The sequence below is a fragment of the Leucoraja erinacea genome, chromosome 3 (assembly GCF_028641065.1).
Source record: "Leucoraja erinacea ecotype New England chromosome 3, Leri_hhj_1, whole genome shotgun sequence".
Classification (NCBI taxonomy): domain Eukaryota; kingdom Metazoa; phylum Chordata; class Chondrichthyes; order Rajiformes; family Rajidae; genus Leucoraja; species Leucoraja erinaceus.
Window position 1 is genome coordinate 481,081 of NC_073379.1, and position 239,997 is coordinate 721,077.

At 43.7% G+C, this 239,997-nt stretch overlaps 1 protein-coding gene and 1 pseudogene across 1 annotated transcript; one reads left to right on the forward strand and one right to left on the reverse strand.

Annotated features, from left to right (window-relative positions):
* Positions 1-11,295: 11,295 nt before the first annotated feature.
* Positions 11,296-231,370, reverse strand: rasgrf2b (Ras protein-specific guanine nucleotide-releasing factor 2b). The gene is made up of 26 exons (XM_055631130.1): positions 231,095-231,370; positions 218,107-218,213; positions 175,355-175,502; positions 166,316-166,405; positions 151,980-152,233; positions 147,296-147,375; positions 130,293-130,486; positions 128,447-128,556; positions 107,576-107,694; positions 94,209-94,369; positions 91,228-91,294; positions 89,249-89,385; positions 85,442-85,524; positions 82,303-82,551; positions 74,041-74,423; positions 65,666-65,830; positions 51,504-51,610; positions 42,455-42,567; positions 40,678-40,738; positions 37,597-37,700; positions 34,927-35,011; positions 30,330-30,527; positions 25,706-25,785; positions 20,911-21,028; positions 17,914-17,982; positions 11,296-15,810 (listed from the first exon to the last, which is right to left on the reverse strand). Exons 1-26 carry the CDS (start codon positions 231,368-231,370, stop codon positions 15,718-15,720), a joined length of 3,651 nt encoding a protein of 1,216 aa, XP_055487105.1. The 3' UTR covers positions 11,296-15,717.
* Positions 196,211-196,379, forward strand: LOC129695949 (U2 spliceosomal RNA; annotated as a pseudogene).
* Positions 231,371-239,997: the final 8,627 nt, after the last annotated feature.

A 239,997-nucleotide genomic window follows, 5' to 3' on the forward strand; every position in this document is an offset into this window, starting at 1 on the left:
CTGGCAGAGTGGAATGTTCCTCTTTGTTTTGGGTCGTGTATGAGAGCAAGGTCATTTCTGGATGCCCAGTCTGAAAGTGCCTCCCCATCATGATCCACTGCTGGGTAACCCCAGTCAGGGTGGTGGCTGTTAAAATCTCCCACATAGATGGCAGGGTGGGATAGGGTGGGTAGGACTTGCAGATCCCAGTTGGCACTTGGTGGCTTGTACAGATTGACAATGTGGAAACCACCAATAGTTATGGTATCCGAGAAACTTGCTATGGTCAGGTGACTTGCTTCAGCTATCTCGGAGCGCACATAGGTGGCACTTCCATGTTTGGCATGGGGAGCGTAGCAAAGAAGGTCAAAGCCATTGATGGTGTAACGACCCGCTTCCTCTGTGCCAACGTGAGTCTCTTGGAGACAGATGACGTCAATGGAGTGTTGGTGTGCAACGACTTCGATGAGGCATCGCTTGGCTGCAGAGAGGCCTTCAACATTCAGTTGTAGTATTCGGAGAGCAGGTCCAAATGCTAGGTGCTCTTGAGGCTGGTCGTTGTTGCTGCTTTCGGCTTTGGGATAATGACTAGGATTCTTTGACTTGGCTCTCAGGCGTCGTCTTGTAGAATTTAGTCTGCTGGAAGGATCATTGGCTTCCCCAGGCAAGCCTGGGTACTGACGGGGGGCGCAACGAGAACGCTGATCCATTGTCCCCCTTCTTCAGACTGAATTAGTGGGAGTCTATTTAAAGTGGGATAGTAAGAGGTCAGGCTACTGTGTTCCTGTTAGAGCAGAGAGCAAGGCTGGCAATCTACCACCAAGATCCAGCAGCTAGTTTAGTTTGGTTTAGTTTAGTTTAGTTTGGCTTAGTTTAGTTTAGTTCAGCTTAGTTTAGTTTATTTTCACATGTGCTGAGGTACAGTGAAAAGGTTTTGTTGCATGCTAACCAGTCAGCGGAAAGTCAATACATCATTACAATCGAGCCATCCACTGTGTACAGATACATGATAAAGGGAACAACGTGAAAATGTTTAGTACAAGATAAAGTCCAGTAAAGTTTGATCAATGGTACACAAAAAAGCTGGAGAAACTCAGCCGGTGCAGCAGCATCTATGGAGCGAAGGAAATAGGCAACGTTTCGGGCCGAAACCCTTCTTCAGACGGTTTGATTAATGAAAGTTTGATCAATGAAAGTTTGATCAATGTCCGACTGTTGTTGATCCTTGACTTTGTGCTTTTATGCATTTCCAGGCCATGAACCAGTCAGCAAAACAGTAACATATTAACGCATCAGTGTTATTGGGCCTAACACAGTGTTAGTAGTGTTACAGTACCATAACACTACTATACCACTGTTATAATAGGCAGATGGGACTATAGCTGGGACATTGTTGGCCGGTGTGGGCAGATTGGGCCAAATGGCCTATTTCCACACTGTATCACTCTATGACTCTATGACTCCATGCTGAGGAAATCCTGAGACTCAATGCCAGAGGCTTGCTTGTGTGTTTTTGTCTCCATTGTGTAATAATATTCCTTGGCCTTTATCAGCTTCAACTTTACCATCCACATGAACTTTTCATCTCCATGGAGAGCAAAGATTGATTGCCATGGCAATTAAAAACATTGTTAGCCACCCTGAGAGGCCACCGCAGCTGAGGCAAAGCAACATCACTACGGTTTATCAAAGTAAGTCTTTGCTGCTCTGAAACAAGAGACGGACAAGAGGTCAGGCAATTGAAATCGCCTGGAGATCAGCCAAATGAAGCCAAGCATCTGCAGTTGTTTTCTTTCAATGTTGATAGGTGGTCATTCTAGGTTAATTAAACAATGAGAGATATGCTGTTTACTGTCACTTCAAATGAAAATGCAGGCTAAAATCTTCCGCCACTCACAGTTCTGTGGGTTGAGCCCCAACTCTCGAGGTGCAACATTTATCTTTCTCCTCTCACTTTCTCTCTCTCGCACCTGTACCTTTACCTCTACCTCTACCAGCAGCATGGTGGCGCAGCGGTAGAGTTGCTGCCTTTCAGCGCTCGTAGCGCCGGAGACCCAGGTTCGATGCGCACTACGGGTGCTGTCTGTTCGGACTTTGTATGTTCTCCCCATAACCTGCGTGGGTTTTCCCTGAGATCTTCGGTTTCCTCTCACACGCCAAAGATGTACAGGTTTGTAGGTTAATTGGCTTGGAACAAATGTAAATTGGCCCTAGTTTGCGTAAGACAGTGTTAATGTGCGGGGATCGCTGGTCGGCGTGGACTCGGTGAGCCGAAGGGTCTGTTTCCGCGCTGTATCTCTAAACTAAACCTCTACCTCTACCTCTACTTCTACCTCCATCTCCCTCTCAGTCTCTATCTGTATCACTATCTCTATCTCCATCTCTATCTCCATCACCATTTCTATGTCTTTCTGTAACATGTATCGGATGTGAGTCCACCAACAGTAAAAATCAAAAGTATCATTTAGTTTGCTTTACTTGGAAATTGAGTGATTGTCTAGCAACCTGCCACTAGATTATTGCCACAAGACTACAGTTAAAACAGTTTTAGCTAAATTTGCAAGCCAATCTCAATGATAACAAGGAATGTTTTTAACCAGTCTACAGGAGATCAGGACAAACCCATAGTTCACCCATCCAAGAGTTTTGATGACTGAAAGCGATTGGATGTATTTGCTTTCCACCAGCCTTTTCAAAATATCAGATGCACTCTGCCAAGCAAGAGAGCAGACCTTGAAACTACACACTGACATCTTGGATGTGCTGTGAAGGATTTTGGTGGAAATTGGAGAGAGCCTAGTATCCATTTCTGGTGCCCAGTGAAGCATCTTTGTTCCTCCTGATCACACAGAGGCTGAACTTCTAGTGTCCTTGCTTCTTCTTGATAATGTAGTATTGATTGTGTTACACGTACTCATTGTTACAAGGCTATCAGTAATTACTGGCCTAAGTAACACCTACTTTCATAGAAACATAGAATATAGGTGCAGAAGTTGGCCATTCGGCCCTTCGAGCCATCACTGCCATTCAATATGACCATGGCAGATTATCCAAAATTAGTACACCGTTCCTGCTTTTCCCCCATATTCTTTTATTCCATTTGCCGAGACCATATGTGGTTTAAGCATCTTTCTGTGCAACTGGAAACACAACTGGAAACGTCACCTATTCATTTTCTCCAGAGATGCTGCCTGACCTGCTGAGTTACTTCAGCACTAGGAGCATCATCTTAGTTTGACAATTCCAATTACCCAAGCTCCATTGCTTTCAAAGGATTATACCAAATTTTTATTTTCCTTTTGTATGAAAAAATATTTCATTTCTAAAGTCGTGGTTTATTTTAGCATCCATTTGTCTTGAACTGCCCCTAAAACAATAATTAATTTGAACAAAGAGTCAAGCAGCATGGAAGCAGGTCCTTCAACCCAGCTTGTTCATGCTGACCAAGTTTTCCCCTGAGTTTGACAAATATCTGATATTGTACCTGCCTCAACCACGGAAAAAGGCTCATTGGTCCAATTAAGATAGACACAAAATGCTGGAGTAACTCAGTGGGACAGGGAGCATCTCCTGGGTGACGTTTCGGGTTGAGACCCTTCTTCAGACTCATTAGCCCAGCTCGTCCACTCCAACCAAGATGCCCCAAATACACTAGTCCCACCTGCCGTGTTTGGCCCATATCCCTCTAAACCTTCCCTATTCAAGAGTCAAGATTGTTTTATTGTTGTATGATGGGACTACAGGTGCACAACCTTTTATCCAGAGTTCCGGAAACCGAAAAGCTCTGAAAACGGGACATTTTTTCCAGGATGTCGTCTGCACACCAAAGCTTGCGTTTGGTGCCAAACATGACCCGAAACGACCCACGGTCAACCCAGGTCTGTACTACTGTAGCGGCTCCAAATCCAGCGCCGCCCGCAGCCCCAGCTCCGCGATGTTGGGAGTCGGCGGCCACAGCGCTCCAGAGCTTACCGCACGGTGACCCGGTAAGGCATTGCCCGCTCCCCGCTGGTATCCCAGTGCTGTGGCCGCCGACTCCCAACATCGCGGAGCTGGGGCTGCGGGCGTCCGGCCGCAGGCCGCGCTGGATTTGGAGCGCCGCTCAGCCAGGAGTAGAGTTCGCCGGGGTCGGAGTTCCAACTGGCGCCGCCCGCAGCCCGGACGCCCACAGCCCCAGCTCCGGAGTTTACTGCACGGCGACCTGGTAAGGCATTGCCCGCTCCCCGCCTCTCCGACCAGGTAGGGGACTAAGAATTAAAGTTTTCCCCCCCCCCCCCACCACCACATAAAATCCCTCCAAACTAACTGACTAACATTTAAGCAATGATTTACAATGATTCCCCGGTCTCCGGGGAGGAGGCAGCCGCTCCAGACTTTTCAAGCCGCCCGCGCTACCTACCTAATCTACGCTAAAAATCTTCCTTTCCGAAATCCGAAAAATTCCAAAATCCGAGAAGTGTCTGGTCCCAAGGCTTTCGGATAAAAGGTTGTGTACTTGTATTAAATTCTTACTTGCTGCAGCACAACCGAATATGTGAATATGTATAACGGGGGAAAAAGAAGAAAAAGTTCAATAAATATTAAATATAGTGCAATAATAATATAGTCTTTTGCAGTTCAGAGCTCAGAGCTTATTCGATGTTGTGTTTAATAGCCTGATGGCTGCAGGGAAGAAGCTGTTCCTGAACCTGGACGTTATAGTTTTCAGCCTCCTGTACCTTCTTCCTGATGGCAATGGTGAGATGAGTGTGTGGCCAGGATGGTGTGGGTCTTTGATGATTCATGTACTTGTCCAAGTGTCTTTTAAATGTTGTTATAGAACTACTTCCTCTGGCAACTCGTTCCATATACCCACCCTCTTCTGTGCAAAAAAATTGCCCCTCAGCTTCCTCTTAAATCTTTCCCCTCTCACCATAAACCTTTGCCCTCTAGTTCTTGATTTCCCAAACCCGAGGAAAAGACTGCGGACATTCACCCAGCCTCTTGCCCTCATGATTTTACACCCCTGATGTAATTTTTACATCAGTCTGAAGGGTCTCGACCCAAAACGTCACCTATTCCTTTGCTCCATAGATGCTGTCTCACCCGCTGAGTTTCTCCAGCATTTTTGTCTACCTTTCATTTTTAGCCTAGTTTAGTTTAGAGATATAGTGTGGAAACAGGCCACCTGGCCCACCGAGTCGACACCGACCAGCGGTACCCGCACATTAACACTATCCCACACGTTTTACACCAAGCCAATTAACCTACAAACATGTATGTCTTTGGAGTATGGCTAGAATACAAAGATCTCGGAGAAAATCCACGCAGATCACGGGGAGAAATCTGTACAGACCACACCCATAGTCAGGATCAAACCCAGGCCCCGGGCGCTATAAGGCAGCAGCTCTACCGCTGCACCACCCTGCCACCCTGTGAGCTCCTCACCTTATTCAGTCATCAGAACATAGCTTCAAAAGCTGCCACACAACCAAAGGAAACATGATTGTAATCACATTCTTTGTTATACAATACCTACCTTATTGCTTGGATTGTGTACGTTGCGTATGGGTGTACCATTTATATATATTTTTTATATTTAAAAATTATAACACATTAATAATAAAATTGACACTGAATAAGAAAAATCCAATGCTATCTAGCAAAAGGCAAGCATTTATTTTATATGCAAGGATCAATTATCTGTACAATTTCATGCTATAATTTGTACAATTCAACTTACATTTAATGTACAGTTCAAGTTATCGTACAATCTGTCGAAACGTGCACTTTAATAATTTTTAAGCCCGGCATAGAATCTAGCATTGTACGATGCACTGACTAAAATATTGTACAACGACAGTAAATTACCAGCATTTAATGACGTCTCAGAGTCTAGCTTCTAACTTGCATTCACTCATTAACAAAATGATCATATTGTTATAGGCTAAAGGTCATGCTAATGGTACATGCTGAAACAATCAGCAGTTTGAATATCCATTATGATAAACATCAAAATGATGCTCTTTGCAATTTTGGATGAAGGACAATTTGACAAATGAAATGGATACCATTAATTAGATTCTCCATTAGCATAATCCCATTTTATCGCAGATCGTTTTGGAATTTCTAAAGTTTACTTAATCTGGATTCATCAAAAATATATCACTTTAAACACATTTTACAGTGTGGATATCTACTGTTTAATATTTAGCACACTGAACAATCTAATAAAAGCACACCGAGTGAATGTACTGAATATTAATGGTTAATGTACAACTAATTACTGACATTGTGGTATTGTGTAATCTTAAGGGCCTGTCCCACTTGGGCGTCATGTGCATGTCACTCAGGTGGTGCGCGAAGATTTTGCGAATCCCAAAATCTTGGGGCAACGCGCGTGTCACTACCTACGCCACCATGTCTCACCGCGCGTCGTGACGCGTAAATGATGTCGCGTAAATGTGGCGTCAGATGATACACAGACCACTTATGATCGAACCCTCGTCAGTAGCTACGAGGGCTGGCATGTGACGTCATGGGCTAGGGGGAGTGTCCTGCTACTTAAGCTTACTTAAGGGAGTCAACAGGTAGCTGAGCCCGAGAGAACAACCTCGCTCAGCTACAGCAGCAATGATAATTACGTTAGCGGACCAACTTAACATGTAACACCTGAATAAAACTATTGCTTGAACCTGCCTGACGTCTGGCCTTATTCACCACGTTTGATGCCGCTACACGCGCAAATGACGCCCAAGTGGGACAGGCCCTTGACTTTTTAAAGAATCTCTGCAATTCTTGGAACATGTTTCTCTTAATCATACAATGCATTTTGAAGTAAACTTTTATATATTCAGTAATATATATTTTTTAAATCTCACAACACACATTCCAAACTGAATCTTGAAAGATCCCTAACAAATAAATATCTTACCTTGAGTTTATTTCAGTACAGACGACAAATGAAATAACCAACATAACATGACATTGACTCAGACAGAAGTGACCACAGAAGCATTGGTTTCATTATGGCTTTTTAGATGAAGTGACACTTCAACAATTTAATTTCCAAGGGTTTATTCTCAATAACTGAAAACAACAAACATGCTTAGTTAGCAATGTTGTAGAATGACAAATGGGGTGTTTAGTTTGAATTCTCTCTGTGCAGCTGAAATATTCTTTTATCGATCCTCGACTGGTGTAGGTCATTTAGAAGCCTTAGTTATTTGAAATATGTATGAAAGTCAAGATATTTATGAAAGAGTAGGGGAACTAGTAGACTTGTTTATATTGTATCCATAAAGAAATCATTCAGATTAATCTTTAAACATGAGTTTCTTTCTAAAATGATGCAACAGATATTTAAGCTATAAATAATCCTGAAATCATCTGTGATTATTTTCACGATTGTATTACATAATATTCTATCAATAAATAATTTTGCAAAACACATCTTTGTATGAGATGATTTATGTTTAAAATGTAAGACTTTTTTTCATGTTATTTTTACTTCACCCATTACCTATTTTCCTGAGTCCATAAGAGTGAAGGGACTGGTTCTTCTCTGCTTCTACATTGTCCTAAGATAGCAAAGGAACGGCTGGAACTGTTTTGAAGCCGACTCCACAATCACTAACTCCCGTGGTTCTCCACACAAAAAAAATCACACCTAGCTCACACCTCCCCATCCCACCTTACCATCATTTGTCCTTCCTGTCTGAGAAATGCTTTCCTTCACTGTCAACACTAGTAAGATCAGGTTCGATTTTGGTGAGAAAACGGACAGGTCAACTCACATCTATTGTTAAAAGGACAATAAATTGCTGGAGTAACGCAGCAGGTCAGGCAGCATTTCTGGAGAACGTGGATAGGTTAAGTTTCGGGTTGAGTCCCTTCTTCAGACCCGTAATGTCACCTAGGTCTGAAATTACTGACCTGACCTGCTGAATGGCTGCAGCATTTTGTGTCCTTTTGTACATTAACCAGTACCTGCAATTCTTCATGTTGATTCTGATGGACTCTGCACTCCTCCCTTCCCACTCCCTCTTCTCCCCTCCCACTCCCTCTTCTCCCCTCCCACTCGCTCTTCTCCCCTCTCCCATCGGGGAAAAGGTATATAAAACATAGACCTAGATTCAGGGAGTTTCTTCCCAGCTGTTATCAGACAACTGAACCATCCAACCCCAACTAGAGAGCAGTCCTGAGTTATCATCTCATTGGAGAACATCAGACTATCTTTGATCGGAGGTTGCTTGCTTTATCTTGCACTAAACGTTATTCAGGTAATTCCCTTTATCATGTATCTGTCCACTGTGAATGGCTCGATTGTAATCATCTATTGTCTTCCCGCTGACTGGTTAGCATGCTACAAAAGCATTTCACTGTACCTCGTTACATGTGACAATAAACTAAACTAGATAGCTGTCCCAACCGAATGCAAGATCTCACCCTCTTCCCTTGCCCTACAACTTTTATTTTATAAAAGGCTAGTCACCTGTCATTTTAGCTTGGTTCCTCTCTCCGCAGGTGCTGCTGCTGACTATTTCTGGCATTTTCTGTTTTTATTTTGTATTTGTAGTGTCTGCAACATTGTGCTTTTGCAGGGCATGAGAATGTTGGGCAGATATTCACTCCTCAGTTTCCTTTAGTTTTGCTAAATGAAAACTTAGCAATAGAAGGACATCCAGACCAGGAATTGTCATTAGGCCTTGTATCTGGGTCTTTCAGGTTGAAGAATCTGATGGGTCAGGCACCGAATTAAGCAGAGGAGCGAGGCAAGTCCTCCATAATCTTTGAGCGTAAGTGGCGTTTGTACAGAAGCATCATAAGACCAGGGTGCCACAGTGCCTCTCAACGCCAGAGACCCAAGACTACGCATGCTGTCTGTGCAGAGTTTGGACATTCTCCCTGTGACTGCGTGGATTTTCTCCGGGTGCTCTGGTTTCCTCTCGCATTCCAAATACGTGCAGGTTTGTATGTTATGTGTATAAAGGAACTGCAGATGCTGGTTTAAACCAAAGACAGACACAAAGTACTGGAGTAACTCAGCGGTTCAAGCAGCATCTCTGGAGAGAGGGAATACCTATTATTTTTCTCCAGAGATGCTGCCTGAGTTACTCCAGCATTTTGTGTCCATCTCAGGTTTGTAGGTTAATTGGCTTCTGTAAATTGCCCCTAGTGCGCAGGATGCAACATAGAACTTGTGTACAGAACACAGGCAATTGATGGTCGACTTGTTTCCACACTGTATCTCGAAACAAACCTAAACTAAACCAGGACAAATGCAGACAAGTGTTGATTGTACATTGCATAAAATCCAAGGGAATTCAGAAAAAGAAACTCACAGATATGCTATCCTTATACTAAACCTTAAAAGTGCCAACACTTGGAATATGGTGTACATGTTCATCACCAGGTATAAAAATGGTTTAGGGGGTCAGGAAAAGAAGCAAGAAATGTTTACAAGGATGATACAAGCACTTTAAGGTTGATATTAACTGAAAATGCTGAACATACTTGGTCACTTTCCAATGGAGAAGGGATTGTTGATGGATGGAGATCATTAAAGACATTTAAATTGTTTTTATTAAAAAGTGTAAAGGATACAGAGACTGGTTCCATTTGCAACCAAACTTAGAGACCGTCAACTTAAAACTATCATAGGGAAATTCTGTTAAGAATTCAGGAAAAACTACTTTAGCAAGGAGTTTAAGAAGGAACTGCAGATGCTGGAAAATCGAAGGTAGACAAAAATGCTGGAGAAACTCAGCGGGTGCAGCAGCATCTATGGAGCGAAGGAAATAGGAAACGTTTCGGGCCAAAACCTTTCTTCAGACTGATGGGGGTTGGGGGGCGGGGAGAAGAAAGGAAAAAGGAAGAGGAGCCCAAGGGCTGAGGGAGAGATAGGAAGGGGAGGAGATAACAAGGGCTAACAAAATTGGGAGAATTCAATGTTCATGCCCCCAGGATGCAGACTCCCCAAGCGGAATATGAGTTGTTGTTCCTCCAATTTCCAGTGGTGCTCGCTCTGGCCTTGGAGGAGACCCAGGACAGAGAGGTCGGATACGGAATGGAAGGGGGAGTTGAAGTGCTGAGCCACCGGGAGGTCAGGTTGGTTAATGCGGACCGAGCAGAGGTGTTCGGCGAAACGATCGCCAAGCCTACGCTTGGTCTCACCGATGTAGATCAGCTGACATCTAGAGCAGCGGATGCAATCGATGAGTTTGGAGGAGATGCAGGTGAACCTCTGTCGCAAGGAATTCATTTCCACAGTGGATACAGTGGCTTGCAAAAGTATTCATAACACTTGAACTTTTCCACATTTTGTCACGTTACAACCACAAATGTAAATGTATTTTATTGGGATTTTATGTGATAGACCAACACAAAGTGGAGCATAATTGTTAAGTGGAAGGAAAATGATGCATGGTTTTCACATTTTTTTACAAATAAAAAACTGAAAAGTGCGGCGTGCAAAAGCATTCAGCCCCCTTTACTCTGATACCCCTAAATAAAATACAGTGCAACCAATTGCCTTCAGAAGTCACCTAATTAGTAAATAGAGTCCACGTGTGTGTAATCTAATCTCAGTATAAATACAGCTGTTCTGTGAAGGCGTCAGAGGTTTGTTAGAGAACATTAGTGAACAAACAGCATCATGAAGCCCAAGGAACACAACAGACAGGTCAGGGATAAAGTTGTGGAGAAGTTTAAAGCAGGGTTAGGTTATAAAAAAATATCCCAAGCTTTGAACATCTCACGGAGCACTGTTCAATCCATCATCCGAAAATGGAAAGAGTATGGCACAAGTGCAAACCTACCAAGACATGGCCGTCCACCTAAACTGACAGGCCGGGCAAGGAGAGCATTGATCAAAGAAGCAGGCCCATGGTAACTCTGGAGGAGCTGCAGAGATCCACAGCTCAGGTGGGAGAATCTGTCCACAGAACAACTATTAGTCGTGCACTCCACAAATCGGGCCTTTATGGAAGAGTGGCAAGAAGAAAGCCATTGTTGAAAAAAAGCCATAAGAAGTCCCGTTTGCAGTTTGCCACAAGCCATGTGGGGGACACAGCAAACATGTGGAGGAAGGTGCTCTGGTCAGATGAGACCAAAATTGAAGTTTTTGGCCTAAATGCAAAATGCTATGTGTGGCGGAAAACTGACACTGCACATCACCCTGAACACACCATCCCCACTGTGGGGATGCTTTTCTTCAGCAGGGACAGGGAAGCTGGTCAGAGTTGATTGGAAGATGGATGGAGCCAAATACAGGGCAATCTTGGAAGAAAACCTGTTAGAGTCTGCAAAAGAGTCTGCAAAAGACTTGAGACTGGGGTGGAGGTTCACCTTCCAGCAGGACAACGACCCTAAACATACAGCCAGAGCTACAATGGAATGGTTTAGATCAAAGCATATTCATGTGTTAGAATGGCCCAGTCAGTCCAGACCTAAATCCAATTGAGAATCTCTGGCAAGACTTGAAAATTGACGTTCACAGACACTCTCCATCCAATCTGACTGAGCTTGAGCGTAATTGCAGCGAAAGGTGGTTCTACAAAGTATTAACTCAGGGGGGCTAAATACTTTTGCACACCACACTTTTCAGTTTTTTATTTGTAAAAAAATTTGAAAACCATGTATCATTTTCCGTCCACTTCACAATTACGCACCACTTTGTGTTGGTCTATCACATAAAATCCCAATAAAATACATTTACATTTGTGGTTGTAACGTGACAAAATGTGGAAAAGTTCAAGGGGTATGAAAACCTTTGCAAGCTACTGTAGTTCAGCCAAATTATGTCTTTAAGGAAGACATTAGGGAGTGAATGATTACAGGGATGGAGATGATGAATCTGAGTGCCGCAGGTTCAGGTCGATCATAAATACCATCATAGATTAGTTTAATCAAATTACCTGCGCTTCATTTATGTTCTGTTTTTGTGCTCCATTTTAACTTGATGCCGTTATTATTTAAGCATTGAAAATAAGTTTTCTTTACATTGTAAACTGTTTTTATGCTTAGTTGTTTTCTTTTAATCAATAAAATCTCTGTGCTACAGACTAATACACTCAGGTGAGAGAATTTCAGGATTTTGACCACTGATGCATTTAAAGACCATTCTAGGAATCGTCTGGAATGGCCGTTTCCCATAAAGTTACTGTTTGAAATACCTTGTCTCAGCTTCCACTCCATTGCCTTATCTCTGCTGGCAGTGTATGGAGAAGGTGCAGAAGAGGTTTACCAGAAATCCTCAGGGTGGAAACATCAAAGATGAGAGAGCAGAGCTTGAAGGTGAGTGGGGCAAGTTTAAAGGAGCTGAGTGGGGCAAGTTTTTCTTTTGCACAAGTGGGTGCCTGCAATGAACTGCCAGATGTGGTCATGGAAGTAGATGCAATGGTGGCATCTAAAAGGCTTTTAGATCGGTTTAATTTACATTAAGAGATACAACGCGGAAACAGGCCCTTCGGCCCACCGAGTCCACACTAACCAACGATCCCCACACACACTAGGGACAATTTAACAATTATACCAAGCCAATTAACCTACAAACCTGTACGTCATTGGAGTGTGGGAGGAAACCGCGGATCTTGGATAAAACCCACACAGATCATGGGGAGAACATACAAGATTAGTTCACCTTGACATTATGTTCGGCACAGACATTGTGGGCCTGTTCAGGTGCTATGCTGTTCAAAGGATGAATGGGCCCAGTGCAATCAGGAGCTGGATGAGTGGGCTATTTCCTGGGCAGAAACTGAATCATAAAGCAAAACATTTAAGATAAAGATGGTGGAAACAGGGATGTTTTCAGTTTTCTGCATAACTTACATTTAAACTTCAGCCACCAGGCAATAAGTTGTTCTGCACTGGCCAGGCTACACTCATATTACTGACTTAAATGAGCGAGACTACACCTGCATCTGTATTTTGCATTCTCTCTTCATTCTCAGTTTCTAATGTCCCCTCCATTCTCCTCGTATAGTTCTTCCTTCTATAGCGAGGTGAGATACAGTCAGATCATCATATCGAAAAGTGTGCAAAATACTGGCATGACCCAAGAAGACTATGATTGCAGAAAGAATGGAAGAGTCTATAACAAGGCATTACAGCTGGCATCTGGATGTTAAAATTCTTCCAAATAAACAGTCAGCTTCATTCATTTTTCAAGTTTCTATTAGCTTGCCTTACATTCTGTCACGTTTGAGAGAGCCATTAAATGGTCACCCGCTTGGTTGCTGTGACTACGTTGTCTAACAGGCTTTCAATGTTAGACATTGTAGTCTTTGGGGTCATTCATTAATTGGTTACATTTGATCATAAGCACATAACTAAAACATTCAGATCCATCAATTGTAGCTGCTTAAATTAATCCAATAAAAAGTTGTTAAAATGAGTATTACCTGTAACTAGTTGACTTCAGTACATTATCAATTAAACTCCCTGAGCATTTATTAATTAAAGGTGTCTTTGTTTTGAACTTGCCGTCCTGTCAAATTTATTGTTCGTAAAATATAACGATAACTTTTTGCAATGTCACTCACCTGAAACAAAACAATAGAATCTCCAAGCTAGTACCATATTTTCCGTAAATCAGAAGCAGCTGGTGTGGATTAAGGTTAATTCGTAGCGATTTAGGCTGTGCCTTTATTCCTTGAAGCGCAGGAGGATGAGGGGAGATCTTATAGAGGTACATAAAATCATGAGAGGAATAGATGGGGTAGATGCACAGAGATTCTTGACCAGAGTAGGTGAATCAAGGACCAGGGGGCATAAGTTTAAGGCGAAGGGGAAAAGATTTAATAGGAATCTGAGGGGTAACTTTTTCCACACAAAGGGTGGTGGGTGTATGGGACAAGCTGCCAGAGGAGGAAGTTGAGGCTGGGACTATTGTAACGTTTAAGAAACTGTTAGACAGGTACATGGATAGGACAGGTTTGGAGGGATATGGACCAAGCGCAGGCAAGTGGGACTTGTGTAGCCGAGACATTGTTGGCCGGTGTGGGCAAGTTTGGAAAAGTACATGTTTCCACACTGTATCTCTCTGTGACTCAATGATTTACATTTATACAGCTAGATATTGTGAAGTATTTTCCACAAATGCTGCACGTGAAACTAACTAACTTAACTACAAAGATAATAGTAATTGCTGCAGTAAAGATATCATTCTAAGTGTGTTTCCAATGAATTAAGTATTTGAAATGGGTCACAGTCATTCATTGTTCATTGAATCAATTCATGTTTAAAATCATCTTTTAAGATGGGATTTGTAGAAGTCAGCCGTGGAAAATCTTTTACACTGAGGAGCATTCTGTTTTCAAATAATCCGTTTTAAAGAAAAAGCATATGCATTGTTATTACTATTATTATGATCACCTCGACGCGGAGGGTGTGAACGCCGCCGGCTATGGGAGTCATGATCGTCTCATCAATCTTGAGGCCCATGACTGAGGAAGAACTAAGCGTAGGACTTGAACTTTATTTCGTCTTCCATCACAGTGAGGAATGTGTAGGAGTCACTATGGTGGATGTTCATGTTAAAATGTATTTTTGAAGTGATCTGTTACTTTTAATTGTATGACTGACCTGGCCAATGAAATTCCTCATATGTTCCAAAACATACTTGGCGAATAAAGTGTGATTCTGATTCTGATATTGATTCAGATTCTGAAATTCATGATTATTCCAAGAAAGTGTTTCAAAATATTGTTAGTCAGTAAGCGATTATTTACTCCAGCCTTTTCATTGACAGTGAGAGCTTTGAATTTCAGATCACTGGGTCATTGGGATGTTAGACATAGAAAACACAGGGGAAAAAGCAGCACCACACAAAGCTTTGTACAACTCAAACAAGAAGTGATTAAATATCAGTATATATTAAAAACATCCAACATTTCACTGAGAAAGTTAATACAGAACATTTCAAAATACAACCTACAAAGCTGAGGGATGTTGAACAGTCAAGTTGTGATACCTTTAAGTCAGTATTTTGGTGTTACATGTAATTTTAAGAATGGTCCCAGGCAAGTGAAAGCTGTGATGTTGTGGGAAGCAGGTCTTTGTGTTTTAAACTCATGTCATTAGAATTATCTTCTGTCTTTACTTGGATATCAGAACCTTTTCAACTGGTCCGAAGGTTCTTTAAGCCTCGAAGAACTGCAATGCCACCTCACTGTCACTCTTGCTTTTCTCTGTATCACTAACAATGGATTCCTCCAAAATGATGATTAGAAATGAATTTTGCTTGGAGAATTTGGAAGCCTTTCACATTTCGTGACTCATAGATGGACAGGTAACACAACACCCCTGCCCCACAGAAATCTGATAAGCCCCCAAAACCAATAAGGCTGCCACAATGGTTCCTAGGAAGAAAATAACTTGCTTTACCTTGCTCCATTTGTCTCAATGCTCAACATCAGTTCTGCACACTGTGATGGGGTGTGACCATTTTTATAAATTTTTTTAATAAGTATTATGTAACTTCCATTTTAACTTCATCCCTTTTTCCGTTCCGCTCAAGCATTCTTCCCAGAACATTGTTATCCTGAATATCATTCATCCCAAGCAGTAGTTCACCATCTTCCAGTATGCAATAGGCAGGCAATCTTCCCGTAACTTTCTGTCCTTTCCTTAGGAAATCTCAAGCTCACCTTTTCCTTGGGTAGAGAAGTCGCACTCCAAAGGGCATGGCACGTACACTCTGGGTTGTTACACTAAGCGGCTGCACCTCTGCAGCCACAAAAAAAATGCCGCCTCTCATGCAGGAAGCCTGGGTTCAATTTTTAAGGAGAGCTCATACAATGTGTCTTCATCCATAATAATTGTTTTGTCAAGTAAGTATTGAATGACCTACAATATCAAACAAGTAAATGTCAAAGACAGTAACTCAAGGAACAATAGTAAAGTATACAGGCCGGCCCCGGGCGACAAATGGGTTCTGTTTTTATGTTTGGCTGGAAGTCGATTTTGTACGCGTCAGAAAGTACACAAAATCACTCGAAAAGGTGTTCATTCCTCCACAGTATTGTGATGAATGCCATCGAAAGGACATGACACAGTGGGAGAATCTAGGATCAGAGGGCACAGCCTCAGAATAAAAGGACGTACCTTCAGAATTGAAGTGAGGAGGATTTTCTTTAGCCAGAGGGAGGTGAATCCGTGGAATTCATTGCCACAGATGGCTGTGGAGACCAAGTCATTGGGTATTTTTAAAACATAGATTGATAGTTTCTTGATTAGTAAGGGCATCAAAGTTTACGGGGAGAAGGCGGTAGAATAGGAGTTATGGGAAGAAGGCAGGAATATGGGGTTAGGAGGGAGAGATAGATCAGCCATAATTGAATTGCGGAGCAGATTCGAATGGGAAAATGGCCTAATTCTGTTCCTATATTTTATGGACTGATAATGAAGAACGATTACTAAAAGTGTAGAGAGAGGTAACTAGTTGTAGGAACAAATGCATGTAGGTCATTATTGAAACTCATCCATATGCAAGGATGGTCATAAACTGTGTATTTATAACCTGGGGAGGACCTGTACAGTGTTTTATTGAACAAATTATCTAGAAATAATCAGTGGCTGAGGAAATACTCTGGACAAAATGGTTGGAATGTAAATAATATTCTTTCAGCAAAGAGAAACTGCTTTCCAGTGGATTTTACACTTGTGAAGGCTTCTCCCATTCACTTTAACATGTTTCTCAGCTTATACGTACATAGCTTCAGTACCTTTTCTATTACATAGAAACATAGAAAATAGAAAATAGGTGCAGGAGTAGGCCCTTCAGCCTTTCGAGCCAGCACTGCCATTCAATATGATCATGGCTGATCATCCAGAATCAGTACCCCGTTCCTGCTTTCTTCCCAAATCCCTTGATTCTGCTAGCCCTAAGAGCTCTCTGTTGAATACATTCAATGATTTGGCTTCCACTGCCTTCTGTGGCAGAGAATTCCGCAGATGCACAACTCCCTGGCGGAACAAGTTTTTCCTCATCTCAGTCCTAAATGGCCTGCCTAAACTGTGATCCCTGATTCTGCACTCCCCCAACATGGCGAACATTTTTTTCTGCATCTAGCCTGTCCAATCCCTTAAGAATTTTATATGCTTCTATAAGATTCCCTCTCATCCTTCTAAATTACAGTGAATACAAGCCCAGATGATCTATTCTTTCACCATATGACAGTCCCGCCATCCTGGGAATTAACCTGGTGACCCTACGCTGCACTCCCTCCATAGCAAGAATGTACTCCCTCAATTAGCAATGGTGACAAAGCCCTCAAAGTATAAGATCCCTAAAAAGAGTAGCTCAATTATAGTACACCAGTACCCTTCTTACAAAGAACATTGCACACTACAGCACAGGAACAGACACTGTGGCCCACAATTTTTGTGCCAAACATGATGCCATCTGTCTATACATGGTCCATATCCCTCTATTCCCATGTGCCTATCCAAAAAACCTCTTAAGCGCTACTATAGTTTCTGCCTCCATCATCACCTCCTGCATTCTCCAGAATGTGGTTTAAAATCAGGAAGAGGTGTGTTCAACAATGGCAGCGCATTCACCATATTACTCACTTCAACATGTTCCTGTCTAAACATGCACATTGACACTGGTGTCCAATTAGCCACTTGAAATTGGAGGGGGGCATTGAGTGCTAATCTGTCCTCCGATTTGATTGCCCTTTCAATGAAAAAGGCATTCACTTTATGTTTCAGCATCATGTCTAAAATTAGCAATTTGAAACAGGTTTCAAAAGCCACTTAAAATATTGTTTACACAGTTGCATCCAAACTAAGGATCGACCCATGAAAGGTGGTTTCAGGTGTTCTTTAAGTAGTCTAACCCAGTCCAGTTTAAATTTGCATCAATATCACCTGGAATCCCAATGATTCAAACTGGTCATGAAATTAGAAATGTAAATAAATACGTAAATGTGAACACGAAGTTACCTTTGGTTGATGATCTATTCTATATGGGGTTTGTTGGAACTGGCGTATCTCCCTAATAATGTGTGATATCTAGGTTAAAAAGAAAGTCATCAGTTGCAAGAGCAAAATAAATGTATTGCATCATAAGTCTACAAAGCAACATTTGGCAATAACAAACAGTAGGAAGATAATTATTCTGTTTACACAAGGTGAACATTCAGGAGTAGTAAAACACCAACACCTGGATAAAGTGGATGTGCAGAGGATGTTGCCACTAGTGGCAGTCTCGGACCAGAGGCCATGGCCTCAGAATAAAAGAACGAACCTTTAGAAAGGAGATGAGGAGGAAATTGAGACCGAGGTGAGAAAAAACTTTTTCATCCAGAGAGTTTCACCCACAGAGGGCAGTGGAGGCCAAGTTACTGGATGGAATTAAGAGAGAGTTAGATAGAGCTCTAGGGGCTAGTGTAGTCAAGGGATATGGGGAGAAGGCAGGCACGGGTTATTGATAGGGGACGATCAGCCATGATCACAATGACTGGCGGTGCTGGCTCGAAGGGCCGAATGGCCTCCTCCTGCACCTATTTTCTATGTTTCTATGAAATTCTTTAGTCGGAGGGTGGTGAATCTGTGGAATTCATTGCCATGGCCAGCTGTGGAGGCCAAGTGAATGGATATCATTAAGGCAGAAATTGACAGACGGGTGTCAGGGGATATGGGGAGGAGGCAGGAGAATGGGTTGAGAGGGAAAGATAGGTCAGCCATGGAATACTTTATTGCCACATGTGACTAGGCACAGTGGAATTCTTTCCTTGCATACCCAATATATACAAATAGCAGCCACCTATGGCACTGACAAAGTTACAAAGCACGCCGGCGCCTCCTTTAATCCCCATTGCCCTTTGTTCCCCACCCACCCCAACTGTTCATTTTTCCTCTCCCTGATTGAATAGCGGAGTAGACTTGATGGGTTTGAATGGCCTAATTCTGCTCCTATCACCTATGAACATGAACGGATCATGGAAAGGCCTATGTTTAAGAAAGAACTGCAGATGCTGGAGAAATCGAAGGTAGGCAAAAATGCTGGAGAAACTCAGCGGGTGAGGCCGCATCTATGGAGCGAAGGAATAGGGCGACATTTCGGATCGAGATCCTTCTCTACATTCTTTATCCAGAGCCTGGTAGCAAAGACCACAGCAGTAGAACCACAGTTTTTTTTTCAAACTACATGGTATCATCAGCTATCTGGCTGATATAGAAATTTAGTGTAATCATTGTAGGAACTCGTCTTGTAAGCAGAGAAATTCTCGTACGATTGTGACATATAACTGTAGCCCATGTATTTGAACAAATGGATGATATTCAATAAACCTTAAGTTGGAATGGAAATACAGAGAACCTAATGATTTATAAAAAATTGTGCCTGTTGTGGCCTTGAGATTCTTCCCTTCTGGCAATGAAGATTGAAATATTTTGGAATGAGATAGGTTACGAGGAAATTGACAGGACTTGAGGGCCTGAGCTATAGGACGAGGTCGAGCAGGCTAGGACTCTATTCCTTGGAGATAAGAAGGATGTGATCCTACAAAGGTGTACAAAATCATAAAAGGAATATGGGGTAAACCCATAGTCTCTTGCCCAGAGCAGGGGAATCAAGAACCAGAGGACATTGGTTTAAGGTGAGGAACGGGAAGATTTAGTAGGAACCTAATGCCCCTGTCCCACTTAAGAAACCTGAACGGAAAGCTCTGGAGACTTTGTGCCCCACCCAAGGTTTCCGTGAGGTTCCCGGAGGTTTTTGTCAGTCTCCATACCTGCTTCCACTACCTGCAACCTCCGGCAACCACCTGCAACCTCCGGGAACCGCATACAAAACCTTTGCGCACCATCTGCTTGATGCACAAATGATGCCCAAGTGGGACAGGTCCTTTACTTACTAACTTACTTACTGCCTATTATGCCTCCTGGCATGTAGGGCAGCAACGGAGGTCCTCCACTCCTGTCTGTTCTATCACACATGCAAACAATTATTGATTTAGCTATGGAATGAGTGTTTTGCTGACAACGCCTGAATTTATTACCTATTCCTTCTCAAGGCACAATACTGATGGGAAGTAAATGCTGGACTGGAGTGATGCCTAAATCTGATGAACCAATTAATTGGCATGGGACAAGGGAAGGTTAGGAATCCACTTTGCCTGGCTTATGCTGAAGTGGCTGGGCTCCAGGAACTCCTAAGCCAAATCAAGAACACTTCAGACCATTTGGTTCATGTGCCATAATATAATGATCTATAGGGCGGCCACGGTGGTGCAGCAGTAGAGTTGCTGCCTTACAGCGGTTGCAGTACCAGAGACCCAGGTTCGATCCTGACTACGGGTGTTGTCTATACAAAGTTTGTACTTTCTCCCTGTGACTGTGCAGGTTTACTCCGAGAGCTTCGGTTTTCTCCCACACTCCAAAGACATACAGGTTTGTAGGTTAATTGGCTTGGTGTATGTGTAAATTGTCCCAAGGGTGTGTAGGATAGTGTTCATCTGTGGGGATCGCTGGTCGGTGCAGACTCGGTGGGCCGAAGTGCCTGTTTCCGCGCTGTACCTCTCAAAACTAATACTAAATAAAATTAAAGTTTCTGGCACACAGCAGAGGCAGGACAGGCGGAGGACGGAAGCGGCACCGGGAACAAAGGAAGACCCAGCGTGGGGGAAAAGCCACGAGGGAGGGGAGGGGAGAACAAAGGGCAACCTGGCGTGGGATACTTTGTGTGCCTCGTAACTTTGTCAGCGCCCTTTATGTGGCGACTCTTTGCATACCTTAGATGATGCAAAACAAAGAATATTACGGTGACTTTCCACATGTGAAAATAAAGTATATTTCATTCAATCATTCATTCACGTAGTGTGTTGGGAAAGTGGGATAACACAACTGTCCCTGACTGTGTAGTTCCAAACCTTCTTTAAACACTGTTACATAATGAAATTAAAATAGCTGTCATCGCATTTCATTGATTAAACTCACCATTCTCATTTTGGAAAAGTTTACAAGACCTTCATCAGTAAAATTGGGTGTACCCTCCTCTATAAACGCGAGGTCAGTCAAATACATCCCAAGGTAAGGAACACAGGGTGGATTACAACTGCAAAAGATCATATGAGATAACATTAAAAGGCTATCATTAATTTACAGTATGTGGGTGGTCCGGATGATTGCTTTTACGAGGAGTTCCTTCATGATTAATTCAGTAAAAGGTGGCACAGTGGCGCAGCTGGTGGAGCGACTGCCTCACAGCACCAGAGAACCGGGCTAGATCCTGACCTCGGGTGCTGCCTGGGTGGAGTTTGCATGTTCTCCCTGTGGCCATGTGGGTTTCCAGTTTCCTCCCACATCCCAAAGACGTGTGGATTAATTGCCTTTGTATAATGCCCCTGGCGTGCAGGGAGCTGATGCGAAAGTGGGATAACATAGAACTGGGATGAACGGGCGATTGATGGTCATGTGGGCTGAAGGGCCTGCACCATGCCGTATCTCTAAAGAAAAAAGACCTCTCAAATTCTGACGACCCTTCATAAACTAAGTCACAAATGTAGTGTGGTGTCATGCTTGGCCATCGCTTTAGGAAAAATGTGAAGGGCTCTGTCACTGGTGTTGAAAAATTTTACAACATGTTAGGAGATTGTAGCTATGTGATTTGACAGAACATATTGGGATTTTTCTCCGGAGAACAGAAGATGATGTGGAGAGATCTGATAATGGAATTTAAAACCATAAAGGGAGCAGACAGATTAGACAGAGGAAAATTTATCCCATGAGCAGAAGTTCTGGAATCAGCGGTCACTGAATGAAGGGGCTTGTCAGAAGAACCAAACGTGTCCGACGGGGATATGGCACGCCCTGTCAGGGGAAGTTTTGAAGGAAGATCATATTATAAAATCCAAGAGAGAGGTGGATAATCATCTGAAAGGAAAGAATATTCTGGACTTTGGGGAGAGGCGATGGGGAGTAGAGTTGCTGCCTCAAAGCGACAGAGATCCAGGTTCGATCCTGACTATGGGTGCTGTCTGTACGGAGTTTGTACATTCTCCCTGTGACCTGAGTGGGTTTTCTCCGGGAGCTCCAGTTTCCTACTACACTCCGAAGATGTACAGGAATATAGGTTAATTGGCTTGGGCAAAATTGTACATTGTCCCTAGTGTGTGCAGGATAGTGGTAGTGTGAGGGGATTAACTGGTCGGCGCAGACTCAGTGGGCCGAAGGGCCTGTTGCCGCACTGTGTCTCTAAACTAAACTGAAGCTAGATCTTGCACTTCCAGTAACACAATGAGCAAATATGGACACACTAAAACATTGAGCCAATATGGACACAGGACTAAAATTGATATGCGCCAATTCAAGCTTGCCATATCTGTGTCTCCAGACCAGCCAAAATAGGCAGCTTTCCAGTGTACATCATGGCAGCTCAAAGAATAACTTTTTGTTAAGTACTGAGAACACCTTTCTATGTGCACTGGGGAAATACACTTATCCTCTGTAGGCTGTAGATAAAAATGCTGGAGAAACTCAGTGAGTGAGGCAGCATCTATGGAGCGAAGGAATAGGTGGCATTTCGGGTCGAGACCCTTCTTCAGACTGATGTGGGGGTGGAGGGGGCTGGAAAAAGAAAGGAAGAGACTGAGACAGTGGGCTGTGGGAGAGCTGCGAAGGGGAGGCGAAAAGAAGGAGTAATCAAGGACTACTTGAAATTGGAAAGTCAATGTTCATACCGCTGGGGTGTAAACTACCCAAGCGAAATATGAGGTGCTGCTCCTCCAATTTACGGTGGGACTCACTCTGGCCATGGAGGAGGCCCAGGACAGAAAGGTCGGATTCGGAATGGTAGGGTGAGTTAAAGTGCTGAGCCACCAGGAGATCAGGTTGATTATTGTGAACAGAACAGATGTTGGGCGAAGACGCCTTGCTTGGTACTAAACTAAAAAATCAAAACTAACCTAGATAAAACAATAAAAAAAACTATTACTAAACATTAACTACCTATAACTCATAAAAAGAAAAACTAAAGAAACTAATAACTGTGTAACTAACTAAAACTAAACTAACAACTAAAAGAATAAAAAAACTAATAAACTAATAAAAATAAAAACAAACTAAACACGTTGAACTAAAAAAAAATAAAACTAAAACTAAACTAATAAAAATAAATATAATAAAAAAACCAAAAACTAAATAAACAATTAATTACCAAACTAACTAACTAAAATAACACTAAAAATTAAGATACCTAAACTAGGTATAAAAGACTAAACTAACTTAAACTTACTAATTTAACTAACTCTAAACAACCTACTAAAAAAAACAAAACTAAAATAACAAAGAACCTAATAACTACAAACAAACAAAAACTAAAAAACTAACTAACTAAACTAACTAATAACTATTATACCCTTAAACTACTAAGACTATATAACTTAAAACTACTCTAAAACTATAAAAACGAACTAAACTTAAACTACCCAAGCGAAAATATTAGGGCTGCTCCTCAATTTACGGTGGGGACTACTCTCATGGAGGAGGCCCAGAACAGAAAGGGTCGGATTCGGAATGGTGGGTTGTTAACGTGCTGAGCCACCAGGAGATCCTGTTTATTATTTGGTGACAGAGCGAAACCTTCACCGATGTAGAGCAGCTGACACCTGGAGCAGCGGATGCAATAGATAAGATTGGAGGAGGTGCATTTGAACCTCTGCCGCACCTGGAAAGACTGTTGGGTTCTTGGATGGAGTCAAGGGGGAAGGTAAAGCGACATCCTCTATTGGCTGTTTTACTTTCCATTGCTCCTGTATAATAAATGACTGACATTTGCAGTGAGATGCCTCTCAGTGCTTGTAGCCAAGCGTTGTAGAATAAACAATGAAGTTATGAATGGGATGGATGGCATGGATAAAATACCTCTGGTGTCCTTTAGCATTGATTAATCTAAGGCATAAATTTAAAGTGATCAGTGAAAGAATTAGGGAGAAGAAAAAGAGTATTCTTTGCCTGAAAGGGCTGAAAAGGTGCGCACCTTTGTTGCATTTAAAGGTACATTTGGCTGTTTACTCAGGGTGGTAATGTGCAGAGCTAAGGACTAAATGCAAACTCAAAGCTAGCATTTATTTCAAGAGGGCTTGTATACAAAAACAGGGATGTAATGCTGAGGCTCTTTCAGGCGTTGGTAAGACCGCATTTGGAATATTGTGAGCAATTTTGGGCTGCATATCCGAGGAAGGATCTGCTGGTTCTGCAGAGGGTCCTGATGAGGTTTACAAGAATGATCCCAGGAATGAGTTGGTTAACCTAGGATGATCGTTTCACAGGACTGGGCCTGTACTCGCAGGGGTTTAGCATAATTAGGGGGGACCCCATTGAAACATACAAAATAGTGAAAGGCTTGGATAGAGTGGATGTGGACAGGATGTTTCCACTAGTGGGAGAGTCTAGGACTAGAGGCCATAGCCTCAGAATTAAAGGTCATTCTTTTAGGAAGGAGATGAGGGGACATTTCTTTAGTCAGAGGGTAGCGAATCTGTGGCTGTGGAGGCCAAGTCAGTGGATATTTTTAAGGCTGAGATTGATAGATTCTTGATCAGTACAGATGTCAGATCGTTATGGGGAGAAAGCAGGAGAATGGGGTTGATGACTGAATGACGGAGTAAACTCGATGGGCCGAATGGCCTAACTCTACACCTATCACTTATGAACTTATGACCTTATGTCCAAGAACTTGTGGAATTCCCTGCCACAGAGGGCAGTGGAGGCCAAGTCATTGGGTGGATTTAAGAGAGAGTTAGATAGAGCTCTAGGGGTTACTGGAATCAAGGGATATGGGGGAGAAGGCAGGCACACGTTATTGATTGGGGACGATCAGCCATGATCACAATGAATGGCGGTGCTGACTCGAAGGGCCGAATGGCCTCCTCCTGCACCTATTTTCTATGTAACTAGGAAGTAGCATCTGATGCTCAGCAAATCTTTGCCAGCAAGGGTGCAAAGGTCTTCCATGCCTCTAAGCTCAATGGTTAATTTCCACTTTGTGACGCACATTTTAACTTTCTGTGGCTGGTTAGAGACTTCCTTTATCATTTGCATTGTATGATACTGCAATGTAGAGATTTATCAAAATAATTTCATATCGGATCATACTACCTACCATATTGGAACATTGTTTTTTTTCTAACACCAAATTTACTGAATGTTTGGGTTTAAGTTTAAAGTTTAGTTGTCACGCGTACCGAGGTACAGTGCTAACCAGTCAGCGGTAAGACAATATATGATTACAATCTAGACATCCACAGTGTATAGATACATGATAGAGGGAATAATATTGCATATTGTCAAGGTGTATTGTATTACAGGCCTGTTATGCTGCTGTAAGTAGGGATTTCTATTGTTGGTACATCTGACAATTAAACACTCTTGACTCTTGATAAGTAGAAAAAGACAATACATGCACATTGTGTTCAAGAAGGAACTGCAGATGCTGGAAGATCGAAGTTACACAAAAATGCTGGAGAAACTCAGCGGGTGCAGCAGCATCTATGGAGCGAAGGAAATAGGCGACGTTTCGGGCCAAAACCCTTTTTCAGACTGATGGGGGGTGGGAGGGAGAAACAATGCACATTGTTAGGAGTGAAATGAAAGAAGCTGCTCTGTGAAAGGAGCTTAGACTGGAAGTGTGAACTACATTGTAATAGAGCAAAGAAACGTCAATATTAAGCATGAACACTGAAATTTGCGAACAATTATTACACAGTAGCAGGTATCTTAAGGCAATACTAACTTTTTCAGTGTTTCCCTTAGATTTTTAAATCTTCCTTCAGAGGAGACAGTTTTCTGAAGCTTGTCCATTTGGGCTTTGGTCTAAAACAAATGAAATGACAATGATGAACAGGTCAAATTTTAAAATGTTATCAATGAATAAATGAAAATCACTCAATCTAAGTATTTGAGCAATGTGAAATATGGCAGCCAGTCTTCAATCGGATTTACTGTTCATAACGTTTGCAACAGATTGGAATGATGGAATTAATGAGTGATTGCCAGAACAGAAAAAAACATCTTACAGTATTTTTACCTCCCATAGCCCAAGGCCAATGTACTATTGCAACATTTAATTTGGTTTACAAGCCAGCATGGCTAGGGATAATTGCTCAATAAATTTTGTCTGGTTTACTCAGTAATGCAATAGGCATTGATGTAGTCTATTACAATATAGTCATAGAGTGTCATAGAGTCATAGAGTGATACAGTGTGGAAACAGGCCCTTCAGTCCAACTTGCCCACACCGGCCAACATGTCGCAGCTACACTAGTCCCACCACGTTTGGTCCATATCCCTCCAAACCTGTCCTATCCATGTACCTGTCTAACTGTTTCATAAATGTTGAGACAGACCCTGCCTCAGCTACCTCCTCTGGCAGCTTGTTCCACACACCCACCACCTTTTGTGTGAAAAAGTTACCTCTCAGATTCCTATTAAATAATTTCCCTTTCACCTTACACCTATGTCCTCTGGTCCATGACTCACCTACTCTGGGCAAGATACTCTGTGCATCTACCTGATCTATTGTTCTCATGATTTTATACACTTCACTAAGATCACCCCTCGTCCTCCTGCGCTCCAAAGAATAGAGTCCCAGCCTACTCAACCTCTACCTGTAGCTCAGACCCTCTAGTCCTGGGAACATTCTTGTAAATCTTCTCTGTACCCTTTCCAGCTTATAACTATATAACAATTACAGCATGGAAACAGGCCATCTCGGCCCTTCTAGTCCGTGCCGAACACTTATTCTCCCCTAGCCCCATCTACCTGCACTCAGACCATAACCCTCCATTTCTTTCCCGTCCATATACCTATCCAATTTATTTTTAAATGATAAAATCGAACCTGCCTCCACTACTTCCACTGGAAGCTCATTCCACACAGTTACCACTCTCTGAGTGAAGAAGTTCCCCCTGATGTTACCCCTAAACATCTGTCCCTTGACAGCTTGACAACATATTTCCTATAACATGGTGCACAATACCTTGAGCTGGGATTAGACCTTGGGATCTTTAACCTTGAGTTGGGATTTTCATCGAAATGGATAATTTCTGTTAGATTTATTTAATAAAATAACGTGATACAAAAAGCTTTGTGTGGCAGTAGCATGCTGTGTAAATTCAAACAGCTATCAGCGGGCCTTTGAGCATAAAATCCTGTAGGGACAGAGTCCAGATCTCTGCAGGATAAACGTCCATGCCAGGAATGTAAGCTGTAAAATCTACCCTGTGAGTTTGTGAGTTATGTATTAAGTATAAATTCAGTTTGCGTCTAATCACTGGATAAATCTAACAGGCCTTCACATCTAACAGGTCTTCAGTGAGCTGTTCTATCTTTCAAAACATGGCCATTTGTCTATAGCTGACAGTAAGCTTTCTGTCATGCTAAGGTAGCTTTGAGGTGAAGGATAAACAGAGGAATTATTGTGAAGGAAGGAACTGCAGATACTGGTCTGAACCAACGATAGACACAAAAAGCTGGAGTAACCCAGCGGGTCAGACAACATCTCTGGAGAAAAGGAATAGGTTACGTTTCGTGTCAAAACCGTTTTTCAGACCTATTCCTTTTCTCAAGAGATGCTGCCTGACCCGCTGAGTTATACCAGCTGTTTGTGTCTATTGTTGGAACTATTGTGATATTAGTTTCACTTCTCTGTGGATTGTCACCTTGGCGTGGTGGAGAAGCTTGTGTGGACCTGAGATCCTGAAAGCGATGCCGTCTGGAGCTATGCTCCTCGTAGGGGCACCCATGGCTGTAAGTTCAAGGGGGAGGTCTCTGACAAAGAGCAATCCAACCAAGACCTCAATGGTGAAACAGGTGGAGGATGATGGCTGAACTTAGTGGAGCGTCACAACGGCCAGGAAGGCGGATGAAGGCTGCAGCAGAAAAGGGTCTCCGGTCGTCTTGGACTTCATGCAACTGGATCCTGACCCAGATCTGTCAAGGACCATGGGGTAGCTGTCTGTGCACCAGTCTCCCCATGTTAAACAAACTCACGCACAGGCGTCCTCCATGTAGGGAATAGCACCCTGGAGACATCCATGGTCAGGGTTGACGGTGGATATGCAATGGAAAACATTTAAAGACTGCATGGATGAACTACAAAGATTGTTCATCCCAGTTTGGCAAAAGAATAAATCGGGAAGGTAGTACATCCATGGATAACAAGGGAAATCAGGGATAGTATCAAAGCGAAGGATGATGCGTACAAATTAGCCAGAAAAAGCAGCATACCGGAGGACTGGGAGAAATTCAAAGACCAGCAGAGGAGGACAAAGGGCTTAATTAGGAAAGGAAACATAGATTATGAAAGAAAACTGGCAGGGAACATAAAAACTGACTGCAAAAGTTTTTATAGATATGTGAAAAGAAAGAGATTAGTTAAAACAAATGTAGGTCCCTTGCAGTCAGAAACAGATGAGTTGATCATGGGGAACAAGGATATGGCAGACCAATTGAATAACTATTTTGGTTCCGTCTTCACTAAGGAAGACATAAATAATTTGCCGGAAATAGCAGGGGACCGCGGGTCAAAGGAGTTGGAGGAATTGAGTGAAATCCAGGTTAGCCGCGAAGTGGTGTTGGGTAAATTGAATGGACTAAAGGCCGATAAATCCCCAGGGCCAGATAGGCTGCATCCCAGAGTACTTAAGGAAGTAGCTCCAGAAATAGTGGATGCATTAGTAATAATCTTTCAAAACACTTTAGATTTTGGAGTAGTTCCCGAAGATTGGCGGGTAGCAAACGTAACCCCACTTTTTAAGAAGGGAGGGAGAGAGAAAATGGGGAATTACAGACCAGTTAGTCTAACATCGGTAGTGGGGAAACTGCTAGAGTCAGTTATTAAAGATGGGATAGCAGCACATTTGGAAAGTGGTGAAATCATTGAACAAAGTCAGCATGGATTTACGAAAGGTAAATCATGTCTGACGAATCTTATAGAATTTTTCGAGGATGTAACTAGTAGCGTGGATAGGGGAGAACCAGTGGATGTGGTGTATCTGGACTTCCAGAAGGCTTTCGACAAGGTCCCACATAAGAGATTAGTATACAAACTTAAAGCACACGGCATTGGGGGTTCAGTATTGATGTGGATAGAGAACTGGCTGGCAAACAGGAAGCAAAGAGTAGGAGTAAACGGGTCCTTTTCACAACGGCAGGCAGTGACTAGTGGGGTACCGCAAGGCTTAGTGCTGGGACCCCAGCTATTTACATATATATTAATGATCTGGATGAGGGAATTGAAGGCAATATCTCCAAGTTTGCGGATGACACTAAGCTGGGGGGCAGTGTTAGCTGTGAGGAGGATGCTAGGAGACTGCAAGGTGACTTGGATAGGCTGGGTGAGTGGGCAAATGTTTGGCAGATGCAGTATAATGTGGATAAATGTGAGGTTATCCATTTTGGTGGCAAAAACGGGAAAGCAGACTATTATCTAAATGGTGGCCGATTGGGAAAGGGGGAGATGCAGCGAGACCTGGGTGTCATGGTACACCAGTCATTGAAGGTAGGCATGCAGGTGCAGCAGGCAGTAAAGAAAGTGAATGGTATGTTAGCTTTCATTGCAAAAGGATTTGAGTATAGGAGCAGGGAGGTTCTACTGCAGTTGTACAGGGTCTTGGTGAGACCACACCTGGAGTATTGCATACAGTTTTGGTCTCCAAATCTGAGGAAGGACATTATTGCCATAGAGGGAGTGCAGAGACGGTTCACCAGACTGATTGCTGGGATGGCAGGACTGTCTTATGAGGAAAGACTGGATAGACTTGGTTTATACTCTCTAGAATTTAGAAGATTGAGAGGGGATCTTATAGAAACTTACAAAATTCTTAAGGGGTTGGACAGGCTTGATGCAGGAAGATTGTTCCCGATGTTAGCGAAGTCCAGGACAAGGGGTCACAGCTTAAGGATAAATCCTTTAAAACCGAGATGAGAAGAACTTTTTTCACACACAGAGAGTGGTGAATCTCTGGAACTCTCTGCCACAGAGGGTAGTTGAGGCCAGTTCATTGGCTATATTTAAGAGGGAGTTAGATGTGGCCCTTGTGGCTAAGGGGATCAGGGGGTATGGAGAGAAGGCAGGTACGGGATACTGAGTTGGATGATCAGCCATGATCATATTGAATGGCGGTGCAGGCTCGAAGGGCCGAATGGCCTACTCCTGCACCTAATTTCTATGTTTCTATGTTTCTATGGTCAGCCACGACTGAACGAGGCCTAAGAAGTTTCACCTGGAATTCATTTTGTAAATAGCAATTGATTTGTGCATTTCCTTTGAACAAAGGGGAAATCATTGCGTGTACTTGGGCATGAGTAATGCATGAGACGCCTGTGGAGTACACTGCATGGTTGATGTTTGTTACCTGTTTGGAAACTTTTGCCCAGGTTTTCTTCAGTCTGTAGATTGCACTTCTATTCAGTGCTGAAGTGATCTCAAGGACACCATTGTAGTTGTGCATACAGCGACAAACGTCTCCCACTGCTATCCATTTCTCAATGGAAATTGTGCGTGAACTAACATCCGCATGCATCATGATTTGAGAAGCAACAAGGTTACTCATCTGAAAAGGAAGTAACAGTGAATGAGAAATGGGGAGCATCTATAATCATTAAAATAGAGAATAGCTGGCAGAAGGAAATAATTACATTGGCTATAATTTAATGAAGGGTATAGAATCCCCCATCAACCTTGGAGAAAAGTCTTACATTAGATTACAACCACTAAGTAATTTCCTTACATTTAACATTTCTACCAGGCATCAGTTTTGTTGGTCTCTGCAATTTATTTGCTTCCCTGCGTCTAGTTAAGTGAATAAGGCAAATGAATAACTGTAGGTTGTTTTCAGAACCCGTTCAGCTTCCTGCTGACTGATAGCTTGCATTATCAGGAAATACACATGAACATCTAAAGGGCCTCTCCCACTTGAATGAGCTAATCCATTAGTTTAGAAGACCCTAGACGAGTTGAAAAAAATGTCAAGGTCGTGTTGACTCGCCGAAGTAAAAGACCTCCTACGGCCTCCTACGGCTATGTCTACGACCTCCTATGACTATGTCTATGACCTCCTACGACTATGTCTACGACCTCCTAAGACCCCCCTCGACCTCAGTCTTCCACACCTAAGACCAACTACGACTAGCTACATGGAAAATGATCACTTGATAAAATAATGTCATGTTTGCTTTTTTTTTTCTCGGGCCAGTTACCGACCTGCGACTACCTACGACCATCTATGACTACCATCACGACCTACTATGACCTACCTATGACCTACCTACGAGTAAAAAGTATAAATTTTTCCATGCCAACCTTTTTTACTCGTGGACGTTTTTTATCAGGCTGGAAAAAACGTCACGACCTACTTGAGGCCACGAGTACACGGAGACTACTCACGAGCATGAGGATGAGTTACGAAGACCTCCTACGACCTCGTGGTGACCATGCTGCGAGTATGAGTCAACGGCAAACTCGGCAAAGGTCATCAATTAGGTCGTGAAAGTGGGACAGGGGCTTAAGACCAACAGTCAGGTACATGGTTACTGTCAAAGGTATAAAGAAATGCAGGCAAAACAAGAATGTAAACAAAAATAATAATAAGCTGTGGGTTGTAAAAATTCATAGGAAACACATGGTCGAGGTGATCAGGAACAGATCAAGGCAATAAGATAATAAGTAGTAGGAATAGAATTTGGCCATTCGGCCCATCAAGTCTACTCCGTCATTCAATCATGGCTGACCTATCTCTCGCTCCTAACCCCATTCTCCGGCTTTCTCCCCATAACCCTCGACACCCGTACTGATCGAGAGTCAATCTATCTCTGCCTTGAAAATATCCATTGACTGGGCCTCCACAGAATTCCACAGATTCACCACACTCTGACTAAAGAAATCCCTCCTCATCTCCTCCCTAAAGGAGTGTCCTTTAATTCTGAAGCTATGATTTCTAGTCCTCGACTCTCCACATCCACTCTACTCAAGCCTTTCACTATTCGGTATGTTTCAATAGGCAATACACAATAGGTGCAGCAGTAGGCCATTCGGCCCTTCGAGCCAGCACCACCATTCAATATGATCATGGCTGATCATCCACAATCAGTAACCCGTTCCTGCTTTTCCCCATATCCCTTGTTTCCTTTAGCCCAAAGAGCTAAATCTAACTCTTTCTTGAAAACATCAAGTGAATTGGCCTCCACTGCCTTCTGTGGCAGAGAATTCCACAGATTCACAACTCTCTGGGTGAGGAAGTTTTTCCTCATCTCAGTCCCGTGCCCTACCCCTTATTCAGCGCAGGAGCACAGAACTCTCAACGTTTCTCAGCCAGAGGGCCATTGAGTTAAGTACTTGCCCGCTTGCTTGAAAATCCCAAAACTGCTGGGTTTCATAAGTCCTAGGAGCTAGAATAAAGCCATTCGGACCATCAAGTCTACTTGGCCATTCAAACATGGCTAATCTATCATTCCCTCTCAACCCCATTCTCCTGCCTTCTCCATATGACCCCATGACACTGTTCATTCATTCATTGGTAGCCCCTGAATTGGAGTCCAACCATGTACACCTGATGGAAACCAGCTGAAGGCACATGGTGGCTGCAATTCAGACATCAGGTGCCACAGGGAATCTGCTTGAACCATTTATACCAACTCTGACCTGGCACAGGGACATCAAGTGAATCCAAGGGAATGATTATGTGTGGCTTATATCAGCATAAAGGTAATTTATGTTCTTCTGGATCAATTGGGCTTACGCAAATAATTGTAATTGTTTGAAAGCTGTTTAACATTATATTCTTAATTAAAAATATATAAACACTTTTATTGTTTCATTGGTTTTTAAAAAATGTTTAATGTTCACAAATATCAAGAACAATCAATAGCATCCAATTGAATCTCCAAGCTAGTGCCATATTTTTCACAAAACAGAAGCAGCTGGTCTAGATTAATTCATAGTGATTTAGGCTGGGTCTCTATTCCTTGGAGCACAGGAAGATGAGCGGTGATCTTATAGAGGTGCATAAAATCATGAGAGGAATAGATGCACAGAGTCTCTTGCCCAGAGTAGCTGAATTGAGGATCAGAAACCATAGGTTTAAGGGAAAAGATTTAATAGGAATCTGAGGGGTAACTTTTTCACACAAAGGGTGGTGGGTGTATGGAACAAGCTACCAGAGAAGGTAGTTGAGGCTGGGACTATCCCAACATTTAAGAAACAGTTAGACAGGTACATGGATAGGACAGGTTTGGAGGGATATGGACCAAGCGTAGGCAGATGGGACTAGTGTAGCTGGGACATTGTTGGCCGGTGTGGGCAAGTTGGGCCACAGGACATGTTTCCACACTGTATCACTCTATGACTCCATGACTAGGTGGGACCAGTGTAGCTGGGACATTGTTGGTTGGTGTGGACATGTTGGGCCGAAGGGCCTGTTTCCACATTGTATCACTCTATTTTTTTTTTTTTTTTTTTTTTTTTTTTTTTTTTAATTATTGGAGATAGGTACATAATCTATTACATCATTAATGTCTTACATTTTTTAAATGATAATATTGTCAGTTATAACTACATTGTCTCCAATACTTTTTGCATTTTTCTTCGTTTTTTTTTTATAACTAGACATTGTATCACTCTATGACCCTAAAATCCTCGAATGTCAACTAAGCCATAGACCTGGTTTGACTGGCTGAGTCATAGAGTCACGTAACACGGAAACAGGCCCTTTGGCCCAACTCATCCAAGCAGACCAACATGCCCCATCTAACATAGTCCCATTTGCCCACGTTTGGCCTGTATCCTTCTAATCCATTTCCCGTCCATGTATCTGCCACAACGATCTCCTTTGGCAGCTCATTCCATACACCCACCAGCAGCAGTGAAAGAGTTGCCCCTCTGGTTCCTGTTAAATCTTGCCCCTCTCACCTTAAACCAGTGTCTTCTGGTTCTTGATTCCCCTACCCAGCATATAAGGCCTCAAAGCCACTTTCCTGCATTAACCTCATATCGGAGTAGTTCCTTGAAACCCTAAACTGCTGTCTTCCGTATACTGAGTATATTCAGGAATGTCTGCGGCCCACTTGGACAAAAACCTTTAAAGATTCACCGCCTCTTGAAAGTAATTAAACTTATTTTGAGAAAGTGATCCTGGTTCCAGACGCCCATTTCAGAGGAAAGAGCATCTCTGCATCATCCTTATGAAACATGATGAAGTGCACCGTAAAGAATCACATGCCATAATTAAAAGCTGTGACATTCTCAATGTTTTTTGCAATGAAATGAGTGTATTAAATTTACACATCTGACTTTAAGCACAATGTAAATAGAATTTGTTTCTGGCTGCCTACCATAAAAAGCAGCACATACAGGTCACCATTTTGTACCTTTACCGTAACAGTAACATGACAAAGTCATGTCTCGAATCTTCCAAGTTGAAAATGGTTTCATTTTCTTGTGAAGTTAAGCAATTTTTCAGGTAATTAACAATGTGTGATTCTTGTTAGTTGAGAGTAGGTCGGAAAAGATATGGATTGTGCAGGGTCATTAAAACAATATATATATTCTTTCAATAATACTCTCCACATCTCTCTAAGGAGCTACGTGTTCTACAAAGTAAACTTTGAAAGTATGTGGCCAAAAGACACCAAGTACAAATAGCTCCTATCAAGTACAAATATCACTAAAGGAAATTTTAAAATATATATAATTCATGGAAATTTTAAAATATATATAATTCATGGAAATTGGAGATTATGAATAATTTTGTGTTTTGTAAATGTGGTACTTTAAACTTTGTAAAAAACAGAACACCTGATGATAAAAAAGAATTGCAAAAGCAATTATGTCATAAAAATCTGTGGGAGATATGAACCCAAAAAAGTCTTTGTGGGTTTTGCATTTGTGTTTCTTTGAATGAATATCAATAATTAAAATTGAGTATTTAATTTTTTTTAAAGGATCTAGTTACTTACATCATTAAAGTGCTGGCTGGTCTTCATGATGTATGGCGTTCGTTCATTTTTGTCAAGTTTCATCCATCCCTGCCCAAGAAATTCCCTGAAAGAAAGTGTGCACATTACTGAGTGTTCAAATTGAACGGTTTGCTTTTCTTTGCATTTCTCCAAGTGCATTGCATGCAGCCTTTTGTAACTTTAGACATACCTTTATTACAATTTAGTGAATGCCTAATGGGTCTGTCCCTGAGGCGACTTTTTAGGCAACTGCAGGAGATTATGCAGTCGCCACATGTTCACGGATGGTTGCAGGGGAGTCGCCTTCATGGTCGTGAGGAGTTCCTACATGCTAGAATTTAGAAAATTGAGGGGGGATCTTATAGAAACTTACGAAATTCTTAAGGGGTTGGACAGGCTAGATGCAGGAAGATTGTTCCCGATGTTGGGGAAGTCCAGAACAAGGGGTTACTTGATAGGAGATATTTAAGGATAAGAGGGAAGGAAGTCTTTTAGGACCGAGATGAGAAAATCATTTTTTACACAGAGAGTGGTAAATCTGTGTAATTCTCTGCCACAAAAGGTAGTTGAGGCCAGTTCATTGGATATATTTAAGAGGGAGTTAGATGTGGCCCTTGTGGCTAAAGGGATCTGGGGGTATGGAGAGAAGGCAGGTATGGGATACTGAGTTGGATGATCTGCCATGATCATATTGAATGGCGGTGCAGTCTCGAAGGGCCGAATGGCCTACTCCTGCACATATTTTCTATGTTTCTATGTTTCCCGCATTCTGGGAACTAGTCGCGGCCTCATTATGGTCGCCGTGAATTTTTCAACATGTTGAAAAATTAGCGGCGACTAGAATGAGAGTAGCGAGAATTCTCGAGCCGTGCGTTGGTCGGCAGGAGGTCCTGGTGGGTTGCCAGGAGGTCGAAGTTTCTCAGAAGTTCTTGTAGGTTGGAACCGGTGCTGACCGGTGAATTTCATTGGCTCATTGGGGAAAAAAAGCTAAGCAGTAGTTTTCAGAACCAAGGATAACTGACCAGTAATGTTAAATGTCCGCCGAGCTTCACAGCCGTGTATCTCTGGCTCATTAAAAGTTGTCCCCACTCCTTCTCCCCCCTTCTCCACACTCCCCCCTCCCCCTTTTAAAGTACTTACTGTACACTGTGCTTTAGCTGCCTTTTTACAGCGCCAACCTTCCTGTTCATCACGGTGTGTGCCTGTTTCACCTTGGCTTTGCACCGTGTGAATGTTTTAGACAGGGCTAAAAAATTCAAACGGGCTGGTGAAGGAAGCGATGTGTTTATGTGTGTGTGTTCCACTCTGACAGTCGCCGTTCCAGGTCCCGGTTTTTCAGGCGACTGCCGGCAACTTGCTGGCAATCTGCTGAAAAATTGCCTAAGTGGGACAGGCCCATTACAGAGGAAACTTTGTCAATGTACCTGAACTCTGAACTGTTACTGACTTTTGGCCGGCAAATGGTCGTTACAACAATCACACTGTCACCTTAACAAGTGAAAAGAGAATTTTCAAATATAAACATAAAATGAATTTCTAGTTAATGCTACCACAGCTAATGTTGAACAGGGTGGAGTGTATCAAAGTGTGAAACAGTCCCAAAAAGCTACATATAGTGAATAGTGAAAGGCTTGGATAGAGTGGATGTGGAGAGGATGTTTCCATTAGTTGGATAGTCCAGGACTAGAGTTCATAGCCTCAGAATTAAAGGACATTCTTTTAGGAAGGAGATGAGGAGAAATGTATTTAGTCAGAGGGCGGAGAATCTGTGGAATTCTTTACCACCGAAGGCTCTGGAGGCCAAGACAGTGGATATTTTTAAGACAGAGATAGATTCTTGATTAGTACAGGTGTCAGAGATTATGGGGAGAAGGTAGGAGAATGGGGTTAGGAGGGATAGACCAGCCATGATTGAATGGTGGAGTAGACTTGATGGGCTGATTGGCCTAATTCTACTCCTATACCTTATGACCTTATATTTGAAGAACTGTTGAAATGCATGGTGACAGTGGCACAGTGGTAGAGCTACTGCCTTACAGCGCTTTTGACCCGGGTTCAATCCTGACTACAGGTGCTGTCTGAACGGAGTTTGTACGTTCTGCCCGTGACCTGTGTGGGTTTTCTGCGAGATTTCTGATATCCCCCAAAACTCCCACGCTCTAGGGGCTAGTGGAGTCAAGGGATATGGGGAGAAGGCAGGCACGTGTTATTGATTGGGGACGATCAGCCATGATCACAATGGATGGCGGTGCTGGCTCAAAGGGCAGAATGGCCTCCTCCTGCACCTATTTTCTATGTTTCTATATACAGGATTGTAGGTTAATTGGCTTGGTATAATTGTAAATTGTCCCTAGCGTGTGTAGGATAGTGTTACTCGGGGGAATCGCTGGTCGGCACGGATTTGCTGGGCCGAAGGGCCTGTTTTCCTCGCTGTGTCGCTAAGTTAAGCTGTTTTCAAATCAACTCTGATGAGAAGGTGTCCATAAAAATGTGATGGGAAAATATTTAAAGATCTTAAATATTTAACAGGACCAGAGAATCATGCTTTGGCACAATGAATATCACTCAGATAGAGAGATTCAAATGACATTACTTGTTGCTGTTGGCATCTGAAGTAGAGTTTGCATGCTGAGACCTGAATCGAATTCTCGAAAGAAAACTTGAACTCACTCGTATGGTATGCTTCTGAAAACAATGTGATCAAGGAGCGTCAACTGTTCCGCCATTTCCATGACTGACAAAGTCTCAAAGGATTCCATCCTAGGCCCATCTGTCTGTATAGAATTACATTGTTTGGCTGATTAGTAGAAAATAAGCCCCCATTAGGACTAAATAATAGCATTGCAGATTTGAAAATATTGCTCAGGTAGAAACTTTAATACTAATCGTGTCATAAAATGAGTAAATGCCCCACTGTATTATAAAATAACAATAATAACAATAAACCAAAACCATATAAATGTATTGAAGTTTTGATCTTATGATAATGCCAGTAGTAGCTGCAATAGAAAACAACATTTTATTTTGCAATTTCCTCACAGCGGTAACCTCTAAGCATCAGGGACTATCTCATTATCTTGTTTAATCTATAACACTGTGCCACGGTGAAATGAAAAGAAAACAAGTTTTCCTGAAAATAACCAGCCGAGCAAACAGATTTATTAAAACACTGATACAGCCAAAGAATGTGATCTGGTGTGCACCAAGTGAGCCCCTGGAAGTAATCAATGTGAAAAAAAATGCAATTTTATCTTTCTTATCACTATTAATAAAGTTTGTATTTTAAATATTGGTAAAATATAATTATTACAACCAGGGTCAAAAAGCTAATTTCTTTGATTTTATTCATTTATTACCTATTTTTTTCATATGGCCTGAAGATAAAGTTTGACATATCATTAAATATTATCTGTACGTTAATGCATTTATGGGCCCAATAGGCTGCGACAAGTAAGACGTTTACTGTTCTATTGTTGGTACATATGACAATTAAACACTCTTGACTCTTGATATGGCTTGTGGAAGTGTGGGTATTTAGAATCCATAAATTACACTACACTAGAACAATAGATTATAAGGAAAGAGGGCACTTTAATTGAAAGAGTTTGTCTCATTTTTCAAATTGTGCTTTAAGCTGCAAGAGTTTATAATGGAACTAATCTGAATGTTACTTGATATTTCTCAGGTTAATAGAAGCCACAGTTAGGATATTCAGCAAATATACTAGTATTATTCCAGTCAGTAATTTAAGTTAACTCCAGCTGTCATACCCTTATTATTTTGCTTTGGATTTAACACTGATTACAATGTAATGATATTTCATGACTTTTTTACATGGGAGTTATGAAGTAGCTTGGACATCCAGACATTGTGCTGACAGGAGTTTGGGCCAGCTGAGGTTTTCATCATGAAACAAACTGCTTGAGGAACTCAGCGGGCCAGGCAGCATCTGTGGATGGAAATGGACAGGTAACGTTTCATGCCTCCTCCATCTCCCTCCACAAATACTTCTTGATATACTGATTTCTTAACATGAGATTTCAACATCTGCAGTCTTTTGTGTCTTGAGGTTTTCATTATTGCTTTAATAATTAATACGAAATTTAAGATACTTTCTCAGTTTTCAAAACATGACAATACCTTGTAGAGTTTCGGGTGTTGTGGGTATTCGCACAACAATTTGACCTAGCGCCGGTAAATAATACTGAGAAACCGCAAGGAAACAACTGTGCATGTTCTGGCCGGTTCAGGGGCACAGTATACAAACAATAATCTCACCTTCAGCCACAGATGGACATTATTATTAGATCAGCACAACTTTATTCTCAATTCTATGGAATATATATCATGTGGCCGCTTAGTCAGAATGATAATTAGCACTAGATAAAGTAATTTGTGTTGTGTTGCTTTGCCAATTCGGAACTGAATCAGGCGGCCTAAACAACATAGTGGAGGCTGTCATTCCCAGCATCTTGAGTGGGATTTGGATTGAGGCATCCATTGCTAACTCATTTGCCAGTAAGGGGAATAAACGGAAGGCTCATATATTGTGTAGAAAGGAACTGCAGATAGACAATAGACAATAGGTGCAAGAGTAGGCCATTCGGCCCTTCGAGCCAACACCGCCATTCAATGTGATCATGGCTGATCATCCCCAATCAGTACCCCGTTCCTGCCTTCTCCCCATATCCCCTGACTCCACTATCTTTAAGAGCTCTATCTAGCTCTCTCTTTAAAGTTTCCTCGTCTCCATTCTAAATGGCCCACCCCTTATTTTTAAACTGTGGCCCATGGTTCTGGACACCTCTAACCCTTACCTAGCCCAAACCCTTAACAATCTTATATGTTTCAATAAGATGCCCTCTCATCCTTCTAAACTCCAGATGCTGGTTTACACCAAAGATTGACACAATTTGCTGGAGTAACTCAGTGGGAGAGAAGGACTGGGTGACGTTTCATGTCCAGACCCTTCTTCGGACTCAATGGGTGATGTTTCGGGTCGTGATTCTTCTTCAGACTCATATATTGGCTCATATACATATACAGGCTCATATTTTGGGCAGATCAGCAGATTTTAAGTAAATATTTTTAATTTCATATTATTTTTAGTATGTTAAAGTCTATTTCAGCAACTAAGTTACAGGGAAAGGTTGAACAAGTTAGGTCTTTATTCTTTGGAGCGCAGAAGGTTAAGGGGGGGGGACTTGATAGAGGTCTTTAAAATGATGAGAGGGATAGACAGAGTTGATGTGGATAAGCTTTTCCCTTTGAGAATAAGGAAGGTTCAAACAAGAGGACATGACTTCAGAATTAAGGGACATAAGTTTAGGGGTAATATGAGGGGGAACATCTTTACTCAGAGAGTGGTAGCTGTGTGGAATGAGCTTTCAGTGGTGGAGGCAGGTTCGATTTTATCATTTAAAAATAAATTGGATAGGTATATGGACGGGAAAAGAATGAAGGATTATGGTCTGATTGCAGGTAGATGGGACTAGGGGAAAATAAGTGTTCGGCACGGACCTGAAAGGCCGAGATGGCCTGTTTTCCGTGCTGTAATTGTTATATGATTATATAATAACCGTACCTAACAAAATAAGATATAAAAGTAGAGTTAGTGGAGAAAAGCAGGATGAACTACAGTCTTTATGAAATGATTTGTTGATAGTAAAGCTGCTTTATAAATGTTGTTACTAAATTAAATTCAACACTACTTTTGTGGGCTAAGTATTTTTTTATACTTGACACACTCACCATCTGTAATAAAACTTCCATCCGTAGCTGAGCATCATCCAGTTCATCCTGTGAGAGTGCACTGACAGAGAATTCAATGTAGATTAGAATGAGATACACCACAGACATTGACAACAAAATCAATCCATTGACCTATTTAATTATTAAATATACAGATTCATTGATGGAGTAATTACACTCTGCAGGTGAGAGTATATTACAAATGCCTGCTTTTGTTTGAAAATAGTTTAGTTATTATTGTCACGTGTACCAAGCTACAGTGAAGTGCTTTGTTTTGAATGCTATCCCATCCCCAGTCAAATCATATCATGTGTATAATACATAGGTATAATAGTGAAATGATTGCCATGGATAATGGTAGCTTCTGGAAAGTACATAAAGAGTCATCACGTTCTTGCAACCTTCAAGACTCAAGTCTCTGAAATCAAGTCTGACCTTGGCTAAAGAGATTGGTTTATTTGGACATCTGGCCTTAAAATGGGAAAGTAAGAAACGCACATCTATTGTTAATTCTGCTTGAATTGGGAATCCATTTGTTTTGAGTGTATTAACACACTTTTCAGTATTCTTCAGACCTTCTGATATTGATATTAGATCATGTATCAATACCATGATCCATTGGGTTCAGTGGATATTTTAAAGGCAGAGATAGATAGATTCTTGTCTAAGAAAGAAGCTGGTTTAAACCGAAGATAGATACAAAAAGCTGGAGTAACTCAGCGGGACAGGCAGCATCTCTGGAGAGAAGGAATATTTGTGGAATTCCCTGCCATAGATGGCAGCAGAGGCCAAATCACTGGATGGATTTAAGAGAGAGTTAGATAGAGCTCTAGGGGCTGGTGGAATCAAGGGATATGGGAAGACAGCAGGCACGGGTTTCTGCACCTATTTTCTATGTTTCTATGGGTGGTGTTTCGGGTCGAGACCCTTCTTCAGTTTCTTGAATAGTACAGGTGTCATAGCTTATGGGGAGAAGGCAGGAGGATGGGGTTAAGAGTGGAAGATAGATCAGACATGATTGAATGGCGGTGTAGACTTGATGGTCCGAATGGCCTAATTCTATTCCTACCACATGACCTTATGTTGATAAGTTTAGTCCAATGAATTAGTGACTATATTCTAAAGGGTACAAGTCTGAACAATATACAGTGACGTTATAGTGAAGTTACTTTGATATGACAATGGTAAAGAAACTTGTGAATCAACTCATGTCATAACTGAGTGAATGATTTATTTTCTATGAAAATATATTTACTTCTCCAGGATGCTGAATTATATCATTTAGCCCTTGGACTGGGTGAAGTATACATATGGTGATCAATGGACTCATTTTATAAATTTAATGTGCAGAATTTTTAACGACTTGAGAATGTGGATCTATGTGACACAGAAGAGATATTGGTGGGAGAAGAGATCTCGCGTATGAATATATTAATCCTTTTGTTTCTAAATTTTTAATTCATTTTTTGTTTCTTGTTTATTTCTAGTTTGTCAAAGGAGAATGCACAAACTCCGTACAGGCAAGCACCTGTGGTCAGGATTGTATCCGGGTCTCTGGCGCTGTGAGGCAGCAACTCTACTGATGTGCCGTTCTGCCGACCTTGTTGTATCATTATTACCTGATCTCTGTTGGTCCGGAAAAACAAATAATACGGTAAGGTTCTGGAACCAAGGGTGCTGGAAAATGGGTGTTCGACCTGTATTTAAGCGTTATCTGAATGTGGTCCTCATAGACGTACCTCAACAAGGAACTTTTAGCAAAGTCAAAAAATGTTACCTTAAGATGTTGGCCGTGGCTTTCCTTTCTTGGGGCAGTAACTCATGGTCACGCATCACTTCCTCTAACAAATTTACAACATTTGACTTCAGTTCACCGTTCATCTCGAAATCCTGAGCAATTAGAAAATAATAAACTCATTAGTATTCATAGATGGAAGCCTGTGTTTTGTCGGCATCCTGTTATTTGAAAAGCTCTTGACATTCTTGTGTAAACATTTCCTTACAGGCAATTATTTCTCAGACTTGAAATGCAAGTCTCATATTATTAAAGCTTTTACATGAAAACCCTTGCAGAACACAATTAAGAAAATTCTACCTGGCAGCCAAAGCAGGCTGAACATCAATAGCAAATCACAAGACCAACTTCTGAATATTTCCAAGACCAAAACATATTTTTCATTCTGATCAAAATTCAGGCCAAAATAGAACAATCAAATGTCATCGATCATCAGGTTTTCTTTGTCCAAGAACGGTATACACATTTAACTTACAAGGAATTTGAAGTTTCAATGCATCAAATGCTCAAATGTTCGTGCTGGTCACCCAGTTACACATATTCCTTAACATATCCTTTCTCTAGTCTAACAGGATACAACCAGTGCATCTATTTTAGTTCTAGTATTCGCATAGTTCTTGCTGCTTCCAATAATCAGTCACGGCTTACTTTTTGCTTACTTTGAGCATCATTGGGACAGTTGAACTTCAGAAGCTCATATCATAGATTGGATGTAAAGTTAAGTGCAAAAGCACTAGCTCCTGGCAACTACAGCAGGTGACATATACCATGTTTTTCTTTGTTGGGTAATTCAGTTTCTTCCCAGCTGTTATCAGGCAACCGAACTACCAACAACTAGAGAGACATCCTGAGCTACTATTTACCTCATTGGAGCTCCTCACACTACTTTTAGTTGAACTTTACTGGACATTTATCTTGCACTAAACATTATTCCCTTTATCACATATCTGTACACTGTGGATGATTCGATTGCAATCATATATTTTCTTTCCACTGACTGGTTAGCATGCAACTAAAGCTTTTCACTGAACCTCGGTACACGTGACAATAAACTAAACTAAATTTATGTGAATACAAAAACTCAATTGAAAATGGGGGACATGTGCTTGAGTGCTTAATTTCCATTTAGTGTCCTCGGCATGTTGAATTTTAACACACAGAAGTGCGTTGATTAGTATGGGTGTCAGAGATTATATGGAGAAGGCAGGAGAATGGGATGAGGAGGGAGAGATAGATCAGCCACGATTGAATGATGGAGTAGACTTGATCGGCTGAATGGCCTAATTCTACTCCTATAAGTTATGAACTTATGAAGACCCTGGACATGTGCTGTGACACCACAACAACTGATCAGAATTCTTCATGGCACGAAGTATGTGGGCTCCTCACACTAGAGATTTCTACTAGTGAATATGAAGCCTGCTTCGTGTTGACTTAACGGTAGCCTGCAACAGGAGGTCCTGGACTGACAGGGGAACCAGATACTGATGGCTTCTCATAGAAATATAGAAAATAAGTGCAGGAGGCCATTCGGCCCTTCGAGCCAGCACCGCCATTCACTGTAATCATGGCTGATCGTCCCCTATCAATAACCCGTGCCTGCCTTCTCCCCATATCCCTTGTCTCCACTAGCCCCTAGAGCTCTATCTAACTCTCTCTTAAATCCATCCAGTGACTTAAATCCATCCACTGCCCTCTGTGGCAGGGAATTCCATAAATTCACAACTCTCTGGGTGAAAAAGTTTTTTTCTCACTTCAGTCTTAAATGACCTCCCCTTTATTCTAAGACTGTGGCCCCTGGTTCTGGACTCGCCCCACATTGGGAACATTTTTCTTGCATCTAGCTTGTCCAGTCCTTATATAATTTTATATGTTTCTATAAGATCTTCCTCATCCTTCGAAACTCCAGTGAATACAAGCCTAGTCTTTTCAATCTTTCCTCATATGACAGTCCCACCATCCCAGGGATCAATCTCGTGAACCTACGCAGCACTGCCTCAATCACAAGGATGTCCTTCCTCAAATTAGGAGACCAAAACTGCACACAATCCTCCAGATGTGGTCTCACCAGAGCCCTATACAACAAGTAGTCAATTTAACAAACCCTCTCGTGGACTGTTAGCCCCATAGCGGCAATCTCCATACCTCCAGGCTCATGATCCTCACCGGATCACCCCAAACACCCACTGACTTCTGTCCAACTCACCCAATGGCCCATCTGAAACCTTCCCAATCAATGATTCCAATTCCCAACATCCAACCTCCAATTCCCTCAAATGGCGGTCCTATCCTCCGAATCAAAGGCCGGCACCACTTCCAATTATTGCACCTCTCCCTCCACCAAACCCTGACCACTGGACCGACCATCGACCAATTCACACCCAGACCTGTCTATTTCTTGAATGATGCTGACCTATCCTTTGGATCTCTGTCCCAACTGTAATTCTTAGCAATTCTGGTCCATGACATGATATTCAATGGCCCAACAGGCACCACTGTAAAGTTAATGCACATTTCTCAATGGACATAGTTGTCCGTTATTAATATTATGAAACACTGATGTCCAAATCGTACAAAGTTCCCATTGATATAATGTTTGGTAATGTGAGCCAGATGTGTCTCATTCATTACAGTTAGCACAAGAATTACATGCTAGCCACACCTAAATACTATATGAGGCCCTGCAGTAATGAGTTCTGGCTCTGAATAGCTATGGCAAATGCCCTTGTAAAATATGTTGTTGCTCACTCAAAATTCATCACTCAGTGTGTGTCCTTCCAATGAAGTTTTATTTTAATCAGCTAAGGCAGTATATTGGGTACGCTACTAATATGCAAGGGTCAGGCCCATTATATGTTATAGGAGCAGAATTAGGCCATTCGGCCCATCAAGTCTACTCTGCCATTCTATTATGGTTGATCTATCTTTTCCTCCCAACCCCATTCCCCTGCCTTCTCCCCATAATCCCTGACACCTTACTAATCATTGAACCAGAGATACGACTTTGAATCCTGGGGAATTTATATTAACAAAATTAAATAAATTTGAAATGATCATCTAGAGTCAGGAATGGTGACCATGAAAGTTCAGGATTTTCATGAAAACCTCTCTGGTTCACTAATATCTATCAGACTAGGTAGGTGTGAAGAAAATCTGCCATCTTTACCAAGTCTGGCTTTTGACTGAGCGTTCCATTCTACCTCCCTTCCATTGATTCCATTCGGCAAGGCCAGCAGCATAATAAAGGACGAGTCTCATCCCGGACACTCCCTTCTTCTCTCCTCTCCCATCAGGGAAGAAGTGACATTTCGGGACGAGAAAAAGGTCTGTCCGAAGAAGTGTCTCGACCCAAAATGTTACCCTTCCCTCCAGGGATGCTGCCTGACCCGCTGAGTTACTCCAGCATTTTGTGTCTCTCTTCGTCCATGCTGTATGTCCCATTTCCATACTGTTTGATTTTATTACTCTAATGTTAATATGTTGGAAAGAGTTTAGAACAGGTTTCCTCAAATAATGTGGGCTGCCTTTTAAGGAAGGAATGTCCAGTTAGATCCATTGATAGAAAGGTAACTTCTTTGAATCAAAGAAGATACTGAGGGGTTGATAGGATGGTGATGGAAAGGATCTAGAACCAGGCAACCCTGTTTAAAAATAAAGCATTGGTGGGTTTGCCTAATATGGAAAGACTGACCACAGTTGGCTTGCATCTACTGGAGACCATTCGGCCCAACCTGTTCATGCTTAGCAAAATAATCACCCAATCCAAGTTTGACGTCCATTGTGGAGAAGATCACATTATGAACACTGAGTGCAATACACTAGACTGAACAATGTACAAGTGGGTGGCACAGTGACACAGCGGTAGAGTTGCTGCCTTACAGCGCCGGAGACCTGGGTTCGATCCCGACTACGGATGCTATCTGTACGTTCTCCCCGCAACCGATATCTTCAGTTTCCTCCCACACTCCAAAGACATACAGGTATGTGTAGGTAGATTGGCTTGGCAAATGTAAAAATTGTCCCTAGTGTGTGTAAGACAGTGTTAATGTGCAGGGATTGCTGGTCGCAGTGGACTCGGTGGGCCGACGTGCCTGTTTCCATGCTGTATATCTAAACCCATCTACTCTGGTCAAGTCACGGCAGTAAATGTATTGTCAAATTGTCAAAAATATTTCCACGCTTACAGACATACTTGCCCTAGAATTATTGGAATTGCTAGTTTTTTTTTGCCGTGGATTTGTGAGTGCACACTGTAGAGGAGCAGTCAAACTTTATTGAAACAAACCAATGGTGGCTCTAATTATTTTGATTCCATCAAAGGTTTGTCCGGTATTCTAGAATAAAAAACAATCCGTCAAGGGATTTAATGCAGGATAGAATCACCTTGCTGCATTTGTTATTGGTTTAATTACAACAGATAAAGCAGAGATACCTCAAACATCGCTAAGATTGGGTTAAATGGGAATAATTCTCATAAATAAGTCTTCATCTGTGATGTATATATAATGTATCCTAAAATTAATTATTTTCCTCACCACCAGCAACTAGTACTTGTTCTGACTATATTTTTGTAGAATAAAAACAGTGAATGAACAGTGAAGCATTTAAACTTTAATATCCAATTAGACAGCAGATTCTTTATCAATGTGATCACATCAGTGGCAAATTTGTAGAGCAAATGACATGTAGCCATGCAAAGCTGACCATTCCAATGGCAGGTCATTCCTCAAAACGAATTAACTTGTCTTTTCTCTTTAAGAAGGACGTTAGAGAATGTGGATTTACAGTGATTCAGGATTTGCAACAAAGCAGTAATATTTGTATCGGTAATACATGACACAGTCGTTAGTGGTTTAGACCCCGTGATCTTGTTGGGCGTACGGTTCATATATTTAATGCATTGTGATTGAATTTAATCTTTAATGTTAAGATAAAACGTGTACGAGTGAAGCAGGACCCCATTCTACAATTGTATCCTTGGGCTGCATGGTGGCGCAGCGGTAGAGTTGCGACCTTGCTGCGCTTGCTGCGCCAGAGATGCAGGTTCGATCCTAATCACACTCCAAAGATGCACAGGTTTGTAGGTTAATTGACTTGGTATAAATATAAATTGTCTAGTGTGTGAAGGGTAGTGTTAATGTGTGGGGATGACTGGTCGATGCGGGTTTGGTGCGCCAAAGGGCCTGTTTCCCTGCTGTAGCCCTAAACTAAACTACTTACCATCTATTTCCTGCAATAGAAATGTCATCCTAATATTTTATTAAACACAATGGCGCAACAGTAGATCTGCTGCCTCACATGCCAATGACAAGTGTTCAATCCTTATTACGGGTTCTGTCAGTGGGGAATTTGTACGTTCGCCCTGGGTTTTCTCCGGTAGCTCAGAGTTTCTCCCACTTTCCAAAGACTTGCAGGTTTGTAATTGAATTGGCAGGAGTGAGATTGAATCACCGCCATGGGGCCAACAGTCCCTCTGTTTTTTCATCTTTTTTTTTGTTATTTTTAGTGTGTTTTAAAAGTTTGTATTAATGTTCTCTGGTGTGTTTTACGTGGGGGGTGGGGGGGGGAGAGGGGGAAACTCTTACCTTGCCGGAGATGCGATTGCTTTCCGGATCGTATCTCCGGTCGCACCGCGGCCTAACATCATGGAGCTGGAGGCCTTGCTGTGGACTGACGTCGAGCCCCACCACGGGGACGTGGACTTACCATTGGAGCCGATCCCTTGCCTGGGATCGACGCGGATTTCGCCATCGAGAGCTCGCAGTCTCGGGTAGAGACCGATGTTAGGAAGCTCCAAACGACGCAAAAGGTTCGACTACCCCGACCCTGGGTTGATCGCCTGGCACGGGGGAGCTGACAGCCCCCCCCGATGCAAGAGTTTGTTCTCCCCAACGCGGAGGGTCCAAATGCCGCTGGCTATGGGAGTCAAGATCGTCCCGTCAACGGAAGGCTTGAGGCCCCCGACAAAGGACAAAGAAGGGAAGAGATTGAACTTTTTTTCGCCTTCCATCACAGTGAGGAATGTGGAGGAGTCACTGTGGTGGATGTTTATGTTAAAATGTATTTTGTGTGTTTTGTTCTTATTTAATGATATGACTGTATGGCAAATCAAATTCCTCATATGTTGCAAAACATACTTGGCTAATAAGTATGTTTATGATTATGATTATGATAATCTGATTGAGTGGTACCAGAACTACAACCTTGCTCGCTACATCAGCAAAACCAAGGAGCTGATTGTTGACTTTAGAAGGGCAGAGCTGAGGATCCACAAGCCTGTCTTCTTTGACATTGGCAGTGGAGACAAGTAACAGCTTCAAGTTTCTGGGCATGCATATCTCTGAAGATCTGTCCGCCCAGCACATTGATGCAACTATAAAGAAAAGCCATCACTGCCCCCACTTCTTTCACAGGTTGAGGAGATTCGATTTGATATGTTGACAAATACTCAAATACTTGAATTTGTACAGGTGCGCTGTGGAGAGTATTTTGACTGGTTGCAACACATCCCAGCTTGGCAACTTGGACGCCCAGGAATGAAAGAGTGGTGGAGACCGCCCGGTTCATTACAGGTATCCACCACCTAAGGAATCTATAGGAGAAGCTACCTCAAAACAGCAGCCAGCCTTATCAAAGACCCACACCACCCTGGCTAGACTCTCCTTTCACTCATACTCTTGGGATGAAGGAATATGAGCCTGAAAACTGTGCCCACCGGGTTCAAGAATTGCATTTTCCCAACAACTATCAGGCTCTTGAACACTTGCAAACATGAACTAAACTAGGAACTATGGGCGGTCTTTTGTTGTACAAAGGATTTTGAGCTTTTTTTTTGCACTAGAATTGGGGTTATTAAATTCTTGAATTGTTTTGTATATTATCCTCAACTAAAAGCACATTTGTACATTCTGTACATTGTATTCCTCTTATATGCAGAATTAATGTCATAGAATTGAACATAGGCACGCTGAAACTCATTTGGTTTATATTCTAGTGTATTGGCACATTTTGAGAAAGAAGAGTTGGGATTGCAATTTAGAATGAACTTTCCTTAATTGGTCTTTTAATTAACTGCAGGTAAGCCCTGGAAAAGCAAATATTCAAGTTGTAAACATCAATACATTGAGAGGTTCTAATGATCATAACGTTCTGCTGGATCAAAACGAGGCAAGATTGTCTTTTTTGTCAATTACAGGGAAACTCACAGTTCTTGCTAACTACTACTTTAATTGTCCGTCCCACTCCCACTCTGGCCTTTCTGTCTGGTGACTCCTAAACGAACAAGTTTGAGTACAAACTTAATAAACACTGTCATCTTCTGCCATCGCCCATTGCTGCCATCCAGACTTGATATTGAACTCTGTACCCACTTTACTTTGGACTTTCGAGATACAGTGTGGAAACGTGCCCTTCAGTCCACCAAGTCTGCACTGACCAACGATCACCCTGTACACTACCAGGGACAATTTACAGAAGCCAATTAGCCTACAAACCTGTACATCTTTTGAACGTGGGAGGAACTTGGAGCATCTGGAGAAAACCAGGCAGCCACAGGGAGAACGTACAAACTCCACACAGACAGCACCACTCGTCTTTGGTTCTGTAAGGCAGAAACTCTTCCTCCGTGCCACCGTGGCACCCAAAGAACCACATGAGTTATTATCTCTATCTGCGCAGAAATTGCCATTTCCACTCAATTACTTATTTGTCATGTTGGTTCAGATGTTGTCTCTCCATTACTGCAACCTTATCGGTGTGTCACAAGCTTTTATTTGTCTGTAATATCGCACTTCAACTACTGCCATTGACTGCTACTTGTCCCTATGAAAACCCAAGCCATGCCTGCCCAGAGTAGGGGAATCGAGGACCAGAGGACATAGGTTCAAGATGAAAGGGAAAAGATTTAATAGGAATCTGCGGGGTAACTTTTTCACACAAAGGGTGGTGGGTGTATGGAACAAGCTGGCCGAGGAGGTAGTTGAGGCTGGGACTGTCCCAACTTTCACGAAACAGTTAGACAGGTACATGGATAGGACAAGTTCGGAGGGATATGGACCAAGCGCTGGCAGGTGGGACTAGTGTAACTGGGACATTGTTGGCCAGTGTGTGCAAGTTGGGCTGAAAGGCCTGTTCCCACACTCTATCACTCTATGACTCTAAGCCTGACCGCATCCTATTGTACTCATTAGGGTCTGAAGATGGGTCCCAATACAAAGCATCATTTGTCCATTCCCTCCATAGATGCTGCCTGACACACTTTGCATTTTGTGTTTTCCTCACAATTCCATCATCTGCAATTCCTTGCGTCTCTGTTATAGAGCTGCCCTTTGCCCTTTGTATACATTTCTCCCCCTCCCGCCCCCCCCCCCCCCCCCCCCCCCCCCCCCAACTTTCTTTACAACTTAAAATTGATTTGTTTATCCCTCTTCCAAAGTTCTGACAATAGTCTTCAGCTTGAATTGTTAACTTGGTTTCTTTTTCCACAGATGCTACCTGACCAGTTGACTGTTTCCAACATTTTCTATTTTTATTACCTGTGTTTGTGACAGTTAATTAAATGTGCTTTATTCTAATCCCTCAGACGAGAGTATCGTGTTGTCATGTTCACAGCTCGGATGAAACTGAGCTTCCTGCAAGACCCATTAACTCGGCCACACGAAAATGAAAAACATTTTACTTTTCAAGTCAATCTTCTTTTGCAATGTTCAGGAAACAACACAACTCAAAGTTGGCCACAAAGTGTTGCAGTAACTCAGCGGGTCAGGCAGCATCTCTGGAGAACATGGATAGATGGCGTTTCAGGCCGTGACCCTTCTTCAGACTTCTTTATCCATGTTCTCCAGAGATGCTCCCTGGCCCGCAGGTTATGTGGTTATTCCAGCACTTAGTGTCTCTTTTCATAAATTAGAATCTGCGGTTCTTTGTATCGACAACCCAAAGTAACTCAGATACTTCAGACAAATGAACAAGTTCTGAGAAGCGAGACATATAAAAATTTATACCACTTTTCTAATGCTCAAAGATTCTGTACCTGAGAGTGCTTGGAAACCCAGTGCCGAAGGACATTTAAAACACGATTTGTAGCGGCCCTGCGAATTAGAAACTCTTTGTCACACATGCGCTCTGAATTGTTAAATCCTACGGAAAAAGGGAAAATGACAATTTTAGTGCAATTGAAAAGAGTCCTGTCATGTAAAGGGTTGATACCAGAAGCATTAATCTTTTAGAAACGTTTAGCATCTGAATCTCTTTCTCACTGTAAGGCAATACATATCAGCTTGTGAAAGAAATCAGTGAGTTTGAGAATGTTACCCCTTTATAAAATAATTGAAAACCATTCAGGATATCATCTATTTGGCTGGCATACCATTGACCATCCTTAACGTTCAATCCCTTTGCCTCCGACACAGATGGCTCCAGTGTGTACCATGGACAACATATTTAATCAGGGCTCTCCATCAGGTCCTGCTGAACCCCATAACTCCATCAACCCTAAAAGGACAAGGCAAAAGCACACAGGAGCACTGCCAGCTGCAGGGTCTCTTTCAAGATGCCCGCCATCCAGATTTGGAAATATATCTTCACTGCTGTTAGGTTGAAGCGCAGTACTCTTGCCTCCATCAGTGGTCCAAAAATAATTACTAAGTTCTAGGAAGCAGAATTAGGCCATTCGACTCGTCTACTCCACCATTCAATCACGTCTAATCTATCTTACACTCCCAACCTCATTCCACCCATGACCCCTGACACCTTTATGAATCAATAATCTGTCATTCACTGCCTTACAAAAATCCACTGACTTGGCCTCCACAACCGTCTGTGGCAATGAATTCCACAGATTCACCACCCTCTGACTAAAGAACATCCTCCTCATCTCCTTTCGAAAGGTACATCATTTTATTCTGAGGCTGTGTCCTCTGGTCCTGGACTCTCCCACTGGTGGAAACATCGTCTCCACAGCAGCAGCTCACAACCACCTTCACAAGAGCAATATGCATGGACAACAAAAGCACGTCTTGCCAGTGGGGCCCATATCCCAAAAGGAAAAATAAAAATAACTTTCCATTCAGAGATAACTCGGAAATCAATGCACAAAAGGCACTTTTTTCCCCTTTTGATTAGTCATATAGATAATTACCCTGACTGTCAGAAAAATAATGACATTTTCAGAGGGCATACATTGTTAAACAAACAGCAGAGGCAGATAAGGCATCAGAACTGATTCACTACAAACTACTAAACAATTTCCTCCACTTGCTTTTTTGCTAAAAGAAAACAAAATTTGAATCCTCCCCAATGAAAATAATTCTACCTCGTCAAAATACTGCATTTGTGCAGTCACTTCAACTAATTCTTGTTGCTGCCTTTCATGTTGTATAAGCCTAGTTAGTGACGTGATTTATCATGCTGACAAAATAAAGCTTACACGCCAAGGAGGAAAAAGAAAATGAAACTCCGTCTCAATCCAGCAGGTAGATTGTTCCCAGATGTTTTATTACAACCATTTTAAAAATAATAAATCTCCCTTGGCAGATGTTTTTCCTGCTACCCTGCCACAGGAAGGAGAAGTTGTTTCGACGTCCAAATGGAAATTAAATTTCCCACTGAAAGTAATTTTGCAATGTGGTCTGAACACTATGTGGACCCACTCATGTATTAACTCACAAGAACCAGTACAAGAAGTCCCAAAAATAACCAAGAACATAGATGCTGGAGCAAGAAGCACATCACGTTTCAGGTCAGTGATCTTTCACTGTGACTTTTATCATGTTAAACGGATGGTCGTGAATCTGAAATGTTAACTGTTTGCTGTCCACAGACTGTCTGACCTGCTGAATCTCTCCAGCATTTCCAGGTTAATAGTTGCAGCAACCTACAGCATTTTAATTACATCTGATTATCGAACGCAACTAGATAATTGAACGAGAATTTGGGGAATTCTCTTCCACAGAAGGCAGTAGAAGCCATATCACTGGATGAATTTAAAAGAGAGTTAGATAGTGCTCTGGGGGCTAGTGGAATCAAGGGGTATGGGGAGAAGGAAGGCATGGGTTACTGATTGTGGATGATCAGCCATGATCACAATGAATGGCGGTGCAGGCTCGAAGGGCTGAATGGCCTCCTCCTGCAGCTATTTTCTATGTTTCTATGTTACTTTGTAACTAATTCCTGTGGTTCTACGTTGTAATGTCTTGTTTCTACTTTTCAATCCAATGGTTTTTTTTCTCTTTCTTAATGCTCTCTATTTTCATTCTCTGTTTCTGATTTGACTCCATTACTTTCTATTTTTCTACTTTTTCCCCACTGGTTGTTGAAAGAGACCGTAGGCCACGATATTCATAGTTTCAAATTTTTACTGTAGACTCCAACACACCATTAGAATTTGCATTCTCTGCAATTTACATTGCAAATACACTGTAACGTGAAAGATTAATTACAAATATTCCATTCATGATACCACTTGCCATACTTGCAATTTATCTGCTATTCTCATCATAATAGTAAGATTTATGTACATATGCTACAGCATTGCAGGACACCAACACAATACAGGAACATAGAACTGTGTAGGAAGCAAGTGCAGATGCTGATTTACAGGATCTTATATAAACTTACAAAATTCTTAAGGGGCTGGACAGGCTAGATGCAGGAAGATTGTTCCCGATGTTGGGGAAGTCCAGGGCAAGGGGTCACAGTTTAAGGATAAAGGGGAAATCCTTTAGGACCGAGATGAGAAAAACATTTTTCACACAGAGAGTGGTGAATCTCTGGAACTCCCTGCCACAGAAGGTAGTTGAGGCCAGTTTATTGGCTATATTTAAGAGGGAGTTAGATGTGGCCCTTGGGGCTAAAGGGATCAGGGGTTATGGAGAGAGGGCAGGTACAGGATACTGAGTTGGATGATCAGCCATGATCATATTGAATGGCGGTGTAGGCTCGAAGGGCCGAATGGCCTACTCCTGCACCTATTTTCTATGTTTCTATGTTTACACCAATAGACACAAAATGCTGGCATAACTCAGCGGATCAGGCACCATCTCTGGAGGGAGGAATGGGTGATGTTTCGGAGATGCTGCCTGACCAGCTGAGTTACTCCAGCATTTTGTGTCTACTTATAGAACAATGCAGCAGAGGTACAGGCCCTTTGGCCCATTGATACCTGTCCAACCCTGATGCTAATTAATCCCACCTGCCTGCACGTGGTCAATATTCCTCCATTCCCCATTTGTTTGTATGTCTGACCAAAATGCCTTTTAAATGTTGCTATCTGTGTCACAACCTCCTCTAAGGGCATGTTCCAGCCACACACCACTACTGGTGTAAAACAAAACATAGTCTTGTGTATCTCCTTTAAATATTCTCCCACTCGTCTGAAATGCATGTCCTATAATAGTTGACTTCCACCGTGCGAAAAAGAGTTTGACTATCTACCCTCTCAAAAATTAAATATTATATTAGATCCACCTCTACCTCCAATGCTCCAGAGAAAAATGGATTTGTTCAATCTCTCGTGATCGCTAATACTCTCCAAGACAGGCAACTTTTCAGTGAATCTCTACTGCGCCCTTTTCCAAAGCCTCCACATCCAAAGCAATCCAACAACCAGAATGCCTCCCAAATGAAGCTTGACCAAAAAAAACAGCTGCAATATGACCTCTTGACTATTATCTACTCAATGCCCTGACCAATAAAGGAGGGAGATTTTTGTTTTAGAAGGAACATTTTTAATATATATTTTATTAGAAGAATTAATGAGTCAGTGTTCCGGAGTGCAATTGTAAATTACCAGTCTTGCCAATTACCTTGTATTTTGTGTATTTTACATTTTGAGAAACGAACGATGCAATATTTAATATTTGTCCTGCCCTATGATCATTCTCAGAATAAATTTCTAGTCGCCAACAAGGTAGTAATTGTACTGCAGTGGGACAGGATGTTTGTCAATCTAAAAATACTGGTTCGCATCACTATAAATATTTACTATGACAGAGGCAACGATAACTTCCGGTTAATTTATGAAATCTATGTCAATAATTTTCCCACCTCATAAACAATGTGGGAGCACTGTTGAACCCAGAGTTATCCAAATTAGATCGTTGGGCGAAATGGGCCAACTGGCTCCTCAATCCTGCTCCTTCATTCAAAAAGATCAAAGCAGATCAGATTTTAACCTCGACACCACTTTCACACTCTCTTCCCACAAGGTGTAGTTTAAATGCCTGTCAACAGCTGAAGTGACACTTCCTCCACAACACGATGGCGCAGCGGTAGAGTTGTTGTCTTACAGCGCTTACAGCACCAGAGACCCGGGTTCAATCCCGACTATGGGTGCTGTCTGTATAGAGTTTGTACATTCTCCCCGTGACCGCATGGGTTTTATACAAGATGTTCGGTTTTCTCCCACACTCCAAAGCCATACAGGTTTGTAGGTTAATTGGCTTGGTACAAATGTAAATTGTCCCTAGCATTGTGTTAATGTGCGGGGATCGCTGGTCGGTGCAGACTCGTTGGGCCAAAGGGCTTTTGTCTGCGCTGTATCACTAAATTAAACTAAACTAAACTAAAGCTTTGGAGTAGAGAATTCCAAAGGTTCACAACTTTCTGAGATACAAAACTCCTAATCTCATCAGCAATGGATGAATTCTATCGTGAAACAAAACCGCTTCCTTCCAGTTAATCCCACGAGGGGAAACATCGTCTCAGTATCCACCCTGTCCATCCCCATCAGAATCTAATGTTTCAATAAAAGCATCCTTTATGTTTCTATGCCCCAAGAGCATAGGTCAGGTTGGGGGGAGTTCCCCCCGCCACGGGTACCATGTAATCCCGTGCTACCTGTTCCATGGTCGGATAGTTGGCGACTAAACCGTGTCCCCCACCGGGTTTGCTAGGTGTGGAAGGGGCTGTGGAACCCCAGCAGGATCAAAAACAAGACCTCCGAGCGAGCCAACGGCCATCCACACTTCAGTAGAATTTGCAATCACTGTTGTACACGGCATTGTACGGAATGCCCGTCGATAACCAGTATCACTGCGTCGCTAATGTTTTCAACGATTTAATAATAATAATAATAATAATAATAATAATAATAATAATAATAATAATAAGAGCATAGGCAGAACTTGCTCAATGTCTCTTCATACATCAACACCTTCATTCTCGGAACCACATTGATATGAGAGCCAAGAAGGCACATCAACCTCCACCTTCTGAGGAGACTGGGGCAATTTGGCATCTCTCCAATTACTCTTACAAAATTCTACAGATGCACCACAGAAAGCAGGTAGGTGTTCTATCCCGGTTATTCCTTCATCAACCTGTTTCCGTCCGGCAGAAGGTCTCAAAACTTGAAAAAACGCACCACCAAACACAGGAACAACTTGTTCAAGAAGGAACTGCAGATGCTGGAAGATCAAAGGTACACAAAATTGCTGGAGAAACTCAGCGGGTGCAGCAGCATCTATGGAGCGAAGGAAATAGGCGGCATTTTGGGCCGAAACCCTTCTTCAGACGGAGGGGGGGGTGGGGGGGGGGAGGAGAAGGAAGGATAAGGGCAGGGGGAGGAGCCCGAGGGCAGGGGGGATGGGAGGAGACAGCTCGAGGGTTAAGGAGGGGGAGGAGACAGCAAGGGCTTGCAAAATTGGGAGAATTCAACGTTAATGCCATCAGGACGCAAGCTACCCAGGCGGAATATGAGGTGCTGTTCCTCCAATTTCCGGTGTTGCTCACTCTGGCAATGGAGGAGACCCAGGACAGAGAGGTCGGATTGGGAATGGGAGGGGGAGTTGAAGTGCTGAGCCACCGGGAGTTCAGGTAGGTTATTGCGGACTGAGCGGAGGTTATTCGGCGAAACGATCACCCAACCTCCGCTCAGTCTCCCCGATGCAGATCAGCTGACATCTTCTTCCCCTCTGTTATCAGGATTCTGAATGGTCCTTCCATGAGCTGGCGTACTGTCCAATTCACCTCTACCCCATTGTGGAAGATGGACTTTGTCTACGAACTGATGCACGACAATGCTGGGAACTATGTACTGCACTATCTTCCCCTTTATTCTATCTATTGTTATTGAGTTTGATTTATTGCAAACAATCCTTTCACTACACTTCGGTACACGTGACAATAATAAACCTAAAGAAAACGAAACCAAACCTAAAAATCACTCTAGTGAATGTATCTGCAATTTGGTCCCTGTACTGAAGGAAAGGAGGGATATGGGCCAAACATGGGCAGGTGGGAATAGCGTAGATCTTGGTCAGCATGGGCAAATTGGGCCGAAGGGCTAGTGTCCATACTGTATGACTATGTGCTTGCAGTGGAAGAAGTACAGAGAAGGTTCACTCGGATGAATGATTCTTCGGATGAAGGGGTTGGATACGGAAACTGATGGACATTGCCCAGCCATCATCATTGAAGGGAACTACAGGAAGCACTGCCTCAAGAAGGCAGCTAATATCATGAAACAACCACACCGCTCTGGTCACTCTCTCATCATGCAGCAATGATCAAGTAGAAGGTATAGGAGCCTGAGAACCCTTATCTCCAGATTCAAAAACACCTCCTCCCTATCACCTCTTGAACCACCGTACATAAATCTAACCACACCTAACTATTGTGTAGTTTAGTTTAGTTTAGAGACACAGTACGGAAACAGGCCATTCAGCCCACCGAGTCCGTGCTGACCAGCAATCCCCACATGCTAACACTATCCTACACACACTGGGGAAAATTTACAATTATACCAAGACAATTACCACAAACCTGTGTGTCTTTGGAGTGTCGGAAGATCCCAGGGAAAACCCATGAAGTCACAGGGAGAACGTACAAACTCCGTCCAGACAGTATCCGTAGTCAGGATCGAACCCAGGTCTCTGGCGCTGTAAGGCAGCACCACCGTGCCAACTGTTCTCAGACCTGAAATAGTAGCAATTGTTCTCTCTACTCCTGCTAGGTTTTCCCAATATTTTCTCATTTTATTTGTTTTCCAACATCTGCAAGTTTTCCTTAATGATTAATACTGACCTGTTCACAGGCACTGTACAATAACAAGTATGTCTAATTCTCGCCAGTGTGTATGCATTATATTTGCTTAAGGAATAAGCTGCCAGACCTTTGAGAGGATCTGCCAATTGCCGAGTGCTCCATTGGAAGGCTCTCTATTTCAGCTATGACTAACTTTCTTTTAAAGGTCACTCTGAGAGTCATGGAAGGGTGACAACATTTCAGTCACTGCCGAAGATTCCAATAATTTCCAATTGCACATGAAGGTGGGATACAGCAAATATTCGGCATTGCATCAAATATTCTTAAAGAAATGACTTGAGAGGTAACTTTTGTTAATAGGAATTTTAGATGCGGAAAACAAAAAAACGAGCAGTGAGTCATGAAGGAGAACTTGTTGAGGTATTGGAATGCAGAATTGTCACCATTTCACAGTTCATAAGTTCATAAATCATTGGAGCAGAATTAGGCCATTCAATCCATCAAGCCATTCAATCATGGCTGATTCATCTTTCCCTCTCAACCACTTTCTCTTGCGGTCTCCCTGTAACATTTGACACCATTACGAATGGACATTCTGCAACCTCAGAATTAAAGGACTTTCTTTTAGGAAGGAGATGAGGTGCAATTTATTTAGTCAGAGGATGGTGAATCTGTGGAATTCTTTGCCACGGTGGATATTTTCAAAGCCGAGATAGATAGATTTTTGATTTGTACGGTGTCAGAGGTTATGGGGAGAAGGCAGGGAGAAGGAACTTGCAAACTCAATGCAGGCAGGACCTGTAATCAGGATTGAACATGGGTCCCTGGCACTGAAAGTCAGCAACTCAGCACTATGGCAACGTGTTGCCCTGTAAAGGGCCTGTCCCACGAGCATGCGACTCCATGCGGCAAGCGCTACTTAATGTGGTCGCTTGAGCTGTACGGCCTCGCGGGGCCAGTCGCACTTTGATCGCCGGAGCCGTATAGAGTTGTGCGGAGCTGCTCCCGACATCACGCGGTGCTCCGAAAAACTGATCGCGTTCAAAAATTCCGCGCGGCAACATCCTGCCGGCCCGCAGCCGCCTCGAACTTCCCGCGGACTTCGCTCGCACTTCATATCGCACACTCGACCTTCGCACGCCCCCGCTTCTGGTTAGGTAGCGCTTGCCGCATGGAGTCGCTTAGGTCGCGCTTGCCGCATGCAGGTCGCATGCTCGTGGGACAGGCCCTTAACTCTTGAAACAACTCAGTAAAGTAGAAAGAATGATATGAGCTATAAAGACATATCATAAGATCATAAGAGATAGGAATAGAATTAGGGCATCAGGTCTACTCTGCCATTTAATCATGGCTGATCTATCTCTCCCTCCTAACCCCATTCTCCTTCATTCTCTTCCCATTTAGAAAATAATGTACCAAACTCCACACTTTGCTACACTCTATTCCATCTGCCACTTCTCTGCCCACTCTCCCAACCTGTCCAAGTCCTTCTGCAGAGTCCCTGCTTTCTCTACACTACCTGGCCCTCAACCTATTTTCGTATCATTCGCAAACTTGGCCACAAAGCCTTCAATCCTCTCGTCCAAATCATTAATATATAACTTGAAGAGCTGCGGCCCCAGCACCGAGCCGCACGGAACTCCGCTGGTCAGTGGCGAACAACCAGAAAAAAGCCCCCTTTATTGCCACTATTTGTCTTCTGCCATCCAGGAAACCTGCTATCCACGCTAGTATCTGCCCTTTGATACCGTGGGCTCTCATCTTCCTGAGCAGCCTTTCCTGTGGCATCTTATCAAAAGCTTTCTAAAAATCGATGTACAACATCTACTGACTCTACTTTGTCTGTCCTGCTATTAATTTCTTCAAAGAATTCTAGCAAATCTGTCAGGCAAGACCTCCCCTTCACAAAGTCATGCTGACCGGCCTATTTTATCGTGAACTTCTAAGTACTCCATAACCTCATCCTTTATACTGGACTCTAAGATGCTACCAACCACCAAAGTCAGACTAACTGGCCTATAGTTCCCACTGTTCTGTTTTGCTCCCTTCTTGTGCAGTGGGGTAATATTCCAATCATCTGGAACCACTCCTGACTCGGGTGATTCTTGAAATATCATTATCAATGCCTCCACAATTTCTGAAGCCACCTCTTTCAGAACCCATTTAATGTACAATTCTGGATCACATATGAAGTATGAAAAAATAACCGATTATTACTAACTAATTTGCTGCAGGCATAGTGAATAATTGTAGAAAGGAAACCTTTTATCTAAGGATTTATAAAAGATTGGTGGTGTGTATATTGTTGAATATCTTAAAGGAAATTGGTATGGTGACATTATCTTGTGTTTAAATACATCAGTCAGTGATCATTAGATGAGTCACTTACCAGGCCTGTTTGCAAACAATGATATTGAGATGTGGTGATGTGGTTCCCTTTGGAGTCATTAGTTTAAGTCCATTTAGACCAGATATCCCATTGACCTAGTGAGTTGCAGTTCATTTCTCAATCAATAGTTTAGATGTCCCAACTACTTCACTCATCAATGACCTGTGTTCTACAGTATTCGTAGCCATGAACATTTAGGCTCAGATGAGGTCCTTGATCAGAATACTGCTGAATTTTGCAACTTCCAATATATATTGTAAATAGTTGCAGCCCCAGCACCAAGCCTTGCGGCACTCCACTCCCCACTGCCTGCCATTCTGACAGGGACCCGTTTATTCCTACGCTTTGTTTCCTGCCTGCCAACCAATTCTCTATCCGTGTCATTACCCCACCCCCAATGACATGTGCTCTAATTTTGTCCACTAATCTCCTGTGTGGGACCTTATCAAAGGCATTCTGAAAGTCCAGTTCAACTGCATCTCTGCAACTGGTACGATGAATCTTCAATTAATATGTTAGCTTGTCTTATTTGACTGAAAGAATGAACTTTCTGCCAGGTTACATTTATTTTGATGGTATGGAACGATGGGCCAAATGGCATTTTTTCAACGACATGGATTTCTACGATTCCTTATAAACTGGAAAATTGCCCAAGCAGAAATCCGACCAATTAATAGTGAAGATAGACACAAAATGCTGGAGTAACTCAGCGGTATCGGCAGCATCTCCGGAGAGAAGGAAAGGGTGACATTTCTGGTCATAGAATCATAGAAAATAGGTGCAGGAGTAGGCCATTTGGCCTTTCAAGCCAGCACCGCCATTCATTGTGATCATGGTTGATCATCCACAATCTGTAATCCGTGCTTGTCTTCTCCCCATATCCCTTGATTCCGCTAGCCCCTAGAGCTAACTCTTTTAAATTAATCTAGTGAATTGGCCTCCACTGCCTTTGGTGGCAGAGAAGTCCACAAATTCACAACTCTCTGGGTGAAAAGGTTTTTTTCACATCAGCTTTAAATGGCCTCCCCTTTATTCTTGGACCATGGCCCCTGGTTCTGGACTCCCCCAACATTGGGAACATTTTTCCTGCATATAGCTTGTCCAGTCCTTTTATAATTTTATATGTTTCTATAAGATATCTTCTCATCCTTCTAAATTCCAGTGAATACAAGCCCAGTCTTTCCAATCTTTCTTCATATGACAGTCCTGCCATCCCGGGGATTAACATGGTGAACCTACCTCAAATGAGGAGACCAAAATTGCACACAATACTCCAGATGTGGTCTCACCAGGGCCCTGTACAACTGCAGAAGGACCTCTTTACTCCTACACACAAATGCTCTTGTTATGAAGGCCAACATGCCATTAGCTTTCTTCACTCCCTGCTGTACCTGCATGTTTACTTTCAGTGACCGGTGTACAGGTCTTGTTGCACTTCCCTTTTCCCTAATCTGACACCATTGAGTTAATAATCTGCCTCCTTGTTCATGCTGCCAAAGTGGATTATCTCACATTTATCTACATTATACTGCATCTGCCATGCATCTGCCCACCCACTTAACATGTCCAAGTCACCCTGCAACCTCTTAGCATCCTCTTTGCAGTTCACACTGCTACCAAGCTTTGTGTCATCTGCAAATTTGCTAGTGTTATTTTTAATTCCATCATCTAAATCATTAATATATATTGTAAATAGTTGCGGCCCCAGCACCAAGCCTTGCGGCACTCCACTCGTTACTGCCTGCCATTCTACCAGGGACCCATTTATTCCTACGCTTAGTTTCTTGTCTGCCAACCAATTCTCTATCCATGTCAATACCCTACCCCCAATACCATGTGCTCTAATTTTGCCCACTAATCTCCTTTGTGGGACCTTATCAAAGGCTTTCTGAAAGTCCAGATACACTACATTCACTGGCTCTCCTTCATCCATTTTACTTGTCACATCCTCAAAAACTCCAGAAGATTAATCACACAGATTTCCCCTTCATAAATCCATGCCGACTTGGGCCAATCCTTTTACTGGTATCAAAGTGTGCCGTTATTACTTGTTTAATAATTGACTCCAGCATCTTCCCCACCACCGATGTCAGGCTAACTGGTCTATAATTCCCCATTTTCTCTCTCCCTCCTTTCTGGAAAAGTGGAGTAACATTAGCTACCTCCAATCCACAAGAACTAATCCTGAATCTATAGAACTGGGAAATGATCACCAATGCGTCCAAAATTTCTAGAGCCACCTCCTTGAGTACCCTAGGATGCAGTCTATCAGGCCCTGGGGATTTAACAGCCTTCAGTCCCATCCGTCTCCTACCCAATACTATTTCTCGCCTAATGCAAATTTCTTTCAGTTCCTCTGTCTCCATAGATGCTCTGTCCTCTAGTACATCAGGACTTTTCGGGCCAATCGTGAAAATATACATTGAGTAGACTTCCGTAATGGAGATTGTATAAAAAGCAGCACTACGAGCAAAATATGCAGCATGTAAGAAAAAAACTTCACAGGTCCATTTTGGTCTTCAAGAGTTGGATAGAAATAAGCCCAATATTGTTTGCAGATACTGTAGGCCTGGTAATTGACATCCAATGATCACAGACAGCGTTAGTTAAACACGATATTTTTCACCATACCAATTTTCTTCAGTATTCAACTATATACACCACCACCAATCTTTTACCGACCCTTAGATAAAAGGTTACTTTCTACGGGTCCGAAAAAGTGTTCGATCCGAAATGTCACTTGTTGCTTTTCTCCAGAGATGCTTCAGCACTTTTGGTCTATCTTTTCTGCAATAATTTGCGATGTCTGCAGCAAATTAATCAGTAATATGTTCATACTTCATATGTAATCAAAAAGTTCGAGTAACTCAGTGGGTCAGACAGCATCTCTAGAGAAAAGGAAGAGATTACTTTTTTTCACCGATTCCGTTTCCAGAGATGCTGTCTGACCGGTTGAGTTAGTCCAGCTTTTTGTGTCTATCTTTGGTTTAATTCAGCTTCTGCAGTTCCTTCCTACACATTGAGTCATAGTCATAGAGTGATACAGTGTGGAAACAGGCCCTTCGGTCCCACACCGGCCAACATGTTCCTGCTACACTATTCCCACCTGCCCGCTTTTGGACCATATCCCTCCAAACTTGTCCTATCCATGTACCTAACTGTTTCTTAAACATTGGGATAGTCCCAGCCTCAACTACCTCCTCTGGCAGCTTGTTCCATACACCCACCACCCTTTGTGTGGAAACGTTACCGATCAGATTCCTAGTAAATATTTTCACCTTCACCTTGAACCTATGTCCTCTGCTCCTAGATCCCCCTACTCTAGGCAAGAGACTCTGTGCATCTATCCGATGTATGCCTCTCATGATTTTATACACTGTAAGAGCACCTCTCACCCTCCTGCACTCCAGGGAATAGAGTCCCGGCCACAGATAGAAATAGAGGGTTCTTTGGGGATTTTGTTTCAAGTGTGAAATCCATTTTCCCACATGTTTAATGTGGAATATTCAGGAAACAAACAGCAGAAGAAATATTAGATTTTAACTTTAACAGAAAAATAGTAGAGAATTAATTTTCAAGAGATACAAGGTCCTTGTGGCTCGAAATAGCCTCAGAGTGCTGAGGAAAGCCTTTGTGCACCATTCAGACACATTAAAAAATGAAATGAACAATTGAATGATTGAAGATTGTTATTTTTTTTAAATCAACTTTTGGCACTTCAAAAATAACTCCAGATAATTAAAGGCAGCATCCTCTCGTCTTGGAAATTTTAGTTTAATTTAGTTTAAAGATACGCCGTTGAAACGGACCCTTTCGGCCCGCCGAGACCGCACGGACCAGCGATCCCCGCACATTGACACTATCCTACATACACTAGGGACATTTACACATCCACCAAGCCAATTAACCTACAAACCTGCTCGTCTTTGGAGTGTGGGGGGAGACCAGAGATCTCGGAAAAATCCCACATGATCACGGGGAGAACGTTAAAAACTCCGCACAGACAGCACCCAGAGTCGGGATCGAAACCCGGGCTGCAAGCGCTGTAAGGCAGCAACTCTACCGCTGCTATACCGTGCCGCCCACAAAATATATCTTTCATCAGCCCGGGTTCTATATCCTGGAGAGAATACTTTCACTGGAAGGTCTGCAGCCATTTCAAGAAGGGCTATGAGGGGAGGGTAAAGAATGCAGGCGTTGGCAGACCCAAAATCAATGAATAAAAAGAAAAAAGGATAACGTGATGCTACTTTATGAATGCAAGCTGCAGAACAGAATCTCCATAGAAATGTAATTTTACTTCCATTATGATGTGATATATAATTTAGAAACATAGAAACAATTTAGCACACCTCCGCTTCTCAGAAGAGAACATTTGGTCCCTCCATCAAGAGACTCTCACTCTTCCTTTCCCAATATTACGAATCCCTATCTCACTTGAATGAATGAACGCTTTGACTTTGACAAATGACACGTGGCTTTGAAGACAATTCCATCTACCTCATTGGGGACCTTCGGACTATTTTTGATTAGACTTTACTGGCTTTACCTTGCACTAAACGTTATTCCCTTATCATGTATCTGTACACTGTGAATGGGTCAATTGTAATGGTGGCCGCTATTTGTATACGGCGGGTATACAAGCAAATAATTTCACTGTGCCTTGTCACAAGTGACAATAAAGTATTCCATTCCATGCCGTTTATCCTCTTTCTGCTGGCTGGTTAGCACACAACAAAAGCGTTTCACTGTACCTCGGTACAATCAACAAAACTGGACTGAACGGAGTAAATGGGACAAATAGAAGGCGGTTGCTTTACCTCCCATGGAGACGCGTCGGAACTTTTCCTGCACGGCGGTGTTTTCGGGCGGTGGGCTCCCATGTCCTGCTGCTGCCGTGGCAATGGCAAACGCTGAGGCAGGAGACACAGAGCATCGAGTGTTGTCCATCTCTCTGCAACCAGGTCCCATCACACCAGATTGAACTGCATTATTTAAATATACAAAGGAAGTTCTTAATTCCATCATTGTGTAGGTGCAGTTAGCGCAAACTGTGCGACACCAAATGAGAAGCATTCTAGCTTTTTGCCTTTGACCCTAATGACATTAATTAAGCCATTGCTGAAATTTAAATTAAGTTGCCAATTGTGGTCGATTGTAATATGTTTTGATGCAGAATATGAGTACCTGCAGACAGTGAGACTTATGTTGTAAAGCATATTTATAACTTCTGCATTGACTGCGGTAACCTATTTTTGATGTACATATTTATGCTTGAACTTTTGTACATACAGGTAGTTGTGTTACATGTGAATATACAAATTGAAGATTGTGAATATTTTTACAATGTCAGTATGTTGTGGTACTATTCACCAGCAGAGGGAGCTGCATCGTTTTCCTGAAGTATGATAATTCAAACATTTTTGGTAAAAGTCAAGATTGTTTTGTCAAACATGTCAGGACAGGAACAATGACATTCTAACTTGCAGCAACTTTACAGCACAGAAAATGCAACAACACTACAAATAAAAATACAATAATTGATCAGTGATACTCGGTAAAGTCGACCAAAATTGAATCTGAATCTAATGGTGCAGGCCAAACTACATGGTACCATCTTGAAAGCACAAATCCACAGTGGTCCAGTGCTGAAGTAGGCTTGTAGTACAGTCTGAAGCAGGGCCTCGACCCAAAACATCACCCTTTCATTCCCTCCAGGGATGTTGCCTGTCCCGCTGAGTTACTCCAGCTTCTTGTGTCTAACTTGTAATACAGTTATGCAGGGCCGATCAATATCCTGATAATTAATGAGAAAAATTTGTACTTGATCCTGAAATGCAATGGTTCTCAAGTTCCTGTAGCTTCTTCCTGACAGAAGCTGAGAGATGAGAGCATGGTCACACTGGTGCGGGTCTTTGATGATATTAGCTGGCTTGTTGAGGCAGTGCTTCCTGCTGATCCTTTCGATGGAGGGGAGGTCAATACCTGCGATGGACCAGACAACGTTCAACACTTTCTTCAGCCTCCTTCATTGTTGGGTGTTCCAATGACTGAACCAGGCCGTGATCCAACCAGCCTGTACGCTCCCAATCACACACCTGTAGAGGTTTGATGGAGTATTCAGTGACATTAATTGCATCAATGTGCTGTGTCCAGCAAAGATCTGGAAAACAAGTCGAGTCTAAAAACTGAAGACCAGTTTTGGCTTTGGCCGATTTTGGAAATAAGATATCAGAATAGATGTACAATGAACACCCAGTTCAAAAATCAAACGTCCATCATAACCTCGTGCAATTTGCAACATCCACTCCATAGAAACATAGAAACATAGAAAATAGGTACAGGAGTAGGCCATTCGGCACTTCGAGCCTGCACTGCCATTCAATATGATATTGGCTGATCATCTAACTCAGTATCCTGTACCTGCCTTCTCTCCATACCCCCTGATCCCTTTAGCCACAAGGGCCACATCTAACTCCCTCTTAAATATAGTCAATGAACTGGCCTCAACTACCTTCTGTGGCAGAGAATTCCAGAGATTCACCACTCTCTGTATGAAAAATGTTTTTCTCATCTTGGTCCTAAAAGATTTCCCCTTTATCCTTAAACAGTGACCCCTTGTTCTGGACTTCCCCAACATCGGGAACAAAATGTTTCACCATCCACTTTCACCTCTGATGTACCTTCCTCTCCCTAGGGTAACTTTCATGCAACAGCGGTGTACAGTTTAAGACCTCCTTGACAGATGTTCATTTGAGCAGTAATACCAAGGCAAGCAGCCGATGAATAATTTTTCTGGAAATGTCCACCACATCTGGCTGGTGCTTTCTCTTTCCTCTTTGTCTTTAGCTCAAGATTGCTGCATCTGCGGTTTCTTGTGACTCAAAGGAGATGAATGTTTTATGAATGTGAATATGAATACTTTTATTGGCCAAGTATGGGCACATACAAGGAATTTGCCTTGGTGCTCCGCTCGCAAGTAACAACACAACGTACAGTAAACAATTAAGAGTAGAACATTAAAACATTAAGAATAAAACATTATGGTTTAAACATGTGAATGAAATAAAATACTAGAGCAAAAGGAGGCTACAGACTTTTGGTTATTGAGTAGAGCAACTGCTCGTGGACAAAAGCTGTTTTTATGTTTGGCTGTGGTGGCTTTGACAGTCCGGAGTCGCCTTCCAGAGGGAAGTGATTCAAAGAGTTTGTGGCCAGGGTGCGAGGGGTCAGATATAATTTTACCCACTCGCTTCCTGGCCCTTGTAGTGTACTGTTTGTTAATGGGGGGAAGGTTGCAGCCAATAACCTTCTCAGCTGATTAAACGATTCGCTGCAGCCTCCAGTGTCATAATTCAGTGTCATAATGATACTCAAGCCATGGAAGCACAAACTCCAAATTACATTATTCTCTTTGCAAGCGTTTCTTCCCAGCTGTTATCGGGCAACTGAACCATCCTACTACAACTGGAGAGTACTCCCGAACTATTGGGCTCCCTCGGACTATCTTTGATCAGATTTTACTGGCTTTATCTTGCACTAAACGTCATTCCCTTACCATGTATCTGTACACTGTGAATGGCTCAATTGTAATCAGTCTTTCCGCTGTTTGGTTAGCATGTAACAAAAGCTTTTCACTGTAATAAACTAAACTGAAACTGAAACTGAAAGAATCGTGAAATACTTACAACAGCAAAGGTTTCAGGAATCACAAAATCAACAAACCTGAATTTTCTAATAAATTACATAGTGGTAACAAGCTATGTCTTTTGTAGCCACCTTAACACAACCCTTCAGAAATGCTCAACAGGAGAAAATAGTACAGAGAGTAGCTACCTAGGTCCTTAAACCTGCCCTGACACTCAATAATAATGGACCCGCCTATTGACATTTTGTGACTCATAGTCTGGAACACCCAGATCCCTCGGAACATCACTCACATAGTCTCCCTCCATTTAGTCTTTTGATTAACAAGGTCAAGATGCAAAGTAAAAAATAATTGCCTTTTTCACACAAAGGTTGGTGGGTGCATGGAACAAGCTGTCAGAGGAGATAGTTGAGGCAGGGACTATCCCATCATTTAAGAAACAGTTAGACAGGTACATGGTTAGGACAGGTTTGGAGGGATATGGACCAAGCGCAGGCAGGTGGGACTAGTGTAGCTGGGACACGTTGGCCGATGTGGGCAGGTTGGGCCGAAGGGCCTGTTTCCACACTGTATCACTCTATGACTCTAAGTTTTATATTCCGAGACCCTATTTACAATGTTGAAAATACCATCCTGACATAATGATGAGTTTCTCAAGTTCAGGTGTTCAAGTGAGTTTACTGTCATGTGTCCCTGATAGGACAATGAAAATCTTGCTTTGCTTCAGCACACAGAACATAGTAGGCATTTACCACAAAACAGATCAATGTGTCCATGTACCATAATATAAATATATACACACATGAACAAATAAACTGACAAAGTGCAAATAACAGATAATGGTTATAATCTTGATAACATCCCATCATTTGTGTGTGTGTGTGTGTGTGTGTGTGTGTGTGTGTGTGTGTGTGTGTGTGTGTGTGTGTGTGTGTGTGTGTGTGTGTGTGTGTGTGTGTGTGTGTGTGTGTGTGTGTGTGTGTGTGTGTGTGTGTGTGTGTGTGTGTGTGTGTGTGTGTGGCTGCATTATTTATGATGAAACTTAAAACATGGCTAAAAAATGTCACCAGGGTCTCTGAGGGATGAATGTAATTTTCTAGGCACTCTATGCTACAGCTGTCTTTGCATCCGATCTGCACCACCACAGTGAAAACACCATCTGGTATATTCTTGAGACCTGACCCTTTAGGGAGGATGATCCCAAACAGTGTCACTGGTAGCCTGCAAATCCATACTGTTTCTTCACAATCCGTAATAATAAAATGGTTCAAAGAGAGGGTAATTACATCAGTACTCCTGCTAAATTGCTGTGATCACATTGAGGAGTTCAAACGGTGTCAGGAATTCACGCTCATCGTTGGAACTCTGCATCGCGATCACGGCCAGCATTATAATGTATTTCAGAAAGTGAATTTGTCTCATGATCCTTTGTCTTTATATTGGAGCTCATTGCTTCTCTTCTTGATTAAAGATGGACAAGCTCAAATAATTAAGAGTTTTATGGAGAATATTGGATTTTCAGCAATTTAATTTTCCACACAGTTGCAGTTTTTATTTTACAGTGTGTGTTGGGAAAATTCACTCTCCTTCATAGATTATAAGGCTATTAATCAAAACAACAGGAGTAAATTGTCTTGAGTTTCCTTAACCCCGCTGTCATAAACAGGATTACAGCTGGGTTTTCCTTCAAGTTATGGGTGAGTGGGCTTCAGCTCTGGGTGGCGGGTCCTTTGAATGGTGGGGAATTTGGCTCATGGGGGGAGGGGTGCCTTCCGCTTGGGAGGAGGACTGGTTGGGGGTGGCAGTTCGTTTTGGGAGGGTAAGTTCGGCTAGGGGGAAACGGAAGGGGGTTGGGAGCTCGGTTCGGGAGAGGTTGAGGGAAAATCAGTGGGGTTGGTGGGGGGGGGGGGGGGGGAGCTCAGCTTAGGAGGGAAGAGGATGGAAGGGGAGTTTAGCTCAGGGAGGCTATTTGGTGGAGAAGCTCAGAATGAGGGAGTTTGGCTCGGAGGGAGTTGGCTTAAGGGAGTTCAGATTTGGGGGGTGTGGGTGAATCTTGGCTCAGGATGGAAGGGAGTTCAGTTCGATGGGGGAGCAGTGGGTAGTTTGGCTCGGGGGTGAACAGCTTGGCTCGGAAAAGGAAGTGGGGGGAGTTTTGTTCGGAGGAGAGGGAGGGGGTAGTGTGGCTAGGAGGACTTTGCCCACTAATATGCAGGAAACCAAGGCTATGGTAGTCCACACACACACACCTGGCTCCCATTGCTGGGCTCCTGTCATTACTCCCTCCTACATACAATGCAACTACTTTAAGTGGCTTATCTAAAGATTACAAACACACATCTTACCATTAATTCTGAGCAGTTGCTGGCTGAGGGGATCATGTCTAACACAATATTTCTGTCGGAGTCCTGAGTGTGCCAAGCATGACGAGTTAATTTAAACAAAAACGAGTAATAACTTCCCCCCCCCCCCCCTCCACAAACTTTAGGCTACTTTAACGGTAAATGTTTACACGTGTACGTCTATACAAGGAAGAGATTCAGTTGCATGACAGATGCAAGGAAAGGTCTAATGACTTCATTGATATGTACAACCACATCAGGCTAAAGTGCATTGCAAGGTCTGTTTTGAAAAGAGTAGCAGACCATTACATATCATCATGTTCATAGGTTCTATGAGCTGAATTAGGCCATTCGACCCATTAAATCTACTCCACCATTCGATCATGGCTGATCTATCTCTCCCTCTCAGCCCCATTCTCCTGACTTCTCCCCATAACCCCTGGCACTCGTATTAATCAGGAATCTGTCAATCTCCGTCTTTAAAATATCCATTGACTTGGCCTCTACAGCTGCCTGTTTCTTATTGTAGTGCTCATTAACAAATACAAATGAATTAATACCAACTCCACTGTCCAGCCCACATCTGCTCTGTCCACAATCTAGATGGCAAAAGTCACATAATTAGCTGCAAACAACTTGGTGCATTTAATGTAGCAGCTCCCTGGTGTGGTGTCACACAAATTTGGCACAGAACTAGTGCAGCTGGGGTATTGTTGGCCGGTGTGGGCAAGTTGGGCCGAAGGGCCTGTTTCTACACTGTATCACTCTATGACCACAGAGAAGAAAGGGCAAACTAACACAACCTTGATAAAAGTTGTATGTTTTAAGGTGTTTGGTCAAAGAAGAGACGAAGTTGGAATATCAGAGAAGTCCAGGAAAGGTATTCCAGAATTTCAGGCCAAAGCAGCCAAATGCATTGGAGAATTGATGATCTTTCTTGCTACAAAGAAAAGCAACATCTACATCTTCCTCAAGTATATTACCATCTTTCCTCACACCTCCACTTTTGTGTCATCTGCAGGTGTGTCCACTGTGCCTTGTACACCGGAGTTCAAATCATTAAAATATATGGTGAAAAACCTGTTACCATAACACTGATCCCTGGAGAACTTCACTGTCTGTTTCCCCCCAATCCAAAAATAACACACTACCCTCTGCTTCTGGTCACATGTACATGAATAGGACAGGTTTGGAGAGATTTGGGCCAAATGCAGGTAGGTGGGACTAGCGTAGCTGGGACATGTTGGCAGGTGTGGGCAAGTTGTATTATAGCTTGAAAAAGGCGACAGATAGCACAATGGGCTAAGAGTTCGGCTGGCGACCGGAAGGTAGCCGGTTCAAATCCCGCTTGGAGTGCATACTGTCGTTGTGTCCTTGGGCAAGACACTTCACCCACCTTTGCCTGTAATGGAATGTAATTACGGCGGCAGGCGCGGGCACACCGCGACGCCCTGTGTCTCCCTTTCAAGGGAGATGCTAAAAATGCATTTCGTTGTCTCTGTACTGTACACTGACAATGACAATAAATTGAATCATTTCATTTCATTTCGTATTGAAGGGCCTGTTTCCACACTGTATCACTCTATGACTTAGCCAGTTTACTAACAATGGTGCTACACCCAATTTTATTCTACAGTTGTCTATCTTGATGACGAACCTACAATGTGGCACTTCATCAAACATCTCCTGAAAGTCCATAAATACCACCTCAACTCATTCTGCCTCGTCAATCTCTCCCAAATTATAGCTTGAAAAAAGTTCAGATCTCACCACGAACTTCTAAACTCTGGGAAATATTGGCCCTGGTTTCTGCAAACTTTTCCAAGAGGAGAATTGTAACCGTTGGGATATATGTAGTAAATCATATCAGCATTAGCTTCAGCATTACATGGTAAATAGTAGGGAATTGAAGAATACAGTTGAACAGAGGGATCTGGGTATAACCGTGCATAGTTCCTTGAAGGTGGAATCTCATATAGATAGGGTGGTAAAGAAAGCTTTTGGTATGCTAGCCTTTATAAATCAGAGCATTGAGTATAGAAGCTGGGAAGTAATGTTAAAATTGTACAAGGCATTGGTGAGACTAAATCTGGAGTATGGTGTACAATTTTGGTTGCCCAATTATAGGAAGGATGTCAACAAAATAGAGAGAGTACAGAGGAGATTTACTAGAATGTTGCCTGGGTTTCAACAACTAAGTTACAGAGATAGGTTGAATAAGTTAGGTCTTTATTCTCTGGAGCGCAGAAGGTTAAGGGGGGACCTGATAGAGGTCTTTAAAATGATGAGAGGGATAGACAGAGTTGATGTGGACAAGCTTTTCCCTTTGAGAATAGGGAAGATTCAAACAAGAGGACATGACTTCAGAATTAAGGGACAGAAGTTTAGGGGTAATATGAGGGGGAACTTCTTTACTCAGAGAGTGGTAGCGGTGTGGAATGAGCTTCCAGTGGAAGTTGTGGAGGCAGGTTCATTGGTATCATTTAAAAATAAATTGGATAGGCATATGGATGAGAAGGGAATGGAGGGTTATGGTATGAGTGCAGGCAGGTGGGACTAAGGGGGGAAAAAAAAAAAAAAAAAAAATTGTTCGGCACGGACTTGTAGGGCCGAGAGGGCCTGTTTCCGTGCTGTAATTGTTATATGGTTATATGGTTATTTATCCAGCCCACCACGGGCACCAATGTACCATTGTGGGCTCCATCTTTGCTTGATCATTGGTGCCGGCTCTGAGTTGTTCTGACCCCTTTCATATCTCTAGTTTCCCTCTCCCCTGACTCTCAGTCTGAAGAAGGGCCTTGACCCTATTCTTTTTTCCTCACAGATTCTGAGTTACTGCAGCATTTTGTATTTATCTTGGTGTAAACCAGCACCCGCAGTTCCTTCCTACCCACCAAATATAAGTTATGGGATTAATAGTAAAACAAATATTTCAAAAAAATATTATTAACTTACTCCATTCGTTGCCCTTTCACAAAATGTTTAAGACAGTGACAAAATCTATGAAAAGTATTTTTCCTGTTTTGTGCTTGAAGAATCTCTATCATAGAAACATAGAAAGTTGGTGCAGGAGCAGGCCATTCAGCTCTTCGAGCCAACACCACCATTCAATATGATGATGGCTGATATTCTCAGATTAGCAGATAAAGCAGGCAAACAAGTATGGAATAAATTCTGATAATAATAATTAAGTTTGCATTTTCTATACCTCTCCTGATGCTTCTTCTTAACTTGCTACATATATCAATGCGGGGATGCTCTGAATTTTCTTCTGTTTGCAGGGGCCACTCTGGCGATGAGGGACCTTTGCTCAGATCCAGTGGTACTTTGCTCGCTACAGGAGGTGGAGAAACAGTTGGGCTGTGAGCAAAGGTCGTACCGGATGTGGACGACGTGGAAAGGTCAAGAGCTCCCGTTCGGGAATTCACCGGCGAGCTGAGCGACAGCTTCCGGGTTCGGACGGGCGAGGACGTCCGAGACAACGACAGCGGAGGAGGCGATGAAAATTTCCGAGACAGTCTTGGGGATTTGCCATCGTTTGGGTGCTCAGATCGATTGCTTTGATTAGAGGCAAAAAACAGTTCCAGTGATCTGTGAATAAAAAGAGAACAGAATGAATTTGTTCATTAAAGGGCAGCATGGCGCTTGCTGACTTACAGCACTTGCTGCGCCGGAGACCCAGATACGATCCCAACTACAGGTGCTGTAAAATGTATACCTAATCGTCACCCATTACTTCTCTCCAGAGATGCTGCCCATCCCGTTGAGTTACTCCAACATTTTTGTGTCTATCTTCGGTGTAAACCAGCAATAAAAACTCTTTTGTCAGGCTGGTGTTCATAGACTACAGCTCGGCATTTAATACCATCTTCTCCTCCAAACTGGTTACCAAGCTCACGGATCTGGATCTCTGCGCATCCCACTGCAATTGGATCCTCGACTTCCTCATCCACAGACCACAGTCTGTCCGTATTGGTGGAACGTGTCATCCTCGAAATCAATCACCAGGGGAGCACCTCAAGGCTGCATGCTCAGCTCCCTGCTGTACTCACTCTATACTCATGACTGTGTAGCCGGACATAAAGCGAACTCCATCATCAAGTTCGCCAACGACACCACTGTTGTGGGACGAATCACTGATGGTGATAAGTACAGAAGTGAGATTGACTGATTGACCAAATGGTGCCAGCACAACAACTTAACTCTCAACACCAGCTAAACCAAGGAACTGATTGTGGACTTTGGAAGGGGTAGGATAGGGACCTACAATCCCGTTTATATCAACGGGACGATGGTGGAAAGGGTCAAAAGCTTCAAATTCCTGGGCGTGCATATTTCCGAAGATCTTTCCTGGTCCCAGCACATTGATGCAATTATAAAGAAGGCACATCAGCGCCTCTACTTCCTGAGAAGACTACGGAGAGTCGGTATGTCAAGGAGGACTCTCAAACTTCTGCAGGTGCACAGTAGAGAGCATGCTGACTGACTCCATCGTGACCTGGTTCAACAACTTGAACGTCCAGGAGTGGAAAAAAATAAATAAATGCAGAACGTTGTGACCACTGCTCAGTCCATCATCGGCTCTGACCTCCCCAACATCGAAGGGATCTATCGCAGTCGCTGCCTCAAAAAGGCTGCCAACATCAGCAAAGACCCACACCATCCTGGCCACACACTCATCTCACCGTTGCCATCGGGAAGAATGTACAGGAGGTTGAAATCTGGAACATCCAGGTTCAGGAATAGCTGCTTCCCCACAGCCATCATGCTATTAAACACAACATCAAAGTTCTGAACAATAACAGTCTATTATTACTTTTGTACTTTATCTGTTTATTTGTTGTGAAAATATATGGTCTATGGTATATGGACACACTGAACTTTTATCTCCTGTTCTTAAGAATTACAAATTTCTTAAGGGGTTGGACAGGCTAGATGCAGGAAGATTGTTCCCGATGTTGGGGAAGTCCAGAACAAGGGGTCACAGTTTAAGGATAAAGGGGAAATCTTTTAGGACCGAGATGAGAAAAACATTTTTCACACAGAGTGAATCTGTGGAATTCTCTGCCACAGAAGGTAGTTGAGGCCGGTTCATTGGCTATATTTAAGAGGGAGTTAGATGTGGCCCTTGTGGCTAAAGGGATCAGGGGGTATGGAGAAAAGGCAGGTACAGGATACCGAGTTGGATGATCAGCCATGATCATATTGAATGGCGGTGCAAGCTCGAAGGGTCGAATGGCCTACTCCTGCGCCTATTTTCTATGTTTCTATGTTTTGTATTACGTTTACATATTCTGTTGTGCTACAGCAAGCAAGAATTTCATTGTCCTATATGGGACACAGGACAATAAAACTCTCTTGACTCTTGATCTGCAGTTCCTTCCGACACTAAGTATAAGCCAAACCTACTATATGCAAGTATTTTTTTAATAGTGCTGATGGTCTCCATCAATGGACATGGTCAGTCTGAGCCCAAATGCCAGGGCAGTGAGTGCATTGTTGAGCTTGAGGACCCAATACCCCTGCCCAATCTGACAATGGTGCTGCCTGATCTGCTAGCCACTGCCTATTGCCTTTCCACTACATAAAGTATGTTTGCTCTGATTCAGCGGGGTGATGAGCAGTAGATTAAACAATGCGACGGCTCTCTTTTAAATTGGAACTTCAAGTAGGTTTTCTTTAACAATTGCTAGAATGTATAGAAATGCTAAGGAAGGAACTGCTGATGCTGGTTTATACCGAAGGTAGATACAAAGTGCTGGAGTAATTCAGCGGGTTATGCTGCATCTCTGGAGAAAAGGAACGGGTAACGTTTCAGGTCAGAACCCTTATAGAACAGAATAAAACAGAGTTCTTCATTAGGATGGAGAGTGACATTGTTAATTCAGAAACAATGGTTCTGAACTTAAAGAAAGGTAACTTTGAGGGTATGAGACGTGAATTGGCCAAGATTGACTGGCAATTAATTCTAAAAGGGTTGACGGTGGATATGCAATGGAAGACATTTAAAGACTACATGGATGAACTACAAAAATTATTCATCCCAGTTTGGCAAAAGAATAAATCAGGGAAGGTAGTACATCCATGGATAACAAGGGAAATCAGGGATAGTATCAAAGCGAAGGATGATGCGTACAAATTAGCCAGAAAAAGCAGCATACCGGAGGACTGGGAGAAATTCAAAGACCAGCAGAGGAGGACAAAAGGCTTAATTAGGAAAGGAAAAATAGATTATGAAAGAAAACTGGCAGGGAACATAAAAACTGACTGCAAAAGTTTTTATAGATATGTGAAAAGAAAGAGATTAGTTAAAACAAATGTAGGTCCCTTGCAGTCAGAAACAGGCGAGTTGATCATGGGGAACAAGGATATGGCGGACCAATTGAATAACTACTTTGGTTCCGTCTTCACTAAGGAAGACATAAATAATTTGCCGGAAATAGCAGGGGACCGCGGGTCAAAGGAGTTGGAGGAATTGAGTGAAATCCAGGTTAGCCGGGAAGTGGTGTCGGGTAAATTGAATGGATTAAAGGCCGATAAATCCCCAGGGCCAGATAGGCTGCATCCCAGAGTACTTAAGGAAGTAGCTCCAGAAATAGTGGATGCATTAGTAATAATCTTTCAAAACTCTTTAGATTCTGGAGTAGTTCCTGAAGATTGGCGGGTAGCAAACGTAACCCCACTTTTTAAGAAGGGAGGGAGAGAGAAAATGGGGAATTACAGACCAGTTAGTCTAACATCGGTAGTGGGGAAACTGCTAGAGTCAGTTATTAAAGATGGGATAGCAGCACATTTGGAAAGTGGTGAAATCATTGGACAAAGTCAGCATGGATTTACGAAAGGTAAATCATGTCTGACGAATCTTATAGAATTTTTCGAGGATGTAACTAGTAGCGTGGATAGGGGAGAACCAGTGGATGTGGTGTATCTGGACTTCCAGAAGGCTTTCGACAAGGTCCCACATAAGAGATTAGTATACAAACTTAAAGCACAAGGCATTGGGGGTTCAGTATTGATGTGGATAGAGAACTAGCTGGCAAACAGGAAGCAAAGAGTAGGAGTAAAACGGGTCCTTTTCACAATGGCAGGCAGTGACTAGTGGGGTACCGCAAGGCTCAGTGCTAGGACCCCACCTATTTACAATATATATTAATGATCTGGATGAGGGAATTGAAGGCAATATCTCCAAGTTTGCGGATGACACTAAGCTGGGGGGCAGTGTTAGCTGTGAGGAGGATGCTAGGAGGCTGCAAGGTGACTTGGATAGGCTGGGTGAGTGGGCAAATGTTTGGCAGATGCAGTATAATGTGGATAAATGTGAGGTAATCCATTTTGGTGGCAAAAACGGGAAAGCAGACTATTATCTAAATGGTGGCCGATTGGGAAAGGGGGAGATAAAGCGAGACCTGGGGGTCATGGTACACCAGTCATTGAAGGTAGGCATGCAGGTGCAGCAGGCAGTAAAGAAAGTGAATGGTATGTTAGCTTTCATTGCAAAAGGATTTGAGTATAGGAGCAGGGAGGTTCTACTGCAGTTGTACAGGGTCTTGGTGAGACCACGCCTGGAGTATTGCGTACAGTTTTGGTCTCCAAATCTGAGGAAGGACATTATTGCCATAGAGGGAGTGCAGAGACGGTTCACCAGATTGATTCCTGGGATGTCAGGACTGTCTTATGAAGAAAGACTGGATAGACTTGGTTTTTACTCTCTAGAATTTAGAAGATTGAGAGGGGATCTTATAGAAACTTTAAAAATTCTTAAGGGGTTGGACAGGCTAGATGCAGGAAGATTGTTCCCGATGTTAGGGAAGTCCAGGACAAGGGGTCACAGCTTAAGGATAAGGGGGAAATTCTTTAAAACCGAGATGAGAAGAACTTTTTTCACACAGAGAGTGGTGAATCTCTGGAACTCTCTGCCACAGAGGGTAGTTGAGGCCAGTTCATTGGCTATATTTAAGAGGGAGTTAGATGTGGCCCTTGTGGCTAAGGGGATCAGGGAGTATGGAGAGAAGGCAGGTGCGGGATACTGAGTTGGATGATCAGCCATGATCATATTGAATGGCGGTGCAGGCTTGAAGGGCCGAATGGCCTACTCCTGCACCTAATTTCTATGTTTCTATGTTTCTAAAAGTATTTCCTGCATCCTGGGGGCATGAACATTGAATTCTCCTAATTTTGTTAGCCCTTGCTGTCTCCTCTCTTTCCTCCCTATTTTCTTCGTTCCATAGATGCTGCAGTACTCGCTGAGTTTCTCCAGCATTTTTGTGTACCTTTCATTTTCCAGCATCTGCAGTTCCTTCTTAAACAGGGTAAAGGTGCTGTTGGACAAGACTTTAAACCAGTGGTGCTTAACCTTTTTGGCCCCACAACCCCATCAGACATTCTTGGTTAGTACCGTGACCCCCGAAACAAAAATTGAAAAAAACATGTCTGCCAATACCCAGTCAATGGGGCGACTGAAATTGCTTTGCAGCCATCAGGCGATCAAAACGAGGATGAATGCTCATGTCAGTATTCACCACAAGCCTATTGTGTGCCTTCGTTTTCAGAGTTACCATGGTTGAGAATCCAGCCTCACAGCAATAGGTTGAGGGGGACTGGACCAACAGGGTCAGGGCCCTCTTTGAAAGATCAGGACACTCCTTCAAACGTGGCGAGCTCTTGCTCCATGAAGTCACTCTTGAGCTGCGCATCTTCACGAATGCGGTAAAATTCAACCTTCGCAGCCACGTCTGTATCGCTGATGGCACCATCTTCAACAGAAAAGGATCAGACGATCCACTCATCACGAGAGCGGTCGTGCAGTCCGGGGAAGTAACGTTTGATGACTTCACTAATTGCCAGAAGGTGGGTTGAGATCTCCTCATGGAAGTGGCATTCAGCATCTGCTATAGCATCCAGGAGAGGTTTCATCTCGCATTGGCAGAATCCTGGAGGGGACAGGGGCTGTCTCCTTCATGTTTTGAGAGGTAGGGGACAATCCCCCCCCCCCCCATGTTTTGTGAAACATGTTGCAGCAAAAACGCCACCACAGCCTCTGTCAGCCAGCTCCATGATGGTAAGTCCACAGGCTCTGCGACCTGAGCCCTCGAGGTTGATTCCAGTTGGAGGGTGCCAGCTCCTAGAATCTAGCAGCCCGGACTAGCTGCGGTTCCCAGGTCGGCTCACCTGCCCCGGGACTGGCTGCAGCGCCCAGGTCACGAAACCTAATTGAAAAAAACTACGCCTGCGGGCCGGATGATTTTGGGTTACAGGCCGGATCCGGCCCGTGGGCCGTAGGTTGCCGACCCCTGTCCTAGATGTTAGGCCTCATTGTGTCCCCCCCATGTTTTAAAAGCGATTTCCACCCATGCAGGGAAGATAGCCGTGTCACCGTCCTGGACTCTTCTCTGGTAAAGGTGAATCTTCCTCCTGAACGCTGCCACTTTATCACTAGCCATGTGTAGCATTGGGAGGTTTCCTTGAAATAACGGATTCAAGGAATTCACCTTGGCGAAGAAGTCAGCCAAATAAGCAACCTTCGTCATGAATAGTTCATCCTGCATCTTTTCCTGAAGCTGATTCTCCTTGTCGGTACACCCTCTCTCCAAGAACAGCGCTATTTCCTCTCAAAGGTGAATCACACGATTGAGAACTTTACCATGTGAAAGCCAGCACACGTGGAATATCAGAACAGTGAAGTTAGGCGCCCATTTCTTCACACTTCACTTTGAAGATTCTTGAGTTTGCTGCGTTCCCTCGTTTGTGGTTCACAATCTTCACCACATCAGAAATCACTTCTCGAAGACCAGATGGAGAGTCTTCATCGCTAAAGCATGGCGATGTATCATGCAGTGGATGAAGGAGACATGGGGAGCGACATCCTTCACGAAGGCTTTGAAGCCGGATCTGCAATCAACCATGGAAGGTGCCCCATCTGAACACATCCCAAGAAGTCGTTCCCAGCCAAGCTCATGATGAGGAAGGCTTCCAGCATTCTGAACACATCTTCTCCCCGAGTGGTAGTGGCCAATGTCTCTGAGAACAGGTACTCCTCCTTCATGGCTTCTCCGTCGACGTAACGAACGTAGACTAGCAGTTAGGAACATGAGGCAACATCTGTTGACTCGTCCAGTTGCAGTGAATACACTGGACTGCTCTTCACAGCGCTCACTACTTGCAGCAGAATATCATTACTCATATTCGAGATTCGACTTTTGACTGTGTCATTCGAAAGGGAAATCTGCCTGAACTTGTTTGACTGCTGTTCCCCCAGCACCAACTTCACTGCTTCGAGAGGGCATGGCTTGATAAGCTCTTCACCGATGGTGTGTGGTTTCTTAGTCTGTGCCATTCGATAAGCAATCCGGTATGAAGCCTCCAACACTGCTTAATTTTCACGAGCGCAGTTTCCCGCCAAATCGATGCGGGAGCCCTTGAGTTCGGCTTCTTTTAGTTTGAAATAGTCCACGCCCTTCCCCGCCAGGTCGCTGTGACAAGACTCCAAATGGATCTTCAGAGTTTGCTGGGCTTCATGCTCTCGTGGCTCAAAACCTTGGCACAGATAACACATTGCGGTTAGACGGTTAGACAGTCGCATGGCTAGGACAGGTTTGGAGGAAAATGGACAAAACGCAGGCAGGTGGGACTAGTGTAGATGGGACATTTTGGTGGGTGTGAGCAAGTTGGGCCGAAGGGCCTGTTTCCACAATGTATCACTCTGTGATAGAACTAATGTACGGGCGATTGTTGGCCGGCATGGATTTGGTGAATCTAAGACTCTATGGATTGCTACCTTGTCGTGGTCGGGGAGCTTGTGTGTCTCAGTGACCCCTAGAGCTATGCCAGCGGGAGATTCATCTCCTGTTAGGGTCTCCCATGCTGGACAGGTCGAAGGGTAGAGGCGAGACAAAGAGCGAGCCACTGGTCCTCCAGGTTGGAGGTTGAGCACACGGCTAACAACCCCGTCTTGTAAAACAAATATGTTATGGAAACAGCAACTGAAGGAATCAATACCACTGAGTTGAGGACCTTCGTTGCTGCCCTACATGCCAGAAAGCATAATAGGCAGTAAGTAAGTAAGTAAGTAAGTATGACTATGGCAGGTAGACAAAAATGCTGGAGGAACTCAGTGGGTGAGGCAGCATCTATGGAGAGAAGGAATAGGTGACGTTTCGGGTCGAGACCTATTCCTTCTCTCCATAGATGCTGCCTCACCTGCTGAGTTCCTTCAGCAGTTTTGCCCACCTTCAATTTTTCCAGCATCTGCAGTTCCTTCTTAAACATATAATTCTATGGCTATGAGCATTTAAATGCCAAGCGATCACTATCTCGAATAAGAGAAAACCTTATCAACATATGCCCCAACCTTTTAACAGCACCACCACCGCTGAATTCCCCCACCATCAAAAGCACTGAAGTCCTGAAGCTGAACCAGGCTAAGATTCTATAAATTACCACAAATTCCAATGTTTATTCCTCTCAGCCCTACCTGACAGGGATGGAGGTAAAAGGTTTCCTGTAGATGTCTGCCAGTTTCTCCAGGACCACAAGGGCAGTGCTGAATATTCGGTAGGTGTGGAGGAAGGTGTTGAGGAAGTCGATGCTGAGGAAGCGCAGGTCGGTCAGTCGCTCCAGCAGCCTCTCCACACTAGCGTAGCGGATCTGAGGCACTTTACAGGAGTTCAGTGTCTTACTGAAGCAGATGTCAGCATCGTCACTATGAAGTCGGATGTCTGACCTGAGGAAGATAACGACAATCTTCATCAATCTACAACCCCCTTCAGCAACATGTTTAATTCAGATAGACACAACATGCTGGAGTAACTCAGCGGGACAGGCAGCATCTCTGGAGAGAAGGAATGGGTGATATTTCGGGTCGAGACCCTTCTTCAGACAGAAGGAGCTTGAAGAAGGGTCTCGACCCGAAACATCACCCATTCCTTCTCTCCACAGATGCTGCCGGTCCCGCTGAGTTACTCCAGCATGTTATGTCCATCTTCGGTGGAAACCAGGAGCTGCAGTTCCTTCCTATACTAATGTTTCTCTTTAGTTTAGTTTAGAGATACAGAGCAGAAACAGGCACTTTGGCCCACCGAGTCCACGCTGCCCAGCGATCCCCGTACACTAACACTATCCTACACACACTGCAGACAATGTACAATGATACCTAGCCAATTCATCTACAAACCTGTACGCCTTTGGAGTGTGGGAGGAAACCCCGGAGAAAACCCACGTGGTCACGGGGAGAACATACAAACTCTGTACAGACAGCACCCATAGTCAGGATCGAACCCGGGTCTCCGGCGCTGTAAGGCAGCAACTCCACCGCTGTGCCACCATGCCGCCCGTGTCATTGGGTATAATAATGAAAGAAAGCTATTGTCTGCAGGCTTGATTGACTAATGTTTAAATGAGCCGGTAAACAATGCTTTTAATTATGCCTTTCCGCTGCCTGCTTAAAGGGCCTGTCCCACGAGCATGCGATTCCATGCGGCAAGCGCGACCTAAACGGCCGGTCCCTCCAGCATGCGCCTGCATGTGGCAATTGCGACCTAACCAGAAGCGGGGGCCGCGCGGAGGTCGAGTGAGTGACATAAAGTTCGAGTGAAGTCTGCGGGAAGTTCATGCGTGACGTATGGCGTTGAGGTGGTCGCGGGCCGGCAGGCCGTTGCCGCGCGGAATTATTAAATACGGTCAGTTTTTCGGAGCACCGCGCGATGTCGGGACCAGCTCCGCACAACTCCATATGGCTCCTGCGATCGAAGTGGGACTGACCCCGCGAGGCCGTATGGCTCAAGCGACCACATTAGGTCGCACTTGCCGCATGGAGTCGCTTATGTTGCACTTGCCGCATGGAGTCGCATGTTCGTGGGACAGGCCCTTTACTACTTGCCATGAGGTCAGAATGTGTAGCAGCATTGGTATTCATTTCATAGTTTTCAAGGAACATTTCAGCCATAGTGCATTGTTGATTTGCCCTCACTGTGTGGGTCTACTGTGTGGTGGCAGGTAGGAAGCAGCGTTCAGTAGGAGCTGCCATCTCAGGCAACATGTGCAGTGCACGTACAAAGTAACTGGCAACATTGGAGTGGGTGAAGTCAAGGGAGCTCACCAGTGCAATTCAAAGAGGCTTCTAAAACTTGGTCTGTAAGGTGACGGTGGTGCAAGTGTGAATGCATTCTTTTGATATGGGTAGGGGTGGGGTGGGGGTCGGGGTGGGTGCAGTGGGGGATTTGTTGCAAGGTACCTCATTCAAGAGATGACAGCCAAAGCAGAGGAGAGGATGCGGAAGCACAGTGGTTCCATCGCTAGACAACATCCAGAGGTACAGGCCATTAAGTTGAAAACATAAAATCATGTAACATGTATAAAATCATGAGAGGAATAGATTGGGTTGATGCACAAAGTCTCTTGCCCAGAGTAGGTGATTCGAGAACCAGAAGGGCATAGGTTTAAGGTGAAGTGCGAAAGATTTTATCGGAGTCGAACGGGTAACTTTTTCCACACAAGGGGTGGCGGGTTTTTGGAACGAGCTGCCGGAGGAGGTAGTTGAGGCTAGGATTATCACAATGCCAGAAGCAATTAGATATATGGATAAGACAGGTTTAGAGGGATATGGACAAAACGCAGGCAGGTAGGACTAGTGTAGATGGGACATTGTTGGCTGGTGTGAGCAAGTTGGGCCGCAGGGCCTGTTTCCACACTGTATGTCAGGGCTTTCATATGAAGAAAGACTGGATAGACTCGGCATGCACTCGCTAGAATTCAGAAGATTGAGGGGGGATCTTATAAAAACTTACAAAATTCTTAAGGGGTTGGACACGCTAGATGCAGGAAGATTGTTCCCGATGTTGGGGAAGTCCAGAACAAGGGGTCACAGTTTAAGGATAAAGGGGAAATCTTTTAGGACTGAGATGAGAAAAAAAATTTTTTACACAGAGAGTGGTGAATCTCTGGAATTCTCTGCCACAGAATGTAGTTGAGGCCAGTTCATTGGCTACATTTAAGAGGGAGTTAGATGTGGCCCTTGTGGCTAAGGGGATCAGGGGGTATGGAGAGAAGGCAGGTACAGGATACTGAGTTGGATGATCAGCCATGATCATATTGAATGGCGGTGCAGGTTCGAAGGGCCGAATGGCCTACTCCTGCACCTATTTTCTATGTTTCTATGTTTCTATGTATCACTCTATGACTCTATAAGGTTAAATCCTACCACAGCAGCTGGGAATTTAAATACTAATGATTAAATAATTTTGAAAATTAAAAACTTCGTTTCACTAATGGTGCCCATCGGTTATGGGAGGATGGCATATTTTATGCCTTAAAGTTAAATCCTTAAAGTTAAGATCTACCAACAGCACAATGGGCAAGATTCTTTGTTGCGAGGTTTGAGCAGCCTGGCAGCTTTGTTTTTTTACCCCTTTTTTCAAGTGAACTTTGTGAATGAATGGAGGGTGAAAGTAAATCAATAGCTGCATTGTTTGGCATTACCAGAAAAGAAAATTGTGGGCCGGTGTGGGCAAATTGGGCCGAAGGGCCTGTTTCCACACTGTATCACTGCATGAATCTATGGCCCCCCTCCCCCATTGGGTCAATTTTTGTCGAAATCACCCCTGCAAATCACTTACCTTATCATATGAGGCACAGTCACTTTTGAATATTCCTCAAACACATTGGTCATGAGCCCATTGCACCGTATGTTGTCTATACACTGCAATAATACAAACTCCAAACCATTAGAACCACAATGATATTTTCCATTAGATGCAAAGCAACTCAGAGGAGAAAATAAGTTAAAATAATCTAATCTTCAATAGTTTTACAGGAAATAAAATGCATGAGAAGAAGCTTTTAGTAATTTTGTTTCATTTTCTCAGTGATGGAGTTGAATGCCTGGATCAATTGTGTGTCTCTGAGAGACACAAGAAGCATGCTCCATAAACTGCCCAAGGAACGGTCACTCTCCAGACTAGCACGTAACACCATTACAGACCACCAGTGGTGTTGATGAACCTACTCTGCTAAAATGCTTTAGAAGCCTTTAATATTATTGAACATGAATTACAACTTGCATTTATGTAGCACTTTAATATTGGGAAAGATCTCCTAAGACAGTAGATAAATGACACGGTGACACAGCGGTAGAGTTGCTGCCTTACAGTACCAAAGACCCAGGCTCAATCCTGACTATGGGTGCTGTCTGTACGGAGTTTGTACGTTCTCAGCCCCTGATCTGCTCCAGATTTTTCCCCACATTCCAAAGACGTACAGGTTTGTAGGTAAAGATTGTACATTTTTCCTAGTGTGTAGGATACTTTTAGTATGCAGGGATCGCTGATTGGGGCAGACTCGGTGGCCGAAGGGCCTGTTTATGAATAAGGGGTCGGCCATTTAGAACGAAGATGAGGAAAAACTTTTTCACCCAGAGAGTTATGAATCTGTTGACTTCTCTGCCTCAGAAGGCAGTGGGGGCCAATCTTCTGGATGCTTTCAAGAGAGAATTAGATAGAGCTCTTAAAGATAGCAGAGTCAAGGGATATGGGGAGAAGGCAGGAACGGAGTCCTGATTGTGGATGATCAGCCATGATCACAGTAAATGGCGGTGCTGGCTCGAAGGGCCGAATGGCCTACTCCTGCACCTATGATCTATTGCCTATTGTTTTATGCTGTATTGGTAAACTGTACTAAACTAAACTAAATAAAAGTGTGTTTGTGGAGCAAAACATAAGGTAAAAGTATTAACAAGACCACCGTTTTCAATTTTCATCCCCTTCTACCAACACAAATCACCCACCAGATCCTCTTCCCCTATCTGCCCTTCATGTCTCATAGAAACATAGAAAATAAGTGCAGGAGTAGGCCATTCGGCCCTTCAAGCCCACACCGCCATTCAATATGATAATGGCTGATCATCCAACTCAGTATCCTGTACCTGCCTTCTCTCCATACCCCCTGATCCCTTTAGCCACAAGGGCCACATCTAACTTACTCTTAAATATAGCCAATGAACTGGCCTCAACTACTTTCTGTGGCAGAGAATTCCACAGATTCACCACTCTCTGTGTAAAAAAATGTTTTTCTCATCTTGGTCCTAAAAGATTTCCCCCTTATCCTTAAACTGTGTCCCCTTGTTCTGGACTTCCCCAACATCGGGAACAATCTTCCTGCATCTAGCCTGTCTAACCCCTTAAGAATTTTGTAAGTTTCTATAAGATTCCCCCTCAATCTTCTAAATTCTAGCGAGTACAAGCCGAGTCTATCCAGTCTTTCTTCATATGAAAGTCCTGACATCCCAGGAATCAGTCTGGTCTCCCTTGATTATTCCCACTATCACCTTTATCAGATTCCAGCATCTGCAGCCTTTGTGTGCCTACGTTTCCACTTCCAGCAACCATGCCCAGCTTCACCCTTCTCTCCCCCACTTGACTCCGTCTGCCATTTTCTCCTTGTCTACATTCACCTATTACCCACCTGCCTCTTTTTCATAACTCCACCCCTCTCCCTCCTTTACCTGTCTCCGTGTGCGCATCATCCCACACGTCTCCTTGGTCCACCCATTGGTCCCTGTCTCACCCTTTCCCCTCTCCGCTCTGCACCAGGTCTCTTCCCTCTCCACTCTCAGTCCCGATGCAGGATCTCGAGTTGAAACACTGACAATTAATTCCCTTTCCCCCCACAGATGCTGCTTGACCTGAATTCCTCCTACAGTCTGTTTTTTGCTCCAGATTTCAGCAGCTTCCGTGTCTTGTCTCAATAGGACCAATCACAAATGGAAAGAAAACTCAATCACTTTTGCTAAAATTAAACTTGATGAAATCAGCACTTGTTTTGCTGTTGAGCCTCTCACCTGCCTCGCTGTTTAGCCAGGAAAATAATGGATTCTGCATATTTTCCTTCATGTGCTTCCATTTTGCCTCAAGAGGTGAAAATTGGATGGGTTAAGTCTGAAATTGCACTGAACCGTTGTAATGCAGTTTTATTCATGTACTTTGTGTAATTTCTGTAATTTTTTTTGGGGGGGAGGCAGGGTGATATTAATTGTAGATAATTTCTAGAATGCACCTTAAATTCTGCATCTTAAGTTGAGGTAAACACGTAAGGGGCAGGGGCTGGTGTAGATAGGGAACGGTCAAAATCTCCACATCTTCATTCCCCGAAGATTTGAGCCTTTAATACACTTCTGGAATCCAATAGGCAGCACTGCCTATCTGATGTGTAACAGAGTGCCATAATCAATGTGATGTCAGGTTAGTATGTAGACACATGAAATTGCATATGCTGGTTTACAAAAAAAGACAGAAAGTGTTGGAGGAGGTCAGCGGGTCCAGCAGCATCTCTGCAGAACATGGATAGGTGATGTTTTGGACTCTTTTTTATAGATACAGCACGGATACAGGCCCTTCGGCCCACCAAGACCACACCGACAAGCGATTCCCGCACATTAACACAAGGGACAATTTACACTTATACCAAGTATACGACCCCAAGCCAATTAACCTACAAACCTGTACGTATTTGGAGTGTGGGAGAAAATCGAAGATCGCAGAGAAACCTCCGTGGTCACGGGAAGAACGTACAAACCCCGTACAGACAGCACCCGTAGTCGGGATCAAACCCGGGTCTCTGGCACTGTAAGCGCAGTAAGGCAGCAACTCTACCACTGTGCCACCGTGCCGCCCACCAGTCTTCTTCAGATTGATTGTGGTTTGGGGGGGAGAAAGCTGGAAGCAAGGAGGGGCAGGACAGAGCCTGGCAATGACAGGTGGATACAGGTTTGCCAAGTTGGTACATTGGGGTAGATTATAGTGGGCAGTTTGTTAAGCAGTAATAAGAGAGAGGGAGAGATGTTCAAGGTGATTTTTCTTGCAGTGTCTAGAAACACACATACCATCCTTTTGTCTCACAGGAAAGAAAGAAGTTCTTATCCTGTTCTGGCTCAGAAATGTCTGCACACATCTGACTAATCACCATTAAGGGAGATGCGATATGGAGGAGACAATGGCAACCTGATGAAACCTTGGTTCATATTCATTAGTTCAAAGGTTCTAGGAGCAGAATTAGGCCATTAGGCCCATCAGGTCTACTCCGCCATTCAATCATAGCTGATTTATCTTTCCCTCTCCACCCCATTCTCCTGCCCTCTCCCCATAATCCCTGACATCCTAACTGATCAAGATCAAATGCTATGACGTTGCCAGGGTTGGATTTATTAGGGAGTTTCCTGCCCATGTTGCCAGATTCCCTTCATCATGGATGTGGTTCCTATGAACAGTAGATTAATTCAAATCGTAATTTAATCATTCAAGTTCAAGTTCAAGTTCGAGTTTGCATTTATTGTCACATGCACCAATTAAGGTACAGTGATATTTGAGTTTCCGACAGATTGGACACATGTACATTCATGGAATATTTTTAATGATATAAATGATATTTACCTGACTTATGTCACTGGTCCATGCAGCCTTTTCTTGTCTAGATGGAGCTAACAGCACAACTGTGAATGGCGTGGCATCTACAGATTCCACCACAATCTTGAAGTCAAGATGCCCAAAGACCTGACTAGAGCTTTTTGCTAAAAGGTATAAATGAAATTCATGATGAACCACTCAAATAATTTAAATTAACATGATGTGTTATAATAGCAAATCTTCAATTCTGACTATTATGCAAAATACTGGAAATGTTAAATGTTAATTGCTCACTTAGCATTTTGCCACTGATTCGTTGGAGCAGAATGTGTTGCTCACAATCCTAGCCATAAACATTTCCCCATTTATAGTCATAGATTCATACAGCGTGGAAACAGGCTCATCGGCCCAACTTGCCCACACCAACCAACATGTAACATCTACACTAGTCCCACCTGCCTGTGTTTAGTCCATATCCCTCTAAACCTGTCCTATCCATGTACTCATCTAATTGTTTCTTAAACGTTGCGATAGTCCCTCCCTCAACTAACTCTTCCGGCAGCTCATTCCATACACCCACCACCCTTTGTGTGAAAAGTTACCGCTCAGATTCATATTAAATCTCTTCCCCCTCACTTTAAACCGATGTTCTCTGGTTCTCGATTCTCGTTGCTTCTCTTCAGATATACATTCAAGTGCCTCTAGTACTCGCTACCAATCCATCAACCTTTTATATAATAATAGAGGACAGAAGAGGGGCTATTTGACCCAATTACTTTGTCCCAGCTTTTTTGGAGAGCAATGCAATTAGTTCCTTCCTTTCCCCCATATTCCTACAATTTTTCACCTCTCAGTTATTTATTCATTTCTCTCCCGAGGTCCATCAGCTTCTAGGAATACATTCCTAGAACTAGTTCTAACGGTTCTAAAGTTCCTAGTTCTAACGGTTCATTACACAAACAAGATTTTTCTCTTGGCACCACCGACCCTTCAAAAGAAAAACTATCTACCTCAGTGACTCTGGGCCAGAATTCATTTCAATGTGGCGAACTTACTATAGCCAAGGTTTGATATTCAATTTACTAAATAGACCAACCTTGTCCACGATTTGTAGTGAGATTGGCAGCTGGGGGAAGTTATGATAATACATTAATGCATTACAGGGTGGCAGGGTGGCGCAGCGGTAGAGTTACTGCCTTATGCCCCTGTCCCACTTAGGAAACCTGAATGGAAACCTCTGGAGACTTTGCGCCCCACCCAAGGTTTCCGTGCGGTTCCTGGAGGTTGCAGGTGGTTGCCAGAGGTTGCAGGTAGTGGAAGCAGGTTGGGAGACTGACAAAAACCTCTGGGAATCGCACGGAAACCTTGGGTGGGGCGCAAAGTCTCCAGAGGTTTCCGTTCAGGTTTCCTAAGTGGGACAGGGGCATTACAGTGCTTGCAACGCCAGAGGCCCGGGTTTGATCATGATGTGCTGTCTGTATGGAGTTTGTACGCTCTCTCCGTGACCGCGTGGATATTTAGTTTCCTCTCACACGCTAAAGATGTACAGGTTTGTAGGTTAATTGGCTTGGTGTATGTGTAAATTGTCTCTAGTGTGTGTAGGATAGTATTAATGTGTGGGGATCGCTGGTTGGTGCGGACTCAGTGGGCCAACAAACCTGTTACCGCACTGTATGTCTAAACTTAACTAAACTAAAACTAAAGTAGCTCTCTGGAATTTTCTCCCTAAACTGCCTTCTGAATAGTAATCTGATACATTATTGGGCTGATAAAGTATGAGCTCTGTATTAGTTTTAAAGTATAGAAGCCTTACAGGCTTATTTCACAATACATTGAGGTACTCACATAGTAATGAAGATTGTATTAAAAAATATATATTAAGTTGTGATTAAAATCAAAGAAAGAATTGCCACATATTACTTTATTTAGAAAGTAGGAGAATTAAAGAGCTCGTATTCTGATCAAATTATTCTGTGGTATATAATTAAAAATCATTCTGTACTTACATTCATCTTCACTTGCATCGGGTTCTTCTATTAAAGTGCAGTCTATCAGGGAAAGCACGCCCCCAGCCTGAAGCATGTAAAAGAATCACAAATGAATAGAGACCTTTGAACAGTGTGAATGAAAATTAACCTTATATGTTCTTTCTGTATATTGTAAAGTGGATTTGATGGAAACTTAAACCTATTTGATAATTAATCTGGAAAACTATCTTGTCATCTAATGGGATAACTAAATGCACTGGGTATTAAAACATATGCCTATTGGTTACTCTAAACCCTTTTCCTTCCTGGACAAGACTCAGCATCATGACAACACCCAGAATTGTACTTGCCAGTTTGTCTGCTAATGAACAAGAATGTGTCTTTGATATATCCAGGGTAAGGCAGATTTGGCCCGGAAGATAGACAAAAAAATGCTGGAGTAACTCAGCGGGCCAAGCACATCTCTGGAGGAAGAAAGACCCTTCTTCAGATTGAGAGTCAGGGCACAGGGAAACTAGAGGTGTGAAAAGGTACAGGACTGATCAGAGCTGGTACTGATGGCAAAAGGGCCCACAATGGCCCATGGTAGGCTGTGGCCCTCACTGTGTATCTGGCATGTGCTGTAAATGTGGAACTGCCGATCTCTGAGAGTAGTTACAAAGTGCAGACTGATTTATTCCCCCATTTTGTACCTAGCCATAACAGTATTAGAAATAAAAAGAATTCCAGTACCAAGAAGACAGTACAACTTTATATCCCATATTGAAGTTCTCATTACAAAAATGCTAAGTGATCAGCATTTTCCAATTACTTTAACTTGGTGGTTCACATTTGGCACCGAAAAACAAAATCTCATTAAATTGACAAATGTGAAGTAAGATTTTGTTACAAGAAGCCTTCAACTGGTTATAATGGCAGTGAAAAGGAATATCAGTAAATATTTATTTAACATTTTTTCTTATGAATTGAAAATAATGTATTAGCCTGACAGACGAAACACGTTACACTTATGCTTGGACCATGACCCCACAGACGAGCACCAGGCCTTAATCTCAAACACCATTAATGATTTCATCACTTCCGGCTCTCTACCCTCTATAGTCTCCAACTTTATTGTTCCCCAGCCCTGCACGGCCTAATTTTACCTTCTTCCCAAAAACCACAAACAGAACTGCCCTGGCAGACCCATTGTTTCTGCTTCTCCGTGTCCCACCAAATTAATTTCCCCATACCTCGACTCCATCCTATCCCCCCTGGTCCAATCCCTTACCCAACTATGTCCAAGACACCTCACACGCTCTTTGTCCCCTCAATGACTTCCGTTTTCCAGGCCCCCCACTCCCTCATCTTTACCATGGATGTCCAGTCACTCTACATCTCCATTCCCCACCAGGAAGGTCTCTCACCACTGAAAGGTTCTTGAAAGGACACAAGCCTATTTGTGAAGACAGTATGGCGTCTGGGCTTAATTTCCTAACTGGGGGAAAGATATTTAGATGTTTCAAAGAGTGAGAGTTCTTGACAAGGGAGAGCAGGAGGGCTAGGAAACAAAAATAGATTGAAGGTAATTTATGAAAGAACCAGACAGTTTAGTCAATTCAGTTCATTGTCACGTGTACCGAGGTACAGTGATTCAGTGATACAGTTTCTTGATTAGACGGTGTCAAGGGTTATGGGGAGCAGGCAGGAGAATGGGGATAGGAAGGAGAGATAGATCAGGCGATTTGCCCTTGATTATGGCGGAGTAGACTTGATGGGCCAAATGGCTGATCATTAGCCTGGGTACTCCTCATCTGACACCTCGTCACCCATCACTGCCTTTGCTACAGAACTGAGCATAAACAACTTCAGACATTCCAATGTTTAAGAAAGAACTGCAGATGCTGGAAAAAATCTAAGGTTTCCTATTCATTCTCTCTATAGATGCTGCCTCACCAGCTGAGTTCCTCCAGCATTTCTGTCTACCTCAAGACATTCCTATGGTACCTTGTATGGCATAATGGTCAAAGGAGGTGATGCTACGCTCCATGTCAGTGGTGCTAAACATGATATGAAGTTAGTTTGTCATGAAGAGGGTTCCAGACCCGAAAAGTCACCCATCAATGTTCTCCAGGGATGCTGCCCGACCCGCTAGGTTACTCCAGCACTTTGTGTCTTTTATAGTTTCTTGTAGGCTGCCTGTAAAACTCATAGCACTGAAGACTGAATTTTAGAGACAATACACTGATGCATTAATGTTTAAGAATGATTTTCTGATCCTTTCGCTATGATTTAGTTAAGTGTAGAACTTGCACATCTTTTTCAGGGCATGATCTTTTCAGAGATTCATGCTTATTTCTTAAACATGTGAAAATGAGCTCCAATATGAATTAATGACAGTCCTAAGAACTTTGGGCTGGTTTGCAGTGGGCATGATCTCACCCAGATGAGCACACACACACACATAGGCGAACCATGTAAGATGGAAGCTTTTCCATTTATCCCCGGTATACACGTTAAGGCTTCATCCATCAGTAGGGAAATTGAATTTTTATTTTTAGAAATTAGGTGCAGGAGGAGGCCATTCGGCCCTTTGAGCCAGCACCGCCATTCATTGTGATCATGGCTGATCGTCCCCAATTAATAACCCGTGCCTGCCTTCTCCCCATATCCCTTGATTCCATTTGCCCCTAGAGCTCTATCTAACTCGCTCTTAAATCCATCCAGTGATTTGGCCTCCACTGCCCTCTGTGGCAGGGAATTCCACAAATTCACAACTCTGGGTGAAAACGTTTTTTTCTCACCTCAATGGCCTCCCCTTTATTCTAAGAATAACTGGAGAATAAGGATTTACAATTAGCTATAATGGCTGGGGTAAACATACTCCACTTCTTCCCCAGAGTCAGGTCTAGAAATACAACATTAAAGTGAAAAAAGTAGCAGTCAAAGCATGTTTTTGGAAAAACAAATGTTACAACCTTTAGTTATGAGGGAGAGAATTATTGAGAACTGAATGTCACCTTCAATAGATGCAATTTTCCTCCCGAACTCCGTGTGCAGATTAGGAAATGTTTTGTGAATAAGAAACACTGCCTTTCTCCTTCTTTCTTCAGAGACAGGGAACCTAGGCGAACTTTGGCCAGCTTTCCCCTCTCCACAGATGGGAGCTGTATGAGGGAACCTGGAATGTTAGCAGTATTCAGATCAGTTGCCATGACCAGAGGGCTCACATGTTAAGCATATATCAATGAATGAACTCAGTAATTATGCAGGTTTCTGACACTTCAGGCAAGCAGGTACATCGGAGGAAAAACAAAATACAGTAATTGCTCAATTTATGAGACTGGCCTGGTAAGTAGACCATAACATGTGGAACATAGAAAAGTACAGCATAGGAACAGGCCCTTCGGTCTACAATGTCTGGGCCAGATATGAAGCCAAGATGAATTCCTGACGTAAGAGTGTCAAGGGTTATGGGGAGGGGCACGAGAATGGGGTTGAGAGGGTAAGATAGATCTGCCATGAATGAATGGTGGAGTAGACTCGATGGGCCGAATGGCCTACTTCTGCTGCAACGATTTATGAACTTATGAAATTAATCCAATTTGCCTGCACATGAACCACATACCTCCATTCCCTGCACATCAATGTGCCCATCAAAAAGCCTCTTAAACACCATTATCATATCTGCCACCATCACAGGCACTGGCCAACCTCTGTACAAAACACATTCCAGGACAAAGCAATTTGAGAGATTAATATCCATCCTATTTCCCAAAACATGTTTTGTTCACTCCAACACCGGAGCTGTATGGCTCTCTCTTTGTAACTCTATGTAACCTTCTCTCTTGTTGACTTAGGATACACTGTCTATAAAATGTTCTGCAGAGAGTCGGATTGACTACTCTGACACAATCTCCCAAATTCACCACCTCTAACACCAAAAAACGACAAGGTCGGGTCATGGGGACACCACAATCTGCAGGTCCCTCTCCATGTCGCTCAATGTCCGAACATGTACACAAATCGCTGCTCCTTCCTTCATTGCCGTTGGATCCAAATCCTGGCATCCTGACCAAACAGTGTTCTGGAGGGACCTTCACCAGAAGGATTGCAGCAGTTCAAGACCATAGCTCACCACCACCTTATCAAGAGCAGCAGGGATGGGCAATACACATTGGGCTATCCTGCGATATCTGTATCATGAAAAATGAATGAATGCGTGGAAAGTTATAAAAAAAAATACATTTAACTTACTTACTACTTACTTACTGCCCCCAGATTTAGATGAAGAGAGGCCCTAAGCTGTTTCACTTGTGAGCACCCCCCCCCGCCCCCCGCCCCCGCCCCCCCCCCCCCCAATCCTCCACCCCCACAACTAGAGGACCATGACTACCTGACAGTGACAGTGTGACACTTTTAGATCCTACTGTATGTTGTCAATAAATAGTTGGTTTTAAAATACATATTAGATTCACCGCAGAGCTGGCGATGCCTTACATGGATCACCGTTTGAAGCTCTGGAGTGTTGGGCCTGTGGCAGGGATGGGGGTTGGGGCCGGAGGAAGGCAGGTGAGTGGACTGAGGCCGAGGCGATCTCTGGTGGAGGGGTGGTGGGTGGTCAGGGGGTAGGGGGGTATGAGGACAGTAGTGTGGGTGGGGAAGAGCTGGGGTCACATGGTTTGAGGGGGGATGGGGAAGAACCAGTGGAACAGCCACTGAGGTTACCAGGGTTGGGGGACCAGCACTAGGACCCAGTGCAGTCTAACCCAGGGGAGTGGGAATCTGCAGCGTGGAAACTTCAGGCCCGGTGCTGAGTCCAGGCTGCAGGTAAGGCGATGGCTACGGGCTGCTGGAGGGTGGTGGAGTGGCCAGGGTCAGCGGGCAAAGAGTAGAAGGTCCCGGTAGGTGGATGGTCGATGAGGCAGCGAGGTGAGTAGGCCCCCCTAGATCGCAAGGCCCTAAGCTGAAGCTTGTCTAGCTTATACGTAAATCCGGCCCTGCTTACTGCCTATTATGCCTCCTGGCATGTAGGGCAGCAATGAAGGTCCTCCACTCCTGGTCTGTTTTAAGCAGATTATTAATTTATCGATGGATTGAAAGGTACAGCATGGAAACAGATCCCTTGACCCATCAAATCCACGCTGACCATTGATCACCTGTTCACACCCATTCTATGTCATTCCCACTTGCACATTCACTCCCTGCAGACTAGGGGTAATTTACAGAGGCCAATTAACCTATAAACCTGGACCTTCTTGGGATGTGGGAGGAAAGCAGAAAACCCCGAGGGAACTCACGTGGTCACAGAGAGAATGTGGAAACTCTACATAGACAGCACCCTGGATGAGGATCAAACTGGGGTCTCTGGTGTTTATAGACAGCGGCTCTACCCGTTGCACCACCGTGCCACCCCTGTGAACCACTAATAAGCATTTACTCAGATTTGTGACCCCATTGAAATGAATGGAGTTGCATGACCTATACCAGTGACGAATGGCAAACTACTGAGGCGCCAGATGTGATATGTTCCTCAGGTCAGTAAAGTGGAGAACCATTGCTGGACTCAATGCTAAGGCTACATGTAGAGGGAGAGGTCATATGAGCAAGTATTTGACCTCTGACCCATGCACAAAATTGAATGCACATATATGGAGGTGGGAAAAGGGGTCAGCAATGAAGGTAAGGATGACTTGACTCTATAGTTAATATTACATGGCATTAGTCCCTCTGTGAAGGTAGACACAAAAGCTGGAGTAACCCAGCGAGTTAGGCAACATCTCTAGAGAAAAGGAATAGGTGACGTTTCGGATTGAGACCCTTCTTCATCACCTATTCCTTTTCTCCAGATATGCTGCCTCTTCCGCTGAGTTACTCCAGCTTTTTGTGTCTATCTTCAGTTTAAACCAGCATCTGCAGTTCCTTCCTATACGTTAGTCTCTCTGTGTTCAGATGCAAAGATGATCTGGCCATGTGTACAGAACATGCTGCCAGAGGAGGTAGTTGAGGCAGGAACTATCCCACCGCTCAAGAAACAGTTAGACAGGTACATGGATAGGACAAGTTTGGAGGGATATGGACCAAACACAGGCAGGTGGGACTAGTGTCGCTGGGACATGATGGCCGGTGTGGCCAAGTGGGGCCAAAGGGCCTGTTTCCACACTGTATCACTATGACTATGACATCGATGGAAACCCAATGCTCAAGGCACTCCACTTGCATTCTATGTCAGACACCTATTTGTATTCCAGCAGCTGAGAGGAAAAGGAAGGGGTTGAGGAAAGAAAATCAAAGAAAAATTGAATGAAAATGTGTTAATAATTTCCTGATTCTGCTCTCGAGGTGCTCCATGCACCTGTGATTCCCTGAGGTGACTTGACATTACAAGAACAACCAAATAGCCTAATGTAATGGTAGGCAAGCTATGCACTTAAAGGCCATACGATCTACAATGGAGTGCTGCTACTGCAGCAAGGCCAAGATAATAGGCAGCAGCCTTTCAGCATACAACAATGGATCATCTGCTGCAGGTAACATTAGAAAAGTTGTTCATTTTTTTGCAGATAAAAACCTCTTTGAACAGAAGCTCATTGGCAGCTTGGATGACAACAGACAATAGAAAATAGACAATAGATGCAGGAGTAGGCCATTCGGCCTTTTGAACCAGCACCGCCATTCAATGTGATCATGGCTGATCGTCCCCAATCAGTACCCTGTTCCTGCCTTTTCCCCATATCCCCTGACTCCGCTATCTTTAAGAGCCCTATCCAACGCTTTCTTGAAAGCATCCAGAGATCCTGCCTCCACCGCCCTCTGAGGCAGAGAATTCAACAGACTAACAACTTTCTGTGAGGAAAAATGTTTCCTCGTCTCCGTTCCAAATGGCTTATCCCTTATTCTTAAACTGTGGCCCCTGGTTCTGGACTCCCCCAACATCGGGAACATGTTTCCTGCCTCCAGCGTGTCCAAACCCTTAACAATCTTATATGTTTCAATAAGATTCCCTCTCATCCTTCTAAACTCCAGAGTGTACAAGCCCAGCTGCTTCATTCTCTCAGCATATGACAGTCCCGCCATCCCAGGAATTAACCTTGAAAACATACGCTGCACTCCCTCAATAGCAAGAATGTCCTTCCTCAAATTAGGGGACCAAAACTGCACACAATACTCCAGGTGTGGTCTCACTAGGGCTCTGTACAACTGCAGAAGGACATCTTTGCTCCTATATTCGTCTCCTCTTGTTATAAAAGGTCAACATGCCATTCGCTTTCTTCATTGCCTGCTGTACATTTCAACTATCGAAATATGCGGCTATTTCATCTTTTATAATTGATTCCAGCAGCTTTCCCACCACCGATGTCAGGCTAACTGGTCTATAATTCCCTGTTTGCTCTCTCGCGCCTTTCTTAAAAAGGGGGATAACATTAGCTACCCTCCAATCCACAGGAACTGATCCTGAGTCTATAGAACATTGGAAAATTATCACCAATGCATCCACAATTTCTAGAGCCACTTCCTTAAGTACCCTGGGATGCAGACATCAGGCCCTGGGGATTTATCAGCCTTCAGTCCCATCAGTCTATCCAACACCATTTCCTGCCTAATGTGCATTTCCTTCAGTTCCTCTGTCACCCCAGATCCTCTGGCCACTACTATATCAGGAAGATTGTTTGTGTCCTCCTTAGTGAAGACAGATCCAAAGTACCTGTTCAACTCATCTGCCATTTCCTTGTTCCCCATAATAAATTCACTTTTTTTCCATCTTCAAGGGTCCAACTTAACTAATTTTTTTTCTCTTCACATACCTAAAGAAGTTTTTACTATCCTGCTTTATATTGTGGGCTAGCTTACCTTCGTTCCTCATCTTTTCTCCACGTATTGTCTTTTTAGTATCTTCTGTTGCTCTTTAAACATTACCCAATCCTCTTGCTTCCCGCTCATCTTTGGTACGTTGTACTTCTTCTCTTTTATTTTTATACTGTCCCTGACGTCCCTTGTCAGCCATAGTCGTCCCTTAGTCCCCTTGGAATCTTTCTTCCTCCTAGGAATGAACTGATCCTGCACCTTCCGTATTATTCCTAGAAATACCTTCCATTTTTGATCCACTGTCTATTGCATCTTTCCAGTCAACTTTGGCCAGCTCCTCCCTCATGGCCCCATAGACCCCTTTATTCAACTGTAACACTGACACCTCCGATCTACCCTTCTCCCTCTCCAATTGTAGATTAAACCTGACCATGTTATGGTCACTACTTCCTAATGGCTCATTAACCTCGAGGTCCTTTATCAAATCTGGTTCATTACATAACACTAAATCCAGAATTGCCTTCTCCCTGGTAGGCTCCAATACAAGCTGCTCTAAGAATCCATCACAAAGGCACTCTACAAAGTCCCTTTCTTGGGATCCAGTACCAACCTGCTTTTCCCAGTTTACTTGCATGTTGAAATCTCCCACAACAGCCATTGCATTACTTTTACTACATGCCAATTTTAACTCCTGATTCAACTTTCACCCTATATCCAGGCTACTGTTTGGGGGCCTGTAGATAAGTCCTATTAGGGTCTTTTTACCCTTACAATTCCTTAGTTCTATCCATACTGACTACACATCTCCTGTTTCAATGTCACCCCTTGCAAGGGACTGAATTTCATTCCTCACCAACAGGGCAACCCCGCCCCCTCTGCCCACCTGTCTGTCTTTTCGATAAGAGTTATACCCTTGAATATTCAGTTCCCAGCCCTGGCCCTCTTGCAGCCAAGTCTCAGTAATTCCCACAATCTCATACTTGCCAATTTCTAACTGAGTCTCAAGCTCGTCCACTTTATTTCTTATACTTCACGCATTCATATACAACACTTTGACCTCCGTATTCACGTCCCCCCTCGCACCGCTCGCAATTGGCCCTGATGGATTTTCAGATAGATGAACATAATAAGACCCAAGTTTATTGCCATCACAAGTTGGGTGGTGCAGCGGTAGAGTTGCTGACTTACAGTGCCAGAGACCCAGGTTTGATCCCGACTACGGGTGCTGTCTGTACGGAGTTGGTATGCTCTCCCCGTGACCTGTGTGAGATTTGTCCGGGAACTCCGGTTTCCTCCCACACTCCAAAGACGTACAGGTTTGTAGGCTAATTGATTGGGTACAATTGTAAACTATCACTAGTCTGTGTAGGAAGGTGTTAATGTGCGGAGATCGCTGGTCCGAAGGGCCTGTTTCCTTGCTGTATCTTAAAACTAAACTAAACTTCACTAACACAGTGCAGTACACGCACTATGAGAAATTTGGACGGTAAGGTAGACATACAAAGAAAAAAGTCGTTAACTACAACCAGATATTGCGACAAAAGTATTGATGAATTTTGGTGGTGACCAGAGGTTTGCCTGGCTGACAATTTCAATGGTTCAATGATCGATTCAATGATTGCTTTATTATGTAATGGTTTGCAAAATATCTTGATAGCAACTCATTGCAAGCCCAATTGCTGAGAGAAAAAAGCACAACATTCTTGCTATTGTTGGTCAATTATTTAAATATCCATGCGTGTCTGGATTTCCATAACAGCAACAAATAATGAATGGGTAGGCATGAAATGGGTCAGTGTATAAACAGCAGATAAATGCCCTGTATAAAGTATTCACAGCATCTTTGCCTGAAGCTCATCCTCTTCATCTTTATCTGCTTAAAATAAATGATCTTTCCAGACAGAATACCCTAGTTCTCTGACTAATTTCACTCTCCTGATTAATTTTACTGATTACATGCTTCATTGTTACCTTCCCCTCGGTTAAAAATGAACCATTCTACATTTCCTTGATCATCGCCTGCTTTGATCTATAGTTTTCACACCTTACCCTTCCATATCTCTCGTCTTCCTCTCCCCTGACTCTCAGTCTGGAGAAAGGTCTCGACCTGAAACGTCACCCTTTCCTTCTCTCCAGAGATGCTGCCTGTCCAGTTGAGTTACTCCAGCATTTTGTGTCTAATAACTTTGAATACCATGCTCAGGCTTCATTGAATACTTAAGATTCCTGGAGTTAGACAGCATGGAAATGGGCTGTTCAGCCCGTCTTGTCCAAGCCGACAAAGTTGCCTAAGTGAGCTACACCATTTCATCTGAAATTTCCCTTTCTCCAATAGACCAGCAGACCAGGGTTGGCAGAGCTTTCGTCAATGTTGCCGATCAAATATAGTGCCTTCAACTAAAGCCCAGGCGATGTAGTCAGGTAATCCAGAGATGCCATACAATGAACAATGGAATTACTTGATTTATTATTATATTCAGCAGCCAACTTCTCTATGAACAGGGGAAAAAGTAGTCGAATGAGTCAATTGTACAGTCATCCTTCTAAATGGACCTGTACCATGTCACTTCTGTTCAAGTGCTTAAGTGATCATATAGAAATTTTAAAGATAAATAAATATTATACATGATTCTGTTACGGTTATCGACATCATTTTTCATGTGACTAATGTACTTTTAGTGCACTTAGATATTCAAAAGGAATAGAACCTTTGTTGATATAAATGATGCTGCTAATATTGTCAGGAGATGGCATTGTGGGCAAAAGGTAGGCCCAAGGACAGGTCAGACAGCTTAGTTGTTGATATTGTTTTGGACATCAAGGAATAATTATCTCCATGTGATAGTGTTAGCACCATTGTTTTTCTTCATGTAAAAGACTTATCAAAATCCATAGAGTGAACTGTAAAGTTGATTGTGAAAGTTCAGGACAATGTTGGTATGTCAACTTGTTGGACTGAATTTAATGATATAAGAAACACATCAGGAATACAAATCAGAAAACCCTAAAAAATGTATTGGAGGAGAGGTGCACAAGATCTCAGTGATTCAAACTGCTGGAAGGGGTATGCCAGAAAATGTGAAATTATAAAAATAAATAAATATTTAATGGGATTATAATAATCTTGTAATCTAAGCCTGGCAGGTACAAGCCATAATACAAGTACAAATAAACAGGGATAAAAGGAATAGAACGAAAGAGGTAATACAAATCCATGCAAATTATTAATTAGGTCACAGTTGGGAGAGATTTTCTAGGATAGTACAAGGGGTAAAACATTTACTTGTGGGAAGATAAAGTTGTGCTTTCTCCATTTGAAGCCAAGTGATGGCATCAATGATCAATGTGCATCTTTAATTGTCCACTAGTAGGTAGCAGCAAGCCACCTTCTGCAGTTGCAACAGAATGCTGATGGTCCTTGGATCAAACTGTTTACCAAAGAGTTTCAGGATTTAACTCCAAATACAACAAAGGGACGATGAATGGGCTGAAACACAGTTCAAAGTCAGGACACCGTGTGACTTGAAGGGAGATTTACATTTGGTTGTGTCACCTGCATCTGTTCGACTTAATCTTAAAAGTGGAAGAGGTCACACATGGGAGACACAACCAAAAAAGCTTTGATGATTTGCAGCTGTACATTTCAAGGAGGTTCTCAAAGTTGTGGGGTCCGGAGATTGTATACATTATTTTCATTTTTATATCATTTGAGAGAAGTTACAGTACAAAATAAACAGATGTCAACTCATAAGGGGCATTTCCATAGTAACATGTGAAGGAATGATTGCTCTGTATTTATGCAATCCAAGCCTGGTGGGTACAAGCCTTAATACAAGTGCAAATAAACTTGACTTGAAATAAACTACTAGACAATAGACAATAGACAACAGACAGTAGGTGCAGAAGTAAGTCATTCGGCCCTTCGAGCCATTCAATGTGATCATGGCTGATCATCCCCAATCAGTACCCCGTTCCTGCCTTCTCCCCATATCCCATGACTCCGCTATTTTTAAGAGCCCTATCTAGCTCTCTCATGAAAGCATCTAGATAACCTGCCTCCACTGCACTCTGAGGCAGAGAATTCCACAGACTCACCACTCTCTGTGAGAAAAAGTGTTTCCTCGTTTCTGTTCTAAATGGCTTATTCCTTATACTTAAACTGGTTCATTATACTTACCCCTGGTTCTAGACTCCCCCAACATCGGGAACATGTTTCCTGCCTCCAGCGTGTCCATGCCCTTAACAATCTTATAAGTTTCAATGAGAATTCCCTCTCATCCTTCTCAACTCAAGAGTGTACAAGCCCAGCTGCTCCATTCTCTCAGCATACGACAGTCCTGCCATCCCGGGAACCTTGTAAACCTACGATGCACTCCCTCAATAGCAAGATGTCCTTCCTCAAATTAGGGGACCAAAACTGCACACAATACTCCAGGTGTGGTCTCACTAGGGCTCTGTACAACTGCAGAAGGACCTCTTTGTTCCTATATTCAATTCCTCGTGTTATATAGGCCAACATGACATTTGCTTTCTTCACTGCCTGCTGTACCTGCATGCTTACTTTCATAGACTGATGTGCAAGGACCCCCAGATCCCATTGTACTTTCCCTTTTCCCAACTTGAAGCCATTTAGATAGTAATCTGCCTTCCTGTTTTTGCTACCATAGTGGATAACCTCACATTTATCCGCATTAAGCTTTATCTGCCATGCATCTGCCCACTCCCCCAACCTGTCCAAGTCACCCTGCAGTCTGATAACATTCTCATAGAACCCTGGGATACAGACATCAGGCCCTGGGGATTTAACAGCCTTCAGTCCCATCAGTCTATCCAACACCATTACCTGCCTAATGTGGATTTCCTTCAGTTCCTCTATCACCCCAGATCCTCTGGCCACTACTATATCAGGAAGATTGTTTGTGTCCTCCTTAGTGAAGACAGATCCAAAGTACCTGTTCAACTCATCTGCCATTTCCGTGTTCCCCATAATAAATTCACCTTTTTCAGTCTTCAAGGGTCCAACTTTGAACTTAACTATTTTTTTCCTCTTCACATACCTAAAGAATTTTTTACTATCCTGCTTTATAATCTTGGCTAGCTTACTTTCATACCTCATCTTTTCTCCCCGTATTGTCTTTTTGGTTATCTTCTGTTGTTCTTTAAACATTACCTAATCCTCTTGCTTCCCGCTCATCTTTGCTACGTTGTACTTCTTCACTTTAATTTTTATACTGTCCCTGACGTCCCTTGTCAGCCATGGTCGTCCCTTTCTCCCCTTGGAATCTTTCTTCCTCCTAGGAATGAACTGATCCTGCACCTTCTGTATTATTCCTAGAAGCACCTGGCATTGTTGTTCCACTGTCATCCGTGCTAGGGTATATTTCCAGTCAACTTTGGCCAGGTCCTCCCTCATGGCCCCATAGTCCCCTTTACTCAACTGCACTACTGACACCTCCAATCTACTCTTCTCCCTCTCCAATTGTAGATTAAATCTGACCATATTATGGTCACTGCCTCCTAATGGCTCATTAGGACCTCTCAGACTGGGACCTCTCACAGCTAAAGGGCTAACAGGAAGTGAGCAGAGTGCGGTGGTGAGATGAAGATCGGATTGTCCATGATAGAAAAACATAGAAAACTAGGTGCAGGAGTAGGCCATTCAACTCTTCGAGCCAGCATCGCCATTCAATATGATAATGGCTCATCATCTAAAGTCAGTATCCCATTCCTGCATTTTCCCCATATCCTTTGATTCCTTTAGCCCTAAGAGCTAAATCTAACTCTCCTGAAAACATCCAGTGAATTGGCCTCCACAAGTCTCTGGGTGAAAATGTTTTTCCTCATCTCAGTCCTAAATGACCTATCCCTTATTCTTAAACGGTGACCCCTGTTTCTGGACTCCCCCAACATCAGGAACATTTTTCCTGCATCTAATCCTTTACGGATTTTATATGTTTCTATCAGATCCCCTCTTATTCTTTTAAATTCCAGTGAATACAAACCCAGTCAACCCATTATTTCATCATATGTTAGTCCCACCATCCTGGGAATTAAACTGGTGAACCTACGATGCACTCCCTCTAAAGCAATAATGTGCTTCCTCAAATTAGGAGACCAACATTGCACACAGTACTCCAGGTGTGGTCTCACCAGGACCCTGTACAACTGCAGTAGGGCCTCCTTGCTCCAAAACTCAAATCCTCTTGCAATGAAGTCCAACATGCCATTAGCTTTCTTCACTGCCTTCTGTATCTGCATGCTTACTTTCAGTGATGATGTACAAGCACACACAGGTCACGTTGCACCTCCCCTTTTCCTAATCTGACACCATTCAGATAATAATCTGCCTTCCCGTTCTTGCCAACAAAGTGGATAACCTCACATTTATCCACATAATACTGCATCTGCCATGCATCTGCCCACTCATTCAACCTATCTAAGTCACCCTGCAGCCTCATAGCATCCTCATTGCAACTCACACTGTCACCCAGCTTTGTGTCTCACCTGCAAATTTGGAGATGTGACATTCCCTCATCTAAATCGTTAATATATATAGTAAATAACTGGGGTCCCAGCTCCGAGCCTTGTGGCACCCCACTAGTCACTGCCTGCCATTCTGAAAAGGACCCGTTAATTCCTACTGTTTGCTTCCTATATGCCAATGAGTTCTCTATCCATATCAATATCCTACCCCCAAACCATGTGCTCTAATTTTGCACACTAATCTCTTGTGTGGGACTTTGTCAAAGTTTTTTGAAAGTCCAGATGCACCACATCCACTGACTCTCCCTCATCCATTCTACTTGTTACATCCTCAAAAAATTCCAGAAGATTAGTCAAGCATGATTTTTCATTCATAAATCCATGCTGACTTTGACCAATCCTATCGCTGATTTCCAAATGCGCTGCTATAACATCTTTAATAATTGACTCAAGCATCCTCCCCACTCCTAATGTAAGGCTAACTGGTCTATAATTCCCCATTTTCTCTCTCCCTCCTTTCTTAAAAAAGTTGGCTACCCTCCAGCCCGCAGGAACTAATCCAGTGTCGGGAGAACATTGGAAAATGATCACCAATGTATCCATGATTTCTAGGGCCACCTCCTTGAGTACTCTGGATGCAAACCATCGGGCCCTGGAGATTTATCTGCCTTCAGTCCCAACAGTTTACCTAACACTGAAGAAGGATCTCGACCCAAAATGTCACCCATTACTTCTCTCCAGAGATGCTGCCTGTCCCGCTGAGTTACTCCAGCATTTTGTGTCTACCTTCGATTTAAAATAGCATCTGCAGCTTTTTCCTACACAGTTTACATAACACTATTTCCTGACTTATTTGGATTCCCTTCAGTTCCTCCCTCACACTAGATCCTCTGTCCCCTAGTATTTTGGTTCTGTCATTCCATCGTGGAAACAGAACCAATGTACACATTTAACTGTTCTGCCATTTCCTTGTTTCCCATTATAAATTCACCTGTCTCTGATTGTAAGGGACCTACATTTGACTTCACTAATCTTTTCCTTTTTACATATCTAAAGAAGCTTTTACAGTCACTTTTAAATTCCCCGCAAGCTTTCTTTCATGCTATTTTTCCCCCTCTTAATTAACCCCTTTGTCCTCCTCTGCTGAATTCTAAATTTCTCCCAATCCTCTGGTTTGCTGCCCACTCTGTCCAATTTATATGCCTCTACCTTGGATTTAACACTCTCCTTGATTTCCCTCGTTAGCCATGGTTGAGACGCCTTCACCGTTTTATATTTTTACCAGGCAGGGATGAACAATTTTTGGAGTTCTTCCTTGCAGTCTTTAAATCGTTCTATCTTTCAATGAAACAGGATTGAGGAGCCAATCGGTCTACTGTGCCTCTTTTTCTCATATTCATTACACACCTTGTTAATCAGATACACTAATGTTTCCAAAATTACATTTAATTTACTTGATTATCCAGTCAGCGAAAAGACTATACATGATTACAATCAAGCCGTCCACAGTGTACAGATAAAGTATAAAGGGAATAACGTTTAGTGTACGATAAAGTTCAGTAATGTCCGATAAGATATTCCAAGGGTCTCCAATGAGGATGGTAGGCCAGCTGCACTCTCTAGTTGGCGATAGGATGCTTCAGTTCCCTGATAACACTGGGAAGAAACTGTCCTTGAATCTGCAGGTTGTAGCACTTCTAATATATAAAAAGGTTTGTAAATATTTCTGAATGTATTTCTACCTTCCATTCACACTGTCCAAAAGCCTGAGACAATGTACAGTCAAACGAGTACATTGGTTCTGCTCATTTGAGAGGACATTTTGGCAAGGGAAACAGTTGTTAATCTGGTCTACACCAAATACAACTCAGTAACACGTTGCCAGCGTACTTATTCTCCAAGAGGTCAACCAATTAAAATTGTATTTATGTTCAGTATTCCAAACAGCTACCTGGTGGAGTTTATGTGTAAGCAATGAGCATCCTTGTAGGGTCACAAGAATGTTTGACACCAATGGATTTGACCCGTTCGTCCTTTGCCATTGTATAATGAGCATTAATCTTTAATTTTCTGTTAAATGTAATATAAATACACTTACCTTGGCGTACAAATGTTTGGCTTGTATCCAGCAAAATGTCGCATCCTTCCACAATTGTTCGTTCGATTGCAAGATTTTTCCGAATGTTTTCTGTGTCACTCACTTCATCGTGCATTACCCTGTGCACATACAACAGAACAGCCTTTACACATTGCCCTTCATCTGATCCTGCTTGTGCTGAGTCAGCAAAGAAAGTCACAGGAAATCATTACAATTAGTGACATAAGCACAACGAGTCAAGATGGACTGAGGTTACATTAAAGGATAAGACTTGTTTCTTAGATGTGCCACATTGTTATGAAGTATAATTTATAAATAATTATTAAATCCTGGCTTATAATCTATTCCAACATTAATAACTGGTCAATGCTTTTCATCTGTTCAACACAAATATTCAACTGGGCTTAGATACATTGAAACATAGAAAATAGGTGCAGGAGTAGGCCATTTAGCCCTTCGAGCCAGCAATGCCATTCAATGCGATGATCATGGCTGATCATCCACAATCAGTACCCCGTTCCTGCCTTCTCCCCATATCCCTTGAGTACTATCATTCTATTTGAATGCTTATATTCAATGGAATTTAGAAGGATGAGAGGGTATCTCATAGAAATATATAAAATTCTTAAGGGATTGGACAGGCTAGATGCAGGAAAAATGATCCCCATGTTGATGGAAGTCCAGAACCAGGAGTCCCAGTTTAAGAATACGGGGTAGGTCATTTTGGACTAAAATGAGGAAAAACCTTTTCACCCAGAGAGTTGTGAATCTGTGGAATTCTCTGCTTTTCGAGAGAGAGTTAGATTTAGTTCTTAGGGCTAATGTACTCAAGGGGTATGGGGTGAAAGCAGGAACGGCGTACTGATTTTAGATGATCAGCCACGATCATATTGAATGGCAGTGCTGGCTTGAAGGGCCGAATGGCCTACCCCTGCACCTATTTTCTATGTTTCTGTTTCTATGTCAAAAAGTTTAAATCAATTTAATAAAATCTTTGCTATTTAATATTTGCATTCTAATCTCAGGATAAAGTAAATGAGTATTTACACCTGCTGAAGGTGCCATGTGTTAACAGTAGTTCAAATTAAATTCAAAAAGGGGCATAAACCAAATTTGATATCATGTTTTTAAGATGTGTACGAGAGAAATAAATGCTAATTATCTTGATGTTTCTATCATTTAAGATGTAACACAAATAATTTGAAGCTGTTATTTGTCACATGTAGGAGATGAACATAAAGCAAATTACCTGTCCAATGCAAAAAGACAAAATGCAATGTGTGAGTACACTAAAGATGCACAGACTCAGAGAGAGTAAAGTACGAGAAAATGGAAAAATATTAACAACTACCAACCTTTGGATGGATCATAAATTCTGGGAGCAGAATAAGGCCATTCGGTCGATCAAGTCTACACCGCCATTCAATCATGGCTGATCTATCTCTCCCTCCAAACCCCATTCTCTTGCCTTCTCCCCATAATCCCTGACATTCATATTAATCAAAAATCTGTCTTAAAAATATCCATTGATGGCCTCCACAGCATTTCCGTGGCACTTAATTCTGCGGATTTAACACACTAAAGAAATTCCCCCTCATCTCCTTTCTAAAAGTACACCCTTTCATTCCGAGGCTGGGCCCTCTGGTCCTAGACTCTGCCACTAGTGGAAACAACTTCTCCGCGTCCACTCTATCCTGGCCTCATGTGGAATCCAGGATCATGTGGAGCCTAGATGGCAACTTAGAACGTGTGAGACTGCAAAATACCTCCACTAGTAGCTTGTTCCATGCACCCACCATCGTTTGTGTGAAAATGTTACCCCTCAGATTCCTATTAAATTTTTTCCCCTTCACCTGTGCCCTCCGGTCCTCGATTCACCTACGAGACTCTGTGTATCTACTCAATCTATTCCTGTAGAAAAACATCCACATTGCTCAAACCCTTGAAGGCCAAGTCAGTGGATATTTTTAAGGTACAGATAGACAAATTCTTGATTAGAACGGGTGTCAAGGGTTATGGGGAGAAGGCAGGAAAATGGGATCAGGAGGCAGAGATCAGCCATGATTGAATGGCAGAATAGACTCGATGGGCCAAATGGCCTAATTCTACTCCTATAACTTGTGAACTCGTGAACTTTCTAAGGTTAAAGACAGCTGCTAGCCTTCTATCTGACATATCAGGAATTACAGCATTGATGCCCCAGTTGCATCTACACTTTGGTACCAGCCTACTGTGGTTGATGGTTTACAGTGGATCAGATTGTGTCCAACCCAGCCTATGGCACATAATGATTTGGGCCAACAGATTTGAGATTGAGTTCTCATCTCCATTGGTTCTTCAAGTGATCCAGTGAGTCACCTTGCCCCTGGATCATTCTGCAAACATTTTGACATCTTGAACTGCATTTAATCTCTATATAACTAAAAGTCTTCGTGTGTGTGTGTGTGTGTGTGCGTTCATGTTCGTGTGTGTGTGTGTTCATGTTCGTGTGTGTGTGCGTTCATGTGTGTCCGTGTGTGTGTGCGTCCGAGTGTGTGTGTGTGTGCGTGTGCGTGTGCGCGTGTGTGTGTGTGTGCGCGCCAATCTGGTTAATTCCTTCTTCTTCCAAACATTAGGCCACAGGCTTCCTATTTTCACACATCCTACTCAGATTTTTCCCCTGGTGGCGATAAACATCTTCCCGTCACATTTCCACCTATAATTCCAAAGTTATTAGTCGTTGAAATTTTATAAACAGCCAAAACCGCCTTCTCACTTCAGCTCCAGACTTCCCACAGTGATGATGTCACAATGCCTCTCACAGTGCACCAATTACAATGGGCTCTGAAGCTGGCTGTTGACTGCCACAATGACATCACAATTGGACGTTGCCAACGGTAATGAGGTTGTTGCGCTTCTACCAATATATGAAGGGGCTACTCATCAAGTTCTGGTTGCAATTTGGTCCCACAATCCTGGTGTTTGGGCATAAGGCAGGGAGTGGGTAGGGCCAATCGGGGAGGGGGGGAACACTTCCCTGTTGGTTTGCTTCACATTTCATGCTATATTTCAGAAGTTATTTATGATTATAATTTTTTTTAAAGCCAAAATCGCCTTCTTATAGCCAGCTTCCAGCCTTCTCACAGAGAGCTTCCAGATGATGTCACAATGCCTCTCACAGTGCACCAATCACAATGGCCTCTCAAGCTGGCTTGCCAACTGCCACAATTACATCACAAGGGGATGTTGGCAACGGTAACAATAGGCTCTCAAGCTGGCTGCCAACTGCCACAATGACATCACAATGGGACATTGCCAAAGGTAACGAGGTTGCTGCCCCTCTACCAATATCTGAAGGGGCTGCTCCTCAAGTTCTGGTTGCATTTCGGTCCCACACCGAACTCAGCTTCACTTAAGATTTCATGCTATCTTGCAAAAGTTATTCATGAATAAAGTTTTTTTTTTAAATCCATATTTTCAGTGGCAGACACTTATAACCATATAACCATAGAACAATTACAGCACGGAAACAGGCCATCTCGGCCCTTCTAGTCCGTGCCGAACACTTACTCTCACCTAGTCCCATCTACCTGCACTCAGACCATAACCCTCCATTCCTTTCCAATTTATTTTTAAATGATAAAATCAAACCTGCCTCCACCACTTCCACTGGAAGCTCATTCCACACAGCTACCACTCTCCGAGTAAAGAAGTTTCCCCTCATGTTACCCCTAAACTTCTGTCCCTTAATTCTCAAATCATGTCCTCTTGTTTAAATCTTCCCTAATCTCAATGGAAAAAGCTTATCCATGTCAACTCTGTCTATCCCTCTCATAATTTTAAATACCTCTATCAAGTCCCCCGTTAACCTTCTGCACTCCAAAGAATAAAGACCTATCTTGTTCAACCTTTCTCTGTAACTTAGGTGCTGAAACCCAGGCAACATTCTAGTAAATCTCCTCTGTACTCTCTCTATTTTGTTGACATCTTTCCTATAATTTGGCGACCAAAATTGTACGCCATATTCCAGAATTGGCCTCACCAATGCCTTGTACAATTCTAACATTACATCCCAACTTCTATACTCAATGTTCTGATTTATAAAGGCCAGCACACCAAAAGCTTTCTTTACCACCCTATCTACATGAGATTCCACCTTCAGGGTACTATACACAGTTATTCCTAGATCCTTCTGTTCAACTGCATTCCTCATTTCGCTACCATTGACATCTACCATGGACGTCCTATTTTGATTTGGCCTGCCAAGATGTAGCACCTCACACTGATCAGCATTAAACTCCATCTGCCATCTTTCAGCCCACTCTTCCAAATGGCCTAAATCTCTCTGTAGACTTTGAAAATCTACTTCATTATCCACAACACCACCTATCTCAGTATCATCTGCATACTTACTAAACCAATTTACTACACCATCATCCAGATCATTGATGTATATGACAAACAACAGTGGACCCAACACAGATCCCTGAGGCACCCCACTAGTCACCGGCCTCCAACCTGACAAACAGTTATCCACCAATAAACCCCTGTCTCACGGTGCGAGTTGACCCACGAGGTACCCCGAGTTTAAAACAAATTTAACTCGTGGTAACTAAGTACAAATAACGGTCGTCGGAACTCGTGGACGCAACTTAGCGACTCGTGGCGCTAACGGCAGGTACCCGTGAAACTTGTTAACTCTTGGAGAAATTCAAACATGTTTAAAGTTTTCTACGAGTAAAATGTACTGCTGAAGTTAAAAATTGAAACATTTAAACTTGTTTTAAGAACGTAGTGACCCGTGCATTTACCTTAGTGTCTCGTGAGTCTACCGTGGGAATTCTTTAACTCAGGTGGCAGGGAGCATAATATACATTCTGCACGTTAATTGACCTCTTTTTTTCTCGGATAGTTTTCACAAGGTGTATTTAGTGGGTAGGAGATTGTCGTTATACCTGCTCTATCCCTCTCTCCATACAGACACACACACACACACACGTCAACTTAACACAAGCGGCTTGCCGCTGCTAAATTTAAACAGGCCGTGAGATGGCTCACTCACAGCAACAAAAACACCAAGAACAAACACCTATTGCGAAGTCTGTACAGAAAGGGGACAGTTGTTTGCCATTCGTATCTCTTCCACTCTTCCCCCAAGGGGGTTGGGAGGATGGGATAGGGAAGAGGCGGGGGACACGCTTGATTTAAGGAGGACAGGTCTGGAGTTTGTCAGCGGAGTCGCTTATCTGATTGCTAATTTTTTGGCGTTCGAATAAGATCCCTTACTTTAAAAACCGGAGCAGGGATTATGTCAAAGGATGAGAATTTAAAATCTCACGGTGAATCAAGGGATGCCTCCAGTAACAGCAAGCTCAGTCTGGAATGTTTCGACTTCAGTGCTAATGCTGCACATTTATACTGCATTCATGCGGTGCCTTCCATCTACTGCTGAAGCTGATCACCTCGATTGAGGATTTGCTGAAATGCCACAAGGTCTCTTCATGAGCCACCCTGTTGTTGCAATGTTGTATGGAGAGCAAAAGGCGTTTAAAATGCCACATGCCAAGCCTCGAAGAAGTGCTGGCTTTGTTTTAGACCCTAATGAAGCAGAGTGCTTGATGTTCACGCCTGGGTCTGTAGCTTCTACTGCCTTCTAACCTTGGTGTGTGTGCAGTATGAGTTTGAAGTCTTAAAGCGCTGGTTGTCAAGAGTTTTTTATTGTCAAATGTGTAGGGAGGAACTGCAAAATCTGGAGATAGACACAAAATGCTGGAGTAACTCAGCGGAACAGGCAGCATCTCTGGAGAGGAATGGGTGACGTTTCGGGTTGAGACCCTGCCTCAGCCCTTAATGTCATATGTCCCAAACAGAACAACATTCTTCTATATACATTTATACACATACACACATCCAGTACTTACACATAAACTCAAATGACAATAAGAGTGCAAAACAACAAACCAGATGAATTCACTATTCTTTCTTTAAATGTTGCACAGAAGAATAACACATTTTGTGGTTAGAAGGAGCGTCGGACACAGACGCGGGAAGAGTTTAGCTGAGCGGGAGGTTCACTCCTCGGCTTCATGGAGCCCAGGTTCGGCTGCAGAGAGCAAGAATCTCGGCTGACCCAAGCAGAATTTGGCAAAAGACAGACTCAAGTCTGCAGTTCCTCCCAACAATAGTTTCCCAATTTGACGAGGAAGCAGAAGAGCCGAAACCCTGACTATTCCTCTTACCCCATACGCTGCCTGACCTACTGAGTTCACCCCGTATTTCGTAATAACAGGTCTATAATTGGTTTACTCTTAGAACCCTTTTTAAACAATGGAACAACATGCGCAGTACGCCAATCCTCCGGCACCATTCCCGTTTCTAATGACATTTGAAATATTTCTGTCTTAGCCCCCACTATTTCTACACTAACTTCCCTCAATGTCCTAGGGAATATCCTGTCAGGACCTGGAGACTTATCCATTTTTATCTTTTTCAAAAGTGTCCGTACTTCCTCTTCTTTGATCCTCATAGTTTCCATAGCTACTCTACTTGTTTCCCTTACCTCACATAATTCAATATCCTTCTCCTTGGGGATTACCGAAGAAAAGAAATTGTTCAATATCTCCCCCATCTCTTTTGGCTCTGCAGATAGCTGTCCACTGACTCTCTAATGGACCAATTTTATCCCTCGTTATCCTTTTGCTATTAATATAGTTGTAGAAACCCTTTGGATTTACTTTCAACTTACTTGCCAAAGCAACCTCATATCTTCTTTTAGCTTTTCTAATTTATTTCTTAAGATTTTTTTTTACATTCTTTATACTCCTCAAGCACCTCATTTTTTACTGTATTTATACTGTTCCATCAGGGACTGGATTGTTTTTAGTGTTATTATGTGTGAAATGTTTTAAATTTCATGTGCGATGCTCCGGTATTTCCTGGGAAACGTCTTTTCATTTTGCACTGTACAACTGTTGCTTGCAAGATGACAATAAAGGTTGATTGATTGATAGATTGATTGATTTACTCCATGCTGCCTATAATTATTGTAGATCTCTCTCTTTTACCGAACCAAGTGTCCAATTCCCCTTGAAAACCATGGCTCTTTTCAATTTTTACTCTTTCCTTTCAACCGAACAGGGACATAAAGATTCTGTACTCTTAAAATGTCACCTTTAAATGTCCTCCATTCCTCTACAACATTCTTCTCATAAATCAAAATGTCCCAATTCACTCCTTTTAAATCCTTTCGCATCTCCTCAAAGTTAGCCCTCTCCAATCAAAAATCTCAACCCTTGGTCCAGTTCTGACCTTCTCCATAATTATATTGAAACTAATGGTATTGTGATCACTGGACCCGAAATGCTCCCCAACGCATACCTCAGTCACCTGACCTGCCTCATTTCCTAACAGGAGGTCCAGCACTGCCCCTTCTCCAGTAGGTACCACTATGTATTGCTGCAAAAAACTATCCTGCACACATTTTACAAACTCCAAACCATCCAGCCCTTTTACATTTCCCAGCCTAAGTGTGGAAAATTGAAATCTCCCACAATCACTACCTTATGCTTACTACTAATTACTCTTGCAACACCTTCCAATGATAATGTCACAATGCCATCTCACAGGTGTCCAATTACAATAGGTCTCATTTACAAATGACATCACAATGGGACATTGGCAATGGTAACGAGGTTGCTGCCACTGTGCTAATATCTGAAGGGGCTGCTACTCAACTTCTGATTCCCCTCCATGCTGCAATCAGGTTCACTTCAGATTTCATGCTATATTTCAAAAGTTATTCATAATTAAAGTAAAAAAAAAAAAAAAAGCCAAAACTGACTTCTCACAGACAGCCCTTTTTTCAGGAGCTTCCAGTGATGATGTCACAATGCCACTCACACTGCACCAATCACAATTGGCTCTCAAGCTGCCGACTGCCACAATGTCATCAATGGTAACGAGTTTTCTGCCCCACGATCCTGGTGATTGACCACAAGGCAGGGAATGGGGAGCGACGATCGGGAAGAGGTACTCTCATCGCCACACCCCCCCTAAAACCCCCACCCGCATCGGGGGGGGATCTCAGCTCCCTGCACCAGGCGATCGGACTCTCGGGTCAGGGCTGGTCGAACCTCTTGCAGATTGGAGCTTCCTGACATCAGTTTCTACCCAAGACTGCGAGCTCCTCGATGTTGGAATCAGCAGGCCGCGGTTGGAACGTCGATCCCAGGCAAGGGATCACAGGCTCCGATGGCATCACAAGACCCCGTGGTGGGGCTCAAAGTCAGTCTCGAGGAAGGCCGCCAGCTCCATGACGTTAGGCCGCAGAGCGACCGGAGATATGATCCGGAAAACAATTGCATCTCCGGCAAGGTAAGAGATTAAAAAAAGTTTCCCCCGACTGCTCCCCCACCCCCCACATAAAATGAACCAGAGAACATTAACACACATCTTCTAATTTTATATCGAAGTCACGTGAGTGACTACGTGAAGAGCCCGCCAGCCCGCATGCAGGTCAATACGTCGACGAATGGCGCGGAAGTCGGAGCAGTTCGAAACTTGTCTGGCAGGTAAGTTTATTTTGTTTTCAGCCGGCCATGCAGCACAGCGGGCCCGGAGTAGCTGATGGGCGCAGCCTGTGCGGCTGCCGCCGTTGGAGCTCCGAATGGGAGCAGGCGGCCTGGTTTGGAGGCCGCCGTGGAGACTCCGTAAGGAGCTGGGATTCGATATTGCAGCTGTCGGCGCGGCCAGGTCAGCGATCGCTGCAAAAGATTAGCAGCAGCCGGTGGTTTAAAGATAGCCATGGCCAGGACAGCGACCGCCAGGTAGCATCTCGCAATTTCAAACATAGATGCTGTCGGCTGAGGTTGGTTCAGCTTACGCTGGAGAGCAGCATATGGTGTATGCTCTGTAGGGCAGCTATAAATAGAGTTGGCAGGTTTTTAATAGCGGTTGCCGTTCAGTCACGTTTGTGACTATCCTAGCAGATAGGATACAAAGGTCATGTTTAATACTATGGCAATACAACGATGTATCTTCTCATGGCAATAAAGTTTTTTAAATTGAAATTGAATATTCACATACAACCAACCCTACTTCTCATAAAGATAATTTGGTAATTCTAAGGTCGTAAATCTTTCTATAGCTTAAGTTCAGCAACTAGTCTGTGGTTTCATACAGCTGCTTTGAAGATTTACGCGCATGCGGGCTGGCGGACTTTTCACGTATTCCCTCTCTTCAACTTCTCATAAAATAAAGATCAAACTTCAAACGGTATGTTCTCGTTTAATCTTTCTATTTTAAAACACACTAAAAATAACAAAAAAGACGAAAAGACAGGCTGTTGGCGAGGCTGCCATCAATGATGGCGCCATCAACTTCTGAACCTCCAGTAAAAGGGAAGTTCAGCTTCAATTTTAAGGAGTCTCTTGATGGAACAAGTTGCACTTTAATTATTTAAAACATTGTTTCCGATAGAAAACTGTCAAAGGCAAGCCAATAAATCATCAGCTGTATGTGCTACTGCCAACTACCAGCATCACGCTTCAAAGGCTAGAATATGAGTTGCCAAATACTTGGACTTAGATTATGAGGTTGTCTGTATAAAGTTGTTATGGTTAAGTTAACGTCCACAACATTAATACAACAATGCTTTGCATGTTTTATCATTTTTTAATCCATTATTTTATAAAGGTAATAATCCATTTGAAAACATAGAAACATAAAAACATAAAAAATAGGTGCAGGAGGAGGCCATTCGGCCCTTCAAGCCAGCACAGCCATTCATTGTGATCATGGCTGATCGTCCCCAATCAATAACCCGTGCCTGCCTGCTCCCCAAATCCCTTGATTCCACCAGCATTTGAAGCTCTATCTAACTCTCTCTTAAATCCATCCAGTGATTTGGCCTCCACTGCCCTCTGTGGCAGGGAATTCCACAAATTCACAACTCGCTGGGTGGAAAAGCTTTTTCTCACCTCAGTCCTAAATAGCCTCCCCTTTCTAAGACTGTGGCCCCTGGTTCTGGATCGCCCAACATTGGGAACATTTTTCCTGCATCTAGCCTGTCCAGTCCTTTTATAATTTTATGTTTCTATAAGATATCCCCTCATCCTTCTAAACTTGAGTGAATACAAGCCTAGTCTTTTCAATCTTAGCCTAGTATTTTCAATCTTAGCCTAGTCTTTTCAATCTTAGTCAAGTCTTTTCAATCTTATAAATCAACATTTATATCATGACATCACAATATGTCAATATGGGATGTCAGGGGTTATGGGGAGAAGGCAGGAGAATACGGTTAGGATGGGACAAATGGCCTAATTCTGCTCCTATCACCCATGAACCTACGAACTTAAGAATAACTGCATCACCCTCATTTCTCAGCACGCAAATATTTTTTCATTATCTAAATAATTATAATCTTTCATTAACAAAATAAATTGCAGTGACCGAATTGCTAATTGAAAATTCAAAATTGCACATCATTTTAAGTGCGCCAGTTCCGGTCTATAAAGGGGAAGTTCATATAGCATCATACACATCTCCCTTGGACCACATGCTTCAAGAAGAAACTGGCTCCGTCTTTAACATGTCGCTGGTGCCAGAACAAGCTCCACTCACAAAAATACCGAGAACAAGTTTACAGGTAGCTGCACCACACTACCGCCTCTCATTGGCACCACCATCACAGCATAAAGAATACTTCATGATCATTAAACGGTTTGAAATGACTGCTTTGATCCTGTGATGAATTTACATATCCAGGCAACAGCAGCCTGAGAAAAATCGAGACATCCATCGTTGCTTCAAACCTTTTAGCATTCATTATGCTTTCTGATTCTCACAAGTTCACGTAATAGGAGTAGAATTAGGCCATTCAGCCCATCGAGTCTACTGCCATTCAATCAAAGCTGATCTCTGCCTCCTAATCCCATTTTCCTGCATTCTCCCCATAACCCCTGACAACGAAGGCCAGAGCAATGGATATTTTCGGATAGCATGCAGCAAAAGCTTTTCGCTGGATCTCGGTACACATGACATTAAACCAAACTAAACTAAACTTTTAAGGCGGAGATTGACAGGTCCTTGATTATTAGTACGGGTGTCAGGGGTTATGGGGAGGAGGCAGGAAAATGGGGTTGATGGGAAAGATAGATCAGCCATGATTGAATGGTGGAGTGGACTTGATGGGCCGAATGGCCTAATTCTGCTCCTAGAACTTGTGAACTTCTAATGATAATTCACTAGCCTCAAATATTAACTGATCTTTTTTCTTTCTTCACAGACTTTGTCGTTTTTATTTATATTTCATACTTCCAGAATCCACAATATATTGTCTTTGCATTTAAGCAATAAAGTATTATAATTTATTGCTATTATGTATTATAAATGAGGCAGAATTTTCTAAGGCACAATGATACACAATGATACATAGGCAGCATCTCTTGAGAAAAGGAATAACCATATAACCATATAACAATTACAGCACGGAAGCAGGCCATCTCCGCCCTACATGTCCGTGCCGAACAATTATTTTCCCCTAGTCCCATCTACCTGCACTCAGACCATAACCCTCCATTCCTTTCCCATCGATATACCTATCCAATTTATTTTTAAATTATAAAATCGAACCTTCCTCCACCACTTCCACTGGAAGCTCATTCCACACAGCTACCACTCTCTGAGTAAAGAAGTTCATCCTCATGTTACCTCTAAACCTCTGTCCCTTAATTCTGAAGTCATGTCCTCTTGTTTGAATCTCCCCTACTCTCAATGGGAAAAGCTTGTCCACGTCAACTCTGTCTATCCCTCTCATGATTTTAAAAACCTCTATCAAGTCCCCCCCTTAACCTTCTGCGCTCCAGAGAATAAAGACCTAACTTATTCAACCTTTCTCTGTAACTTAGTTGCTGAAATCCAGGCAACATTCTATTAAATCTCCTCTGTACTCTCTCTATTTTGTTGACATCCTTCCTATAATTGGGCGACCAAAATTGTACACCATACTCCAGAATTGGTCTCACCAATGCCTTGTACAATTTTAACATTACATCCCAACTTCTATACTCAATGCTCTGATTTATAAAGGCCAGCACACCAAAAGCTTTCTTTACCACCCTATCTACATGAGATTCCACCTTCAGGGATCTATGCCCAGTTATTCCTAGATTCCTCTGTTCAACTGCATTCCTCAATTCGCTACCATTTACCATGTACGTCCTATTTTGATTTGTCCTGCCAAGATGTATGTATTATTGGCTATATTTAAGGGAGTTAGATGTGGCCCTTGTGGCTAAGGGGATCAGGGGGTATGGAGAGAAGGCAGGTACGGGATACTGAGTTGGATGATCAGCCATGATCATATTGAATGGCGGTGCAGGCTCGAAGGGCCGAATGGCCTACTCCTGTACCTAATTTCTATGTTTCTATGTTTCTAACACCTCACACTTATCAGCATTAAACTCCATCTGCCATCTTTCCGCCCATTCTTCCAAATGGCCTAAATCTCTCTGTAGACTTTGGAAATCTACTTCATTATCTACAACACCACCTATCTTAGTATCATCTGCATACTTACTAATCCAATTTACCACACCTTCATCCAGATCATTGATGTACATGACAAACAACAGTGGACCCAACACAGATCCCTGAGGCACCCCACTAGTCACCTGCCTCCAACCTGACAAACAGCCATCCACCATTACTCTCTGGCGTCTCCCATTCAGCCACTGTTGAATCCATCTTGCTACTCCTGCATTTATACCCAACAATTGAACCTTCTTACCCAACCTTCTATGAGGAGCCTTGTCAAATGCCTCACTAAAGTCCATATAGACAACATCCACTGCTTTACCCTCATTAATTTCCCTAGTAAGGCACAAGGGATAGGCACAAATTCATGTTGACTGTTCCTAATCAGACCCTGTTTATCCAGATGCGTATATATATTATCCCTAAGTATCTTTTCCATTAATTTGCCCACCACTGGTCAAACTAACAGGTCTATAATTGCTAGGTTTACTCTTGGAACCCTTTTTAAACAATGGAACAACATGCGCAGTATGCCAATCCTCGGGCACTATTCCCGTTTCTAATGACATTTGAAATATTTCTGTCATAGCCCTTGCTATTTCTACACTAACTTCCCTCAATGTCCTAGGGAATATACTGTCAGGACCTGGAGACTTATCCACTTTTATATTTTTGAAAAGTGTCAGTATTCCTTTTTCTTCGAATCTCATAGTATCCATAGCTACTCTACTTGTTTCCCTTACCTCACATAATTCAATATCCTTCTCCTTGGTGAATACCGAAGAAAAGAAATTGTTCAATATCTCCCCCATCTATTTTGGCTCTGCAGATAGCTGTCCACTCTGTCTCTCTAATGGACCAATTTTATCCCTCGTTATCCTTTTGCTATTAATATAGCTGTAGAAACCCTTAGGATTTACTTTCACCTTACTTGCCAAAGCAACCTCATATCTTCTTTTAGCTTTTCTAATTTTTTTCTTAAGATTCTTTTTACATTCTTTATACCCCTCAAGGACCTCATTCACTCCATGCTGCCTATAATTATTGTAGATCTCTCTCTTTTTCCGAACCAAGTGTCCAATTTCCCTTGAAAACCATGGCTCTTTCCATTTTTTACTATTTCCTTTCAACCGAACAGGGACATAAAGATTCTGTACTCTTAAAATTTCCCCTTTAAATGTCCTCCATTTCTCTTCTACATCCTTCCCATAAAACAAAATGTCCTAATTCACTCCTTTTAAATCCTTTCACATCTCATCAAAGTTAGCCTTTCTCCAATCAAAAATTTCAACCCTAAGTCCAGTTCTGACACTCTCCATAATTATATTGAAACTAATGGTATTGTGCTCACTGGACCCGAAGTGCTCCCCAAAGCATACCTCCGCCACGTGACCTGTCTCATTTCCTAACAGGAGGTCTAGCACTGCCTCTTCTCTAGTAGGTACGTCTATGTATTGCTGCAAAAAACTATCCTGCACACATTTTACAAACTCCAAACCATACAGAATGTGTTTCCCAGTCTATGTATGGAAAATTGAAATCTCCCACAATCACTACTTTGTGCTTACTACTAATATCTGCTATCTCCTTACATATTTGCTCTTCCAATTCTCGCTCCCCATTTGGCGGTCTATAATACACCCCTATAAGTGTTGCTACACCTTTCCCACTTCTCAGTTCCATCCAAATAGCCTCCCTAGACGAGCCCTCTAATCTATCCTGCCAAAGCACTGCTGTAATATATTCCCTGACAAGCAATGCAACATCTCCACCTCTTGCCCCTCCAATTCTATCACACCTAAAGCAACAAAATCCTGGAATATGTAGTTTCCAATCACAGCCCTCCTGCAACCATGTTTCACTGATCGCCACAACATCACACTTCCAGATATCAATCCAGGCTCTAAGCTCATCCACCTTTCTTACAATGCTCCTAACATTAAAATATGCGCATTTAAGAAACCCACCGCCTCTTATTCTCTGTTTATTTTATTTTTCTGCAATACTTTAATCATATAATCCCATTCTACTTGATCAAACGCTTTCTGCGTCCAGTGAGATAATAGATAACTCTTGGTCGTGAGATTTATGTGAGTGCATTATGTTAAGCAAACGTCTCAGATTATTGAATGAGTGTCCCTTAGGTATAAATCCTGTTTGATCTCCATTTATTAATCTACTAACGTACCTGCTTAGTCTACTGGCTAGTGTTTTCGCTATTATTTTTTGATCCGTATTTAACAAAGCAATAGCTCTATATGAGCCTGGTTCTTCTATGTTTTTGTCTTTTTTAAGTATTAATGTGATCGTTGATTCTGCTAATGTTTCGGGTAAGCTTTGCTCTTTAAAAGCGTATGTATACATTTTCTGTAATCGTGGGGTAACTATATCGTAAAAGGCTTTATAGAATTCACTACTGAATCCGTCTGGTCCTGGTGTTTTGCCATTCTTTAGTGTTTTTATTGTGTCTTCTATCTCCTTAGAAGTAATTGTTGCTCCCAGTTCCTCTTGTTCCTTCAATTCTAATTTTGGGAGGTTACAATTTTCCAGAAATTCTGAAATTTTATTATTATCTATTGACGTTTTAGATGTATATAGATTTTCGTAAAATTGAGCAAATCTTTTTATTGATATCTTTGGGTAATGTTAATAATTCCCGTAATAATGTTAATATTTTATTTTTCTTCTTTCCCCCTAGATTTTGGGTCCGAGTGCTTCCCTTCTCTGCCTCCTGCCTCACACTCTGTCTACGAGCTTTCTCTATTTGAGTCCCTCCCCGCCAACCATTCTAGTTTAAAGTCTCCCCAGTAGCCTTTGCAAATCTCCCCGCCAGGAATAGGCAACGTATCGGGTCGGGATCCTATTTCTGAAAAGAGTTTGACGCAGGGTCTCAACCCAAAATGTCACCTATCCCTTTTCTCCAGAAACGCTGCCTGTCCCACCAAGTTACTCCAGCATTTTGTGTTCCTTCGGTGTAAACCAGCATCTGCAGTTCCTTCCTACAAGTATGAAGAAGTTAGAGCCACTGTGAGCACTGTCAGTGATGAGGCTTGGAAGGTTATAGTGAGATCGATAAGCATAGATGCAGCGGATGTGGAAAGGATGTTTCCATAGGTGGGGGAGTCTAGGACGAGGTCATAGCCTCAGAATTAAAGGACGCTCTTTTAGAGAAGAGGTGAGAAGGAACTTCTTTAGTCAGAAGGTAGTTAGTCTGTGGAACTCATTGCCACAGAGGGCTGTGCAGCCCAAGTCAATGGATATTTTTAAGGCAGAGATAGACAAATTCTTGATTAGAGCAGGTGTCAATAGTTATGGGGAGAAGGCAGGAAAATGGGATTAGGAGGCCGAGTTCAGCCAAGATTGAATGGTGGAGTGGACTCGATGGACTGAATGGCCTAATTCTACTCCCGTAACTTGTGAACAATGACAAAGGTGTTGCTGGCAGGATAATCTAGTGGTTATGGCTCCAAAGCACCGGGCTACTTCATAAACATCAGAATGAGCTTTGAAAAATAGTTTATGTAACTTTGTTAAAAATAAAATTAAATCATGAAACTAATAATGGTAGACTTCATGTGTCTTTTAGTCTGTGACAAAGCAAGATTGAAACCTTTCTGGCAGTAGAAGGTGGATTATTTGCTGAATTTTCCAGCTAGATCATTATGTGGATCACAACAAAGCATTGACAATTTAAATTTTATTTTGATAAGCTTTTCAAAATTAATCCACGTAACTTCAACTTGAGGAAGATTGCCCACAAACTGTTGAGCCACTATTATGGCCGCCTTTTAAAAGTCACATAGTTAGTGTGCTAGAAAGCCAAGTCGGGAATTAACTGTGGGCACTGCAAAGGCAGATTGGTTGCCTTTTATATTCCTCACCCTAATTTAATGGCAAGGAAGGGCCGCTGGTCACATTAGCGTTGAGGATGCAGGGATATGGCAGATTCAATTCAAGATGTCCATTTTGCATCCATTAGAATTGAAGATTTTCCTTCACTGTAGCTCCCTGGCACTCAGTAAATACTACAGCCTGGTCATTACTTATTCCTGTGTGATTTTTTTAAACTAATCTAATTAATTAATGAATTATGGTTCAAAGGTTCATTTATTGTCACATACACCAATTGGTATAGTGAAATTCAAGTTGCCATTGCAGCACACTAATAAGAATACAACACAAAATTAAAGAAGAATTTAACATAAAACATCCCCCCACAATGGTTCCCACTGTGAGGGAAGGCACAAAGTCCATTCCCCATCCCCTTGTCCACCCATAGTCGTGCCTATTGAGGCCTCCGCAGGGTGATGGTGCTCCGGCGTCGGGAGAACCCTCTCAGCGGCTTGGGATGCCTGGAACGGCCGCTTCCTTACTGGAGACCGCGGCTTCCGAAGCCAACAGGCCGCACTGGATGGAGCTCCACTACTGGTGAGCTCAGCAAAAGATCCTAGGCTCCCGATGTTAAAGTCAGCGCCGCCGCCCGCGGCTAGCCGCTCCATAGACCCGCAGCTCTGCAATGTTCAATCGGCGGACTCAGCTTCAGCACGGCGACCCAGGCAAGGCATCGCTCGCTCCTCGCGCCGCGATAGCGCTCCAGTGCTGCGCCACCGCCGAAGCCGAGGTTCTGGCTGGTCCCGTCAGGAAACACCGCTCCAGACCCCGGTGGTAGGCCGCAAGGACGGGTCGAAGATGCTGCTCGGAGGAAAGCCTGCCTCTCCAACCAGGTAGGGACTGAGAAATACAGTTTCCCCCTTCCCCCCACCCCCCACACATAAAAAGAATAGACCTCCAAACTACACTTTTTCACGTGCTAAAAATGAAAACAAGAAGTGAAAAGACGGGCAGCTGCAGGCAGGGCAGCCATACCCAACTGGATGGCGCCCCCGGGAATTATTAGTCAAAAGTACAAAATAAATATTCTAAAGTTCATGGTCCCATAGGTAGCATGGACAGGAATGTGCTTACAGGATTCTGAGCCAAATACATGCAAATGGGACTAGCCCAGTATAGCATCTTGACTGGCATGGACTGATAGGTCGCCAAAATTTTCAACATGTTGAAAAATCAGCGGCGACCAGAAAAACGCTACGCCTCTTTGGAGACCTCTCACAACCATAGGAGACCTCTCACGACCACACAGGCGACCCCTGGAGACATGTCGCGGGTGACGATACAGCCTGTATGGTCATTAGCGGGCTCCTATGGTCATGGGAGGTCTCCAGATTCTTTCTGGTCACTGCTGAGTTTTCAACGTTGAAAACTTCGACGACCTCTCACGGGTGCCAGCAGTCGCCTGTAAAGGTCGCGAAAGTGGGACAGGCCCTTAAGCGTATGCGGGGAAGGAGTGGGAAGGAATGGAGGTCTTGTTTCCACATTCTTTAACCTGATATCAATGGTGAGTTTAGGTAAATGTTCGTGAAGAGAAAAAATTTCGACGACCTATGCAGTTAACAGATGTTGGTCTTTTAGGTCACTGAAAATAGTAGCAGGAGTAGGCCATTCGGCCCTTCGGGCCTGCACCGCCATTCAATGTGATCATGGCTGATCATCCAACTCAGTATCCTGTACCTGCCTTCTCTCCATACCCCCTGATCCCTTTAGCCACAAGGGCCACATCTAACTCCCTCTTAAATATAGCCAATGAACTGGCCTCAAATACATTCTGTGGCAGCGAATTCCAGAGATTCACCACTCTGTGTGTAAAAAAGGTCCACACTCAAAGAAAGCTGGCCCATTCAATTTTCTCTTACAGTTATAAAGTCATTGAGTGATACAGTGTTGAAACAGTTCCTTTAGCCCAACTTGCCCACAACGGCCAACAATGTCCCAGCTACACTAATCCCACCTGCCCGTGTTTGGTCCATATCCCTCTAAACCTGTTCTTTCCAAGTACCTGTCCAACTGTCTCTTATATGTTGGAATAGTCCCTGCCTCAACTACCTCCTCCGGCAGCTTGCTCCACACACCCACCACCCTTTCCAAGAGTCCAATGGGTAGAGAAAACAACTGGCTTTACAAGGATTGCAGATCATCCTGCTCGCTTTCTGGGTGCTGCATATCAACTCTGTCCAGTGCCAGACCAAAAAGGGATCTTCAGTGGCATCTGTGGACATATAACCATTGGCAATGGTTCAGATCCCTGCAGCTCAGTTGCTGGCAGCCTGGCTGAAATCATTATCATAAGGTCATAAGTTATAGGAGCAGAACTGGGCCATTTGGCCTATCCAGTCTATTCTGCCATTCAATCTGATCTAACTATCCCTCTCAACCCCATTCTCCTGCCTACTCCCCATAACCCCTGACACCCGCACTAATCACTTCATTGTGTGGCAGTCAGGTCTGCCAGTTGCAATGAAAGCTGCAATTGGAGTCACTACAAATGGCTTCAGGGTGACAAGGGACAGCGCCTGATTCTATAGCTGAAATCTTTGGTGCACAACCAACATACGCTTGGGCAATGTGCAAAGAAAAATGGAACCATCTGACTTGTCAGAACTTGCCATTGAACAGATGATATCCACGTTGGAACTCTGACTCTGACATCTGGATCACTCCATCAGAAGCTCAGCAGCGGTTCACAAAAGAAGATGTTGAAGTTTGTGGATAAATGCTGCATGCTGCACAACCTTGCCAGTGTGAGGGCACAGCCCCTCAAACTGGTGGTACATGGACGAGGCCATACAGTCGAGAGTCACAGATTCACGGAGACACAGAGACAGAGTCACAGAGTCACAGTCACAGAGTCACAGTCACAGAGTCACAGATACACAGAGTCACAGAGTGATACAGTGTGGAAACAGGCCCTTTGGCCCAACTTGCCCACACTGACCAACATGTCCCATCTACAGGAAGATTGCTCCCGATGTTGGGGAAGTCCAGGACAAGGGGTCACAGCTTAAGGATAAGGGGGAAATCCTTTAAAACCGAGATGAGAAGAACAGAGAGTGGTGAATCTCTGGAACTCTCTGCCGCAGAGGGTAGTCGAGGCCAGTTCATTGGCTATATTTAAGAGGGAGTTAGATGTGGCCCTTGTGGCTAAAGGGATCAGAGGGTATGGAGAGAAGGCAGGTATGGGATACTGAGTTGGATGATCAGCCATGATCATATTGAATGGCGGTGCAGGCTCGAAGGGCCGAATGGCCTACTCCTGCACCTAATTTCTATGTTTCTATGTTTCTATCTACACTAGTCCCATCTGCCTACATTTTGCCCATATCCCTCTCAACCCTGAATGATTAGATATAGAAGGATAGATACAGAAGGAGGAAAGGAAGAGATATTAAGATGGAAGGGGAAGGATTAAAAACATAAAACATAGAAAAGTGCAGCACAGGAAAGGACTCTTCGGCTCACGATGTTTGTGCCAAACAAGATCCCATCTGCCTGTACATTATCCATATCCACTGTTCCCTGCACTTCCATGTGCCTACCTAAAGCCTCTTAAACTTATTAGGAACTTGAGGGGCAGATTTTTCACACTGTGAGTGGTTGGTATATGAAACAAACAGCCCAGTCAAGCAGTTACACAGATACTGTACCCGAACAACATTTAAAAGCCATTTGACAGGTACATGGATTGGAATGGCTTGGAGGGATATAGGTCAGGAGCGGACAAATGGAAAATGGAGATTATGGAAAGTGGAAAGTGGACAACTTGGATGGTGCATCCTAATTGGCATATACAAGTTGGGGACAAATTCTGATCTGTATCACTCTATAATTCTAACATAGAAAGTCACCGCGTTTGGCTTTTCAATGGGCATCTCTCCAAGAGCGTTGCCCTCGTCTACAACATTATCTCCCAACCTCGCTCCTTCCCTTGGTTTGGCAGGTGAAATGCTGCTGATGTTCAAAGGTGAAACTGGTCGGGGATATCTCGAGCGGCTCGAGATTGGAAAGATGTACAATGCATACCCACGGCTGCCCTCAGTGTGAGCATGGGTGCTATAGGGGTACCAATCCTGCCCACAAAAGTATTCAGTATTCAGTATTTATTTAATATCATTTTAACTGAGTACTTGCATACACATATGAAACGAAAAAAACGTTTCTCGATCAGTTTCCATTCAGTGTAGTTAATAAAAACAGGATAAATACATAGAGCTTTAAAAAAATTAAAATTACCACATCTAAAAACAGAAAGTAGGCCTAAAATTTACAATAAAATAAAAACAGACACTCCATCCGACAGTAGCTTTGCTTTGACAGGTGCCTAGCAAAACTCACAAATCAAAGAAGCTTGGCTCCATCCTGACCCCAAAAACCTACATATCAAAGAAGTTTGGCTCCTTTTCAACAGACAGGGATGTTGTGCATCTAAAAAGTGCAATTTTGTACACAATACAATTACCGGCTTACCTTGAAAGGTTTTCCAGTTTAGATTTTGCAAATTCCAGGCTTTTTCTTTCCACATGCTCGTGTGGTGTGTGTGCAAGAAGCTCGTGTAATGTTATTATATATCGTGGAATCTGGAATTCGAAAAGGCATAAAGTTGGTAATAGAGAAAACACATCATTCTTAAAACCACATACTTGAGATTTTGCTGTGGATGGGCATTGTGGATCGAGTACCTGAGAATTATTTGGGCAAAGCCGTCTATGACAAATTCTAGACAATTTTATCTTTATTGCATGCAATACAATTTGAAGCCAAAGTAACATAAATCCAAGAGGCAATAAAAATATTGATCTTTCGGAGTTGTTCATCTAATATCACATTGCTTCCTGAAAGTGGGTACTTAAAGCTGCTCCAACCAATTTGAATGGCTCTTGTCTATAATTTTCACTTTTTTTTTTTCTTCAAAGGTACCTAGCAATTCTCACACCTCACATATCAACCTTCTTCAGGGAGAAGAGAGAACATTTGGCAGAGCAATAAATAGTGGGGGTGAAATAAAAAATATGAATTCTTGTTTTTAGACAGCTCTATCAGATGAAGGGAACGGTTAGAATTGCAGCATGACTAACTACGCTTTCTGAAATTAACCGCAATGTGCAGCCATTTGGGATGTATGCTTAAAGAGAAGAACTGAGAAGTTAGAGATGTTCAGCTCTGACTTTAGCTTAGTGAAACTGGCTCCTAGTCTCACGGATCCCCTATGCTTTGAGTAGTTTAGTTTAGTTTTGAGATACAGCACGGAAACAGGCCCTTCTGCCTGCCAGGTCCATGCTGACCATTAGCCACCAACTTACATCTGCTCCAAGTTAGTCCCCTTTCTCACCCGCTCCTTATAACCTGGGAGATAACTTACAGAGGCTAATTAACCTACAAACCCACATGTCTTTGGGATGCAGGAGGAAATTGTGTGGTGCAAAGTTCCTGAACATGGATTGTGGTTGGAAGTTTCCTCACCAAGGTTAGTTATGTCAAATCATTCCAACTTTGAGCATACTTTTAAAGTTATAATAAGTGTCAATGACCATGTAAATCATTCTGGAACCCAACAGCAAATTATTATGTGTGTAAGAAAGAACTGCAGATGCTGGATAAAATCGAAGGTACACACAAAAAGCTGGAGCATATATGGAGAGAAGGAATGGGCGACGTTTCGGGCCAAGACCCTTCTTCAGTCTGAACGCATTTGGAGTATTGTGAGCAATTTTGGGCCCCATATCGGAGGGAGGATGCACTGGTGTTGGAGAGGGCCCAGAGGAGGTTTACGAGAATGATCTCAGGAATGAGCGGGTTAACATATGACCCACTGGAGTTAAGAAGGATGTGGGGACACATCATTGAAACTTACAAAATAGTGAAAGCCCTGGATAAAGTGGAGGTGGAGAGGATTTTTTCACGAGTGGGGGAGAGTCTAAGACCAAATGTTACAGCCTCAGAATTAAAGGAATGAGATTCCATTAGGAATGAGATGAGGAGGAATTTCTTTAGTCAGAGTGTTGTGAATCTGTGGCACTCATTGCCACAGAAGGTTGTGGAAGCCAAGTCAGTGGATATTTTTAAGGCAGAGATGGATAGATTCTTGATTAGCACGAGTGTCAGGGGTTATGGGGAGAAGGCAGGAGAATGAGGCTGAGGGGGAAAGATAGATCAGCCATGATTGAATGGCGGAGTAGACTTGGGCCATATGGCCTAATTCTTCTCCTATCACTTATGAACTAATAGATGTAGGTATACACCTGGCATCCTACATAACCACGCCTGATAAACTGCTACGTTACACTGAATGTTCATTATAGGAATCAACTTTTACCTGAAACATGGGATATGTCAGGAAGGTCTCCAACATTCTCCCCTCACATGCTGGGTTCGATTCATACTGTTTCAACAGCTTGTCAAAATCCCTGTTTTGCTTACAGTTTGCCAACACCTGTAGACTGTACTGGTGGTTCCTGACAAACTCCTGGTAAATATTCAGCATCGGTAACAATATGTCAAACAAGTCAGCTGGAAAAGGAAACAAAACCATTAAAATTAATCACCGCTGCTGTTTCACACATTCAATGGTGACTGCAGGAATGAAGTAATTTGGTGCCCATGGAAACCGTGTGATCTGCACACTATCTCCTGCCTCCGTTTCAACAGCAAAACTCTTACACGCTTTATAGTCGAGCTGAAATGTCTCAAAGAGAGACAATTTAATAAACCCACCTTCAAACGACACATGGAACTTCAACCTATCAATGAAACTTCAGTTTTTTTTGTTGAAAAGAAAATGGATTGTCAGTGCCTAATTAATAACACAACCTATATACAAGAATCTAGATGTCATAAATACTGGCTGTGAACTGGTACTGAGCAAAAAGTATAATGTTAACTCTAATCATTTGAAAGGCTCACAATTATTTGGCCAGTATGGTTCAGAAGTTGGACCCGTTTGTTCAACGTGCATCCAACTAATTTTTTCGTATTAGATCCCGCTCGTGAATATTTCCAGATTGATTAGTTTAGTTGAGAAATGCAGCACAGAAAACTGCCCTTCAGTCCACCGAGTCCACCGAGTCCACGCTGACCATTGATCACCCATTCACACTAGTTCGATGTTATCCCACCTTCACAACCATTCCTTACACATAGGGGCAATTCACTGTGGCCAACCAACTTACAAACCCGCACGTCTTTGGGATGTGTTGAGGAAACCGGAGCACCCAGAGGAAGCCCAAGCAGTCACAGGGAGAACGCACAAACTCCGTACAGGCAACACCCGATGTCAGGATTGAACTCTGGTCCCTGACGCTATGAGGCAAACAGCTCCACCAGCTACACCACTGTGTGGTTAATGGCCAGGCAATTGCACCTGATTCATCTTGTGGTTGGCCTAATATCAGACTCTTATCGAACGATATCATCTGGCGCAGAGCAGATATTTCTACATTTAACAACAAAAATAGTCTGTGACTTGTGGTTGTAGCTCACTGACAAAAAGTGGCCAACTCTGTAGCAGAATTACAAAGAGATGTGAATTTAAGAGTCTCCACTGCCGCACCCGTCATAGGTCGTTGCAGGTCGCCGAAAATATTCAACATGTTGAAAATCCAGCAGCGACCAGAAAGACGTTACGACTCTTTGGACGACTGAGGACACCATACAGGAGACACACTGGCGACATGTCGCATGGGCGTGAGTAGTCGCCCCAAGAGACTACCTTGTTCTGGTCGCCGCTGGTGCCGGCAGTCGCCGAAAACGTTGCGTAAGTGGGACAGGCTCATTACCTTACTTCAGGCAACTGAATCCCTATTTCCTTCGCTCCATAGATGCTGCTGCACCCGCTGAGTTTCTCCAGCTTTTTTGTGTACCTTCGATTCACCAGCATCTGCAGTTCCTTCTTAAACCCTTTATCGAGTATCTGTACACTATAGATGGCTTGATTGTGATCATGTATTGTCTTTCCACTGACTGGTTTGTTTTAGTATAGTATAGAGATACAGCACGGAAACAGGCCCTTCAGCCCACCGAGTCATCACCGAATCATTGATTCCAGCACATTAACACTATACTACACTAGCGACGATAATTACTTTCAAGCCAAGCCAATTAACCTACAAACTTGTATTGCTTTTTGGAGTGTGGGAGAAAACCAAAGTTCTCAGAAAGAAAACTTTTTTTCTTTCTTTGCTAAAGTTATCCCACTTTTTAAGAAAGACAGGAGAGAAAAAACAGGGAATTATAGACTAGTTAGCCTGACATCGATGGTGGGGAAGATGCTGGAGTCAATTATAAAAGATGAGAGAGTCGAACATTTGGATAGCAGTAACAGGATCGGTCCGAGTCAGCATGGATTTACGAAGGGGAAATCATGCTTCACTAATCTTCTGGAATTTTTTGAAGATGTAACTAGGAAAATGGACAAGGGAGAGCCAGTGGACCTGGACTTTCAGAAAGCATTTGATAAGGTCCCACATAGGAGATTAGTGGACAAAATTAGGGCATATGGCATTGGGGGTAGACTGCTGACATGGATAGAGAAGTGGTTGGCAGACAGGAAACAAAGAGTAGGGATTAATGGGTCCCTTTCAGATAGGCAGGCAGTGACTAGTGGGGTACCGCAAGGCTCGGTGCTGGGACTGCAGCTATTTACAATATACATCAATAATTTGGATGAAGGGATTCAAAGTAACATTAGCAAATTTTCAGATGACACAAAGCTGGGTGGCAGTGTGAACTGTGAGGAGGATGCTATGAGAATGCAGGGTGACTTGGACAGATTGGGGGAGTGGGCAGATGCATGGCAGAAGAAGTTTAATGCGGATAAATGTGAGGTTATCCACTTTGGTAGCAAAACAGGAAGGCAGATTACTTTCAAATGGTGTCAAGTTGGGAAAAGGGGAAGTACAACGGGATCTGGGGATCCTTGTACATCAGTCTATGAAAGTAAGCATGCAGGTACAGCAGGCAGTGAAAAAAGCAAATGGCATGTTGGCCTTTATAACAAGAGGAATCGAATATAGGAGCAAAGAGGTCCTTCTGCAGTTGTACAGAGTTCTAGTGAGACCGCACCTGGAGTATTGTGTGCAGTTTTGGTCCCCTAATTTGAGGAAGGACATTCTTGCTATTGAGGAAGTGTAGCGTAGGTTTACAAGGTTAATCCCTGGGATGGCGGGACTGTCATATGCTGAGAGAATGGAGCAGCTGGGCTTGTACACTCTGGAGTTTAGAAGGATGAGAGGATATCTCATTGAAACATATACGATTGTTAAGGCAGGAAACATTTTCCCGATGTTGGGGGAGTCCAGAACCAGGGGCCACAGTTTAAGAATAGGGAGTAAGCCATTTAGAACGGAGGAGACACTTTTTCTCACAGACAGTGGTGAGTTTGTGGAATTATCTACCGCAGAAGGCGGTGGAGGCAGGTTCTCTGGGTGCTTTCAAGAGAGAGCTAGATAGGGCTCTTAAAATTAGCGGAGTCAGGGGATATGGAGAGAAGGCAGGAACGGGGTACTGATTGGGGATGATCAGCCATGATCACATTGAATGGCGGTGCTGACTCGAAGGGGCAAATGACCTACTCCTGCACCGATTGTCTATTGTCTATAGTCTAAAACCCATGCAGGTCCAGGGGAGAAAGAATAAGCTCCATATAGACAGCACCCATAGCTAGGATCGAACCCTGGTTTCTGGAGCTGTAAGGCAGCAACTCTACCGCTGCGCCATCGTGCCGACCCTGGTTAGCTCCTTCGGTACACGTGACAATAAACCAAACTCAAAGTGTGTTTGGCGTCCCATTACAATTTGCAGCATTACTACAGAATTCAGAGCAGAAATATGCGCTGAGCTCTCTCCCAGGAAGTCTCACAATGGCTTGGGGCTATTAGTGACACAGGAACCAGTCAGAATTGATGTTCATTCGGTGGGAGAATAGAGGAGGGACTGCAGGCGAACATATGTCCCCCTCCATCACCCTGCAGACACCGTCACATTGTGACAGCCTTCTCTGCTGCCGCCTCACTGAGAAGATTAAAATCTCAGACTTTTGGATCTTCCCAGCAGCAGCCTCTATAAGCAGCCACCGTTTGGGAACTGGGCAAGGAAAATACCTTTGGCTGAAAAACATCCTCACAATTTCTTAACTGTTCTTTGTGATCACCTGATCAGATGTAATCACAATCAATGTCAAAGTATTGACAATAATACTTTATTAGCCAAGTATGTTTTGCAACATACGAGGAATTTCATTTGGCAAGTCAGTCATACAAATAAAAAGCAACAGAACACACAAAACACATTTTTACATAAACATCCACCACAGTGACTCCTCCACATTCCTCACTGTGATGGAAACATAGAAATATAGAAACATAGAAAATAGGTGCAGGAGTAGGCCATTGGGCCCTTCGAGCCTGCACCGCCATTCAATATGATCATGGCTGATCATCCAACTCAGTATCCCGTACCTGCCTTCTCTCCATACCCTCTGATCCCCTTAGCCACAAGGGCCGCATCTAACTCCCTCTTAAATATAGCCAATGAACTGGCCTCAACTACCCTCTGTGGCAGAGAGTTCCAGAAATTCATCACTCATGTGAAAAATGTTTCTCCTCGGTTTTAAAGGATTCCCCCCTTATCCTTAAGCTGTGACCCCTTGTCCTGGACTTCCCCAACATCGGGAACAATCTTCCTTCATCTAGCCTGTCCAACCCCTTAAGAATTTTGTAAGTTTCTATAAGATCCCCTCTCAATCTCCTAAATTCTAGAGAGTATAACCCAAGTCTATCCAGTCTTTCTTCATAAGACAGTCCTGACATCCCCGGAATCAGTCTGGTGAACCTTCCCTGCACTCCCTCTATGGCAATAATGTCCTTCCTCAGATTTGGAGACTAAAACTGTACGCAATACACCAGGTGTGGTCTCACCAAGACCCTGTACAACTGCAGTAGAACCTCCCTGCTCCTATACTCAAATCCTTTTGCTATGAAAGCTAACATACCATTCACTTTCTTCACTGCCTGCTGCACCTGCATGCCTACTTTCAATGACTGGTGTACCATGACACCTAGGTCTCGCTGCATCTCCCCTTTTCCTAATCGGCCACCATTTAGATAATAGTCTGCTTTCCTGTTTTTGCCACCAAAATGGATAACCTCACATTTATCCACATTATACTGCATCTGCCAAACATTTGCCCACTCACCCAGCCTATTCAAGTCACCTTGCAGTCTCCTAGCATCCTCCTCACAGCTAACACTGCCCCCCAGCTTAGTGTCATCCGCAAACTTGGAGATATTGCCTTCAATTCCCTCATCCAGATCATTAATATATATTGTAAATAGCTGGGGTCCCAGCACTGAGCCTTGCGGTACCCCACTAGTCACTGCCGGCCATTGTGAAAACGACCCATTTACTCCTGATGTTAGACTAACTGGTCTGTAATTCCCCGTTTTCTCTCTCCCTCCCTTCTTAAAAAGTGGGGTTACGTTTGCTACCCACCAATTCTCAGGAACTACTCCAGAATCTAAAGTGTTTTGAAAGATCATTACTAATCCATCCACTATTTCTGGAGCTACTTCATTAAGTACTCTGGGATGCAGCCTATCTGGCCCTGGGGATTTATCGGTCTTTAATCCATTCAATTTACCCAACACCACTTCCCGACTAACCTGGATTTCACTCAATTCCTCCATCTCCTTTGACCCGCGGTCCCCTGCTATTTCCGGCAGATTATTTATGTTTTCCTTAGTGAAGACGGAACCAAAGTAGTTATTCAATTGGTCCGCCATATCCTTGTTCCCCATGATCAACGCACCTGTTTCTGACTGCAAGGGACCTACATTTGTTTTAACTAATCTCTTTCTTTTCACATATCTATAAAAACTTTTGCAGTCAATTTTTATGTTCCCTGACAGTTTTCTTTCATAATCTATTTTTCCTTTCCTAATTAAGCCCTTTGTCCTCCTCTGCTGGTCTCTGAATTTCTCCCAGTCCTCTGGTATGCTGCTTTTTCTGGCTAATTTGTACGCATCATCCTTCGCTTTGATACTATCTCTGATTTCCTTTGTTATCCATGGATGCACTACCTTCCCTGATTTATTCTTTTGCCAAACTGGGATGAACAATTTTTGTAGTTCATTTATGCAGTCTTTAAATGTCTTCCATTGCATATCCACCGTCAACCCTTTTAGAATTAATTGCCAGTCAATCTTGGCCAATTCACGTCTCATACCCTCAACGTTACCTTTCTTTAAGTTCAGAACAATTGTTTCTGAATTAACAATGTCACTCTCCATCCTAATGAAGAACTCAACCATATTATGGTCACTCTTGCCCAAGGAGGCACGTACAACAAGACTGCTAACTAACCCTTCCTCATTACTCAATACCCAGTCTAAAATAGCCTGCTCTCTCGTTGGTTCCTCTACATGTTGATTTAGATAACTATCTCGCATAGATTCCAAGAAATCCTCTTCCTCAGCACCCCTGCCAATTTGATTCACCCAATCTATATGTAGATTGAAGTCACCCATTATAACTGTTTTGCCTTTGTCGCACGCATTTCTAATTTCCTGTTTGATACCATCTCCAACTTCACTACTACTGTTAGGTGGCCTGTACACAACACTGACCAGCGTTTTCTGCCCCTTAATGTTTCGCAGCTCTACCCATACCGATTCCACATCCTCCAAACTAATGTCCTTCCTTTCCATTGCGTTAACCTCCTCTCTAACCAGCAACGCTACCCCACCTCCTTTTCCTTTCTCTCTATCCCTCCTGAATATTGAATATCCTTGGATGTTCAGCTCCCAGCCTTGGTCACCCTGGAGCCATGTCTCCGTGATCCCAACTATATCATAATCATTAATGGCTATCTGCACGTTCAACTCATCCACCTTATTACGAATACTCCTTGCATTGAGACACAAAGCCTTCAGGCTTGTTTTTACAACACTCTTACCCCTTATACAATTATGTTGAAAGGTGTTGATTTTTGCCCTGGTTTTGTCTGCCTGCCACTTTTACTTTTCACCTTGCTACCTATTGCTTCTACCTTCATTTTACACCCCTTTGCCTCTCTGCTCTTGTACCCATCCCCCTGCCACATTAGTTTAAATCCTCCCCGACAGCACTAGCAAACACTCCCCCAAGGACATTGGTTCCATTCCAGCCCAGGTGCAGTCCGTCCTGTTTGTACTGGTCCCACCTCCCCCAGAATTGGTTCCAATGACCTAAAAAATTGAATCCCTCCCCCTTGCACCATTTTTCAAGCCACGTATTCATCTGCAATATCCTTCTATTTCTACTCTGACTAGCCCATGGCACTGGTAGTAATCCAAAGATTATTACCTTTGAGGTCCTACTTTTAAGTTTATCTCCTAGCTCCCTAAATTCATCTTGTGGCACCTCATCCCTTTTTTTACCTATATCGTTGGTGCCAAAAAAAAAGTTCAATCTCTTCCCTTAGCTCTCCCGCGTCGGGGGCCTCGAGCCCTCCGTTGATGGGACGATCTTGACTCCCGTAGCCGGCGGCGTTTTGGGCCCTCCGCATCGGGGCGATCCAGCTCTTGCATCGGGGGGATGTCAGCTCCCCCACGCCGGGGGATTGAACTGTTGGCGGGGCTGCCAAGCGTTCAGTGCCCCTGGTGTGCAAGCGCACCACAAAAGGGTGAACCCCAATTTCAATGTAATTTGGTACACAACGAAAAGCAAATCCTTGTTCATCAGTCTATGAAAGTAAGCATGCGGGTACAGCAGGCAGTGAAGAAAGCGAATGGCATGTTGGCCTTTATAACAAGAGTAGTCGAGAATAGGAGCAAAGAGGTCCTTTGGCAGTTGTACAGGGCCTTAGTGAGACTGCACCTGGATTATTGTGTGCAGTTTTGGTCCCCTAATTTGTGGAAGGACATTCTTGCTATTGAGGGAGTACAGCGTAGGTTTACAAGGTTAATTCCCGGAATGGTGGGACTGTCATATGCTGAGAGAATGGAGCGGCTGGGCTTGTACACGCTGGAGTTTAGAAGGATGTCCAAACCCTTAATAAACATAGGTTTCAATAAGATACCCTCTCATCCTTCTAAACTCCAGAGTATACAAGCCCAGCCGTTCCATTCTGTCAGCATTTGACAGTCCCGCCATCCCAGCAATTAACCTTGTAAACCTACGCTGCACTCCCTCAATAACAAGAATGTCCTTCCACAAATTAGGGGACCAAAACTGCACACAATAATCCAGGTGAGGTCTCACTAAGGCCCTGTACAACTGCCAAAGGACCTCTTTGCTCCTAACTTTCAAGGAGTTATGGACTTGGACCCCAAGATCTCATTTTACGATACTGTTAAGAAATTTTGCCTTTAATTATAATGTCCCCTGCAATCGCGCTTTTTAACTTCACCTGCCCCCCTAAAATTCAGCCATCTGCAAAATCTTGCAAATCACATGGCCAGAAACAAGGGATTTTGGGAACAACCAGCTTTTACTCTGCATGCTCAAAACCACGATTCAGAGTGTGGACAATGTAACTGTATTCTCAGTAAGATCTACAGAATGTCCTTCTGATGCCTCAAATACAACTCAAGTGTGAGTCTTAACTGTTTTTGCTCAAGTTACTTTTAGATTCCTAATCTCAGAATCACTCCAGGCTGTGACTACCGATCTTTGCCACCTGCCGCAGCTTGGTGCATATTTTTGCTGGAGGAATCTCAGTGTACCTTTATACTGGAAAATTGTCAGTAGTTCGAACCAACAAAACTAGACTCAAAAGAGTGTCATTTTCCACAGTGACCAGCTCTGGAACTTCCGACAATAATCAACGTTATATCAATGGACAGCAGTTGTTCACATGATAAAATATTTAAACTAGTGAAGTCTTAAAACAATTATGATCGTTCCCAATCAGTATTATTTGATGATATGTTTTCTCGCTTATTCATTATTCAAAAACTGAAAGGATATAAATATTTGCAATAAATAAAAAGACACAAAATGCTGGAATAACTCAGCGGGTCAGACAGCATGCCTGGAGAACATGAACAGATGACATGGTTAGGAACGTCACCATTACATGTCCTCTCGCACTTTTTATGTCCTTCTTTGACCTATCTGACTCTGAAAGATGTGAACTTGTTAACTATATTGTTCCTTTGCAGCTCAGGAATAAGTATCCTGTCACCTTCAAAGATCATGTTATGTTGAGTTCCAGTTCCTGTGACATGGACATATGGTCTGAGAGCAGGTTCAGCCATACGCTGTATCTCATTCTATCCTCTCTGAATCATACACATCAGACACTCCATCATCTTCTGTTAACTTCCTCAATCGCTGCATCAACGGATAAAAAGCTGGAATATTTCTTGACGTCTGCAATCTCAAACTTGATGTCTTCGGCATTTTATATCCTTGAGTAAAGTTTGGCAAAGCCTTTCAGATACATGCTATATTTTTACATTGAATACCTGCATCTTGACAAGCAAGCACTGTAAAAATACTTCTGTTGCTCTGTGGAAGAACTTAAGAGCAATGATCTTAGAGTCATAGAGTCATGGAGTGATACAGTGTGGAAACAGGCCCTGCAGCCCAACTGCCCACACCGGCCAACATGTCCCAGCTACACTAGTCCTACCTGCCTGCATTTGGTCCATATTCCTCCAAATCTGTTCTATCCATGTACCTGTCTAATTGTTTCAGCCAGTGATCTTGTGATCACTCTTCCTATACAATCCCCTCACGTCCCATTTGTATCCAATTTAGTTTAGAGATTGAAACAGCATGGAAACAGGCCCTTCGACCTACCATGTCTACACCGACCAGCAATCCCCGAACTTTAACATTATCCGACACACACAAGGAACAATTTGCAATTGTACCAAGCCAAGTAACCTGCAAACCTGTACGTCTTTGGATGGTGGACTTGATTTTTAAAACCAAAGATCTCTTTTAGAAAACTCACATGGGCTTCATTTTCCGCATGTCACTCCTGGGACGACTCCTGTTTTGTTTGGACAAACTTTGTACCTCAGACAGCACTTCTTCCCCGGTAGGGGAACAAACGACATGGGTTTCTGGCTTTGTAAAGCACCAACGTGGGTGTATTTGACCTAACTGCTGAGGAGATAGTTCTAGGCGGGACAATCGATGTTTACGCACATTCGGAAAATCACATGAAAGGATAGGTTTCGGGATAGCCAAACGCAGCAGGTGGGCTTTAACCGAAGGTGGTCCTGTCTGACAAATTTAATGAAGTTATTCTGAGGAAGGAATTGATGAGGTTAAGGCAGTGTTGTCAACATCGGCTTTAGTAAATCATCCAGTACATAAAATCCACATTAAATTGATAAATTGATAAATTATATCCAAAAGCTGGCTTGGTCATAGAAGAGCATTTTTTTCCAGAGTAAAGTTTGTCAAAGCCTTTCAGATACAGCTATGGTTTTACATTGCAGTGCATCTTGACAAGGCACTCTCTGCTGCTCTGTAAGAACTTAAGAGGCAATGATCTTAGAGTCATACGAGCATGCGTGATGCATGTGGCAAGCGGCCCTGCACCTAACGTTGCCCACACCGGCCTTGTCCCGTACGGCCTCCTGCGGGTCCGGTCCTCCACTGTTCGATCCATGTACCGTCTAATTGTTTCCGCCATGGATCTTGTGCTCTTCCTGTTCCCGACATCGCGCGTTTAGGGCTCCAGCATGGAAAAACTGACTCTGTTCAAAAATTCCGCGTGGCAACGGCCTGCCGGCCCACAACCGCATTCCAAGATGGCGGCGCTGCCTTAGCAGCTGCGGCTCGCCTCGCCTGCAGTCCGTTTGTTTTTTTTGGGAGTTTTTTTGTTTGTTCATTTGTCCTGTTTTAGTTATTTTTTTGGTTTTATTTTATTTTATGGTGTGTGTCCTGTCTGACAAAGTAATGAAGTTATTCTGAGGAAGGAATTGATGAGGTTAAGGCAGTGTTGTCAACATCGGCTTTAGTAAATCATCCAGTACATAAAATCCACATTAAATTGATAAATTGATAAATTATATCCAAAAGCTGGCTTGGTCATAGAAGAGCATTTTTCAGATCAAAGGTCCGTAACAGTGGTGTTCTGCAGTGCTGGGATCTCTGCTGGTTGTAATACATACATTAAAGGGCCTGTCCCATGAGCATGCGACTGCATGTGGCAAGCAGGACCTAACGTGGTCGCTTGTGCCGTACGGCCTCGCGGGGCCAGTCCCACTTCGATCGCCGAAGCCGTATGGAGTTGTGGAGTGTTCCCGGCGGCGCGGGGCTCCAAAAAAACTGAGCTGTTCAAAAAATTCCGTTCCGGCAACGGCCAGCGGCCCGAACCGCATTCAACGGATGGCGGTGGCGTTCCTTAGCAGCAGCGGCTCGCCTCACTTCAGAACGTGTGGTTTTTCCGGAGGCAGCGGCGTTTTAGTTATTTTTTTGGTTTTAGCTGTGGTGTTCCGTGTGGGGGGGGAAAGCGGTGTTTTGGTCCCGACCTTCGGGGATGCGACTTCTCTCGGCGGCCCCGGCGACCCATCTGCGCCGAGCCCTATGTCAGAACTGTGGCGTTCCGCCTCGAGCTGCGGCGACCCAGCACAACATCGGAGCTGTGGCGTTCCAGTGGCAGCGGCAGCGGCGACCCAACATCAGAACTGTGGCGTTCCGGTGGCAGTGGCGACCCGACAATGGAGCTGTGGCATTCCGGCGGCGGCGGCAACCTGACCACGGAGGACGACAGCATTGGGAGTTCACAGGTCGCCTCGGAGCAGAGGGAGAACAAGGAGGGAAGAGACAAGGACTTTAAGATTTTTGCCTTCCATCACAGTGAGGAGGTGCCTGGTGAACTCACTGTGGTGGATGTTAAATTTGTGTTTATTGTGTGTTTTTTGTCATTTTTATTATATGTATGACTGCAAGGCAACGAAATTTTGTTCAGATCGAAAGGTCTGAATGACAATTAAGGCTACTTTACTTTACTTTACTTTATTGTATGCACCATCTTGACTGCGTACGCAGCGTCTCGACGCCGTATGCACCGTCTCGACGCCGTACGCAGCTTCTTGACAGCGTACGCCTAGCGCGGACTTCCCACGGACTTCGCTCGAAATTCACGTCAACTCCTACGGGATCACTCGACCGCAGCGCGGTCCCCGCTTCCGGTTTGGTCGCGCTCGCGCGTGCAGTCGCATGCTCGTGGGACAGGCCCTTAAGGATATGGATGAAAACATCAGTGTTCGTATTATTAAGCTTGCACATGATATGGGAATTGGTGGAATTGCGGATAAACATGAAGATTGTCAAAGGATCAGCGGGATACGCATCAGATGGAAATTGAGGCAGTGAAATGGCAGATGGAGTTTAATCCATACGGGTGGGAGGCAATGTCTTTTGGGAGGCCAAATGTATGAGGAGGGAAACAGGCCCTTTGGCCCACCGATCCCCGCACACTAACACACTGGGGACAATTTACATTTACACCAAACCAATTGGCCTACAAACCTGTATGTCTTTGGAGTATGGGAGGAAACCGGAGCTATCCGGAGAAAATCCACACGGAAAGAATGTACAAACTCTGTACAGACAGTACCCGTAGTCAGGATCTCTGGCGCTGTAACACTACTGCTGCACCGCCATATTGCCAAATGTCAGGATCTTAAATAGCATTGATACACAGATATAGATATATATCCCTGAAAGTATCAACACAGTAAATGGGGTGATAAAAAAGTGCAGTGTGAACCATCTACATGGTTAAAGGCTGCAGGTGCATGGGAACACCAGCATCTTCATTTACAACCTAGCAGTGTGAACATTGATTTCTCTAATTTCAAGTAACCCCTGCATTCCCTCCCCCCCCCCCCCCCCCCCCCCCCCCCCTAGATGTTCTCCCCCATTGTTTGCATCCCAGAATCCCTTCATTATCACCTCTTCCACAGCCAACAATCAGGCCATTATGCTCCACTCTTTTTTGCTTATTATGCTTTCCACTCTTGTTCAATCTGAAGAAGGGTTTTGGCCCGAAACGTCGCCTATTTCGCCTATTTCCTTTGCTCCATAGATGGTGTTGCACCCGCTGAGTTTCTCCAGCAATTTTGTGTACCTTTATGCTCCACTCTTCCTTGGTCACCTGTTGCCAGCCCTGCTTTGTTCTGGCCTTTCCCTACCTCCGGTTCTCCCCGCCCCCTCAACTTTCAGTCTGAAGAAGGGTTCCGATCCGAAATATCACCCATTCTTTTCCTCCAGAGATGCTGCCTGACCCGCTGAGTTGCTCTGACCCGCTGAGTGTCTATCTTCGGCATAAACCAGCATCCGCAGTTCCTTCCCCCACACCAGCATCGTCATGCTCTCCAACTTGAAAGTACTTTACATTTATCACTGTTCATTTTTTCTTGATAAATCCAATTCATGAAATGCCACCTCCAAAAGCAATGCGTAAACCTCTTTTTGGGAACAATAACCAACTTCTCACAAGCAATTAGAATATAGAAACATAGAAAATAAGTGCAGGAGGAGGCCATTCGGCCCTTCGAGCCAGCACCACCATTCATTATGATCATGGCTGATCATCTAAAATCAGTACCTTCCAGCTTTTTCCCCATATCCCTTGATTCCCTTAGCCCTAAGAGCTACATCTAACTCTCTGTTGAACGAGGCACAAGCCTTGCCAGCAGTGCTCACATCTGGAAATAATGAAATAAAAAGACTCACTTCTGATCCTCGGATGATATCAAAGCTGCTGAGATCTATGGTATGAACTTACAGAAGTCAATTGCTGAATCCCAGTTGACTGTTCCCATTTCTCCAAGGATCATGACTTCAATACTAAACACAAACCATTATCTCTCAGGCTGCATCTCACTTCTCAAGACATGTATTCGCTCACTGCCTCCAACTGCAGTTTCTGAACTTACAATTGCCTACTTCCCAAGATTACCAGACTGATTCCTGGGATGTCAGGACTTTCATATGAAGAAAGACTGGATAGAATCGGCTTGTACTCGCTAGAATTTAGACGATTGAGGGGGGATCTCATAGAAACTTACAAAATTCTTAAGGGGTTGGACAGGCTAGATGCAGGAAGATTGTTTCCGATGTTGGGGAAGTCCAGAACAAGGGGTCACAGTTTAAGGATAAGGAGGAAGTCTTTTAGGACTGAGAGGAGAGATAACATTTTTTACACATGGGGGGGTCAGATTTTGGTGAATCTCTGGAATTCTCTGCCACAGAAATGTTTCCGAGTTGGGGAAGTCCCAGGGGTCACAGTTTGGAAATCTTTTAGTACTGAGATGAGAGAAACATTTTTTACACAGAGTGGTGAATCTCTGGAATTCTCTGCCACAGAATGTAGTTGAGGCCAGTTCATTGGCTATATTTAAGAGGGAGTTAGATGTGGCCCTTGTGGCTAAAGGGCCACATCTATGGAGAGAAGGCAGGTACAGAATACTGAGTTGGATGATCAGCCGTGATCATATTGAATGGCGGTGGAGGCTCGAAGGGCCGAATAACCTACTCCTGCTCCTATTTTCTATGTTTCTATCAAGCAAGACTATTTTGATCTACAAGTTCCTTCTGAAGACTCCTTTCATTCTAAAATAAATTCCTTTCAGCTTCCTTCGTAAACTAACAACACAGTCACGGAAGGATATAGCACAGAAACAATCCCTTCGGCCCACTGAGTCCACGTCAACCATCAGACACCCATATACACTAATCCTACACTCACCTGGTGTATTTCCTCTGCTCTTATCATAAACATTTTCCTTGTAGCCTTGGCCAAATTCTAGCCATTTGGTATCATCTAAAGTTTGTTCTCTGGTATAATCTAAAGTTTCACATTTCCTAGCACCCATCAGTTCGGGAAATAAGGTTCTGATTCTGTATCTACCTGTGTCTATGTTTCTATGAAACAAAATATATATTTTTATTATAGGTCACTTTTACGTGACCACCTGTGAAAATGAGCCTGAAATGCCATCCAAAGCCAGCAACAACCTGTAGGTTCGCCTGGTATGAGACAACACAGATGTTAACATGTTATGACATGTAACATGCTACCATGTATAAAATGCATTGCCTGGAATATAAATAGAGCTGCCATGAAATATTTGAACACTATTTAATGGTTTACTTTGCATTATTATTATTCAATGACATAAACATCAAAATTGCACATTGTACTCTTCAGTAAAGCTGCTGGTTCAACCGGGAAGAAATTAACCAACTTTCCTGCAAGCTAACCATTTGCACCAATAGTAACCAAAAGGCGCCTTTTCAAAATTAATAAAGCCAAATTATTAATGGCCAAAGCTGAAATTACAGGCCAACATAAAAATTTAGGCGTAAGATCAAATAACCCTGGAAGTCGATTTAAAAAGTGTGAATATGTGTGAGGGGAGGGGTTGTTGATAGCAATGGTTTAGCCTTTCCTTCATGAAATTCCACTTATATAAGTACACACAATAGTGGATTAGAAGAAACCCACAGTTGTTGATATAATGACGATTCTCCAAAATTGAGATACTACCAGATGGCTTTCCTCTTTTGGAGAAGTTCATTGGAAATTAGGACATATTCCACAACATAATTGGTAATAAAGGTTAGAAAACTGTGATCAACCCACATGTTCTCGCATGAATTCTCAGTGGAGAAGGTTCCGAGGCATTACGGAGCTGGAAAATTGCTCTCATAACTCACAAATTACGGACCATTGTTGGCAACCTGCAACATTCAGTAAAATTGGCTCCCGGTAATTTAAAGGAAAATGTTCTAATCTGGACCTGAGCATTTGCAGCTTCCCTTTGCTGTAAGCCAGGCTCACTCTAGCTGCCTGAATTAGCACCACTTGCCTGTTCCACTGCTGGCAGAATGTTTTTGGTTTATTTTTTGTTTTATGCTATCTATATTTTGTTAAAGCCAGAAAAACAGGAATGATGGATTATGCAGAGGATAGGCTATGTCCAATAGAATGATATTTAATAAATGCAGTGGCAGATAGATATGTTATGCTTCAGTTAAGCCTTGCCTGAAAGAGCAGAAGAAGGGAAATCCATCAACTAGGATCAAACAACACTCAGCACATTTACTGCATTTTTCTATTCATTTCAAGAGATGAATAGCCCCAGAGAACTCAGTGTCATCATGCCATTCACCTAGACTCATTTTCATTCCATGGTTTGCCCAAGAACTGAATAATATGCAAGCAAAATGAATATCTACTTCATGCTGTAATAAATATCCCTACAATTAGGCTGATCGGATAACTCATAGTATAATAAATTATGGTTTCTTTCTACTTAGGAAATAATCACACATCCTGCAATTGACCATGAAGTATGAAAATATTTGTCACGTTGATAGACAATATGATTGCTCTGCAAATCCTGCTTTCTAAGTAGAAACATATTCAGAATGACGGCTCGGGTAATGGGCTTTTAAATCTGTCAAATAGCACTATTTTCTGCCTTTCTTCTCAAAGTTATCCCTTATCCTGTATCTTATACACCGTAAATGGCTCAATTGTAATCATGAGTTGTCTTTCCGCTGACTGGTTGGCACTGCACCTCAGTACACGTGACAATAAACTAAACTCAAACTAAACTGGATATTGTTTAACTTTTAAGAAATAGTAATTTCTAAAGGAGTGATATTACCATCCCCCATACCCTTCTGAATTTTGTAGTCGGCAGGGCAGTACTCTGCATATCGCCAACTTGGACAATTTTTACATTTTTATCGAGCCAATTAACCAACAAACCTGTACGTCTTTGGAGTGTGGGAGGAAACCGAAGATCTCAGAGAAAACCCACGCAGATCACTGGGAGAACATACAAACTCCATACGGACAGCACCCGTAGTCGGGATCGAACCCGGGTCTCTGGCGCTGCATTTTGCTGTAATGCCCCTGTCCCACTTAGGAAACCTAAACGGAAACCTCTGGAGACTTTGCACCCCACCCAAGGTTTCAGTGCGGTTCCCGGAGGTTTTTGTCAGTCTCCCTACCTCCTTCCACTACCTGCAACCTCCGGCAACCACCTGCAACCTCCGGGAACCACACGGAAACCTTGGGTGGGGCGCAAAGTCTCCAGAGGTTTCCGTTCAGGTTTCTTAAGTGGGACAGGGGCATAAGGCAGCAACTCTACCGCTGCGCCACCGTGACCGCTACCCAGTGGTAATAAAACAATTTTAATTCTTCACACATTCAATTACTTTGGACAAGCTGGCAAATAAACTAGGGTTTGTGCTCAACTACAACCAGCAGCACTTAGCAACATCAAAAGCTCGTTTAACATTTTGGATCATATATACACTCTGTGATTTCTTTTCATCTCTGCATTAAATGATTCTTACCCAACACTAGGGTAGGCCAGTTGGCTATCCGTGCTTTTAGTCCTTGGTAAAATATCTCATGAAGAAACATGATTGTCTCACTGTAAGAGAATAATTCAGAAAAAACACCATTATATTCTGATAAGCTACAAAGAATGGTAAACAATAAACTAAATCCTTCTGTGGAGTTTTGGCTCAGTGACAGAACAGAGAGATGCTGCAGCGCTGCTAGTGTTTTTCTTTGGATAAGGTAGATGGTCTCCTAATCTGAGGAAAGACATTCTTGCCATAGAATACAGAGAAGGTTCACCAGACTGATTCCTGGGATGGCAGGACTTTCATATGAAGAAAGACTGGATAGACTCGGCTTGTACTCGCTAGAATTTAGAAGATTGAGGGGGGATCTTATAGAAACTTACAAAATTCTTAAGGGGTTGGACAGGCTAGATGCAGGAAGATTGTTCCCGATGTTGGGGAAGTCTAGAACAAGGGGTCACAGTTTAAGGATAAGGGGGAAATCTTTTAGGACTGAGATGAGAAAAACATTTTTCACACAGAGAGTGGTGAATCTCTGGAATTTTCTGCCACAGAATGTAGTTGAGGCCAATTCATTGGCTATATTTAAGAGGGATTTAGATGTGGCCCTTGTGGCTAAAGGTATCAGAGGGTATGGAGAGAAGGCAGATACAGGATACTGAGTTGGATGATCAGTCATGATCATATTGAATGGCGGTGCAAGCTCGAAGGGCCGAATGGCCTACTGCTGCACCTATTTTCTATGTTTCTATGTTTCTATGCACATAATCTATTGCCCAGAGTAGGGGAATCGAGGACCAGAGGACATAGGTTCAAGTTGAAGGGTAAAAGATTTAATAGGAATCTGAGGGTAACCTTTTCACACAAAAGGGCGGTGGGTGTATGGAACAAGCTGCCAGAGGTAGTTGAGGATGGGACTATCGCAACGTTTAAGAAACAGTTAGACAGGTACATGGATAGGACAGGTTTGGAGGGATATGGACCAAGCGCAGGCAGGTGGGACTAGTGTAGTTGAGACATTGTTGGCCGGTGTAGGCAAGTTGGGCCGAAGGGCCTGTTTCCACACTGGATCACTCTATGGCTCTATAAGGTAAGAACTATATTCAGCACTCTGTATCTTTCCCTTTGCTCTCCCTAATGTATTTGAGTTGACTCGATTGTCTTTACTGTATGTATAGTATTATCAGCTCGCGAAAAACAAAGCTTTTCACAGTGTCTCAGTACACGTGCCAAGAATGAACCTAAACCTTATAGTAACAGAGACATCCCTTCTGTTCTCTACACCCATCCTTGCTCCAGAATGTCTCCAGTTCCGATGAAGAGTCTTTGACCTGAGACCCTGACTCTTGTTTCTCTGCTTGTTCTATTGATTTATCTTTTATTTTTGAACAAGGATTTGAAATGCTCTGGTATTTGGTTCAAGGAGGAGCAGTTGCTATCTTCAATGTTTGCTTGGCAACCTATTGAAGGAGATAATTAGTTAACTAACAATTAGATTAATTACAGCATTTCAGCACTTCATTTATATCCAATTAATTGCCATTATCCCTAACCCCGTCCTTTACTGCAATGGTAGCTAGCCCTCTTCTTTTGTGAAGGTACTCACAAAGTATTCATTTGGTACTTTAGTCCTGTCTGCTGCCTCCACAAGGATTCTTTTATTAGCCCCAGCCTGATTTTAATTACTGTTACTCTGCTTTGTCTTTCCATATGATTATCGCTGACCCCGGTCAGAATTATCTCAGAGCCATGTTTGCTGCACTGATCCCATATCCCTTGATTTATTTTATATCTAAAATAAATGAAAGATATCTGAGTATAGAAGTTGGGATGTAATGTTAAAATTGTACAAGGGATTGGTGAGGCCAATTCTGGAGTATGGTTTACAATTTCGGTCGCCCAATTATAGGAAGGATGTCAACAAAATAGAGAGAGTACAGAGGAGATTTACTAGAATGATGCCTGGGTTTCAGCAACTAAGTTACAGAGAAAGGTTGAACAAGTTAGGGCTTTATTCTTTGGAGCGCAGACGGGTTAAGGGGGGACGATAGAGGTCTTTAAAATGATGAGAGGGATAGACAGAGTTGATGTGGATAAGCTTTTCCCACTGAGAGTGGGGAAGATTCAAACAAGGGGACATGACTTGAGAATTAAGGGACAGAAGTTTAGGGGTAACATGAGGGGGAACTTCTTTACTCAGAGAGTGGTGGCTGTGTGGAATGAGCATCCAGTGAAGGTGGTGGAGGCAGGTTCTTTTTTATCATTTAAAAATAAATTGGATAGGTATATGGACGGGAAAGGTATGGAGGGTTATGGTCTGAATGCAGGTGTATGGGACTAGGGGAGAATACGTGTTCGGCACGGACTAGAAGCGTTGAGATGGCCTGTTTCCGTGCTGTAATTGTTATATGGTTATATGATTATATGGTCTTGAATATACACAGCAACCGAGCCTCCAGAGCCCTCTTGGGTAGAGATCCTAACATTCACTCCTCTCTGGATCAAGAAATCGCAGCCAGGGGAAACATCAATTGTGTATCTGTCATCAAGTCCATAAGAATTTTGTATATTTCAATGAGATCAATGTGGTTTCACTAAACTCAACAACGTCTGCTTATAGACAAAGATTATTCCATATTTTCCTCAACATTGTTATTTTTCACATCAGACAGAGCCTCCCTACCTATAGCCTCATTATATTTCCTACACTGTGTGGTCCAATCCTGGTAATCAAAGTGAGGTCTGTTAAGTGTCGGAAAAAACTGCAGATGCTGGTTTAAACCCCAGATAGACACAAAATACTCGAGGAACTCAGCAGGACAGGCAGCATCTCTGGAGAGAAGAAATGGGTGACGTTTCGGGTCAAGAGCTGAAGAAGGGTCTCGACTCAAAACGTCACCCTTTCCTTCTCTCCAGAGATGTTGCCTGTACTGCTGAGTTACTCCAGCATTTAGTGTCTATCTGTTGGTTAACATGGGCACACAATCAGCTCTTGTTTTTGGGATGCCAGCCTTGGATGAATGGGTATCAAATGGTCTTTATGTCAAAATGTTATGCATTCCAATTTCCCTCTAGAAATCTCACCTTATAACTGATGCTGATAAAACTATTGTTACCAGGCAAATGTCTTTTTTCGTTCCCTAGAATAAATGAATGGTCTGTATCGTCACTATATTTGTTATTTATTGAACTTTTTTTTTTTCTCTCTTCCCCCGTTATGTACTATAGAAACATAGAAAATAGGTGCAGGAGGAGGCCATTCGGCCCTTCGAGTCAGCACCGCATTCATTGTGATCATGGCTGATCGTCCCCTATCAATAATCTGTGCCTGCCTTCTCCCCATATCCCTTGACTCCACTAGCCCCTAGAGCTCTATCTAACTCTCTCTTAAATCCATCCAGTGACTTGACCTCCACTGCCCTCTGTGACAGGGAATTCCATAAATTCACAACCCTCTGGGTGAAAAAGTGTTTTCTCGCCTCAGTCTTAAATGATCGCCCCTTTATTCTAAGACTGTGGCCCCTGGTTCTGGACTCACCCAACATTGGGAACATTTTTCCTGCATCTAACTTGTCCAGTCCAGAACATGTTTACATATTCACGTATTCTGTCGTGCTGCAGCAAGTAAGATTTTCATTGTCCCATCCGGGACATATGACAATAAAACACCCTTGACTTGACGACTCTTGGTCTATCACCTGAATGCAGAGTAGATGCCATCATTCCAAAAAGCCTAGTATCCTGGACAAAGTTTCCTGGTATTCCGTACCTGGAATTAACGGGACCAAGATGCTTTTTTGATCTCTTTTCCATAGTCACACCAGTGGCCTTTCTAAAGTTAGACACAAAGTGCTGGTGTAACTCAATGGGTCAGGCAGCATCTCTGGAAAAAAAAGGATTAGGTGACGTTTCGGGTCGAGACCCTTCTTCAGACAGGTGAGAATGTGGAGTTGAGGGAACTATTAGATTAGCCTTGATCTTACTGAACGGTGGTACAGACCAACAACTCCTGCTAAACATAGAACAGCAGAGTGCAGAAACATGCCCTTCTGCCCACAATGTCTGACGTTTCGGGTCGAGGCCATTCTTCAGAAGATTCTCAACCCGAAACGGCACCAGATTCCTTTTCTCCAGAGATGCTGCCTGACCCATTGAGTTACTCCAGCATTTTGTGTCTATCTTCAGTGTAAACTAGCATCTGCAGTTCCTTCCCACTCATCTTTCTAACGTTGTCTTTCAAAACCTGTGTGACTTGAAGACTACCATATCAATGCATGCCTAATGAAAAGGCAGGGGAGTGGAGCCACCCATGATGACAAGTTAAGTCATAAAGGGATACATGCTACATAGAGTCATAGTCATACAGCGTGGAAACAGGCCCTTTGGCCCAACTTGCCCACACCGACCAACATGTCACAGCTACTCTAGTCCCACCTGCCTGCATTTGGCCCATATCCCTCTAAACCAGTCATAGCCATGTACCTGTCTAATTGTTTCTTAAACCTTGGGATAGTCCCAGCCTCAACTACCTCCTTTGGCAACTCATTCCATACACCCACACCCGTATCTGAACGACACCTCCTCCATTCTTCAAGAAAATATATATTTGTTTAATGAAAAATAAAATTATAGAAGGACGTATTATCTCAAGCAAGGATATGCCAAATACCTGTTGAGAAAAATGCTGCTGACATCATCATGACTTATAGGGGGCTTTTTTGAACTGGCAGCCATCCTCAGGGGACGCAGGAAGCAATTGACCAAGACGTACAGTTGCTGCACATATTCGGACTCTGCTTCCACCATGTTGAAGACTATTTGGTTCCTTTTCCTCATGCTCTCTGCGTGGGGCGAGCAGATGTAATCCTGAACAATTGTCTTCCATTTCCTTCTGCACAGCCAGCCCCTCATGAAACTCTGAACCTGTAGACAACGACAAGAAAGAAACAAAACTGAAGGTTGCTGAAGTATTTGTTAACCAGCGCACAACTGAGAGGGAGAGATAGGATTGATGGCGGAGTAGATGATGGGCCATGGATTGACTATGGCATAGAAAATAGGAGTAGGCTTGATCGGGCACCGCCATTCATGGATCATCTATCGCTTATGAACTTTTCTGACTAAGAAGAAGCATAGAAAATAGGTAACTTGGTTTCGGGTCGGGGGGGTACTCTCTCTATTTTGACCCTTACGAATGTTGCCTGGGTTTCACAACGCCATTCATTGTGTTATCATCTTATAGGGGGGACCTGATAGAGGTCTTTAAAATATGAGAGGGAACTTTTAAACCTAGGGAATACTCAGAACTGACTTTCTCTAGGGACAGATGAGGGGGACTTCACAAAATGCTGGAGTGGAATGACTCAGTGGCGAGACAGGCAGCATCTCTGGATAGAAATGGAATGGGTGATGTTTCGGGTCGAGAAAAAAATTTGTTTGGACTGTCGAGACCGTGCTGAGTATAGGGAAGAGGGAAAGGAGAGATGTGGAAGGGTAAGGTGTGATAGATGCGTGTATTTTCTCTGGCAGAACAGACTGGTATGGTAGCTTTATTTCACAGTGACTAATTATACATTTGCAACATCCTTGACTGGTGCCTGGCACTGCAACAAACCTGGCATCATACTATTTTTGTCTCTCAAAACACAAACTGAGGAAATGATCAAATCCCTTCAAAATTGGCACTTTTCCTAACGACTCCTTTCAATGCAAAAACAACGGCATCAGAAAATCTCAAAGATTGACTTTGTAAATAACCACAGTGTTAAAGTAACAAAACCACCTTTGCTGCATTTTCCTCACTGTATAAATGCTATCAAAAATAAACAAACACAACTTGGAAACAGGGAACAGTTAACAATCAAATCCTTTTGTTTATTTTTTGATACAACAGAGCAAACTTTATCAAAACACTGAAGTCACAAAATTGTACTGATATAAGTGGAGGCCATTCAGCCCATCAAATCTCTGCAGGCTCATAGCAGACTGATTCAATCAATCTCTTTTAAGTCAAATCAAGTTGTCACATTTATTTATATAGCACATTTAAAAAACAACTCTCGTTAGCAAAAGTGCTTTACATTTGTTATAAGAATAGCACAACAAAACAAACTACATACATATATACATATAGCCCTCGCTCAGAGGACGTCAGAAAAGGCTTGGGAGAATAGATAAGTCTTGACTTAAAAGAGTAGATGGAGGAGGCAGTTCTGATGGGAAAGGGGATGCTGTTCCACAGTCTAGGGGCTGCAACCGCAAAGGAGCGGTCGCCCCTGAGCTTATGCCTAGACCGTGGACCTAGATCTTTCCTCTTCATTCTTTCTTCATTGTGTTTCAAATTATTTTCTCACATTTTCCTTTTTGGAAAATAAATCGTTCTATTTTCACCACCCCTACAGGGCAAAGAAATTCCAGGTCATGATTAATTGGAGCATAGATGTACCTATTGGCCAAATCTTTAAATCTGTATATGAGATAATGAGAGGCATATGTAGGGTAGAGAGTCAGAACTGCTTTCCTAGGTTGGAAATGTCTAAGGCTGGAGGGCATAGCTCTATGGTGAGAGGGGGAAAGTTAACGGAGATGTGCAGAGCAAGTTATTGTTACGCAGTGTGGTGGGAGCACATGGAAGTGCAGGCAATAGAAGGATGTGAGTCATGTACAGGCAAATGGGATCAGATTGGTCTTCATATGTGGCACAAACTTTGTGGGCCACATGGGCTGTTCTACGTTCTGACCTTAATCAGTCACCAAAGATCAGCTTCCATCTATTTCCTGGAGTTAAAACAGTCGTGACCTTGTGCACTCTGATTAAATCTTCTTTAAAAGAAGAAAAACTCAGTTTCTTCCAGCCAACATAGAAAATATCTCAACCAGTCTATTAAACATTTCTGCGCCATCTCTAAGACTGTTACATCCTCTTATGGTTAGCTGACCAAGCTTGGACACCAAACTCATGTTGTGGCCTAACCAATGTTTTCTACATATTCATTTAACGTTCATTTGTGAAGAAAGGCCATTGACCTCAAATACCCTTCTATCTTATCTTTCTATCTTATCTGATTTTAACCATCCGGCTAAGTATTTCTAGAAATTTCTATTTTATCACAATACAACTTTCCTACTTTTGTGTTCTAATCTCAGAATCCCTTATACTTTACTGACCACTCTCTCAACATCTCAGCCATTTTTGAAGGCTTTATTCACACCTACACAGAGAACCCTCTGTCCCAGCACATCGTTGGAATGTTCATCATTTAACGTCCTTCCTTTAACTACCAAAGAATATCACTTCACATCTCTCTATTAAATTCCATCTTTTACTTGTTTGCCCGCTCATCCAGCCAATTAATTACCATCCACGTACTGTTTTCCACACTGCCAAGTTTTTGTGTCACCCACATCTTAGGAAATTTTATCTTGTACACGATGTTTAAGTCATTAATGTATTAAAAGAAACAATGGTCCCAGCACTGAACCACATGAAACCCCTTGAATCCCATCTTCCAAGTTGAAAAAGACAATCATTTTACTCTGCCTTTATATTAAAGTCCTACTTAGTTCCCATTAATACCAGGAATTTCCTCTGTGGTTCATATGTTCATAAGTTCTAGGAGCAGAATAATGCCCCTGTCCCACATAGGAAACCTGAACGGAAACCTCTGGAGTCTTTGCGCCCCACCCAAGGTTTCCATGTGGTTCCCGGAGGTTTTTGTCAGTCTCCCTAATGGTCGAAAGTGGTTTCCGCTTCTTCTATGTTCCGGCGATTATTTCAAGAAATTCAAAACCGGCCGTGACTAAATGTAGGTTGCAGGTAGTGGAAGGTAAGACCTGCAACCTCCGCCAACCACCTTCAACTAGCATCGCAACCGGCTTCGACTAAAACATTACCGATTTTTAAAACGGCAACCTATTTTTAGTCGCGGCCGGTGTTTAATTTTTTGAAATAATCGCCGGAACATAGAAGAAGCGGAAACCACTTTCGACAATATTTGTATTTGTTTGCAATTGCAGAGGGAGGGGGCAAGGGCGGTACAGTTCCCAGTCTCAGCACCTGTCCAGGGGGGTGGCTGGAGAAGTCAGGACCAACGGGACACCGACCCCCAGGCCCACCAGGCCCACTGTAAGCACAGAGAACCCAGAGACCCACAGCCAGCAGCAACTCCAGCCCAGCCCCACTCCAACTCCAGAGGAACCAGCAGAGGCAGAAGCTGATGGTGTGCAAGGTACGTCTTGTTCTTGGGGTGGATGAGGCGGCGCAGCTCGGGCTGTGGGCGAACTGCCACTTGTCGCCGTAGCAGCCCATCGGGGAGCGGGTTCCTCTGGAGGAGATAGGGCCAACAATGAGTGGAGAAAGACAGAAACACCGACGTGCAAAGGAGACCTACAACAGTGCATGATCTCTCTCGCGTTATGGCAGGTGATTGTCGCCTGCCCGCTGTTCCTGACCCTAAAGCCTTGGGATCGTTGCCCTTCATGTTGGCATGGAGGGGGAGGGGGGTATTGTGCTGTTTGATCACCCCCTGCTATCCCAGGGACAGGGAGACACAGCGGCTTTTGAGACTGGTGGGCAATCACTTCCAAAGTGTCTGCCCACACAGTCAGTACGCCTCTCCTACACTTGTCTCCCGCACTAAGATCATCCCGCAGAGAATGATCCCAGCCTAACCCAAGAGCCATGTCACCCCAGACAGATTAATGACGCCCCCCCCCACCCCCCCCAACCTCTCTCCACCTCAACTCACGCCTGGGCACCAAAGCAGCTCAGGAGGCGAACCCTGAGCTCCGTCTCACAACAATCTGATGTGCACATCCGTCCACATTCAAAGATTTAATCTCCCGTCTCCCCACAGTGTTTAGACATGGCAGTAAATTCAATTAAAACCTGTGTGTTTCAAACAAATCATAAGTATAACTGCTCTGGCACTGGATGGTGCACATTTTCCCTTTGTAGGTCACATCAATAGATGCGGCCGCTCTGAATTATATCTTTAAAACAAAGCCACAGGATGGAGAGGTCTTCTTTAACACTGTTGCTCATTAAACACATAACACTGTTGCTTATTAAAACAAACCTTCAATCAGGATTGGCTCAAGAGTAACTCAGGAGACGAACTTGGAACATCGCAGAAATGACAAGTAAACGGCAAACTTGTCATACCCGTGGGAACTCAGTTAAACTCTTGATCATACACTTGCAATCTCGTACACAACCACGAGTCTTTCACTCGGGGTACCTCTTGTGTCAACTCGCAATGTGAGACTCAGCTTTAAGCAAAACACATTGTTGAATGGAACAATATGATAGAGATTTTAAAGATAGAGTCACTACAATTTTGTTGTGGACTAATGTACAAAAGCTTTGTGCTTTTGTTATTAAGCCTGAATTTCACTTTAAAGGGGCCAAGTTCAAGGATATGAACCTTTACTTATAACAATTCATTCCGGGGCATCGTGTAGATTTTATTAAAATATAATTTTAATACATGGAACAAAACTGATATATAAATTGATCCACTAGATTGAGTGATGGCCAATCCAGAGAAGAATTTAGGCATCTACCAGTATCACTCACATTTGTCAGGAAGAGCAAATGCTAATGGAAGTCTCTTATAATTCTAGAAAAGACGCAAGACAATAGACAATAGACAATAGGTCCAGGATTAGGCCATTCAGCCCATCGAGCCAGCACCGCCATTCAATGTGATCATGGCTGATCATCCCCAATCAGTACCCCGTTCCTGCCTTCTCCCCATATCCTCTGACTCCGCTATCTTTAAGAGCCCTATCTAACTCTCTCTTGAAAAAGCATCCAGAGAACCTGCCTCCACCGTCCCCTCTGAGGCAGAGAGAGGTTTTCCCGGAGTTTTTATCAATCACTGCTTTCCACTACCTGCAAAACCTGCAACCACCTGCAACCTCCTTCCACGGAGGAACCTTGGTGGGGCACAAAGTCTCCAGAAGGGTTTCCATGCTCTTCCACAGATTGGCAGCAAACGTAACCCCAATCTTAAGAAGGTGGAGAGGAGACATGTTTAAGACTCACCACTCTCTGTGAGAAAAAGAGTTTCCTCACGCCTCCGTTCTAAATGGCTTACTCCTTATGCCCCTGTCCCACTTAGGAAACCTGAATGGAAACCTTTGGAGACTTTGCGCCCCACCCAAGGTTTGCATGCGGTTCCCGGAGGTTTTTATCAGTCTCCCTACCTGCTTCCACTACCTGCAACCTCCGGCAACCACCTGCAACCTCCGGGAACTGCACGGAAACCTTGGGTGGGGCACAAAGTCTCCAGAAGTTTCCGATCAGTTTTCCTAAGTGGGACAGGGGCGTTTTTCTTAAACTGTGGTCCCTGGTTCTGGACTCCCCCAACATCGGGAACATGTTTCCTGCCTCTAGCGTGTCCATCTCTTAACAATCTTATATGTTTCAATGAGATCTCCTCTCATCCTTCTAAACTCCAGACTGTACAAGCCCAGCTGCTCCATTCTCTCAGCCCCACCATCCCAGGAATTAACCTTGTAAACCTACGCTGCACTCCCTCAATACCAAGAGTGTCCTTCCTCAAATTAGGGGACCAAAACTGCACACAATACTCCAGGTGTGGTCTCACTAGGGCTCTGTACAACTGCTGAAGGACCTCTTTGCTCCTATATTCGATTTCCCTTGTTATAAAGGCCACCATGCCATTCGCTTTCTTCACTGCCTGCTGTACCTGCATGCTTACTTTCATAGCCTGCTGTACAAAAGGGGAAATCCTTTAAAACCGAGATGAGAAGAACTTTTTTCCCCTCTGGAATCCTGCCATAGAGGGTAGTTGAGGCCACTTGGCCCCTTGTTTTCCCGGGATACTTGACGCCCATATTGAATAGTATGGCCTATCTGCTATTTTCTGTTTCCTGTTTTTGTACCTACCAAAGTGATGTACAAAACCTCACATCTGCCTTCCTGTTTTTTTGGAAAACCTCCACATTAAGCTTCATCTGCCATGCATCTGCCCACTCCCACTGCCCACTCCCACAACCTGTCCAAGTCACACTGCACTCTCATAGCATCCTCCTCACAGTTCACACTGCCACCCAGCTTTGTGTCATCTGCAAATTTGCTAATGTTACTTTGAATCCCTTCATCCAAATCATTGATGTATATTGTAAATAGCTGCGGTCCCAGCACCGAGCCTTGCGGTACCCCACTAGTCACTGCCTGCCATTCTGAAAGGGACCCCTTAACCCCTACTCTTTGTTTCCTGTCTGCCAACCACTTCTCTACCCATGTCAGCACTCTACCCCCAATATTATGTGCCCTAATTTTGCCCACTAATCTCCTATGTGGGACCTTATCAAATGCTTTCTGAAAGTCCAGGTACATTACATCCACTGGCTCTCCCTTGTCCATTTTCCTAGTTAAATCTTCAAAAAATTCCAGAAGATTAGTCAAGCATGATTTCCCCTTCGTAAATCCATGCTGACTCGGACCGATCCTGTTACTGCTATCCAAATGTTCGACTATCTCATCTTTTATAATTGAATCCAGCATCTTCCCCACCACCGATGTCAGGGTAACTGGTCTATAATTCCGTTTTCTCTCTCTCGCCTTTCTTTAAAAAGTGGGATAACATTAGCTTATCTCCAGTCCACAGGAACTGATCCTGAGTCTATAGAACATGAGATAGAACATGAACATGAGATACTCCAGCAAGGTGCTGGAGTATCTCAGCAGGTCAGACAGCATCTCTGGAGAACATAGATAAGTGACGTTTCTGGTTGCGACCCTTCTGAAGTAGGGCAGCACCGTGGCGCAGCGGTAGAGTTGCTGCCTTAAGGGCCTGTCCCACTTATGCGATTTTTTTCGGCAACTTGCCGGCACCCGTCATAGTCGCAGCAGGTCGCCGAAAAACATAATAATGTTGAAAATCCAGCAGTGACCAGAAAAAGGTACGACTCTTTGGGCGATTACTCACGACCATACAGGCGTCACCCCGCAACATGCGCACGGGGTGATTGTTGGTTGGCGCAGACTTGGTGGGCCGAAGGGCCTGTTTCTGCGCTGTATCTCTAAAGTCTAAAGAGTCCAAAGAAGGGTTCCAACCTGACACATCACCTATTTATGGTCTCCACAGATGCTGTCTTACCCGCTGAGTTACTCCAGCACAATGCGTCTTTTTTTGTACACCAGCATCTGCAGTTCCTTATGTTAACCCACTTTATTTCTATCGGAAGTAACCAAATTAGTTGCAACAAAAGTTGATTTTGCTGCAGACACAAAGATACATAGGGAAGTAAGTTGTGCAGAGAACATCAGGAGCATGCAATAAGATATAGTTAGGTTAAACGAGAGGGCACAGATCAGGAAAATTGAGCATAATGTGGGAAAGTATGTCCATTTTGGCAAGAGATGTTTGTTTTCAAAGTGTAATGTTTAAACATTGTGGAGCCCTGAGATGCAGAGGTATTTGGGGTCCAAGTGGATTCTGCACAAAAGGCTAGAATGCAGGAACAACAAACAAATACTGGGAAAGTTAAAGTAATGATGTCATTAATTGAAAGAGGAATAGGATACTCGTGTAGAGAGGTTGTGTTTCATTACATGGAGCAAAAGTGAAACCACATTGAAAGTATTGTGTACAATATTTGTTTCTGTATTTAAGGAAGTGTCTCAATGAGCTGTAGACAAGTGAGAGAAAGTTTACTAAGATGGAATTGTTGATTTGTCCTACGAGGAAAGATTAGGCACACCAGGCCTGGATATGCAATAGCTTAGAAAAATAAATGGTGACTTGATTGAAACATGCAAGATCCCGGCAGATCTTGACAGGGTGGATGTAGAGAGGATGTTTCCTCTTGAGAATCTAGAATTTGGGCCACGATTTAAAGAATAAGGGTTTAAAATTGTTTGGGTTTTTTTAACTCTCAAAAGCTGTAAATCTTAGAAACATTCTTCCCTAAAGAGTGATGCAAGTTGTGATTTTGATTACTTTTAAGGCAAAGTTAGATTTGTAGTAAGCAGGGGTTTGAACAAGAGAATTTTGTTTAAGAAGGAACTGCAGATGCTGGAAAATTGAAGGTACACAAAAATGCTGGACAAACTCCATTCAGTAAGATCGCTAATCTGATAGTTACTACATATTCCCACCTTCCCTTGTTCAAAGGTACACAAAAATGCTGGACAAACTCCGCGGGTGCAGCAGCATCTATGGAGCGAAGGAAATAGGCAACGTTTCGGGCCAAAACCCTTCTTCCGAAGAACCCGAAGGAGGGTTTCGGCCCGAAACGTTGCCTATTTCCTTCACTCCATAGATGCTGCTGCACCCGCTGTGTTTATCCAGCATTTTCGTGTACCTTTGAACAAGGGAAGGTGGGAATATGGAGTTGTAGTAACTATCAGATTAGCGATCTTACTGAATGGAGGTACAGACCAACTGCTGCGGCTAAACATAGGACATAGCGTAGAACCAGACCCTACTGTCCACAATCTCTGGGTCAAACACAATGCCACATTAAACTAGCCCTATCTGCCTGCGTATGATCCACATCCAACTATTCCCTGCAAATTCATGACTGCTTCCAATGCCTTCCCTGGTAACATATTGCAGGTACCTACCACTTTCTGCATAAAGAAAACATGCCTCCCAAATTTCCTTTAAACCTACCCCCTCTCACCTTAAAGCTATGCTCTCTAATATTTCTTAAAGCTATGTGCCCTCTAATATAAGTCTGAAGAAGGGTCTCGACCCAAAACATCGCCTATTCCTTTGCTCCATAGATGCTGCCTCACCCGTTGAGTTTCTCCAGCATTTTTGTCTACCTTTGATTTTTCCCAGCATCTGCAGTTTTTTCTTAAACCCTCTAATATTTGATATTTTCACCCTTTGCAAAAGACTTGACTATATACCGTATCTATATCTGTCATGATTTTATAAACTTCATTCAGGTCTCCCCTCAGCCTCCAGAGAAAACAATCCAAGTTTATCCAACCACTATTTACAACCATCTGGGCAGCATCCCGGTGAACTTCTTTTGGAGCCTCTCCAAAGCTTCTACCTCCTTTTATTTTACACAAAGGGTGGTGGGTGTCTGGAACGAGGTGCCAGAGGAGGTATTGTAGTTGAGGCAGGCACTCACAGCATTTAAGAAACAGTCAGACATGTACATGGATAGGACAGTACCGCACAGCAACAGGCACTTCTGCCCATTCCTTCCCTCCAGAGATGCTGCCTATCCCGCTGAGCTACTCCAGCATTTTGTGACTACCAATGGTACATGGATAGGGTAGGTTTAGAGGGATAGGGCCAAACACGGGCAGGTGTGACTAATGTGGATGGGGCATGTTGGTCGGCATGAGCAAGTTGGGCTGAAGGGCCTGTTTTCACGCTGTATGACTCTATGACTCTATAAATGTACAACTGTTAAAAGAAGAGAGGGAGAGCTCAGAGCATTGATGTTGTTTTAAATATTCAAGCTGACATCCTCTTCAATAATTGTGCTGGGCAGCCAGAGAAAGATAAAACTGAGATTGCCGCACATAACCTCATAAGTGATAGGAGAAGAATTAAACCAATCGGCCCATACAGTCTACTCCGCCTTTCAATATGATCTATCTCTCCTTATTTATTCCACTCACTGTCCCAGTAAATACCCGCACTAATCAAGAATCTGTTAAAACAAGAGAGGGAGAAGCTCGGAGCATTGAGCAGCATCTTTAAATATTCACCCGCTGACATTTTCTTCTTTGATTTTCCAGCATCTGCAGTTCCTTCTTAAACCCAAGAATCTATCCATCTCTGCCTTAGCGATAGACATTGCAGTCAGTGGAAGTAAAATGAGAGCAGTTTGTAGACACAGGCTGTGGTGGGTTTGTTGGTATTGTTTTGTATTGTACATATTATTCTTGTAATAATTAATTTAAATTATTTTTGGTTAAAAAAAAATCAAATATTTTTTTAAATCACAGGCCTAGGCCAGTCCCAGGGCGGGTGTAACTTTCTGTGCTTAAAGTAAAAATGCAATTTTTAACTTTTTCTTTTCAAAATTGCTGTACTGATGACCTGGCGTCCACGGCCAACACCACAGCTCTGGTCAAGAGAGCCCAGCAGCGACTTCACCCTCTCCGAAGACTACCTCTGATACCCGCACTAATCACCTACGAATTTATCTAAGGTACACAAAAATGCTGGAGAAACACTTCCGGTTCGGCAGCCTGCAAGGCTACGAAGCACCAACTGACAGGATAGTGCAGACCGCTGAGTTATTGGTGCTCCACACTCCCCTTTTTGTGTACATATACAGGAAGATTTTCCAGCATCTCCATCATCAAAGTTCCTTCTTACCCCCGCAAGACATCTATCCATCTCTCCCATCTTAGCGATACAGAAGCATTAGCTTGCAGGATGCTCCCAGTGGACAGGTAAACTGTTAAATGGACTTTGCCCCCTGTTTGTAGACCCACAGGCTGTGGTGCCACTGTTGGTATTGTTTTGTATTGTACATATTATTCTTGTAATAATTAATTAAAATTATTTTTGGTTAAAAAAAAATCAAATATTTTTTTAAATCACAGGCCTAGGCCAATCCCAGGGCGGGTGTAACTTTCTGTGCTTAAAGTAAAAATGCAATTTTTAACTTCTTCTTTTCAAAATTGCTGTACTTAAAATTTATATTTCAGGTTAAAATTCAGATTTGAGGTAAAATAAAGACATGAACCAAAGCAAGAGAGCACTGGAGAGAATCCGCGTATTAGGGTGAATGCCACTCGCCACATGGAGCGGGGCAGTGAGAGTGAGGAACTGAAGACAGGGAAATGGTTAAACAAGCTTTAAACTTTAAGTTCCATTCCAGCAAACCTTATCAAGTATAAGTATATCAAACACGCCTCAACTACAGATGTTTAAGAAAGAAATGCAGATGTTGGAAAAATCAAAGGTGGACACCTTTGTCTACCCTCAACTACAGATAGTTATTTTAAAGTATTTTTACAAGTACAAGGTGATTCTCTCAGTAGCATGGTTCTTTTTCCCTTTCATATTCTGTACCTGTAATATTTTAGTTTAGTTTATAAATATAGCGCAGATACAGGCCCGTTGGACCACCAAGTGCACACCGACCATCGATCCTTGCACACTTATACTATCCTACACACACTAGAGCCAATTTACAAAGCCAATTAACCAACAAACTTGTACGCCTTTGGAGTGTGGAGAACCCATGCGGTCACGGGAGAACGTACAAACTCCGTACCGACAGCACCCGTAGTCAGGATTGAACCAGGGCAATTCTAGCACTGCTCCATTGTGCTGCCTATCTTCTAGAGATTTTATGGATACATAAATGTAACAATTTATGAAGCAGATGTGTTCCTCGGGACAGTAGCAGGTTTTCATCCAAACGTAATAGCAGAAGTAAATCCCACCCAGTCCTTGTCGTGCTACTTTTCCATGCCTGTGTGGTCAACCTTAACAGTCTCTGTGTCAATTTGGGGTTGTTAAGAATAAGGATCGTCAGAATGCAGTGTTTAGACAGGTTGTCTATAGGACTAGGATTACATTTTAAAAGTTGAAGGAACATTTAGCCAAGTCTAACATCTGCAATGAATTTGGCTCATTATTTTACTGTAAGCGATAGGCATAGTCACGCACAAAGCATAAACATAACAAGAGACTAATTGAGCTAACGTCTATTTTTTCTGTTTTGTGAATTCCACACAATTGTATGCGTACACATTAAGCCACTTTCTGGCCTTTTTCAATTGGTGTCAAAACATAGACACAAAATGCTGGAGTAACTCAGTGGACCAGGCAGCATCACTGGAGAGAAGGAATAGGTGACGTTTCAGGCCGAGACCCTTCTTCAGACACGTTTCTCGACCCAAAACGTCACCCATTCCTTCTCTTCAGAGATGCTGTCGGTCCTGCAGAGTTTACCTTTGATGTAAACCAGCATCTGCAATTCCTTCCTACACATGGTGTCAAAACAACAATGTTAATTCCCAGGATAGCGGGACTGTCATATGTTGATTGAACGGAGCGGCTGGGCTTGTATACTCTGGAATTGGATGAGAGGGCATCTTATTGAAACATATAAGATTATTAAGGGTTTGGACACGCTAGAGGCAGGGAACATGGTCCCGATGTTGGGAGAGTCCAGAACCAGGGTCCACAGTTTCAGAATAAGGGGTAACCTATTTAGAACGGAGATGAGGAAAAATATTTTCACACAAAGAATTCTCTGCCTCAGACGGCAGTGGAAGCCAATTCTCTAGAGGCTTTCAAGAGAGAATTCGATAGAGCTCTTAAAGATAGTGGAATAAAGGGATATGGGGAGGAGGCAGGAACGGGGTACTGATTGTGGATGATCAGCCATGATCACAGTGAATGGTTCGATCGCAGTGCTGACCGAAAGGCCTACTCCTGCACCTATTGTCTATTGTCTATTGTCTACTGCCTATCATCACCTGAAGTCCAACACATAGGAAAGGGGAAAGACACTTTGTAAATTGCATGGATTGATGGATGAGGAGAACGTTTTCTGACCATTTCACTGAATAAATTATCTTTGAAACAACTTTTATACTGTCGCAACCAATTACAAGAAGTTTTTTTGTTTGCATATCCAGAACCATGCCAATAGAAAAACCTCAGGCTTATATCACCCTGGTATAATTTCAGAATCCTTTTACACAAAATAAACTTAATATGTTTTTTCTTACAGTAATAAAAGATAATTCATCTTTAATTACTGATAATTCATCTTTAATTCAAACAGGGGATTTTTTTCACTATTTCACTGTATATATTCACTATTTCCAGAAAATTATAGTGACAGTAATGTTTTGAATGTTTTCACAATAATCTAATACATTTCAGTAGTTGATTGGAGGCGGAGGAGATTACCAAAGTTCATTAGTTTGCAAGTGATAGGAGCAGAACTAAGCCATTGGGCCCATCAAATCTATTCCGCCATTTAATCACGGCTAATCTATCTTTCCCCATAACCCCTAACACCCGTATTAATCAAGAATCTATCTATCTCTGCCTTAAAAATATCCATTGACTTGGTCTCCACAGCCTTCTGTGGCAATTTTAGTTTAGCCTAGTTCTGCGAAAACAGGCCCTTTGGCCCACCAAGTCCACACCGACCAGCGATCCCCGCACATTAACACTATCCCACACAATCTAGGGACAACTTACACGTAAACCAAGCCAATTAACCTACATAGCTGTGCGTCTTTGGAGTGTGGGAGGAAACCGAAGATCTCAGGGAAAACCCACGTGGTCACAGGGAGAACGTACAAACTCCGTACATACAGCACCCGTAGTCGGGATTGAACCCGGATCTCCGGCGCTGCAAGCACTGTAAGGCAGCAACTCTACCGCTGCACCACTGTGCTGCCCAATTCCACATATTCACCACCTTCTGACAAAATAAACTCCTCCTCATCTCCTTCCCAAAGGAACGTCCTTTAATTCAGAGGCTATGGCCTCTGGTCCTAGACTGTCCCACTAGTGGAAGCATCCTCTCCACATCCACTCTGTCCAGGCCTTTCACTGTTCGGTAAGTTTCAATGAGGCCCCACTCATCCTTCTAAACTCCAGTGAGTACAGGCCCAGTGCTAGCTAGGGCTATCAACTATACCAGGATTGTTTCTGCTCGGGTCATTAATTCTGCACAGTTAGTGTGCTTTGAGTTGCACCAACCAATCGCTCTCTCTGCATAAGGTATATAATGGAAGATGGCAAGTTATAACTTATGGGAAAAGAGTCCAAACTATTTAACTTCTAGGTTGACCTTTTGAATGCATTCTACAAGTGAATATTCAAGCAAAAAAAAAATTCAGTCATTGGATGTGACAGTATAAAAATTATTTAAAAAACAACAACAAAAAATTCTCTCATCCAGCCATCCATACACTTACGTGTGTTATTTAGAGCCGCTGGCAAGCAGGGGTACTGTTATTCTTCTGGTTTCAACAAACAAACTGCACATTATGAATTAAATTAAATGTCATGTCACCTTCTTAATCTTTTTAATATCTGGATCTTCATCCTCTGGATTTCCTTGGTATGGCCGCATCCGTTCATTAGTCTTGTTCACAGCAACAATCTTAGTAACAAAGGAAAAATAATCAGAATAACAGTGGACATGGTACCTGGATAAATTCACAGGCTATGCAGTTATATTTGATCTGTCTTGATACTGACTGTATCATTTATTATATCTGTAACTCTTTCTCAAAAGACCTTAAGATTTGCACTGTAATATTGCTCTTTTTAACTGTTAAAATTGCGCAATTATGCCCCTGTCCCACTTAGGAAACCTGAAAGGAAACCTCTGGAGGCTTTGCGCCCCACCCAAGGTTTCCGTGCAGTTCCCGGAGGTTACAGGTGGTTGCAGGTAGTGGAAGCAGGTAGGGAGACTGACAAAAACCTCCGGGAACCGCACGGAAACCCTGGGTGTGGCGCAAAGTCTACAGAGGTTTCCGTTCAGGTTTCCTAAGTGGGACAGGGGCATTAGGAGTCACTGCGATTAAACAGCATTTTATGCATTGTATAGACTATAGAGATACAGTGTGAAAACTTTACGCCCCCCCCCCCCCCCACCCCAGTCCACGCCGATCAGCGATCACTCCATACACTTGCACTATCCTACGCAATAGGGACTATTTACAATTTTACCAAAGTCGATTAACATACAAACCTGTACATCTTTGGAGTGTGGGAGGGAACTGGATGCACGCACGCACGCACGCGGGGAGAACGCACGCGGTCACTGGAAGAATGTACACACTCTGTACTAGACAGCACCCGTAATCAGGATCAAACCCAGGTCTCTGGTAACGACAGCAGCTCCACCGTTACGCCACTGTGCTGCATGTCATCTTGTTTTATTACAAGATCCACAATTGATCATCGAAGGTACACATAAATGCTGGAGCAGCAGCATCTATGGAGATACCTTGAGGAGATTTCACAAAAATGCTGGAGCAGCAGCTGCAGTTCCTTCTTAATTTACAGTTCCATCTGCACTTCCTTCTTAATTTTCCAGCATCTGCAGTTCCTTCTTAAACACATTGTCTACTCCACTGCGACATCTCCTCAAGATATCTCCATAGATGCTGCTGCTCCAGCATTTTAGTGTACCTATCCACAATTGATCATATTCAGTGTCATAGAGTCATAGAGTGATACTGTATGGAAACAGGCCCTTCCATACGGTCCATATCCCTCCAAACCTGTCCTATCCATGCACCGTTCCAATTGTTTCTTAAACATTGGGATAGTCCCAGCCTCAACTACCTCCTCTGGCAGCTTGTTCCATACACCCACCACCCTTTGTGTGAACAAGTTACCCCTCAGATTCCTATTAAATCTTTTCCCCTTCACCTTGAACCTATGTCCTCTGGTCCACGATTCCCCTACTCTGGTCAAGAGATTCTGTGCATCTACCTGATTTATTCCTCTGATGAATTTATACAACTCTATAAGATCACTCCTCAACCTCCTGTGCTCCAAGGAATAGAGACCCAGCCTACTGAACCTCTCCCTGTAGCTTAGACCCTCTAGTCCTGGCAACATCCTCGTACATCTTCTCTGAACCCTGTCAAGCTCGACAATATCTTTCCTATAACATGGTGCCCAGAACTGAACACAATATTCTAAATGCGGCCTCACCGATGACTTACACAACCGCAACATGACCTCCCAACTTCTATACAGTTCTCAGCACATCAACTTCACTCTGACTGGTGAAGGCCAATGTGCCAAAATCAGTGGGTCATTGATTGAATAATATTAGTCTTTTATTCATTCATGCACGACATTGCAAAGGCCACCAATCAATCTATTGTCAAGTTCTAATCATTCTCGGGAAATTGGCAGTGAGCTTCCATCTTGAATTGCTCAAAAATGAATGAGGACTTCTGGGCTCCAGTGGCAATGATGGAACACTGATATATATATTTCCAAGTAAGGACGTGACTTGTAAAATAGTGCTGTGTATCTGCTGTCCACGCTTTCTCATGGAAAAGGTTTATGGGTATTCAAGGTGATGTCATAAACATCAGTTTCAGTTTCAGTTTCAGTTTACAGTACAATCAGTTTTATTCGTCACATTGCACATAAAGTGCAAGTGAAATGAATTTGCCAGCAGCGGTACAATGAAAAGGAACACACATAAACACACTAAAAATTTAACACAAACATCCACCACAGCATTCATCACTGTGGTGGAAGGCACAAAAATTGGCCAGTCCTCCTCCATTTTCCCCCGTGGATGGGACCTCAACCCTCCCGCAGTCATCGCTGCGGGCGTCCAGATGTGCAGACAAGGTATAAAGTCCAGGTAAGTCCTGAAACGGTGCCTCCCCCACCGGAGACCGCAGCTTCAAGTTGGTGTAGACCGCAAGCCGCAGGCCAGCAGTCCGAGATTTAAAGTTTGTACCGCAGCCAGAAGCACCACAGACTGCAGGGCGGGCAGTCGAAGCTCCCCCCAGGGATCCCCGGCGAGGGACCTCACTTCCTGACGGTAAGTCCCCAAGGGTAAAAGTTGGCCGCGGGCCGGCAGTCGGAGTCCGAGCTTCTTCTTCTCCCCGGGTCCCCCACGAGGAATCCCAGGCTGTGGACGCCGCGCCAGCTGGAGCTCTGCAGACCACGGCTTCAGGCTGCTGGCAGCCGGGGGCCAGCAAACGGAGCGTTCCCCTCCGGCTCGCCCGCTCCACGCCGAGGGTCCGCGCTGCGCCCGCCACTAAAGCCCTGGGCGCGTCTCTGGGAAAGGCCGCACCGATCCTTGCTGCTAGGCCACGGGGGAGGCGACATGGAAAAAGTCGCCTCTCCGTGGAGGAGGCGACTGAAACGGTTAGATGTTAGATTATACTGATAGATATGGAAACAGTGTTTGAGAGGACACAAAAGGGTTGCTCAATGTGTTTAGAACTACTTTACCCTGTGGAGGAGCTCACTTGAAATACTGCCTTGTTTCTGTCCTAGAATTTACTGGTATTTCTTTGCACAATGGCTTCAACAAAGAGATATTTGCTATATTTGAATCAAATAGATCATTTTTCACCTCATTAAACTTACGACTCGAACAGATTGTCAGAACAGCATGGTAATTATGATGCAAAACATTGCCACTCATATTTTGTAAGCGTCGACATGCTGCACATCACATCAACATTCTTATCCAATCTATTCCATTTGCCACTTCGTCAAAATAATGTACAATATTTCCAGGTTTTAGACCCAAAGCATTAAATTTCAATTGTAAAATCCACAATATTCCTTTGCTAATTGACCTCCAATGGATGTTTTGTCTGTTGTCGGTGTTTATCCTGATTACTGTCAGGCTTCTAAACAAATTATTAATTCTAATGAATCATTGCTTCCATTAGCTCACACGTTCAGAGTCAATCTCCACCATAAAAGCTGCCACTTTTTGCATTTCAAGACATTTAATGAAACTACCTTTTTGCTATCATTAGTCATATTGTGCTCCTGACATTTCTGTCCTACACTGATCATACAATAAGTACAATAACATTTAGAATGTTGAATAACATGATGCTGAACTATTCCTGACTCATAATGCCCCAACCAATGAAGGCAAGCATATCATTGGCCTTCTCTACCACTCTATTGTCACTTTCAAGAAGCTATGGACTTACCCCCCAAGATCCCTCTGTACATCAATGGGGTTGAGAGTCATTCCATTAATTGTGTATTTTCACTTTACATTTGACCGCCCAATGTGCAACATCTACAATTGCTCGGATTAAACTCCATCTGCCGTTCCACCGCACATTTCTGTACCTGATCTATATATTGCTGTGTACTTTGAAAACCTTTCTCATTGTCCGCTACTCGACCAATTTTGCAGCAATCGGCCAACTTACTGAAAAGCTCATCGACCCATCCACATTTACATCCAAGCCGAGTGTAGATATCACAAACTACAGGCCCCAGCACAGATCCCTGCACTATTTCCCCACTCTTACAATACAAGACATCATCATTACGTGGTAACATTTACAGGTATCCTCTACTGTTGCCACACCTACACAGTAATCTTTACAAATACTGTGGCTTCTCCAAATTAAATGGAATGCCAAATGATTCAAACTGTCGGTCTGGTCATACAGTTTAACCTCAAGAGTCAAGTCAAGAGTGTTTTATTGTCACGTGTCCCAGATAGAACAATAAAATTCTTACTTGCTGCAGCACAACAGAATATGTAAACATAATACACTGTAAACAATATAATAAACAAGAAAAAAAAGTTCAGTTTGTGTATATATATATATATACACATACTCACACATACACACGTACATATATATAAATATAAACATATATATAAGCATACACGCACGCACACACACGTCCGCATAAATATAAACAAAAAATAATAGTGCAATAATAATAATAGTCTATGGAGCTCAGATCTTGTCAGAGGTTGTCGTGTTTAATAGCCCGATGGCTATAGGGAAGAAGCTGTTTCTGAAACTGGACACCCCTTCAACATAAAATTTGAAATAGAATCATTACCTTAACAAAACAAAACGAAGTCAGCACCGGCGACAACCTACGTCACCTGGCGACAACCTACTTTAACCTGGCGACATCTACGGCAGCACCTACGTCAGGAGAAGTCAAGCATGCTCATTGGCGTCAAACCCATTGTCGACGACTGTCTCCGAAAATTTTTCAACATATTGAAAATCCAACGGCGACCAGAAAGACGCTACGAGTCATTGGGCGACTGAGGAGACTACTCACGACCATACAGACGACACCCTGTCGACCATGTGGCGACAGCCTGTAGTCACCTAAATAATAGCCTAAGTGGGACAGGCCCTTAATATGTGTTTCCATGTTGAAGCAGAATATAAAGCAGAATAGTAAAACATTCTTTAGGTACATGAAGAGGAATAAATTAGTTAAGGCCAAAGTTGAACCCTTGAAACCTAAAAAGGTGAATTTATTATGGGGAACAAGGAAATGGCAGATGAATTGAACAGGTACTTTGGATCTGTCTTCACTAAGGAGGACACAAACAATCTTCCGCATATAGTAGTGGCCAGAGGATCTGGGGTGACGGAGGAACTGAAGGAAATTCACATTAAGCAGGAAATGGTGTTGGATAGACTGAAGGGACTGAAGGCTGATAAATCCACAGGGCCTGATTGTCTGCGTCCCAGGGTACTTAAGGAAGTGGCTCTAGAAATTGTGGATACATTGGTGATAATTTTCCAATGTTCTACAGACTAAGGATCTGTGGATTGGAGGGTAGCTAATGTTATCCCACTTTTTAAGAAAGACAGGAGCGAGAAAACAGGTAATTAGAGACCAGTTAGCCTGACATCGGTGGTGGGGAAGATGCTGGAGTCAATTATAAAAGGTGAGATAGTCGAACATTTGGATAGCAGTATCAGGATCGGTCCGAGTCAGCATGGATTTACGAAGGGGAAATCATGCTTGACTAATCTTCTGGAATTTTTTGAAGATGTAACTAGGAAAATGGACAAGGGAGAGCCAGTGGATGTAGTGTACCTGGACTTTCAGAAAGCGTTTCATAAAGTCCCACATAGGAGATTAGTGGGCAAAATTAGGGCACATAATATTGGGGGTAAAGTGCTGACATGGATAGAGAAGTGGTTGGCAGACAGGAAACAAAGAGTAGGGATTAACGGGTCCCTTTCAGAATGGCAGGCAGTGACTAGTGGGGTACCGCAAGGCTCGGTGCTGGGACCGCAGCTATTTACAATATACATCAATGATTTGGATGAACGGATTCAAAGTAACATTAGCAATTTTGCAGATGACACATAGCTGGGTGGCAGTGTGAACTGTGAGGAGGATGCTTTGAGAATGCAGGGTGACTTGGACAGGTTGGGGGAGGGTAGATGCATGGCAGATGAAGTTTAATGCGGATAAATGTGAGGTTATCCACTTTGGTAGCAAAAACAGGAAGGCAGATTACTATCTAAATGGTGTTAAGTTGGGAAAAGGGGAAGTACAACGGGATCTGGGGGTCCTTGTACATCTGTCTATGAAAGTAAGCATGCAGGTACAGCAGGTAGTGAAGAAAGCGAATGGCAAAATCAATAACCCCACTCTGACCATCGACGGCACCACTGTCTCCCCATCTCCCCAGGCCTGCAACCTTGGCGTGATCTTTGATTCCACCCTCTCCCTTGAGCCTCACATCCGCCATGTAATTAAAACCTCCTTCTTTCATCTCCGCAACATCGCCAAACTCAGACCCTCTCTCACACCGCCCGCTGTTGAAACACTCATCCATGCCTTCATCTCCTCCCGACTGGACTATTGCAACTCACTTCTCCTTGGCATCAGCTCCACCTACATCAACCGACTCCAACTGGTCCAGAACGCAGCCACCCGACTCATCACCCATACCAAATCCTGGCATCACATCACTCCAGTCCTCAAACAACTTCACTGGCTTCCCATCTCCCACCGGATCACCTACAAAATCCTGATTCTCACCTACAAAGCCCTCCATAGAAACATAGAATCCTGCCATCCTCAGCCCTCGCCATTCAAAGATCCTGATCACCATACCTGCCTTCTCTCCATACCCCCCCCCCCCATATCTCATCTGCCCCCCCATATCTCACTGACCTCCTCTCCCCTACCAACCCTCACGGTCCCTCAGATCCACATCAGCCGGTCTCCTCTCCATCCACAAGTCCAACCTCTGCAGTTTTGGGGACAGAGCCTTCTCCAGGGCAGCTCCCAGGCTCTGGAACTCCCTCCCCCAACTGATGCGCAATTCCGTGTCCCTCACCATCTTCCAGTCCCGTCTCAAGACCCATCTCTTCACCTCTGCCTATCCTTAGCCCCACGTCCACCTCCCTTTTCATCTGTGCATTAATTGCCTCATACTGTGTTTTGAATTGAATTCTGTCTTTACTTTGTGTACTAGTCATGTCTCTACTATTTATTTCATTCCCCTTACATGTTTTTCCTCTACCTGCTAAATTTTTGTAAGGTGTCCTTGAGACTCTTGAAAGGCGCTAATAAATAAAATGTATTATTATTATTATTATTATTTATAACAAGAGGAATCGAATATAGGAGCAAATAAGTCCTTCTGCGGTTGTACAGAGCCCTAGTGAGACCACACCTGGAGAATTGTGTGCGGTTTTGGTCCCCTAATTTTTGGAAGGACATTCTTGCTATTGAAGGAGTGCAGCGTAGGTTAATTCCCAGGATAGCGGGACTGTCATATGCTGAGAGAATGGAGAATCTGGGCTTGTGCACTCTGGAGTTTAGAAGGGTGAGAGGGGATCTCATTGAAACATATAAGATTGTTAATGGTTTGGACACGCTAGAGGCAGGAAACATGTTCCCGATGTTGGGGGAGTTCAGAACTAGGGGCCACAGTTTAAGAATAAGGAGTAAGCCATTTAGAACGGTGGAGACAGGTTCTCTGGATGCTTTCAAGAAAGGGCTCTTAAAAAGAGAGGAGTCGGGATATGGGGAGAAGGCAGGAACGGGGTACTGATTGGGGATGATCAGCCATGATCACATTGAATGGCGGTGCTGGCTCGAAGGGCCGAATGGCCTACTCCTGCACCTACTGTCTATTGTCTATTGAAGGAATAGACAATAGGCAGTTGGGGGAGGCCCATCAGCCGTGTCTAATTGAATATGGCGCCGGTGATGTGGTAGGGACGCAAAATAACGTCGTCTCCCCGCCCGTGTGCAGTGGGCCCGGACGGGATCAGATCACCATTTTCACTACATCACCTCGTGTCTGGATGAGTGGTGGATTAATGCGTTGGGGGAGGGGGAGTCGGATCCAACGGGTCCACTCGTGTTTTACATCAGGAGTGTCAAACTACCCGCCAAGGGGTCCAATCCAGCCTGCGGGATAATTGGGGTAGAAAAAAGGAGCGCCCTCTCCTCCGGGCCCGGGGATACGGTGTCTGCCCATCCGGTTGATGACCTGCATCCGTGCGTTGGAGCCTCGCCGCCAGTCAGCCTGTCGTCCAGGGAGTGGGTCCGCTTGCCAGCGGTCTAGAGAGGCCGTTCTCCCGTCGCTGGGCGTGAAAGGGAACGGGAACGACTGACTCTGAACCCAGTCCTGGCAGCGGCCGTGACCCCGACACCAGGCGTCACTCCAGCCGGGCCCACGCCCCCCCCCCCCCCCCCCTCCCCCGTTGCAGGCCTTCCAATGCTGCGAAGGAGGGAGGGAGGGGAGAGAGGGTGGGGAGTGAAGGGGGGGGGATAGAGAGAGGGGAGAAGGGGGGGAGGAGTAGGGGGGAGAGAGAGAGAGGGAAGGGGAGGGATGGAGAGAGAGGGGAAGGGGGATGGAGAGATAGACGGGAGAGAGGGGGAGGGGGAGAGGGGGGAGGGGGAGGGGGAGAGGGAAAGGAGGGGGGGAGGGAGGAGGGGGAGGGAGAGGGAGAGAAGGAGAGGGGGAAAGAGAGTGGGGGAATGAGAGAGGGGGGGAGGGGGAGTGAGCGAGGGGGCGAGGGAGGGGGGGAGGGAGGGGAGAGAGAGGGAGAGGGGAGGGGCGAGAGGGAGAGAGAAATAGGGAAGGGAGAGGGAGGGGAAGGGTGGGAGAAGGTGTGGAAGAAGGAGGGGGAGGGGAGAGGGAGAGGGAGGGAGCAGTCACTACCAGGTAGTTTAGTTTGAGGCTAATTAGAGGCTATCTGTGTTCTTTGTCTGAGTTTGATTGCTGTGTTGTTAACGTGTGCCCACAAAAGAAAAACACAACAACAAATAACATGCAGGAAGCGTTTTTGAACATTTCAGGAAATACCAACAAATTCCAGGAAATTTGGGATTCTATTTCAGGAAAAAAAAATTTGAGATGTGGAATCACTGCCCTTAACTTTTTAAACCATTAAGCTAAATGGTTTATCATTGTCAAAGATACTGAGAATTTGTGAGTTAGTCGTGATAAAGCCGCTGTCCATGTCATTGGAGTAAAGCAGAATGTAGAAGAGAATGAAATATCCATCTATTTTTTTCCTGTCCAGCTATCTATCAATACAAAACAGTTTTATTTGTTGATACTACTGACCTCAGCTTTCAATCTTTCAATTTCAGTGTCTTGATCCTCAAGTTGCTGCCGTAGTTGATAGGCTGCGATTTTCTCCGTTTCCACTATCTGTACCAGATGAATATACTTCTGCATCAGTATCTCTCGCTCAATTACTATATCACAGTAACTAGGAGAAAAATAGAGAAACACTGAATGAATGCAATGCCCCTTGCTTGCAATCGACTTGCAATTTTTAAACAATAAACCACAAACAACTTGAAGAAAACTCTTAATTAGAGAATAGGAGGCGGCATGGTGGTAGAGTTGCTTGCTGCCTTACAGCGCCAGAGACCCAGGTTCCATCCTGATTACAGGTGCTATCTGTACGGAGTTAGTATGCTCTCCCCATCACCTCCCACATTCCAAAGACATACAGATTTGTAGGCTAATTGGCTTTGGTTAAATTGTAAGTTGTCCCCAGTGTCTGTAAGGTAGTTCTAGCGTACGAGGACCACTGGTCAGCATGGACTCGGTGGGCCGAAGGGCCAGTTTTTGCTCTGTATCTCTAAACTAAACTAATGTCTGGGAATATGGTGTCCACTTAGCTTTTGAATGTTCCTCATGCACTCATTCACACATCTAACAGTTGATATTTATGAGATCTAAACTTTGCCGTAATTGTTGAAATGAGTGCAAAAACATGCAATAAATTAACTATATCCTTAAAAATATAGACTTTATGTTGCAGTAATGACTTTAGCCAAAGAAAGGTGCTACCCCAAAAAGCTGGACCTTTCATTCATTTTCATCGAGTTTCAAGGTAGAGTTTTTGTTCAGACTCAGGGTTTAATAGGTAAATATAGAGACCAGAGACCAGAGGCCAGCATAAAAATAGGCCATTTGGTCGACCAAACCACGCCAACTATTAAGCACCCATTGCAATGAACCTATACTATGTATCCTGCCCATATGGCCGTGTGATATAATAGTAAGATTAAACGAGAGCTTACCAGTTTGAAGTTTGATCTTTATTTCATGAGGAGTAACGTTGAGGGGTTACGTGAAAACCCCGTCCAGTACGCATGCGTGTCAATCTTCAAAGCAGCGGTGTGAAATCACAGATAACAGCTATTGAACTGAACATAGTAAGATAAGCCAACCATGATACCAGTTGAACTTTATGATAGAGGGCTGGGAGCGGAGGGCATGTAATCCCTCAACGTTACTCCTCATAAAATAAAGATCAAACTTCAAACTGGTAAGTTCTCGTTTAATCTTACTATTTTACTTCGGAGTCACGTGAGTGACTACGTGAAGATTTTAAAGCTCTGATTTCATGCCGTGGAACCGAGTCCAGGCGTCATACACTGCATCAGTAGGCCAATGATGAGTGAACATTAAGAATGCGTTCAGACATGACATAGATATAGACATGTTGATGCTATTAATGAATAATAGTGGCAATAGTAACCTCCCTCAACCTGGAGGAAGTATGAACCATACCTAGCATAGAGTTGGCAAATACCCCTGATCTGGCAATAGGTTTATTCTGAATATTTGGACAGATCAATAGTTTGACCATCCTGCAACCGCTAGGATGTGGTCCATCCCTGCTGCTGAGGTATAGCGGTCCTGGTGGAGTGAGACTCAATGTCAATATACAGTCCTGTATATGCAAGACCCATATAACCATCTGGAGAAGGTTCGTAGTAATTCCTTCTAACAAGATTTTATGTAACTAATAATATTGCTGTCAGTCTATAAGGCTCTTAGGAACCTTGACATACTGGTGTAAATGCGCAACCCAAGGTCCATGGGATATGCAACTCTAGTTTGGTCTTGTGTCCCTGTCTAATCTGCTTGATTAATCATAAACAAAATGTTATTATGGCACGCAGATATGATCATCCTATCCAATGTTGCAATGACTGGACCCGTAGCGCTGTACTCAGTGCCATGGCGTAATCACTAGTACGTGAGTATGACCATGGGCAGGGATGTTGCTGGTGCCCATCGGTGAAGTGACGTAGTACAATGTTAACAACCCATATCTCTGCGTCCCTAAGCCTGGGAGGTTTTAAGCTGACGATACCTTCATATTCTGGATATCAGAGGGTGACCGGACAGAGTCGTTCCTATGCAGATTGCTGCTATTTGGTGCTATCCCTGCAATCTGTAGTGAGCACTCTTAACGCTTATGGTTTGACAACCCGAGCCGCAGAAACGATCTCTCAGAGTCTGTAAGTCTATGAATTGATTATATCATGCAGAGGATGGTTTCAACATCACAACTGAACCAGCATCTTTTTATCCGGAAATAACCATGTAAGGTTTTATGTTAATTCTTCGCCTCAGCAGGAGCCATAGGTATATAACCCAGGCAGGCACTATGAAAACCCGGAAGCGGGAATCTTGCGTGACTCCGAAGTAAAATTGCAGCTTTTATTGTGCATCCTGATAAAGTTATCTGATCCCAGACATTCAAAACTGCATATCAATGATATTCATCTGTACAGCGGCGCATACACAATTGAAAGAAAAACGGCCAAAAATTTCTCTTGGAGATTGCACACTGCACGGATAATTTTACATGACATTTTAGAAAATGTGTCAAATCTTCCCTCGTGTTGTATGCAGCAAAGCTTATGTCGACAATGATTTAATTACTTGTGACACTTGTTTTATTTAAATGTCACTTCAAAGAACAAGCTTGATAAGGATTGGCAATGACAAAGCTTGGTGAAGATTAGTAAGGGAAAGGATACTTTTAAAAAGCCTTCTTGCTTTTCTCTGATAGTGCAGATCTAAGCTGTGGGTATTTTTTGTAGAAAAACAGAAGCAATCCTAAAATCCACACCTTAAAACAAATAATTAATAAAGGTTAGTAGACACAAAATGCTGGAGTAACTCGGCGGGATAGGCAGCATCTCTGGAGAGAAGGAGTGGGTGACGTTTCGGGTTGAGACCATTTCTTCAGACTGATGCCGGGGGAGTGGGCGGTACAGAGGTAAAATGTAGTTGCAGGCAGTGAGACTGGTCGGAGAACTGGAAAGGAGGAGGGAATGGAGAGAAAGGGAAGCAAGGGCTGCTTGAAGTTCGAGAAGTCAATGTTCATACCGCTGGGGTGCAAGCTACCCAAGTGAAATATGAGGTGCTGTTGCTCCAATTTGTGGTGGGCATGGACCGATTTAACCATACATGCGGTAACATCATCACCACTCTAAGAGCACAATTAACCTAAAGAAGAGCACTGGCTCAAAATGTCACCCATCCCTCCACAGATGCTGCCTGGTCCACTGAGTTACTCCAGCACTGTGTGTTTTGCTTAAGATTCCAGCATCTGCATTTCCTTGTTTCCCCAATTTACGAGTATTGAGTTCTTAGAATCAGTTATGATTCGTCAAGAGTGTTCAGTATAAATAAACAATAATAGTGCAAAGTCATAACTTAAGCATAGAAGTGTGAAAGCGCACACCTCCAGATTCAAGGAAAGTTTCTTCCTAGCTGTTATCAGGCAGCTGAATCATCCTACCACTACTAGAGAGCTGTCCTGAACTACTATCTACCCCTCTGGTGACCCTCGGACTATCTTTGATCGGACTTTACTGGCTTTACCTTGCACTAAAATGTTATTCCCTTATCGTGCATCCATACATTGTAACTGGCTCGATTGTAATTATATATTGTCTTTCCGCTGACTGGATAACACGCAACAAAAGCTTTTCACTGTACTTTGGTACATATAACAATAAACTAAACTGAACGGAACAAGTCTGTATAGTTCAGAATCTATCTGGAGGTTGTAGTGTTTAATAGTCTAATCGCTGTAGGAAAGAAGTGGCTCCTGAACATGCGTGTTACAGTTTTCAGGCTCCTTTAAGTGATGGACTGGACGGTGTTCATCACTCTTTGCAATCTTCTTCATACCCAGGCATTCAAGTTGCCGAACCAGGCTGCCGAACATCAACCTCATCCTACAGTTTGCAGCAAAAATTCCTTTTAACCTATTGGATTATTATTTTTCCAATAAAAGTAATCTTGCATCTTTCCCATTCCTTGACTATATACAGGATGTAATAAAGATACCATTTGCATTCATCACTACCATCTAACCAGGTTGTTTGTAAATGCTTAGCTTGTGAAATTGGGGTTGAAGATTGCAACCTTCACGTGATCCGCCCTGTTTCAACGAATGCAATCAACCATTGCGTGCACAAACAAATTAGATCAAGTAGATGTTGTCCTATAACTTTAGTCTGTGCATGCATTACGCAAGCAGAATACACAAAGCTTAATGGAAACAAATGATCGGATAATCAGTTTTAGTTCAGTAGCTTATCTGCAAGAGGCAACTGTAGTCCAGCAGTCTAGATTAATTCTCTATTTTTCCAGATAAGTGTTACACCTTTGTGAAAAATGCCTCTATATAGCGCCATAGCTCAGGCTTGTATACTCTGGAATTTAGAAGGATGAGAGAGGATCTTATTGAAGCATATAAGATTATTAAGGGTTTGGACATGCTAGAGGAAGAATACATGTTTGCGATGTTGGGGGATTCCAGAACCAAGGGCATTTACGTTCACAGTTTAAGAATAAGGGGTAAGCCATTTAGAACGGAGATGTGGAAACACTTTTTCATACATAGAGTTGTGAGTCTGTGGAATTCTCTGCCTCGGTGGAGGGCAGTGGGGGCCGGTTCTCTGGAAACTGGAGAGCTAGATAGGACTCTTAAAGATAGCAGTCAGGGGATATGGGGAAAAGGCAGGAACGGGGTACTGATTGTGGATGATCAGCCATGATCACATTGAATGGGCTCGAAGGGCCGAATGGCCTACTCCTGCACTTATTGTCTATTGAATGTCACAAACATTGCATCATCATTTGTGTCCCACTTTGATTAGCCCAACAGTGGCAATGTGCCACAGAGGTTTGCAAGTGTCCTCCAAATCCAGAGGGCAAAAGAAGGGCCTCAACCTGAAATATCAATAGACACAAAATGCTGGAGTAACTCAGCAGGACAGGCAGCAACTCTGGCGAGAAAGAATGGGTGACCTTTCTAATCAAGTCTTCAGAAACGTCACCCAGGAAACCTGAACGGAAACCTCTGGAGACTTTGCGCCCCACCCAAGGTTTCCGTGCGGTTCCCAGAGTTTTTGTCAGTCTCCCTCCCTGCGTCTACTACCTGCAACCTCCGGCAACCACCTGCAACCTCCGGGAAACGCACGGAAACCTTGGGTGGGGCGCAAAGTCTCCAGAGGTTTCCCTTCAGGTTTCCTAAGTGGGACAGGGGCATAAGTAATGGCATGGTCATTTTCTTACTCAGGATGCTGGATTTTGTGCTGGGAACAATATCCACTGTGCCACATGCCCAAAATGCTGTAGGAAACCAAGACCAAAATAAATACATGGGAATCACCTTGAAGGCTTGTGATTCTAGTCATGCTGCCTGGCTGGGAAACAATGTTTAAACTTTGTACCCTCAGAAGTCCCCTCTACTAATGCCAGGGATTAAGATGTTGATTATTTCCCCCATCACCCTGCTCGTTTCACAGACATTTTGAGGTAGTTTGCCGATTACTGGACTCTCTGCGGAAAGGTTTAATGGGATATGGGCCAAAAGCAGGTAAATGGGACTAGCTTAGTTGGAGCATCGTGGATGAATTAGGCTGAATAGCCTATTTCCTGCTCTATGACTGCGACTCCAAAAGCTGCTACCTGAAAGAATGCTGGCAACTAACTGCTCAAAAATGGCAGTGTGTGTGGGCTTGAGAAGAGGATCTGGCTGGGTAATACCAAAGGTATTTACCAATTTGAATGCTTGTTTGCCTCCCCTCATCACTTCTCTTGAGATGGATCAATGGGTTACAACAGCTTTCCAAATGCTTCCAATGCCAAATCCAGACAAAGATTTGGTAGATTGCATTCTCATGGTGCCATCTCATGGCAAAGGCTCTCAACATCTCAGTGCCCTCGTCGTTATCCACTCCTAACAGGAGCATTGCTGGCTTCTCTGAGTATTGCCGGCATCTCCTTCCTTGCGTTTTACATATAATAATGAGATACTGCAGATGCTGGTTTACCAAAGAAAGACACAAAGTGCTGGAGTAACTCAGCTGGTCAGGCAGCATCTCCAGAAAACAGTTTGTTCACTATCTACCATCACATGCGTGAGGTTTCTCCGAGATCTTCGTTTTTTTCACACACTCTGAAGATGTACAGGCTTGTAGGTTAATTGGCTTGGTGTAAATGTAAAATTATCTCTAATGTGTGTAGGGTAGTATTAATGTGCGGGGATCGGTGGGTCGAAGCGCAAATACTTCCGCATTGTATCTCTAAACTAAACACTGATCTGTTTTGTAAAAAATGGCTAGTATGTTCTGTGTGCTGAAGCAAAGCAAGAATTTAATTGTCCTATCAGGGACACATGACAATAAACTCACTTGAACTTGAACTTGAACTAAATTAAACTGAATTATGTCACCTATCCATGATCTCCAGAGATGTTGCCTGACCCGCTGAGTTACTCCAGCACTTGCACCGTGTTTTGTATTTTACTGAATTGCTTTCAATGACTTTCCTTTGATGTAACTGACTGCAACAACTACACTGGCATATTGTGTGGCCAGCTGCGGCTTTAATTCAGCTTTATCTGACACCAAAGTACAACAATGTGTTTGGCATTTTAAATTTCCACCATCTGATCAGCCCACTCCAGACGATTCATTTTCCTGTTGTGATCAATCTTGTTTGCATGTATGCATTATTCAACAACTTTCTCTACCTACCCTTCAGCTCAGTGTTTCAAGATGTCAGTTGTGGTGATTGCGAGACAGCAATAACCACATATTTCCATTTTAACCAAGCTGCCCTTGTTCAAAGCCCAACTACTAATTTGAATACACAATGAACATTAATTGAATGGTGTAGGAAGGAACTGCAGATGCTGGTTTAAACCGAAGACAGACACAAGAAGCTGGAGTAACTCAGCGGGACAGGCAGCATCTCTGGAGAGAAGGAATGTGTGACGTTTCAGGTCGAGACGCTTCTTCAGACTCAAAATTAAATGGTTCCATGGAATTCAGTGTCTAAAGCTGATGAAAGAAAAAGTCAGTGAAAGACAAAGTAATTTGATGGTAAATTTGAACACTTAAGAATTGTCTTTGAGGCAAAGTTACATTTTCAAAATGGTAAGAATGATTCAGAAGACAATACATTCAAATTAGTAGCATGGTGGCGCAGCAGTAGATACAGCCCTTACAGCAGCAGAGACCCGGATTCCATCCCGACTACGGGTGCTGTCTGTATGGAGTTTGTACGTTCTCCCCATGACCGCGTGGGTTTTCTACAAGATCTTTGGTTTCCTCCCACACTACAAAGGCGTACAGGTTTGTAGGTTTATTAGCTTGGTATAAAATATAATTAATTTGTCACTAGTGTGTGTAGGATAGTGTTACAGTGCTAGGATCACTGGTCAGCGCGGACTCGCCAAAGGGCTTGTTTCCACGCTGTATCACTGTTTAAGGATAAGGGTAAGTCTTTTAGGACTGAGCTGAGCAAAACATTTTTCACACAGAGAGTGGTGAATCTCTGGAATTCTCTGCCACAGACGGTAGTTGAGGCCAGTTCATTGGCTATATTTAAGAGGGTTAGATGTGGCCCTTTGGCTAAGGGATCAGGGAGTATGGAGAGAAGGCAGGTACGGGATACTGAGTTGGATGATCGGCCATGATCATATTGAATGGCGCTGCAGGCTCGAAGGGCCGAATGGCCTCCTCCTGCACCTATTTTCTATGTTTGTATGTTTCTAAACTAAACTAAACTAAACATTAACTGACCTCTCTCTATGTGCTGATCCGTGCAATTATTTGCATATTTAGCCCAAGTTGCATCCTTTGTACATATTTACAAGGTATGTTTTACCACAGAGCAGAGTTTATACAAAAGTTGATTTAAATGGCTAGATGGATGCAAATACTGTTGGATGTGAATGTAAATACATTGATCAGTGTTATACTAGGTCCAAATTTCCATTTTGAAGAAAAATGGGCTAGTTGCTGTGGAATAAGTCAAAGAACCATGAAGAATTCCAATGGTCTAAGGAATGAATTATACTTTTAAGATAGTACAGATGAGATAGATTATGTTGGATTGAAAAAATAAAACTTGGCAAATAATGAAAACTGAAGTAAAAATTTGAGTGTAAATTAGTCAGCAAGGGCTAATGTTCCAAGAGTAACAATGAACGATCTCAGTCAAAGTAGTTTTGCTTTTATTTTATGTTTGAATATGGGCTCTGGTGTGCTAATTTGTGTTATTCCAACTTTGTAAATTCCATATTTAAAGGAATTGCGATGCATATAAACAATTAAAGGCAAATCAGTGAGGTCCAACCCCACTAGTGGGACTAGTGTAGATGGGACAGTTTGGTCGGCATGGGCAAATTGGGATGAAGGGCCTGTTTCCATGTTGTATAACACTATGATTCTCAATTGTGCTTCACTGTTTACTTCCTTTTAGTTTTGTTTCGATATAGAGGAAACCGGCCCTTCCCCCCACCAAATCCGCTTTGACCAGGGACAATTTACAATTTTACTGAAGCCAATTAACCCATAAACCTGTACGTGGCTGTATGGAGTTTATACATTGTCCCTGTGATCTGCATGGGCTTCCTCCGGGATCTCCGGTTTCCTCCCGCACTCCAAAGATGTACATTTTTGTAGACTAATTGGCTTGGTATAATTGCAAATAACCCCTTCGTGTGTGTAGGATAGTGTTAGTGTGCGGGAATCATTGATCGGCGTGGACACGGTGGGCCATAGGGACTGTTTCTGTGTCGTATCTCTAAAGTCTAAAGCTGCTGCACTGGAGTTGAGCTTCCGGCCCACATTCAAACTAAAGTCAAAATAAATCATTGCCTGACAATGGTTTCAAACAACTAGAACTAATCACACAGGAATAAAATATTATTGAATTTTGTGTAATTCTCCAACTATAATATTAGGATTTATGTCAGTATTACAATGCATTGGCTAAAATGTTTTTAAGAAGCTGTGACAGGGTTGATTAATACAATTCCACAGAGAGATGATGTAGAGCCCAGTAAAGTACTCTCATTTAAAATCATCTCTACAGTCTTTGTTTGAATAATCTCAAAACCAGGCATCCCAACTACCTCCACAGTCAATGTTCGCAACACAATAGGGTTTCAGCCCAAAAAGTTGCCTATTTCCTTCGCTCCATGCTGCTGCACCCACTGAGTTTCTCCAGCATTTTTGTACCTTCGCAACACAATTATCTAATTCCACTTTGAGAATACTGCACAAATTTACTCAGTATCAAATTCCACAATTTCAGGCAATTCATTCTTTCCACTGTGTTAGAACTGGCCAGTTCTGCAGTAAGGTATACATCTGTACTTTCCGCACATTTTTTTTTTCTCCTTGCGATGCAGATCTCCTGAGCATCTCATGATGCTCTGGGCTGTATTCAATTGCTTTTAAAGCAGACAAAAATGCTGGAGATATTCAGCGGGTGAGGCAGCATCTATGGAGCGAAGGAGGTGACGTTTCGGTTCGAGACCCTTCTTCAGACTTCACTGCTTTTACATTCCTCTATTTGTTTCTCTTTTTAAATGTCCTCATTAATCTATCTCAGAATATTGAAAGGCTTGGATAGGGTGGATGTGGGGAGGATGTTTCCACAGGTGGGAGAGTCTAGGAGTAGAGGTCATAGCCTCAGAATTATAGGACGTTCTTTTCGGAAGGAAATGAGGAGGAATATCTTTAGTCAGAGGGTGGTGAATCTGTGGAATTCTTTGCCACAGAAGGCTGTGGAGGCAAAGTTAATGAAGGCAGAAATAGATAGATTCTTCATTTGTACGGGTGTCAGAGGTTATGGGGAGAAGGCAGGAGAATGGGGCTGAGAGGGAAAGATAGATCAGCCATGATTGAATGGCGGAGTAGACTTAATGGGCTGAATGGCTTAATTATTCCTATTCCTATTCCTTATGACCTTATGATTTTTTGCCCTAGGTCGAGCACCTGCTGTCTGTATGTCTCCAATATTTAGACAATGCAATTCTATCATGCAGTGCACAAAATATTTACACCGTATGATTTTTAGTTCAAGTCTTTTCCCCCACAATTCAAACTATGACACTATTAATTAGACTTGAGCACCTCTTGATGTTATAAGATCATAAGTTCTAGTAACTGAATTATGCCATTCAGCCCATCAAGTCTACTCTGCCATTCAATCATGGCTGATCTATCTTCCTCTCTCAACCCTATTCTCCTGCCTTCACCCCATAACTCCTCACACCCATATTAATGAATGTGTCCAGAAATAAGTAGAATATAGAACATTTGCTCCTTTTAGGAAAAGGGGAGATGCAACGAGACCTGGGTGTCATGGTACACCAGTCATTGAAAGTAGGCATGCAGGTGCAGCGGGCAGTGAAGAAAGCGAATTGTATGTTAGCATTCATAGCAAAAGGATTTGAGTATAGGAGCAGGGAGGTTCTACTGCAGTTGTACAGGGTATTGGTGAGACCACACCTGGAGTATTGCGTACAGTTTTGGTCCCCTAATCTGAGGAAAGACATTCTTGCCATAGAGGGAGTACAGAGAAGGTTCACCAGACTGATTCCTGGGATGTCATGACTTTCATATGGAGAAAGACTGGATAGACTCGGCTTGTACTCGTTAGAATTTAGAAGATTGAGGGAGGATCTTATAGAAACTTACAAAATTCTTAAGGGGTTGGACAGGCTAGATGCAGGATGCAGGAAGATTGTTCCTGATGTTGGGGAAGTCCAGAACAAGGGGTCACAGTTTAAGGATAAGGGGGAAATCTTTTAGGACAAAGATGAGAAAATCATTTTTTACACAGAGAGTGGTGAATCTGTGGAATTCTCTGCCACAGAAGGTAGTTGAGGCCAGTTCATTGGCTATAATTAAGAGGGAGTTAGATGTGGTCCTTGTGGCTAAAGGGATCAGGGGGTATGGAGAGAAGACAGGTACAGGATACTGAGTTGGATGATCAACCATGATCATATTGAATGGCGGTGCAGGCTCGAAGGGTCGAATGCCCTACTCCTGCACCTATTTTCTATGTTTCTATATTTCACCACATTGTTGGAATAATAGTAGCATTAGTGGAAAGGTCGGGGCGGCAGTTGATGATGGCGCCGACCAACGGAGGAGGACGGACCACGTGGAAGTGAGGACACCGCAGCCGAGGGAAGGAACAAAGGACCCGGCGTGTGGGGACCGCCGTGAGGGGGGTGAACGAAGGGGGAACTTTGTAAGAGCCCTTTATGTGGTCACTGTTTGCACACCGTGGGAATGCAAGCAAAGAATTTCACTGAGACTTGTCACATGTATTCAATTCAATTCACATTACAGTTCTCCAGCTCTCAAATGAAAATTGAATCCTCTACATCCCCGTCACTCACACTGATGCGCAGCAGTCAGCTCTTGTCCCAAAACTAACGGGTTTAGTTTAGTTGTGAGACACATTGTGGAGACAGGCCCTTTGGCCCACCAAGTCCGGGCCCTTTGATCAGTGATCCCCGTACATTAACACTATCCTAGACACACTGGGAACATTTCATATCTTTACCAACGCAAATTCACCCATAAACCTGTACATCTTTGGAGTGTGGGAAGAAACTGGAGCGCTTGGGGAAAATCCACAGAGGTCATGGGGAGAACGTACAAACTCCGTAAGACAGCACCTGTAGTCCGGATCGCACTCGTAGTCAGGACCGAATCTCTGGCGCTGTAAGGCAGTAACTCTACCGCTGCACCACCGTGCCACTGTATTTTAAAAATTGAATGGAACTTACATATCTAGGGCATATTATTACAGAACAAATGACAGATGATGAGGATATTTATAGGCAACGACGCATGTTGTATGTACAGGCAAATATTCTCTTGCATAAATTTGATGCATGTGCAGATGTGGTGAAGATGTCGCTATTTAGAGCATACTGCACACCACTCTACACTGCGCACTTGTGGTCGAACTATTTAAAGACAAGTATGCAGAGACTAAAGGTGGCATATAATGATGCCATGAGAACACTGCTAAGGCAACCTAGATGGTGTAGTGCAGGTAATACGTTTGTGGCTGCAGGAGTCAGTACTTTAGAAGCTATCCTAAGACACCACATGTATAAATTCATTTGCAGGATAAATGACTCTAAAAATGTGCTTATTATGGCCTTGTCAAACATAAGGGTTAGCACTACACGCTACGAATCCCAGCTGTGGAGACACTGGTATCATTGTCTCGTTGTAGTACATTGATCATCTTTTAATCTGGATTTTTAACTTATGCATTGTGCTTTTTTGTTAATATAAATTATGATGTTTTTATAAGTGATTTACAAAGATTTTATATGTATTTATGATATTTGATATGCAATGCATTTCTAATGTAATGTTGCCCCTTGTCTGGACCTTGAGTCCGTAATAAAGTTTATTGTTATTATTATTACACACTGCATCATGGCTGACTTTGTGCAGCTGCTTGTGGACAATTAGTTTAAAAAATTTTACAGGGCACTGTCCAAGTTGTATAAAGTGACAATGTTCGCAATGCAGTGAAACACCCTTTACAATGCAAAGGGAGATAAGCCAGCCAGTGACATCCTGGTGTTCTGTGGACTCAGAGACATGAGTTTTCTTTGAGTGTTCTGATAAGCTGGAAAGGGTGTAGAGAAGATTTACAAGGATGTTGCCAGGACCTGAGAGCCTGAGCTACAGGGAGGGGTTGAGTAGGCTTGGACCTTATTCCTTGGAACGCAGATGAGGGGTGATATTTTTATTTATTTATTTATTAGTTATTTATTTCGGACAGAATAAAAGAATAAAAAGCAAATGTGAAACAGCATACAAAAAAACAAAACAAAAATATTTATAAAGTGTCATAAACAATATCTATAAATAAATGAAATCATATATGTCCGAAAAGGAGCAGGAAGAAGCCAAAGCTTATTAATTCCCACCCCTTATTCAAATGCTTGTAATGATCTCATACAAATTTAGCAGCTATATGTACACCATATGTACACCAGCCACTATATGTACACCAAATTATTTACATTTGAACAAGAAAAAGAAAAGAAAAAACCCGCAAATACTATACAGTATCTTAGTCATATATACAACCCATCACTCTATAATCACCCTTCCCAATACAATCAGTATAACAAATATCACAATCACCTATCCTCATCCCAATATCCTTTTAAACAAGTGTTTTTGTACATCTTTTTAAACTGAATTATGCTTGTGCTAAGTTTTATCTCCTGTTCCAGACCATTCCACAAATTCACACCACAGATTGCTATGCACATACTTTTAAGAGTTGTTCTGACATTGAGTTTTTTTAAATTATGTTCCCCTCTCAAATTATACCCACCCTGTCTTTCCATAAACAGTTTTTGTATATTTCTTGGAAATAAATTATTTCTTGCTTTGTACATGATTTGCGCAGTCTTAAATTTAACCAGATCAGTGAACTTCAGTGTATGCGACTTGATCTTACAGAGGTATACAAAATTATGAGAGGAATAAATTGGGTGGAAGCACAGAGTCTCTTGTCCAGAGTAGGGCAATCTAGAACCAGAGATAATAGGTTTAAGGTGAGGGGGGGGATGATTTAATAGGAACCCAAGAGGTAATTTTTTCACACAAAGAGTGGTGGGGGTATGGAACGAGCTGCAGGAGGAGGTAGTTGAGGCAGGGATTATTGCAACGTTCAGGGAACATTTAGACAGGTACATGGATAGGACAGGATTGAGGGATATGGGCCACACGCAAGCAGGTGGAACTAATGTGGGTCAGTGTCGGCAATTTGGGCTAAAGGGCCTGTTTCCACACTGTATGACTGTGATATACGGGATGATTTCAAAAATATATCCCAAGTTTCAATAAATGTGTCTGCTCTATGAAGGCACAAGAATTACAAGTGGCACTCGTGTCTAATTTATGGGATAATGAGAATAAAGGCCCTCAGTAACATCGATGTGGGACACCACAACCAGTAAATACAGGCAGCGCTCAAATTCTCAGACATTGATCATTCCAGACTTTACTGAAAAATCATTTTTAATGAGGCAATTAGAAATATGGCTGCAGCAAATGAAAAAAAAGAACATTTCATTCTGTGATTCAAGTCTGTTGGGCAGGAAAATCAGCTTCACCTCTAATCTCCCTTTCTTGTCTTAAGTCCTTGAAAGCAAAATACAATTGGTGATAGAAAAAATAAAATGCTGAAAACTATCTTTCATGCATTCTGATGAAAGGTTCCTCTCACACTCTCTAGGTGCTGCCAAGTATGTATTTTCTATTTTTGTTCTCTTAAAGGCAATGCCACCTTCTCAATCCATGCCCATCTGAGAGTCAGAATTAAAGGATTATACGGCACAGAAAATATAGTCTACTCAGCTCACCACATCTATGCCAACCATCAAGTGAAATACAAAGTGCTGGAGTAGCATCTGTGGATGAGGGATAGACACAAAACGCTGGGGTAACTCAGCAGGACAGGCAGCATCTCAGGAGAGAAGGAATGGGTGACGTTCATGAGGAAGGGTCTCAACCTGAAACGTCATCCATTCCTTCTCTCCAGAGATGCTGCCTGTCCAGCTGAGTTACTCCAGCATTTTGTGTCTATCTTCCGTGTAAACCATTCCTTCCTACACATCCGTGGAGGGGACTTGACAAACAATGTTTCAGGTCAGGGCCCTTCCTCAGGACTGATCGGCCTCGGTATCTGCAGTCTCTTGCATCTTCAGCCACCAAAGTACCTGTCGCTATTAATCCCATTTGTCATCACTTGGTCTGCAGCCTTCTCTGCCTCGGCAACGCAAGTCCTTTTCCAATACTTCTTAATTGCTTGAGATTACGCCCTGTACTCAGGCAGTGCATTCCAGACTTCAACGCAACCTCTGGATGAAAAACATATTTCTCAGATCCCCTTTTACTACTTAAAACTATGGCCTCTTTTGTTGGATATCTCCGCTGTGGGACAAAGTCTCCTACTATCACCCAATCTGCTGGGCCATTCATAATTTTATACACCTCTAATAGGAACACTCTACCTCAGCCTCCTATACTCCAAGGAGAACAAAAGCAGTCTCTCTTGCTTCTTCTAATAGCTTCTAATCAGACAGCAAGCAGCATTGAGAATCTCCTCCAGAGCAATTATATCACTGCAATAGTGTTGCAATCAGAATTGCACACAGAATCCCAACTGTGGCCTAACCAATCATTTATTTTGTTGTCCCACAACCTCCCTGCTCCTAGTTTTAGTTTAGTTTACTTTAGAAATACATCACAGAAACAGGCTCCAGAGATCCCCGAACACTATCCCCAATCCCCTACACACACCAGGGTCAATTTACAAATACACCAAGCCAATTAACCTACAAACCTGTCCATTTTCGGAGTGTGGGAGGAAACCGGAGATCCCGGAGAAAACCCACGCAGGCCATGGGGAGAAGGTACAAACTCCATACAGACAGCATCCATAGTCAGGATCAAACCTGGGTCCCTGGCGATGTAAGGCAGTGTGGTATATGTGGTTTATCACTATAGTAGGTTTCCAATCACAGCCACCCTCCACTACAATATTGCCAGGCCAATTTTGGATCCAATTCACCAACTTGTCTTCGATTCCCTTCCATTCCTCCAACTCAAACTCTTGGTCCTTACCTAATTTCCTTCACCCCTCCCCCCCATGGCTGCCAAGAACATATAATATGGGTTTTTGTTACAAAAGTCAACCTCATTTTCATTTCTCTTTCGATTTCCCTGCCCATATTAAAAACTAGATCAGCCAAACTTTACCCCACCCTTATAATATCACCTAAGCTAATGATACTGATACCTTGGTGAGCGAGACTGTTATTTTTCATATGCGATGATCTTCTGACTAACCCTTTAAATTGGTTGAAGAAAAAATCTTCATTGGCATTCAGAGCAATTCCATCAGTTCCATCCCCCTATTTATCTCTCTCACATATACTGCAACTCCCAACCAATTGACCCACTACCCACCACACCAGGGTTAATCTGCAGCACAATTAGCCTACCAGCACATCATTGGATGTGGGAGGGAACCAAAGCACCCAGCGGTGAAACACAAACGTTACACGAACAGCATCGTAGCAGGTGAGGAACCAACCGAGCTCATCAGAAAAATGTACCAGCAGCTCTGACCATGCCACCCCCAATGTTAGTGGATCGTCAAATCTGATATATTTTGATATGGCCACTAATTGTGGTCAACTAAACCAGCACCATAACATGTGCATCCATCCTTTTGGATGCAGCCAACAAGTTTCTAGGTCACCTGAGCAACGCAGAACAGGAAATGTGCTGGAAAATGTACAAGTGCAGTGATAGCAGGGGATATCAATCACATGCATACAATCTGTGTTAAAGGTATCGAGGGCACTAATTCCCAAAGTGCATCCTGCAGAACATTTTGCAGCCAGTATGAAGCAAGCCTAATCGGATTGGATAGGAAGGAACTGCACATGCCGGTTTAAACCAAAGATAGATACAAAAAGCTGGAGTAACAAATTCTGAAGATGGGTCTCGACACAAAACGTCACCTATTCCTTTTCTCCACAGATGCTGTCTGACCCGCTGAGTTACTCCAACTTTTTGTGTCTAATAAGCTGAAATATAAGAAGAAAATTCTAGAAACGCTTAACAAATCAGGCAGTTGCTAACCTGTTGCGTATTCCCAGTATTTTCTATTTTTTTCAGATTTTCAACTATTTGACTTTTTTTGTTTCTTAAGAGTGGAGTTAGGAGGGAAGAGCTACAATTCGGGATTTAAGAGCTATGTTTACATATCTGGTGTGCTGCTGCAAGTAAGAATTTAGTTCCTTTTCGGGACATATGACAATATAACACTCTTGACTCTTGACTCTTGAGCACAAGAGCAAATATTGCAATGTTTCAGTTGGGCGTTGACATTGGTTTATGTTGATATTCGTTTATTATTGTCATGCAGTAAAAAGCTCTGGCTGTGTGCTATCCAGTCAAAGCATAGTGTCACATTGCCACAGATAAGGACATAGATAAAACTGATGTAAAAATTCTAAATTAGGGGAAAGCCAATTTTGCTGCAGTGGGAAGTAATTTAACAAAAGTTGGACAGAAAGAGAAAACTTGGAGGGAAATTGAATACAGGGAAATTTAAAGAGACCTAAACGGTTCAAAGTAAACATGTTCCTAAAAGGAAAAGAATAGAGCTGTAAAACATAGAGCCTCCTGGATAACAAGTTGCAAGATGGGTGGAACCAGGTAAAACAACAAAAGCATAATAAAGACATTATTGGTTTAGTGCAGTAGAAAGCCACAAGACTAGACCGCGTAGGAGCATAATTCAAAGGGAAATTAGGAAAGCAGAGAGAGAATATGAACAAATCTTATCTTATCTATCGATATATATTTTAAACGCTCATGTTGGTTCCTACGGATTCTATTTCGCGAATATTTGTTTTAGCCATTTGCGGATTTCCTCCTCCACAATTTGCAAAAACGGAACAATTTTTACATATTCCGGTAGGGTTTTTCCTCCTCCTCTTAATGTTTGTAAAATTAGAAAATTCGGTGCATCCTTTCCCTGCTTTTTTTTCAGTAAAATACATTAAAAAATTCAAAATGTTAAAAAAATCAAACTGCTTCTCACCCATAGAACATTGATGAACGTTCCATCGTGTGATGTCACAATGCCCAATGCTCACAGATGTCCAATCGGAAAGGATCTCATTTACATATGCCTTTGCTCCAGCCGCAGCCCCGCCCCCCCCACCTGATGATGCAGCACGTTCCATTGTGTGATGTCACAATGTCATTTCTCACAGATGTCCAATATGCTTTTGCTCGAGCCCCAGCCCCGTCCCCGCCTCCTGTGTCAAAGCGCGTGATCACGTGATCAACATAACGGCCGTTGCGACTCTCTCCGCTCACAACCCGCCCCAAAACTCAGGTTATATAAGCATCTAAGTATTAAAACTGTGTGGCCCAGCTGCCTGCCCACCCAGGGCCGGCCTTAGGAGGTGTGGGGCCCAAGTGGGAAAATTTTTCGTAGAAATATAAATAAATAATTACAAATGAGTCACGTGTCGTGAGCATGATAATTCGAGGGAGAGTTCCTTTCACAGCGTGTGGAGAGTCTAGCCAGGGGTAAAATTGCGAGGAGGGAAGGAGCGTTGAGAAGGAGGGGGTCGGGTTCATGCCAGTAACACTCACTCACCGCTGCCGCGGCGCTCGAGATGCGGAGCCAGCACATTGTGGCCGTGGAGGGAAGCAATTCGCGTAGCTACGAGCGGCCTCCATCACAGGCCAGCAGAACCAACTGCCGTCTCAGCGCCTTCTGCCGGCCCGCTTACCGCTGGCAGTGCTCTCCGTCTGAACAGTGAGGGGACCAACTCAAGAGCAAAGATCATAGAGCGGAGTGGGTCAGCGGGTGATGGATAACATCACAGCGGGCGGTGGAGCTTACTCCTGTGTCCGCGCAAACAAGGGATCAATTGAGGTTACTCGCACTGACATATGGAGTAAGTTCCACTGCCCACTGTCCTGTTATCCATCGCCCGCTGACCCGCTCTTGAGCTGGATGCTGGCATGATCCCCGACCCCCTCCTTCCCTCCCTGCACCTTTACCCCTGGACAGAATACCCACATGCTATGAAAGGAACTCCCCCCCCCCCCAGCAGCGCTGTCCTTTTTCAGCCGCTTCCCACTTTACAGCCGCTTCCCATCAGCGCCAGCAATGAGGGATACACTTGGCTATCCCTCAGTACAGCAACATCGTTCTTGATGTTGCTGTACTGAGGAATAACGAAGTATATCCTTCTTGGCTAACAACCTAACCTTCGGCCTCCAAGATGCAGGTACATTTTGAGATTTTAAATTTTGAGATTTAAAAAATCAAGTCTGCAATTTTATCTAACTCTGAAATTGAAGGTAGACAAAAACTGGAGTAGCTCAGCAGGACAGGCAGCGCAGCGACTCTGGAGAGAAGACCCTTCTTCAGACTGAACTGAACCCTCGTCGGTGAGAGTACATATGATTGTCGGAAGAAGGGTCTCGACCAGAAACGCAACCCTCTCCCCAGAGCCCATGCCCGACAATAACAAGAATGTCCTCCCTCAATAACAAGAATGTCCTTCCTCAAATTAGGGGACCAAAACTGCACACAATACTCCAGGTGCAGTCTCACTAGAACTCTGAAAAATTGCAGACGGACCTCCCTGCTCCTATATTCGATTCCTCTTGTTATAAAGGTCAATATGCCATTTCTTAGCGCTAACGGCAGGTACTTGGGAAATGTCGTAACTCGTGAAGATTTTTCAACATGTTGAAAAATGTCCACATGTAAAATATACTCAGGATGTAAAAATGTGATACTTTTTAATACGTAGTCATACCGTAGTAGCTCGTGAGTTTACCGTAGTAAAACTGTCCTATATCACTATTGTATGTTCATGATGGAAATAAGAATACTCTGTATATTCATTACCTTTGAATTGTAGTTTTATGTAATCCTCCCATAATTTCTGAGTTCCATTTCACAATATCTATCAGACATACAGAATGTTGCAAGGTAATATCTTGCCCAAACTCAGTTTGTATCTTTCTATCTTAATAAATATCATAAAATATGCCATTGTTTCAGCCACATTATGACAAAATATAGAATGTAGATTTTACTTCGGAGTCACGTGAGTGACTTCGTGAAGAACCCCGCTTCCACGCATGCGTGTCATATCGCTACACGCATTGCAACGAGTCACACAGGGGGGAACGGCGTTCCCCAAGCGGGAGAATTTGAAAGTCGGGAACAGCAGGTAAGAGACTCTGCGTTCCTTTTTTCTACTTACTTTTAGGTGGCTGCGGAAAGCTGGCGGGGAGACCCGTGGAGGGCGAGCAGCCGGCAGCAGCAACAGCACGAGTTTCCCTGGAGGGGAACAACCTGGGCCCGACTTTGTTCCCGCACCGGCAAAATTCACCTCTCGGCCGGGCGGGAAGCAAAGTAAAGAAGTCCGTATGCCAGTCTCAAGCGAGACTGGCTTGGGAGCAGTCGGTAGCAGCCAGCACAGAGGCTGCGGGACAGACAGCTCGGACCAGCGGTACCGGGGCTCGAAACGCTCGGCGAGTGCAGCTGCACTTATGGAGTCGGAACGGGACGTTGGGGACGAAAACCTTCTCCAAAAGGTAGGCACCGGGATAGGAACAGCCGGGTTTTACCGGCTGCGGAACTGCCGCGAAGGACCAGGCCCGTGAACACCGGGGTTTGGTCCGAGCGGCTCCAACCCGCAACGGAGGGAACGACGGTCACCAGCGGGAGAAGGGAAGTCGGGAACAGCAGGTAAGAGACCCTGCGTTTCCTTCAACTTACCTTCTAGGTGCAGACATGGACCGGGTCCATGTAAGCGGCAGAAGGCCGGCGGGAGAACCGCGGAGGAGCGGCAGCAGCAGCAGCGTCGGCAGTCGGCAGCGGCAGCGGCAGCAGCAGTGGGAGCCGGCAGCTGCAGGAGTACGGGCAGCTGCAGGAGTACGGGCAGCTGCAGGAGTACGGGCAGCAGCAGTGGCAGCCGGCAGCTGCAGGAGCACTGACAGCTGCAGGAGCGCAGGTTGCGGCAGGAGCTGGCAACGGCAGGAGCTGGCAACGGCAGGAGCAGCATGGGCACATCGATTCCCGGAGGAGGAAAACACCTGTGCCCAACTTCGCTCCAGCATGGTGAGAAAGTTCATTTCTCGGCAGCAAAGGACTTTGCAGTTGACTGGCTGCAATCTACTACAAGGGACCAGTATGTGAGTGCCAGGGTCGGTCCCAGCGGGGGTTTTAGTTACAATGATCGCTTCTAGGCCTTTTGGCTAAGACCAAGTGTAGTATCTGTTTCTTATCAGTTTAATATCTGATACGTCCCTTATCTAGGGACCATATATTAAATAAAATCTATAATAGCTGTTATCATCAGTTTTAATGTCTTATATGTTCCTTAGCTAAGGACCATATAAGTAGGAGTGCCCAAAATTGAGGGCATTAGAGTGGGGTTGACCGGCTGCAACGACCGCAAGGGACCAGTACCGTCAGTACGGGGGTGGGTCCCACGGGTCTAAGATAAAGGAGCAGCCAGGCGCGCTGGAGGAGGAAGAAGCGGTGTATGGAGCCTTGCTCCAACGTGATAACCCACAGCAGTACCTCTTTGAGGGCTGCACAATGCTTCTACCCCATCAGAGGGGAGCACTGTGGGTCAGTTTCTGGGTTGACTTGCAAGATGGGTCCGCAGAACAAAAGACAAGTGGGCAGCAGTTAAGCCCCATATGGGTACCCCGTGCGGGACCCTAGAGATCTCTAACTCTATAAAAAAGAGTAGGCAGGACCCTGATGGGCCAGAGCCTGGTAATACAGCGTCCCATGATCCTAACACAGCAGGGACTCTGCTGGACATGGTGGCTGATTACTTTAACCAAGTCAAACATGGGTAGACTTGGATCCAGGATGGCAATAGTATTACTATATGTCTGGCCACAAACGCCAACAGGGGAAAAAATTTACAGACACTGGCCAGACATCTGCCACCTGGCAACGGTGAGGCATTACGGGTGCCCAGTGTAAACCAATGCATTTGGCAGCATATGGGGACGAACATCAGGAACCAGGACCTCAAGATCCAGAGAACCTTAAAGGGATTGACGGAAGGCATCATAGAATACACTCGCACCCTGGACTAAATGTAGGTAATCAAAGACCATCTAGACGCACTAGCTCTGTTTAGTAATATGCAATATGATCTGAACTACACATGGAAGGCGGCCATTCAGCCAGCACTGGGACCCCAAAAAATGCTACCATTTGCAAACAAAGAACCGTGAGTGGACAAAGCCAAGACACTGGGGCTCATCAAGGCCAGCGCAAGGGCCTATTTTGTAGCATGATACCAGCCACAGGCAACGCCATAAATAATGTGGCTCATACCAGTGGCAGTGCTAGAAATCAATAACCCGCAGGATCCTTTTTTAGGGTATGGCCAGGGCGGCCACCCTGGAAGATGCGGGAACCTCAACCTCCCACACAACCCCGAACAAGAGATATCAAACCAGAACCTCCTTTGTCAAAAAACCAAGGAAATAACACAACCACCCGGTAACCATGGAGGTAGGTGGGTGGGGTTTTCTTCTGTTTAAAATAGGGACCTATGATGATAGGGGAGGTTACAACACTACAGTTATGTATGGTATATAATCGCTACAGATTCATATAATCTCAGCAGTATTCAGGGTTATCTGATAAGATTTACTCATTCCAATAACCACAGTACAACATACACCAGAAGGGCATTTTGTCCTTACATAAACCAAACAATCTAAAACCCACATGGTCTACAAAAAATTGTACACAAAAGATGTGATTGAGCATACTTTTCATGGAACATTAGAATTGTATCAAACATATTTATTAAAAATAAATAGAGTAGGGTTGCAGGATTATCATTGATTTTAACCCTAAACACATTTGTTCTAGATATTCATTTTAAGATGGATACTCTTTTTTCTTGATAAGACTTGGTGTCAGCGGCGGGTTTTCTATATGGCAGGCATTGACTCAAAAGAGGAACTTTGGCAATAGAGCTTCCAATAGGGGCAATCATTAGCTCCAATATTATTTACTAAAATTCTAAAACCAGCTTGGCATTGTTATGTAACAAAGCCATAGGGTGATGTTATTCCCCCGTTCGGCCCCATCAATGGGGTACTAGGGATAATTCAACTACACTCGGCATCTGGAATTCTCAGAGTTCCGACTGACCTTCTAAATCATGGTATTCGGTCATACAGGGGATGGTTTAGAACCATGTTCCCTATTGAACATAGCCAAAAAAAAATTATTAATTTTCCGGTGACTGGAGGCTGTCATCCATGCCATAAGACTATGGATTATGGATTTATAGAGTCTAAAGACCCACTGCACGGCATTGGGCTGTCAGACAGGACGATGAATCTCATCTCATCTGCACTAAGACTGTCAACACGGAAGCAGTACCTTTGGACATCAAGAAATGGGGCATATACTGCTTGGACAACAACCTCGACCAAAAGGCCAAGAACATTCTGGCCGTATTGGAATTTTTACAAGCCTCCATTATGATAATCGATGGAGCTACAGTGCCATCAATAGTGCCACAAGTGCACTCTCCAATTACCTATCACAAGGAACGGAGCGGCACACGGTGGGAACGCACCCCTGGTAAGAAAACCAGGTACTCCGAAATCTGGGACGTGGGTGTCGTTTCTCAACATGCTGAGGAGCTTGTAGCTCATAACAGCGTTGTCACTTCAGTAACAGACCAGGAAGATGGTTATGCTCATGGTGTTATTTACCGCACAACAAGTCCAGCCATTAAGCAAACTGAGCCTGGACTCCCTGATCATCTCACCGAGAAACTGGTGTTGTCATACAGGATTTAATAAAAGAAAACAGATCGGGTTTCCTCAGGTCAAGTGTTTGAGTTTATGGTACACCCATATGGCAAACGACGGTGTATAGCAAGACACATCTAACAATATATGGAATATACTAAGAACATTCGAGGTCAGAAAATGGAGTTGTTTATCTCTTAAAAGAAACCGCATGAAAGGGTCACGACTCAAACTATATTAGGTGGCTCAAATAGGTCCTAAAAATGACACTAATGTTTTAACTCTCATTCCACCAGGGCTGCAGCAACATCCGCAGCAAAAATTTGTACAGGTACCCACAGACCAAATCCTCAGAATGGCAGGATGGTCATTCAAAAAGGGTTTTTCCACAGGTTTTTATAATAAACCAGTTAAATTTTGGAGCCATCATTTGTATTAAGAAGACATTTTATGTCCAACAAAATAATTGCCCAAAAGGTTACAGGGCTATGAGTCTCAAATTTTAAAAAATGTTATATAATTTTTTCATTTATACCACACAACTCTTTGTATAATTGTGTTTTAAAATTACTAATGATGCTCTCTCCCAATACCCAAGGCAGTTGTGAAGCATGGACTCGTTCCACGGCATGAGGTCACAGAGCTTTGAAATCTTCACGAAGTCACTCACGTGACTCCGAAGTAAAATAGTAAGATTAAACGAGAACTTACCAGTTTGAAGTTTGATCTGTATTTTATGAGGAGTTACGATGAGGGATTTCGTGCCCTCCGCTCCCACCCTCTTATGATCATATCAAACACTGGTATCTCTTTGATAATCTTACTATGTTAGATCATTATAGGTTCCTGTGACCTCACACCGCTGCTTTGAAGAATGACACGCATGCGTGGAAGCGGGGTTCTTCACGAAATCCCTCATCGTAACTCCTCATAAAATACAGATCAAACTTCAAACTGGTAAGTTCTCGTTTAATCTTACTATTATTTGTTATCAATCACCCCCATCCCAGAAACAACAGTACTTAAAGAACATTTGTTTTACTAATTTAGGAGCATGTACCACAGGTTGATCCATATCCAACAACATTTTGTGATAATTGCATAAAATGTATTATTGTCTAAGAAATTTGGTGTGGAATGATGATCCATCTCAGTACTCATTTAGGCAAGTCCCAAGCTATTGATACTTTTGCCCCACCCCCAATCCCCCTCGCCCGATCTTCATTGAACCTACCATTTGACTAATATTTTACTCAGCTGCTGTAACGTTTCCTTCCTATCAAAATCTCTGTGTGGCATCTCTGTCCCAATCTTCCAATTCCCACTTTGAAATAAAATACAACTTTTGACAAAAATTTCGCAGGATCGCTATATAAATGCAAATATATGGTATTTTATTATAACATCTTACCTTACCACCCTTACCACACACAAAGCGTAACTTGAAGCATTTACATTTGGAGAAGTTCGATACAGACCAGGAATGAAAATTAATAGCTATGAATCGATTAACAGCGAGCTACGAGGTTAATTGACACACCTGTCAGAGGGCTAAGAAACAATCCTGAGTTGACAGCGTATTGTTTTCAGTGAACATTTTGCAGCGACCTCACCTTATATTCTGGTTAAATATTCTTTCCACGGAAACCTCCTATTTCACTTTGAAATTATATTCATTTATAACCGTTAGTAACATCAGTAACCACCTTAATGTTCATGCATTTAGTACCGGGTATGCTTGAAACTATTTACTGTAAGGTACTGTATCTTTTAAAAAAACTACATCAACCAGGTGTGAAAATTGCATTGAATCGAACGATGATTGAAAATGCGTGGGAATCGACTAATCGCGATCCTGCTGCGAAATGTTTAGTCGAAAACTGTATTTTATCCCCCTCTCCCTTCCCCCCAATCCTCTCTCCCCTTCCCCCCCACACCCTCACTCCAACTCTGACCCGCCCCTCACACATCCCCTCCCCCTCTTTCCTACATTTCCCCCCTTCGCTCCATCCCCCATCCCTCTCCCCCCCACCCCCCTTCCCCTCCCTCTTGCACCACTCCCCGCTACCCCTCTTCCCCTCATTCCCCACTCTTCCCCTCTCTCTCCCCTCCCACTCCCACACCACACTACCTCCCACTCCTCTCTCCCCCTTCCCCTCATCCCTTCCCTTCACATCTGCCCCCCCCCCCTCTCACATCCCCTCCCCCCCTCTCCAACCACCCTACCCAAACCTCCCCCCCCCTCCCCGCTGCCCTCTCCCTCCCCATTCCCCTCTCTCTACTCTCTAACCCCTTCCCCCCTCCCTCTCTCTCCCCAATCTCTCCCCTTTACCCCTTCTCCCCCCCCCCTCTCTCCCCTCTCTCCCCTCTCCCCCTCCCCCCCTCTCTCCCTTCCCCCTCCCTCCCCACTCTTATCCTCACCCCTCCCTCCCCACTCTTCTCCTTCTCTCCCCACCTCCCTCCCCACTCTTCCCCCTCTCTCCCCTACCCCCACCCTCTCTCCCTCTCCCTCCACACTCTTCCCCCTCTCTCCCCTTACCCCTCTCCCTACCCCTCTACCCCCCCCCTCCACACCCTTCCCCCTATCCCTCCACCCTCCCCTCCCTCCTCCCCCTCTCCTCCCCTCCCCCCTCCCCTCCTCCTCCCTCTCCCCCCTCCCCCACTAACTCCCCCCACGCCTCCCTCACCCCCTCTCCAACCCCCCTCCCTCTCGCTCCCCGCTCCCCTCTCCCTCCTCAATCTCTCCCCTTTCCTTATCCCCCCCTCTCCCCACCCCCTTCCCCACCCCCTCTCTCCCCCCCCATCCCCCCCCCATTCCCCTCATCCCTTCACTTCACCTCTTCCCCGCCCCTCTCACATCCCCCCCCTTCTACAACCCCCCCCTACCCCTCTCCCCCCCCCCCCCCCCGCTCTCCTCCCCCTCCTCATCCCCTATCTCTCCCCCTTTTCCCCCTCTTCCACCTCTCTCTCTCCCTCCCCAATCTCTCCTCTTTCGTTCTCCCCCTCTCCCCTCCCTCCCCCTCTCCCCGCCGTTTTCCTCTCCCTCCCTCTCACCCCTTCCCACTGCCTGTGTGTGTTGGGGGTTGTGACGCTGCAGGTTCCCTCCACCCCCCCCCTACCTCCCCCCCCCCCCCCCCCCCCCCACCCCGCAAACCGCGCATTGGGGAAACAGACCCAACGGGTCTGTACTTGGTCTAGTAACTATTAGAAGTCTCATTGGTTTGTTGGTTTGTAACGGATACTATTTTGCGAATATTCATTTAAGGCGTTTGTAGATTTACTCCTCCACCCTTTGCCGTAACAGAGACATTTTTACATATTCCTGCAGAGTTTTTCCTCCTCCACATTTTGTTTTGAAAATTAGAAAATGTGGTTATTAATTTCCCTGCTTTTTTAGTAAACATCATCAAATAATTTTAAAATTTAACTGCTGCATGAGTCACAATGTTATCTCACAGATGTCCAATCACAATGGATCTCATTTACATATGATATGACATCACAATGGGACAGGAGTGGGAGATTGGAACCTTCAGTGATAATTGAGTGATAATTTTTCAAAACTCTTTAGATTCTGGAGTAGTTCCTGAGGTTTAGAGGGTAGCTAATGTAACCTCACTTTTTAAAAAGGGAGGGAGAGAGAAAACAGGGAATTACAGACCAGTTAGTCTAACATCGGTAGTGGGGAAAATGCTAGAGTCAGTTGTTAAAGATGGGATAGCAGCACATTTGGAAAGTGGTGAAATCATTGGACAAAGTCAGCATGGATTTATGAAAGGTAAATCATGTCTGACAAACCTTATAGAAATTTTCGAGGATGTAACTAGTAGAGTGGATAAGGGAGAACCAGTGGATGTGTTAAAACTGGACTTTCAGAAGGCTTTCGACAAGGTCCCACATAAGGGATAAGTATGGAAACTTAAAGCACACGGTATTGGGGGTTCAGTATTGATGTGGATAGAGAAATGGCTGGCAGACAGGAAGCTAAGAGTAGGAGTAAACGGGTTATTTTCACAATGGCAGGCAATGACTAGCGGGGTACTGCAAGGCTCAATGCTGGGACCCCAGCTATTTACAATGTATATTAATGATTTGGACGAGGGAATTGAATGCAATATCTCCAAGTTTGCGGATGACACGAAGCTGGGGGGCAGTGTTAGCTGCAAGCAGAATGCTAGGAGGCTGCAAGGTGACTTGGATAGGTTGGATGAGTGGGCAAATGCATGGCAGATGCAGTATAATGTGGAGAAATGTGAGGTTATCTTTGGTGGCAAGAACAGGAAAGTAGACTTTTATCTGAATGGTGGCCGATTAGCAAAAGGGAAGATGCAATGAGACCTGGGTGTCATGATACACCAGTCATTGAAAGTAGGCATGCAGGTGCAGCAGGCAGTGAATAAAGTGAATGGTATGTTAGCATTCATAGCAAAAGGATTTGAGTATAGGAGCAGGGAGGTTCTACTGCAGTTGTACAGGGTCTTGGTGAGACCGCACCTGGAGTATTGCGTACAGTTTTGGTCTCCTAATCTGAGGAAAGACATTCTTGCCATAGAGGGAGTACAGAGAAGGTTCACCAGACTGATTCCTGGGATATCAGGACTTTCATATGAAGAAAGACTTGATAGACTTGGCTTGTACTCGCTAGAATTTAGAAGATTGAGGGGGGATCTTATAGAAACTTACAAAATTCTTAAGGGGTTGGACAGGCTAGGTGCAGGAAGATTGTTCCCAATGTTGGGTAAGTCCAGAACAAGGGGTCACAATTTAAGGATAAGGGGGAAATCTTTTAGGACCGAGATGAGAAAAACATTTTTCACACAGAGAGTGGTGAATCTCTGGAATTCTCTGCCACAGAAGGTAGTTTAGGCCAGTTCATTGGCTGTATTTAAGAGGGAGTTAGATGTGGCTCTTGTGGCTAAAGGGATCAGGGGGTATGGAGAGGAGACAGGTACAGGATACTGAGTTGGATGATCAGCCATGATCATATTGAATGGCGGTGCAGGCTCGAAGGGCCGAATGGCCTACTCCTGCACCTATTTATCTATGTTTCTATGTTTCTCAGATTGAATTATTTAAAGAGGAAATTAAAATAATGGATGAGGGTGGTGTCTTTGATGGAGTCAACAAGGAAGTTTTGAAAATAGTCCCACATGGCTGGCTGGTACATTTGTCATTCTCCTTGTGATCTAAGGGAGATTGACGCATGCAATTCAAAACATTGGCAGGACAAAGGGCACTGATTCAAGATTCAAGAGAGTTTATTGTCATGTGTCCCTGATAGGACAATGAAACACTTGCTTTGCGTTAGCACACCAGAACATAGTAGGCACGGATACTGAATAGATCAGTGTGTCCATATACCATTGCATAAATATATACACACATAGAAACATAGAAATTAGGTGCAGGAGTAGGCCATTCGGCCCTTCGAGCCTGCACCGCCATTCAATATGATCATGGCTGATCATCCAACTCAGTATCCCGTACCTGCCTTCTCTCCATACCCCCTGATCCCCTTAGCCACAAGGGCCACATCTAACTCCCTCTTAAATATAGCCAATGAACTGGCCTCAACTACCCTCTGTGGCAGAGAATTCCAGAGATTCACCACTCTCTGTGTGAAAAAAGTTCTCCTCATCTCGGTTTAAAGGATTTCCCCTTTATCCTTAAGCTGTGACCCCTTGTCCTGGACTTCCCTAACATCGGGAACAATCTTCCTGCATCTAGCCTGTCCAACCCCTTAAGAATTTTGTAAGTTTCTATAAGATCCCCTCTCAATCTTCTAAATTCTAGAGAGTATAAACCAAGTCTATCCAGTCTTTCTTCATAAGACAGTCCTGACATCCCAGGAATCAGTCTGGTGAACCGTCTCTGCACTCCCTCTATGGCAATAATGTCCTTCCTCAGATTTGGAGACCAAAACTGTACGCAATACTCCAGGTGTGGTCTCACCAAGACCCTGTACAACTGCAGTAGAACCTCTCTGCTCCTATACTCAAATCCTTTTGCAATGAAAGCTAACATACCATTCGCTTTCTTTACTGCCTGCTGCACCTGCATGCCTACCTTCAATGACTGGTGTACCATGACACCCAGGTCTCGCTGCATCTCCCCCTTTCCCAATCGGCCACCATTTAGATAATAGTCTGCTTTCCTGTTTTTGCATGAATAATTAAACTGATAAAGTGCAAATAAACAAATTATTGGCTATTAATGTTCAGAGTTTCATTCGAGCCGAGTTTAATAGCCTGATGGCTGTGGGGAAGAAGCTGTTCCTGAACCTGATCGTTGAAGTCTTCAGGCTCCTGTATCTTCTACCTGAAGATAGTGGGGAGATGAGTGTGTGGCCAGGATGGTGTGGATCCTTGATGATGCTGCTAGCCTTTTTGAGGCAACGACTGTGATAGATCTCCTCGATGGAAGGGAGGTCAGAGCCGATGATGGACTGGGCAGTGTTTACCACTTTTTGTAGTCTACTCTGCTCCAGGGCGCTCAAGTTTCTGAACCAAGCCACGATGCAACCGGTCAGCATGCTCTCTACTGTGCACCTTGAGAGAGTCCTCCTTGACATACCGACTCTCCGTAATCTTCTCAGGAAGTAGAGGCGCTGATGGGCTTTCTTTATAATTACATCAGTGTTCTCGGACCAGGAAAGATCTTCAGAGATATGCACACCCAGGAATTTGAAGCTCTTGACCCTTTCCACCATCAACCCGTTGATATAAATGGGACTGTGGGTCCCCATCCTCCCCCTTCCAAAGTCCACAATCAGTTCCTTGGTTTTGCTGGTATTGAGGGCCAAGTTATTGTGCTGACACCATTTGGTCAGTCAGTCGATCTCACTTCTGTACTCTGACTGGTCCCCATATGGGATGCGTCCCACAACAGTAGTATCATCAGCGAACTTGATGATGGAGTTCACACTATGACCGGCTATGCAGTCATGAGTATAGAGTGAGTACAGCAGGGGGCTAAGCACGCAGCCTTGAGGTGCCTTGGATATCAGTCATCTGCCTTTTACCTTTCAGTCTTCATTGTAATACATATTAATGATTTAACAGATGTAAGATTTAAATGTAGGGAGCACGATAAGATAATTTGTAGATAACACAGAGATAATAGTCATACAGTTGACTTTGTTGAGAAAGGTTTTCAACAGCAGGAAGAAATTGATGGTCAGTTTGGCAGAGAAGAGTCGAAAGAGATTTAGTTTAAGTTTAGTTTAGTTTAGAGATACAGTGCGGAAACAGGTGCTTTCGGCCCACCGGGTCCGCGCCGACCAGTGATCCCCGCACATTAACACTATCCTACACACACTAGGGACAATTTTTACATTTATCAAGCCAATTAACCTAGAAACCTGTACATCTTTGGAATGTGGGAGGAAACCGACGATCTTGGAGAACGCAGGTCACGGGGGGAAAGTACAACTCTGTACAGACAGCACCCGTAGTCGGGATCAAACCCGGGTCACCGGCACAACTCTACCACTGCGTCACTGTGCCGCCCTTAATTTAATTTAACATTTAATTCAGAACAGTGTGAGGTACATTTAAGAAAATGCAAAATGGCAATATGCAATGTATGACAAGATATCGAGTGGTATGGAGGAGAGGAGAGTGGCCGAGTGAGAGTCGACTGCGAGCGGGCGGCGAACAAATGATCGCGAGTCGGGGGAGTTGGGGGGGGAAATGTAACTTGCAGCACGGGAAAAAAATGCCCAGCAGTTGAAAACACTGTGCAGCTGGCCGCGATGAGCAGAGCCATTGTGACGTCATCAGCTCGTTAGCTTTAAAAAATATTTCATTTTTGTGGACAATTTAAATAAAAAACTTAAGGAATAATGAATCAAATTTTCAGATGAGGCAATTTTTGAGATCATGAGCTAAAACTCTGTCGGATTATGTAAAAATGTCACCATTAGCGCATCTTGTTTTTGAGGAGATGTGAATCACAGACAAACAAGACACACATGCACAAATAAATACATCCACATCCAAGATCAGAGTTTTATAGTTATAGAGATGCCCCAATCTGAAGCATCACCTGTCCATTCCCTCCAGCACTGCGTGTTCTACTCTAAACAATCACTTCTTCAACCACCAGTACACCAGCACAGCGGCAGAGTTGCTGCCTTACAGCACCAGAAACCCAGGTTCGATCCTGACTATGGGTGCTGACAGTATGGCGTTTGTATGTTCTCCCCATGACCTCCATGGGTTTTCTTTGGTTTCTCCGATTTCCTCCCACATTCCAAAGACGTACAGGTTTGTAGGCTAATTGGTAAAATTGTAAATTGTCCCTAGTGTGTAGGATAGTGCTAGTTTAGGGGATCGATGGTCGGTAGTGGGCCGAAGGACCTGTTTCCACGCTGTATCTCTAAAAACAAGTGCACACCGATTGCAATGGGCAGCATCTACAAAATGCATCACGTTGGCCTACTCCAACTCATGACCTTCATTGTGATTTTTTTTAAAGGAATTGCCTTTATATTACAATTCTATACTGGCAAGGTGGGAGAGTGTGTAAGAAGGAACTGTAGATGCTGGTTTAAACCAAAAATATACCCAAAAAGCTGGAGTAACTCAGCGGGACAGGCAGCATCTCTGGTGAGAAGGAATGGGTGACGTTTCGGGTCAGTCTTGGACTTTTGCCAAATGCAAGTGTATTGTTAAGTCAGCTGCACTGCAGATATTTATACTTTGAGATCACAAGTTTGTCTTTTATTGCCGTTCAAGGAAAATGCGAAATTATAAATAGAGAAATACGTTAAATTAACAACGTCTAAATACGTTATTTTTTTCCCCACCAATCTCTGTACATTCTTACAGTAATAATTTCCTATTTGCATTCAACATCTTATTAATTGATAAATAATTCTTGATTGGTACGGGTGTCAGAGGCTATGCTGAGAAGGCAGGAGAATGGAGTTAGGAGGGAGAGATAGATCAGCCATGATTGAATGGCAGAGCAGACTTGATGGGCTGAATGGCCTAATTCTAGTCCTATCACTTATGATTTTAAGAGCTTATGATAATTAAATGCCACAATTCCCGTTGTCTTTGAGAAAACTGTATTGAGGTTTAATACTATCTGTCCTTTCTGCAAACTTTGGATTTTTCTTTAAATCTCTGCTCCCTAATCCTGTGTTATTTTATGGATGAATTTATTTTTTTAAACATTAAAACCTTCATGTAATAAGAGAGGATAAGGGAAGATTTAATAGAACCATATAAAAGCTAAAAGCACCAGGCTCAGGAACAGCTTCATCCCTGCTGCTATCAGGCCACTGAAAAGTTCTCTAATACATTCATGGCATAGTCCCGAACTCCAGCCTACCTCATTGGGGCCCTTGCACTTTTTATTCTCTACACTTTCTCTATAACTGTAATGCTCAAAATCTGCAACATTATATTCTGCACTCTGGTATTTTTCGCCTTAAGGGCCTGTCCCACGAGCATGCGACTGCATGCGGCAAGCGCGACCAAACCAGAAGTGGGGGCCGCGCGGAGGTCAAGTGAGTGACATGAAGTTCGAGCGATGTCCGCGGGAAGTTCACGCGCGGCGTACGGCGTCGAGGCGGCTGCGGGCCGGCAGGCCGTTGCCGCGCAGAATTTTTGAACACGGTCAGTTTTTCGGAGCCCCGCGCGATGTTGGGACCAGCTCCGCACAACTACAAACAGCTCCGGTGATCGAAGTGGGACCGGCCCTGCGAGCCGTATGGCTCAAGTGACCACATTAGATCGCGCTTGCCGCATGGCGTCGCATGCTCGTGGGACAGGCCCTTTACACTACCTGTTGTACCTGTGAATGACTTAATTGTAGGCACGCATAGCATGACTTAACTGGACAACACACAAAACAAAGTTTTGAGCTGTGCCTCGGTAAACATCATCATAATAAATCAAGACCAATAACGGTGGTGAGGATAAAACGAAGGGGAAGATTTTTCATGGTGTCACAAAGAAAAGTGTCCTTATACACAGGGTGCGGTCAGAAGCTGTCATACAGTGTCTGCAAATGTGGTGGAAGTAGATTCTATTCTGGTCTTTAAGAGGGATTTGGATAAATAAATGGTGATGAGAAATGTCCATGGCTATGGATAAAGGGCTGGGGGTGAAGAGGGCCAACGATGGGTCAAATAACCTCCTTCTGTGTTTGGCCGTTCTGTAAGTAGCTTGCCATTTGCTTGTAATGTAACCATTCTTTCCCCGCAGATCTCATGGTTCTTCAGGGAAGGAATGGATATTTTACAAGTTAATGGCAAGAGGAATTATAACGATCTAGAATTCTCCATCTATTTTGGAATAAATGAAAATCAGGACAAAGGAAAATTATCTTTTAATAGCAAAATGCAGCCTAGCTCATTCACAATAAATAGGAGGCCATTTTCAAAGACTTTCAATATCAATTGTTTTGCCCCAAGATCAACGTCTACACTCTTGCCGCCAAACCCACATTTAACCTTGCCCCAAATTTCCTTAAACTATTTGGCACTGCTGTAATTCCCCTGATGAGTTCCAAGTGTCTTCCTTTAGATATTATCATCAGCATTCATGATGCTGCCAGGGCAGCAAGGTCGCGCAGCAGTAGAGTTGCAGCCGGAGTCCTGGGTTCAATCCTGACTACAGGTGCTGTTTGTATGGAGTTTGTACGTTCTCCCCGTGACCTGTGTGAGTTTTCACCAGAATCTCTGGTTTCCTCCCACACTCCAAAGGCGTACAGGTTTGTAGGTTTGGTGTTGGCTTGGTATAATTGTAAATTGTCCCTGGTGTGTGTAGGATAGTGTACGTATGCAGGGATTGCTGGTGGGCCGAAGGACCTGTTTCCGCATAGTATCTCTGTATCTCTAAACTAAACTATCAATATCAATTGTTTAGCCCCAAGATCATAGAAACATAGAAAATAAGTGCAGGAGTAGGCCATTCGGCCCTTCGAGCCTGCACCACCATTCAATATGATCACGGCTGATCATCCAAATCAGTATTAAAGCGGGAACTGCAGATGCTGGAGAATCGAAGGTTACACAGAAAAGCTGGAGAAACTCAGCGGGTGCAGCAGCATCTATGGAGCGAAGGAAATAGGCAACGTTTCGGGCCGAAACCCTTCCTCAGGGTTTCGGCCCGAAACGTTGCCTATTTCCTTCGCTCCATAGATGCTGCTGCACCCGCTGAGTTTCTCCCCAGCTTTTCTGTGTGCCCAAAACATCCAACTCAGTATCCCTGTGCCTGCCTTCTCTCCATACCCCCTGATCCCTTTAGCCACAAGGACCACATCTAACTCCCTCTTAAATATAGCCAATGAACTGGCCTCAACTACCTTCTGTGGCAGAGAATTCCAGAGATTCACCACTCTCTGTGTAAAAAATGTTTTTCTCATCTCAGTCCTAAAAGATTTCCCCTTTATCCTTAAACTGTGACCCCTTGTTCTGGACTTCCCCAACACCGGGAACAATCTTCCTGCATCTAGCCTGTCCAACCCCTTAAGAATTTTGTAAGTTTCTATAAGATCCCCCCTCAATCTTCTAAATTCTAGCGAGTACAAGCCGAGTCTATCCAGTCTTTCTTCATATTAAAGTCCTGACATCCCAGGAATCAGTCTGGCGAACATTCTCTGTACTCCCTCCATGGCAAGAATGTCCTTCCTCAGATTAGGAGACCAAAACTGGACGCAATACTCCAGGTGTGGTCTCAACAAGACCCTGCAGTAGAACCTCCCTGCTCCTATACTCAAATCCTTTTGCTATCAACGTCTGTTCTCTTGCCCCCATCCCCACTTCCTACCCTTCAGATGTTATAGTCAGCACTCGTGATGTTGCAAGTCCATTAAGCATCACACTCAGCCCGACAGACTGAGTATCACAGGGTTCAGCTGTTCCTGTGATCAGCTGTGACAGGTGGATGTGGGAAGGCTGTGAAGGGAGCATGGAGACATTCAGCAGTGGAACATACTCCCTCAGTGGAAACTCTTGGTCAATTACTTAATCTGTTACTCCAAGCATTAGATGCAATCCCCAAGGTGCACTTTTCAAATACTGTTGCCTGATGAAGTGCTGTTGCCCAAAGCCAGGCTGTTGAAAAATACAGAGAGAAATTGCGATCACAAGAGAAGAGCATTTACGCTCCGAGCCGATTGTTACGTGTGTCCATGAATTTTAGCCAAAACACATCTTCACAGAAACACAGTTCAACCCTCCCCCCCCCCCCACCCTACATCAGTCTGAAGAAGGGTATCGGCCCGAAACGTTGCCTATTTCCTTTGCTCCATAAATGCTGCCGCACCCACTGAGTTTCTCCAGCACTTTTGTCTATCTGCAAAAGACAGTTCATTTCTCAGAAGCAAATAGGAAGCCAGAGATCGCTGCTACTATGGCCAGGTCTGAGGTTTGGTCTTGACCAGAGGCTCTGCTGGTTCCATGAAGGTGATGGTGAATTTTAACACCAATATCTTCCCTCTGAGAGGTGGCACCTGAGATATGGGAAGTAATCCATGTCTTCCAGGGTCTCCTTGTGCCCATTGAAATTATTTCAATGAACAGAGGAAAACATAACAAGAACGTCTGCTTTGCTGATGATGCTCCCCTCAAATTTAGAAGTGGGTTCAGGAAGCAGAAGTTAAACACCTCATGTAATATTAATGGTATGCTACATTAAAAAAAATCCGTTTAGTGTATTGTCACGTGTACTGAGGTACAGTCAAAAGGTTTTTTTGCGTGCTATCCAGTCAGCGGATTACATAGATACATGATAAGGGAATAAAGTTTAGTGCAAGGTAAAGCCAGCAAAGTCCGATCAAGGATACTCCAAGGGCCACCAAAGAGGTAGATGGTAGTTCAGCACTGCTCTCTGGTTGTGGTAGGATGGTTCAGTTGCCTGATAACAGCTGGGAAGAAACTGTGATGCACATTTTCACACTTCTATACCTTTTGCCTGATGGGGGAGGAGAGAAGAGGAAGTGGCCAGTGTGTGACTGGTCCTTGATTATGCTGCTGGCCTTGCCGAGGCAGCGTGAGGTATAAATGGGGTCAATTGAAGGGAGGTTGGTTTGGGTGATGGTCAGGGCTGCGTCCACAATTCGCAACACTTTCTTGCGGTATTGGATGGAGCTCTTCCCAAACCAAGCTGTGATGCAAATCCCATGTCCCTGAGGTACAATATTTCAGTAAGAATAAGTCTTTTCTTATCCTACTAACTAACATTTCTCTCATATTTGGCACCACAGAAAAATAAAATGATGTGAATGTCTTTCCATTTGACACCTGTGGTTCCTTACATTTATGGACAGAGAGAACAAATGGAACTCAACAAGATTAGTAATGATTCATACATGATATATACTAAAATTCACGTGCAGAATTAATTAGTTATGAAGCACTAACTTGTTTTGAGAATGTAGTGTGCCCATAAAATGCAGTACGTTTGTTCTTTAACGTTCAAACATTCCTCCATTTCCAAGACACATAATACTATGATCTATTTTGACAAGCGCAGCATGAAAAAACATCCTCCGCACAATCATACTCATTCTGATTCATTCAACAGAAGTTTCACCCTCTTCAACAAATTCTCAAGTTCTGTTAAAATTACTTTTTAATGGATGGATATTTTTTTAAATAATCTCTTTAGTTGTTAATATCCGACTGGATCCCGATCCTAAAATAATAATATTGGGCATATCAGAACAATACCTAAAACGTACAATAAACCAAAGAAATTTCCTTGATTACAGTATAATAATTGGGAAAAAATTGATATTAAAATTTTGGAAAAACCCAACAAACCCCACAATCAAGATGTGGATTATGGAGATGTCGGAGACCTTACATTTGGAAAAAATTAGATTTGTCTTAATTGACAAACCAGAATTATTTACTAGAATATGGTCTCCATTTATAGATTATTTGAAGGGGTAGATTGGACCGGCACGGCACGGTGGCCGGACTGAAGCCTGAACCCAGGACTAGATGAATAGTGATGTTCTCTGACCTATGGACCTATCTCCTAAGTCGTATTATTGATAGTTTATCCTATTTTTCTAATTTCTTTCTTTCTTTCTTTATTTTTTCTATCTATAAATATAAATAAATAATTAGAGGCAATGTTATTATGTAACCGATAAAGGAGGATCCCAGCATCTTTGGTATCTGGGTCCCTGGAATCCTGGATATCTATATTACTAAAAGTCTGTTCCTGACCGGTTTTAGCCATCTGTGCTGCAATTTCCGAGAAAATGCCGCCACCTACGACCATCATTTTTGGCCACCTTGCTCAGAGCCCCCCTCCGCCGCATATGTACCGAGGATTTTTCCCGTCGATTAAAAATGACAGAGATATTAATGTTTTTACAAAATTCCCCATTCTCTCTGCTGTCCCCGCTGGCGGCAGGGGGGGGAGGGACTATAAAACCAGGAAATGGTGTGCCACATAGTCTCTTCAACATGCAGGAAGGCAGAGGGTCACGTTTCTCATAGCTGTGAATAACACTGAACACATGTCTATTCAAATGTAGTGCCCTTAGTGTACTAAAATGCTTGCAGAATGTGTCCATTGGTTCTAAAGCTTGCAAAAAAGTGTCTCTATTGGTTCTAAAGCTTGCAAAAAATGTATATTGGTTCTAAAGCTTGCAAAAAAATGTCTATTGGTTTTAAAGCTTGCAAAAAAATGTCTATTGGTTCTAAAGCTTGCAAATAATGTCTATTGGTTCTAAAGCTTGCAAAAAAATGTCTATTGGTTCTAAAGCTTGCAAAAAAGGTGTCTATTGGTTCTAAAGCTTTAAAAAAAATGTCTATTGGTTCTAAAGCTTGCAAAAAAATGTCTATTGGTTCTAAAGCTTGCAAAAAATGTCTATTGGTTCTAAAGCTTGCAAAAAATGTCTATTGGTTCTAAAGCTTGCAAAAAATGTCTATTGGTTCTAAAGCTTGCAAAAAGTGTCTCTATTGGTTCTAAAGCTTGCAAAAAGTGTGTCTATTGGTTCTAAAGCTTGCAAAAAAATGTATATTGGTTCTAAAGCTTGCAAAAAATGTCTATTGGTTCTAAAGCTTGCAAAACAATGTCTATTGGTTTTAAAGCTTGCACAAAAATGTCTATTGGTTCTAAAGCTTTGTCTATTGGTTCTAAAGCTTGCAAAAAAAATGTCTATTGGTTCTAAAGCTTGCAAAAGTGTCTCTATTGGTTCTAAAGCTTGCTTACTAGCCCCCATTGATTCTAAAGCCCACCCTCCCTGCCCTTATTGGTTCTAAAATGGTTTGGGTAGTCTTGACCCCCACCCCCACCCACTCCCTGCCCCTTGGTGGGGCTTGGCTTGCTTTGGCTTGAAGTTGAAAGGCACTACTTACTGCAAATGGTGGATTGGTTGCTTTGGCTTGAAGTTGAAAGGCACTACTTACTGCAAATGGTGGCTTGGGAGCTTTAGCTTGAAGTTGAAAGGCACTATTACTGCAAATGGTGGCTTGGGTGTGGCTTGAAGTTGAAAGACATCATTTACTGCAAATGGTGGCATGAAGTTGAAAGGCACTATTACTGCAAATGGTGGCTTGGGAGCTTTGGCTTGAAGTTGAAAGGCACTACTTCCTGCACATGGGGGGGGGGGGGATGGGTGCATTGGCTTGAAGTTGAAAGGCACTACTTACTGCAAATGGTGGCATGAAGTTGAAAGGCAGTACTTACTGCAAATGGTGCCGGGTGCAATGGCTTGAAGTTGAAAGGCACTACTTCCTGCAAATGGTGGCTTGGGAGCTTTGGCTTGAAGTTGAAAGGCACCACTTACTGCAAATGGTGGCTTGGGTGTGGCTTGAAGTTAAAATGCACTACTTACTGCAAATGGGGGCTTGGGTGCGTTGGCTTGAAGTTGAAAGGCACTACTTACTGCAAATTGTGGCTTGAAGTTGAAAGGCACTACTTACTGCAAATTGTGGCTTGAAGTTGAAAGGCACTACTTACTGCAGATGGTGGCCTGGGAGCTTTGGCTTGAAGTTGAAAGGCACTACTTACTGCAAATGGTGGCTTGGGAGCTTTGACTTGAAGTTGAAAGACACATCTTACTGCTAATGGTGGCTTGGGTGTGGTTTGAAGCTGAAAGGCACTACTTACTGCAAATGGTGGCTTAGATGCAATGGCTTGAAGTTAAAAGGCATTACTTACTGCAAATGATGGCATGAAGTTGAAAGGCACTACTTACTGCAAATGGTGGATTGGGTGCTTTGGCTTGAAGTTAAAAGGCATTACTGTAAATGCACTTACTTCCTGTTTGCACTGTATATTGATTTTAGATAAAACGCTACCACTTACGGCTGTGATTTTTGGCCATCTTACTCAGTCCCCCTCCGCTGAGCAGGTGCAGAGAATTCTTCCCATCAATGAAAAATAAAAGTGTTATTAGTTTTTTTTTTTAATGTTGAGAATCTCGCTCCTGTCAATCACTCCATGAAAGCCACACCTTTTCCGGTGTGAGGGGGGGAGGGGTTACACAACCCGGAAATGTGGGTGTGGCTCAGTCTCTGCAAGATGGAGGAGGGAGAGGTCATGACTCGCTGTCTTTAGTGGCTTTGCACCATACTTCAAATGATAGGAAACATCACTTGAATTTGGTGGCCTTGCACCGTGCTTGAAATAGAATTTCAAGGAAAATGCATTAGCCGTGGTCAACTACCATCCCACCAGCCGTGCTTGTGAATAGCCATTTCAAGGCTTGATTGACTGAGAGTCCAGCCCAACTACCATTTGCCGCACCAATTTGCATACGAGCCCTCTGGAACCAGTCCTGCCAGCCCACAACACCCATAATTGACGCTCCAGAAAGCCCAAGAATCCCCCCCCCCACAATTTGCAATACTAGCCCTCTGGAGAGGTGGAATATTGCGTTGGATGACCAGCCCTCCTGTGTGATGCTGGGACCCAACGGGTCCCAATTAGTCTAGTTTAATATATAACCGTTAAACAAAGTCTGTATTGGTTTGGACTACGATATGCAGATGCCTCTAATAAAAATTCTAAAGTGCTTTTTAGACCACATCGGGCAATTCTACATGCAGACAACATTGCCCATTCATATCAGCAGCTCTGGCAAAAACCCACTGAAATACTAATCCCTGCTTTGCCATTTCAAACTCATTTCTGTTACCAGGCTGCCATTTTATTTTTTGCAAACTTCAACTAATCCAACATTTCTCAGGATGTGCAATATAAGGCATATAGCACATGTGAATCATTATGCTCCATTTTATATAATCCTCTGACATTTACGCCACCTCCAATGGGATCCCACCACTGGCCACATCTTCCCATCTCCTCCCCTTCCTGCTTCCCGCAGAGACCGTTCCCTCCGTAACTCCCTGGTCAATTTGTCCCATCCCACCCGAACCAGCCCGTCCCCTGGTACTTTTCCTTGCAACCGCAGGAAATGCTACACCTCCCTGCTCGACTTAATCCAAGGACCCAAGCAGTCTTTCCAGATGAGGCAGAGGTTCACCTGCACCTCCTCCAACCTCATCTACTGCATCTGCTGTTTCAGGTGTCAACTTCTCATCATCGGTGAGACTAAGCGCAGGCTTGGCGATCGCTTCGCCCAACACCTACGCTCAGTTCACAATAACCAACCTGATCTCCCGGTGGCTCAGCACTTCGCAATAACCAACCTGATCTCCCGCACCTTTCGGGTTCACCCCCTCCCCTTAATCTTTCCGGAGAAGGAGGAGAGGGCTTGGTCCGTATGCGCTCGGACCGTATTAGTAGACCGCCTGATAGATATGGCGAATATGTTTAACTCTAATGGCACGGGTGCCCACTATACTTACTCTTTAGGGGGAAGGATGTAGATTGATTTATGCGTGACAACCAATCATATATAGATTAGCATCACTAACCCCTTACTATATCATTTATATTAACACCCACTTCCTGCACTGCTCAGTTTGGATAGCAGCCAGGATGCTCTGACAACTAACAATCTACTGTACTGCTAAAGCCTGCATACTGATTAAAGATGATCTTGGATTACATGGAATGGACATCTCTTGTTTACACACCTCATGACACTTTGAAAGGCTTCTTTATGCAAGTGTGGACTTGACCTGCCATCACTCAGAGAACACAGAAGTGAGGTACGGAAGTGTGAAAACGCACACCTTCAGATTCAGGGGCAGTTTGTTCCGAGCTATTATCAGGCAATTGAACCATCCTACCACAACTAGAGAGCAGTCCTCAACTACTATCTACTTCATAGATGAGCCTCAGAATATTTTTGTTTGGACTTTACTAGCTTTACCGTGCACTAAACATCATCCCCTTATCATGCATCAGTACACTGTGAATGGCTCGATTGTAATAATGTATTGTCTTTCTGCTGACAAGTTGGTGGGGGCACTGCAAGCCGGCAGCCCTGCCAGCAGCGTGTTAGTTTTTTCTACTTTTTTTGTTTTTTTAAATGTGTCTCAATGTGTGTTTTTAATGTTTCTCTGTGTGTCTTGTGTGGGGGATGGTGTGGGGGGGGGTAAGGGGGAAACCGCTTTGGTCGCCTCCTCCACGGAGAGGCGGCTTTTTCCATGTTACCTCCCCCGTGGCCTAACATCGAGGATCGGTGCGGCCTTTCCCGGAGACGCGCCTGGGGCTTCAGCAGGACGTTGTGGAGCGGGCGAGCTCTCGCTGGGGTCGCCGGAGCGGAGCGCTCCGTTCGCTGGCTGCAGCAGCCTGAAGCCGCGGTCTGCGGAGCTCCAGCTGGCGTGGCGTCCGGAGCCTGGGATCCCTCGTTGGGGACCCCGGAGGAGAAGAGCTCCAACCACCAACCCGCGACCAACTTCTAACCGAGGACGCGGCGGGGACTTCCATCTGGAGTGGAATCCCTCGCCGGGGATCCCTGGAGAGGAGCTCTGACCGCTGACCCTGCGGTCTGCAGTGCTTCTGGCTGCGGTGCGGCGGGGACTTTAAATCTTCGACCGCCAGCCTGCGGCCTACTCCATCTTGAAGCCGCGGTCTCCGGTGGGGAAGCAGCGATTCAGGACTTACCTGGACTGAACATCTGGACGCCCGCAGCGGCAACTGTGGAGGGTTGTGGTCCCGACCACGGGGGAAAATGGAGGAGGACTGACTAAATTTTGTGCTTTCCACCACAGTGGTGAATGTGGTGGATGATTGTGTTAAATTTTTTATTGTGTATTGTGTGTTCTCTTTTTATTGTACCGCTGCTGGCAAATTCATTTCACGTGCACTTTATGTGTAAGTGACGAATAAAACACGACTTGACTGGTTAGCACGCAACAAAAGCTTTTCACTGTACTTCGGTAAACAAAATTGAACTGAACATTGTGAAATCATCTATTAAAATGCAAGCATGTACCTGGCCTGTTGAATTGCATCCACCCACGTTTCACAGTCCACCTCTTCCTCGATCCGAAGCTCCAAGGGTTTATGTCCTTCATGGCCAAAGTTTACGGTAAAATAATGCTGCAGAAACAGAATATTACAAGATTAATCACTTTCTACTATCAATGGTCACAAGCAATCAGTGAAATAAGATCTCATACATTGTTAACCTAGGTTGTGCAAATAGAAAATCGTGTTGAGGTCCTAATTGATATCTAGATTAGGCCAAGTAAATTAGGTCACGGTGGCGCAGCGGTAGAGTTGCTGCCTTACAGCAAATGCAGCGCCGGAGACCCGGGTTCGATCCCGACTACGGGTGCTGTCTGCACGGAGTTTGTACGTCCTCCCCGTGAACTGCGTGGGTTTTCTCCGAGATCTTCGGTTTCCTCCCACATCCCAAAGATGTGCAGGTTTGTAGATTAATTGGCTTGGTAAATGTAAAAATTGTAGGATAGTGTTAATGTGCGGCAATCGCTGGTCGGCTAAATTAAACTAAATGATTATGCACAAAAGGACACAAAGTGCTGGAATTACTCAGCAGGTCAGGCAGCATCTCTGGTGATGACATTTCAGATCAAACCGTCATCCAGGGGCGGAAAACCCGGGAGGACCAGAGGGGACACGTTCCCCCATGTTTTGAGAGGTGGGGGACAACCCCCCCAAGTTTTTGTGATCCCGATTTTAAAATCGCTGTTTTTAGCGCTGGATTCAGCCTCCAAAGCCTCGCGCGTGTGTGTGAGTGTGCGCACGTGTCTGCCCAAAAATTGTGTCCCCCGTCCCCTCCATGTTTTGATACTGAGTTCCGTTCTGGCCGTCATCTATCCATGTTCTCCAGAGATGCTGCCTGACCTGCTGAGTTACTCCAGCACAGTGTGTCCTTTTGTGTATAAATCAGCATCTGCAGTTCTGGCATGAAAATCAATTTAAACAAGGTTTAAGAAATGGCAACAATCCATTGATTGAGGTCTCAGGGGGATTCATTGAAAGGAGAGGAACCTGGGCACTGTTAGGAACAAGATAAATCACAAATAAAGTGTACTCCACAAAGAATCAACAAGCTGGGAAACGAACAGGGGAGATAGATGAAAGTGTGTGCTGCACTGACTTGCATGTATTCAAGTGGTATAAAGTAGGCTGCGGGACTTTCTGCAGTAAGTCCCAACCTTTGTAGCGGTCGCAACCTACAATGCCGCCCGCTAGTGAAGGGGGTTCACCAGGCATTGTTGAGTATCAATGTTTCGACTGTAAAAAGTTTTAAAAAGGAGGAACTTCTTTAGACAGAAGGTAGCTAATCTCTGAAACTCATTGCCACAGAGGGTTGTGGAGGACAAGTCAGTGGATATTCTTAAGGCATAGATAGACAAGTTCTTGATTAGAATGGGTGTCAAGGGTTATGGGGAGAAGGCAAGAAAATGAGATTAGGAGTCATAGTTCAGCTATGATTGAATGGCGGAGTAGACTCGATGAGCCGAATGGCCTAATTCTACTCCTATAAGTTGTGAACTTGCGTTGATGGAGTGCTCTGTCTGTATGGTCTCTGCTTTCAAAACCAAATAGTCATGGACAAATGTCCCTCAGTATTGAACCTACAGAACTTTTGAGGCACACCACAGTTCATTTAAAAATAAGGGGACAGTAAAATAGATGAAACATATAAAACTTGGAACACTACCATTAAATAAGCCTGAACCTGGACTTTTAATAATGGCACCTAAAATGGCAGCGCCCGCATGTGTAATTATGTAAAAAGAATTTCACTGTGTAGTTTGTTACACATTATTGAATCTTTGAACATTTACATTATCGGGATTACCCCTTTCTCAGCAGTATACCAGACCATTTAGGCAAAAAGGCCAATTTCTACATTGCATAATATTATGTTATGAAGTCATGTGATAGGACTAGAATTAGGCCATTCAGCCCATCAAGTGTACTCTCATTCAATCAAGGCTGATCTATCTATCTCTCCCTCCTAACCCCATTCTCCTGCCTTCGCCCTGTTTACCATCTCCAATACCCTGTAAGAAATAATCACCGCTTTTGCCACCACTTCACATCGACTTTAAGTATTCTGTGTTACTATATATTATATAATGTTGTAAAATTATGTTGCTTCAGTCATCATTAAATTAAGATCTACATTTCTGTTTTGACTGTTAAAATTTTTCCTTCTTCCAAGATTCTGGTGTGGAGAATTACATCTTCCCCCAAGAATATTAAGTAGCATTTCATCTCTTTGAAATAATATCTCAGCTTATATTTATTTTACTATTTAATAAAAATGTAAAATTCTAATGTGAATGTTACTTTGGATAAACACATAATAATAATGATAATAAACCTCTAATCTGCCTCAAGTACTGAAGCAATTCAAGTTCTAGTACAATTCATCCAGATTTAGTTTCCGATAATAGATTATATTACTGAATATATGAATTTGTTATATGTGTAGCATCCTATAAATTTTAATGGGTTCTAAAAGTTTCGACAATTCAAAATAAACAAGTGTTGTTAAATCATGAAGATTCCATCTAATTCGAAGTTTAGTTTCCCCATCAAATCTTTCTCCTGAAAAGCATTAGACTTTGAAGAACTATGGCACTTAAATATTGGCTGCTCTCGACCATTTTCTCAATTATCTATATATACGCTGTGAACTTTGACGCAGAGCGGCAGTGGCAGATCATCATGGCAGAATCTCACAGTCTACAATTCCGTGATTACTGACTACCAGGCTCTCACCATGTTATGAATGCCTGACATGCAGACATCCATATATACAAGCTCCAGTAGTATTAAATTCAAAAGTCCAAAGTACACAAATAAGTTTGTTCCGACAAAGATAAGAAATAATTTCCCTCCTGCGCTGTCACCCCCACCCATCCCCCCTCCCCCCATTTTTGTAATTATACCTCCTTATCAGTCTTATGTGCTTTTTATGTCCTTCATGACAATGGTGCAGAATTTAGGCTATCATATCAAGTGATCATTGTGTATTTTCCGACATGGACTAAATTGGCTCATGGATGTCTATGAAAATGTAAGCCCTTCAGTATCCATGGATAGCCACAGGTGCTATCTTCCAATTGTTAGAACATACAAAGCCTGCTCCTAGAGAACTACAAACTGTTCGCTGGCTAAAAACAATGTTAATTGTCCAATTGTTTAAATTGAACAATAAAGATAACCGTAAAGTGGGAATAACATAGTATCAAAACATGGTTAATCAATACTTAATTTTAATCAAGCAATAAATGGCAAAGGCAATGATGGTACATAGAAACATAGAAAACCGGTGCAGGAGTAGGCCATTCGGCCCATCGAACCTGCACCGCCATTCAATATGATCATGGCTGATCATCCAACTCAGTATCCTGTACCTGCCTTCTCTCCATACCCCCTGAACCCTTTAGCCACAAGGGCCACATCTAACTCCCTCTTAAATATAGCCAATGAACTGGCCTCAACTACCTTCTGTGACAGAGAGTTCCAGAGATTCACCACTCTGTGTGAAAAATGTTTTTCTCATCTCGGTCCTAAAAGATTTCCCCCTTATCCTTAAACTGTGACCCCTTGTACTGAACTTCCCCAACATCGGGAACAATCTTCCTGCATCTGGCCTGTCCGTTTTATACTGCCATCATAGTCTGTCCTCACCTTCCCCACCATGGTCTGGTTTGGCTCAGCCACCAGGCATGACATTCGGAGTCTACAGCACATCGTTCGATCAGCCGAGAAGGTTATTGGCTGCAACTTTCCCCAGATCGATGAACTGTTCACTGCAAGGGCCAGGAAGTGAGCGGGTAAGATCATCTCTGACCCGTCTCACCCTAGCCACAAACTCTTTGAGCACTTCCCGCTGGAAGGCGACTCCAGACTGTCAAAGCCGTTACACTTACTTAGACTTAGTTCCTCCCACACTGTTGAGTGCATTGGGCAGCAAGCTTTCGCCATTCTGTTTGGTTATGTGTGATGTCTTCCACCCTCGATAGGCTTACGTCCCTGGCTGCCAAATCCTTCTGGAAAGTTCGCCTCCATGTGAGTTTTGGTCGCCTATTTTCCTTCTCCAGTCAGGTTGCCGTGCCCTGCCAAGATAGGTAAATCTTGTGGCGTTTTCCACAGGTTCCCCATTGATTATCAGTTGGTCTATTGGCTGCTGGTCTCCAGTCTGCATGGTCTTAGTCTTCTGGCAGTTGATCTTTAATCCAACCTTTGATGTGGTTGCCTCCAGAGCGGTTGTCATCTCTTGAAGGGTGTGTCTCGACTCTTGCAAGTAGTACAACGTCATCGGCAAAATCTAGGTCTGTGAGGCGTCTTCCTGTTCTCCACAGTATTCCAAAGTCAGGTACAGCCAGACATAAAAACAACTCTTTTCCACGAATTCGACTCAACAATCAAAAATCTGTAGCCTCCTTCTGCTCTGGTATTTTATTTCATTCTTCACACGTTTAAATTATAATATTTGATTCTTAATTGTCCACTGTATATCGTGTTGTTACTTGCGAGCAAAGCACGGAGGCAAATTCCTTGTCTGTATACATACTTGGCTAATAAAATTTATTCAATTCAATTCAATTCAATTCAAAAGGGGGCAGTGAGTGCCTCCTGCAAATTATAGGGTGCACCTACTTTGATCCATGTTTTGATTTGTATTTCAGGAGAAAAATGGCATTGTAAATGGTGACTGGTTTGACTTTAACTCAGGGGGTCGGCAACCTTGTTCTGTAAATGGGCCGGGACGCATGTCTGTGAGCGGATGGCGGGCCACATCTATCATGTGTACACATGGATCCCACCCCGGATGGCAGGCATCAAATCACGTGTTCACAGAAGGTTGACAAAAATGCTGGAGAAACTCAGCGGGTGAGGCAGCCTCACGCAATCCTTGCATGTCTCACCCACTGAGTTTCTCCAGCATTTTTGTCTACCTTCGATTTTTCCAGCATCTGCAGTTCTTTCCTAAACGTGTTCACAGAAGGTGCGTGGCCGAGCTGGTGGTTTTGCGCAGGATGCGGTACAGCTAGAGCTCGGCTGCGCTCGGGGCGCTGGGGGAGGCGCTTGGCTGCATACGGGGGGGGGTTCGGCCACACACGGGGGGCGCTCGGCAGGCCGGATGATTACATGGAAAAAATCCGCCTGCGGGTCGGATGATTTCGGGTTACGGGCCGGAGGTCGACTGCAACTTCGACTTCTTCACACCATCTACACAAGTGGTAACCATTGTGGGGGGATGATTTTTTGTCTGTAAGTTAATCCTGTTAGTCTTTGTCCAAGATGGCTGCTGTGAAGGGAGAGTATACGCTGGCGCGCTTTAGCTACCGCTGCTCTCTCTTCACATTGTGTTTTTGATTTTTGTTTTTGGACTGAATTCTGTTTTTAATTTGTGTTTCTGTGATGCCTTTATGATTTATTTTATTCTGATTATATGTTTATATTCCTGTTAATCTATGTAAGGTGTCCTTGAGATGTCTGAAAGGCGCCCAATAAATACAATTTATTATTATTATTATTACACAAGGAAAGATTTTCCTCACTTTCTGTCTAGCCCTCCACCACACCTTTAAATTGTAAGTAACAAGTTTTTGACCTCTCTACTTGGAATAATTGGCCCTTCCCAGCCATTCCTAATAGATCATTTGCAATTCTACATGCCTGAATTAATCCTCAGAGCTGTAGAGTTATGGAGTGTGGACACATGCCTTTGCTTTCCAAGGTGCCTTCCTGAGAGTGTCCCGTTTGCCCGCATTTGACTCGTATCCATTTATACCTTTTCTATCCATGAACCGATACAAACCGATACATTGGGTAGAAGCACAGAATATCTTGCCCAGAGTAGGGGAATCGAGGACCAGAAGACATAGGTTCAAGGTGAAGGAGAAAAGATTTACTAGGAATCTGAGGGGTAACTTTTTCACACAAAGGGTGGTGGGTGTATGGAACAAGCTGCCAGAGGAGGTAGTTGAGGCTGGGGCTATCCCAACGTTTAAGAATCATTTAGACAGGTACATGGATAGGGCAGGTTTGGAGGGATGTAGACTAAGCGCAGGCAAGTGGGACTAGTGTAGCTGGGACATGTTGGCCGGTGTGGGCAAGTTGGGCTGATGGGCCTGCAACGCAATTTATGACTATGACTCTAAACGTCATTTAAACATAATTGTACCAACCTCCTTCTACTGCTTCCTCGAGTAGCTCATTCCACATACACACCACGTGCTGTGTGAGAAACTTGCCACTTACGCAATAGACAATAGACCATAGACAATAGGTGCAGGAGTAGGCCATTCAGCACTTCGAGCCAACAAAGCCCTTCAATGTGACCATCCACAATCAGTACCCCGTCACTGACTTCTCCCCATATCCCCCGACTCCACTATCTTTAAGAGCTCTATCTAACTCTGTCCTGAAATCATCCAGAGAATTGGCTTCCACTGCCTTCTGAGGCAGAGAATTCCACAGATTCACAACTCTCTGTGTGAAAATGTTTTCCCTCATCTCCGTTCTAAATGGCTTACCCCTTATTCTTAAACTGTGGCCCCTGGGCTGGACTCCCCCAATATCAGGAACATGTTTCTTGCCTCTAGCGTGTCCAAACCCTTAATAATCTTATATGTTTCAATAAGATCCCCTCTCAACCTTCTAAATTCCAGTGTATACAAGCCCAGCCGATCCATTCTATCAACATAAGACAGTCCCGCAATCCTGGGAATTAACCTCGTGAACCTACACTGTACTCCCTCAATAGCAAGAATCGTCCTTCCTCAAATTTGGAGACCAAAACTGCACACAATACTCCAGGTGTGATCTCACTAGGGCCCTGTACCATTGCAGAAGGACCTATTTGCTCCTATACTCAACTACTCTTGTTATGATTCGCTTTCTTCACTGCCTGCCATACCTGCATGGTTACTTTCAGTGACTGATGGACAAGGACCCCCAGATCTCATTGTACTTCCTTTTCCCAATATGACACCATTCATTTAATAATCTGTCTTCCTGTTTTTGCCACCAAAGTGGGTAACCTCACATTTATCCACTATCCTGCGAAGAAGACTGTGCTGTCCACCTCATCTATGCCCTTTCATAAGAACATTCTTCAGCCTCTTTCGAAACAGAGAAATATTTTCAGACCTTACGGTCTCTTGTGGTAGCCCATCAGACACAGCAACAACCTTGTGGACATTTCTGCAACCTCTCCAGCTTAAGCACATCCTTCCAATCCAACCAGACTGCACACAATATTCCAGGTACATTTGTACCACATCTTATGCAGTGGCAACATTACGGCCCATCTGATGGAGGCATGCTTACCGCACGCTTACTCTGTACCTTTTCACACCACTAGTTTCCCTCTCCCCCTCTGACTCGCAGTCTGAAGAAGGGTCTCAACCCGAAACGTCACCTACTCTTTTTCTCAAGAGATGCTGCCTGACCCACTAAGTTACTCCAGCATTTTGTGTCTATCTTCGGTGTAAACTAGTTCCTTCTGACACAAGCTCACTATATATCTTATTCACCACCTTGTCTATCTGTCTCATCACTTTCTTTCTTTCCAAATTGTTGAAATTCTCCAGCCTCATGTCTTAAGAACCTTCCAAACTCCAGAATATGCTTCAACTCACAGGAATTATTCTCGCCAGTGTTTGACTTGTTAGATATTCATCCCATAGGTGCTTCAATAGATAAGCTGTTGGCTGTACTCCATAATGTGATGGGATAATGGGGGTGGGTGGTTATTTATGGTACTTTGTGGAATTTTTGATGAACTCAATTTCCTCCATGTGAAGAGCAACTCATTGCAATCCAATTTCTACGCTTCTCAATTTTATACATCACCACACCTAACATTGAAGGATGTAAATCTGAATCTGGAGGGTATGGGTCTTAGCCTAGTCCCAGACATTCTTCGGGACACTACATAGAACATAGTACAGATTACGAACAGGCCCTTCAGCGCACAATGTCCGTGTCGAACATGACGGTTAGTTTAGTTTGGAAGCGTGGAAACATGCCCCTCGGCCCACCGTGTCCGCACCAACCAGCGATCCCCGCACTTTATCACTATCCTACACAGTAGGGACAATTTACATTTGCCAAAGCCCAAGCAGCTGCGGCTCGCCTGCAGCCCATCTGTCTTTTTTTTTGTTTTCTTTTGTCTTGGACGTATGTTTTAGTTTATATTTAGGTGTGTATGTGTGGTCTACATCCCACCCTAGGCAGACATCCGTCTGGCACTGGAGGACCCGCACGCCGTGATCAACAAGCACCAGACGGCTTACCCCAAGCCGGGGACTTCAACAAAGCCAACCTGAAGAAATCGCTCCCTAACTTCCACCAACATGTCTCCTGCAGCACCAGACGATCTAACACCCTCGCCCACTGCTACACGACCATCAAGGATGCCTATCGCTCTATCCCTCGCCCTCACTTCAGAAAATCTGACCATTCAGCTTCTTCCTGCATACAGGCAGCAATTGAAGAGTGCAACCCCAGAGGTGAGGACTATACAGAGCTGGTCAGGGGAGGCAAAGGAAAACTCCAGGACTGTTTGGAGTCTGTAGACTGGGCAATGTTCAAGGACTCTGCAATGGACTTGAACGAATACACCACAGTCGTTACAGACTTCATAAGGAAATGTGTGGAGGACTGCGTTCCAACAAAATCCTTCCGAGTGTTTCCTAACCAGAAGCCTTGGATGAGCCATGAGATCTGCATTCTTCTGAAGACCAGATCCCGGGCATTCAGGTCTGGCGATGCAGAGGTCTATAAGAAGTCCAGATACGACCTTGGTAAGGCCATCAAAAAGGCCAAAAGGGACCTGCTCTAAGCTGGAGAATGAGAAAGATGTTTGGCAACTGTGGCAGGGCTTGAATGCCATCACTTCCTACAAGGCGAAATCAGGAGGCAGCTCAAATGACAGCGAACCCTCACACCCTGACAAGCTCAATGCGGAGAACACCTATGTGCCTTCCAGAGGCCCCATTCACGCTGATGGTATTACAGTCACGGTCACAGAGGGCGACGTCAGAAGATCATTCAGGGGGGCGAACCCTCGGAAAGCGCCTGGGCCTGATGGAATACCCGGTCGAGTTCTCAAGACCTGTGTAAACCAACTGGCGGGAGTTTTTACCGACATTTTCAACCTCTCACTTCTGAGGTCTGCGGTTCACACCTGCTTTAATATCGGTGCCCGAGAAGAGTAAGGTGACGTGCCTCAATGACTATCGACCAGTGGCACTAACGTCTGTGGTGATGAAGTGCCTTGAGAGGTTGGTTATGGTGTGCATCAATTCCTACCTCAACAAGAACCTTGACCTACTGCAGTTCGCTTACCGCCACAATAGGTCAAAGGAGGATGCAATCTCCCACTCCGCATTGGACCACTTGGACAATAAAAACACTTATGTCAGGCTTTTGTTGAGAGTTTGCCGTTTAATACCATCATCCCTTCCAAGCTGGTTACCAAGCCTCACGGATCTGGGTCTCTGCACATCCCTCTGAATTGGATCCTCAACTTCCTCATCCACAGATCACAGTCTGTTCGAATTGGCGGAAACACTTCATCCTCAGTAACAATTAGTACAGGAGCACCTCAAGGCTGCGTGCTCAGCCCCCTGCTGTACTCACTCTATACCCATGACTGCGTAGCCGGTCATAGTGCGAACTCCATCATCAAGTTCGCCGACGACACCACTGTTGTTGGACAAATCACAGATGGGGATGAGTACTAGTTTCAACTTAGTTCTGGTGAGTTTCATTGTCTGTAACTCATTATCGCCCAGCCCACAGCTAACAATGGCCTATTTCCTTTATCATTGCTACTTTTTTAGCATCTTTTACCTCCATGTAACGTATATCTTCCTACGTAAGAAGGAACTGCAGATGCTGGTATAAACCGAAGGAAGACACAAAAAGCTGGAGTAACTCATCTGGAGAGAAGGAATGGGTGATATTTTGGGTCAAGACCCTTCTTCAGACTAGAGCCTCGAAGGGTCAGCGGTAGAGTGGCTGCCTTACAGCGAATATGCCTGCTGTCCGTACGGAGTTTGTACGTTCTCCCTGTGTCCTGCGTGGGTTTTCTCCGAGATCTTAATTTTCCTCCCACACTCCAAAGACGTACAGGTTTGTAGGTTAATTGGCTTGCAAAATGTAAAAAATGGCCCTAGTGGGTGTAGGATAGTGTTAGTGTGCGGGGATCGTAATCGGCATGGACCCAATGGGCCGAAGGGCTTCTATCCGCGCTGTATCTCTAAGTTTAGTTTAAACTAAACCAGCATCTGCAGTTCTTTCCTACTCAATTTATAACTACTGCATGTTTGATATATTTGATAGATGGATTGGCCAAAACTTGACAAAGAAAAGATGGTGCCATTGATGCCAACAACATCACACCCAGCTGAAAAGCACATGCTAGAATGAGTTAAGTCACCATGGTAATACTTTCTAAGCTCTCAACATTATTTGGAAAAATATAAAGCAGTCGTATCAATTTCTACCACCTAGTTTTCAATTAAAAATTTACAGCTAAAGAATGCCAGCTATTACCAGTGCTTAAAACTAGGTTGGGAGATCACATCCTTGGCATACATGTTGAATGAATTCATTTATATTGTGCTCCCTGACCAGCAGGTTTCCAAAGTATTGTACTGCGATGGCCCATCAGAAGGTTTTAACGGTAAAAGGACCTGATATGTGAGTATTTAGCAAACATATACGTGTGTTATACCAGTTAATAGCCAATGTTTTGAAACGCGTTGCATTTGGTCCTGCAACATCTGTAAACATGTACATAAACTATTCCTTACGGTAACAATCGATGACCTAAAAAGCATGACTCAATCGAGATTAACACATAATTATATCAGAATGATGAAACAGGGAACTGCAGATGTAAGTTCACAAATAATTATGCAATGTTATAGTGTACCTTCATCTGCGCCTCTAGGCTCAGTAACACAAAGGCAAGTACGTTAATTAATGGAAAACCACAGAGACTGGATATTTTTTACGGCAGTGTTTTTCTGTTCCCCGGCACTATAGATAGGTCAGGTGGTACACACTCACGCACGTTTCTATTTATACGTGGTGTTTGACCTTAGGGCAAATGACATAATTCCACCACATTTTGCTTTGTGTGTGTGTGTGTGTGTGTGTGTGTGCCTGTTACACTGATAAACTCAGACCCCCCCCCCCCCCCCCATCGTATTTGTTCAGTGAAACTGTAACTGTGGCCGAGAGCAACTTCCCGGAGCAAAGCTGAACATTGCAATCCAATGTAAATGCTCCAAGCCCCCCAGGTGCATACAACGCTGGGGCGGGCACGTTTTCAAGGATAAAAAGGCAACGCTTGATTTTTGAATCGCTTCCAAAATGATTAACTGTTCCGTCGTGATGGCCTGATCCAAATCTCACAAAAATTATTATATTTTCTGAATGAGGTTTTCAAACGATCTGACATTTCCCAATGCCATGCACAGTGCTTGAAGAGATAATTCGATTTGATACCAAATGTATTTTATCTTTGCTGGTTGATTACCAATAGTACGTTTGATATCTGTTTGGGAGAATAAGTTTCACACCAAGTGGCAACACATTTTTTTTTTCAAGAAGCCGCAATACTCAACGGAACATTAAAGACTCGAGGCGTCTCGACCACCTGCCAACACACACAATCACAACACAGTGCGGTGGTCTCACGGGAACTGATGAACTGTTTGTCGTTTTGGATGAACTATGAAAACTGGAGGCTTTTGGATTATAATACATCAAAGAGCAACACCGTTCTATAAACGGAATCTTCACAGCGTTTTACAGCGCTCGTAATCTTTAAAACTACTGCATTCAGGTCTAATCGTAGTGGCTGGGGGGATGAACTTTACCCTGTCCTGTTAAATAATGTGCAGGAAGGAACTGCAGATGCTGGCTTACACCGAAGATAGACACAAAATGCTGGAGTAACTCAACTGTTCAGCCAGCATCTCTGGGGATCTTTTTTTCCCATAGATCCTTCTCTCCAAGAGATGCTGCCTGACCCGTTGAGTTATAGTCCAGCATTTTGTGTCTATCTTCTGTTAAATGCTGACAGACTCCCTCCCTCCCTCGGGACGGGGATGGAAAGGGCGGAGATTTTGGCTGTGCGCGGTTCCGTTCCACTAACAATAACTTGACAATTGTTATGTGTTTAGTTTCCCCGCCAAGCTTTCGTTTTCATAACCAGTCTTGTTTTTTTTATTCCCAGCGATTGGATCGGAGGTAGTTAACTTCCAGGGTGTGAGCGCAGGTGCAAGGGCTACGAGTGAGTCCTAGTGGTCGCCACAAAGTTCGGGGAAGAGGACCAATGTGTTGCTCAGAAAGTAGACACAAAGTGCTGGAGTAATTCAGCGGGACGGGAAGCATCTCTGGAGAAAAGGAATAGCTGATGTTTCGGGTCGAGACCCTTCTCAGCCCTATTCATTTTCTCCAGAGACGCTGCCTGTCCCGCCGAGTTTATCTGCGGTTTAAATCAGCATCTGCAGTTCCTTCCTACACAATGTGTTGGTCACACCAGAGCAGTCACATATGAGCTTCTGTCAGAGGGGACACGTTTATCCCCTCCCTCCCTCCCAAATCCGTGGCAAATTACAATACATTTAGCAACTCCCCCTCAGAAGCAACAACTGCAGAAACGAATGAGGTGCTTGATGGACACGAAAAGCTGGAATAACTCCGCGGGTCAGGCAGCGTCGCTAGGGGAGAGGAATGGGTGACGACCCGCTGAGTGACTCCAGCATTTTGTGTCTATCTTCAGTGTAAACAAGCACCTGCAGTTGCTTCCTACACATGAGCTGATTAATAGACAAGAGTTGTTGCGTGATAGAAACATATGGCCAGCGAGGTTTACAAGGCACGACAGGCAGACAGACAGACAGACAGGGGTCGCCACTGACTTTCCACTCGGGTGGGTTTGCGGGGCGCCGCACGTTTACCTGTTTCTCCAGGGTCTCCTTGCCCATAGTCGGGGGCTTCGGGGAGGCGACCCGCTCACACGTGCAGCCTTCGATCAGATAAATCCCAGAGGGTCTGCTGCTTTGCTCGTGCTCAAAGTAGAAGAGGACATTCTGGTAAAGGGCGAACCACTTGTCGTGCCACTTGTTGTTCTCGGCCGTCTTCTTGCTCAGGTAGCCGCGCTTCGCCCCCTCTTTGCGCGCTATCAGGGCCAAGTATACAGCGTGTCCCTCATTATACCTAATGCTCTTCTGCATTTTCCGTCACAATTATGTTTTGAGGGGGTTCGGGGGAAGGGGGGGGGGGGGGGGGGGGGGGGAGTGGAGAGGGGGGGGGGGGGGGGGGTCTGGTTTCTTAAACAGGGGGAGGGGGGGGGGGTTATTTCCCTTCCATTCTAGTTTCCCTGGAGCCGCCGCCGCCACGGGTGTCAGCGTGGATCCCAGCAGCCACAGAAACTTAAGGTGTCAGCCAGCGAGCATCTCCAGCGACAGACTTGGACGAGAGAAGTGGTGCGGGGAGAGAAGGGTCAGGCATAGCGAGCCGGCACCAGGTTCCACGCTGACTGCAGATACAAGCAGAGAGAGGTTGGGAGCCCGGACGCGCTGGAAGCCACGGGCTAAGGCGGAGTCACATGGAGAGGATCAGCTGTAATCCGCTTTGATACCGATTTAAAGAGACAGCATCTTGCAAAAAACCAGCGGCCGAGCCATCGGATTCACCTCTCGCTCCCTCCAGCCACACTGACGCAGCCTTCGACCGTCACACTGACAGACTGTGTGGGATCTTATCTGGGTGTCTCTCACTGTGAGCTTCTGTATACGGCGGAAAAACCACATGTGTGCCTGAGGTTTCATTTGACTTTGTAACTTAGACTTTTTTTTCTACATGGCTCTTCATTGGAAGTTTGAACACCCCCCCCCCCCCCCCCACCCCCACCCCACCACACACCCCCCCACCCACACACACACATGACGATGTATGATAATGTCATTTTTTCATGGATAACATAAACTAATATTAACATAAACATAACATTAACATAATATTAACATAAAACGAACATAAACTTATTAAACTAAAGATAGACACAAAAAGCTGGAGTAACTCAACGGGACAGGCAGTATCTCTGGAGAGAAAATTTGGTTTGATGGGCGACGTTTCGGGTCGAGACCCTTCTTCAGACCCTATCAGACTACCATTAAACCAAACTTATTTCAAGACATAATCAGCGACGGGACCCCGTCCCTGCATTCGCTGCAACCTTGCTTATTTCCCCCTTATAAAGAGACATAAAAATAGGGTAGCTAATGTTATCCCACATTTCAAGAAAGGAGCGAGAAAGATAGCGGGGAATTCTAGACCAGTTTTTAGCCTGACATCGGTGGTGGGGAAGATGCTGGAGTCAATTATTAAAGAAGTAATAACGGCGCATTAGGATAGCAGTAAAAGGATCGGTCCGAGTCGGCATGGATTTATGAAGGGGAAATCATGTTTGACTAATCTTCTGGTATTTGTTGTGGTTGTGACAAGTAAAATGTTCGGACACAACCGGACTATAGATACCAACTCTCTGGCTCTCTGCCACCTTGCGATCTACTCTGGCTGCCGGCACCAGCAAAACCTCACTTTGATTCTCCCGAAACCTCGGTCCTCACTCGCCCAGACCTGCAATGGACCCCAACTCTAGAGTCTGAAGAAGGATCTCGACCCGAAACATCACCTATTCCTTCGCTCCATAGATGTTGCATAGATGCTGGCAGTGTGAAGAGGATGCTAGGAGGTGCAGGGTGACTTGGACAGATTGAGTGAGTGGCAGATGCAGTATAATGTAAATAAATATGAGGTTGGCGGCAAGAAAAAGGAGGCAGATTATTATCTCAACTGTGTCAGATTAGGAAAAAGGGAAGAGCAACAAGACCTGGGTGTCCTTGTACACCAGTCGCTGAAAGTAAACATGCAGGTATAGCTAATGGCATGGCGACCTTCATAACGAGAGGATTTGAGTATAGGAGTAAATAAGTCATTCGGCAGTTGTACAGGGCCCTAGTGAGACCACATCTGGAGTATTGTGTGCAGTTTTGGTCTCCTAATTTGAGGAAGGACATCCTTGCTATTGATGCAGTGCACCGTAGGTTCACCAGGTTAAACCCGGGATGGCAGATACGAGGAAAGATTGGAAAGACTGGGCTCGTATTCACTGGAATTTGGAAGGATGAGAGGCGGCCTTATTACAGTATAACGCCGCATCGCGACTTCCTGACCCTTATACTCAATGGCCGGGCCTATGAAAGAAAGCAAGCACGCATTATGCTTCTTTTACTTTCTGACCAATTCTGGGTTTTTTTTTACAAACACTCGTCTACTTTACAATTGCACCTTACATTGTTCTTTAATTTGCGTTTCAGTTTACCATAGATTTTATTTAATTAAAACCTCAATCCTCAATTTAGAACGGAGACAAGGAAACACTTTTGAGTGAGAGAGTGGTGAGTCTGTGGAATTCTGTGGAGGCAGGTTCTATGGATGCTTTCAAGAGAGAGCTAGATGGGGCTCTTAAAAATAGCGGAGTCAGGGGATATGGGGAGAAGGCAGGGATCGAGGTACTGATTGTGAATGATCATATTGAATGGCGGTGCTGGCTCGAAGGGCCGAATGGCCTACTCCTGCACCTATTGTCTATTGTCAATCCACATATATTCGAAAGGAACAAAACGGGCGGTGGGGGTCGGAAGACCTCTAGGAATATTAATTTCTATTCAGCGTGTTTATAACACGTGGTTTGTTGTACTCCACAGTATCGGAACAAGAGCAGGTCGCTCACACCTTGCTCTGGAAGCAGAGCCGACTTTGGCCAGTAGGTTGTGCACTTCTTCCCATTTGTCCTTGTGGAAGATGCTGGCGAGGTTCAAACCAACCGAATACAAAGTGCCGCAAATCACACTCGATCCCACAATAATAACTCAACGATTCAACAAGTTACTGCAAAGATGATCATGTCATACCGTATCCAGCCGTTGAGATTACCATACCCCACTTTCAGAAAGTTTCAAGTGCTTCAATTGACTTTGAATAAAACAAACTTAAAGCGATTTCGCATTTCAGAAAGAATGGGGTTTTTGATTCGGGTGGTATAATGGATCGCTGGGGAAATGCTGCCCGTTGCAGTCAGCAATAGGTCTGGCGTGTTATCTGGAACTCGCCCTCAGTAAAACACACTTCAGATTATGCTCTGTCGGAACGGAGATTGAATTCAGAACCAATTAACTCGTAAATGATACACGGAGGACTAACAAAAAATACACATAGCCGCATCCGATACAAACAGGGCTGCAGTTTCAACACCCTTGTGTAAAGGGAGGAACTGCAGATGATGGTTTACACCGAGAATAGACACACAATGCTGGAGTAACTCAGCGGGACAGGGCAGCATCTCTGAAGAGAAGGAATGGGTGACGTTTCGGGTCGAGGCTACTTCAGATCTGTCGTTTTCACACCTTACCCTTCCATATCTCTAGACACCCTGTCCCCAGATTCTCAGCCTGAAGAAGAGTCTCGACCCGAAACGCCACCCATTCCTTGTCTCCAGAGATGCTGCCTGTCCCGCTGAGTTACTCCAGCATATTGTGCCTATCTTCGGTTTAAACATCGGTTCCAGTTTAAAATGCTCAATGTGCCCTGAATACGGCTTTTTGTCATTGTACTATTATAAGATACAGTGTGTATATAATTGATTATTTTTGCAAGTTAGACACATACGATGATCAATACGCGTAACTACTTCGCAATGTTCGGGAGACCGTTTTAAAATAACTAATTATTAGAAACGTAAGCACATAAATAGCGGCAAAAACAATACCGTCTGGGGCAGAGAAACGCGGCCATCAAAATCACTGGCCTTTTTACAAGATAAAGATTCTTAAATGACCGCTGGGCTAGAAAAAACACAGTTCTGATATTCACAAGGGGTTGTGAAATCTAACCGAAATAGATTATTCTCTTACAAGAAGGTAATTATAAATACCCGGAAGAGAAAGTGTCACTAAATCCAGGAGGACCAAAACTTAGGAATTAATACATAAAGATGGTGCAACAGAATCCATATATGAACCATTAGTGAATGGCAGAGTATACTTGATGGGCCGAATGGCCTAATAACATAAACTTAAGGGGGCTGTCCCACTTGGGCGACTTAATTGGCGAGTTTAGGAGAGTTCGAAAAAATGATATGTTGAAGACCTCCTTCGACTATGTAGAAGACCTCCTTCGATTATGTTGAAGACCAGCTTTAACTAGCTACAACTAACTTTGGGAAAATTTGACACCGAACAGTGGAGAGTGAAGACAACCTCCTTCGACCTCCCTTCGACTATGATGAAGACTACCTTTGAATACCCTCGAATACCTACAACTAACATGCCGACCTACTCTCCATCGCAGGGGACAGATTTCTGACCGACATACACTACAAACCCACTGACTCACATGGATCTGGACTACACGTCTTCCCACCCTGCCCCCTGTAAAGACTCCGTCCCCTACTCCCAATTCCTCCGCCTACGCCGCATCTGTTCCCAGGATGAGACGTTCCACACCAGGGCATCGGAAATGTCCTCGCTCTTCAGGGAATGGGGATTCCCCTCCTCCACCATAGATGAGGCTCGCACCAGGGTCTCTTCCATACCCCGCAACACTGCTCTCTCTCCCCATCCCCTACACTGTCAACTAGGGCAGAGTCCCCCTAGTCCTCACCTTTCACCCCACCAGCCGGCAAATACAACAAATAATCCTCCGCCATTTCTGCCACCTCCAACGTGACCCCACCACTCGCCACATTTTCCCATCTCCCCCCATGTCTGCATTCCGCAAAGACCGCTCCCTCCGCAACTCCCTTGTCAATTCTTCTCTTCCCTCCCGTACCACCCCCTCCCCAGGCACTTTCCGTTGCAACCGCAAGAAATGCAACACCTGTCCCTTCACCTCCCCCCTCGACTCCATTCAAGGACCCAAGCAGTCGTTCCAGGTGCGACAAAGGTTCACCTGTATCTCCTCCAATCTCATCTACTGCATCCGCTGCTCTAGATGTCAGCTGATTTACATCGGTGAGACTAAGCGGATGTTGGGCGATCGTTTCGCCGAACACCTCCGCTCAGTCCGCAATAACCTACCTGAACTCCCCCTCCCATTCCCAATCTGACCTCTCTGTCCTGGGTCTCCTCCATTGCCAGAGTGAGCAACACCGGAAATTGGAGGAACAGCACCTCATATTCCGCCTCGGTTGCTTGGACATTGAATTCTTCCAATTTTGCTAGCCCTTGCTCTCTCCTCCCCTTCCTTAACCCTTGAGCTGTCTCCTCCCATCCCCCCACCCTCGGGCTCCTCCTCCTCCCTTTTTCCTTCCTTCTCCCCCCCACTCCCCATCAGTCTGAAGAAGGGTTTCGGCCCGAAACGTCACCTATTTCCTTCGCTCCATAGATGTTGCTGCACCCGCTGAGTTTCTCCAGCATTTTTGTGTACCTGTCGACCTACTATGACCTACTATGACTAAAACTACGAGTAAAAAGTATAGATTTTTTCCAAGGCACCACCATTTTTTTACTCGCGGTCATTTTTTAACATATTGGAAAAAATGCCGCAACCTTGCTGAGGCCTCGAGTACGTGGAGACCACTCTCGAGCATGAAGGAGAGTCACAAAGACCTCCTATGACCATGTTGACCATGCTGCAAGTATGAGTTGAGGGCAAACTCACCAGAACTCGCGGGTTAGGTCGCCCAAGTGGAACAGGCCCTTTAGGAGTCATACAGCACATAAATCCATTATGCCCCAGGTTGTTCATGCCAACCAAGATGCCGCATCTAAAATAGTCCCATTTGTCTGTATTGGAACCAAAGCACTCAGCAGAGTACAATTACCCCACAGACTGCCCAACTGGGTTAGGATGGATTCCAAGTAGCTGCAGCTGGCAGCATTAACTGCTCTGTCTCCATGCCACCCCACGCTCTCATTTCTCAAGAGTTTTGCTTTCAGAAAGAGTTTGTGACATTCATTGGAGATGTAGAATAGGAGATAAAGTGCAAAGTCAGTTGGTGCAACCTTGTGTTCTGGTGTCGAGACAACAACCTTTCTCTCTAGGCTTGTATTCACTGAAGTTTAGAAGGATGAGGGGGATCTTATAGAAACATATACAATTATAAAAGGACTGGACAAGCTAGATGCAGGAAAAATGTTCCCAATGTTGGACGAGTCCAGAACCAGAGGCCACAGTCTTAGAATAAAGGGGAGGTCATTTAAGTCTGAGGTGAGAAAAAACATTTTCACCCAGAGAGTTGTGAATTTATGGAATTCCCTGCCACAGAGGGCAGTGGAGGCCAAATCACTGGATGGATTTAAGAGAGAGTTAGATAGAGCTCTAGGGGCTAGTGGAGTCAAGGGATATGGGGAGAAGGCAGGCACGGGTTATTGATAGGGAACGGTCAGCCATGATCACAATGAATGGTGGTGCTGGCTCAAAGGGCTGAATGGCCTCCTCCTGTACCTATCTTCTATGTTTCTATGTTTCAATGTCAGCAAGACTAAGGAGATAGCAATCTACGTCAGGAAGCAAAGTGGCACACATACCTCAGTTTGCATTGATGGTGCCGAAGCCCAGATGGTTGAAAACTTCAAATTCCTAGGAGCTGATATCACCAACAACTTCTCCTGGACCATCCATATTGAAGCAACGACCAAGAAAGCACACCACACCTCTACTTCCTTAGAAGGCTGAGGAAGTTTGGCATGTCCCCTACTACTCTCACCAACTTTTATTGATGCACCATAGAAAGCATTTCATCAGGATGCATCACAGCTTGGTTTAGGAACAGCTCCATCCATGACCGCAAGAAATTGCAGAGAATTGTGGAAACAGCCCGGACCATCACACAAACCAACCTCCCTTCTATTGATTCCATTTATACCTCTTGCTGCCTCGGCAAGGCCAGCAGCATAATTAAGGACGATTCGCACCTTGGCTACTCCCACTTCTCCCCTCCCCTCTCCCATCGGGCAAAACGTATAGAAGTGTGAAAATGCACGCCTCCAGATTCAGGGACAATTTCTTCCCAGCTGTTATCAGGCTACCACAACCAAAGACTAGTGCTGAACCATCTATCTACCTCATTGGTGACTCTCGGACTATCCTTGATTGGACTTTGCTGACTTTACCTTGCACTGAACGTTATTCCCTTATCATGTATCTATGCACTGTAAGTGGTTTGATTGGTGTTATGTATTGTCTTTCTGCTGACTGGATAACACACAACTAAAGTTTTTCACTGGTGCACGGTAAACTGAACTGAACTGAACAGATTTGAAGATAGAACAAAGAGCTGCTATATTATTTCAGCCATAGGTGACATGGAGGTGCAGCTGATCGAGTTGCTGCCTTGCAGCTCCAAAAATCTGAGCTCAATCCTGACCTCCAGTACTGGCTGTTTGGACTCTGAACATTCTCCCTGAGAACATTCAGGGTTCCTCTGCTATCGTTGCTGAGGCCGGGAGTATACAGATCTGGTTCCCTTCATAGTCATAGGTATACCATGTGGAAACAGGCCTTTTGACCTAACTTGCCCACGCCTACCAACATGCCCCATCTCCATTAGTCCCACCTGCCTGCATTTAGCCTGTTTCCTTCTAAGCCTATCCCATCCATATCCCATATTTAAGGATTGAGGCAGTGCAGCGCAGGTTCAAGAGATTGATCCCTGGGATGGCGGGACTGTCGTATGAGGAAAGATTGAAAAGTCTAGGCTTGTATTCACTGAAGTTTAGAAGGATGAGGGGGGATGTTATGGAAACATATAACATTATAAAAGGACTGGACATGCTAGATGCAGGGAAAATGTTCCCAATGTTCGGCGAGTCCAGAACCAGGGGCCACAGTCTTAGAATAAAGGGGAGGTCATTTAAGACTGAGGTGAGAAAAAAACTTTTTCACCCAGAGAGTTGTGAATTTATGGAATTCCTTGCCACAGAGAGCAGTGGAGGCCAAATCACTGGATGGATTTAAGAGAGAGTTAGATAGAGCTCTAGGGGCTAGTGGAGTCAAGGGATAAGGCAGGCACTGGTTATTGATAGGGGACGATCAGCCATGATCACAATGAATGGTGGTGCTGGCTCGAAGGGCCGAATGGTCTCCTCCTGCACCTATTTTCTATTTTTCTATGTTTCTATGAAACATTCTTTGGCATTGAAGACAATCCAAAATAGATTGGCTAGACAAATTCCCTTTGTGAAATCATTCTCCTACCTCAAACAACATCATAAATAAGAACGTCAGATCAGATCAGATGAGTTAATTGACATATATACCAGGGTGCAGTGAAACTCCATTTCACATGAACTTCATGTGATAGGAGCACAATTATGCCATGCAACCCATTAAAATCCATTCAATCCATTTAATCATGGCTGATCTATCTTTCCATCTCAACCCCATTCTCCTGCCTTCTCCCCATAACCCCGACACCTGTACTGATAAAAATCTCACAGAGTAATTCGGATACATCAGTCATGGTAAATACAACAATACATTAAAAGTGCAAAAAAAGCTGAATCATGCAAGATTGTTGTGCAGTCTAAAGGAGTGAAAAATATTATAGTATCCTGACGGATTAACCAAATGAAGTAGAATGAAGAGTAAAAGACGATGACAGTTCCTCTGGGAAGGAGATGTAAAAGAGATGATTGGTTTAGCAGTCTGATAGAAGTGGAGAAGAAGCTATTCTTGTCTTAAGCTCTTCTTAAGTATGAATGTCTGAGCTTTCAAGCTCCTGCATCTTTTCTCAGACGGCAGAAGAGAGAAAAGAGAGTGGTCAGGATGATATGCATCCTTGATACTTCCAGCC

Bases quoted from the DNA above. Each gene is read 5' to 3' on its own strand.
- rasgrf2b (XM_055631130.1), bottom strand. From the start codon at position 231,370: ATGCAGAAGAGCATTAGGTATAATGAGGGACACGCTGTATACTTGGCC. The intron at 128,557-130,292 runs GTAAAAGTTGAT...TTCGAATTCCAG, and splicing joins TGACATATCCCATGTTTCAG to ATTCCACGATATATAATAAC. The intron at 30,528-34,926 runs GTAAGTAACTAG...CTTCCTTTTCAG, and splicing joins CCAGCCAGCACTTTAATGAT to ATGAGTAACCTTGTTGCTTC.